Genomic DNA, 278,352 nt, shown 5'->3' with positions numbered 1-278,352 from the left:
GTTTAGGATCTGGAATGCACTGTCTGAGAGTGTGGTGGAGGCAGGTTCAGTCAGTGTTTAGGATCTGGAATGCACTATCTGAGAGTGTGGTGGAGGCAGGTTCAGTCAGTGTTTAGGATCTGGAATGCACTGTCTGAGAGTATGGTGGAGGCAGGTTCCGTGAGTGTTTAGGATCTGGAATGCACTATCTGAGAGTGTGGTGGAGGCAGGTTCAGTGAGTGTTTGGGATCTGGAATGCACTGCCTGAGAGTGTGGTGGAGGCAGGTTCAGTGAGTGTTTAGGATCTGGAATGCACTGCCTGAGAGTGTGGTGGAGGCAGGTTCAGTGAGTGTTTAGGATCTGGAATGCACTGTCTGAGAGTGTGGTGGAGGCAGGTTCAGTGAGTGTTTAGGATCTGGAATGCACTGCATGAGAGTGTGGTGGAGGCAGGTTCAGTGAGTGTTTAGGATCTGGAATGCACTGTCTGAGATTGTGGTGGAGGCAGGTTCAGTGTGTGTTTAGGATCTGGAATGCACTGTCTGAGAGTGTGGTGGAGGCAGGTTCAGTGAGTGTTTAGGATCTGGAATGCACTATCTGAGAGTGTGGTGGAGGCAGGTTCAGTGAGTGTTTAGTGTCTGGAATGCACTGTCTGAGAGTGTTGTGGAGGCAGGTTCACTGAGTGTTTAGGATCTGGAATGCACTATCTGAGAGTGTGGTGGAGGCAGGTTCAGTGAGTGTTTAGGATCTGGAATGCACTGTCTGAGAGTATGGTGGAGGCAGGTTCAGTGAGTGTTTAGTGTCTGGAATGCACTGTCTGAGAGTGTTGTGGAGGCAGGTTCACTGAGTGTTTAGGATCTGGAATGCACTATCTGAGAGTGTGGTGGAGGCAGATTCAGTGTGTGTTTAGGATCTGGAATGCACTGTCTGAGAGTGTGGTGGAGGCAGGTTCAGTGGGTGTTTCGGATCTGGAATGGACTGTCTGAGAGTGTGGTGGAGGCAGGTTCAGTGAGTGTTTAGGATCTGGAATGCACTATCTGATAGTGTGGTGGAGGCAGGTTCAGTGTGTGTTTAGGATCTGGAATGCACTATCTGAGAGTGTGGTGGAGGCAGGTTCAGTGTGTGTTTAGGATCTGGAATGCACTGTCTGAGAGTGTGGTGGAGGCAGGTTCAGTGAGTGTTTAGGATCTGGAATGCACTATCTGAGAGTGTGGTGGAGGCAGGTTCAGTGTGTGTTTAGGATCTGGAATGCACTATCTGAGAGTGTGGTGGAGGCAGGTTCAGTGTGTGTTTAGGATCTGGAATGCACTGTCTGAGAGTGTGGTGGAGGCAGGTTCAGTGAGTGTTTAGGATCTGGAATGCACTATCTGAGAGTGTGGTGGAGGCAGGTTCAGTGTGTGTTTAGGATCTGGAATGCACTATCTGAGAGTGTGGTGGAGGCAGGTTTGGTGAGTGTTTAGGATCTGGAATGCACTGTCTGAGAGTGTGGTGGAGGCAGGTTCAGTGAGTGTTTAGGATCTGGAATGCACAGTCTGAGAGTGTGGTGGAGGCAGATTCAGTGTGTGTTTAGGATCTGGAATGCACTGTCTGAGAGCGTGGTGGAGGCAGGTTCCGTGTGTGTTTCGGATCTGGAATGGACTGTCTGAGAGTGTGGTGGAGGCAGGTTCAGTGAGTGTTTAGGATCTGGAATGCACTGTCTGAGAGTGTGGTGTTGGCAGGTTCAGTGACTGTTTAGGATCTGGAATGCACTGTCTGAGCGTGTGGTGTTGGCAGGTTCAGTGAGTGTTTAGGATCTGGAATGCACTGTCTGAGAGTGTGGTGGAGGCAGGTTCAGTCAGTGTTTAGGATCTGGAATGCACTATCTGAGAGTGTGGTGGAGGCAGGTTCAGTCAGTGTTTAGGATCTGGAATGCACTGTCTGAGAGTATGGTGGAGGCAGGTTCCGTGAGTGTTTAGGATCTGGAATGCACTGCCTGAGAGTGTGGTGGAGGCAGGTTCAGTGAGTGTTTAGGATCTGGAATGCACTCTCTGAGAGTGTGGTGGAGGCAGGTTCAGTGAGTGTTTAGGATCTGGAATGCACAGCCTGAGAGTGTGGTGGAGGCAGGTTCAGTGAGTGTTTAGGATCTGGAATGCACTGTCTGAGAGTGTGGTGGAGGCAGGTTCAGTGAGTGTTTAGGATCTGGAATGCACTGCATGAGAGTGTGGTGGAGGCAGGTTCAGTGAGTGTTTAGGATCTGGAATGCACTGTCTGAGAGTGTGGTGGAGGCAGGTTCCGTGAGTGTTTAGGATCTGGAATGCACTGTCTGAGAGTGTGGTGGAGGCAGGTTCCGTGAGTGTTTAGGATCTGGAATGCACTGTCTGAGAGTGTGGTGGAGGCAGGTTCAGTCAGTGTTTAGGATCTGGAATGCACTATCTGAGAGTGTGGTGGAGGCAGGTTCCGTGAGTGTTTAGGATCTGGAATGCTCTATCTGAGATTGTGGTGGAGGCAGGTTCTGTGAGTGTTTAGGATCTGGAATGCACTGCCTGAGAGTGTGGTGGAGGCAGGTTTGGTGAGTGTTTAGGATCTGGAATGCACTATCTGAGAGTGTGGTGGAGGCAGGTTCAGTGTGTGTTTAGGATCTGGAATGCACTGTCTGAGAGTGTGGTGGAGGCAGGTTCAGTGAGTGTTTAGGATCTGGAATGCACTGTCTGAGAGTATGGTGGAGGCAGGTTCAGTGAGTGTTTAGTGTCTGGAATGCACTGTCTGAGAGTGTGGTGGAGGCAGGTTCACTGAGTGTTTAGGATCTGGAATGCACTATCTGAGAGTGTGGTGGAGGCAGATTCAGTGTGTGTTTAGGATCTGGAATGCACTGTCTGAGAGTGTGGTGGAGGCAGGTTCAGTGAGTGTTTAGGATCTGGAATGCACTGCCTGAGAGTGTGGTGGAGGCAGGTTCAGTGAGTGTTTAGGATCTGGAATGCACTATCTGAGAGTGTGGTGGAGGCAGGTTCAGTGTGTGTTTAGGATCTGGAATGCACTATCTGAGAGTGTGGTGGAGGCAGGTTCAGTGTGTGTTTAGGATCTGGAATGCACTGTCTGAGAGTGTGGTGGAGGCAGGTTCAGTGAGTGTTTATGATCTGGAATGCACTATCTGAGAGTGTGGTGGAGGCAGGTTCAGTGTGTGTTTAGGATCTGGAATGCACTGTCTGAGAGTGTGGTGGAGGCAGGTTCAGTGAGTGTTTAGGATCTGGAAGGCAATGTCTGAAAGTGTGGTGGAGGCAGGTTCAGTGAGTGTTTAGGATCTGGAATGCACTGTCTGAGAGTGTGGTGGAGGCAGGTTCAGTGAGTGTTTAGGATCTGAAATGCACTGTCTGAGAGTGTGGTGGAGGCAGGTTCAGTGAGTGTTTAGGATCTGGAATGCACTATCTGAGAGTGTGGTGGAGGCAGGTTCAGTGAGTGTTTAGGATCTGGAATGCACTGTCTGAGAGTGTGGTGGAGGCAGGTTCAGTGAGTGTTTTGGATCTGGAATGCACTGTCTGAGAGTGTGGTGGAGGCAGGTTCACTGAGTGTTTAGGATCTGGAATGCACTATCTGAGAGTGTGGTGGAGGCAGATTCAGTGAGTGTTTAGGATCTGGAATGCACTATCTGAGAGTGTGGTGGAGGCAGATTCAGTGAGTGTTTAGGATCTGGAATGCACTTTCTGAGAGTGTGGTGGAGGCAGGTTCACTGAGTGTTTAGGATCTGGAATGCACTGTCTGAGAGTGTGGTGGAGGCAGGTTCGTTGATTGTTTAGGATCTAGAATGCACTGTCTGAGAGTGTGGTGGAGGCAGGTTCAGTGAGTGTTTAGGATCTGGAATGCACTATCTGAGAGTATGGTGGAAGCAGGTTCAGTGAGTGTTTAGGATCTGGAATGCACTGTCTGAGAGTGTGGTGGAGGCAGATTCAGTGAGTGTTTAGGATCTGGAATGCACTGTCTGAGAGTGTGGTGGAGGCAGGTTCAGTGAGTGTTTAGGATCTGGAATGCACTATCTGAGAGTATGGTGGAAGCAGGTTCAGTGAGTGTTTAGGATCTGGAATGCACATTCTGAGAGTGTGGTGGAGGCAGGTTCAGTGGGTGCTTCGGATCTGGAATGGACTATCTGAGAGTGTGGTGGAGGCAGGTTCAGTGAGTGTTTAGGATCTGGAATGCACTGTCTGAGAGTGTGGTGGAGGCAGGTTCAGTGAGTGTTTAGGATCTGGAATGGACTGTCTGAGAGTGTGGTGGAGGCAGGTTCAGTGAGTGTTTAGGATCTGGAATGCACTGTCTGAGAGTGTGGTGGAGGCAGGTTTGGTGAGTGTTTAGGATCTGGAATGCACTGTCTGAGAGTGTGGTGGAGGCAGGTTCAGTGAGTGTTTAGGATCTGGAATGCACAGTCTGAGAGTGTGGTGGAGGCAGATTCAGTGTGTGTTTAGGATCTGGAATGCACTGTCTGAGAGCGTGGTGGAGGCAGGTTCCGTGTGTGTTTAGGATCTGGAATGCACTGTCTGAGAGTGTGGTGGAGGCAGGTTCAGTGGGTGTTTCGGATCTGGAATGGACTGTCTGAGAGTGTGGTGGAGGCAGGTTCAGTGAGTGTTTAGGATCTGGAATGCACTGTCTGAGAGTGTGGTGTTGGCAGGTTCAGTGACTGTTTAGGATCTGGAATGCACTGTCTGAGCGTGTGGTGTTGGCAGGTTCAGTGAGTGTTTAGGATCTGGAATGCACTGTCTGAGAGTGTGGTGGAGGCAGGTTCAGTCAGTGTTTAGGATCTGGAATGCACTATCTGAGAGTGTGGTGGAGGCAGGTTCAGTCAGTGTTTAGGATCTGGAATGCACTATCTGAGAGTGTGGTGGAGGCAGGTTCAGTGAGTGTTTGGGATCTGGAATGCACTGCCTGAGAGTGTGGTGGAGGCAGGTTCAGTGAGTGTTTAGGATCTGGAATGCACTGCCTGAGAGTGTGGTGGAGGCAGGTTCAGTGAGTGTTTAGGATCTGGAATGCACTGTCTGAGAGTGTGGTGGAGGCAGGTTCAGTGAGTGTTTAGGATCTGGAATGCACTGCATGAGAGTGTGGTGGAGGCAGGTTCAGTGAGTGTTTAGGATCTGGAATGCACTGTCTGAGATTGTGGTGGAGGCAGGTTCAGTGTGTGTTTAGGATCTGGAATGCACTGTCTGAGAGTGTGGTGGAGGCAGGTTCAGTGAGTGTTTAGGATCTGGAATGCACTATCTGAGAGTGTGGTGGAGGCAGGTTCAGTGAGTGTTTAGTGTCTGGAATGCACTGTCTGAGAGTGTTGTGGAGGCAGGTTCACTGAGTGTTTAGGATCTGGAATGCACTATCTGAGAGTGTGGTGGAGGCAGGTTCAGTGAGTGTTTAGGATCTGGAATGCACTGTCTGAGAGTATGGTGGAGGCAGGTTCAGTGAGTGTTTAGTGTCTGGAATGCACTGTCTGAGAGTGTTGTGGAGGCAGGTTCACTGAGTGTTTAGGATCTGGAATGCACTATCTGAGAGTGTGGTGGAGGCAGATTCAGTGTGTGTTTAGGATCTGGAATGCACTGTCTGAGAGTGTGGTGGAGGCAGGTTCAGTGAGTGTTTAGGATCTGGAATGCACTGCCTGAGAGTGTGGTGGAGGCAGGTTCAGTGAGTGTTTAGGATCTGGAATGCACTATCTGAGAGTGTGGTGGAGGCAGGTTCAGTGTGTGTTTAGGATCTGGAATGCACTATCTGAGAGTGTGGTGGAGGCAGGTTCAGTGTGTGTTTAGGATCTGGAATGCACTGTCTGAGAGTGTGGTGGAGGCAGGTTCAGTGAGTGTTTAGGATCTGGAATGCACTATCTGAGAGTGTGGTGGAGGCAGGTTCAGTGTGTGTTTAGGATCTGGAATGCACTATCTGAGAGTGTGGTGGAGGCAGGTTCAGTGTGTGTTTAGGATCTGGAATGCACTGTCTGAGAGTGTGGTGGAGGCAGGTTCAGTGAGTGTTTAGGATCTGGAATGCACTATCTGAGAGTGTGGTGGAGGCAGGTTCAGTGTGTGTTTAGGATCTGGAATGCACTATCTGAGAGTGTGGTGGAGGCAGGTTTGGTGAGTGTTTAGGATCTGGAATGCACTGTCTGAGAGTGTGGTGGAGGCAGGTTCAGTGAGTGTTTAGGATCTGGAATGCACAGTCTGAGAGTGTGGTGGAGGCAGATTCAGTGTGTGTTTAGGATCTGGAATGCACTGTCTGAGAGCGTGGTGGAGGCAGGTTCCGTGTGTGTTTCGGATCTGGAATGGACTGTCTGAGAGTGTGGTGGAGGCAGGTTCAGTGAGTGTTTAGGATCTGGAATGCACTGTCTGAGAGTGTGGTGTTGGCAGGTTCAGTGACTGTTTAGGATCTGGAATGCACTGTCTGAGCGTGTGGTGTTGGCAGGTTCAGTGAGTGTTTAGGATCTGGAATCCACTGTCTGAGAGTGTGGTGGAGGCAGGTTCAGTCAGTGTTTAGGATCTGGAATGCACTGTCTGAGAGTGTGGTGGAGGCAGGTTCCGTGAGTGTTTAGGATCTGGAATGCACTGCCTGAGAGTGTGGTGGAGGCAGGTTCAGTGAGTGTTTAGGATCTGGAATGCACTCTCTGAGAGTGTGGTGGAGGCAGGTTCAGTGAGTGTTTAGGATCTGGAATGCACAGCCTGAGAGTGTGGTGGAGGCAGGTTCAGTGAGTGTTTAGGATCTGGAATGCACTGTCTGAGAGTGTGGTGGAGGCAGGTTCAGTGAGTGTTTAGGATCTGGAATGCACTGCATGAGAGTGTGGTGGAGGCAGGTTCAGTGAGTGTTTAGGATCTGGAATGCACTGTCTGAGAGTGTGGTGGAGGCAGGTTCCGTGAGTGTTTAGGATCTGGAATGCACTGTCTGAGAGTGTGGTGGAGGCAGGTTCCGTGAGTGTTTAGGATCTGGAATGCACTGTCTGAGAGTGTGGTGGAGGCAGGTTCAGTCAGTGTTTAGGATCTGGAATGCACTATCTGAGAGTGTGGTGGAGGCAGGTTCCGTGAGTGTTTAGGATCTGGAATGCTCTATCTGAGATTGTGGTGGAGGCAGGTTCTGTGAGTGTTTAGGATCTGGAATGCACTGCCTGAGAGTGTGGTGGAGGCAGGTTTGGTGAGTGTTTAGGATCTGGAATGCACTATCTGAGAGTGTGGTGGAGGCAGGTTCAGTGTGTGTTTAGGATCTGGAATGCACTGTCTGAGAGTGTGGTGGAGGCAGGTTCAGTGAGTGTTTAGGATCTGGAATGCACTGTCTGAGAGTATGGTGGAGGCAGGTTCAGTGAGTGTTTAGTGTCTGGAATGCACTGTCTGAGAGTGTGGTGGAGGCAGGTTCACTGAGTGTTTAGGATCTGGAATGCACTATCTGAGAGTGTGGTGGAGGCAGATTCAGTGTGTGTTTAGGATCTGGAATGCACTGTCTGAGAGTGTGGTGGAGGCAGGTTCAGTGAGTGTTTAGGATCTGGAATGCACTGCCTGAGAGTGTGGTGGAGGCAGGTTCAGTGAGTGTTTAGGATCTGGAATGCACTATCTGAGAGTGTGGTGGAGGCAGGTTCAGTGTGTGTTTAGGATCTGGAATGCACTATCTGAGAGTGTGGTGGAGGCAGGTTCAGTGTGTGTTTAGGATCTGGAATGCACTGTCTGAGAGTGTGGTGGAGGCAGGTTCAGTGAGTGTTTATGATCTGGAATGCACTATCTGAGAGTGTGGTGGAGGCAGGTTCAGTGTGTGTTTAGGATCTGGAATGCACTGTCTGAGAGTGTGGTGGAGGCAGGTTCAGTGAGTGTTTAGGATCTGGAAGGCAATGTCTGAAAGTGTGGTGGAGGCAGGTTCAGTGAGTGTTTAGGATCTGGAATGCACTGTCTGAGAGTGTGGTGGAGGCAGGTTCAGTGAGTGTTTAGGATCTGGAATGCACTGTCTGAGAGTGTGGTGGAGGCAGGTTCAGTGAGTGTTTAGGATCTGGAATGCACTATCTGAGAGTGTGGTGGAGGCAGGTTCAGTGAGTGTTTAGGATCTGGAATGCACTATCTGAGAGTGTGGTGGAGGCAGGTTCAATGGAGGCATTGAAGAAGGAATTGGGTTGTTATCTGAAAAAGACGAATGTGCAGAGCTACAGGGAGAAGTTGGGGGAGTGGCACTCGGTAAATTGCTCTTTTCGAGAGCTGAATTACCTCCTTCTGTGCTGTAGCCATTCTGTGATCTACTAAAATATACTAACTACCCATTATTACATCCTGAGGTTGTGAAAGGCGCCATATAAATGTAAGTCTTTGTTTTCTTTTTTTGCCTTGCATCATCATCCTTTTTTTTATTTAATTTCTCCTGCCTTCTGTCCAATCACACACCTTCCCTTTTGTTCTTCCCCAGCTCCCCGCTTTCCCTGCCTTTCTATTTCTTCAAACCTATTACATTTCTAACCTTTTCCAGCTCTGAAAAAGAGTCATTGACCTGAAATTTTAATGCTTCTTCTCTCTCCACAGATGTTGCCAAACCTGCTGAGTATTTCCAGCATTCTCTGTTTTTATTTGAAATCTGCTGATGGACAGAGCTGACTGAGGGAAGTCAGTGTCTGATGTGTCCACATCCTCGATCTCACTGATATATGCAGAGGATAGGACTGCATTGTTTTTACAATGGCCGAGAGGGGGGTTTTGACACTTGGACAACTCACAACCTCCATACATCCGCCCAGGCATGCACCTTGGAGAGGTCACTCCATAGTCGCCTCACAGTGACCAAATCAACACAGAAGGCAGCAGTTACGGGTTATAAGTCCAGCTCAGTTGGCGTAGAGATTGGGCGCCACGGGTTGCCTTTGTCGGTGGGAGAGGTCATTGCATCTCACTGGACAGCTACCGCCCGCCTCAAACCGGGCAGCCCCTGGTCAATAAGGTTCTGTCCCGCCACAGTCCACCTGCTTCAATGGGTGCTTGGAGCTCAGGGTCATTGCCCGAAAAGTGGACTGCAACACCACACCAAACAGCACAACCAAAAAAGGAAAGAAGGTACCAGCCCTTCATTTTGCAAGCTGGAACGTCAGAACTATGTGTCCTGGCCTGTTGGAAGACCTTACACAAATCAACGATTCTCGGAAGACCGCCATCATTAACAACGAGCTCAGTAGACTCAATGTGGACATTGCAGCACTTCAGGAGACACGCCTCCCTGCGAGCGGATCTCTAAGACAGCAAGACTACACCTTCTTCTGGCAGGGTAGGGATCCTGAAAAACCAAGACAGCATGGAGTGGGCTTCGCCATCAGAAACTCCTTGCTCAGCATGATAGAGCCACCCTCAAATGGCTCAGAATGCATACTGTCCATCCGACTGCTCACCGCCTCTGGTCCAGTACACCTACTCAGCATCTATGCTCCAACACTCAGCTCCCCACCTGAAGTTAAAGACCAGTTCTACGAGGAACTCCATAATATCGTTAGTAGCATTCCTAATACCAAACATTTGTTCCTGCTGGGGGACTTTAATGCCAGGGTTGGGGCCGACCATGACTCATGGCCCTCCTGCCTTGGGCGCTATGGCATTGGAAGGATGAATGAGAACCGGCAGAGGCTGCTTGAGTTGTGTACCTATCATAACCTCTGCATCACCAACTCGTTCTTTCATACTAAACCCTGTCACCAGGTTTCTTGGAGACACCCGAGATCACGTCGTTGGCACCAGCTGGACCTCATCGTCACAAGGCGAGCCTCCTTAAACAGCGTTCAAATCACACGCTGCTTCCACAGTGCGGACTGCAACACCGACCACTCCCTGGTGTGCAGCAAGGTTAGACTCAAACCAAAGAAGCTGCATCACTCCAAGCAGAAGGGCCGCCCACGCATCAACACTGGCAGAATTTCTTATCCACAGCTGTTACGTAAGTTTCTAAATTCACTTGAAAAAGCCCTTCAAAACACTCCCACAGGGGATGCAGAGACCAAGTGGGCCCACATCAGAGACGCCATCTATGACCCAGCAATGACCACCTGTGGCAAACATGTGAAGTGGAATGCAGACTGGTTTCAATCTCACTTTGAAGAGCTGGAACCTGTCATTGCCGCTAAGCGCATTGCACTGTTGAACTACAAGAAAGCCCCCAGCTAGTTAACATCCGTAGCACTTAAAGCAGCCAGAAGCACTGCACAAAGAACAGCCTGGCGCTGTGCAAATGACTACTGGCAACACCTATGCAGTCATATTCAGCTGGCCTCTGACACCGGAAATATCAAAGGAATGTATGATGGCATTAAGAGAGCTTTTGGGCCAACCATCAAGAAGATTTCCCCCCTCAAATCAAAATCAGGGGACACAATCACTGACCAACGCAAGCAAACGGACCACTGGGTGGAGCACTACCTAGAACTGTACTCCAAGGAAAATGTTGTCACTGAGACCGCCCTCAATGCAGCCCAGTCTCTGCCAGTCATGGATGAGCTGGACGAATAGCCAACAAAATCGGAACTCAGTGATGCCATTGATTCTCTAGCCAGCAGAAAAGCCCCTGGGAAGGACGGCATTACCCCTGAAATCATCAAGAGTGCCAAGCCTGCTATACTTTCAGCACTGTACGAACTGCTTTGCCTGTGTTGGGACGAGGGAGCAGTACCACAGAACATGCGCGATGCCAATATCATCACCATCTATAAGAACAAGGGTGACCGTGGAATCTCCCTGCTCAGCATAGTGGGGAAAGTCTTTGCTCGAGTCGTTTTAAACAGGCTCCAGAAGCTGGCTGAGCATGTCTACCCTGAGGCACAGTGTGGCTTTCGAGCAGAGAGATCCACCATTGACATGCTGTTCTCCCTTTGCCAGCTACAGGAGAAATGCCGTGAACAACAGATGCACCTCTACATTGCTTTCATTGATCTCACCAAAGCCTCTGACCTTGTCAGCAGATGTGGTCTCTTCAGACTACTAGAAAAGATTGGATGTCCACCAAAGCTACTTAGTATCATCACCTCATTCCATGACAATATGAAAGGCACAATTCAGCATAGCGGCGCCTCATCAGACCCCTTTCCTATCCTGAGTGGTGTGAAACAGGGTTGTGTTCTCGCACCTACACTGTTTGGGATCTTCTTCTCCCTGCTGCTCTCACATGCGTTCAAGTCTTCAGAAGAAGGAATTTTTCTCCACACAAGATCAGGTGGCAGGTTGTTCAACCTTGCCCGTCTAAGAGTGAAGACCAAAGTACGGAAAGTCCTCATCAGGGAACTCCTCTTTGCTGACAATGCTGCTTTAACATCTCACACTGAAGAGTGTCTGCAGAGACTCATTAACAGGCTTGCGGCTGCCTGCAATGAATTTGGCCTAACCATCAGCCTCAAGAAAACGAACATCATGGGACAGGACCTCAGAAATGCCCCATCCATAAATATCGGCGACCACGCTCTGGAAGTGGTTCAAGAGTTCACCTACCTAGGTTCAACTATCACCAGTAACCTGTCTCTAGATGCAAAAATCAACAAGCGCATGGGAAAGGCTTCCACTGCTATGTCCAGACTGGCCAAGAGAGTGTGGGAAAATGGCGCACTGACACGGAACACAAAAGTCCAAGTGTATCAAGCCTGTGTCCTCAGTACCTTGCTGTGCAGCAGCGAGGCCTGGACAACGTATGTCAGCCAAGAGCAACGTCTCAATTCATTCCATCTTCGCTGCCTCCGGAGAATACTTGGCATCAGGTGGCAGGACCGTATCTCCAACACTGAAGTCCTCGAGGCGGCCAACATCCCCAGCATATACACACTACTGAGTCAGCGGCGCCTGAGATGACTTGGCCAAGTGAGCCGCATGGAAGATGGCAGGATCCCCAAAGACACATTGTACAGTGAGCTCGTCACTGGTAACAGACTCACCGGCCATCCTTGTCTCCACTTTAAAGACGTCTGCAAACGTGAGATGAAGTCCTGTGACATTGATCACAAGTCGTGGGAGTGAGTTGCCAGCGATCGCCAGAGCGGCGGGCAACCATAAACGCGGGGCTAAAACGTGGTGAGTCGAAGAGACTTAGCAGTTGGCAGGAAAAAAGTGAGAAGCGCAAGGAGAGAGCCAACTGTGTAGCAGCCCTGTCAACCAATTTTATCTGCAGCACCTGTGGAAGAGTCTGTCACTCTAATATTGGCCTTTATATCCACTCCAGGCACTGCTTCACAAACCACTGACCACCTCCAGGCGCGTATCCATTGTCTCTCGAGACAAGGAGGCCAAAGATGAAGATGGAGCACAAGATATCAATGGGATTGCTAGATCAGAGTGGGATGTGAGAGCACAGAACAGTGTTACAGGCTTTTGTTTTTGTATTAAAAAACATAGGATTCTATGTTTAAAAAAAAATTGAAAAAGGATTGCAGTGGACATTGAAACACCTGCAAATAACTGAATTTTATGGATGTTTTGAAAGGACGTTCAATAAGAGCTGAAATAAAAACAAGAAATGCTGGAAATACTCAGCAGGTCTGGCAGCATCTGTGGAGAGAGAAGCAGAGTTAACGTTTCAGGTCAGTGACCCTTCATAAGAACTGGCAAAGGTTAGAAATATAGTAGGTTTTAAGCAAATAAAGCGGATGTGGGGCAAGAGATAACCAAAGAGAAGGTGTTGCTAGGACAGGGTCACAGAAAACAACTGACCAGAAGGTCATGGAACAAAGGCAAATGGTATGTTAATGGTGTGCAGAAAGACAAAGCGTTAGTGCAGGGAGGGTGTTAATTGACAGTAAAATAGAATAGCCCTGGCCCAAAGCACAAACATGAAAAAAAGCAGTGGGTAGGCACATGGTAAAAAAAAATGAATGATGAGACAAAATAAAATAAAGAAAGTAAAAAGAAAAAAGAACTAAAAATAAAAAGGGGGGCCCGTCATTCTCTGAAATTATTGAACTCAATGTTCAGTCCAGCAGGCTGTCGTGTGCCTAATCGGTAGATGAGATGCTGTTCCTCGAGCTTGCGTTGATGTTCACTGGAACACTGCAGCAATCCCAGGACAGAGATGTGAGCATGAGAGCAGGGGGGTGTGTTGAAATGGCAAGCAAGCGGAAGCTCAGGGTCCTGCTTGCGGACTGAGCAGGGGTGTTCCACAAAGCGGTCACCCAGTCTGTGTTTGGTCTCCCCAATGTAGAGGAGATCACATTGTGAGCAGTGAATACAGTACACTACATTGAAAGAAGTACAAGTAAATCACTACTTCACCTGAAAGGAGTGTTTGGGGCCTTGGATAGTGAGGAGAGAGGAAGTAAAAAAGCAGGTATTACACCTCCTGTGATTGCAGGGGAAGGTGCCGTGGGAAGGGGACAAGAGCTGAACTTGTAAACAAGGACAGGAAAGCAGGTAATTTCAAGGAAACCAGCAAGGAGTTTTACCTCAGAGCTACTCTTTGACTGACAAGAGAGACCTTATGACTGGGCTTGTGGCTTGTTTCTGGAAGTTTCAGTTTCAGATTTGAAGTTTATAAAAGCCAGTGAGTTTGGACAAAGAAGAAGCATTTGAAATTTGATTTTGACCTGCCGAGATCAGAAGACGACCCAGAGAAAGTATCACCTCTCTGTGATGGAATCCTGCATCTCTTGAGAAGAAACCCTGCATTTCAAATGTGGCAGATTCCTATTGCCTCCTGTCTCCGAAGAATCCCTGCACCAAAAGTGGTTCCTGTTGCCTCCTGCAATGCCTGCAGAATTATTTTCTCTTTAAAAAAGGACTTTTATATCAAATGTGTAACAGAGAACTGACACCTGTTGCTACACCCCTGATGGAAGACCTATGTGAAGCCTGCTGCAACTGAATTTACTTGAAGGTCTACCCATCGCAGACTGTTTACCAACTTTGCCTGGCATCCAACTATTCGACTTTGGGACACCTTGCCCAACCAAAGGACTTCCTTCTATATCTTTTCAGTGAAAGTTTTTTTTTCATTCCTATGAAACAGCTGTAAACCATAATCCTGTTTTTTTCCCAGTTAACCATTTTTTTGGGATGTATATGTGTATACATGAGGCCTAGGGAAATAAGAAGCTTTAATATCTCAATTCATGTATAGATTTACTTCATTTTTGGTTCAGACATGGTTTTATAACAAATAGTTAATTTTGTTATTGATTAAAGAAACCTGGTTGGTGTGCTTTAGTCAGGGGAAAAATAGAATATCTAATAAGCTGTTTTCGGTAAGTGGGAAAATATATTGATATGCTGTCATCTGTGGAGAAGCGGGACTGAATTAACAGTGCACTCCTCCCACCTCAGTCGGAAAAACAGACAGAATTCATCACAGTCCCTGCACCATGCTATTTGCATTCCACTTCATCGTGTTAACACACTTTCCAGCATTATGCAAATATTAACATGTTATGTGAAATATAAAGAGAGGAGCTCCCTGAGTGATCGCACTAATGTCACAATTAGTCGCCTTAACAAGAAAAACAATCTTAATGCTAAATGAGGAGATCTTTGAAAGAAGGAGCTCAGCAGACAGTAATTAGATCCCTTACAGTGCTGTTCCCTATTACTGAGACTCATTACAAGACTCACGGCGCTATTCCTTATTACTGACACTCATTACATCCCTCACAGTGCTACTCCTGATTGCTGATCCTCATTATATCCCTCACAGCTCTATTCCTTATTACTGACCCACATTACATCCCTCACGACGCTACTTCTTATTACTGACTCTCATTACATCGTTCACGGCACTGCTCCCTATTACTGACCCTCATTACATCACTCACGGTGTTATTCTTTATTACTGATGCTCATTACATCTCTCATGGTGCTGCTCCCAATAACTGACCCTCATTACATCGCTCACGGTGCTACTCCTGATTTCTGACCCTCATTACATCCTTCACAGTGCTACGCCTTATTACTTTCTCTCATTACATCTCTCATGGTGCTACTCCATTTTACTGACCATTACATCCCTCATAGCACTACTCCTTATTACTGACCCTCATTAAAACCCTCACAGTGCTACTCCTGATTACTTGCCCCATTACATCCCTCACAGTGCTACGCCTTATTACTTTCTCTCATTACATCCCTCATAGCACTACTCCTGATTACTGACCCTCATTAGATCCCTCACGGCACTACTCCTTATTACTGACCCTCATTAAAACCCTCACAGCGCTACTCCTGATTACTTGTCCTCATTACATCCCTCACAGTGCTACGCCTTATTACTTTCTCTCATTACATCTCTCATGGTGCTACTCCTTATTACTGACCTTCATTATATCCCTCACGGCACTACACCTTATTACCGACCCGCATTACATACCTCAAAGTGCTACTCCTTATTACTAACCCGCATTACATCCCTCACGATGTTACTCCTTATTACTGACCTTCATTACATCCCTCACGGCACTACTCCTTATTATCGACCCGCATTGCATCCCTCAAAGTGCTACTCCTGATTACTGGCCCTCATTACATACCTCACAGTGCTACTCCTTATTACTGGCCCTCATTTTATCCCTCACAGTGCTACTCCTTATTACTGGCCCTCATTACATACTTCACAGTGCTACTCCTTATTACTGGGCCTCATTACATCCCTCACAGTGCTACTCCTTATTACTGGGCCTCATTACATCCCTCACAGTGCTACTCCTTATTACTGGCCCTCATATACATCCCTCACAGCACTACTGCTTATTACTGGCCCTCATTACATCCCTCACAGCGCTACTCCTTATTACTGGCCCTCATTAAATCCCTCACAGTGCAACTCCTTATTACTGGCCCTCATTACATCCCTCACAGCGCTACTCCTTATTGCTGGCCCTCATTACATCATTCACAGCGCGACTCCTTATTACTGGCCCTCATTACATCCCTCACACCGCTACTCCTTATTACTGGCCCTCATTACATCCCTCACAGGGCTACTCCTTATTTCTGGCCCTCATTACATCCCTCACATGGTTACTCCTTATTACTGGCCCTCATTACATCCCTCACAGTGCTACTCCTTATTACTGGCCCTCATTACATCCCTCTCACACTGCTACTCCTTATTACTGGCCCTCATTACATCCCTTACAGTGCTACATCTTATTGCTGGCCCTCATTACATCCCTCACAGGGCTACTCCTTATTACTGGCCCTCATTACATCCCTTACAGTGCTACATCTTATTGCTGGCCCTCATTACATCCCTCACAGCGCTACTCCTTCTTACTGGCCCTCATTTCATCCCTCACAGTGCTACTCCTTATTACTAGCCCTCATTACATCCCTCATGGCATTGCTCCCTATTACTGACCCTCATTACAATGTTCACATCGCTATTCTTTAATACTGACCCTCATTTTATCCCTCACAGTGCTACTCCTTATTAATGGCCCGAATTATATCCCTCACAGTGCTACTCCTTATTACTGACTTTCATTACATCATTCACAGCGCGACTCCTTATTACTGGCCCTCATTACATTCCTCACCAGGGCTTCTCCTTATTACTGGCCCTCATTACATTCCTCACAGCGCTTCTCCTTATTACTGGCCCTTATTACATCCCTCACAGGGCTACTCCTTATTACTGGCCCTCATTACATCCCTCACAGCACTACTCCTTATTTCTGGCCCTCATTACATCCCTCACAGGGCTACTCCTTATTACTGGCCCTCATTACATCCCGCACAGGGCTACTCCTTATTGCTGGCCCTCATTACATCCCTCACAGCGCTACTCCTTATTACTGGCCCTCATTACATCCCTCACTGTACTACTCATTATTACTGGCCCTCATTACATCACTCACAGGGCTACTCCTTATTACTGGCCCTCATTACATCCCTCACAGTGCTACTCCTTATTACTGGCCCTCATTACATCCCTCACAGTGCTACTCCTTATTACTGGCCCTCATTACATCCCTTACAGTGCTACATCTTATTGCTGGCCCTCATTACATCCCTCACAGGGCTACTCCTTATTACTGGCGCTCATTACATCCCTTACAGTGCTACATCTTATTACTGGCCCTCATTACATCCCTCACAGCGCTACTCCTTCTTACTGGCCCTCATTTCATCCCTCACAGTGCTACTCCTTATTACTAGCCCTCATTACATCCCTCATGGCATTGCTCCCTATTACTGACCCTCATTACAATGTTCACATCGCTATTCTTTAATACTGACCCTCATTTTATCCCTCACAGTGCTACTCCTTATTACTGGCCCTCATTACATCCCTCACTGTACTACTCATTATTACTGGCCCTCATTACATTCCTCACAGTGCTTCTCCTTATTACTGGCCCTCATTACATCCCTCACAGGGCTACTCCTTATTACTGGCCCTCATTACATTCCTCACAGTGCTTCTCCTTATTACTGGCCCTCATTACATCCCTCACTGTACTACTCCTTATTACTGGCCCTCATTACATTCCTCACAGCGCTTCTCCTTATTACTGGCCCTCATTACATCCCTCACAGGGCTACTCCTTATTACTGGCCCTCATTACATCCCTCACATGGTTACTCCTTATTACTGGCCCTCATTACATCCCTCACAGTGCTACTCCTTATTACTGGCCCTCATTACATCCCTCACAGGGCTACTCCTTATTACTGGCCCTCATTACATCCCTTACAGTGCTACATGTTATTACTGGCCCTCATTACATCCCTCACAGCGCTACTCCTTCTTACTGGCCCTCATTTCATCCCTCACAGTGCTACTCCTTATTACTAGCCCTCATTACATCCCTCATGGCATTGCTCCCTATTACTGACCCTCATTACAATGTTCACATCGCTATTCTTTAATACTGACCCTCATTTTATCCCTCACAGTGCTACTCCTTATTACTGGCCCAAATTATATCCCTCACAGTGCTACTCCTTATTACTGACTTTCATTACATCATTCACAGCGTGACTCCTTATTACTGGCCCTCATTACATTCCTCACAGCGCTTCTCCTTATTACTGGCCCTCATTACATTCCTCACAGCGCTTCTCCTTATTACTGGCCCTTATTACATCCCTCACAGGGCTACTCCTTATTACTGGCCCTCATTACATCCCTCACAGCACTACTCCTTATTTCTGGCCCTCATTACATCCCTCACAGGGCTACTCCTTATTACTGGCCCTCATTACATCCCGCACAGGGCTACTCCTTATTGCTGGCCCTCATTACATCCCTCACAGCGCTACTCCTTATTACTGGCCCTCATTACATCCCTCACTGTACTACTCATTATTACTGGCCCTCATTACATTCCTCACAGTGCTTCTCCTTATTACTGGCCCTCATTACATCCCTCACAGGGCTACTCCTTATTACTGGCCCTCATTACATTCCTCACAGTGCTTCTCCTTATTACTGGCCCTCATTACATCCCTCACTGTACTACTCCTTATTACTGGCCCTCATTACATTCCTCACAGCGCTTCTCCTTATTACTGGCCCTCATTACATCCCTCACAGGGCTACTCCTTATTACTGGCCCTCATTACATCCCTCACATGGTTACTCCTTATTACTGGCCCTCATTACATCCCTCACAGTGCTACTCCTTATTACTGGCCCTCATTACATCCCTCACAGTGCTACTCCTTATTACTGGCCCTCATTACATCCCTTACAATGCTACATCTTATTGCTGGCCCTCATTACATCCCTCACAGGGCTACTCCTTATTACTGGCGCTCATTACATCCCTTACAGTGCTACATCTTAATACTGGCCCTCATTACATCCCTCACAGCGCTACTCCTTCTTACTGGCCCTCATTTCATCCCTCACAGTGCTACTCCTTATTACTAGCCCTCATTACATCCCTCATGGCATTGCTCCCTATTACTGACCCTCATTACAATGTTCACATCGCTATTCTTTAATACTGACCCTCATTTTATCCCTCACAGTGCTACTCCTTATTACTGGCCCGAATTATATCCCTCACAGTGCTACTCCTTATTACTGACTTTTATTACATCATTCACAGCGCAACTCCTTATTACTGGCCCTCATTACATTCCTCACAGCGCTTCTCCTTATTACTGGCCCTCATTACATCCCTCACTGTACTACTCCTTATTACTGGCCCTCATTACATTCCTCACAGCGCTTCTCCTTATTACTGGCCCTTATTACATCCCTCACAGGGCTACTCCTTATTACTGGCCCTCATTACATCCCTCACAGCACTACTCCTTATTTCTGGCCCTCATTACATCCCTCACAGGGCTACCCCTTATTACTGGCCCTCATTACATCCCTCACAGCACTACTCCTTATTTCTGGCCCTCATTACATCCCTCACAGGGCTACTCCTTATTACTGGCCCTCATTACATCGCTCACAGCACTACTCCTTATTTCTGGCCCTCATTACATCCCTCACAGGGCTACTCCTTATTACTGGCCCTCATTACATTCCTCACAGCGCTTCTCCTTATTACTGGCCCTCATTACATCCCTCACAGGGCTACTCCTTATTTCTGGCCCTCATTACATCCCTCACAGGGCTACTCCTTATTACCGGCCCTCATTGCATCCATCACATCGCAACTCCTTATTACTGGCCCTCATTGCATCCATCACATCGCAACTCCTTATTACTGGCCCTCATTACATCCCTCTCAGTGCTACTCCTTATTACTGGCCCTCATTACATCCCTCAGCGCTACTCCTTATTACTGGCCCTCATTACATCCCTCACAGCGCTACTCCTTATTACCGGCCCTCATTGCATCCATCACATCGCAACTCCTTATTACTGGCCCTCATTACATCCCTCACAGTGCTACTCCTTATTACTGGCCCTCATTACATCCCTCACAGTGCTACTCCTTATTACTAGCCCTCATTACATCCCTCATGGCATTGCTCCCTATTACTGACCCTCATTACAATGTTCACATCGCTATTCTTTAATACTGACCCTCATTTTATCCCTCACAGTGCTACTCCTTATTACTGGCCCGAATTATATCCCTCACAGTGCTACTCCTTATTACTGACTTTCATTACATCATTCACAGCGCGACTCCTTATTACTGGCCCTCATTACATTCCTCACAGCGCTTCTCCTTATTACTGGCCCTCATTACATTCCTCACAGCGCTTCTCCTTATTACTGGCCCTTATTACATCCCTCACAGGGCTACTCCTTATTACTGGCCCTCATTACATCCCTCACAGCACTACTCCTTATTTCTGGCCCTCATTACATCCCTCACAGGGCTACTCCTTATTACTGGCCCTCATTACATCCCGCACAGGGCTACTCCTTATTGCTGGCCCTCATTACATCCCTCACAGCGCTACTCCTTATTACTGGCCCTCATTACATCCCTCACTGTACTACTCATTATTACTGGCCCTCATTACATTCCTCACAGTGCTTCTCCTTATTACTGGCCCTCATTACATCCCTCACAGGGCTACTCCTTGTTACTGGCCCTCATTACATTCCTCACAGTGCTTCTCCTTATTACTGGCCCTCATTACATCCCTCACTGTACTACTCCTTATTACTGGCCCTCATTACATTCCTCACAGCGCTTCTCCTTATTACTGGCCCTCATTACATCCCTCACAGGGCTACTCCTTATTACTGGCCCTCATTACATCCCTCACATGGTTACTCCTTATTACTGGCCCTCATTACATCCCTCACAGTGCTACTCCTTATTACTGGCCCTCATTACATCCCTCACAGTGCTACTCCTTATTGCTGGCCCTCATTACATCCCTCACAGCGCTACTCCTTATTACTAGCCCTCATTACATCCCTCATGGCATTGCTCCCTATTACTGACCCTCATTACAATGTTCACATTGCTATACTTTAATACTGACCCTCATTTTATCCCTCACAGTGCTACTCCTTATTACTGACCCGAATTATATCCCTCACAGTGCTACTCCTTATTACTGACTTTTATTACATCATTCACAGCGCAACTCCTTATTACTGGCCCTCATTACATTCCTCACAGCGCTTCTCCTTATTACTGGCCCTCATTACATCCCTCACTGTACTACTCCTTATTACTGGCCCTCATTACATTCCTCACAGCGCTTCTCCTTATTACTGGCCCTTATTACATCCCTCACAGGGCTACTCCTTATTACTGGCCCTCATTACATCCCTCACAGCACTACTCCTTATTTCTGGCCCTCATTACATCCCTCACAGGGCTACTCCTTATTACTGGCCCTCATTACATCCCGCACAGGGCTACTCCTTATTGCTGGCCCTCATTACATCCCTCACAGCGCTACTCCTTATTACTGGCCCTCATTACATCCCTCACTGTCCTACTCCTTATTACTGGCCCTCATTACATTCCTCACAGCGCTTCTCCTTATTACTGGCCCTCATTACATCCCTCACAGGGCTACTCCTTATTACTGGCCCTCATTACATTCCTCACAGTGCTTCTCCTTATTACTGGCCCTCATTACATCCCTCACTGTACTACTCCTTATTACTGGCCCTCATTACATTCCTCACAGCGCTTCTCCTTATTACTGGCCCTCATTACATCCCTCACAGGGCTACTCCTTATTACTGGCCCTCATTACATCCCTCACAGCACTACTCCTTATTTCTGGCCCTCATTACATCCCTCACAGGGCTACTCCTTATTACTGGCCCTCATTACATCCCTCACAGCACTACTCCTTATTTCTGGCCCTCATTACATCCCTCTCAGGGCTACTCCTTATTACTGGCCCTCATTACATCGCTCACAGCACTACTCCTTATTTCTGGCCCTCATTACATCCCTCACAGGGCTACTCCTTATTACTGGCCCTCATTACATTCCTCACAGCGCTTCTCCTTATTACTGGCCCTCATTACATCCCTCACAGGGCTACTCCTTATTTCTGGCCCTCATTACATCCCTCACAGGGCTACTCCTTATTACCGGCCCTCATTGCATCCATCACATCGCAACTCCTTATTACTGGCCCTCATTGCATCCATCACATCGCAACTCCTTATTACTGGCCCTCATTACATCCCTCTCAGTACTACTCCTTATTACTGGCCCTCATTACATCCCTCAGCGCTACTCCTTATTACTGGCCCTCATTACATCCCTCACAGCGCTACTCTTTATTACTGGCCCTCATTACATCCCTCACAGCGCTACTCCTTATTACCGGCCCTCATTGCATCCATCACATCGCAACTCCTTATTACTGGCCCTCATTACATCCCTCACAGTGCTACTCCTTATTACTGGCCCTCATTACATCCCTCACAGTGCTACTCCTTATTACTAGCCCTCATTACATCCCTCATGGCATTTCTCCCTATTACTGACCCTCATTACAATGTTCACATCGCTATTCTTTAATACTGACCCTCATTTTATCCCTCACAGTGCTACTCCTTATTACTGGCCCGAATTATATCCCTCACAGTGCTACTCCTTATTACTGACTTTCATTACATCATTCACAGCGCGACTCCTTATTACTGGCCCTCATTACATTCCTCACAGCGCTTCTCCTTATTACTGGCCCTCTTTACATTCCTCACAGCGCTTCTCCTTATTACTGGCCCTTATTACATCCCTCACAGGGCTACTCCTTATTACTGGCCCTCATTACATCCCTCACAGCACTACTCCTTATTTCTGGCCCTCATTACATCCCTCACAGGGCTACTCCTTATTACTGGCCCTCATTACATCCCGCACAGGGCTACTCCTTATTGCTGGCCCTCATTACATCCCTCACAGCGCTACTCCTTATTACTGGCCCTCATTACATCCCTCACTGTACTACTCATTATTACTGGCCCTCATTACATTCCTCACAGTGCTTCTCCTTATTACTGGCCCTCATTACATCCCTCACAGGGCTACTCCTTATTACTGGCCCTCATTACATTCCTCACAGTGCTTCTCCTTATTACTGGCCCTCATTACATCCCTCACTGTACTACTCCTTATTACTGGCCCTCATTACATTCCTCACAGCGCTTCTCCTTATTACTGGCCCTCATTACATCCCTCACAGGGCTGCTCCTTATTACTGGCCCTCATTACATCCCTCACATGGGTACTCCTTATTACTGGCCCTCATTACATCCCTCACAGTGCTACTCTTTATTACTGGCCCTCATTACATCCCTCACAGGGCTACTCCTTATTACTGGCCCTCATTACATCCCTTACAGTGCTACATCTTATTACTGGCCCTCATTACATCCCTCACAGCGCTACTCCTTCTTACTGGCCCTCATTTCATCCCTCACAGTGCTACTCCTTATTACTAGCCCTCATTACATCCCTCATGGCATTGCTCCCTATTACTGACCCTCATTACAATGTTCACATCGCTATTCTTTAATACTGACCCTCATTTTATCCCTCACAGTGCTACTCCTTATTACTGGCCCGAATTATATCCCTCACAGTGCTACTCCTTATTACTGACTTTCATTACATCATTCACAGCGCGACTCCTTATTACTGGCCCTCATTACGTTCCTCACAGCGCTTCTCCTTATTACAAGCCCTCATTACATTCCTCACAGCGCTTCTCCTTATTACTGGCCATTATTACATCCCTCACAGGGCTACTCCTTATTACTGGCCCTCATTACATCCCTCACAGCACTACTCCTTATTTCTGGCCCTCATTACATCCCTCACAGGGCTACTCCTTATTACTGGCCCTCATTACATCCCGCACAGGGCTACTCCTTATTGCTGGCCCTCATTACATCCCTCACAGGGCTACTCCTTATTACTGGCCCTCATTACATCCCTCACTGTACTACTCATTATTACTGGCCCTCATTACATTCCTCACAGTGCTTCTCCTTATTACTGGCCCTCATTACATCCCTCACAGGGCTACTCCTTATTACTGGCCCTCATTACATTCCTCACAGTGCTTCTCCTTATTACTGGCCCTCATTACATCCCTCACTGTACTACTCCTTATTACTGGCCCTCATTACATTCCTCACAGCGCTTCTACTTATTACTGGCCCTCATTACATCCCTCACAGGGCTACTCCTTATTACTGGCCCTCATTACATCCCTCACATGGTTACTCCTTATTACTGGCCCTCATTACATCCCTCACAGTGCTACTCCTTATTACTGGCCCTCATTACATCCCTCACAGTGCTACTCCTTATTACTGGCCCTCATTTCATCCCTTACAGTGCTACATCTTATTGCTGGCCCTCATTACATCCCTCACAGGGCTACTCCTTAGTACTGGCGCTCATTACATCCCTTACAGTGCTACATCTTATTACTGGCCCTCATTACATCCCTCACAGCGCTACTCCTTCTTACTGGCCCTCATTTCATCCCTCATAGTGCTACTCCTTATTACTAGCCCTCATTACATCCCTCATGGCATTGCTCCCTATTACTGACCCTCATTACAATGTTCACATCGCTATTCTTTAATACTGACCCTCATTTTATCCCTCACAGTGCTACTCCTTATTACTGGCCCGAATTATATCCCTCACAGTGCTACTCCTTTATACTGACTTTTATTACATCATTCACAGCGCAACTCCTTATTACTGGCCCTCATTACATTCCTCACAGCGCTTCTCCTTATTACTGGCCCTCATTACATCCCTCACTGTACTACTCCTTATTACTGGCCCTCATTACATTCCTCACAGCGCCTCTCCTTATTACTGGCCCTTATTACATCCCTCACAGGGCTACTCCTTATTACTGGCCCTCATTACATCCCTCACAGCACTACTCCTTATTTCTGGCCCTCATTACATCCCTCACAGGGCTACTCCTTATTACTGGCCCTCATTACATCCCGCACAGGGCTACTCCTTATTGCTGGCCCTCATTACATCCCTCACAGCGCTACTCATTATTACTGGCCCTCATTACATCCCTCACTGTCCTACTCCTTATTACTGGCCCTCATTACATTCCTCACAGCGCTTCTCCTTATTACTGGCCCTCATTACATCCCTCACAGGGCTACTCCTTATTACTGGCCCTCATTACATTCCTCACAGTGCTGCTCCTTATTACTGGCCCTCATTACATCCCTCACTGTACTACTCCTTATTACTGGCCCTCATTACATTCCTCACAGCGCTTCTCCTTATTACTGGCCCTCATTACATCCCTCACAGGACTACTCCTTATTACTGGCCCTCATTACATCCCTCACAGCACTACTCCTTATTTCTGGCCCTCATTACATCCCTCACAGGGCTACTCCTTATTACTGGCCCTCATTACATCCCTCACAGCACTACTCCTTATTTCTGGCCCTCATTACATCCCTCACAGGGCTACTCCTTATTACTGGCCCTCATTACATCGCTCACAGCACTACTCCTTATTTCTGGCCGTCATTACATCCCTCACAGGGCTACTCCTTATTACTGGCCCTCATTACATTCCTCACAGCGCTTCTCCTTATTACTGGCCCTCATTACATCCCTCACAGGGCTACTCCTTATTTCTGGCCCTCATTACATCCCTCACAGGGCTACTCCTTATTACCGGCCCTCATTGCATCCATCACATCGCAACTCCTTATTACTGGCCCTCATTGCATCCATCACATCGCAACTCCTTATTACTGGCCCTCATTACATCCCTCTCAGTGCTACTCCTTATTACTGGCCCTCATTACATCCCTCAGCGCTACTCCTTATTACTGGCCCTCATTACATCCCTCACAGCGCTACTCTTTATTACTGGCCCTCATTACATCCCTCACAGCGCTACTCCTTATTACCGGCCCTCATTGCATCCATCACATCGCAACTCCTTATTACTGGCCCTCATTACATCCCTCACAGTGCTACTCCTTATTACTGGCCCTCATTACATCCCTCACAGTGCTACTCCTTATTACTAGCCCTCATTACATCCCTCATGGCATTGCTCCCTATTACTGACCCTCATTACAATGTTCACATCGCTATTCACTAATACTGACCCTCATTTTATCCCTCACAGAGCTACTCCTTATTCCTGGCCCGAATTATATCCCTCACAGTGCTACTCCTTATTACTGACCTTCATTACATCATTCAAAGCGCGACTCCTTATTACTGGCCCTCATTACATCCCTCACATGGTTACTCCTTATTACTAGCCCTCATTACATCCCTCACAGTGCTACTCCTTATTACTGACCCTCATTACATCCCTCACAGCGCTACTCCTTATTACTGGCCCTCATTACATCCCTCACTGTACTACTCCTTATTACTGGCCCTCATTACATCCCTCACAGTGCTACTCCTTATTACTGGCCCTCATTACATTCCTCACAGCGCTTCTCCTTATTACTGGCCCTCATTACATCCCTCTGTACTACTCCTTATTACTGGCCCTCATTACATCCCTCACTGTACTACTCCTTATTACTGGCCCTCATTACATTCCTCACAGTGCTACTCCTTATTACTGGCCCTCATTACATCCCTCACAGGGCTACTCCTTATTACTGGCCCTCATTACATCCCTCACAGCGCTACTCCTTATTACTGGCCCTCATTACATCCCTCACAGCACTACTCCTTATTTTTGGCCCTCATTACATCCCTCACAGGGCTACTCCTTATTACTGGCCCTCATTACATCCCTCACAGGGCTACTCCTTATTACTGGCCCTCATTACATCCCTCACAGCGCTACTCCTTATTGCTGGCCCTCATTACATCCCTCACAGGGCTACTCTTTATTACTGGCCCTCATTACATTCCTCACAGCACTTCTCCTTATTACTGGCCCTCATTACATCACTCACTGTACTACTCCTTATTACTGGCCCTCATTACATTCCTCACACCGCTTCTCCTTATTACTGGCCCTCATTACATCCCTCACAGGGCTACTGCTTATTACTGGCCCTCATTACATCCCTCACAGCACCACTCCTTATTTCTGGCCCTCATTACATCCCTCACAGGGCTACTCCTTATTACCGGCCCTCATTGCATCCATCACATCGCAACTCCTTATTACTGGCCCTCATTACATCCCTCACAGTGCTACTCCTTATTACTGGCCCTCATTACATCCCTCACAGTGCTACTCCTTATTACTGGCCCTCATTACATTCCTCAGCGCTACTCCTTATTACTGGCCCTCATTACATCCCTCACAGCGCTACTCCTTATTACTGGCCCTCATTACATCCCTCACAGCGCTTCTCCTTATTACTGGCCCTCATTACATCCCTCACTGTACTACTCCTTATTACTGGCCCTAATTACATCCCTCACTGTACTACTCCTTATTACTGGCCCTCATTACATTCCTCACAGTGCTACTCCTTATTACTGGCCCTCATTACATCCCTCACAGGGCTACTCCTTATATTTGGCCCTCATTACATCCCTCACAGGGCAACTCCTTATTACTGGCCCTCATTACATCCCTCACTGTACTACTCCTTATTACTGGCCCTCATTACATTCCTCACAGCGCTTCTCCTTATTACTGGCCCTCACTACATCCCTCACAGCGCTACTCCTTATTACTGGCCCTCATTACATCCCTCACATGGTTACTCCTTATTTCTGGCCCTCATTACATCCCTCACAGGGCTACTCCTTATTACTGGCCCTCATTACATCCCTCACAGGGCTACTCCTTATTACTGGCCCTCATTACATCCCTCACAGCACTACTCCTTATTACTGGCCCTCATTACATCCCTCACAGGGCTACTCTTTATTACTGGCCCTCATTACATTCCTCACAGCGCTTCTCCTTATTACTGGCCCTCATTACATCCCTCACTGTACTACTCCTTATTACTGGCCCTCATTACATTCCTCACAGCGCTCCTCCTTATTACTGGCCCTCATTACATCCCTCACAGGGCTACTCCTTATTACTGGCCCTCATTACATCCCTCACAGCACTACTCCTTATTTCTGGCCCTCATTACATCCCTCACAGGGCTACTCCTTATTACTGGCCCTCATTACATCCCTCACAGGGCTACTCCTTATTACTGGCCCTCATTACATCCCTCACAGCGCTACTCCTTATTACCGGCCCTCATTGCATCCATCACATCGCAACTCCTTATTACTGGCCCTCATTACATCCCTCACAGTGCTACTCCTTATTACTGGCCCTCATTACATCCCTCACAGTGCTACTCCTTATTACTGGCCCTCATTACATCCCTCAGCGCTACTCCTTATTACTGGCCCTCATTACATCCCTCACAGCGCTACTCCTTATTACTGGCCCTCATTACATCCATCACATCACAACTCCTTATTACTGGCCCTCATTACATCCCTCACAGTGCTACTCCTTATTACTGGCCCTCATTACATCCCTCACAGTGCTACTCCTTATTATTGGCCCTCATTACATCCCTCAGCGCTACTCCTTATTACTGGCCCTCATTACATCCCTCACAGCGCAACTCCTTATTACTGATCCTTATTACATTTCCAGCAGCACTCCTCTCGATTACAGATTCTCATCATATTGATTGTCTAGTTTTGGGTATTGAATGATGTTCCACAGTTAGAGCCGGTGTTCAATGAATTCTCTCCCACTTCCTCAGTTACAATGACAGTGTTTTGGGGATGACTGAATCCTGGTTGTCAGCTCCCTAAATGGGAGAGAGGTTTATGGTTTAGGATCCTGAAACATGGGAGAAATCTTTTCTTGGTGGGGTCAGTGTATGATGCTCTAATGTAAGAGTTATCACCATCGCACTTTAACGTTACATCCCTAAGTTCTGAAACATGGGTTGTCAATCACATTTTCAGGAAGATAGTTGGATTATGTGCTGAATACCTCTGGATCTGTTCTGATGAAAGGTCATCGACCTGAAACGTTAACTCTGCTTCTCTCTGTACAGATTTTGGAAGGTCGAATTTGAATGCGGAATACAGGCTTAAAGACAGGATTCTTGGTAGTGTGGAGGAACAGAGGGATCTTGGGGTCCACGTCCATAGATCGCTCAAAGTTGCCACCCAAGTTGATAGGGTTGTTAAGAAAGCGTATGGTGTGTTGGCTTTCATTAACAGGGGGATTGAGTTTAAGAGCCGCGAGGTTATGCTGCAGCTCTATCAAGCCCTGGTTAGACCACACTTGGAATATTGTGTTCAGTTCTGGTCGCCTCATTATAGGAAGGATGTGGAAGCTTTAGAGAGGGTGCAGAGGAGATTTACCAGGATGCTGCCTGGACTGGAGGGCATGTCTTATGAAGAAAGATTGATGGAGCGAGGGGTTTTCTCATTGGAGCGAAGAAGGATGAGAGGTGACTTGATAGAGGGGTACAAGATGATGAGAGGCATAGATAGAGTGGATAGCCAGAGACTATTTCCCAGGGTGGAAAGGGCTATCACCAGGGGGCATAATTTTAAGGTGATTGGAGGAAGGTTTCGGGGAGATGTCAGAGGTAGGTTCTTTACACAGAGAGTGGTGGGTACGTGGAATGCGCTGCCAGCGGTGGTAGTAGAAGCAGATACATTAGGGACATTCAAGCGACTCTTGGATAGGTACATGGATGATAGTAAAATGAAGGGTATGTAGTTAGTTTGATCTTAGAGCAGGTTAAAGGTTCGGCACAACATCGTGGGCCGAAGGGCCTGTACTGTGCTGTACTGTTCTATGTTCTATGTTCTATGTTCTAGATGTTGCCTGAATTGTTGAATATTTCCAGCACTTTTCAGTTTTTATTTCAGATTTCCAGCATCTGCAGTATTTTGCTTTTATATCAGTGCCACTGAAGATCTGCTGCTAAATAGTTACAATTGGCACATCATGCAGTTCCTGACTATTAAATAATATGAAGAAATGAAGAAATTCTCCAGGAACACAAACTATCAGATCCAGAATAACTGGAGCATCTTATCTAGCCTCTGGATAACTGCACGGACTGCAGACGTTCAAGGAGACTCATCACCAGCATTTTCTCAAGGGGCTACGAGGGATGGGCCAGACTTTGCCAGCAATGCCCCTATCCCGAAAATGATTTTTAAAAAATGATGGGAGCTGTAAGTTGCAAAGGGACAGACAGACAAAGTGAGTTAGCAAAACTGTGACACATGGAATTCAATGTGCGGAAGTGGAAGGTTCTGAGATCTCTGGATCTGAGAGTTGGAGTTGTGAAACAGTAACATTATTTAGCTGTTTAAAATGATAAAAGGATTTGAAAGGTTAGATAGTGGTGGTAAATGGTGGTAAAATTCACAGCAAGGGAGTACAATATTAATCAGGAACAACTTCTTCAAACAATGGGGAGTGGAAATCTGGAAATTTCCCTCCCAAAAATCTGTGGATGCTGGGAGTCAATTGGAGCTTTCAGTATAGCGAGTGGATCAATTTTTACTGGGTATGGGCATCAAGGCAGATGGATCAAAGCTGAATGGAGTTGAGGCACAGATCAGCCATTATAAAATTAAATGGTAGAACAGACTCGACGGGCTGAATGGCCTCCTGCTGTTCCTGCATTGTTTTTGGTGTTGTCCTGTTGTTGTAGTAGAATTAGAAATCGAGAACCCAGCTTCTGAAGAAAGTGTTAGTTGGAATTCTGTACTCGCAGGACTGGCTGCTCGCTCCCTGCTCCCTGACTGCTCACTCCCTGCTCCCTGACTGCTCCCTGACTGCTCACTCCCTGCTCCCTGACTGCTCACTCCCTGCTCCCTGGCTTCTCCCTGACTGCTCCTCCCTGCTCCCTGACTGCTCCCTGACTGCTCGCTCCCTGCTCCCTGACTGCTCCCTGACTGCTCACTCCCTGCTCCCTGACTGCTCGCTCCCTGCTCCCTGGCTTCTCCCTGACTGCTCCTCCCTGCTCCCTGACTGCTCCCTGACTGCTCCTCCCTGCTCCCTGACTGCTCGCTCCCTGCTCCCTGGCTTCTCCCTGACTGCTCCCTGACTGCTCGCTCCTTGCTCCCTGACTGCTGCCTGACAGCTCGCTCCCTGCTCTCTGACTGCTCCCTGACTGCTCGCTCCTTGCTCCCTGACTGCTCCCTGACTGCTCGCACCCTGCTCTCTGACTGCTCCCTGACTGCTCGCTCCTTGCTCCCTGACTGCTGCCTGACTGCTCGCTCCCTGCTCCCTGACTGCTCCCTGACTGCTCTCTCCCTGCTCCCTGACTGTTCCCTGACTGCTCGCTCCCTGCACCCCGACAGCTCCCTGACTGCTCACTCCCTGCTCCCTGACTGCTCGCTCCCTGCTCCCTGACTGCTCCCTGACTGCTCACTCCCTGCTCCCTGACTGCTCGCTCCCTGCTCCCTGACTGCTCCCTGACAGTTCACTCCCTGCTCCCTGACTGCTCGCTCCCTGCTCCCTGACTGCTCCCTGACTGCTCACTCCCTGCTCCCTGACTGCTCGCTCCCTGCTCCCTGACTGCTCCCTGACTGCTCGCTCCCTGCTCTCTGACTGCTCCCTGACTGCTCGCTCCCTGCTCACTGACTGCTCCCTGACTGCTCGCTCCTTGCTCCCTGACTGCTCGCTCCCTGCTCCCTGGCTTCTCCCTGACTGCTCCCTGACTGCTCGCTCCTTGCTCCCTGACTGCTGCCTGACAGCTCGCTCCCTGCTCTCTGACTGCTCCCTGACTGCTCGCTCCTTGCTCCCTGACTGCTCCCTGACTGCTCGCACCCTGCTCTCTGACTGCTCCCTGACTGCTCGCTCCTTGCTCCCTGACTGCTGCCTGACTGCTCGCTCCCTGCTCCCTGACTGCTCCCTGACTGCTCGCTCCCTGCTCCCTGACTGCTCCCTGACAGTTCACTCCCTGCTCCCTGACTGCTCGCTCCCTGCTCCCTGACTGCTCCCTGACTGCTCACTCCCTGCTCCCTGACTGCTCGCTCCCTGCTCCCTGACTGCTCCCTGACAGTTCACTCCCTGCTCCCTGACTGCTCGCTCCCTGCTCCCTGACTGCTCCCTGACTGCTCACTCCCTGCTCCCTGACTGCTCGCTCCCTGCTCCCTGACTGCTCCCTGACTGCTCGCTCCCTGCTCTCTGACTGCTCCCTGACTGCTCGCTCCCTGCTCACTGACTGCTGCCTGACTGCTCACTCCCTGCTCCCTGACTGTTCCCTGACTGCTCGCTCCCTGCTCCCTGACAGCGCCCTGACTGCTCACTCCCTGCTCCCTGACTGCTCGCTCCCTGCTCCCTGACTGCTCCCTGACTGCTCACTCCCTGCTCCCTGACTGCTCGCTCACTGCTCCCTGACTGCTCCCTGACAGCTCGCTCCCTGCTCCCTGACTGCTCGCTCCCTGCTCCCTGGCTGTTCACTCCTGATTTACCTGCTTTGCAAAATGAGGTGGGAGAGAGACAGAGAGGAGCAGAGCCCGAGGAGCAGCAGGACTGGAGGTTTGTGTGGGAGAGAGACAGAGAGGAGCGGAGCCCGAGGAGCAGCAGGACCGGAGGTTTGTGTGGGAGAGAGACAGAGAGGAGCGGAGCCCGAGGAGCAGCAGGACCGGAGGTTTGTGTGGGAGAGAGACAGAGAGGATCAGAGCCCGAGGAGCAGCAGGACCGGAGGTTTGTGTGGGAGAGAGACAGAGAGGAGCGGAGCCCGAGGAGCAGCAGGACCGGAGGGGTGGCCCCCATTGTGGTTCCTAGTGACCACATCTGTAGCAAGTGTTGGCTGATCGAGGAACTCCGGCTCAGAGTTGATGAGCTGGAGTCTGAGCTCCAGACACTCCAACACATCAGGGATGGGGAGAGTTACCTGGATGCTGTGTTTCAGGAGACAGTCACACCCCTTAGATTAATTACCTTGAATTCGGCCTGTGGTCAGGGACAGGAGGGTGTGACTATGAGTGAGGCAGGTAGAGGGATTGAGGAGGTAGTGCTGCAGGAGCCTCAGCCATTGTCCTTGTCCAACAGGTTCAAGATTTTTGCTCCCTGTGTGGACGAGAGCAGAGACTGTAGGGAGGATGAGCAAACTGACCACAGCACCGTGGTACAGGGAGCCATTCAAGTGGGGGGAGAAAAGAGAAATGTAGTCGTAATCGGGGATGGTATAGTTAGGGGCATAGACACTGTTCTCTGTGGCCAGGATCAAGAGTCCCGAAGGCTCTGTTGCCTACCTGGTGCCAGGGTTCAGGATATCTCATCTGGGCTGCAGAGGAACTTGGAGTGGGAGGGGAAAGATCCAGTTGTCGTGGTCCACGTAGGTACCAACGATATAGGTAGAACGAGGATAGAGGTTCTGCTGAGGGAATATGAGCAGCTAGGGGCTAAGTTAAAAAGCAGAACTAAAAAGGTAATAATCTCCGGATTACTACCTGAGTCACGAGCAAATTGGCAAAGGGTCAATAAGGTTAAAGAGGTAAATGCGTGGCTCAAAGATTGGGGTGGGAGAAATGGGTTTGAATTCGTGGGACATTGGCACCAGTACTGGGGAAGGAGGGAGCTGTTCCGATGGGACGTGCTTCATCTGAATCATGCTGGGACTAGAGTCCTGGCGAATCACATAACTAGGGCTGTAGATAGGGCTTTAAACTAAATAGTGTTGGGGGGGGGTGGGTTCAGTTACATGGAAAAACAGGAAGTTAAATGAGAAGGTAGGAGTGCAGGTTAGTGATGAGGCTGATTGTTACCAGAAAATAAAAGGAAGGGACAGAACATGTGAATGTCATATTGCACCAAGGAACGTGGGCGTCGCTGGCCAGGCCAGCATTTATTGCCCATCCCTACTTGCCCTTGAGAAGGTGGTGGTGAGCTGCCTTCTTGAACCGCTGCAGTCCATGTGGGGTAGGTACACCCACAGTGCTGTTAGGAAGGGAGTTCCAGGATTTTGACCCAGCGACAGTGAAGGAACGGCGATATAGTTCCAAGTCAGGATGGTGTGTGGCTTGGAGGGGAACTTGCAGGTGGTGGTGTTCCCATGTATTTGCTGCCCTTGTCCTTCGAGTTGGTAGAGGTCACGGGTTTGGAAGGTGCTGTCTGAGGAGCCTTGGTGCATTGCTGCAGTGCATCTTGTAGATGGTACACACTGCTACCACTGTGCGTCGGTGGTGGAGGGAGTGAATGTTTGTAGATGGGGTGCCAATCAACCGGGCTGCTTTGTCCTAGATGGTGTCGAGCTTCTTGAGTGTTGTTGGAGCTGCACCTATCCAGGCAAGTGGAGAGGATGTTGACAGTGGGGGATTCAGCGATGGTAATGCCGTTGAATGTCAAGGGGAGATGGTTAGATTCTCTCTTGTTGGAGATGGTCATCGCCTGGCACTTGTGTGGCGCGAATGTTACTTGCCACTTATCAGCCCAAGCCTGGATATTGTCCAGGTCTTGCTGCATTTCTACACGGACTGCTACAGTATCTGAGGAGTCACGAATGGTGCTGAACATTGTGCAATCATCAGCGAACATCCCCACTTCTGACCTTATGATTGAAGGAAGGTCATTGATGAAGCAGCTGAAGATGGTTGGGCCTAGGACACTACCCTGAGGAACTCCTGCAGTGATGTCCTGGAGCTCAGATGATTGACCTCCAACAACCACAACCATCTTCCTTTGTGGTAGGTATGACTCCAGCCAGCGGAGGGTTTTCCCCCTGATTCCCATTGACCTCAGTTTTGCTAGGGCTCCTTGATGCCATACTCAGTCAAATGCTGCCTTGATGTCAAGGGCAGTCACTCTCACCTCACCTCTTGCGTTCAGCTCTTTTGTCCATGTTTGAACCAAGGCTGTAATGAGGTCAGGAGCTGAGTGGCCCTGGCGGAACCCAAACTGAGCATCACTGAGCAGGTTGTTGCTAAGCAAGTGTCGCTTGATGGCACTGTTGATGACACCTTCCATCACTTTACTGATGATTGAGAGTAGGCTAATGGGGCGGTAGTTGGCCGGGTTGGATTTGTCCTGCTTTTTGTGTACAGGACCTACCTGGGCAATTTTCCAGATTGCTGGGTAGATGCCAGTATTGTAGCTGTACTGGAACAGCTTGGCTAGGGGCACAGCAAGTTCTGGAGCACAGGTCTTCAGTACTACTGCCGGAATATTGTCATGGCCTGTAGCTTTTGCAGTATCCAGAGCCTTCAGTCGTTTCTTGATATCACACGGAGTGAATTGAATTGGCTGAAGTCTGGCATCTGTGATGCTGGGGAATTTAGGAGGAGGCCGAGATGGATCATCAACTCGGCACTTCTGGCTGAAAATTGTTGCAAATGCTTCAGCCTTATCTTTGGCACTGATGTGCTGGGCTCCCCCTTTCATTGAGGATGGGGATATTTGTGGATCCACCCCCTCCAATTAGTTGTTTAATTGTCCACCACCATTCTCGGCTGGATGTGGCAGGACTGCAGAGCTTAGATCTGATCCGTTGGTTATGGGATCGCTTAGCTCTGTCTATCGCATGCTGCTTACGCAGTTTGGCATGCAAGTAGTCCTGGGTTGTAGCTTCACCAGGTTGACACCTCATTTTGAGGTATGCCTGGTGCTGCTCCTGGCATGCCCTCCTGCACTCTTCATTGAACCAGGGTTGGTCTCCTGGCTTGATGGTAATGGTAGAGTGGGGGATATGCCGGGCCATGAGGTTACAGATTGTGGTTGAGTACAATTCTGCTGCTTCTGATGGCTCACAGCGCCTCATGGATGCCCAGTTTTGCATTGCTGGATCTGTTCGAAATCTATCCCATTCAGCACGGTGGTAGTGCCACACAACACGATGGAGGGTATCCTCAATGTGAAGGCGGGACTTTGTCTCCACAAGGACTGTGCGGTGGTCACTCCTACCAATACTGTCATGGACAGATGCATCTGCAGCAGGCAGATTGGTGAGGACGAGGTCGAGTATGTTCTTCCCTCGTGTTGGTTCCCCCACCACCTGCCGCAGACCCAGTCTAGCAGCCTTGTCCTTTTGGACACGGCCAGCTCGGTCAGTAGTGGTGCTACCAAGCCACTCTTGGTGATGGACATTGAAGTCCCCCACCCAGAGTACATTTTGTGCCCTTGCCACCCTCAGTGCTTCCTCCAAGTGCTGTTCAACATGGAGGAGTACTGAGTCATCAACTGAGGGAGGGCGGTAGGTGGTAATCAGTAGGAGGTTACCTTGACCATGTGTGACCTGATGCCATGAGACTTCATGGGGTCCAGAGTCGATGTTGAGGACTCCCAGGGCAATTCCCTCCCTACTGTATACCACTGTGCCACCACCTCTGCTGGGTCTGTCCTACCGGTGGGACAGGACGTACCCGGGCATGGTGATGGCAGTGTCTGGGACATTGTCTGTAAGGTATGATTCCTTGAGTATGACTATGTCAGGCTGTTGCTTGACTAGTCTGTGGGACATCTCTCCCAACTTTGGCACAAGCCCCCAGATGTTAGTAAGGAGGACTTTGCAGGGTCGACAGGGCTGGGTTTGCCGTTGTCGTTTCCGATGCCTAGGTCGATGCCGGGTGGTCCGTCCGGTTTCATTCCTTTTTATAGACTTTGTAGAGATTAGGTACAACTGAGTGGCTTGCTAGGCCATTTCAGAGGGCATGTAAGAGTAAACCACATTGCTGTGGGTCTGGAGTCACATGTAGGTAGACCAGGTAAGGACAGCAGATTTCCTTCCCTAAAGGACATTAGTGAACCAGATGGGTTTTTACAACAATCGACAATGGTTTCATGGCCATCATTAGACTAGCTTTTTAATCCAGATTTATTAATTAGATTCAAATTCCACCTTCTGCTGTGATGGATTTCGAACCCATGTCCCCAGAGGAGTACCTTGGGTCTCTGGGTTACTAGTCCAGTGATAATACCACTACGCCACCGCCTACCTAAGGGTCACTGACCTGAAACGTTAACTCTGCTTCTCTCTCCACAGATGCTGCCAGACCTGCTGAGTATTTCCAGCATTTCTTCTTTTTATTTCAGATTTCCAGCATCCGCAGTATTTTGCTTTTATTCCAGATTTCGTATTGTGTAATGAGGTGGGATTAATAAACGAGCTCATTGTTAAGGATCCTCTGGGGAAGAGTGATCATAGCATACTAGAATTTCAAATTCAGTTTGCTGGCGAGAAGCTGGAGTCCCACACGAGCGTTCTGGAGTTAAACAAAGGTAATTACATAGGCATGAGGACAGATTTGGCCCTAGTGGACTGGGCAGGAAGACTACAAGGTAGGACAGTTGACGAGCAGTGGCGATGTTTCAGGAGATATTCAATTCCTCCCAACTAAAATATATTCCAGAGAGGAAGAAAGATTCTAGGAGGGGGAAAAAACATCCATGGCTAAGCAAGGAAGTTAATGATAACATAAAGACAAAAACTAAGGCATACCATATTGCAAAGGCCAGTGGCAGGCTGGAAGATTGGGAAACTTTTAAAGATCAACAAAGGGTTACTAAAAAAGTAATAAAAAGAGCAAAGGTAAATTATGAAAGAAAACTAGCGCAAAATATAAAAACTGATAGCAAAAGCTTCTATAAGTATATAAAAGGGAAGAGAGTAGCTAAAGTGAATGTTGGTCCCTTGGAGGATGAGACTTGGGAGTTAATAGAGGGGAACACAGAAATGGCGGAGACACTAAATCAGTATTTTGCCTCAGTTTTCACTGTGGAGGACACTAGTATCATCCCAATACTAAACAGGTAATGCAGAGGTTATAGAAAGGGAAGAACTTAGAACAATCATCATCACTAGGGAAAAAGTACTGAGCAAACTATTGGGGTTGAAGGCAGACAAGTCCCCAGGGACTGATGGCCTACACCTAGGGTCTTAAAGGAAGTGGCAGTGGAGATAGTGGATCCATTGGTTATAATATTCCAAAATTCTCTGGATACGGGAAAGGTTCCAGTGGATTGGAAAAAAGCTAAGAAAACACCCTTATTCAAAAAGGGAGGGAGGCAGAAAGGAGGAAACTACAGACCAGTTAGTTTAACATCTGTCGTTGGGAAATTGTTAGAATCCATTATTAAGGAAGTAATAACAGGACATTTAGAAAGTCAAAACACAATCCATCAGAGTCAGTATGGTTTTATGAAGGGGAAATCATGATTAGATTAGATTAGATTAGAGATACAGCACTGAAACAGGCCCTTCGGCCCACCGAGTCTGTGCCGAACATCAACCACCCATTTATACTAATCCTACACTAATCCCATATTCCTACCAAACATCCCCACCTGTCCCTATATTTCCGTACCACCTACCTATACTAGTGACAATTTATAATGGCCAATTTACCTACCAACCTGCAAGTCTTGTTTGACTAATTTGCTAGAGTTCTTCGAAGATGTAACAAGTAAAGTGGATAATAGGGATCCTGTAGATGTAGTATATCTGGACTTCCAGAAAGCATTTGATAAGGTGCCGCACCAAAGGTTAATACACAAGGTAAGATCACATGGGGTTAGGGGCAATTTATTAGCTTGGATAGAGGATTGGCTAACCAATAGAAAACAGAGAGTCGGGATAAATGGGTCCTTTTCTGGTTGGCAAGATGTAACTAGTGGGGTGCCACAGGGTTCAGCCCTCGGGCCAAAACTATTTACAATCTATATTAATGACTTGGGTGCAGGGATAGAAGGTACTATAGCCAAATTTGCAGATGACACTAAAATAGGTGGGACAGTAAGTTGCAATAAAGAAATAAGAAATTTACAAATGGATATGGATAGGTTAGGTGAATGGGCCAAAATTTGGCAGATGGAGTTTAATGTGGATAAGTGTGAGGTTATCCATTTTGGTTGGAAGAATAGAAAGGCAAATTATTATCTAAATGGAGAGAATCTTCAGAGTGCTTCGGTGCAGAGGGATCTGGGTATCCTCGTCCATGAATCGCAGAAAACTAGTATGCAGGTGCAGCAGGTAATAAGAAGGCAAATGGAATTTTGGCATTTATTGCTGAAGAAATCGAGTATAAAAGTAGGGAAGTGTTGCTGCAACTGTACAAGGCATTAGTGAGACTGCACCTGGAGTACTGTGTACAGTTTTGGTCCCCTTACTTGAGAAAGGACGTAGTTGCATTGGAGGCAGTTCAGAGGAGGTTCACTAGATTGATTCCAGAGATGAGGGGTTTGTCTTATGAAGAGAGATTGAGCAGTTTAGGCCTTTACTCTCGAGAGTTTAGAAGAATGAGAGGAGATCTAATTGAGGTATATAAGATGATTAAGGGGATTGATAAAGTAGACGAAGAGAGGATGTTTCCTCTTCTGGAGCAATCTGGAACGAGAGATCATAGTTTTAGGATAAGGGGTAATAGATTTAAAACAGAGATGAGGAGAAATTACTTCTCTCGAAGGGTCCTGAGTCTGTGGAATTCACTACCCCAGAGTGCGGTGGATGCCGGGACATTGAGTAAATTTAAGGAGGAGATAGACATATTTTTAATTAGTAATGAGTTGAACGGTTATGGAGAACGGGCAGGAAAGTGGAGTTGAGGCCGAGATGAGATCAGCCATGATCGTATTGAATGGTGGAGCAGGCTCAAGGGGCTGAATTGCCTACTCCTGCTCCTAGTTCTTATGTTCAGCTGTTGTATGAATCAAGTTAATTATGTCAAGCAATTCTGGGAATCCAGGGGAGCTGCTCCCTATCGGAAGGTGTTCTGACAGCTGCCAAGCCTTTGGCTATTTGGTGTTTTGCCAAAACTGATGTCAAGCTTTAAATACACCTTTGTTAAAAGGGAATGATGTGCGACATGAATTCTTGCAATATATTAAGAGTTATATATATTATTGCAATATATTAAAAGACACATTGTACAGCGAGCTCGCCACTGGTATCAGACCCACCGGCCGTCCATGTCTCCGTTATAAAGACGTCTGCAAACGCGACATGAAATCGTGTGACATTGATCACAAGTCGTGGGAGTCAGTTGCCAGCATTCGCCAGAGCTGGCGGGCAGCCATAAAGACAGGGCTAAATTGTGGCGAGTCGAAGAGACTTAGTAGTTGGCAGGAAAAAAGACAGAGGCGCAAGGGGAGAGCCAACTGTGCAACAGCCCCAACAAACAAATTTCTCTGCAGCACCTGTGGAAGAGCCTGTCACTCCAGAATTGGCCTTTATAGCCACTCCAGGCGCTGCTTCACAAACCACTGAAAAAAAATTCTTTTGGGCCTCCTTGTCTCTCGAGATAAGGAGGCCCAAAAGAATTTTTAAGTTACATTCTTCTGTGATTGTACAGATCAGGAGGAAGACCTTGTCGAGCAGGTAATTGATAAAGTAGAATGTTAGTTCACAATGAGTGTTCAGAAAAACATTGAACATCCTCCTGATTGGGCATGAAGTGTAGAGTGCACAGTGCCCAAGGCCAGAGGCCTGTATGGGTCCTGAGCTCCATGATGAGATGGCCCACCGATATGGCTTTTACCTGTGCCTCCGCTGGGAATGCAGGAGAATGATGTGCTCCTCTCGCAAACTCCATGAGTATTTGAGAGGATGTTTGAGACGTGTTCTTGCTGTCCTTATACTTACACAAATCCCACCGTAGACAGAGTGGTTAGCACATTCATTGCCCTCTTCTTCTTCTTCTTTGGCCTCCTTATCTCGAGAGACAATGGGTAAGTACCTGGAGGTGGTCAGTGGTTTGTGAAGCAGCGCCTGGAGTGGCTATAAAGGCCAATTCTGGAGTGACAGGCTCTTCCACAGGTGCTGCAGAGAAATTTGTTTGTCGGGGCTGTTGCACAGTTGGCTCTCCCCTTGCGCCTCTGTCTTTTTTCCTGCCAACTACTAAGTCTCTTCGACTCGCCACAATTTAGCCCTGTCTTTATGGTTGCCCGCCAGCTCTGGCGAACGCTGGCAACTGACTCCCACGACTTGTGATCAATGTCACAGGACTTCATCTCACGTTTGCCGACGTCTTTATAGCGGAGACATGGACGGCCGGTGGGTCTGATACCAGTGGCGAGCTCGCTGTACAATGTGTCTTTGGGGATCTTGCCATCTTCCATGTGGCTCACATGGCCAAGCCATCTCAAGCGCCGCTGACTCAGTAGTGTGTATAAGCTGGGGGTGTTGGCCGCCTCGAAGGCTTCTGTGTTGGAGATACGGTCCTGCCACCTGATGCCACGTATTCTCCGCAGGCAGCGAAGATGGAATGAATTGAGACGTCGCTCTTGGCTGACATACGTTGTCCAGGCCTCGCTTCCATAGAGCAAGGTACTGAGGACAAAGGCCTGATACACTCGGACTTTTGTGTTCCGTGTCAGTGCGCCATTTTCCCACACGCTCTTGGCCAGTCTGGACATAGCAGTGGAAGCCTTTCCCATGCGCTTGTTGATTTCTGCATCTAGAGACAGGTTACTGGTGAGAGTTGAGCCTAGGTAGGTGAACTCTTGAACCACTTCCAGAGCGTGGTCGCCAATATTGATGGATGGAACATTTCTGACGTCCTGCCCCATGATGTTCGTTTTCTTGAGGCTGATGGTTAGGCCAAATTCATTGCAGGCAGCCGCAAACCTGTCGATGAGACTCTGCAGGCACTCTTCAGTGTGAGATGTTAAAGCAGCATCGTCAGCAAAGAGGAGTTCTCCGATGAGGACTTTCCGTACTTTGGACTTCGCTCTTAGACGGGCAAGGTTGAACAACCTGCCCCCTCTGGTCCAGTACACCTACTCAGCATCTATGCTCCAACACTCTGCTCCCCACCTGAAGCTAAAGATCAGTTCTACGAAGAACTCCATAACATCATTAGCAGCATCCCCAACACCGAACACCTATTCCTGCTGGGGGACTTTAATGCCAGGGTTGGGGCCGACCATGACTCATGGCCCTCCTGCCTGGGGCGCTATGGCGTTGGAAGGATGAATGAGAACGGGCAGAGACTGCTTGAATTGTGTACCTATCATAACCTCTGCATCACCAACTCGTTCTTTCACACTCAACCCTGTCACCAGGTTTGATGGAGGCACCCAAGATCGCGTCGTTGGCACCAGCTAGACCTCATTGTCACAAGGCGAGCTGCCTAAACAGTGTTCAAATCACACGCAGCTTCCACAGTGCGGACTGCAACACCGACCACTCCCTGGTGTGCAGCAAGGTTAGACTCAGACCAAAGAAGTTGCATCATTCCAAGCAGAAGGGCCGCCCGAGCATCAACACGAGCAGAATTTCTCACCCACAGCTGTTGCAAAAATTTCTAAATTCACTTGTAACAGCCCTTCAAAACACTCCCACAGGGGATGCTGAGACCAAGTGGGCCCACATCAGAGACTCCATCTATGAGTCAGCTTTGACCACCTACGGCAAAAGTGCGAAGAGGAATGCAGACTGGTTTCAATCTCACTTTGAAGAGCTGGAACCTGTCATAGCCGCTAAGCGCATTGCACTGTTGAACTACAAGAAAGCCCCCAGCGATTTAACATCCGTGGCACTTAAAGCAGCCAGAAGCACTGCACAAAGAACAGCCAGGCGCTGCGCAAACGACCACTGGCAACACCGAGGCAGTCATATTCAGCTGGCCTCAGACACGGGAAACATCAGAGGAATGTATGATGGCATTAAGAGAGCTTTTGGGCCAACCATCAAGAAGATCGCCCCCCTCAAGTCTAAATCAGGGGACATAATCACTGACCAATGCAAACAAATGGATCGCTGTGTTGAGCACTACCTAGAACTGTACTCCAGGGAGAATGTTGTCACTGAGACCGCCCTCAATGCAGCCCAGCCTCTACCAATCATGGATGAGATGGACATACAGCCAACCAAATCGGAACTCAGTGATGCCATTGATTCTCTAGCCAGCGGAAAAGCCCCTGGGAAGGACAGCATTACCCCTGAAATAATCAAGAGTGCCAAGCCTGCTATACTCTCAGCACTACATGAACTGCTTTGCCTGTGCTGGGACGAGGGAGCAGTACCTCAGGACATGCGCGATGCCAATATCATCACCCTCCATAAAAACAAAGGTGACCGCGGTGACTGCAACAACTACCGTGGAATTTCCCTGCTCAGCATAGTGGGGAAAGTCTTCGCTCGAGTTGCTTTAAACAGGCTCCAGAAGCTGGCCGAGCGCGTCTACCCTGAGGCACAGTGTGGCTTTCGTGCAGAGAGATCGACCGTTGACATGCTGTTCTCCCTTCGTCAGATACAGGAGAAATGCCGTGAACAACAGATGCCCCTCTACATTGCTTTCATTGATCTCACCAAAGCCTTTGGCATCGTCAGCTGACGTGGTCTCTTCAGACTACTAGAAAAGATTGGATGTCCACCAAAGCTACTAAGTATCATCACCTCATTCCATGACAATATGAAAGGCACAATTCAACATAGCGGCACCTCATCAGACCCCTTTCCTATCCTGAGTAGCGTGAAACAGGGCTGTGTTCTCGCACCCACACTTTTTGGGATTTTCTTCTCCCTGCTGCTCTCACATTGCCCTCTGTACATAAATGATAACCCTACACAATCAATGCCCCTTTCCCATTCTCAGCCCCAGTCCATGTCCTTGGTTCGTGAGTCGGTGCCCAGCCCAAACCTATTTTTGAGTTCAATTCCCTTAAAGATTTTGAATACTATCCCATGAGGCCTCCTTTCTCCTCCCTAAACAATCCTGCTGTTATCAAGCACAGCAATCAGTACTTGGAGCTACGATGTTGTGGCCATTACGGAGACTTGGATATCACAGGGGCAGGAATGGATGTTGGATGTTCCGGGGTTTAGATGTTTCAAAAGAAATAGGGAGGGAGATAAAAGAGGTGGGGGAGTGGCATTGCTAATCAGGGATAGTATCACAGCTGCAGAAAGGGAGGTCGTCGAGTAGTACAAGAGTTGGCAGGTCATGTTACAGTTGTATAGGACTTTGGTTCGGCCACATTTGGAATACTGTGTGCAGTTCTGGTCGCCACGTTACCAAAAGGATGTAGATGCTTTGGAGAGGGTGCAGAGGAGGTTCACCAGGATGTTGCCTGGTATGGAGGGTGCTAGCTATGAAGAGAGGTTGAGTAGATTAGGATTATTTTCATTCGAAAGACGATGGTTGAGGGGGGACCTGATTGAGGTGTACAAAATCATGAGAGGTATGGACAGGGTGGATAGCAAGAAGCTTTTTCCCAGAGTGGGGGATTCAAATACTAGGGGTCACGACTTCAAAGTGAGAGGGGAAAGGTTTAGGGGGGATATGCATGGAAAGTTCTTTACGCAGAGGGTGGTGGGTGCCTGGAACGCATTGCCAACAGAGGTGGTAGACGCAGGCACGATAGCGTCTTTTAAGATGTATCTAGACAGATACATGAATGGGCAGGAAGTAAAGAGATACAGACCCTTAGAAAATAGGCGACATGTTTAGACAGAGGATCTGGATCGGCGCAGGCTTGGAGGGCCGAAGGGCCTGTTCCTGTGCTGTAATTTTCTTTGTTCTTTGTGTTCTTTGTTGCACTGTCCGAGGGTCAGTACTGAGGGAGTGCTGCACTGTCGGAGGGTCAGTACTGTGGGAGTGCTGCACTGTCGGAGGAGCAGTACTGAGGAAGCGCTGCACTGTCGGAGGGTCAGTGTTGAGGGAATGCTACACTGTCGGAGGCGCAATACTGAGGGACTGCTGCACTGTCGGAGGGTCAGTACTGTGGGAGTGCTGCACTGTCGGAGGAGCAGTACTGAGGAAGCGCTGCACTGTCGGAGGGTCAGTGTTGAGGGAATGCTACACTGTCGGAGGCGCAATACTGAGGGACTGCTGCACTGTCGGAGGGTCAGTACTGTGGGAGTGCTGCACTGTCGGAGGGTCAGTACTGAGGGAGCACTGCGCTGTCAGAAGGTCAGTACTGAGGGAGTGCTGCACTGTCGGAGGGTCATTACTGGGGAAGTGCTGCACTGTCGAAGGTTCAGTACTGAGGGAGTGCTGCACTGTTGAAGGGTCAGTACTGAGGGAGCACTGCACTGTTGGTAGGTCAGTGTTGAGGGAATACTGCACTGTGGGTGGGTCAGTACAGAGGGAGTGTTGCACTGTCCGAGGGTCAGTACTGAGGGAGTGCTGCACTGTTGGAGGGTCAGTTCTGAGGGAGTGCTGCACTGTCAGGGGGTCAGTACTGAGGGAGTGTTGCACTGTCCGAGGGTCAGTGCCGAGGGTGTGTTGCACTGTCATTTGGGCAGTACTGAGGGAGTGCTGCACTGTCGGAGGGTCAGTGTTGAGGGAATGCTGCACTGCCATTTGGGCAGTACTGAGGGAGTGCTGCACTGTCGGAGGGTCAGTGTTGAGGGAATGCTGCACTGTCATTTGGGCAGTACTGAGGGAGTGCTGCACTGTCGGAGGGTCAGTACTGTGGGAGTGCTGCACTGTCGGAGGGTCAGTACTGTGGGAGTGCTGCACTGTCGGAGGGGCAGTACTGAGGAAGCGCTGCACTGTCGGAACGTCAGTACTGAGGATGCGCTGCACTGTCGGAGGGTCAGTGTTGAGGGACTGCTGCACTCTCGGTGGGTCATTACTGAGGGACCACTGCACTGTCATTGGGGCAGTACTGAGGGAGTGTTATACTGCCGGAGGGTCATTGCTGAGGGAGTGCTGCACTGTTGAAGGGTCAGTTCTGAGGGAGTGCTAAACTGTCAGGGGGTCAGTACTGAGGGAGTGTTGCACTGTTGGAGGGTCAGTGCCGAGGGTGTGTTGCACTGTCAGTGGGGGGGACGGCGGGTGCTCAGTACTGAGGGAGTGCTGCACTGTCAGAGGGTCAGTACTGAGGGAGTGCTGCACTGTCGGAGGGTCAGTACTGAGGGACTGCTGCACTGTCAGAGGGTCAGTTCTGAGGGAGCGCTGCACTGTCAGAGAGGTCAGTACTGTGGGAGTGCTGCACTGTCAGTGGGTCAGTACTGAGGGAGTGTTGCACTGTCCGAGGGTCAGTACTGTGGGAGTGCTGCACTGTTGGAGGGTCAGTATTGAGGGAATGCTGCACAGTCGGAGGGACAATACTGACGGAGCACTGCGCTGTCGGAAGGTCAGTACTGAGGGAGTGCTGCACTGTCGGAGGGTCAGTACTGAGGGAGTGCGGCACTGTCAGAGGGTCAGTATTGAGGGAGTGCTGCACTGTCCGAGGGTCAGTACTGAGGGAGTGCTGCACTGTCGGAGGGTCAGTACTGAGGGAGTGCTGCACTGTCGGAGGGTCAGTACTGGGGAAATGCTGCACTGTCGGAGGGTCAGTACTGAGGGAGTGCGGCACTGTCAGAGGGTCAGTATTGAGGGAGTGCTGCACTGTCCGAGGGTCAGTACTGAGGGAGTGCTGCACTGTCGGAGGGTCAGTTCGGAGGGAGTGCTGCACTGTCAGGGGGTCAGTACTGAGGGAGTGCTGCACTGTCGGAGGGTCAGTACTGGGGGAGTGCTGCACTGTCGGAGGGTCAGTGTTGAGGGAATGCTGCACTGTCGGTGTGGGGGGCGGCGGGGGCTCAGTATTGAGGGAGTGCTGCACTGTTGATGGGTCAGTACTGAGGGAGCACTGCACTGTTGGTAGGTCAGTGTTGAGGGAATACGGCACTGTCGGTGGGTCAGTACAGAGGGACCACTGCACTGTCATTGGGGCAGTACTGAGGGAGTGTTGCACTGTCAGAGGGTCAGTGCTGAGGGAGTGCTGCACTGTTGAAGGGTCAGTTCTGAGGGAGTGCTGCACTGTCGGAGGGTCAGTACTGAGGGACTGTTGCACTGTTGGAGGGTCAGTGGCGAGGGAGTGTTGCACTGTCGGGCCTGGGGGGTGGTGGGGGGCGGTGGTGTCAGTACTGAGGGAGTGCTGCACTGTTGGGGGGTCAGTACCGAGGGAGCATCGTACCAGAGGTGCTGGCTTTCAGATGAGACATTCAACTAAAGCCCTATCTGAAGTCTCTGGTGGAGAAGGGGAACTCTCTCTGTTGTCCTTGTCCCAATATTTATCCCTCAAACAACATCACCTAAACATGGTGAGGTAGTGGTGTAGTGGTAAGGTCACTTGACTAGTAATAGAATCATAGAAAGTTTAAGGCACAGGAAGAGGCCTCTTGGCCCATCATGTTTTATTTCTCCAAGGGTAGAAGTGTTTGGAAGGCTTTATGTTTTTTGTTCAAATATTTTTTGAGGAATCCATAGTCAAACCGAATAAATGTTGGGCCAGTTTTTTTTCAAGAGGGCACTGAAAGAACTAGTTTGGCACCAACGTTTACTTGTTATCACTTGACTCAAGTTAAAAACAGATTAGAAACCCTGGAAGATGTGGATAGCAAATGACAGTCACGCTCCCTGATAGGACAAGCCCGGGAGCAACTGCTTTTGGTTGTCGTGTCAGTGTGTGTTTTACCTTCCGGAATGAGATAAAGTTAGCCTGCTGCTGAAGAAGTGTCAAGGAAGGAGAGAAGACCACAACCCAGTTCGCTTTCCAGCACCTCTCTAAAAGACCCTGAGGAGTCCACTGTGTCAATTCAGCTTATCTCCTGTCTTTGAGGAAAAGCCTGCTAGATTGTTTCTCAATGCCACCTGAAAAGAGCTATTCTGAAAGATCTCAATGACCATCTATGTGTACTCAGAAGTTAGACTGTATGCCAGTGTTGGAACACGATATATCTCATCTCTCTGCTTTCTTCAGAATGAGCAGGTATTCAGCCCAAGGGTTTATTTTTGTCTGTAACAGAGCTCTGAACCAAAATCCCTTTTATTTTTCTGGTTAACTGGTGTATGAATGTGTGTGTGAGTGTGAGGGGCTAAGGTAAAAAGGGGTCTTTAAAATTTCAATCTGTGTGTTTATGCTTTACTTCATTACTGGTTAAGGCTTGTTTTATAATATACTGATAATTTTGTTGTACATTAAAGAAACCTGGTTAGTATGTTCTATTCTGTGAAAAATAGAGCCTATGATTGATTGTATCGGTAAGTGGGAAAATTTAAATATATGTTGTGACCTGTGGAGAAGTGGAACTAGAATAAACAGTGCACTCCTCCAACCTCGGTTGTAACACTTTATTTCAAAAGTACTTCATTGGCTGTAAAGTGCTTTCAGATGTTCTGAGGTTGTGAAAGGTGCTGTAGAAATTGAAGGTCCTTGTGACAGAGAAAGTTCCAAGATCTTGGGGTAGCACCCTTTCCGCAATTTCCCTTTGCACCAATGTTCAGGAGTGATGGCGTCAATCTGGGATCAGTCTCCGAGTGAAGTGTAAATCTCTCCCCAGCAAATCCCGTTTATTCCTCATCATTCCCGGGGAGTGGACATCATTGACAAGGCCGGCATTCAGTCCCTGACTGTCCTGCGCTGAGTGGCTCGCTTGACCACTCCAGAGGAGAGCTAAGAGTCAACCGTGTGGGTCTGGAGTGACATATGGGCTGGAATTTAATGGTTGCTGGACTGGAGTTGTCCACCGACCGGATAGTTGGTGGCGATCCCCATCCACTGGGCCTGGGAATCCAGACCAGATTTTATGGTCCCCAGGCCCTTAATTGGTCTTCGGCGGGATTTCCACCTCCTTGAGGCAAGATGTCCCACCTAATGGAGCTGCCGGCCAATCAGCGGAAGCAGTGGCCACTGCTGGGACTGAACCCAGCTTCAAGATGAAGAGGAAGGACAGCCCAGGAAAAGAGATACGTTTTTGGGGCTTCGCCAGGGTGATCAGTCGTGCCCCGGCGAGGCAAGGAGGGTCGTTTGGGGGAGTGGGGGGCGTGTTGGGCATTGGGGGTGGTTGGGGTATCGGGGGCAGCCCTCTGTCAGGCACAGGGTGCCCAAACATGAGGGCCCCCCAGGCTGTTGGAAGGCCGCCTACATTTATCAGGCAGCTTTTCTCAAACCTGGCCATCTGGCCTGCCAACGGTAAAATCCCCATGCGGTGGGCGGAGGTCCTTCAGTGGCCGTTAATTGGCCTGGGGTAGGCGGGCCGTTTCTCGCATTACCACCCCGTGTATAATGGTGGGGGTGGCGGGAGTGGGTCGGGAAGGGCCCCCGAGCCTCCCACTCCATTTTACTCTCCCCTCCACCCACCACCAGCCCGCTCTTTGGGGGGTGTAAAACTCCGGCCATGGACCCAGGCTTGGTGAGGATGGAATCTCTCCCTCTTGAAAGGAATCTGTCAACTAGCTGGGTTTACTTCGCTCCTGATTTAGATCGATTTGACTCCAGGTTTAGACTGCTGTTTCCTAGCATCAGAGTGAAGTGAAACCAGTTTGTCGTGTCGTTAAAGGTGCTGGTGTTAGTGTTGATTACTGAGCTGCAGGGGGGGGGGGGGTGGCGTTACTGTTATTCATATGTAAGGCAATGATCTACCTCCCAGAAGCTAAATTAAAGCACATTTATAACCAACAATATTCTACCAATTAAATGGCAATGACCTAATAATTTCCATGAACGCAGAAGAAACACATAGCTTATATAAATCTCTGGAAATTGTCATTTCCTTAATTTAGTTTTACTTCATATTACAAATTTACAGGAACTAAACTAATCTGATCAGGGCCTGTGCTGATGATTCAAGGGGATTTTATTTGGACTCAATCTGACCAAAGTGGCTCCTGCCAGTGCTCTGAGAGTAAACTGTTTTCTGCTCAGAGTAATCTTTATTTTGACATGAGTGATTCCAGCTTGAATACTTTTTTATTATTCATGGGATGTGGGAGTCACTGGCCAGGCCAGCATTTATTGCCCATCCCTAATTGCCCTTGAGAAGGTGGTGGTGAGCTGCCTTCTTGAACCGTTGCAGTCCATGTGGGGTAGGTACACCCACAGTGCTGTTAGGAAGGGAGTTCCAGGATTTTGACCCAGCGACAGTGAAGGAACGGCGATATAGTTCCAAGTCAGGATGGTGTGTGACTTGGAGGGGAACTTGCAGGTGGTGGTGATCCCATGTGTCTGCTTCAATGATGGGCAAATTTCATTTACTCACTCCCAGCAGATTAGAAACAAAGAAACTAGGAGCAGGAGTAGGCCATTCGGCCCTTCGAGCCTGCTCCACCATTCATTATGATCATGGCTGATCATCCAACTCAGTAACCTGTTCCCGCTTTCCCCCCATATCCTTTGATCCCTTTAGACCCAAGAGCTATATCTAACTCCTTCTTGAAAACATACAATGTTTTGGCCTCAACTGCTTTCTGTGGTGGTGAATTCCACAGGTTCACCATTCTCTGGGTGAAGAGATTTCTCCTCATCTCAGTCCTGAAAGGTTTACCCCGTATCCTTAGACTATGACCCCTGGTTCTGGATTCCCCCACCATCGGGAACATCCTTCCTGCATCTACCCTGTCAAGTCCTGTTAGAATTTTATAGGTTTCTATGAGATCCCCCCTCACTCTTCTGAACTCCAGCGAATATAATCCTAACCGACTCAATCTCTCCTCATACGTCAGTCTCGCCATCCCACGATTCTTCCCAAGAATATTTTTTCTATTCTGTCATAGGATGTGGACGTCACCGGCAAGGCCAGCATTTGTTGCCCATCCCTAATTGCCCTTGACAACTTAGTGGTTTGCTAGGCCATTTCAGAGGGCATGTAAGAGTTAACCACATTGCTGTGGGTCTGGAGTCACATGTAGGCCAGACCAGGTAAGGACGGCAGATTTTCTTTCCTAAAGGACATTAGTGAACCAGATGGGTTTTTACGACAATCAATGATAGTTTCATGGCACCATTACTGAGACTCGCTTTCAATTCAATTAATTGATTAAAATCTGGGATTTAAATTCTACCAGCTGCTGTGGTGCGATTTGAACCCATGTCCCCAGGACATTAGCCTAGATCTCTAGATTACTAGTTCAGTGATATTACCACTATGCTACAATCTCCAACCTAGTCTCCCAATGTGTTTCTATAGATGTATTTCTTAATGCCAAAGGGATATGGGCGAAAACAGGAACAGGGTACTGAATTAGACGATCAGCCATGATCTTTTTTGAAAGGCGGAGCAGGCCCGAAGGGCCGAATGGCCTACGCTGCTCCTATTTTCTTATGTTTCCAACTGTCCACTGTGTTGGTTTACAGTGAGTAGATTTTGTAAACATAAAGGGACATAGGCACTTTTAGCATCAGAGTACACAGCCCCATTACCTGGTGCAACACTCCTGTCCGTATAAAAGTGAGTATGACGCAGGAGCTGATTGTGTATAAAATATTTAATGTTGGCTGGTAAACTACAAGATGAAGAGGGGTGGGAGGGGGCTTGTGTGGAGTATAAACAGCAGCATTGACCTGTTGAACTGAATGGCTTGTTTCTGTGCTGTAGAGGCAATGCACTTTTAACATTGAGTTACAATCTTGGAATCCTCTTCAGTTCCACATTGACAAGATGGCCTTTCTAAACTGAGGGTTTTCATTTCCAATGGAGTATAGCAAATCTTCATTTCTCCAGTGTCCCTGGCATTACAGTATTTTGCACTGAAATAGTTCAGATCTCATCTTTCCTTTTACATGTTGGTGCTTATCTTCACCTGGAAGCTAGAAAGCACAGACTGAATTAAGGGTGTATGTCACAATAATTTGGTGGATAGGAACAGGAATAGCTCATGATTTTTAAAAATTAATTCATGGGATGTGGGCATCGCTGGCTAGGCCGGCACTTATTGCCCATCCATAATTGCCCTTGGACTGAGTGGCCATTTCAGAGGGCAATTAAGAGTCAACCACATTGCTCTGGGTCTGGAGTCACATGTAGGCCAGACCAGGTAAGGACAGCAGATTTTCTTTCCTAAAGGACATTAGTGAACAAGATGGGTTTTTACAACAATTGATGATAGCTTCATTGCACCATTACTGAGACTAACTTTCAATTCCAGATTTTATTTAATTAATTAATTAAATTTAAATTGATGCCATGGTGGGATTTGAACCTGTGTCCCCAGGGTATTAGCCTGGGCCTCTAGATTACTAGTCCAGGGACATTATCACGACACCATTGCCTCCCCACAGCCTCAGAAAATAACCCTCATAACATAATAGTCTTGTCCCCATTGCTGGGGCAGCTCACTGGAAAAGTATTAAAGATTTGAAATGTTCAAATCATGTTTGCAACTAAAGGTTACATCAGGGAAAACTAGGAACGAGATCAGTGTCATCAGGTGACTGCACAGTCCGATCAGATTAATACACTTCAATCTGTGAGAGTTGGCCTTCGGGATGGTGGAGGGTGTGGGTTCAGCAGGACTTGCCCAGATACACTGTCCTGACACACTGCTCAGATACACTGTCCTGATACACTGCTCAGATACACTGTCCTGATACACTGCCCAAATACACTGCCCAGATACCCTGCCCAGATACATTGCCCTGATACATTGCCCTGATACACTGTCCTGATACACTGCCCAGATACACTGTCCTGATACCCTGCCCAGATACACTGCCCTGATACACTGTCCTGATAAACTGCCCTGATACACTGCCCAGATACACTGTCCTGATACCCTGCCCAGATACACTGCCCTGACACACTGTCCTGATAAACTGCCCTGATACACTGCCCAGATACACTGTCCTGATACACTGCCCAGATACACTGCCCTGACACACTGTCCTGATAAACTGCCCTGATACACTGCCCAGATACACTGTCCAGATACACTGCCCAGATACACTGTCCTGATACACTGCCCAGATACACTGTCCTGATACACTGCCCTGATACACTGTCCTGATACACTGCCCAGATACACAGCCCTGATACACTGCCCTGATACACTGCCCAGATACACTGCCCTGATACACTGCCCTGATACACTGCCCAGATACACTGTCCTGATACACTGCCCTGATACACTGTCCTGATACAATGCCCAGATACACTGCCCTGATACACTGCCCAGTTACACTGTCCTGATACACTGCCCTGATACACTGTCCTGATACACTGCCCAGATACACTGCCCTGATACACTGCCCAGATACACTGTCCTGATACACTGCCCAGATACACTGTCCTGATACACTGCCCAGATACACTGTTCTGATACACTGTCCTGATACACTGTCCTGATACACTGTCCTAATACACTGCCCTGATACACTGCCCTGATATACTGTCCTGATACACTGCCCTGATACACTGTCCTGATACCCTGCCCAGATACACTGCCCTGATACACTGCCCAGATACACTGCCCTGATACACTGTCCTGATACACTGCCCAGATACACTGCCCTGATACACTGCCCTGATACACTGCCCAAATACACTGCCCTGATACACTGCCCTGATACACTGCCCAGATACACTGCCCTGATATACTGTCCTGATACACTGCCCAGATACACTGCCCAGATACACTGTCCTGATACACTGTCCTGATACACTGCCCTCATACACTGTCCTGATACACTGTCCTGATACACTGTCCTGATACACTGCCCAGATACACTGCCCTGATACACTGCCCAGATACACTGCCCAGATACACTGTCCTGATACACTGCCCAGATACACTGCCCTCATACACTGTCCTGATACACTGCCCAGATACACTGCCCTGATACACTGCCCAGATACACTGCCCTGATACACTGTCCTGATACACTGTCCTGATACACTGCCCAGATACATTGCCCTGATGCACTGCCCTGATACACTGCCCTGATACACTGCCCTGATACACTGTCCTGATACACTGCCCTGATACACTGCCCTGATACACTGTCCTGATACACTGCCCAGATACACTGCCCAGATACACTGCCCAGATACACTCTCCTGATACACTGCCCAGATACACTGCCCTGATACACTGCCCAGATACACTGCCCTGATATACTGTCCTGATACAGTGCCCTGATACACTGTCCTGATACACCGCCCAGATACACTGCCCTGATACACTGTCCTGATACACTGCCCAGATACACTGTCCTGATACACTGCCCAGATACACTGCCCTCACACACTGTCCTGATACACTGCCCAGATACACTGCCCTGATACACTGTCCTGATATACTGTCCTGATACACTGCCCTGATACACTGCCCAGATACACTGCCCTGATACACTGCTCAGATACACTGCCCTGATACACTGCCCAGATACACTGACCTGATACACTGTCCAGATATACTGTCCTGATACACTGCCCTGATACACTGCCCAGATACACTGCCCTGATACACTGCCCTGATACACTGTCCTGATACACTGTCCTGATACACTGTCCTGATACACTGCCCAAATACACTGCCCTGATACACTGTCCTGATACACTGCCCAGATACACTGCCCTGATACACTGTCCTGATACACTGCCCTGATACACTGTCCTGATACACTGCCCAGATACACTGCCCTGATACACTGCCCAGATACACTGCCCTGATACACTGCCCAGATACAATGCCCTGATACACTGTCCTGATACACTGTTCTGATACACTGTCCTGATACACTGCCCTGATACACTGCCCAGATACACTGTCCTGATACACTGCCCTGATACACTGTCCTGATACACTGCCCAGATACACTGCCCAGGTACACTGTCCTGATACACTGCCCAGATACACTGCCCAGATACACTGTCCTGATACACTGCCCTGATACACTGTCCTGATACACTGCCCAGATACACTGCCCAGATACACTGCCCAGATACACTGTCCTGATACACTGCCCAGATACACAGTCCTGATACACTGCCCTGATACACTGTCCTGATACACTGTCCTGATACACTGCCCTGATACACTGCCCTGATACACTGCCCCGATACACTGTCCTGATACACTGCCCTGATACACTGTCCTGATACACTGCCCAGATACACTGCCCAGATACACTGCCCAGATACACTGTCCTGATACAATGTCCTGATACACTGCCCAGATACACTGAAAAGATACACTGCCCAGATACACTGCCCTGATACACTGTCCTGATACACTGTCCTGATACACTGCCCAGATACACTGCCCAGATACACTGTCCTGATACAATGTCCTGATACACTGCCCAGATACACTGAAAAGATACACTGCCCTGATACACTGCCCAGATACACTGTCCTGATACAATGTCCTGATACACTGCCCAGATACACTGCCCAGATACACTGTCCTGATACACTGCCCTGATACACTGTCCTGATACACTGCCCTGATACACTGCCCAGATACACTGCCCTGATACACTGCCCTGATACACTGTCCTGATACACTGCCCAGATACACTGCCCTGATACACTGTCCTGATACACTGCCCAGATACACTGTCCTGATACACTGCCCAGATACACTGCCCAGATACACTGTCCTGATACACTGCCCTGATACACTGTCCTGATACACTGCCCTGATACACTGCCCAGATACACTGCCCTGATACACTGTCCTGATACACTGCCCAGATACACTGTCCTGATACACTGCCCTGATACACTGCCCTGATACACTGTCCTGATACACTGCCCTGATACACTGCCCTGATACACTGTCCTGATGCACTGTCCTGATACACTGTCCTGATACACTGCCCTGATACACTGCCCAGATACACTGTCCTGATACACTGCCCTGATACACTGTCCTGATACACTGCCCAGATACACTGCCCAGATACACTGTCCTGATACAATGTCCTGATACACTGCCCAGATACACTGAAAAGATACACTGTCCTGATACAATGTCCTGATACACTGCCCAGATACACTGAAAAGATACACTGCCCAGATACACTGCCCAGATACACTGTCCTGATACAATGTCCAGATACACTGCCCAGATACACTGAAAAGATACACTGTCCTGATACACTGTCCTGATACAATGTCCTGATACACTGAAAAGATACACTGCCCAGATACACTGCCCAGATACACTGTCCTGATACAATGTCCAGATACACTGAAAAGATACACTGCCCAGATACACTGCCCAGATACACTGTCCTGATACAATGTCCAGATACACTGCCCAGATACACTGTCCTGATACACTGCCCAGATACACTGTCCTGATACAATGTCCTGATACACTGCCCAGATACACTGAAAAGATACACTGTCCTGATACACTGCCCAGATACACTGAAAAGATACACTGTCCTGATACACTGCCCAGATACACTGAAAAGATACACTGTCCTGATACACTGCCCTGATACACTGTCCTGCTGTAATATCAGTCTGTGGCTAATTTCTTCCTCATTATTATATAACCACTGTCAACCATCGGCAGCTGATGTAAGTCAAGACTGTTGAACGTTAAGTGTTTAAGAACTCTGAACTTTGCTTTCCTGGAAAGGAGCTTTAGATTATGTTCACCGAACTATAATTAGCAAGCTGTGTTCTCATTCTTCTGAAAGGAGAACTGAGCATTTTCAAACCCTGATTGAGATTTGATTATTTCGAGATGAGGGGGTGAGGGGATTTCTAATTATTACCATGAGAGAACAGGGGCATAATTTTAAAAAGTTCAGCAGAGTGATTTGAATTTTCTATCTTCAAATAACAAGGGATGGAGGAATAATTGGTTAGAAACCCCAAACCGATGTTACTGTCACAATTTTCCTGTCCTGCCTGATCTCTCTCTCTGTGTCACAGCTCTCAAACGCTGACTCAGTGTCACAGCTCTCAAACTCTGTCTGTGTCACAGCTCTCAAACGCTGTGTCACAGCTCTCAAACGCTGTCTCAGTGTCACAGCTCTCAAACTCTGTCTGTGTCACAGCTCTCAAACGCTGTGTCACAGCTCTCAAACGCTGTCTGTGTCACAGCTCTCAAACGCTGTGTCACAGCTCTCAAACGCTGTCTGTGTCACAGCTCTCAAACGCTGTGTCACAGCTCTCAAACTCTGTCTGTGTCACAGCTCTCAAACGCTGTCTGTGTCACAGCTCTCAAACGCTGTGTCACAGCTCTCAAACTCTGTCTGTGTCACAGCTCTCAAACGCTGTCTGTGTCACAGCTCTCAAACGCTGTCTCAGTGTCACAGCTCTCAAACGCTGTGTCACAGCTCTCAAACTCTGTCTGTGTCACAGCTCTCAAACGCTGTGTCACAGCTCTCAAACTCTGTCTGTGTCACAGCTCTCAAACTCTGTCTGTGTCACAGCTCTCAAACGCTGTCTGTGCCACAGCTCTCAAACGCTGTCTCAGTGTCACAGCTCTCAAACGCTGTCTCAGTGTCACAGCTCTCAAACTCTGTCTGTGTCACAGCTCTCAAACTCTGTCTGTGTCACAGCTCTCAAACGCTGTCTGTGTCACAGCTCTCAAACGCTGTCTCAGTGTCACAGCTCTCAAACGCTGTCTCAGTGTCACAGCTCTCAAACGCAGTCTGTGTCACAGCTCTCAAACGCTGTCTGTGTCACAGCTCTCAAACGCTGTCTCAGTGTCACAGCTCTCAAACGCTGTCTCAGTGTCACAGCTCTCAAACTCTGTCTGTGTCACAGCTCTCAAACGCTGTGTCACAGCTCTCAAACGCTGTCTGTGTCACAGCTCTCAAACGCTGTGTCACAGCTCTCAAACGCTGTCTGTGTCACAGCTCTCAAACGCTGTGTCACAGCTCTCAAACTCTGTCTGTGTCACAGCTCTCAAACGCTGTCTGTGTCACAGCTCTCAAACGCTGTCTCAGTGTCACAGCTCTCAAACGCTGTGTCACAGCTCTCAAACTCTGTCTGTGTCACAGCTCTCAAACTCTGTCTGTGTCACAGCTCTCAAACGCTGTGTCACAGCTCTCAAACTCTGTCTGTGTCACAGCTCTCAAACTCTGTCTGTGTCACAGCTCTCAAACGCTGTCTGTGTCACAGCTCTCAAACGCTGTCTCAGTGTCACAGCTCTCAAACGCTGTGTCACAGCTCTCAAACTCTGTCTGTGACACAGCTCTCAAACGCTGTGTCACAGCTCTCAAACGCTGTCTGTGTCACAGCTCTCAAACGCTGTCTCAGTGTCACAGCTCTCAAACGCTGTGTCACAGCTCTCAAACGCTGTCTGTGTCACAGCTCTCAAACGCTGTCTCAGTGTCACAGCTCTCAAACGCTGTCTCAGTGTCACAGCTCTCAAATGCTGTGTCACAGCTCGCAAACGCTGTCTGTGTCACAGCTCTCAAACTCTGTCTGTGTCACAGCTCTCAAACTCTGTCTGTGTCACAGCTCTCAAACGCTGTGTCACTGCTCTCAAACTCTGTCTGTGTCACAGCTCTCAAACTCTGTCTGTGTCACAGCTCTCAAACGCTGTGTCACAGCTCTCAAACGCTGTCTGTGTCACAGCTCTCAAACGCTGTCTGTGTCACAGCTCTCAAACTCTGTCTGTGTCACAGCTCTCAAACTCTGTCTGTCACAGCTCTCAAACGCTGTCTGTGTCACAGCTCTCAAACTCTGTCTGTGTCACAGCTCTCAAACGCTGTCTCAGTGTCACAGCTCTCAAACTCTGTCTGTGTCACAGCTCTCAAACGCTGTCTGTGTCACAGCTCTCAAACTCTGTCTGTGTCACAGCTCTCAAACGCTGTCTCAGTGTCACAGCTCTCAAATGCTGTGTCACAGCTCTCAAACGCTGTCTGTGTCACAGCTCTCAAACTCTGTCTGTGTCACAGCTCTCAAACGCTGTCTCTGTGTCACAGCTCACAAACGCTGTCTCAGTGTCACAGCTGTCAAACTCTGTCTGTGTCACAGCTCTCAAACGCTGTCTCAGTGTCACAGCTCTCAAACGCTGTCTCAGTGTCACAGCTCTCAAACTCTGTCTGTGTCACAGCTCTCAAACGCTGTCTCAGTGTCACAGCTCTCAATCTCTGTCTGTGTCACAGCTCTCAAACGCTGTCTCAGTGTCACAGCTCTCAAACTCTGTCTGTGTCACAGCTCTCAAACTAATTCTGTGTCACAGCTCTCAAACGCTGTCTCAGTGTCACAGCTCTCAAACGCTGTGTCACAGCTCTCAAACGCTGTCTGTGTCACAGCTCTCAAACTCTGTCTGTGTCACAGCTCTCAAACGCTGTCTCAGTGTCACAGCTCTCAAACTCTGTCTGTGTCACAGCTCTCAAACGCTGTCTCAGTGTCACAGCTCTCAAACTCTGTCTGTGTCACAGCTCTCAAACGCTGTCTCTGTCACAGCTCTCAAACTCTGTCTGTGTCACAGCTCTCAAACGCTGTCTGTGTCACAGCTCTCAAACTCTGTCTGTGTCACAGCTCTCAAACGCTGTCTCAGTGTCACAGCTCTCAAACTCTGTCTGTGTCACAGCTCTCAAACTCTGTCTCAGTGTCACAGCTCTCAAACTCTGTCTGTGTCACAGCTCTCAAACGCTGTCTCTGTGTCACAGCTCTCAAACGCTGTCTCTGTGTCACAGCTCTCAAACTCTGTCTGTGTCACAGCTCTCAAATGCTGTCTCTGTGTCACAGCTCTCAAACTCTGTCTGTGTCACAGCCCTCAAACTCTGTCTCAGTGTCACAGCTCTCAAACGCTGTCTCAGTGTCACAGCTCTCAAACGCTGTGTCACAGCTCTCAAACGCTGTCTCAGTGTCACAGCTCTCAAACTCTGTCTGTGTCACAGCTCTCAAACGCTGTCTCAGTGTCACAGCTCTCAAACTCTGTCAGTGTCACAGCTCTCAAACGCTGTCTCAGTGTCACAGCTCTCAAACGCTGTGTCACAGCTCTCAAACTCTGTCTGTGTCACAGCTCTCAAACGCTGTCGCAGTGTCACAGCTCTCAAACGCTGTCTGTGTCACAGCTCTCAAACTCTGTCTGTGTCACAGCTCTCAAACGCTGTCTCAGTGTCACAGCTCTCAAACGCTGTCTCAGTGTCACAGCTCTCAAACTCTGTCTGTGTCACAGCTCTCAAACGCTGTCTCAGTGTCACAGCTCTCAAACGCTGTGTCACAGCTCTCAAACGCTGTCTCAGTGTCACAGCTCTCAAACTCTGTCTCTGTGTCACAGCTCTCAAACGCTGTCTGTGTCACAGCTCTCAAACTCTGTCTGTGTCACAGCTCTCAAACGCTGTCTCAGTGTCACAGCTCTCAAACGCTGTGTCACAGCTATCAAACGCTGTCTGTGTCACAGCTCTCAAACTCTGTCTGTGTCACAGCTCTCAAACGCTGTCTCAGTGTCACAGGTCTCAAACTCTGTCTGTGTCACAGCTCTCAAACGCTGTCTGTGTCACAGCTCTCAAACTCTGTCTGTGTCACAGCTCTCAAACTCTGTCTGTCACAGCTCTCAAACACTGTCTGTGTCACAGCTCTCAAACTCTGTCTGTGTCACAGCTCTCAAACTCTGTCTGTGTCACAGCTCTCAAACTCTGTCTGTGTCACAGCTCTCAAACTCTGTCTGTCACAGCTCTCAAACGCTGTCTGTGTCACAGCTCTCAAACTCTGTCTGTGTCACAGCTCTCAAACGCTGTCTCAGTGTCACAGCTCTCAAACTCTGTCTGTGTCACAGCTCTCAAACGCTGTCTCAGTGTCACAGCTCTCAAACGCTGTGTCACAGCTCTCAAACGCTGTCTGTGTCACAGCTCTCAAACTCTGTCTGTGTCACAGCTCTCAAACGCTGTCTCAGTGTCACAGCTCTCAAACGCTGTGTCACAGCTCTCAAACTCTGTCTGTGTCACAGCTCTCAAACGCTGTGTCACAGCTCTCAAGCTCTGTCTGTGTCACAGCTCTCAAACGCTGTCTGTATCACAGCTCTCAAACTCTGTCTGTGTCACAGCTCTCAAACGCTGTCTCAGTGTCACAGCTCTCAAACTCTGTCTGTGTCACAGCTCTCAAACGCTGTCTCTGTGTCACAGCTCTCAAACGCTGTCTCAGTGTCACAGCTCTCAAACTCTGTCTGTGTCACAGCTCTCAAACTCTGTCTGTCACAGCTCTCAAACGCTGTCTGTGTCACAGCTCTCAAACTCTGTCTGTGTCACAGCTCTCAAACGCTGTCTCAATGTCACAGCTCTCAAACGCTGTCTGTGTCACAGCTCTCAAACGCTGTCTGTGTCACAGCTCTCAAACTCTGTCTGTGTCACAGCTCTCAAACGCTGTCTCAGTGTCACAGCTCTCAAACGCTGTGTCACAGCTCTCAAACGCTGTCTGTGTCACAGCTCTCAAACTCTGTCTGTGTCACAGCTCTCAAACGCTGTCTCAGTGTCACAGCTCTCAAACTTTGTCTGTGTCACAGCTCTCAAACTCTGTCTGTGTCACAGCTCTCAAACTCTGTCTGTGTCACAGCTCTCAAACGCTGTCTCAGTGTCACAGCTCTCAAACGCTGTCTCAGTGTCACAGCTCTCAAACTCTGTCTGTGTCACAGCTTTCAAACTCTGTCTGTGTCACAGCTCTCAAACGCTGTGTCACAGCTCTCAAACTCTGTCTGTGTCACAGCTCTCAAACGCTGTCTGTGTCACAGCTCTCAAACTCTGTCTGTGTCACAGCTCTCAAACGCTGTCTGTGTCACAGCTCCCAAACTCTGTCTGTGTCACAGCTCTCAAACGCTGTCTCAGTGTCACAGCTCTCAAACTCTGTCTGTGTCACAGCTCTCAAACTCTGTCTCAGTGTCACAGCTCTCAAACTCTGTCTGTGTCACAGCTCTCAAACGCTGTCTCTGTGTCACAGCTCTCAAACGCTGTCTCTGTGTCACAGCTCTCAAACTCTGTCTGTGTCACAGCTCTCAAACGCTGTCTCAGTGTCACAGCTCACAAACTCTGTCTGTGTCACAGCTCTCAAACGCTGTCTCTGTGTCACAGCTCTCAAACGCTGTCTCTGTGTCACAGCTCTCAAACTCTGTCTGTGTCACAGCTCTCAAACGCTGTCTCTGTGTCACAGCTCTCAACCTCTGTCTCTGTGTCACAGCTCTCAAACTCTGTCTGTGTCACAGCTCTCAAACTCTGTCTCAGTGTCACAGCTCTCAAACGCTGTCTCAGTGTCACAGCTCTCAAACGCTGTCTCAGTGTCACAGCTCTCAAACTCTGTCTGTGTCACAGCTCTCAAACGCTGTCTCAGTGTCACAGCTCTCAAACCCTGTGTCACAGCTCTCAAACTCTGTCTGTGTCACAGCTCTCAAACGCTGTCTCAGTGTCACAGCTCTCAAACGCTGTGTCACAGCTCTCAAACTCTGTCTGTGTCACAGCTCTCAAACGCTGTCTCAGTGTCACAGCTCTCAAACGCTGTGTCACAGCTCTCAAACTCTGTCTGTGTCACAGCTCTCAAACTCTGTCTCAGTGTCACAGCTCTCAAACTCTGTCATTGTCACAGCTCTCAAACGCTGTCTGTGTCACAGCTCTCAAACTCTGTCTGTGTCACAGCTCTCAAACTCTGTCTGTGTCACAGCTCTCAAACGCTGTCTCAGTGTCACAGCTCTCAAACGCTGTGTCACAGCTCTCAAACGCTGTCTGTGTCACAGCTCTCAAACTCTGTCTGTGTCACAGCTCTCAAACGCTGTCTCAGTGTCACAGCTCTCAAACTCTGTCTGTGTCACAGCTCTCAAACTCTGTCTGTGTCACAGCTCTCAAACACTGTCTCAGTGTCACAGCTCTCAAACGCTGTCTCAGTGTCACAGCTCTCAAACTCTATCTGTGTCACAGCTCTCAAACTCTGTCTGTGTCACAGCTCTCAAACTCTGTCTGTGTCACAGCTCTCAAACACTGTCTCAGTGTCACAGCTCTCAAACGCTGTCTCAGTGTCACAGCTCTCAAACTCTGTCTGTGTCACAGCTCTCAAACTCTGTCTGTGTCACAGCTCTCAAACACTGTCTCAGTGTCACAGCTCTCAAACTCTATCTGTGTCACAGCTCTCAAACTCTGTCTGTGTCACAGCTCTCAAACACTGTCTCAGTGTCACAGCTCTCAAATGCTGTCTGTGTCACAGCTCTCAAACTCTGTCTGTGTCACAGCTCTCCAACGCTGTCTCAGTGTCACAGCTCTCAAACGCTGTGTCACAGCTCTCAAACTCTGTCTGTGTCACAGCTCTCAAACGCTGTCTCAGTGTCACAGCTCTCAAACGCTGTGTCACAGCTCTCAAACTCTGTCTGTGTCACAGCTCTCAAACGCTGTCTCAGTGTCACAGCTCTCAAACGCTGTGTCACAGCTCTCAAACTCTGTCTGTGTCACAGCTCTCAAACTCTGTCTGTGTCACAGCTCTCAAACGCTGTCTGTGTCACAGCTCTCAAACGCTGTCTGTGTCACAGCTCTCAAACTCTGTCTGTGTCACAGCTCTCAAACGGTGTCTCAGTGTCACAGCTCTCAAACGCTGTGTCACAGCTCTCAAACGCTGTCTCAGTGTCACAGCTCTCAAACTCTGTCTGTGTCACAGCTCTCAAACGCTGTCTCAGTGTCACAGCTCTCAAACGCTGTCTCAGTGTCACAGCTCTCAAACTCTGTCTGTGTCATAGCTCTCAAACGCTGTCTCAGTGTCACAGCTCTCAAACGCTGTCTCTGTGTCACAGCTCTCAAACTCTGTCTGTGTCACAGCTCTCAAACGCTGTCTCAGTGTCACAGCTCTCAAACTCTGTCTCTGTGTCACAGCTCTCATACTCTGTCTGTGTCACAGCTCTCAAACTCTGTCTCAGTGTCACAGCTCTCAAACGCTGTCTCAGTGTCACAGCTCTCAAACTCTGTCTGTGCCACAGCTCTCAAACGCTGTCTCAGTGTCACAGCTCTCAAACGCTGTCTGTGTCACAGCTCTCAAACTCTGTCTGTGTCACAGCTCTCAAACGCTGTGTCACAGCTCTCAAACTCTGTCTGTGTCACAGCTCTCAAACGCTGTCTGTGTCACAGCTCTCAAACTCTGTCTGTGTCACAGCTCTCAAACGCTGTCTCAGTGTCACAGCTCTCAAACTCTGTCTCTGTGTCACAGCTCTCAAACTCTGTCTGTGTCACAGCTCTCAAACTCTGTCTGTGTCACAGCTCTCAAACGCTGTCTCAGTGTCACAGCTCTCAAACTCTGTCTGTGTCACAGCTCTCAAACGCTGTCTCAGTGTCACAGCTCTCAAACGCTGTGTCACAGCTCTCAAACGCTGTCTGTGTCACAGCTCTCAAACGCTGTCTCAGTGTCACAGCTCTCAAACGCTGTCTCTGTGTCACAGCTCTCAAACGCTGTCTGTGTCACAGCTCTCAAACTCTGTCTGTGTCACAGCTCTCAAACGCTGTCTTAGTGTCACAGCTCTCAAACGCTGTGTCACAGCTCTCAAACGCTGTCTGTGTCACAGCTCTCAAACTCTGTCTGTGTCACGGCTCTCAAACGCTGTCTCAGTGTCACAGCTCTCAAACTCTGTCTGTGTCAAAGCTCTCAAACGCTGTGTCACAGCTCTCAAACTCTGTCTGTGTCACAGCTCTCAAACTCTGTCTGTGTCACAGCTCTCAAACGCTGTCTCAGTGTCACAGCTCTCAAACGCTGTCTCTGTGTCACAGCTCTCAAACGCTGTCTCAGTGTCACAGCTCTCAAACTCTGTCTGTGTCACAGCTCTCAAACTCTGTCTGTGTCACAGCTCTCAAACGCTGTCTGTGTCACAGCTCTCAAACTCTGTCTGTGTCACAGCTCTCAAACGCTGTCTCAGTGTCACAGCTCTCAAACTCTGTCTCTGTGTCACAGCTCTCAAACTCTGTCTGTGTCACAGCTCTCAAACTCTGTCTGTGTCACAGCTCTCAAACGCTGTCTCAGTGTCACAGCTCTCAAACTCTGTCTGTGTCACAGCTCTCAAACGCTGTCTCAGTGTCACAGCTCTCAAACGCTGTGTCACAGCTCTCAAACGCTGTCTGTGTCACAGCTCTCAAACGCTGTCTCAGTGTCACAGCTCTCAAACGCTGTCTCTGTGTCACAGCTCTCAAACGCTGTCTGTGTCACAGCTCTCAAACTCTGTCTGTGTCACAGCTCTCAAACGCTGTCTTAGTGTCACAGCTCTCAAACGCTGTGTCACAGCTCTCAAACGCTGTCTGTGTCACAGCTCTCAAACTCTGTCTGTGTCACGGCTCTCAAACGCTGTCTCAGTGTCACAGCTCTCAAACTCTGTCTGTGTCAAAGCTCTCAAACGCTGTGTCACAGCTCTCAAACTCTGTCTGTGTCACAGCTCTCAAACTCTGTCTGTGTCACAGCTCTCAAACGCTGTCTCAGTGTCACAGCTCTCAAACGCTGTCTCTGTGTCACAGCTCTCAAACGCTGTCTCAGTGTCACAGCTCTCAAACTCTGTCTGTGTCACAGCTCTCAAACTCTGTCTGTGTCACAGCTCTCAAACGCTGTCTCAGTGTCACAGCTCTCAAACTCTGTCTGTGCCACAGCTCTCAAACGCTGTCTCAGTGTCACAGCTCTCAAACGCTGTGTCACAGCTCTCAAACTCTGTCTGTGTCACAGCTCTCAAACGCTGTCTCAGTGTCACAGCTCTCAAACGCTGTGTCACAGCTCTCAAACTCTGTCTGTGTCACAGCTCTCAAACGCTGTCTTAGTGTCACAGCTCTCAAACGCTGTGTCACAGCTCTCAAACGCTGTCTGTGTCACAGCTCTCAAACGCTGTCTTAGTGTCACAGCTCTCAAACGCTGTGTCACAGCTCTCAAACGCTGTCTGTGTCACAGCTGTCAAACTCTGTCTGTGTCACAGCTCTCAAACGCTGTGTCACAGCTCTCAAACTCTGTCTGTGTCACAGCTCTCAAACGCTGTCTGTGTCACAGCTCTCAAACTCTGTCTGTGTCACAGCTCTCAAACGCTGTCTCAGTGTCACAGCTCTCAAACTCTGTCTGTGTCACAGCTCTCAAACGCTGTCTCAGTGTCACAGCTCTCAAACTCTGTCTCTGTGTCACAGCTCTCAAACTCTGTCTGTGTCACAGCTCTCAAACTCTGTCTGTGTCACAGCTCTCAAACGCTGTCTTAGTGTCACAGCTCTCAAACGCTGTGTCACAGCTCTCAAACGCTGTCTGTGTCACAGCTCTCAAACTCTGTCTGTGTCACGGCTCTCAAACGCTGTCTCAGTGTCACAGCTCTCAAACTCTGTCTGTGTCAAAGCTCTCAAACGCTGTGTCACAGCTCTCAAACTCTGTCTGTGTCACAGCTCTCAAACTCTGTCTGTGTCACAGCTCTCAAACGCTGTCTCAGTGTCACAGCTCTCAAACGCTGTCTCTGTGTCACAGCTCTCAAACGCTGTCTCAGTGTCACAGCTCTCAAACTCTGTCTGTGTCACAGCTCTCAAACTCTGTCTGTGTCACAGCTCTCAAACGCTGTCTCAGTGTCACAGCTCTCAAACTCTGTCTGTGCCACAGCTCTCAAACGCTGTCTTAGTGTCACAGCTCTCAAACGCTGTGTCACAGCTCTCAAACGCTGTCTCAGTGTCACAGCTCTCAAACTCTGTCTGTGCCACAGCTCTCAAACGCTGTCTTAGTGTCACAGCTCTCAAACGCTGTGTCACAGCTCTCAAACGCTGTCTGTGTCACAGCTCTCAAACGCTGTCTTAGTGTCACAGCTCAAACGCTGTGTCACAGCTCTCAAACTCTGTCTGTGTCACAGCTCTCAAACTCTGTCTCAGTGTCACAGCTCTCAAACTCTGTCTGTCACAGCTCTCAAACACTGCTCCAGTATCTGACTGCCTTCTACATAAATTGTTAACAGACATTACAAGCGGCAGATTGGAAATTCTGACCTGTGAATTTCTCAGCCAAATTGCTAGCGACTGCAGCTTCCTCTGGTTAGCGAAAGGGGAATGTGCTTTCTTCAAATGTAATATCTATTTAATTAGTCTCTCACACAATTCTGTTTCTTTGAACAAGTCTGTGTCCCCAGGGCTCATTTTGCTCATTAAATTTGCATGTCGGGGCTGGCCTGCTTTGAAGTAAAGGTTTCTACTCTGACAATCAATGTTGCCATCTCCTGCACATCACGTCTCCAGTGTTTGTTTATCCTGCGTGTTTTACGTATTTTGCTAACCTGTTCATGTTGTTGGGCAACGCCTATCAGAACTGGGGCAATAGAACTATAGAATCATTTAGAGCTGAAGGAGGCTATTCAGTCCATCGTGCCTGTGCTAGATCTTTGAAAGATCTATCCAATTAATCCCACTCCCCTGCTCTTTCCCTGCAAATTTCTCCCCTTCAAAAATGTATCCACTTCCCCTTTTGAAAGTTACTATTGAATCTGCTTCCACTGCCCTTTCAGGCAGCGCATTCTCGATCAGAACAACTCACTGCAGAAAATAAACTTCTCCTCAATTGCAACAGTAGCAATGAGACAAGCGTTACACAGCAGAACTGAAGGATTTTATTTGGTTTAAATTCGAAGGATCTTATGTCATAATTGGTTGCAAACTTTGTGGTGTTTGAATTGTGAATCAGTAATGCTTAAAAGTCCTGCTTCAATTCTGCCCAAATTATAGTCCATTTTTAATTAATTAAAAAACGAGAAATGAAGTTATTGGGATGGTAACACTGTCAGTTACTGTTTCAGGAGTTCCTTTAACCAAATTCTTATTTATTTTTATTACTTCTTGGGATGTGGGTGTTGCTGGCGAGGCCAGTGTTTGTTGCCCATCCCTAATTGCCCTCGAGAAAGTCCTGGTACTTGAAGAGAGAAAAGCTTGCATTTATATAGCGTCTTTCACTACCTCAGGATGTCCCAAAGTGCTTTAAAGCCAATTAGCTCAATCTTTATGTGAAATGTAGGCACGGCCATAATGTAGGAAACGCAGCAGCCAATTTGTGCACAGCAAGCTCCCACAAACAGCAATGACCAGATCATCTTTTTTTCTTATTCGCTCGGGGGATGTGGGCGTCACTGGCCAGGCCAGCATTTATTGCCCATCCCTAATTACCCTTGAGAAGGTGGTGGTGAGCTGCCTTCTTGAACCACTGCAGTCCATGTGGGGTAGGTACACCCACAGTGCTGTTAGGAAGGGAGTTCCAGGATTTGGCCCAGTGACAGTGAAGGAACGGCGATATAGTTCCAAGTCAGGATGGTGTGTGACTCGGAGGGGAACTTGCAGGTGGTGGTGTTCCCATTCATCTGCTGCCCTTGTCCTTCTAGGTGATAGAGGTCACGGGTTTGGAAGGTGCTGTCTACGGAGCCCTGGTGCATTGCTGCAGTGCATCTTGTAGATGGTACACACTGCTGCCACTGTGCGTCGGTGGTAGAGGGAGTGAATGTTGAAGGTAGTGGATGGGGTAACAGACAAGTGGGCGGCTTTGTCCTGGATGGTGTTGAGCTTCCTGAGTGTTGTTGGAGCTGCACCCATCCAGGCAAGTGGAGAGTATTCCATCACATTCCTGACTTATGCCTTGTAGATTGTGGACAGGCTTTGGGGAGTCAGGAAGTGAGTTACTCGCCTCAGGATTCCCAGCCTCTGACCTGTTCTTGTAACCACGGTATTTATATGGCTGGTCCCGTTCAGTTTCTGCTCAATGGTAACCCCCAGGATGTTGATAGTGGGGGATTCAGCGATGGTAATGCCATCGAATGTCAAGGGGAGATGGTTAGATTCTCTCTTGTTGGAGATAGTCATTGCCTGACACTTGTGTGGCGCGAATGTTACTTGCCACTTATCAGCCCAAGCCTGGATATTGTCCAGGTCTCACTGCATATGCATACAGACTGCTCAGTATCTGAGGAGTTGTGAATGGTGCTGAACATTGTGCAATCATCAGCGAACATCCCCACTTCTGACCTTATGATGGAGGAAAAGTCATTAATGAAGCAGCTGAAGATGGTTGGGTCTAGGACACTACCCTGAGGAACTCCTGCAGTGATGTCCTGGAGCTCAGATGATTGACCTCCAACAACCACAATCATCTTCCTTTGTGCTCGGTATGACTCCAACCAGCGGAGAGCTATCACCCCTGAATGCCATTGACTTCAATTTCATTAGTACTCCTTGATGTTGCACTCGGTAAAATTTTTCCTTGATTTCAAGGGCAGTCACTCTCACCTCACCTCTTGAGTTCAGCTCTTTTGTCCATGTTTGAACCAAGGCTGTAATGAGGTCAGGAGCTGAGTGGCCCTGGCTGAACCCAAACTGAGCATCACTGAGCAGGTTATTGCGAGGCAAGTGCAGCTTGATGGCACTGTTGATGACACCTTCTATCACTTTACTGATGATTGAGAGTAGACTGATGGGGCGGTAATTGGCCGAGTTGGACTTGTCCTGCTTTTTGTGTACAGGACATACCTGGGCAATTTTCCACATTGCAGGGTAGATGCTGGTGTTGTCGCTGTACTGGAACAGCTTGGCTAGGGGCGCGGCAGGTTCTGGAGCACAGGTCTTCAGTACTATTGCTGGAATATTGTCAGGGCCCATAGCCTTTGCAGTATTCAGTGCCTTCAGTCATTTCTTGATATCATGCAGAGTGAATCAAATTGGCTGAAGTCTGGCATCTGTGATGCTGGGGACTTCAGAAGGAGGCCGAGATGGATCATCAACTTGGCACTTCTGGCTGAAGATTGTTGCAAATGCTTCAGCCTTATCTTTCGCACTGATGTGCTGGGCTCCCCCATCATTGAGGATGGGGATATTTGTGGAGCCACCTCCTCCAGTTAGATGTTTAATTATCCACCACCATTCACGACTGGATGTGGCAGGACTGCAGAGCTTAGATCTGATCCGTTGGTTATGGGATCGCTTAGCTCTGTCTATCACATGTTGCTTACGCAGTTTGGCATGCAGATAGTCCTGTGTTGTAGCTTCACCAGGTTGACACCTCATTTTGAGGTATGCCTGGTGCGGCTCCTGGCATGCCCTCCTGCACTCTTCATTGAACCAGGGTTGGTCTCCTGGCTTGATGGTAATGGTAGAGTGGGGGATATGCCGGGCCATGAGGTTACAGATTGTGGTTGAGTACAATTCTGCTGCTTCTGATGGCTCACAGCGCCTCATGGATGCCCAGTTTTGCATTGCTGGATCTGTTCGAAATCTATCCCATTCAGCACGGTGGTAGTGCCACATAACACGATGGAGGGTATCCTCAATGTGAAGACGGGACTTCGTCTACACAAGGATTGTGCGGTGGTCACCTATACTCCTACCAATACAGAACAAACACATCTGCGGCACGCAGATTGGTGAGGACTAGGTCAAGTATGTTTTTCCCTCTTGTTGGTTCCCTCACCACCTACTGCAGACCAGATCTAACAGCTTCACCAGGTTGACACCTCATAGTGGTGCTACCGAGCCACTCTTGGTGATGGACATTGAAGTCCTCCACCGAGAGTACATTCTGTGCTTTTGCCACCCTCAGTGCTTCCTCCAAGTGGTGTTCAACATGGAGGAGTACTGAGTCAACTGAGGGAGGGCGGTAGGTGGTAATCAGTAGGAGGTTTTCTTGCCCATGTTTGATCTGATGCCATGAGACTTCATGGGGTCCAGAGTCGATGTTGAGGACTCCCAGGGCAACTCCCTCCTGACTGTATAACACTATGAGCCACCGCCTCTGCTGGGTCTGTCCTGCCGGTGGGACAGGACATACCCGGGGATGGTGATGGCAGTGTCTGGGTCATTGTCTGTAAGGTATGATTTGGTAAGTATGACGATGTCAGGCTGTTGCTTGACTAGTCTGTGGAACAGATCTCCCAACTTTGGCACAAGCCCCCAGATGTTAGTAAGGAGGACTTTGTAGGCTCGACAGGGCTGGGTTTGCCGTTGTCAGTTCTGGTACCTAGGTCGATACCGGGTGGTCTGTCTGGTTTCATTCCTTTCATTCTTGGCAACGCTTGTCCTTGCCCTATTATATGCCCAAAGTAGGTCACTCTCGCTTTTGCAAATTCACTTTTGGCAAGGTTTATTACTAATCAGCTGATTGTAATTTTCGAAACAGAGCTTCCAAGTGGTCCTTCCAATTGTCACTGTATACCAGCACATAGAACCATAGAAAAATAATCGCAAAGAAGGAGGCCATTCAGCCCATCATGACTGCGATGGCCAAGGTAAACTACACAGTTGGGAATAAAAGCAAAATACTGCGGATGCTGGAAATCTGAAACAAAAACAAGAAATGCTGGATTCACTCAGCAGGTCTGGCAGCATCTGTGGAAAGAGAAGCAGAGTTAACGTTTCGGGTCAGTGACCCTTCTTCGGAAGTTCCGAAGAAGGGTCACTGACCCGAAACGTTAACTCTGCTTCTCTTTCCACAGATGCTGCCAGACCTGCTGAGTGAATCCAGCATTTCTTGTTTTTGTACACAGTTGGGAACACTGGCTACCACTTGGTTCATTAGTCTCTCAAAAGTGACTGGGGCATTTTTTAGCCCAGATGGCATCACTCGGCATTGGAAAAAACTGTCTGGTGTGACAAAGGCTGATATATCTTTAGCTCAGTATCCCTTTCACAAATCTACTTTGGTAAGAAACATGGCACTGCCAACTCAAAGAACAAAGAACAAAGAACAAAGAAAATTACAGCACAGGAACAGGCCCTTCGGCCCTCCAAGCCTACACCGATCCAAATCCTCTATCTAAACCTGTCGCCTATTTTCTAAGGGTCTGTATCTCTTTACTTCCTGCCCATTCATGTATCTGTCTAGATACATATTAAAAGACGCTATCGTGCCCGCATCTACCACCTCCGCTTGCAACGCGTTCCAGGCACCCACCACCCTCTGCGTAAAGAACTTTCCACGCATATCCCCCCTAAACTTTTCCCCTTTCACTTTGAACTCGTGTCCCCTTGTAATTGAATCCCCCACTCTGGGAAAAAGCTTCTTGCTATCCACCCTGTCTATACCTCTCATGATTTTGTACACCTCAATCAGGTCCCCCCTCAACCTCCGTCTTTCTAATGAAAATAATCCTAATCTACTCAACCTCTCTTCATAGCTAGCGCCCTCCATACCAGGCAACATCCTGGTGAAACTCCTCTGCACCCTCTCCAAAGCATCCACATCCTTTTGGTAATGTGGCGACCAGAACTGTACGCAGTATTCCAAATGTGGCCGAACCAAAGTCCTATTCAACTGTAACATGACCTACCAACTCTTGTACTCAATACCCCGTCCGATGAAGGAAAGCATGCCGTATGCCTTCTTGACCACTCTATTGGCCGGCGTTGCCACCTTCAGAGAACAATGGACCTGAACACCCAAATCTCTCTGTACATCAATTTTCCCCAGGACTTTTCCATTTACTGTATAGTTCACTCTTGAATTGGATCTTCCAAAATGCATCACCTCGCATTTGCCCTGATTGAACTCCATCTGCCATTTCTCTGCCCAACTCTCCAGTCTATCTATATTCTGCTGTATTCTCTGACAGTCCCCTTCACTATCTGCTACTCCACCAATCTTAGTGTCGTCTGCAAACTTGCTAATCAGACCACCTATACTTTCCTCCAAATCATTTATGTATTTCACAAACAACAGTGGTCCCAGCACGGATCCCTGTGGAACACCACTGGTCACACGTCTCCATTTTGAGAAATTCCCTTCCACTGCTACTCTCTGTCTCCTGTTGCCCAGCCAGTTCTTTATCCATCTAGCTATTACACCCTGGACCCCATGCGCCTTCACTTTCTCTATCAGCCTACCATGGGGAACCTTATCAAACGCCTTACTGAAGTCCATGTATACGACATCTCCAGCCCTTCCCTCATCAATCAACTTTGTCACTTCCTCAAAGAATTCTATTAAGTTGGTAAGACATGAACTTCCCTGCACAAAACCATGTTGCCTATCACTGATAAGCCCATTTTCTTCCAGATGGGAATAGATCCTATCCCTCAGTATCTTCTCCAGCAGCTTCCCTACCACTGACGTCAGGCTCACCGGTCTATAATTACCTGGATTATCCCTGCTACCCTTCTTAAACAAGGGGGCAACATTAGCAATTCTCCAGTCCTCCGGGACCTCACCCGTATTTAAGGATGTTGCAAAGATATCTGTTAAGGCCCCAACTATTTCCTCTCTCGCTTCCCTCAGTAACCTGGGATAGATCCCATCCGGACCTGGGGACTTGTCCACCTTAATGCCTTTTAGAATACCCAACACTTCCTCCCTCCTTATGCTGACTTGACCTAGAGTAATCAAACATCTGTCCCTAACCTCAACATCCGTCATGTCCCTCTCCTCGGTGAATACCGATGCAAAGTACTCGTTTAGAATCTCACCCATTTTCTCTGACTCCACGCATAACTTTCCTCCTTTGTCCTTGAGTGGGCCAATCCTTTCTCTAGTTACCCTCTTGCTCCTTATATATGAATAAAAGGCTTTGGGATTTTCCTTAACCCTGTTTGCTAAAGATATTTCATGACCCCTTTTAGCCCTCTTAATTCCTCGTTTCAGATTGCGCCTACAATCCCGATATTCTTTCAAAGCTTCGTCTTTCTTCAGCCGCCTAGACCTTATGTATGCTTCCTTTTTCCTCTTAGCTAGTCTCACAATTTCACCTGTCATCCATGGTTCCCTAATCTTGCCATTTCTATCCCTCATTTTCACAGGAACATGTCTCTCCTGTACGCTAATCAACCTCTCTTTAAAAGCCTCCCACATATCACATGTGGATTTACCTTCAAACAGCTGCTCCCAATCTACATTCCCCAGCTCCTGCCGAATTTTGGGATAGTTGGCCTTCCCCCAATTTAGCACTCTTCCTTTAGGACCACTCTCGTCTTTGTCCATGAGTATTTTAAAGCTTACGGAATTGTGATCACTATTCCCAAAGTAGTCCCCTACTGAAACTTCAACCACCTGGCCGGGCTCATTCCCGAACACCAGGTCCAGTATGGCCCCTTCCCGAGTTGGACTATTTACATACTGCTCTAGAAAACCCTCCTGGATGCTCCTTACAAATTCTGCTCCATCTGGACCTCTCACACTAAGTGAATCCCAGTCAATGTTGGGAAAATTAAAATCTCCTATCACCACCACCCTGTTGCTCCTACATCTTTCCATAATCTGTTTACATATTTGTACCTCTATCTCACGCTCGCTGTTGGGAGGCCTGTAGTACAGCCCCAACATTGTTACCGCACCCTTCCTATTTCTGAGTTCTGTCCATATTGCCTCACTGCTCGAGTCCTCCATAGTGCCCTCCTTCAGCACAGCTGTGATATCCTCTTTGACCAGTAATGCAACTCCTCCACCCCTTTTACCTCCCTCTCTATCCCGCCTGAAGCATCGATATCCTGGGATATTTAGTTGCCAATCATGCCCTTCCCTCAACCAAGTCTCAGTAATAGCAATAACATCATACTCCCAGGTACTAATCCAAGCCCTAAGTTCATCTGCCTTACCTACTACACTTCTTGCATTAAAACAAATGCACCTCAGACCACCAGTCCCTTTATATTCATCATCTGCTCCCTGCCTGCTCTTCCCCTTAGTCACACTGACTTCATTATCTAGTTCCTTACAGGCTTTTGTTACTACCTCCTTACTGTCAACTGACCTCCTCAATTGGTTCCCATCCCCCTGCCACATTAGTTTAAACCCTCCCCAACAGCGTTAGCAAAAGCACCCCCAAGGACATTGGTTCCAGTCCGGCCCAGGTGTAGACCGTCCAATTTGTAATAGTCCCACCTCCCCCAGAACCGGTCCCAATGTCCCAAAAATCTGAACCCCTCCTTCCTGCACCATCTCTCAAGCCACGCATTCATCCTGACTATTCTTTCATTTCTACTCTGACTATCACGTGGCACTGGTAGCAATCCTGAGATTACTACCTCTGAGGTCCTACTTTTTAACTTGGCTCCTAACTCCCTAAACTCTGCTTGTAGGACCTCATCCCGTTTATTACCTATATCATTGGTGCCTATGTGCACAACGACAACTGGCTGTTCACCCTCCCCCTTCAGAATGTTCTGCAGCCGATCTGAGACATCCCTGACCCGTGCACCTGGGAGGCAACATACCATTCGGGAGTCTCGTTTTCGACCACAGAACCGCCTATCTACTCCCCTTACAATCGAATCCCCGATGACTATAGCCCTTCCACTCTTTTTCCCGCCCTTCCGAACAGCAGAGCCAGCCACGGTGCCATGGACCTGGCTACTGCTGCCTTCCCCTGGTGAGCCATCTCCCTCAACAGTATCCAAAACGGTATACTTGTTTTGGAGGGAGATGACCGCAGGGGACTCCTGCGCTGCCTTCCTGCTCTTTCTCTGCCTTTTGGTCACCCATTCCCTTTCTCCCTCAGCAATCCTAATCTGCGGTGTGACCAATTCACTAAACGTGCTATCCACGACCTCCTCAGCATCGCGCATGCTCCAAAGTGAGTCCATCCGCAGCTCGAGAGCCGTCATGCGGTCTAACAAGAGCTGCAGCTGGACACACTTCCTGCACGTGAAGGAGTCAGGGACATTAGCCATGTCCCTGAGCTCCCACATTGAGCAAGAGGAGCACGACACAGGTCTGAGATCTCCTGCCATTTTTAATCTTAAGCTTAACTTAGTTAAATGAAAAAGGAACAAAAAGTTTTTACCAATCACGATAAAACCAGAGAAATAGAAAAAGCCTTACCTTATAAACACCCCACCGAGTCCTTTTTTTTGGTTAGAGGAGGAGGGCGGGTGGGAGACACTACAAGTGTGGTGTCTCGGGTTCAGAAACCGCCCAAATATATAGTGTTTTACTTACCCAGCAGCCCCCTGGCCTCCGCCGAAAACAAAAGGAAATTAAGTTTACTTTCAAACGGACTTTCCCAGCTGCTCACTCGCTCGCACTCTGCTCCCGAAAAAGCTGCTGCAATGTGTCTAAGTCACACAGGATGTAAAGTTCTGCTCCAGTGTTTGTCAAAGGTTGATGCATCATCAGGGCTATGGGCAGAGTGGGAGGCAATGGGATTAGTTTGGGATAGATTTTTTACAATCCATTTTTTTATGGGATGTGAGTGTTGCTGGCTAGGACAACATTTATTGCCCATTCCTAATTACCCTTGAGAAGGTACTTGCCACAGGATTCCTAGCCTCTGACCCGCTCTTGTAGTCACCGTATTTATATGGCTGATTCAGTTCATTTTCTGTATATCCCATGCTGCTTCCACTGTTTGGTTTTCAAGTAGTCCTGTGTTGGAGCTTCACCAGGCTGACACCTCAGTTTTAGGTATGCCTGGTGCTGTTCTTGGCATTCCTAACATTAACCCTGGGATAAGGACAGGGGGTTCACCCCTCCTAGCACTGACCCTGGGAGGGGGGGTCACCTCTCCCAGCACTGACCCCGGGAGGGGGGGATCACCCCTCCCAGTATGGACCTCGGGAGGGGGGGATTTCACCCCTCCCAGTACGGACCTCGGGAGGGGGGGAATTCACCCCTCCCAGCACTGACCCCAGGAGTGGGGGGTTCACCCCTCCTAGCACTGACCCTGGGAGGGGGGGTCACCTCTCCCAGCACTGACCCCGGGAGGGGGGGATCACCCCTCCCAGTATGGACCTCGGGAGGGGGGGATTTCACCCCTCCCAGTACGGACCTCGGGAGGGGGGTTCACCCTTCCCAGTACTGACCACGGGAGGGGGAGGGGGTTCACCCCTCCGAGCGAGGACCCCGGTGGGAAGGGGGGGGTCCTGTTTGTCACCAGCTTCCTCTCTGTGCTGCTACATTCTCTCTACATGCCTGCATTTTCCTAACAAAGTCTCTGATGTGACAGTCTATCAAACACCTTTTTAAAACAACAGCTTGCATTTATATAGCATCTTTAACATACTAAAACATCCCAAGGCACTTGACATGTGTGTTACCAAACAAACTTTGACACCAGGCCACAGAAGGAGATATTAAGAAATGTTATCAAGGGCTTGTTTAAAGATGAATGATGGTAGAATGATGCAGGTTGCTTAGCTTCTTCTTTGGCCTCCTTGTCTCGAGAGACAATGGGTAAGCGCCTGGAGGTGGTCAGTGGTGTGTGGAGCAGCGCCTGGAGTGGCTATAAAGGCCAATTCTAGAGTGACAGACTCTTCCACAGGTGCTGCAGAAAAATTGGTTGTCGGGGCTGTTACACAGTTGGCTCTCTCCTTGCGCCTCTGTCTTTTTTCCTGCCAACTGCTAAGTCTCTTTGACTCGCCACACTTTAGCCCCACCTTTATGGCTGTCCGCCAGCTCTGGCAAACGCTGGCACAGTGCTAAATGGGTAGACTCAGAACAGATCTCACAGCTCAAAATTGGCATCCATGAGACGCTGTGGGCCATCAGCAGCAGTGGAATTTTATTCAACCACAATCTGTAAACTCATGGCCCGGTATATCCCCCACTCTGCCATTACCATCAAGCCGGGAGACCAATCCTGGTTCAATGAGGAGTGTAGGAGAGCATGCCAGGAGCAGCACCAGGCATACCTAATAATGTGGTGCCAACTTGAAGCTACAACCATGCATGCTAAACAGCAGAAGCAGCATGCGATAGACAGAGCTAAGCAACCTCACAACCAACACATTAAATCTAAGCTCTGCAGTCCTGTCACATCCAGTTGTGAATGGTGGTGGACAATTAAACAACTAAACAGAGGCGGAGGTTCCAAAAACATTCACATCCTCAATAAGGGAAGAGTCCAATACGTCAGTGCAAAAGATAAGAGTGAAGCGTTCGCATCTTCAGCCAGAAGTGCTGAGTTGATGATTCATCTCATCTCCTCCTGAAATCCCCACCATCACAGATGCCAGTCTTCAGCCAATTCAATTCACTCATGTGATATCAAGAAATGACTGAAGGCACTGGATATAATAAAGGCTATGGGCCCTGACAACATCCTGGCGGTAGACGTGCTCCAGAACTTGCCGCGCCCCAAGCCAAGCTGTTCCAGTACAGCTACAACACTGACATCTACCCGGCAATGTGAAAAATTTCCCAAGTATGTCCTGTCCACAAAAAGCAGGACAAATCCAACCCAGCAATTATCGTCCTATCGGTCTGCTCTCAATCATCAGAAAAGTGATGGAAGGGGTCGTTCGACAGTGCTATCAAGTGCACCTACACAGCAATGCACTGCTCAGTGCCGCCCAGTTTGGGTTCCGCCAGGGCCATTCAGCTCATGACCTTGTTACAGCCTTGGTACAAACATGGCCAAAAGTGCTGAACTCCAGAGGTGAGGTGAGGGTAACTGAGGGAGTGCTGCGCTGTCAGTGGTGCCATCTTTCAGATGAGACTTTAAAGTGAGGCCCTGTCTCCGCTCTCAGGTAGACATTAAAGATCCCACGGACAGTATTCGAAGAAGAACAGGAGAGTTCTCCCTGATGTCCTGGGCCAATATTTATCCCTCAACCAATATCACTAAAAAGCAGATTATCTGGTCATTATCTCATTTCTGTTTGTGGGATCTTGCTGTGTGCAAGTTGGCTGCCATGTTTCCTACACATATTACAACCGAGGCGGGAGGAGTGCGTTGTTAATTCAGTCCCACTTCTCCACAGGTCACAGCATATCAATAAATTTTCCCACTTACCGAAAAACAGCCAATTAGATACTTTATTTGTCCCTGAATAAAGCACACCAACCAGGTTTCTTTAATCAACAACAAAATTAACTATTTATTATAAAGCTAAGTCTTAACCAATCATGAAGTAAATCTATATACGAAAAGCTCCTTATTTCCCTAGCCCTCATGCACACACACATACATCCCAGAAAAAAACATTAACCAGGGAAAAAGGATTTTGGTTTACAGCTGTTTCATAGGAATGAAAGGAATAATAACATAACTTAGTTTGTCGTGTTCTGGTAGGAAGCTTTTCGGTTTGGTGAGGTGCCCCAAAGTCGAATAGTTGGATGCCACACGACGACTTTCCAGGCGAGATTGATGAACAGTCTGTGATGGGTAGACATTCAAGGAAATTCAACTGCAGCAGGCTTCACATAGGTCTTCCACCAGGTGTGCAGCAACAGGTCTTCTTAGGTTTTACAGCAGCAGTATAGCAGTAGAAGATTTCTTCAGATTTCAGGATTTCTTAAAACACGGGAGGCAACAGGAACCACACTTGATGCAGGGATTCTTCAGAGACAGGAGGCAATAGGAATCTGACACATTTGAAATACAGGGTTTCTTCTCAAGAGTTGCAGGACTCCTTTACAGAGAGAGGTAGCACTGTTTCTGGGTCTTCCTCTCTGATCTCCAGGCAGGTCAAAACCAAATTTCAAATGCCTGCTCTTTGTCCAACTCACTGGTTTTTTAATAGGTCCAAACTGAATCTAAAACTTCCGGAACTATGTCACATGTCCAGTCATAAAGGCTCTCTTGTCACTCAAAGAGTAACCGATAGGTCAAACCCCTTGCTGGTTTCCTTGAAATTATCTGCTTTCGTGTTCTTGTGTACAAGTTCAACTTCCTTTCAAAATACCCATAAAGTTCAGCTTTTGTTTGAACTTCCTTTCAAACATTCATAAATTTCCACTATTTGCGGGTGTCTCCATGTCCACTGAAATCCTTTTTCAGTTTTTTAAAACACACAGAATTCTAAGTTTTTAGTACATAAACAAAAAGCCTGGTAACACACCTCAGTAACCATACTTTAAAGACAGTGCTTGATTGGCTTTCAAGCAGTTTGGGACATCATGAGGTCGTGAAGGGCGCTATAGAAATGCAAACTCTTTCTTTCTCACTGGAAATTTCACCTAGAACCAGCAGCAATATTTAATGTCATTGGATGGATTATCAAGATCTACTCGACTTAGATCTTCACTTTGCCTGCTGCCATGGTTTTTGCTTATAGTTGATGCAGAATGAGTGAGTCACTCGATCCCAAGTGCTCTGACCCCTGGGACTAAGATCAAAGATAAACTCTGCCTCTGCTTCAGATTATTATGCAGCATTAGGTAACATTTCGCAGACTCTCAACCCTGGAGATCGATTGAGACACCGCCCTGTTTGTAGGCACAAAACAGGCACCAAAGCATCCACTATGGTTGCAGCACAGCCCACTCGCCAGGTTGGTTAAAGCAGGTAAAGAGCTATCCAGTGCCCAAGCTGAACACACATTAGGCACTCAGTCTACACAAAAAATGGACTGTCTGTGGCCAACCCTCTACAAAACTGGACAGCTGTGGATCAGTCAGTGAGAGGCTATTTATGTTCAGGAATCCTGGTCCACATGTGCCCTAACCTAACCAGAGGGCCCTCTGCAGCCTGCCAATCGAAGGCAAATTTGTTAAAAATTCTGACCTGAATGAAGAGTTGGGAGGGGCAGGAGAGAAGTCCCTAATCCAGTGCTATCCTGATGACCAAGATCATTACCCACTCCATCCTTCATCTGATTGCCCCTTCCTCTCAATCACCCACTCCCATTAACCCCATCCCGATCACCCCTTCCTTATTGATTGTTCCCTCCCTCCCAATCACCTCCCCACCAGGATCTCTCTGAGTGCATCCTGAAATCCAATATCAGATCTGCACTGAGTTGCTTGCAGAGATCCAGTAGGAGCTTGCAGCTCAGCTATCATATTTAACTGAGTCCCCAGGACCAATATCGCACGTACCTTAGGTCAACCAGTACCATTGGTCCCGACATCAGTACGTACAGGCAGCTCAGCTTAAGCCTAGGCCCCAGTTCCTAATAATTGAGTTTTCTTAATCTTCTTCTTCTTTGGCCTCCTTATCTCGAGAGACAATGGGTAAGCGCTTGGAGGTGGTCAGTGGTGTATGGAGCAGCGCCTGGAGTGGCTATAAAGGCCAATTCTAGAGTGACAGACTCTTCCACAGGTGCTGCAGATAAAATTTGTTTGTCGGGGCTGTTACACAGTTGGCTCTCTCCTTGCACTTCTGTCTTTTTTCCTGCCAACTGCTGTCTCTTCGACAAGCCACTCTTTAGCCCCGCCTTTATGGCTGCCCGCCAGCTCTGGTGATCACTGGCAACTGACTCCCACGACTTGTGATCAATGTCACAGGACTTCATGTCGCGTTTGCAGATGTCTTTAAAGCGGAGACATGGACGGCCGGTGGGTCTGATACCAGTGACGAGCTCTCTGTACAATGTGTCTTTGGGGATCCTGCCATCTTCCATGCGGCTCACTTGGCCAAGCCATCTCAAGCGCCGCTGGCTCAGTAGTGTGTATAAGCTGGGGATGTTGGCCGCCTCATGGACTTCTGTGTTGGAGATACGGTCCTGCCACCTGATGGCAAGGATTCTCCGGAGGCAGCGAAGATGGAATGAATTGAGACGTTGCTCTTGGCTGACATACGTTGTCCAGGCCTCGCTGCCGTAGATCAAGGTACTGAGGACACAGGCTTGATACACTCGGACTTTTGTGTTCAGTGTCAGTGCGCCATTTTCCCACACTCTCTTGGCCAGTCTGGACATAGCAGTGGAAGCCTTTCCCATGCACTTGTTGATTTCTGCATCGAGAGACAGGTTACTGGTGATAGTTGAGCCTAGGTAGGTGAACTCTTGAACCACTTCCAGAGCGTGGTCGCCGATCTTGATGGATGGAGCATTTCTGACGTCCTGTCCCATGATGTTCATTTTCGTGAGGTTGATGGTTAGGCCAAATTCATTGCAGGCAGCCGCAATCCTGTTGATGAGTCTCTGCAGACACTCTTCAGTGTGAGATGTTAATGCAGCATCGTCAGCAAAGAGGAGTTCCCTGATGAGGACTTTCCGTACTTTGGTCTTCGCTCTTAGACGGGCAAGGTTGAACAACCTGCCACCTGATCTTCTGTTGAGGAAAATTCCTTCTTCTGAAGACTTGAATGCATGTGAGAGCAGCAGGGAGAAGAAAATCCCAAACGCTGTGGGTGCGAGAACACAGCCCTGTTTCACGCTACTCAGGATAGGAAAGGGATCTGATGAGGTGCCGCTATGCTGAATTGTGCCTTTCATATTGTCATGGAATGAGGTGATGATACTTAGTAGCTTTGGTGGACATCCAATCTTTTCTCGTAGTCTGAAGAGACCACGTCTGCTGATGAGGTCAAAGGCTTTGGTGAGATCAATGAAAGCAACGTAGAGGGGCATCTGTTGTTCGCGGCATTTCTCCTGTAGCTGGTGAAGGGAGAACAGCATGTCAATGGTGGATCTCTCTGCTTGAAATGCACACTGTGCCTCAGGGTAGACAGGCTCAGCCAGCTTCTGGAGTCTGTTTAAAATGACTCGAGCGAAGACTTTCCCCACTATGCTGAGCAGGGAGATTCCACGGTAGTTGTTGCAGTCACCGGAGTCACCCTTGTTCTTATAGAGGGTGATGATATTGGCATTGTGCATGTCCTGAGGTACTGTTCCCTCGTCCCAGCACAGGCAAAGCAGTTCGTAGAGTGCTGAAAGTATAGCAGGCTTGGCACTCTTGATTATTTCAGGGGTAATGCCGTCCATTCCGGGGGCTTTTCCACTGGCTAGAAAATCAACGGCATCACTGAGTTCCTATTTTTAATTTTATTTTATTTTATTTAGAGATACAGCACTGAAACAGGCCCTTCGGCCCACCGAGTCTGTGCCGACCATCAACCACCCATTTATACTAATCCTACATTAATCCCATTACCCTCTCACATCCCCACCTTCCCTCAATTCCACTACCACCTACCTGTACGAAAAGAAATTTATAATGGCCAATTTACCTATCAACCTGCAAGTCTTTGGCTGTGGGAGGAAACCGGAGCACCTGGCGAAAACCCACGGGAGAACTTGCAAACTCTGCACAGGCAGTACCCAGAATCGAACCCGGGTCGCTGGAGCTGTGAGACTGCATCCATGACTGGTAGATGCTGGGCTGCACTGAGGGTGGTCTCAGTGACAACATTTTCCCTGGAGTACAGTTCTAGGTAGTGTTCCACCCAGCATTTGTTTGCGTTGGTCAGTGACCGTTTCCCCTGATTTAGATTTGAGGGGGGCGATCTTCTTGATGGTTGGCCCAAAAGCTCTCTTAATGCCATCATACATTCCTCTGATGTTTCCGGTGTCTGAGGCCAGCTGAATATGACTGCATAGGTGTTGCCAGTAGTCATTTCCACAGCGCCTGGCTGTTCTTTGTGCAGCACTTCTGGTTACTTTAAGTGGCTACGGATGTTAACTCACTGGGGGCTTTCTTGTAGTTCAACAGTGCAGTGCAATGCACTTAGTGGCTATGACAGGTTCCAGCTCTTCAAAGTGAGATTGAAACCAGTCGGCATTCTGCTTCTCACGTTTGCCATAGCTGGTCATTGCTGAGACATAGATGGCGTCTCTGATGTGGGCCCACCTCGTCTCTGCATCCCCTGCAGGAGTGTTTTGAAGGGCTTTTTCAGGTGAATTTAGAAACTTTTGTAACAGCTGTGGATAAGAAATTCTGCTCGTGTTGATGCGTGGGTGGCCCTTCTGCTTGGAATGATGCAACTTCTTTGGTTTGAGTCTAACCTTGCTGCACACCAGGGAGTGGTCGGTGTCGCAGTCCGCACTGTGGAAGCTGCGTGTGATTTGAACGCTGTTTAAAGAGGCTCGCCTTGTGACGATGAGGTCCAGCTGGTGCCAACGACGTGATCTCGGGTGCCTCCAAGAAACCTGGTGACAGGTTTTAGTGTGAAAGAACGAGTTGGTGATGCAGAGGTTATGATAGGTACACAACTCCAGCAGCCTCTGCCTGTTCTCATTCATCCTTCCAACGCCATAGCGCCCAAGGCAGGAGGGCCATGAGTCATGGTCGGCCCCAACCCTGGCATTAAATTCCCCCAGCAGGAACAGATGTTCGGTATTGGGGATGCTACTAATAATATTATGGAGTTCCTCGTAGAGCTGGTCTTTAACTTCAGGTGGGGAGCAGAGTGTTGGAGCATAGATGCTGAGTAGGTGTAGTGGACCAGAGGTGGTGAGCAGTCGGATGGACAGTATTCGTTCCCTCTCCATCCGTGAAATCGCACAGTCTACCTGTTAGGGCCCCTGCTCAGGGATAGGAGCTAACAACCCCACTGCCTTGTGGGCATCACAGGAAAGACCAAGGCTAAGGGAGTAAACCCAAACAGAAAATCCGGAGCAGAACCCCTAAGGCGGTCATGTGTCACCTTTGGCATGTTTCCAGCAGTTCCTGCAGCCATACTGCTCTGCACTCCTTTGGACCCCACAGGAAGGCTGAGAGGGGGTTTGACGAATGGGCAACTCACAACCTCCATACATTCCGCCCAGGCATGTGCCATGGAGAAGTCACTCCATAATCGCATCACAGTGACCAAAACAACATGGAAGGCAGCAGTTACGGGTTATAAGTCCAGCTGAGGGTAACGGTCGAGGGTTGTTTTTGCGAGTGGAAGCCTGTGACCAGTGGTGTACCACAGGGATCGGTGCTGGGACCCTTGCTGTTTGTAGTGTACATTAAAGATTTAGATCTGAATATAGGAGGTATGATCAGTAAGTTCGCAGATGACAGGAAAATTGGTGGTGTCGTAAATAGTGAGGAGGAAAACCTTCGATTATAGGGAGAAATAGATGGGCTGGTAAGATGGGCCAAGCAGTGGCAAATGGAATTTAATCCTGAAAAGTGTGAGGTGATGCATTCTGGGAGGACTAACAAGGCAAGGGAATACATAATGGGTGGTAGGACCCTAGGAAGTACAGAGGGTCAGAGGGACCTTGGTGTATTTGTCCATAGATGACTGAAGGCAGCAGCACAGGTAGATAAGGTGGTTAAGAAGACATATGGGATACTTGCCTTTATTAGCCAAGGCACAGAATATAAGAGCAGGGAGGTTATGATGGAGCTGTATAAAATGCTAGTTAGGCCACAGCTGGAGTACTGTGTACAGTTCTGGTCAACACACTATAGGAAGGATGTGATTGCACTGGAGAGGGTGCAGAGGAGATTCACCAGGATGTTGCCTGGGCTGGAGCATTTCAGCTATGAAGAGAGACTGAAAAGGCTAGGGTTGTTTTCCTTAGAGCAGAGAAGGCTGAGGGGGGACATGATTGAGGTATACAAAATTATGAGGGGCATTGATAGGTTAGATAGGAGGAAACTTTTTCCCTTAGCAGAGGGGTCAAGAACCAGGGGGCATAGATTTAGGGTAAGGGGCAGGAGGTTTAGGGGAGATTTGAGGAAAAATATTTTCACCCAGAGGGTGGCTGGAATCTGGAACACACTGCCTGAAGAGGTGCTAGAGGCAGGAACCCTCACAACATTTAAGAAGTATTTAGATGAGCACTTCAAACGCCATAGCATACAAGGGTACAGGCCAAGTGCAGGAATATGGGATTAGAATAGTTGGGTGCTGTATGGCCGGCACAGACACGATGGGCCAAAGGGCCTGTTACTGTGCTGTATAACTCTATGACTTTATGACTCAATTGGCGTAGAGATTGGGCGCCACGGGTTGCCCCTGTCAGTGGGAGAGGTCATCGCATCTCACTGGACAGCTACCGCCCGCCTCAAACCGGGAAGCCCCCGGTCAGTAAGGTTCTGTCCCGCCACAGTCCACCTGCTACAATGGGTGCTTGGAGCTCAGGTTTATTGCCCGACAAGTAGACTGTAACATCGCACCAAACAGCACGACAAAAAAACGAAAGAAGGTACCAGCCCTTCGTTTTGCAAGCTGAAACGTCAGAACTATGTGTCCTGGCCTGTCGGAAGACCTTACACAAATCAACGACTCTCGGAAGTCCGCCATCATTAACAATGAGCTCAGTAGACTCAAGGTGGACATTGCAGCACTTCAGGAGACACGCCTCCCTGTGAGTGGATCACTAAGAGAGCAAGACTACACCTTCTTCTGGCAGGGCAGGGATCCTGAGGAACCAAGACAGCATGAAACTCTTTGCTCAGCATCATTGAAAGTACAGTGATATTAATCATTAATCCTTTAGTAAATCTGTGACCTTGTGTCCACCTGACTGTGTACATTGACTGTGTACACACCCATTCCAAACATCAACAAGCCTGCCCTAAAGCTCGATAATCTGTGCTCATTTTCACTATAGCATAAAGTAAAGGGAAAACAGCAATGTCAAAACTGTAAAAAAATGTTCAGATGTTGGTTGTAAACCACAAATTCCCACATGGCAATTTATAATGATGTCTTAACACTTTGATGAGATTTTTAATGCCTCTAATGCAGACATTAGACCATCAATCCTTCATAGAACTCTTCAACAGTTTGAGTAAAGTGCACTTGTAAAGAACATGTCAGACTTTATTCCGGAAGCTGAATTGTAAACAGCTTTAATAGCAGGATTAGACTGATGGCTTTGGAAGTTATCTATACATCAAAGGAATTTAAAATCACTTGGATGTAAATGGAAAATACAGCATGAGGTGTTAACAATTATGATTAGTTTCATCAGAATAGGTAGGGAGAACCTGTTTGCAGTGACAGGAGGTTCTGTAACCACATGACACAGATCGAGTGATTGGCAAAAAAGTCAGAGGCACATGAGGAGAAATGTTTTTTACGCAGTGAGTTGTTGTGATCTGGAACGCGCTGCCTAAAAGGGCAGTGGAAGCAGATTCAATAGTAACTTTCAAAACGGGAATTGGATAAATACTTAAAAGGAAAAAAATACAGGCCAAGGGGAAAGAGCAGGGCAGTGGCATTAGCAGAATGGGCAGACGGGTGGCAGATGGAATTTAATACTGATAAGTGTGAGGTGACGTATTTTGGCAAAAGGAACAGGGAGAGGCAATATAGACTTAATGACACAGTTCTAAAGTGTGCAGTAACAGAGGAACCTAGGGTGTGTATATGCAGCGATCTTTGAAGGTGGCAGGACATATTGAGTGAGTGGTTAGTAAAGCAAATGGGATCTTGGGCTTCATAAATGGAGACATTGAGTACAAAAGCAGGAAAGTTATGTGGAACCTTTATAAAGCTCTGGTTAGACCCCAACTGGAGTATTGTATCCAGTTCTGGTCACCACACTTTAGGAAGAATGTGAGGGTCCTTGCGAGGGAGCAGAGGAGATTTACCAGAATGGTTCCAGGGATGGAGGATTTTAGTTATAAGGTTATTTTGGGGAAGCTGGGGTTGTTCTCCTTGGAATAAAGTAGATTGAGGGGAGATTTAATAGAAGTGTACAAGATTATGAAGGGTTAGATAAGTTAGACAAAAAAAAACTGTTCTCATTAACAAATGATACAAGGACTAGGAGACACAAATTGAAAGTTTTAGGCAAAAGATGCAGGGGGAATATGAGGAAGCACTTTTTACACAGCGGGTGGTAATGATCTGGAACTCACTGCCCACGAGGGTGGTGGAAGTGGAGACAAATAATGATTTCCAAAGGAAATTGGATGGGCAGTTGAAGGAAATAAACTTGCAGGGCTACGGGGATCGAGTGGGGCTGTGAGACTGACTGAAATAGCTCTGTGCAGAGTCGGTATGAACCTGATGGGCCGAATGGCCTCCTTCTGTGCAGTAAATGACTCTATGACTCTAATTGGATAACTGTTTCAAAGAGTCAGCACAAGCACGATGAGCTGAATGGCCTCCTCCTGTGTTGTAACATTCTGTAACACAATGCATTTAGATAGCAAGTGACTGGCGATAGAGCACTAGGACCCAGTGCTCACATTGGGAATGCCCCTGGACAGCGGGGAACTGTCGATGAGTACTTCCCAAAGGGGAAGGAAGCATTGACGTTTAAAGTGGAGTGGACTGATTTATCAGAGTACTCATTGGCGGGCTTTTCATCTGCTGTCAAACTGACAGAGAGTGTGCATCCAATAGGAGCTGCTCCTGTTGCAAGTAAATATCCAGGGGTATCGAGAGCCTTTTGTTATCCTGATACCATGCCGTGTTGCCCATCATAATTCCATTAATTATCAGGACAGGTTGCATAAACTACCATTCATTCCCCTGAATGTAGAGGGTTGAGGGATGATCTCATCGAGGTGTATCAAGCAATTAAGGGGTTCGATAGGGCAGATACAGGAAAACTATTTCCTCTGGTGGGGGGAACCCAGAACAAGGGGGAAGAACCTCAAAATTAGAGCCAGGCCGTTCAGGGTGATGTCAGGAAACACTTTTTCACACAAAGTGGAGTAGAAATCTGAAAGTCTATCCCCCAAAAAGCTGTGGATGCTAAGGGTTAATGGAGCTTCCAAGGCTGAGCTTAATGGATGTTTGATGGGTAAGGGCATCGAGGGATATGAAGCAGAGATGGATAAATCAGTTACGATACAGATGAGCCATGATCCTATAGAATAACAGAACAGGTTCAAGGGCCTGAATGGCTCACTCCTTGTATATTCCAATGTAACTGGTAGAATGATGCAGGTTGCTTAGCTTCTTCTTTGGCCTCCTTGTCTCGAGAGACAATGGGTAAGCGCCTGGAGGTGGTCAGTGGTTTGTGACGCAGCGCCTGGAGTGGCTATAAAGGCCAATTCTAGACTGACAGGCTCTTCCACAGGTGCTGCAGATAAAATCGGTTGTCGGGGCTGTTACACAGTTGGCTCTCTCCTTGCGCTTCTGTCTTTTTTCCTGCCAACTGCTAAGTTTCTTCGACTCGCCACACTTTAGCCCCGCCTTTATGGCTGCCCGCCAGCTCTGGCGATCGCTGGCAACTGACTCCCACGACTTGTGATCAATGTCACAGGACTTCATGTCGCGTTTGCAGACGTCTTTAAAGCGGAGACATGGACGGCCGGTGGGTCTGATACCAGTGACGAGTTCGCTGTACAATGTGTCCTTGGGGATCCTGCCATCTCAAGTGCCGCTGACTCAGTAGCGTGTATAAGCTGGGGGTGTTGGCCGCCTCGAGGACTTCTGTGTTGGAGATACGGTCCTGCCACCTGATGCCAAGGATTCTCCGGAGGCAGCGAAGATGGAATAAATTGAGACGTCGCTCTTGGCTGACATACGTTGTCCAGGTCTCGTTGCCTAGAGCAAGGTACTGAGGACACAGGCTTGATACAATCAGACTTTTGTGTTCCATGTCAGTGCGCCATTTTCCCACACTCTCTTGGCCAGTCTGGACATAGCAGTGGAAGCCTTTCCCATGCGCTTGTTGATTTCTGCATCTATAGACAGGTTACTGGTGATAGTTGAGCCTAGGTAGGTGAACTCTTGAACCACTTCCAGAGCGTGGTCGCCGATATTGATGGATGGAGCATTTCGGAGGTCCTGTCCCATGATGTTCATTTTCTTGAGGCTGATGGTGAGGCCAAATTCGATACAGGCAGCCGCAATCCTGTTGATGAGTCTCTGCAGACACTCTTCTGTGTGAAATGTTAATGCAGCATCGTCAGCAAAGAGGAGTTCCCTGATGAGGACTTTCTGTACTTTGGTCTTCGCTCTTAGATGGGCAAGGTTGAACAACCTGCCACCTGATCTTGTGTGGAGGAAAATTCCTTCTTCTGAAGACTTGAATGCATGTGAGAACAGCAGTGAGGAGAAGATCCCAAAGAGTGTAGGTGCGAGAACACAGCCCTGAATTGTGCCTTTCATATTGTCGGAATGAGGTGATGATGCTTAGTAGCTTTTTAATAAAAAAAAGTCAACAGATGAAACTCTCCGCCGAACAAAGGCGGTGGAGGGGTGCCACCACCCGGTAAACGGGACCTGGAACAAGCAGAGATCAGCAGCCGCAAGCCTCTCAATCCGGTGCCGGGGAGGAGGGAGGGTGGGTGGGGGACATCCGATCTTTGCTAGTAGACTGAAGAGACCACGTCTGCTGATGAAGTCAAAGGCTTTGGTGAGATCAATGAAAGCAACGTAGAGGGGCATCTGTTGTTTGTGACATTTCTCCTGTAGCTGGCGAAAGGAGAACAGCATGTCAATGGTGGATCTCTCTGTTCGAAAGCCACACTGTGCCTCAGGGTAGACACACTCAGCCAGCTTCTGGAGTCTGTTTAAAGCGACTCAAGCGAAGACTTTCCCCACTATGCTGGTAGTTGTTGCAGTCACCGCGGTCACCCTTGTTCTTATAGATGGTGATGATATTGGCATTGTGCATGTCCTGTGGTACTGCTCCCTCGTCCCAGCACAGGCAAAGCAGTTCATAGAGTGCTGAACGTATAGCAGGCTTGGCACTCTTGATGATTTCAGGGGCAATGCTGTCCTTCCCAGTGGCTTTTCCACTGGCTAGAGAATCAATGGCATCACTGAGTTCCGATTTTGTTGGCTGTTCATCCAGCTCATCCATGACTGGCAGAGACTGGGCTACATTAAGGGCAGTCTCAGTGACAACATTTTCCCTGGAGTACAGTTCTAGGTAGTGCTCCACCCAGCGGTCCATTTGCTTGCGTTGGTCAGTTTTCGTTTCCCCTGATTTAGACTTGAGGGGGGGGCGATCTTCTTGATGGTTGGCCCAAAAGCTCTCTTAATGCCATCATACATTCCTCTGATATTTCCGGTGTCAGAGGCCAGCTGAATACGACTGCATAGGTGTTGCCAGTAGTCATTTGCGCAGCGCCTGGCTGTTCTTTGTGCAGTGCTTCTGGCTGCTTTAAGTGCCACGGATGTTAACTCGCTGGGGGCTTTCTTGTAGTTCAACAGTGCAATGCGCTTAGCGGCTATGACAGGTTCCAGCTCTTCAAAGTGAGATTGAAACCAGTCTGCATTCTGCTTCTCAAGTTTGCCAAAGGTGGTCATTGCTGAGTCATAGATGGCGTCTCTGATGTGGGCCCTCTTAGTCTCAGCATCCCCTGTGGGAGTGTTTTGAAGGGCTTTTTCAAGTGAATTTAGAAATTCATGTAACAGCTGTGGATAAGAAATTCTGTTAGTGTTGATGCACGGGTGGCCCTTCTGCTTGGAGTGATGCAGCTTCTTTGGTCTGAGTCTAACCTTGCTGCACACCAGGGAGTGGTCGGTGTCGCAGTCTGCACTATGGAAGCTGCGTGTGATTTGAACACTGTTTCAGGAGGCACGCCTTGTGACGTTGAGGTCTAGCTGGTGCCAACGGCGTGATCTTGGGTGTCTCCATGAAACCTGGTGACAGGGTTTAGTATGAAAGAGCGAGTTGGTGATGCAGACGTTATGATAGGTGCACAACTCAAGCAATCTCTGTCCATTCTCATTCATCCTTCCAATGCCATAGTGCCCAAGGCAGGAGGGCCATGAGTCATGGTCGGCCCCAACCCTGGTGTTAAAGTCCCCCAGCAGGAACAAATGTTTGGTATTAGGAATGCTACTAATGATATTATGGAGTTCCTTGTAGAACTGGTCATTAGCTTCAGGTGGGGAGCAGAGTGTTGGAGCATAGATGCTGAGTAGGTGTACTGGACCAGAGGCAGTGAGCAGTCGGATGGACAGTATGCGTTCCAAGCCATTTGAGGGAGGCTCTATCATGCTGAGCAAAGAGTTTCTGATGGCGAAGCCCACTCCATGCTGTCTTGGTTCTTCAGGATCCCTACCCTGCCAGTTGAAGGTGTCTTCTTGCTGTCTTAGAGATCCGCTCGCAGGGAGGCGTGTCTCCTGAAGTGCTGCAATGTCCACATTGAGTCTACTGAGCTCGTTGTTAATGATGGCGGTCTTCCGAGAATCATTGATTTGTGTAAGGTCATCCAACAGGCCAGGACACATCGTTCTGACGTTCCAGCTTGCAAAACGAAGGGCTGGTACCTTCTTTCGTTTTTTTTGTCATGCTGTTTAGTGTGTGTCACAGTACACTTGCTTAGCTTACTATTTTAATAAGAGCAGACTTTTAAAGAGTGTTGTCTTCTTTATAATGTATCTTATGTATAACAGTTTATACTATTCACACATGTTTAGAGAAGAAAGTCAAGTAAGGAGAAAATACCTTACTCTCCTGAACAAATTGTTCAAAACTAATTGAGGATGATTCCTCCTACAGGATATGTTTGATGCGGTGACACTCCTTTGCAAGTCCCCACCTGCCCCTGAAAAAATAAGTATATTATGTAAATGGTGAATTATGCAGAGCTCTGAGATGCAGAAGGATCTGGGTGTCCTAGTGCATGAGGTTAGTATGCATATACAGCAAGTAATTAGGAAATGTTATCGTTTATTACGAAGGGAATTGAATACAAAAGTAGGGAGGTTATGCTTCAGCTATATCGGACATTGGTGAGACCACATCTGGAGTACTGTGTACAGTATTGATCTCCTTATTTAAGAAAGGATGTAAATGTGTTGGAAGCAGTACAGAGAAGGTTTACTAGACTAATACCTGGAATGGGTGGGTTGTCTTATGAGGAAAGATTGGACAGGCTAGGCTCGTATCCGCTGGAGTTTAGAAGAGTAAGAGACGACTTGATTGAAACATATAAGATGATGAGGGGTCTTGACAGGGTTTTTTTTATTTTTTTATTCATTCACAGAATGTGGGTGTCACTGGCCAGGCCAGCATTTATTGCCCATCCCTAATTGCCCTTGAGAAGGTGGTGGTGAGCTGCCTTCTTGAACCGCTGCAGTCCATGTGGGGTAGGTACACCCACAGTGCTGTTAGGAAGGGAGTTCCAGGATTTTGACCCAGTGACAGTGAAGGAACTGCGATATAGTTCCAAGTCAGGATGGTGTGTGACTTGGAGGGGAACTTGCAGATGGTGGTGTTTCCATGCATTTGCTGCCCTTGTCCTTCTAGGTGGTAGAGGTTGCGGGTTTGGAAGGTGCTGTCTAAGGAGCCTTGGTGCATGTGGAAAGGATGTTTCCCCTTGTGGGAGAATCTAGAACTAGGACCCACTGTTTAAAAATAAGGGGTTGCCCATTTAAGAGAGAGATGAGGAGAAATTATTTCTCTCAGAGGGTCGTGAGTCTTTGGAACTCACTTCTTCAAAAGGCCTTGAAAGCAGAGTCTTTGAATATTTTTAAGGCAGAGGTGATAAGCAAAGGGGTGGAAGGTTGTTGAGGGTAGGGGGGAATGTGGAGTTGAGGTTACAATCAGATCAGCCATGTGACCTACCGCTCCTAATTGGTATATTCATATGTAAATACTGCCACGCTCTCTTGCTACTTGCAAAAAAGATGGAATGTTTTCTTGTCTTCAGATTTTTAATGGCTCCTGTCATTGCATTAGCTCTGATTGTCTGACACCCACTTTGAAACAGATCAGCTGGTCCTGACTACCTTACACAGCATCAGTAGAAGCTAAGAACTCGATTACATTGATTCAGTGATATCACCATCAACTCAGGGCAAGCGGAGTTCAGACAGAGCTCATCAAATTCCCTCTCCCCATGGTGCTGGACAGGTCTTTTATACATGTGTAGATCTAAGTTTCCCCTTTATTCCCATTGACTCCAGTTTTGTTAGGGCTCCTTGATGCCATACTCGGTCAAATGCTGCCTTGATGTCAAGGGCAGTCACTTTCACCTCACCTCTTGAGTTCAGCTCTTTTATCCATGTTTGAACCAAGGCTGTAATGAGGTCAGGAGCTGAGTGGCCCTGGCAGAACCCAAACTGAGCGTCACTGAACAGGTTATTGCTAAGCAAGTGCTGTTTGATGGCACTGTTGATGACACCTTCCATCACTTTACTGATGATTGAGAGTAGGCTGGTGGGATGGTAATTGGCCGGGTTGGATTTGTCCTGCTTTTTGTGTACAGGACATACCTGGGCAATTTTCCACATTGCTGGGTAGATACCAGTGCTGTAGCTGTACTGGAACAGCTTGGCTAGGGGCACGGCAAGTTCTGGAGCACAAGTCTTCAGTACCATTGCCAGGATGTTGTCAGGGCCCATAGCGTTTGCTGTATCCAGTAACTTCAGCCATTTTGTGATATCATGCGGAGTGAATTGAATTGGTTGAAGACTGGCATCTGTGATGCTGGGGACTTCAGGAGCAGAACGATTTATTGATCAGTCTGCCATGTGAGTCCTTGTCAAAAGCCTTGCTAAAATCTTTGTCAGCTACGTTACACATGCCACACTCATTGACCTTCCTTGTTACTGCCTCAAAAAATTCAATCAAATTAGTCAGACATGACCGTCCCTTAACAGATCCATGCTGACTGACTGCTGAAGCATGTGTTAATAATTTACCTTAGCTTTAATGCGGCTTTTTTGTGATGCCATCACCACCCAAAGTTTACTTGACTCCATGTAAGACTGAAACCTGCATCATATTTTTATCTGATTGTAGAAAGATATTTTCAAGATGCATATCTGGAAGGTTTGGCATTGGGTGCTGTTTTGGTAGGCGTTACTGGTCGAGAGAAGCCCAGGTAGAATGAGGAAAAGTTCTTGTTAAATGATACACACAACAATAGCACCATTGTTTATGCTGATACAACCAGGTGAGAAAGGGGTCTAGGGTTTCCTCTCAGCCTTCACCTTGTCTTGCCGTAACAGGGTTTAATTTTAAACACACTGTTTTTAGCTCCCCCTTGGTAAATCCTTGTTCACCACTTTCCAATTATAAGACAAAGAAACCAGAACAAACAGGCTTTCTTAGGTTTAGAGAAGAAAAGCTGAAATTTATTAAACTTAAACTTAAACTCTAATTCAGTTGACGCCGACAGATACATGACGCCCCCACGCTAGCATGCATATGCGATACTCACATGCAAATAGAGACAGAAAAGAGCAGAAGAAAAATAAAGTGGAAAAGTTTGAGGCAATATCTGAAGAGTTTTTAAATAAAAACAAGAAATGCTGGAACCACTCAGCAGGTCTGGCAGCATCTGTGAAAAGAGAAGCAGAGTTTAATGTTCCGGGTCAGTGACCCTTCTTCGGAACTGACAAATATTAGAAAAGTCACAGGTTATAAGCAAGTGAGGTGGGGATGGGGCAAGAGATAACAAAGGAGGTTTAGATTGGACCAGGCTACATGCTCACAGATGCTGCCAGACCTGCTGAGTGGTTCCAGCATTTCTTGTTTTTACTATGTGGCCTGGTTCCCAAGTAAGTAACCTTCTGTTTCATAACCTGTGCTTTTTTAGGGTTTACTTTTAGTCCCAATTCGTGTAACAATTGTAGTAATTCACTTCGTAACTGATAATGTTCCTGTTCCGTTTCAGTTTGTAGCAGTAAATCGTCTACATACTGCACCAGACATTCAGGCTTTGAGAACCTTTTTAACCCTCCCCTTAAACGTTGGTGAAATATAGACGGGGAATTATGAAATCCCTGTGGCAGGGCGGTCCATGTATATTGTTGTCCTTGGAAGGTAAACGTAAATTTATATTGGCATTCTTTCTCCAGTGGAATAGATCAAAAACTGTTACTTATGTCTAAAACTGTGAACCACTGTGCATCTTCATTTTGTTTAACTACCGTCTCTGGACTAGTTGCTACGGTGGGGGCTGTTAACAGGGTTACCTTATTTAATTCTCGATAGTCTATCATTAGTCGCCAGCTACCGTCCAGTTTCCTCACTGGCCAATTAGGTGAGTTGTTAGTGGAGGCTACCGGTCTTAGTATCCCTTGTAGCAGAAAACCCTGTATCACCTTTTGTTAGTGGGAATGAATCTAGAAGAATCACTCGACATTCAGGTCTGCTCCAATGTCAAACAGTTTATTGAGTTACACCAGCGGGGAGCAGGTCACTGGGCGGTCCAGATGCCTCTCCACCGAACAAAGGAAAATCCACAACAGATATACAGTTACTCAACCCATCCCGGCTGGACATAATCCAATCATAACGGTTATTGATTACATATCTTACATTCATTACCAATAAAATTATTAATTATGCATCATGTGGTTGTGGGGATAGCTCATGGTACGCCCCTGACCATCTCAGCTTGTTTACCAAACCCCCCTTATCAACTATCCTTGAGTCTTCACAATGAATCCTTCTACCTCTATCAGGCCTGCATTCCTAGTTGCTTTGTGTCGTCCGCAATTAGACAGAGCAGCTGTCTTATGCACTGATATGGGGGGCCCTCCTTGATCAGGCTAATTACCTGTGCTAAGCAGTACCATTCTCAAGGCTGCAAGCTAACTAACTTGTCCCACAATGCCTTGGGTAAATACCACATTTTGTAACAATATGTGGCTACACTTTCATCTTATATTTATATATATATGTATTTATTTAGCTGCATCGGCCACAATTTTTCCCTCTACAATCCCCCCTTTCGGTAAAGGACTACCCCTAGTCCTGTTAACCGACATACCTACTTTATTATCCCTGTTTTAACCCTGTCTGGTATTCCCTGCCTCCATGTGCTGGCCAGTCACGTGATTTCAGGAATCCCGGTCACTTAAATCAAATCAATATGACCCAAATGATCGTGTCCCTTTGAGGTTAACCTCCTGTGTTGTTCCTTTACCAAAGCCTTTGCTTTCTTTCGCTTAGTATATTGTCCGCATGATCTACAAGCTAATATTCCCCTGGTGGGAGCCGGTACCAATTGCAGTCCCACCAACACGTGTGATATTATCCTGATCCAAGGGTGAATATTGACATTCATCCCCCAATATCAAACTCTTCCCCGCCAGCTTGTACTTTGAAGTTCCTGTTCAGTATTTTACTTGAGAACCTTTAACTTTCTTGTTAACTGATGGTGAAGCTTCACTGAGTGACCAACTTTGTCCCGTAATCCGCTCAATTTCTCATCTATGTGTGGGATTGGAACTTGCTCTGACTCTTTATAATGCTGGAGGTGATCGTGGAGCTGATCAGTTGCATTAATGGTTTCCAGCCCCCGCTGTTGGATATAAACTATCCAGGCTAGCCCTATAGTGACTGGTTATTGAGGGGTAAAACAGAAGTCTGGGTATGGTATGGGACAGCGTCAACTTCCATAGCAGTATGATGTTTCAGTGGTGGAAACACAGTACTTTCCATTTCCCTGGTACCCCGACCTTGCAAAATCTCTGTCAGATAATATTGGAGGGAGGTATTGCCCTGTCGATCCAATCTGGTACCTCCCCCCTTTGGAGCTGATCGAGGTTGTGTCTCATTTGTTCCACCATCCACAGCCCATAAGTGTGGCACAATTGTCCCTGCCGGGTACGGCATCCAAAGTGATTAATAGTCTTGGCATGGGCCTCCAGCACTGCTATTCCATCTAATTGTATTTCCATTGTTCTCTGCCCCAGACCTGTTTGATTGGGCCCCCTCAGCTTGAATTATGAGCTCCCTTATAACCCTCCAGAGTCGTTCCACATTCTCGATTACCGCTTGTGTTTGTAAAGAATTGATTAAAGAAGTCCCAGTATTGATCCCTGTTACTTCATCATTTAATATTTTTTTCTCTTGTATCTATGAAATGGGTTACGCCCCCTTATCCTTGTGGCCCCTGTGACGTCAACAGCTTGTCGAACTATTACAGTGGCTAACATACTATACACAGTCTTAGCCTGTTCTGAACACTACTCCAGCATCCAGATACCTGAGACGTTGATCAACACAATTTCATGTTTTACATTATCATACAACGCTTCCCCTGGGCTCGATGTACCCACACACATCCATGTTCCTTTCAACTTTCCTTATCATCTGTTGCCCAATGGGAGGGGCACAAACAATTCCAAAGACACAGCTCTCAGTTACCCCTTCCCCTTTCTGTCTGAGTTAGCACGGTCATCTGTGGAACACCGTACACATACTGCATCTTTGCCCGGATTCACTGTCAGCCATGCAGTCAAGTAGAATTACTCGCCGTTATACACTTCCCATCCAACATGTTGTGCAATGCCCCATAGTTCATATAGTCCATATTAATACTCCTTTCATTAATCCGTTGTGCATCCATTACCGGGTCTTTGTTCTTCCTCTCCGGATATTAGCATCAGACCCCACAGCCACTGCAGTCCGGTTCTTTCCCATTCGCCACTAGTGGTTATATCTGTAATTTAAACACACTGCCCTGGTGGTCACCAGGTGTTAGTACTTGTCCATGTTATGAGTATCCCCTGATGAGGGATACATGTCTACCTGTGGGGACCGAACATGTCCTGGGGAATCCAGGAGTTAATTTATATTCTTATCATCTCTACTCTTTCGAAATTATCTATATGGTCCCGTCACGCTCGGGCTTCATTCCCCACAATCCTTGCCCAGTTAGCCCATCTAATAATAATCCAAATGCCTATCAATACTACCATTATTCCCAGCCCCCCGAGTAGTCCATTCTCAAGTGTATTCTTCCATTCCCGGTATCTCTTTGCGTACCAGGTGGTGTTTATTTCGGAGTCTATCATTTGCTGTTGTCTTTATATACCTTCAGTTGGGACCAATGTTTCCATCGGCCCTTCCCTTTACCATTACTTTGTCTCCCACAACAGACACCTTTGTCTGTTCCTCTATTATGTTTCTATAGAACCTCCTGCCTCACCTTGTGCAGTTGTCTGCACAACTCCTTCAAAAATCTTTTAACCCTTTCTCTTGCGGGTCCTATTTCCTCACTACCTGCTACGACATCCCCTGGCAACCTCATTGCCCTTCCTATCATTATTAAGGTGTTTAATTTATCCTGATTATTATAAAGTCATTTTCTCTATGTGAGTTGTCTCACTGCACTGGCTGTATTAAACATTTCATGCCATGCTGTTTCTCAAGTCAGTAAACATGTTTGAGACCCATTCGTCAGGTGATCTTATCAAAAGATCAAAAATGGCCAGACTTTCAAATGTAGCTCTCCTAAAAACTCATATCTCCAAGAGAAAACTAACAATTGCCAGTCTTATCTACACTTTCCTGACTTTCACTGGAAAATTCTAGACTTCTTGGAAATTTCACACAATGTTATTTTAGCTGTTTGAATTCTAATTTCATCATTTGTTTATACCCAGAGTTCCTTTATTAGCTCTTGCATCAGCCAGATCTAATTGCCAATTCCTATTAATTATAATTCTATTTTTCATTTTGAGCCCTGGAGAACCTTTACAATCAATATTCATAATTCCTTAAAACAGAAATCAAACATTTCCATTTGATTCCAGACATTACTATATATTGTTTGTTTGTTTTTTTTACCTTAGATGACATTTTAATTCCTTAAATAACTTGCCAAATTAAACCTGGATTTTCGACATCTCAGATTATTCCAAATTCAAATAACAGTAAATTTCCCTTTGAATGCTTTAAATAACCACTCATATCAATTTAATTTTGTTTATCGATTCCAATTTCTTATGCCCAGACTTGGTGATATTGCATTTTTTTTATTAAAGACAGAAGTGCTTGCAACTATTTCTCCTTCTCAAGCACTTTGTCTCATTGATAAAGATAGTTGCAGCAAGGTTAATTTCTTTGCTTGTCTCCAAGGGGGCGGAGCAAAGCATTCTCAGCTGTGTCGCTTTACGTAACCTTTTTTTCCTTTTCGAAAAGAACTAAACTCCATTTTAAACGTTTTTTTTTGGTATCCTTAGGATTTTCAAACAACAAAATCTTTAGTAACATTATCAACTTCAAAGGAAACCATCTCCATCAGGAAAGACAGCATTTTAGATTAAACTCCAATTGTTTCCAAACTTTTAGCATCTTTTGTAAGAGATTTCGAGTCCAAGGATTTTATATGACCCAGATGATTCCAAATTCCGGTTCACGTCAATAAACATTTAAAAGTTTTCCTCAACATAACAGGTTAATTAACCTTAACAGTAGTAATTTAATTCAGACTTATTAACTTATATTACTTATTAACTACACACAGAACAGAATAGCACGTGCTTTTTTTAAAAAGATAGGTAAATTACGTCATTTTTCTTGTTCTTTCTTCAGGCGCCTTTTCAAATGACTGTAATAAAACCAAAAACTAAAGAAAAAGTTATTTAACATTCTTATAACAAAAGATTTAACACCAGCTTTTTAAACAGACAGAATCTTTCCTATATCTCCTTTGTTTATCCATCTCTCTCTGAAACCAATATCCAATTCCTGACATTTGCTACTTAAAACAGTCAATAAAACATGTCTTTAATTTAAACTCCAGAAACTAGAACAGATTTTAAACTGGAACTCCAATTAAAGCAGTGTTTTAAACTTCAAATTGGATTTTTGCCAGACATCTTCAGACCTTCAAGGCTGAAGCTTATCTCTTAGAAAATTGTTCATTGCCTTTTCACAGTTGCAAAACCAACTTTTAAAATCAAAATAAAATTTTAACTTAAAATGGGTGACTTCAACTTCCCTAATATTGATTGGAACCTCCTTAGTGCAAATAGTTTGGATGGAGCAGTTTTTCTCAGGTGTGTCCAGGAAGGTTTCCTGACTCAATATGTAGATAGGCCGACTAGAGGGGAGACTATGTTGGACTTGGTGCTTGGCAACGAACCAGGCCAGGTGGCAGATCTCTCGGTGGGAGAGCATTTCGGTGATAGTGATCACAACTCCCTGACCTTTACTATAGTCATGGAGAGGGACAGGAGCAGATGGGATGGGAAAATATTTAATTGGGGGAGGGGGAATTACAATGCTATTCGGCAGGAACTGGGGAGCATAAATTGGGAACAGATGTTCTCAGGGAAATGCACGACAGAAATGTGGAGGTTGTTTAGGGAGCACTTGCTGCGACTGCTGGATAGGTTTGTCCCGATGAGTCAAGGAAGGGATGGTAGGGTGAAGGAACCTTGGATGACAAGAGATGTGGAACAGCTAGTTAAGAGGAAGAAGGAAGTTTACTTAAGGTTGAGGAAGCAAGGATCAGACAGGGCTCTAGAGGGTTACAAGGTAGCCAGGAAGGAACTGAAGAATGGACTTAGGAGAGCTAGAAGGGGACATGAAAAAGTCTTGGCGGGTAGGATTAAGGAAAATCCCAAGGCGTTCTACACTTATGTGAGGAACAAGAGGATGGCCAGAGTGAGGGTAGGACCGATCAGGGATAGTGGAGGGAACTTGTGCCTGGAGTCGGAGGAGGTAGGGGAGGTCCTAAATGAATACTTTGCTTCAGTATTCACTAGTGAGAGGGACCTGGTCGTTTGTGAGGACAGCGTGGAACAGGCTGATATGCTCGAACAGGTTGAGGTTAAGAGGGAGGATGTGCTGGAAATTTTGAATAATATGAGGACAGATAAGTCCCCAGGGCCAGACGGGATATACCCAAGGATATTACGGGAAGCGAGGGAAGAGATTGCTGCGCCTTTGGCGATGATCTTTGCGTCTTCACTGTCCACTGGAGTAGTACCGGATGATTGGAGGGTGGCAAATGTTGTTCCCTTGTTCAAGAAAGGAAATAGGGCTAACCCTGGGAATTCTAGACCAGTCAGTCTTACGTCGGTAGTAGGCAAATTATTGGAGAGGATTCTGAGAGACAGGATTTATGACTATTTGGAAAAGCATGGTTTGATTAGAGACAGTCAGCATGGCTTTGTGAGGGGCAGGTCATGCCTCACAAGCCTTATTGAATTCTTTGAGGATGTGACAAAACACATTGATGAAGGAAGAGCAGTGAATGTGGTGTATATGGATTTTAGCAAGGCGTTTGATAAGGTTCCCCATGGTAGGCTCATTCAGAAAGTAAGGAGGCATGGGATTCAGGGAAAGTTGGCTGTCTGGATACAAAATTGGCTGGCCCATAGAAGTCAGAGGGTGGTAGTAGATGGAAAGTATTCAGCCTGGAGCTCGGTGACCAGTGGTGTTCCGCAGGGATCTGTTCTGGGACCTCTGCTCTTTGTGATTTTTATAAATTACTTGGATGAGGAAGTGGAAGGCTGGGTTAGCAAGTTTGCCGATGACACGAAGGTTGCTGGAGTTGTGGATAGTGTGGAAGGCTGTTGTAGGTTGCAACGGGACATTGACAGGATGCAGAGCTGGGCTGAGAAGTGGCAGATGGAGTTCAACCTGGAAAAGTGTGAAGTGATTCATTTTGGAAGGTCGAATTTGAATGCAGAATACAGGCTTAAAGACAGGATTCTTGGTAGTGTGGAGGAACAGAGGGGTCTTGGGGTCCATGTCCATAGATCGCTCAAAGTTGCCACCCAAGTTGATAGGGTTGTTAGGAAGGCGTATGGTGTGTTGGCTTTCATTAACAGGGGGATTGAGTTTAAGAGTCGCGAGGTTATGCTGCAGCTCTATAAAGCCCTGGTTAGACCACACTTGGAATATTGTGTTCAGTTCTGGTCGCCTCATTATCGGAAGGATGTGGAAGCTTTAGAGAGGGTGCAGAGGAGATTTACCAGGATGCTGCCTGGACTGGAGGGCATGTCCTACGAAGAAAGATTGAGGGAGCTAGGGCTTTTCTCACTGGAGCGAAGAAGGATGAGAGGTGACTTGATAGAGGGGTACAAGATGATGAGAGGCATAGATAGAGTGGATAGTCAGAGACTTTTTCCCAGGGCGGAAAGGGCTATCACCAGGGGGCATAATTTTAAGGTGATTGGAGGAAGGTTTCGGGGAGATGTCAGAGGTAGGTTCTTTACACAGAGAGTGGTGGGTGCGTGGAATGCGCTGCCAGCGGTGGTAGTAGAAGCAGATACATTAGGGGCATTTAAGCGACTCTTGGATAGGTACATGGATGATAGTAAAATGAAGGGTGTGTAGTTAGTTTGATCTTAGAGCAGGTTAAAGGTTCGGCACAACATCGTGGGCCGAAGGGCCTGTACTGTGCTGTACTGTTCTATGTTCCATGTTCTAATTTTATATCCCATTCCTGGGTGCACAATCTTAAATCGAAATGAACACACTCAACAATCACTTTTCACACTCATTCAATTCCAAACAACTTAATAGACTCATGCTTTCAACATTAAAGCCAGACAACAAAGAGTTAACGGCAGTCAGTTCTACAGAACACAAGTTCCACAGAACACAAGCTGCACATCCCAGACATTCAATTCATTCGTGGACGTTTCCAACATTCTCACAGTCGAATCAAAGACAGTAACTTGTTTTTATTCTAAAACATAGTCTTTTATGTCACTGCCATAAACATAGTCAATGATTTTCTTCTTTTTGTCACCACTCCCTTTGTTTTGCGGCAGGGTCGTGGGGACTCCAATTAGATTTAATAATCTTGTCGATAAGTTTCTTGTTCTGAACTGCCAAATAACATGTAAGGGAACCCTCTGGTCCCCGCTCGAGCTCTATCTTTTCACTGGCCAGGCTTGGGTAGGATTAGAACCGTTAGAAATCTACTCTCAGAGGTCCGCTTTCAACCTAGCGCAACTTGTAGTAGACCGTCTCCTGGCTAACTGTCGGGTCACAAGTCTGTCAGTATTTCACACAACCAGCTTATGATATATATATGCATACATATACTCCAAACCCTTCTCGACAGTGCCTACGTATCTTAACGAACTACCTACCACCGTTTGACCATTGGTCAGATCCTGTTCACAAACTTGGCATTCGTTGGTCGCGAAACACCACCCTGCCCCGGGATAAGCTTTAAAGATACTCACCCGGTATTCCTGATGGCATCAAGCGACCGCCGAAGTCTGTTCTCAAGTTCGGGATCAGGCTCCAGCCAACTCCCCCTTGCCCCCTTCGGGGTTACAGAAGAGCTGACTTACACCTGATCCTGCCGACTACGCCAATTATTCGTGGGAATGAATCTAGAAGAATCACTCGACACTCAGGTCTGCTCCAATGTCAAACAGTTTATTTAGTTACACCAGCGGGGAGCAGGTCACTGGTCTGTCCAGATGCCTCTCCACCGAACAAAGGAAAATCCACAACAGATATACAGTTACTCAGCCCATCCCGGCTGGACATAATCCAATCATAACGGTTATTGATTACATATCTTACATTCATTACCAATAAAATTATTAATTATGCATCATGTGGTTGTGGGGATAGCTCATGGTACGCCCCTGACCATCTCAGCTTGTTTACCAAACCCCCCTTATCAACTATCCTTGAGTCTTCACAATGAATCCTTCTACCTCTATCAGGCCTGCATTCCTAGTTGCTTTGTGTCGTCCGCAATTAGACAGAGCAGCTGTCTTATGCACTGATATGGGGGGCCCTCCTTGGTCAGGCTAATTACCTGTGCTAAGCAGTACCATGCTCAAGGCTGCAAGCTAACTAACTTGTCCCACAATGCCTTGGGTAAATACCCCATTTTGTAACAATATGTGGCTACACTTTCATATTATATATATATATATATAGATGTATTTATGTGTGTGTGCATTTATTTAGCTGCATCGGCCACAATTTTTCCCTCTACACCTTTCCTACCTCCTCTTCTGCCTGTTTCGGAAAACCATATTGCTTGTATGGTTTGGGGTCTGTGCCCTGTATACACACACTCCCGGTCATTTTCCCACAATCATGTTTATGTCGAGCAAATACTACTGAATTCCGTGTGATAATTTGTTGTACTTCACTATCGCTACTCATTTCTTCAGGTCTTGTCCACAGTTCCCCGAACGTGCATATCCTATCCTGGTATTCCCCCACCGGGACGGATGTCTGATCTATACTACCCATGCCCAAGGGCATTTGCCGAATCGCGCAATTAACAGGATCAAAACAGATTCCCGCTTTAACTATATAATTACACTCTAATATATGTTCTTGTTCTCTGGGTAACTTAATGAGAACCACTGAGTGCTCTATTGCTACGTCCCCCACACTGACTTCCAACGGTACGCTCACATATCCCACTTGTGAATGTCCTGTAAATCCGCTTAAAACAAGTTTACTTTGAATTTTCCAATCTACTTTACTAACATTGGTGGTGTTTACGGTGTTTCGGGATCCTCCAGTGTCCCAAAGGAACGTGACAGGGCGGCCTCCAACCCTACCATCACTAGGGGTCTCCCTGTGTTATCCCACCGCGTGTCACACTCCCATAACGGAGAGGCCTGCAACTGTCATTGTAGTTCAGGGTACAACCCCGAAGACGGTGCTATCTCTATTATATCACATTGAGGATTTGACCTATTCGGTCCTTCCACGGGTAGGCTTTGGCATTTGTTCTGGCCTCCTCCCCGACCTACATTTTCTCATCTCAGGTTTGGGCATTCTCTTTTGAAATGTCCCTCCTGACCACAATTATAGCAGTGGGTCGGCCCACCCGGAGTTCTCCCTGTTCCTGGGACGGATCCTCTCCCAATGCCTCTACCCCTTCCTCCTGTCTGAAAGGCTGGGTGGGGTACGCTCTGTATAGCTCCCCTCCCTTCATTTTTCCAGGTTATTGTCTGATCTTTGACAGGCATTGCCTTTCCCCCAGGGGCCTTGGAGAATTTTGTTGTTTCCTTCTCCCATGCTCTAACCATCCTCCTGAGTACCCAAGCCTCTGTGTGCGTGTCATCAGAGGGATCAAATTGATCTAGTGCCCTTCTTGACTCCTCAGTGCCATGCGACACCAGCGTTCTCAGCCATCGGTTTCTAATCTCTGGCGTTGGATTGGCTCTATCTCGGTTCGCGCCATATACCCCTTGAAACACCGCCCAGATGCGGACCGCAAACGTGACAGGGTGTTCACCTTTTCTTTGATAGCATTTCGTTAGCGCCTCCGCTGGGTCCCCTTTGTTAGCGGCCATGACATTTAATACTTGTTCTTTTAAAGCCTCATTTGTGCCTTTACCGAGTTTGTGTTCCTCCGGTAGGGCGGAGTGTATGTGTGGGTGTAGGCACATTATAATTAATTTTCTTTCTTCAGCATCATCTAAGCCGTGTATTCCTCTCTGTTAACTGACCGCTTGGAACAGCTCCCTAGGATCATCCCCGGGTGCGCACGTCCCAATATCTTTCACAATATCCCTCAATTGCTGTCCCCCCATTGGAGTGGAATATGTCATACACGGGCCAGCTGTCACCTGACCATCTGCCCCTATCGCTACCCTAGTGGTCACAAGGGGGGCCATGGGGGCCGATGGCTCCTTTGGCTCTGGTTCATATGCTGGCGGAGGATCCTTGGGTAGAGGGTCTCCATTATCATGGCCGTATCTAGCCGCTTCGTCTGCTAACTCATTCCAATCTATGTCCCCTTCACCATTCTCCTCACTTCCTTCGGGTGTAAAAGCACAGATTATACCTCTCTGCGTAGCTAGCTGCTCTTGCAGTCTCGCTATATATTTTTTACACTTTGTGTGATCAGCTGTATTACTTCTCCTTTCCTGAGCTGCTCTCTGAATCACATTCATGGTAGTTTTTAAATCACTACATTGCTGCTTCCATCCTTCCAACTCAGCTTTAGCTGCTTGGGCTTCTCCCTCTCGCCTACTTTTTTCCGTAACTAGTTTTTCACACTGTGACTGATATTGGTTCATATGCATCAAATCCGCACTTCTCTGTCCCTGCAAATTAGTTACTTTTTCACTAAGACGGGCTACCTCCTCAAGGAGTTTTTTAATCTCTTCCTCTAGTCTGTTCTGCTCATTTTTAGCCTGCTGTTGGCATTCTATCCATTCCTCAAGTAAACAGCCGATAGCTACTGACTTCTATATCTTTTTAAATTTCCTCGCTGACATCTTTGCTCGTGCAATCTTCCAAAGGGCTTCCCCTTCGGGTTTTCCCTTATCGCTAGTGTGACTGGCATACGCTCCATATTGTGGCCACTTTGCTATTATGTATTTTTGGAGGAATCCCTTCCAATCAAAACAATCCGGGTCTCCAGGTTTGGAGCTATAAATTAACCCCTAAGTTCCTGTTCGCTCTGTACTTTGCCAATTCGGTTCGGCTCGAGTCTCCCGCTGATTCAACGGAGAGATTTATCCTCGAGCCCACCCAGGGACGCCAATTATGTAAACCGTGGCATGGAGTCAACTCCCCCATGTCCCCTTTATTTCCTATACCCACTTGATCCTGGCCGTCACATGGGACTGAAGTCCTCTTAATTCAGACTCAGGCTGGGTGTTTGGGATATCGGGGTTACAGGAGAGCCACCCTCCAGCTTAATCCACAGCTGCAGTTAATGGCTTAGTACAAAGAGGAGGAAACTCAGTCCTTTCTTTAACTATCAATTTACTTTATTCACATTGTTGTACAATTTAAGAATAAGTCTTATACACTTAGTTAGACAAAAACATGCACCTCCAACTGAGTTATACAGTTAACAACAAAACTAGCTAGAATTCATAAGCACACCCACTAGGTTCCTCTGACCTTTCCCTGACCGAGTCACAGAAAACTAAGGATAATACCCGAAAAAGGGAGAGTTAACGCTGGCCAGGCGTTCCGTTCTCTCTCTCTTCTACGTCATCGCCGCATCGCTCAAGCAGGGTCTTCCACTTCCCAGATGGTTGATCTCCGGAGTTTTCGCTGGCTCTATGCCCAAAAAGCTCTATTCTTATCCTCCCTCTTATCTCTCCAAATCTGAGCTGTCTCTTTCCGGTTGGCTTAAGCCTGCTCACCTCATTCACATCTTCTCTTAATTGGCCCAGGCCCAAAGACCCTGGTATCACACCGTGTCCAAATAAGGCCCTTTTCCTGTGATCACTCCTTTGTCTTGTCTCATAAAGTAATTAGTTCAAATTGTTTTTTGCCAGCACAGGCCAGTGTCCGAGCTCTAGGTTACTACAGGTCAAACAATCCCAGCAGTTTGTAACTGATTCTGTGTTTCTTGCAGCCCCTGGCCAACAGTTCTTGACGGGGGTCCCTTACAGTTCACCAGCCCTCTGCTGGATGGTCCTCCTAATAACAGTACAAGACTTAGGGGTGCAGATTTCACTGTAGGTTGGGGTTTCCCCTCAACCTGGCACATGTGGCAACTCCTGCAGTACTCCGCCACATCTTTGTGGAGTTTTGGTCAGTCAAACTGCTGTCTTATGCAGGCTTTGGTCGTTTGTATACCGGCATGTACAGCCACTGTAATCTTGTGGGCTCTTCTTACTATTTCTGTCCTGTACCTCTGCGACACCACTAACTGGTGAACTACTGTCCACTCCTTGCTCTCAGGTCTGTGAGGAGAACTCTATTTCCTCATCAGTACCTCATTCTTTAAATAGTAACAATCAGGGACTCCCTCGGCTTCACTTTCAGACTGGGCAGCCTGTGCTAATTCTCACAATACTGGGTCGGCTCGCTGAGCCTCAGCTTGGGAAAATCCATTTAATTCATTCCCTGGGTCTCCTAACTTTCCAAAAAAAGTCTCGGACAGACAGACCTGGTCATCTGCCTGCAGTGCCAATTCAGTCTCCTCTGGAGGAGCTGGTTTGATCATGGTCTGATCCACTACATATTCAGGGACACTGCGGGGGTCCGTCTCCTGCCACTGCCCTGTCTCTCTGACCTCCTGCGGTCTTTCTTTCACTACTGGGGGGTGGCTACCACCTTCGCCCCCGCCAGATCATTACCTAGGAGCAGGTCAACCCCGTCCACAGGCAAACTAGGGACAATTCCTACGGTCACCGGTCCCGAAACTAGGTCACACTCCAGGTGCACCCAGTGTACAGGTACAGGCATACACTGCCCTCCAATACCATTCACCACCATTCTGGTGTTCACTGCACTCTCTGGGGGAAAGGTCAGGCCTTTTCCCAGTAAAAGGGACCTAGTGGCCCCTGTGTCCCTGAGAATCACTATGGGCTTGCTTGCCCCACTCGAGGGGTATGGGGTTACTTTCCCTTCAGACACAAAACACTGATAACCTTCAGGAATCCTATTAAATTTTCCTGCACTTGCAGTAGTAAGCTTCCTGGGTCTCCCTTTTACTGCAGTTAAAGCCACAGCTTGTTCTGCTGTTCTTTCCATCAGGGTCCTGTCTTCACTGAGCGGGTGTGCCCTGATTAATCCTACAGGTGTTCCCTGCAGATAGATAAGGTGATGGTTAGGAAGGCATATGGGATACTTGTCTTTATTAGCCGAGGCATAGAATATAAGAGCAGGGAGGTTATGATGGAGCTGTATAAAACGCTAGTGAGACCACAGCTGAAGTACTGTGTACAGTTCTGGTCACCACACTATAGGAAGGATGTGATTGCACTGGAGAGGGTGCAGAGGAGATTCACCAGGATGTTGCCTGGGCTGGAGCATTTCAGCTATGAAGAGAGACTGGATAGGCTAGGGTTGCTTTCCTTAGAGCAAAGAAGGCTGAGGGGGGACATGATTGAGGTATACAAAATTATGAGGGGCATTGATAGGTTAGATAGGAAGAAACTTTTTCCCTTAGCGGAGGTGTCACTAACCAGGGGGCATAGATTTAAGGTAAGGGGCAGGAGGTTTAGAGGGGATTTGAGGAAAAGTCTTTTCACCCAGAGGGTGGTTGGAATCTGGAACACACTGCCTGAAGAGGTGGTAGAGGCAGGAACCCTCACAACATTTAAGAAGTATTTAGATGAGCACTTGAAACGCCATAGCATACAAGGCTACGGGCCAAGTGCTGAAAAATGGGATTAGAATAGTTAGGTGCTTGATGGCCGGCACGGACACGATGGACCAAAGGGCCTGTTTCTGTGCTGTTTAACTCTATGACATTAGTTTCCAGCAGTCAGCTCTTAAATACCCTGCTTTATTACAATGGAAGCACACAGGTCTCCGGGTCTCATTCCTGCTCTCAGCACCTTCCTTTTTGGCTGGAGGAGGGCCCCCTCTGTCTCCTGCTTTTCTTTCTCTCCCAGGACTGTTTGGGCTCCTATCACCTTCCCACCCTTTGTCCTTTTGGGATTTGTGGAGCTGACTAGGAAATGTTCTCCCATGGGAAACTGACTTATAAATTAAAGCAAGCTCATCAGCCAGAACGGCTGCTTGCTGGGCTCTCTGGACCCGCTGCTCCTCTACATGGGTCTTTATGGAGAGTGGGAGAGAGTGTTTAAATTCCTCTAACAGAATTACTTCTCTGAGATTCTCATAGCTGAACTGTACTTTAAGAGCCCTCAGCCACTGGTCAAAAGCCAGCTGCTTACTTCTCTCAAACTCCAGATAAGTTTGATCAGTTTGTTTCTTGAGGGTTCTAAACTTTTGGCGATAGGCTTCAGGTATGAATTCATATGCCCCGAGGATAGCATTTTTTGTCAGTTCATAATTTGAAGAACTCTCATCTGGCAACTGGGAATAAACCTCATGGGCCTTTCTGGTTAGCTTGCTTTGTAATAAAAGAGGCCAGGTCTCAGCTGGCCATGTTAGCTGCCTTGCCAGTTTTTCAAAGGATACAAAAAATTCTTTTACATCTTCCTCATTGAATTTTGGGATAAGTTGAGCTAGTTTTAACCATTTTGTACCCAGCCCTGAATTACGTTCCTCCATATTGACCATGATTTCACTGGTGGGGTGGGGGCGGGGGGGGGGGGGGTTACTCTGTAGCCCCTTAGTTAACTCAAGCCGCTTCAGCTCACTTTCTTTGCTTTCTTTCTGGAATATTCTTTCTCTCTCTCTCTCCTCTCTCTCTCGTTCCTTCCTCTATGTTGGTATTTCTTCATGTTCCTTCTGGAAAATTCTTTCTTTCTCCCTCCCTCTTTCCTCAAATTCAAGTTTCCTTTGTTCCAGTTGTATCCTTGCTAGCAGTACCCTGTCTGGGTCTGCTTCTAACACTGTTTCTGCATCTTCAGATTCAAGGGAAAAATGGTTGGTCACTAGCCTACGAGTTCAGACTTCCTCACCTTGCCACGTACAGCGATCCCACACTGCTCAGCCATTTTCTTCAACTCCTCCATATACAGTGCTTTGAACTTATCCCAAGTTACTTCACCCTGGCTTGAAGAGCTACTCACTTCAGTTGCAGATATGTTAGTATTCAAGCACACGCAACCACCAGAAAACCTGTATTGAAAACTTGCTCTTTTTTGATTGGGAACAATTTGACTTCCCACTTCCAATTTCTCTCATTTGTCTGTGGGTCAATTCCAGATGCTAACACCCAAATTTCTGTTACAACCAGGTGAGAATGGGGTCTAGGGGTTCCCTCTCAGCCTTCACCGGGTCTTACCGTAATAGGGTTTAATTTTAAACACACCGTGTTTTTAGCTCCCTCTTGGTGAATCCTTGTTCACCGCTTTCCAATTATAAGGCAAAGAAACCAGCACAAACAGGCTTTCTTAGGTTTTAAAAAAAGGTTGAAATTTATTAAACTTAAGCTCTAATTCAGTTGATACCTATAGATACACGACGTGCCCACACCATCATGCATACATGATACACACATGCAAATAGAGACAGAAAAGAGCAGAAGAAATAAAGTGGAAAAATTTTGAGGCAATATCTGAAGAGTTTGTGTTATGGTCTTTGAGCTCAGTGTAGAGTCCTTGCTTGTAAGTAGATCTTGCTTTTCATTGGGGCCCAGTATTCTTCTTAAACCTTATTCGGTGTAGGAGACTTTTCTCTCTTGGGGTTCATGTGTCTTCAGCAACAGTTTAAAATCAATGTTCATGACAAAATTAATATGCCTCATTCTTACCTAGCATAGCAATGTGCTATAAAAACAAATGATACCATTTGGCAGGAGCCAGGAGCAGTATTCTGTGGGACCAATGGGTAATGTGCTTTTATTTATTGGCCACAGGGTCCTATCCAGGGGGTATGGTCTTGCTTCTATGCTTAGATGCCCACTGGCAGTGAATGGTAGAAAACCGTCCACTCTCAGACCATGAGATCCCATCCAGTGATCACATTAAGCTGATAAAAATCGATTTTAAACTTCCTCACTTGGCAGAAATGGGCAAGCAGCTGGTTAGAATGTTGGTTTGGCAATTGTTACTGTATCCCCGACTCATTTCCACCCTGCACCATTTTACCTGTTCATATTTAAAATTCTGGGTCCAATGGTGTTAATCAGAACCCAACACAATTTTTATTGAAGATTGTTGATGTTGACAGTGGGTAATGGGCACTGACACAGAGCACTGACACTGGGGACTGACACTGGGCACTGACACTGGGGACTGACACTGGGCACTGACACAGAGCACTGACACTGGGGACTGACACTGGGCACTGACACTGGGGACTGACACTGGGGACTGACACTGGGGACTGACACTGGGGACTGACACTGGGCACTGACTCTGGGGACTGACACTGGGGACTGACACTGGGGACTGACACTGGGCACTGACGCAGAGCACTGACTCTGGGGACTGACATTGGGCACTGACACTGGGCACTGACTCTGGGGACTGACACTGGGCACTGACACTGGGCACTGACTCTGGGGACTGACACTGGGCACTGACTCTGGGCACTGACTCTGGGCACTGACACTGGGCACTGACACTGGGCACTGACACTGACTCTGGGGACTGACATTGGGCACTGACTCTGGGGACTGACACTGGGCACTGACACAGAGCACTGACTCTGGGGACTGACACTGGGCACTGACACTGGGCACTGACACTGGGCACTGACTCTGGGGACTGACACTGGGCACTGACACTGGGCACTGACTCTGGGGACTGACTCTGGGGACTGACTCTGGGGACTGACACTGGGCACTGACACTGGGCACTGACACTGGGCACTGACACAGAGCACTGACTCTGGGGACTGACACTGGGCACTGACACTGGGCACTGACTCTGGGGACTGACACTGGGCACTGACACTGGGCACTGACACTGGGCACTGACACAGAGCACTGACTCTGGGGACTGACTCTGGGGACTGACACTGGGCACTGACACAGAGCACTGACTCTGGGGACTGACACTGGGCACTGACACTGGGCACTGACACTGGGCACTGACTCTGGGCACTGACACTGGGCACTGACACTGGGCACTGACTCTGGGGACTGACACTGGGCACTGACACTGGGCACTGACACAGAGCACTGACTCTGGGGACTGACACTGGGCACTGACACTGGGCACTGACACAGAGCACTGACTCTGGGGACTGACTCTGGGGACTGACACTGGGCACTGACACAGAGCACTGACTCTGGGGACTGACACTGGGCACTGACACAGAGCACTGACTCTGGGGACTGACACAGAGCACTGACACTGGGCACTGACTCTGGGGACTGACACTGGGCACTGACACTGGGCACTGACACTGGGAACTGACTCTGGGGACTGACACTGGGCACTGACACTGGGCACTGACACTGGGCACTGACACAGAGCACTGACTCTGGGGACTGACACTGGGCACTGACACTGGGCACTGACACAGAGCACTGACTCTGGGGACTGACTCTGGGGACTGACTCTGGGGACTGACACTGGGCACTGACACAGAGCACTGACTCTGGGGACTGACACTGGGCACTGACACAGAGCACTGGCACTGGGCACTGACTCTGGGGACTGACACAGAGCACTGACACTGGGCACTGACTCTGGGGACTGACACTGGGCACTGACACTGGGCACTGACTCTGGGGACTGACACTGGGCACTGACACTGGGCACTGACACTGGGCACTGACACTGGGCACTGACACAGAGCACTGACTCTGGGGACTGACACTGGGCACTGACACTGGGCACTGACACTGGGCACCGACACTGGGCACCGACACTGGGCACTGACTCTGGGGACTGACACTGGGCACCGACACTGAGCACTGACTCTGGGGACTGACACTGGGCACTGACACTGGGCACTGACACTGGGCACTGACACAGAGCACTGACTCTGGGGACTGACTCTGGGGACTGACTCTGGGGACTGACTCTGGGGACTGACACTGGGCACTGACACTGGGCACTGACACAGAGCACTGGCACTGGGCACTGACTCTGGGGACTGACACAGGGCACTGACACAGAGCACTGACAATGGGCACTGGGCACTGACTCTGGGAACTGACACTGGGCATTGACTCTGGGCACTGACACTGGGCACTGACACTGGGGACTGACACTGGGGACTGACACAGAGCACTGACACTGGGCACTCGGCATCGACACAGAGCACTGGCACTGGGCACTGACACCGGGCACTGACTCTGGGGACTGACACTGGGCACTGACTCTGGGGACTGACACTGGGGACTGACTCTGGGGACTGACACTGGGCACTGACACAGAGCACGGACTCTGGGCACTGGCACTGGGCACTGACTCTGGGGAATGACACAGGGCACTGGCACAGAGCACTGACAATGGGCACTGGGCACTGACTCTGGGAACTGACACTGGGCATTGACTCTGGGCACTGACACTGGGCACTGACTCTGGGGACTGACACTGGGCAAAGACACAGAGCACTGACACTGGGCACTCGGCATCGACACAGAGCACTGGCACTGGGCACTGACACCGGGCACTGACTCTGGGGACTGACACTGGGCACTGACACAGAGCACTGACACTGGGCACTGACTCTGGGGACTGACACTGGGTACTGACACAGAGCACTGACACAGAGCACTGACAATGGGCACTGGGCATCGACACTTAGCACTGGCACTGGGCACTGACACTGGGGACTGACACTGGGCACTGACAATGGGTACTGGGCATCGACACTGAGCACTGGCACTGGGCACTGACACTGGGCACTGACTCTGGGTACTGACACTGGGCACTGACACAGAGCACTGACAATGGGGACTGGGCACTGACACAGAGCACTGGCACTGGGCACTGACTCTGGGGACTGACACTGGGCACTGGCACAGAGCACTGACAATGGGGACTGACACTGGGTACTGGGCACTGGCAGTGGGCACTGACAATGGTACTGGGCAGTGACACTGGGCACTGACACTGGACACTGGGCACTGACATTGGACACTGGGTATTGGGTACTGACACTGGGTACTGGCACTGACACAGGTACTGGACAGTGACACTGGGCACTGACACTGGGCACTGCCACTGGCTAATCGGCACTGGCAGTGAGACTGGGTATTGGGCATTGGCACCTGACACTGGGCACTGACACTAGATATTGGGTACAAAGAACAAAGAACAGTACAGCACAGGAACAGGCCATTCAGCCCTCCCATCTTGCGCCGATCTTGAAGCCTGCCGAAACTAACACCTTCTGGCACTCAGCATTGGCATAGGATACTGGGGACTGGTTCATGTGACTGGCGTTGGGAACTGGTTACTGGCGCTGTGTATAAGGGAATTCCAGCACTGATTGTAGCTCATGACAACATGATTCCTCTTTTCCCTGATCACCACAATGATCTTTAGTTTACATCATTTTTTGCAGCCGTTAAAATATAAATGACAGGGAAATGAAAGTGACTTTTATCTGTCTCTGCAGCACAAAATTCATTGACTTATTCATTGTGTTTGATATTACATTTTGCATTGCTATATAAAGTGGAACAGACAGTGTTGATTCAGAGTGACAGGGTGGGTTATCGAAGGGGGCAGAGTGTCTGTGTGAAAGGGTGAAAGAAAGACCTGCAATTCTATAGAGCGCTTCACGACCACTGGACATCTCAAAGTGCTTTACAGCCAATAATGTACTTTTAAAGTGTAGTCACTGCTGTAATGTAGGAAATGCAGCCGACAATTTGCACACAGCAAGATCCCATAATCAGTAATGTGATAATAAACAGATAATTTGGTTTGATGATGGCCAGGACACTGGGGAGAACTCCCCCGCTCACCTTCAAAATAGCGTCCACACGAGAGGGCAGATAGGACCTGGCTAAACATCTCATCTGAAAAAGGGCACATCTGACAGTGCAGCACTCCCTCAGTACTGACCCTCCGATATTGCAGCACTCCCTCAGTACTGACCCACTGGCAGTGCAGCACTCCCTCAGTACTGACCCTCCGATATTGCAGCACTCCCTCAGTACTGACCCACTGGCAGTGCAGCACTCCCTCAGTACGGACCCTCTGACAGTGCAGCACTCCCTCAGTACTGACCCTCTGACAGTGCAGCACTCCCTCAGTACTGAACCTCCGACATTGCAGCACTCCCTCAGTACTGACCCACTGGCAGTGCAGCACTCCCTCAGTACGGACACTCTGACAGTGCAGCATTCCCTCAGTACTGACCCTCCGACATTGCAGCACTCCCTCAGTACTGACCCTCTGACAGTGCAGCACTCCCTCAGTACTGACCCTCTGACAGTGCAGCACTCCCTCAGTACGGACCCTCTGACAGTGCAGCATTCCCTCAGTACTGACCCTCCGACATTGCAGCACTCCCTCAGTACTGACCCTCTGACAGTGCAGCACTCCCTCAGTACTGACTCTCTGACAGTGCAGCACTCCCTCAGTACTGACCCTCTGACAATGCAATGCTCCCTCAGTATGGTCCCTCTGATAGTGCAGCACTCCCTCAGTACTGACCCTCCGACAGTGCAGCACTCCCTCAGTACTGACACTCCGACAGTGCAGCACTCCCTCAGTACTGACCCTCCGACAGTGCAGCACTCCCTCAGTACTGACCCTTCGACAGTGCAGCACTCCCTCAGTACTGACCCTCTGACAATGCAATGCTCCCTCAGTATGGTCCCTCTGATAGTGCAGCACTCCCTCAGTACTGACCCTCCGACAGTGCAGCACTCCCTCAGTACTGACTCTCCGACAGTGCAGCGCTCCCTCAGTACTGACCCTCTGACAATGCGATGCTCCCTCGGTACTGACCCTCCGACAGTGCAGCACTCCCTCAGTACTGACCCTCTGACAATGCGATGCTCCCTCAGTACTGACCCTCCGACAGTGCAGCACTCCCTCAGTACTGACCCTCTGACAATGCGATGCTCCCTCAGTATGGTCCCTCTGATAGTGCAGCATTCCCTCAGTACTGCACTGGAGTGACAGCCTAGATTGTTGTGCTCAAGTCTGGAGTTGGACTTAAACTCACGACAAAGAACAAAGAAAATTACAGCACAGGAACAGGCCCTTCGGCCCTCCAAGCCTACGCCGATCCAAATCCTCGATCTAAACCTGTCGCCTATTTTCTAAGTGTCTGTATCTCTTTACTTCCTGCCCATTCATGTATCTGTCTAGATACATCTTAAAAGACGCCATCGTGCCCGCGTCTACCACCTCCGCTGGCAATGCGTTCCAGGCACCCACCACCCTCTGCGTAAAGAACTTTCCACGCATATCCCCCCTAAACTTTTCCCCTCTCACTTTGAACTCGTGTCCCCTTGTAATTGAATCCCCCACTCTGGGAAAAAGCTTCTTGCTATCCAACCTGTCTATACCTCTTATGATTTTGTACACCTCAATCAGGTCCCCCCTCAACCTTCGTCTTTCTAATGAAAATAATCCTAATCTACTCAACCTCTCTTCATAGCTTGCGCCCTCCATACCAGGCAACATCCTGGTGAACCTCCTCTGCACCCTCTCCAAAGCATCCACATCCTTTTGGTAATGTGGCGACCAGAACTGCACGCAGTATTCCAAATGTGGCCGAACCAAAGTCCTATTCAACTGTAACATGACCTGCCAACTCTTGCACTCAATACCCCATCCGATGAAGGAAAGCATGCCGTATGCCTTCTTGACCACTCTATTGACCTGCATTGCCACCTTCAGGGAACAATGGACCTGAACACCCAAATCTCTCTGTACATCAATTTTCCCCAGGACTTTTCCATTTACTGTATAGTTCACTCTTGAATTGGATCTTCCAAAATGCATCACCTCGCATTTGCCCTGATTGAACTCCATCTGCCATTTCTCTGCCCAACTCTCCAGTCTATCTATATTCTGCTGTATTCTCTGACAGTCCCCTTCACTATCTGCTACTCCACCAATCTTAGTGTCGTCTACAAACTTGCTAATCAGACCACCTATACTTTCCTCCAAATCATTTATGTATATCACAAACAACAGTGGTCTCAGCACGGATCCCTGTGGAACACCACTGGTCACACGTCTCCATTTTGAGAAACTCCCTTCCACTGCTACTCTCTGTCTCCTGTTGCCCAGCCAGTTCTTTATCCATCTAGCTAGTACACCTTGGACCCCATGCGCCTTCATTTTCTCCATCAGCCTACCATGGGGAACCTTATCAAACGCCTTACTGAAGTCCATGTATACGACATCTCCAGCCCTTCCCTCATCAATCAACTTTGTCACTTCCTCAAAGAATTCTATTAAGTTGGTAAGACATGAACTTCCCTGCACAAAACCATGTTGCCTATCACTGATAAGCCCATTTTCTTCCAGATGGGAATAGATCCTATCCCTTAGTATCTTCTCCAACCTTCTGACTCAGAGGTAAATGTGCCACCCATTGAGCCTCAGCTGGGTAGTTGGTTGTGGTAAAGTGTGTGTGAGAGAGTGGGGGGATAGGTTGAATGGAGGGTTCGGGGACTGGGGATGGGGAGATTTGGGGTTGGGGGATGGGTGGATTTGGGGATGGGGATTGGGGGTTTTGGGGTTGGGAGATGGGGGTTTTGGGGTTGGGGATTGGGGGTTTTGGGGTTGGGAGATGGGGGTTTTGGGGTTGGGGGATGGAGATTTTGGGGTTGCGGATGGGGGTTTTTGGGTTGTGGGATGTGGATCTTGGGGTTGGGGGATGGGGGTTTTGGGGTTGGGGGATGGGTGTTTTGGGGTTGGGAGATGGGGGTTTGGGGGTTGGGAGATGGGGGTTTTGGGGTTGGGAGATGGGGGTTTTGGGGTTGGGGGATGGGGGTTTTGGGGTTGGGGGATGTGGGGATTTTGGGGTTGGGGGATTGGTGTTTTAGGGTTGGGGATGGGGATTTTGGGTTTGGGGGATGGGTGTTTTAGGGTTGGGGATGGGGATTGTGGGGTTGGGGGATGGGGGTTTTAGGGTTGGGGATGGGGATTTTGGGGTTGGGGGATGGGGGTTTTGGGTTGGGGATGGGGATTTTGGATTTGGGGGATGGGGGTTTTAGGGTTGGGGGATGGGGATTTTGGGGTTGGGGAGTGGGGGGTTTGGGGTTGGGGAATGGGGGGTTTGGGGTTGGGCGATGGGGATTTTGGGTTTGGGGGATGGGGATTTTGGGGTTGGGGTGGGGGTTTTGAGGTTGGGGAATGGGTGTTTTAGGGTTGGGATGGGGGTTTTGGGGTTGGGGGATGGGGATTTTGAGGTTGGGGGTGGGGGTTTTGGGGTTGGGGGATATTGGTTTTGGGGTTGCAGGATGGGAATTTTGGGGTTGGGGGGTGGGGGTTTTAAGGTTGAGGGATGGAGATTTTGGGGTTGGTGGTGGGGATTTTGGGGTTGGGGGATGGGTGTTTTGGGGTTGGGAGATGGGGGTTTTGAGGTTGGAGGATGGGGGTTTTGGGTTGGGGAATGGGGATTTTGGGGTTGGGGGATGGGGGTTTTAGGTTTGGGGGATGGGTGTTTTAGGGTTGGGGGATGGGTGTTTTAGGGTTGGGGGATAGGGGTTTTAGGGTTGGGGAATGGGGATTTTGGGGTTGGGGGATGGGGGTTTTGGGGTTGGGGGATGGGGATTTTGGGGTCGCGGGATGGGGATTTTGGGGTTGGGGGAAGGGTGTTTTGGGGTTGGGGATGTGGATTTTGGGGTTGCGGGTCTAGGGATTTTGGGGTTGGGGGTGGGGGTTTTGGGGTTTTGGGATGGGGATTTTGGGGTTGGTGGTGGGGATTTTGGGGTTGGGGATGGGTGTTTTGGGGTTGGGAGATGGGGGTTTTGGGGTTGGGGGATGGAGGTTTTGGGGTTGGGGAATGGGGCTTTTGGGGTTGGGGAATGGGGCTTTTGGGGTTGTGGGATGGGTGTTTTAGGGTTGGGGGATGGGGGTTTTGGGGTTGGGGGATGGGGGTTTTGGGGTTGGGGATGGGGGTTTTGGGGTTGGGGGATGTGGGGATTTTGGGGTTGGGGGATGTGGGGATTTTGGGGTTGGGGATTGGGGGTTTTGGGGTTGGGGGATGGGGGTTTTGGGGTTGGGGATGTGGATTTTGGGGTTGGGGATTGGGGGTTTTGGGGTTGGGAGATGGGGGTTTTGGGGTTGGGGGATGGAGATTTTGGGGTTGCGGATGGGGGTTTTTGGGTTGTGGGATGTGGATTTTGGGGTTGGGGGATGGGGGTTTTGGGGTTGGGGGATGGGTGTTTTGGGGTTGGGAGATGAGGGTTTGGGGGTTGGGAGATGGGGGTTTTGGGGTTGGGGTTTTGGGGTTGGGGGATGGGGATTTTGGGGTTGGGGATGGGGGTTTGGGGGTTGGGGATGGGGGTTTTGGGGTTGGGGGATGTGGGGATTTTGGGGTTGGGGGATTGGTGTTTTAGGGTTGGGGATGGGGATTTTGGGGTTGGGGGATGGGGGTTTTGGGGTTGGTGGATGTGGGGATTTTGGGGTTGGGGGATGGGTGTTTTAGGGTTGTGGATGGGGATTTTGGGGTTGGGGATGGGGGTTTGGGGGTTGGGGAAGGGGGTTTTGGGGTTGGGGGATGTGGGGATTTTGGGGTTGGGGGGTGGGTGTTTTAGGGTTGGGGGATGGGGATTTTGGGGTTGAGGATGGGGATTTTGGGGTCGAGGATGGGTGTTTTAGGGTTGGGGGATCGGGATTTTGGGGTTGGAGATGGGGATTTTGGCGTTGGGGGATGGGGGGTTGGGGGTTTTGGGGTTGGGGGATATGGGGATTTTGGGGTTGGAGGATGAGTGTTTTAGGGTTGGGGATGGGGGTTTTGGGGTTGCGGATGGGGGTTTTGGGGTTGGGGATGGGGATTTTGGGGTTGGGGGATGGGGGTTTGGGGGTTGGAGATGGGGGTTTTGGGGTTGGGGATGGGGGCTTTGGGGTTGGGGGATGTGGGGATTTTGGGGTTGGGGGATGCGTGTTTTAGGGTTGGGGGATCGGGATTTTGGGGTCGGGGATGGGTGTTTTAGGGTTGTGGGATGGGGATTTTGGGGTTGGGGGATGGGTGTTTTAGGGTTGGGGATGGGGATTTTGGGGTTGGGGGATGGGTGTTTTTGGGTTGGGGGATTGGGATTTTGGGGTTGGGGATGGGGATTTTTGGGTTGGGGGATGGGGATTTTTGGGTTGGGGGATGGGGGTTTTGGGGTTGGGGATGGGTGTTTTAGGGTTGGGGGGTGGGGGTTTTGGGGTTGGGGGATGGGGGCTTTGGGGTTGGGGGATGGGTGTTTTAGGGTTGGGGGATGGGGGGTTTGGGGTTGGGGGATGTGGGGATTTTGGGTTTGGGGGATGGGTGTTTTAGGGTTGGGGATGGGAATTTTGGGGTTGGGGGATGGGGATTTTGGGGTTGGGGGTGGGGGTTTTGGGGTTGGCGATGGGGATTTTGGGGTTGGGGGATGGGGGTTTGGGGGTTGGGGATGGGGGTTTTGGGGTTGGGGATGTGGGGATTTTGGGGTTGGGGGATGCGTGTTTTAGGGTTGGGGATGGGGATTTTGGGGTTGGGGATGGGGATTTTGGGGTCGGGGATGGGTGTTTTAGGGTTGGGGGATGGGGATTTTGGGGTTGGGGGATGGGTGTTTTCGGGTTGGGGGATGGGGATTTTGGGGTTGGGGATGGGGATTTTGGGGTGGGGGAATGGGGATTTTTGGGTTGGGGGATGAGTGTTTTAGGGTTGGGGGATGGGGATTTTGGGGTTGGGGGATGGGGATTTTTGGGTTGGGGGTGGGGATTTTTGGGGTTGGGGAATGGGGATTTTTGGGTTGGGGGATGGGGATTTTGGGGTTGGGGGGTGGGGATTTTGGGGTTGGGGGATGAGTGTTTTAGGGTTGGGGGATGGGGATTTTGGGGTTGGGGGATGGGAATTTTGGGGTTGGGGGATGGGGATTTTTGGGTTGGGGGATGGGGGTTTTGGGGTTGGGGATGGGTATTTTAGGGTTGGGGAATGGGGGTTTTGGGGTTGGGGATGGGGATTTTGGGGTTGGGGGATGGGTATTTTAGGGTTGGGGGATGGGGGTTTTGGGGTTGGGGGATGGGTGTTTTAGGGTTGGGGGATGGGGTTTTGGGGGTTGGGGGTTGGGGGATGGGGGATTTGGGGTTGGGGAATGGGGATTTTTGGGTTGGGGGATGGGGATTTGGGGTTGGGGGATGGGTATTTTAGGGTTGGGGATGGGGTTTTGGGGGTTGGGGGATGGGGGATTTGGGGTTGGGGAATGGGGATTTTAGGGTTGGGGGATGGGGTTTTGGGGGTTGGGGGATGGGGGATTTGGGGTTGGGGAATGGGGATTTTTGGGTTGGGGGATGGGGGATTTGGGATTTTTGGGTTGGGGGATGGGGTTTTGGGGTTGGGGGATGGGGGTTAATGTTTCCCAAACTTTCCAATGTGAAAAATGAAAGTGCTGTTTTTTTTTCTAAACATCTCTATTTGATCAGGATTGTGATGTCGGTTAAAGAAAATGCTTTTTGAAGCTTCCGGAGTGAATAAACGAACCAATTCTTTTTGGAATAACCGCCGCGGCAAAGGAAAATGAAACTTAAAAATAAATGAAGCTACAATGTGGAGCCGAGTTCATGTGATTTCTGGGAAAGGAAACCGGATTTCCATATTTGGTGAGTTGGAGTCCAACCCCAATATCTGCTGCAAGCTGATGAGTGGAGGCACCAGGTAGTGAGGGTGAACTCCTCCTCCAGAGGGTTTTACTCTGAGCTGCTGTAACTGGTGTATTTGTAGCAGCCACTATAAAACAGGCTGCGGTTTCAGACTGCCTTTGAACTGGAGCAGATTATTGTGACTGCAATGGGCAAACAGAGGTGACTCATTCTCCCTTTGCTCTTGTAGTGTTGTAAAATTCCTTGCCTGCCTGTGCTCTGCATTTACACACAAACCTCTCCGCTGATATCACTTTGCTGTTTACAGAATGAACAACCAGAAGCCGCAGCTGGGACCCTGGTTAATCGAGCAGATTAACAGCGGCAGTTACCATGGGCTGTGCTGGCTGGACCTGGACAAGACGATATTCCGAATCCCCTGGAAACATGCATCCAGGCAGGACCTCTGTGAGGATGATTACAGCATCTTCAAGGTAGGGAGGCTTGCATCAAAGTGCCTTTGTTCTCCTGAGTAGATTTCCAGCCTCAGTCCGCTTTGTCTCTGCAAGTATGAAGGGAGTTCAGGGACGCTGTCTCAGAATGTCTAAACCGGAATTTTTAAAATTATTTTTTGGAATGTGGGTGTCACTGGCCAGTCCAGCATTTATTGCCCATCCCTAATTGTCCTTGAGAAGGTGGTGGTGAGCTGCCTTCTTGAACCACTGCAGCCCATGTGTCAGAGAAGCTGTGGTTCAGTAAATATCACCAACACCTGTCACAAAGTCCTGGATTCAAATCCCCACTCCACAGACTTCAGCCCACAATCCAGACAGACACTCCCACTGCAGTACTGAGGGAGTGCTGCACTGTCGCAGGGTCAGTACTGAGGGAGTGCTGCACTGTCGCAGGGTCAGTACTGAGGGAGTGCTGCACTGTCGCAGGGTCAGTACTGAGGGAGTGCTGCACTGTCGCAGGGTCAGTACTGAGGGAGTGCTGCACTGTCGCAGGGTCAGTACTGAGGGAGTGCTGCACTGTCGCAGGGTCAGTACTGAGGGAGTGCTGCACTGTCGCAGGGTCAGTACTGAGGGAGTGCTGCACTGTCGCTGGGTCAGTACTGAGGGAGTGCTGCACTGTCGCTGGGTCAGTACTGAGGGAGTGCTGCACTGTCGCTGGGTCAGTACTGAGGGAGTGCTGCACTGTCGCAGGGTCAGTACTGAGGGAGTGCTGCACTGTCGCAGGGTCAGTACTGAGGGAGTGCTGCACTGTCGCAGGGTCAGTACTGAGGGAGTGCTGCACTGTCAGAGGGTCAGTACTGAGGGAGTGCTGCACTGTCAGAGGGTCAGTACAGATGGAGCGCTGCACTGTCGGAGGGTCAGTACAGATGGAGCGCTGCACTGTCGGAGGGTCAGTACAGATGGAGCGCTGCACTGTCGGAGGGTCAGTACTGAGGGAGCGCTGCACTGTCGGAGGGTCAGTACTGAGGGAGCGCTGCACTGTCGGAGGGTCAGTACTGAGGGAGCGCTGCACTGTCGGAGGGTCAGTACTGAGGGAGCGCTGCACTGTCGGAGGGTCAGTACTGAGGGAGTGCTGCACTGTCGGAGGTGCTGTCTTTCAGACGAGATGCTAATTCGAAGCCCCATCAGCCCCCTCAGGTGGATGTAAAAGAATCCACGGAATCTCTTGAAGACAGCACGGTTATTATTCCGGCCAGTATTTATCCCTCATTCAACATCACACGAACAGATTGTCTGCTCATTATCACATTGTTGTTTGTGGGATCTTGCCATGTCCAAATTGCCTGTCTCATTTCCTACATTACAAAATTGGCTGTAAAGCAATATGAGATGTCTGGTGGTTATGAAAGGAGCTATATAAATGCAAGTTTTTCTTTGCATGGGGGCCTTTCCCTCCGGGATTTCCTGTTTCGAGTTGGATGGGTTTTACGAGATTGCACACTGATGGTTGAATTCTCTTTGAAGTTCAGTTTAGATTGGCGTCTGTATTTTTCAATGAATGTTATTTTAATATTGGTGTTAAACATGTAAAGTAAGTGTCTTACTGTCAGTGCTGAAGTAAGACCAGTCAGCAAATCTCAGTAGGAAATGTTCTGTTCAATGTCTGGAACCCAGACCACAACTCACATTGTTATTGCTGACTTACCCATGTGTGCTTCAAACAAAATCATTAGTTCAGCTGCTACCTTGGCAGCTACTTGGTGTTCTAGGACATAGCATTCTACCCATGACAGGTTCTCTACTGTTCAGGTACGAGAATTACGAGGAATAAGAACGCTCAAAGCCCAAATTAAATCTTGATATATTTCCGAGGTTTGTTCGGGATACTCGTTAGCAATACAAAACACCTATTAGTCACAAATATGTAAAAAGTGGTTATGCATACGATCACCCAGTGAATTGTCACTTCCTGTTGATTGTGTTCTTCAGCAACTGAGCAAGATGCTCGGCTGCAGCTCTGAACCCTCTTTACAATGAGCTTTATTCACCTCTTTTCCAAGGTGAGCAATGATGTTTCATTGACAGGAATACACTGTCCCGTCAAAGTTCACCTGAAGCTACAATTGTCCAATGAGGCATCTAATTCTTTGTTCAAACCACAAAGTTGAATCCCACCTTGACAAATTCCATGTTTCTTAAACCATTTTTTTCCAATAATTTACCATCAATCTTGGATGCTGCAGATGTCTTTAGATCGGATAAAGGGGAACCGGTGGATGTACTGCACTTAGATTTCCAGAGGCGTTTGATAAGGTGCCACATCAAAGGTTATTGCAGAAAATAAAAGCTCATGGTGTAGAGGGTAACATATTGGCATGGATAGCAGATTGGCTCGTTAACAGGAAACAGAGGGTGGGCATAAATGGGTGATTTTCTGGTTGGCAAGATGTAACGAGTGGTGTGCCACAGGGATCTGTGCTGGGGCCTCAACTTCTTACAATTTATATAAATGACTTAGATGAAGGGACTGAAGGTATGGTTGCTAAATTTGCTGATGACACAAAGATAGGTAGGAAAGTAGACTGCGAAGATGACATAAGGAGGCAACAAAGAGATATAGATAGGTTAAGTGAGTGGAAAAAGATCTGGCAAATGCAGTATAATGTGGGAAAATGTGAAATTGTCCATTTTGGCAGGAAGAATAAAAAGGAAGCATATTATCTAAATGGTGAGAGATTGCAGAGCTCTGAGATGCAGAGGGATCTGGGTGTCCTAGTGCATGAATCACAAAAGGTTAGTATGCAGGTACAGCAAGTAATTAGGAAAGCTAATAGAATGTTATCATTTATTGTGAGGGGAATTGAATACAAAAGTAGGGAGGTTATGCTTCAGCTATACAGAGCATTGGTGAGACCACATCTGGAGTACTGTGTACAGTACTGGTCTCCTTTATTTAAGGAAGGACGTAAATACATTGGAAGCAGTTCAGAGAAGGTTTACTAGACTAATACCTGGGATGACGGGCTGTCTTATAAGGGAAAGATTGGACAGGCTAGGTTTGTATCTGCTGGAATTGAGAAGAGTAAGAGGTGACTTGATTGAAACATATAAGATCCTGAGGGGTCTTCACAGGGTGGATGTGGAAAGGATACTTCCCCTTGTGGGAGAATCTAGAACTAGGGGTCACTGTTTAAAAATAAGGGGTTGCCCATTTAAGACAGAGATGAGGAGAGATTTTTTCTCAGAGGATTGTGAGTCTTTGGAATTCTCTTCCTCAAAAGGCAGTGGAAGCAGAGTCTTTGAATATTTTTCAGGCAGAGGTAGATAGATTCTTGATAAGCAAGAGGGTGAAAAGTTATCGGGGGTAGGTGGAAATGTGGAATAATCAGTTCAGCCATGAACTTATTGAATGGCGGAGCAGGCTCGAGGGGCTGAGTGGCCTACTCCTGTTCCTAATCCGTATGTTCATACGTTATCAGCACACACAACAGCAGTTTATTTTCCTGGTCACATTCCAAAACCAGCAAGATAATTAAACAATTACAGTCCCTCAAATGACTGACGTCTTAGAAGTTGTTGCTCAGTGAATTAAAAACAAGGTTATCTGATATGAGGAAGCACAGAAAAACACACGTAACTGAACTTCTTTGGATTTTAGAAGAAGACAAACCCTGTCATCATCAATCAATGGCAGCTTGTGCTAACTTCTTGCAGCTTCCGAGTAAACTTTACACCACTTAAGTCAGCTGAATTAACATTTTTTAAACTGGTTTAACCATGCCTATCTTTTATCCCAGTGGTTAGGTTTTACAACCCCATTTAGGTAATTTATCAGTGAGTAGCTGGTACTTGTGGCACAGAGTGCCAGTCTGCTCCTCCGCAGAAGAGGAAATTAGTGGGGATATTTAGAGAAACAGAGCTTCTGTCTTCTATCGAGCAGAACAAGAGGGCTTTCAAAACTGAACTTGTTTAAAATCTGCTTACAAGTTTGTTCGTATTAACTGAAATTGATTTATCAGCTCAGTAACCTTCCAATGTGCAAATTGATTTTACCAATTGACATTCCACAGTCATCAGCCTGACATCTGTTAACTGGGTCCCATTTAAGAATTCAATTCTGTGTCAGTGACTGTATATCTTTTTGTGTTGTGCATGTATTGACCTTTGTGCCTGTCTATGTATATATTTATGTGCCTGTGCATGTATTGCTGTCTGTCTGTGGGTGTATATTCCTGTGTCTGTGTATTTATACCCCTGTCTATATATCGTTATGTGTATATCCCTGTGTGTCATCTGTATATTCCCATGTGTCTTTTTTTTTATTCATTCATGGGATGTGGGTGTCGCTGGCAAGGCCAGCATTTATTGCTCATCCCTAATTGCCCTTGAAAGGTGCTGTGTATATTCCTCTGTGTGTATGTGTATATTTCTGCACGTTAACATTTAAAAACAGTGTTCAGCAGAGTGCAGGAACGTAAAGCAAAGAACAAACTAAACACTGGTGAGACTCCATGGATGAATAGAGTCATAGGGAATAATAATGGGGCAGACATTAAGTACATTGACAGCAGAGGAATGCAGGATAAGAGACAATACAAAGAAATTTGGAGAAAAATCAAAAAAACAGTGAGGAAGGCAAAGAGGAAATATGAAATTAAATTGTCAAGGAACATAAAACAAAATAGTAAAATATTTTACAGGCATGTCAATTTTTAAAAAAGGAAGTCTGTGATGGGAATATGACCATTAAGGGATAGACAGGATAATATCACAGGTAATGATAGAGAGATAGCAGAAATATTAAATAAAAATTTATCTTCGGTATTTACCAGAGAGACAGAAAAGGCAGACATGGCATTGAATGATGAGATAAGTGCATTTAAATAAATTGAATAAATTAATCGAACTCAAAGAGGATAAAGCCCATGGTCTGGATGGATTGCATCCACGCATTTTAACAGAATCTCGGGAAGAGACAGCAGAGGCTTTACTAGACATATTTAATAATTTGTTAGAAAAAGATGCAGTGCCAGAAGACTGGGGGATAGCTAATGTAATGCCTATATTTAAGAAGGGTGACAGAACATGCCCAGGGAATTATAGGCCAGTCATCTTAATATCAGTGGTAGGAAAACAATGGAATCCCAACTAAAGGAGAGAATAGAAGAACATTTAGAAAAGAGAAAAATATAATAATGAATAGTCAGCATGAATTTCAAAAGGGAAAATCTTATTTGACCAAGCTTATTGAATTTTTTGAGGAGGTAACAGAGACTGTGGGCAATGGTAATGCAGCAGATGAAATTTCTCTGGATTTTCAAAAGGCCTACGATAAGATGCCCCAAAATAGACTGATGAATAAGGTCAGAGAATGCAGAGTCAGGGGACAAGTGCCAGAATGGATTGCTAGCTGGCTTCAAGACAGAAAGCAGAGAGTGGGAGTAAAGGGTAGTTATTCAGAGTGGCAGAAGTTGGGAACTGGTTCCACAAGGATCAGTGCTGGGTCCACTGCTGTTCACAATTTACATCGGGAAATCAAAACACAATTTCTAAATTTGTGGATTGCACCAAATTGGGAGGGCGGGGAGAGATAGTCAATATTGAGGAGGACTGCAACAAATTACAGGAGGACATTAATAAACAGAATGGGTAGATAATTGGCAAATGAAATTCAACACAGAGAAATGTGAGGTAGTACATTTTGGTAGAAAGAATAGGGAGGCCACTCATTATTTGGAAGGTGTGAGTCTAGGTAGGGTAGAGGAGTAAAGGCATCTCAGAGTACAAATACACCAATCACTAATAGTTTTGCCACAGGTTAGCAAGGCCATAAAAAGGCAGAGCAAGCACTAGGGTTTATTTCTAAAGGGGTAGAATTGAAAAGTGGGGAAGTTATACTAAACCTATATCGAACCTTGTTTAGACCAAACTCACAGATTGTGTGCAGTTCTGGTCACCATATTATTAAAAGTTGTTACGACCATGTGAGAAAGGGGTCTAGGGTTCCCTTTCAGCCTTCACCTGGTCTTACTGTAACAGGGTTTAATTTTAAACACACCGTGTTTCTCAGCTCCCCCTTGGTGAATCCTTATTCACCACTTTTCAATTATAAGACAAAGAAGCCAGCACAAACAGGTTTTCTTCAGTTTAAAGAAGAAAAGTTGAAATTTATTACATTTGAACTTAAACTCTTAATTCAGTTGATGCCTACGAATGCACGACGTGCCCACACTTGCTTGCATACACAAGGCATACATGCAAATAGAGACAGAAAAGAGCAGAAGAAAAATAAAGTGGAAAAGTTTGAGGCAATATCTGAAGAGTTTTTGTTACAGTTCTTCGAGCTCACTGTAGAGTCCTTGATTGTAGGTAGATCTTGCTTTTCGTTGGGTCCCAGTATTCTTCGTAAACCTTGTTCGCTGAAAGAGACTTTTCTCTCTTGGGTTCATGTGTCTTTAGTGGATTTAGAGGCTTGTGAGAAGAGAAGGGAGCAGAAAGGAGAGATTTTCTCAGTCCAGGAGCAAACAGAAACTCTGAGTTCAAACAGTTCGTACAATTCAGAAAAACCCAGGTTGTCAAGCAGGTTAGTCATGTGACTGACTGGTCTGACCACGTCTTGGATTGTATCACCTTAGCAGTCTCTGGAATGCTCCTCTTATACACAATACCTGGTGATCAAGGTCCATTGTGGGTTGAATGTGTCAGGGAATGGTCCTTTGTCCTTCCAATCACCGTCTGCTAATATGCAAATGTCTTTTCCAGCCACGGCTGATCTGTTTAACAAGTCCTTTCTTCACTCCAGTAACAGTTTAAAATCAATGTTCATGACAAAATTAATGTGCCTCATCCTTGGCAGGTGGGGGCCTTATATGATAAAAGGATATAGAGAGGCACTGGAGAGGGTGCAGAGAAGATTTACAAGGATAATACCAGAAATGTGTGGGTATACATATCAGGAAAGGACTGACAGGCTGGGTCTCTTTTCTCTTGAGAAAGGAGAAGCTGAATGGTGACCAAATAGAAGTCTTGAAAATTATGGAAGGTTTTGATCGAGTGGATACAGAGAGAATGTTTCCACTTGTGGGGAAGAGCAAAACTAGAGACCATCACTATAAGAGTCACCAATAATTCCAATAGGGAATTCAGAAGAAACTTCTTTACTCAGAGAGTGGTGAGAAAACAGAACTCGCTACCACAGGAAATGGTTGAGGTGAATAGTATCAATACATTTAAGGGTAAGTTACACAAGCACATGAGGGAGAAGGGAAGAGAGGATTACGATGATAGATTTAGATAAGGGAAGATGGAAGGAGGCTCGAGTCGAGCATAAACACCAGCATGGACTGGTTGGGCCGAATGGCCTGTTTCTGTGCTGTGTGTAATCCTGTGTGTATTTATATTCCTGTGGGTGAAAGCTTCCTATTTGTATGTATCTAGTTTCTAAGTAGGGTTTGTCAGTTGATCATTTCCAGACATCAGATAACCGCCTCTCACCAGTGATTAAAATCTCAAACAGCAGACTTTCTTGAGTTACCACTGTCTGAATATGTTGTTAATCTAATGAGTATGTTAGTATGTTGTTAATCTGCCAGTGTCACTGTGCTGGCCTGCGGTTAGCAGCTTGTGAGATGGTTTGAGCATTCTGAGGTTGGTGATTTGCCAGCTCACCCAAACACCTGGCACAGCTGCCAACGGCTGCGATACTCGTCACACAGGAGGAATGGCAGTGGGTATTTCTTTAAAGGAAATAAATCAATGGTTTAACATTCCCGCCATGCAGCCTCCCACAACAGGAGGCCAATGTGACTGACAAAGACATGGAAATTTAACATGGTTTAATGTGGTCTGTGTCTGCAATAATAACATGGAAATACTAATTAGAACACAATGCTGCAGTAACACGGGACGACTTGATGCATTACCCACATCACTGAGTCTCCGATGACAGCAATCATCACCTGCTTAAATAGAAAGACAATTTCTCTCGTGCCTTTTTCATCCGCAGCACATCCAATAAACAGCCGGTGTAGTATTTATGAAATGCAGCAGTCAATGTGTGCACAGCAAGATCCCACGAACAGCAATGACATAATGACCAGATAAAGAGTTATTATCGATGTTAGCTGAGGGACAAATATTGGGCATGACAACCTCCTAACCCTAACCCTAACCCTCAAGCTCTTCTTCAAATAACGCCATGGGATCTTTCATCTTCACCTGAGACGACAGATAGGGACTCGCTTTAACATCTTACCAATGTCCAGTCATGGTCAGTGCGCAGCTCTCTCATCTCCGAATCAGAATGTTGTGGGTTCAAGACCCACTCCAGAGACTTAGGCAAATAGCCCAGCTGATACTGAGGGAGCGCTGCACTGTCGGAGGGTCAGTGCTGAGGGAGCGCTGCACTGTCGGAGGGTCAGTGCTGAGGGAGCGCTGCACTGTCGGAGGGTCAGTGCTGAGGGAGCGCTGCACTGTCGGAGGGTCAGTCCTGAGGGAGCGCTGCACTGTCGGAGGGTCAGTACTGAGGGAGTGCTGCATTGTCTTCATACTGCTATCCTTCAGCACTGCTGATTGGTAAGAAGTTTTGCCCTTTCTTTTTGCAGGGTTGGGCAATAGTGAGCGGGAAATTCACTGACGGGCCACCCAAATGGAAAACTAACTTTCGATGCGCCCTGAACACTATTGAATCATTCATTTTGCTGGAGGACAACTCAAAGGCGTCCTCTGATCCACATAAAATCTACTCCATCACCGGCCAGAACCCCAATGCAAGTAGGTATAACTCGAATACTTTGAACACAGAAGCGAACATTGTGTCTATGTTCCCTTTCACAGAAAAGGACTGAGCTGTATGGAGTTTGGTTCCGGATCAGCCACGGTTTCATTGAATAGCAGTACACACTAGAGGGGCTAAATGGCCTCCTTCATTGCATGCATGTCTGTGCACGCGTGTCTGTGTCATGTGTGCACGTTTTTGACAATCTCCACCTTGTTGGTTCCTCAGTATTCGTTCACTGTGTTGTTTACTGTTCTGGGTTATTGCAGCTGTAGCCTGTTTTGTCAGCTTCAGATACATTAATATCAACAGCACAATACGGCTTTAAACACCAGCACAGGACTATGTTACTGTGCTAATTTAAATCTCAAGAGATGAGGCCAGTGTTGGAGCTTATTTCTCCAGTCTTGGGTGGAAAAGTACATTGTAGAGTCATCAAGCTTTTATTAATTTGTTTGTGGGATATGGGCACCGCTGACTTGGCCAACATTTATTGTCCATCCCTAATTGCCATCAAACTGACTGACTTGCTAGGCCATTTCAGAGGGCATGTAAGAGTCAACCACATTGCTGTGGGTCTGGAGTCACATGTTGGCCAGACCGGGTAAGGATGGTAGATTTCTTTCTATAAAGGGCATGAGTGAACCAGATGGGTTTTTACAACAATGGACAATGGTGTCATGATCACCATTAGGAGTGGCGCAGTGGTTAGCACCGCAGTCTCACAGCTCCAGCGACCCAGGTTCAATTCTGGGTACTGCCTGTGCGGAGTCTGCCTGTGACCGCGTGGGTTTTCGCCAGGTGCTCCGGTTTCCTCCCACAGCCAAAGACTTACAGGGTGATGGGTAAATTGGCCATTGTAAATTGCCCCTAGTGTAGGTAGGTGGTAGGGAATATGGGATGACTGTAGGGTTAGTATAAATGGGTGGTTGTTGGTCGGCACAGACTCGGTGGGCCGAAGGGCCTGTTTCAGTGCTGTATCTCCAAATAAAAAAAAATAGACTAGCTTTTTTTAAAAATTCCAGATTTATTAATTGAATTCAAATTTCGCCATCTGCCATCGTGGGATTTGAACCCATGTCCCCAGAGCACTAGTCTGGGCCTCTGGGTTACTAGTCCAGTGACATTACCAATATGCCACCACATCCCTATCTAGGCCTGCCCCATGGCATATGACCTGGAGCTGTGGTTGCCCACCCTTTACAATTGCCTTAGAGTCTCCAGGAATTAACAGTTAATCTCTCGGACACTGCTCTAAAATCACTGGGGCAATGAATAATTGTTTTAAAAATAAGCAAAAACGTTTAGCAAGATTTTATTAGTTAAACTGATATTGGACTTGGGGAATGGGGGAGGAAAGCTGTTTGACATTTTATTTGCTCGTGGGATGTGGGTGTCACTGGCAAGGCCAGCATTTATTGCCCATTCCTCGTTTCCCATCAGAAGGTGGCGGTGAGCTGCCATCTTGAATCACTGCAGTCCATATGGTGTCAGTGAAGAATCCTCCAATCAGGTAACCGGGAGTCTGTTTGCTTTCTGATTGACCGTGGATGTCATGAGAATTGACGTGTTCGGGACCAATGGTGGGACTAGTTAGGTCCCAGCTGCAGTATTTAGATATGTGGAGCAATGGAATAATCTGGGATTGTTCTCTTTAGAGCAGGATTAAGAGGAGATTTAATAGAGGGATTGAAAATCCTGAGGGGTTTTGATAGAGTAAATAAGGAGAAACTGTTTCCAGTGGCAGGAGGGTCAGTAACCAGAGGATAAAGATTTAAGATAATTGGCAAAAGAACCATAGGGGAAGATGAGAGGTTTTTTTTCACACAATGAGTTGTTGTGATCTGGAATCTGCTGCTGGAAAGGGCGGTGGAAGCAGATCCAATAATAACTTTCTAAAGGGAATTGCAGAAATACTCAAAGGAAACATTTGCAGGGCTCTGGGGAAAGAGTGGGGGGAGTGGCACTAATTGGATAGGTCTTTCAAATGTTACAAAGATTTCTATTTTTTTCTATTAAAACTTGGGATTCTATATTTTAAAAACTGAAAAGGATTTCAATTCCATTGAATCATCTGGAAATGGCTGAACTTTGTGTTTTTTTAAAAAGAAAAAAAGGTTTGAGACTGAGTTTGACCCGAGTGTGGAATGTAAACAGTTGCTGGAAAACACCTGTTTGCAAAAAACCCAGCAGGAGAGTTGTTTTCTGACCTGAAGGGACAAAGGAGTGATTTATGGTGGCCATGTGACTTGTTTCTGGAAAGTTTAGTTTCAATTTGAACTTTTTTTTTCGTAGTTTAGTTTAGAGATACAGCACTGAAACAGGCCCTTCAGCCCACCGAGTCTGTGCCGAACATCAACCACCCATTTATACTAATCCTACCCTAATCCCATATTCCCACCAAACATCCCCACCTGTCCCTATATTTCCCTACCACCTACCTATACTAGGGGCAATTTATAATGGCCAATTAACCTATCAACCTGCAAGTCTTTGGCATGTGGGAGGAAACCGGAGCACCCGGAGGAAACCCACGCAGACACAGGGAGAACTTGCAAACTCCACACAGGCAGTACCCAGAATTGAACCCGAGTCGCTGGAGCTGTGAGGCTGTGGTGCTAACCACTGCGCCACTGTGCCGCCCACAATCAGTAGTTGTTTCTGTCTGGAGAGGAGAAAAACTGCCCACCTTTCTCTTTGAAAAGGAATCCTGCATCTCTGGAGAAGTAATCCTGTATTTCAATTGTGGCAGATTCCTATTTCCTCCTGTCTTTGAAGAATCCCTGTACTAAGCAGTACTGTTGCCTCCTGTGTTTTAAGAAATCCTGAATGTTTGCAGACACCTTGCATCTTTAAAAGATTTGAACCGAATGTGTAAGAATTGACACCAGTTGCCGCATACCTGATGGAAGACCTTTGTAAAGCTTCTGCAGTTGACTTTCTTTGCACACCTACCCAAAACAGACTGTTCATCAACCTCACCCAGAAAGACTCTGAGTAACATCCAACTATTCAACTTTGGGACACTTCGCCAAACCAAAGGACTCCTAGATCTTTTCAGACAAAGTTTTTATTTTTATTCCTTTGAAACAGCTGTAAACAAAATCCCTTTTTCCAGTTAACCAGTTTTTGGATGTATGTGCAATTACATGAGGGCAAGGATAATAATAAGGGGCTTTAATATTTCAATTAGCATATATATTTACTTCATTATTGGTTAAGACTTGGTTTTATAGTAAACAGATAATTTTGTGGTTAGTGTGTTCTATTCTAGGAAAATAGAGTCTGTGATTGACCGTATCAGTAAGTGGGAAAATGTAAATATATGTTGTGACCTGTGAAGAAGTGGGACTGAATTAACAGGGCACTCCTCCCAGCTCAGTCGTAACACAAAGAGCCAGCACAGGCACAATGGACCAAACGGCCTCCTTCTATAAAAGCAAAATACTGCGGATGCTGGAAATCTGAAATAAAAACAACAAATGCTGGAACCACTCAGCAGGTCTGACAGCATCTGTGGAAACAGAAGCAGAGTTAACGTTTCGGGTCAGTGACCCTTCTTCGGAACTGAGTTCACTGACCCGAAACGTTAACTCTGTTTCTCTTTCCACAGATGCTGTCAGACCTGCTGAGTGGTTCCAGCATTTCTTGTTTTTATTATGGCCTCCTTCTATGTTGTTTCATTCTTTGATTCTAAATAATTATAAAAAAATTTTTGAAACCAAAGATTTGGTGTTAAAATGCCTTTTCAATGCTGTGATTTCAGATCCAAGAATGGGTGGAGCTTTGGAGGAAGATGATAATCTTGAATCGAGCCTGTACATTAGTCCCGAGACTAACCTGAGACAGCCCGACTTCACACACCACACACCCCAGCACTGCTTCACAACATTCCAGCTTCAGGTATGGTGGGTCGGAGACACTTTCTGCTCAACACAAAGCTATTAAACAGAGATAACCGAATTACACAAAGTTCAAAATCCGGGCAAGGAGCAGGAAGTGGTGATTCTGGCAGGAGTTATTGGATCAATGAGCTTTCCAGATAATAATTGAAAGCTCTTTTGTCTTTTTAATGCTAATTCACCACATTCCTGCATTCCTTTTGTCAATAACTCTCTCTCTTTTAATTGACTTTGGACCCATGGCCAACTGGGGAAAATTCCACATTCTCAGAATCTTATTCTGGGGAGCAGTTTTATTTCAGGATACCTTTTAAACTGGATGAGCTCAATTTGTGATATTCTGTTCTCTTGTTCTAGACTCCCCACTGAAGGAAAAAGGCATTCTCGATAAAGCCTGTCATGATTTTAAACATCATGATCATCCCTTAACTTCCTAATCTTCAGCAAGCAGAACACAATTTGACCCGGCACTCATCGTTGTGGTCTGGGTGTGGCTCAGTGGGTATCTCTCTCGCCTGAATCAGAAGGTTGTGGGTTCAAGTTCAGTACCATAGACTTGAGCTCATAATCTAGGCTGACACTCCCAGTGCAGTACTGAGGGAGCACTGCACTGTCGGAGGGTCAGTACTGAGGGAGCATTGCACTATCGGAGGGTCAGTACTGAGGGAGCGCTGCACTATCGGAGGGTCAGTACTGAGGGAGTGCTGCACTGTCGGAGGGTCAGTACTGAGGGAGTGCTGCACTGTCGGAGGGTCAGTACTGAGGGAGTGCTGCACTGTCAGAGGGTCAGTACTGAGGGAGTGCTGCACTGTCGGAGGGTCAGTACTGAGGGAGTGCTGCACTGTCGGAGGGTCAGTACTGAGGGAGTGCTGCACTGTCAGATTGTCAGTACTGAGGGAGTGCTGCACTGTCGGAGGGTCAGTACTGAGGGAGTGCTGCACTGTCGGAGGGTCAGTACTGAGGGAGTGCTGCACTGTCGGAGGGTCAGTACTGAGGGAGTGCTGCACTGTCGGAGGGTCAGTACTGAGAGAGTGCTGCACTGTCGGAGGGTCAGTACTGAGGGAGTGCTGCACTGTCAGATTGTCAGTACTGAGGGAGCGCTGCACTGTCGGAGGGTCAGTACTGAGGGAGCGCTGCACTGTCGGAGGGTCAGTACTGAGGGAGCGCTGCACTGTCGAAGGGTCAGTACTGAGGGAGCGCTGCACTGTCGGAGGGTCAGTACTGAGGGAGCGCTGCACTGTCGGAGGGTCAGTACTGAGGGAGCGCTGCACTGTCGGAGGGTCAGTACTGAGGGAGCGCTGCACTGTCGGAGGGTCAGTACTGAGGGAGCGCTGCACTGTCGGAGGGTCAGTACTGAGGGAGCGCTGCACTGTCGGAGGGTCAGTACTGAGGGAGCGCTGCACTGTCAGAGGGTCAGTACTGAGACCCCTTCTGTCCCCTTAAAAAATCGCATGGCACTAATTTGAAGAGTGGGGGCTTCTTCCTGGTGCCCTGGCAAATTTTTATCCCTCAACCAACATCACTGAGAAGGAGATTATCTGGTTATTTATCACATTGCTGTTTGTGGGATCTTCTTGTGTGCAATTTTTTTTATGTGAGCATCACTGGCAAGGCCAGCATTTATTGACCCTCCCTGATTGCCTTTGACAACTGAGTGACTTGCTAGGCCATTTCAGAGGGCATGTAAGAGTCAACCACATTGCTGTGGGTCTGGAGTCACATGTAGGCCAGACCAGGTAAGGACAGCAGATTTCCTTCCCGTTAGGACATTAGTGAACCAGATGGGTTTTTGCAACAATCGATGATAGTTTCATGGCACCATTACTGAGACTAGCTTTCAATTCCAGATATCCTTTTAAAAATTGACTTTAAATTCCACCAGCTGCTGTGGTGGGATTTGTAACTGTGTCCCCAGGGCATTAGCCTGGGCCTCTGGATACTAGTTTAGTGACATTACCATTGCACCACTGTCTGCCCAGTAAATCTTTGCTACTGCATTTGTTAACAACCCAAAAAGTGATTAACTGGCTGCAGCATCTTGCGGTTGTGAAAAGTGTTCTGTAAATTCAAGTGTTGCTTTATTTTGCATGCTCAGAGTCTGGTAATATACAACAGGACTGACAGTAACATCTTAAACTATGGTATATTGACCAGAGACTGCTTTGGATGACAACTAGCATTTCCAATATATTCTCAAACATGGTCTATATCACATTATTGATGGGAATGTTTTATTGCAGGTTAAATCCAATAATCAGACTTGGTTACAAATAAGACAAGTAGAAAGAAGCAGCAAAGTACAAGATAATCCAAATGCTTTGGTTATTTTTGTAGATTTCAAGTGAATCCTGCTGCATGTTACATGGGAGGTGGTGCAGTGATTTATGACTTTACCCCCTTCTCGGGACTAAACCTGAACAGGCGTACATCCTCATGAATCTCCTTTAAGTTCAAACCAGACAAATTCTTAGACACTTATTTGGGTCCAAAGAACTTAAATAGTCTTCCCACAAAGAAATAAAATTAACAGAGAATATTACCATCTTTCGGATAGCCTATTTTAAAAATAATTATGGATAAGTGCTAAATATCCCAGATATAAAGGTCTGGGAAGCTCTCCTCAATATGTATCTCTCCACTTAGAGACACAGAGAGGGGGTTCTTGTAGTTGTATACAGAATACTACATGAAACAATTTATTAACCTTTCTATATTAAAGAATTGAACATGCAATACATTTTTAATTGGATAAGTATATCACAATATCAACTATTACTAAGAGATGTAGCACATAATCTTATTTCTAACATAGAATCCAAAAGTTTAACCTGACTAATGTTACAGCAAAATATCTTAGAATATCCATCAAAATTTAAAGTAAACTTTTATCTTAAATTCCCCGAGTAAACCATAGGATGAGAAGTATTGATGAGGATTCAACACTTCTAAGTTTTGTTTCAGAAACTCTCATGTTTATACTGTTTCTAAGGTATCATCTGACCTTTTAGCAGATAGGTGTTACCTTTCTGTGTGTGTCTTTCCTGCTCTTGAAATCCATATTTGCTAGTATCACTAACTAACATCTCCACTTAATGTTTTGCTGGGATTCCCTGCTCTTGAAGTTGTCAGCGTTTATCTGGTCAAAATGTTTATAATTGTGTTTACCTGACCTCTTGTTCCTGTAAGTACTATTCCATTTATTGTTTTATTATCTATAATTGTGTTTTTTATGGTACCTTGTAACAACCTTTTGAGTCGATCTGTCCACATCACCAACACTGTCAATTAAGTTTATTGCTACGTCTTAGTGATGTCACACAGGATATTTCAATGTGTGTTTATCCTCCAAGTCCTGAGCAACAGAAACACTGAAATGGATTTAGCAACTTAAAAGGTGTTTCTGCGTCACGTTCTATTGTAACAGGGACCTTGAAAGACCTTGAATTTTTTAACTCTACCTTCTTAAAGGGAAATTTCAGTGAGTCTTAAAAACCTTAATACCTTAATTCTGAAAGGTATAATGTAATAACTATATCTAAATTCTGCCTAATTAAGCCTATTGTGCCAATGTTTCATCACAATTGGAGTTGCAGTTATTTCTCCCCCCAAGTTGAGGCAAATTAAGGAACTAGGTCTCCTTTACATTGGGGAGACCAAACACAGACTGGGTGATCGCTTTGCGGAACCCCTCCGCTCAGTCCGAAAGCAGGACCACGAGCTTCCGGTTGCTGGCCATTTCAACACACACCCCTGCTCTCATGCCCACATCTTTGTCCTGGGATTGCTGCAGTGTTCCAGTGAACATCAACACAAGCTCGAGGAACAGCATCTCATTTATCGATTAGGCACTCTACAGCCTGCCTGAACATTGAGTTCAATCATTTCAGAGCATGATGGGTGCCCCCTTTTTTATTTGTAGTTTTTTTTCTTTCTTCTTTTTATTTTATTTTAGTTTGTTTCATTATTTACCATGTGCCTGCCCACTTTTTTTCTCATGTTTATGCTTTGGGCCAGGGCTGTTCAGTCTTCTGTCCATTAACACCCTCTCTGCACTAACACTTTGTCTTTCAGCACACCATTAACACACCCTTGGCCTTTGCTCCAGGACCTTCTGGTCAGTTATTCTCAGTGATCCTGTCCGATCAACACCTTCCCTTTTGTTATCTCTTGCCCCCCTCCACTCCCTCCCTCCACTTTCATTTGCTTAAAACCTATTACATTTCTAACCTTTGCCAGTTCTGATGAAAGGTCACTGACCTGAAACGTTAACTCTGTTTCTCTCCACACAGACACTGCCAGACCTGCTGAGCATTTCCAGCCTTTCTTGTTTTTATTAAGGAACTAGGGACTGCGGCTGTTTCTCAATGATATAACGATGTTAAAGACAGCTCACTTAGTGATAAATTAATTCATTTCAATCCCAGGCAATTAAGATATTAACCCTATCCAACACTTCAGATAATGGGACTCTCCTGACATGTGCACGTGATGGTCAATATTCTCTTTGAAAGCTGGACCTCCTAGAATAAAGCTCTTGCTAGTTCAGTGAGGTGAGATAATGAATTGCATCTACTTACTCCAGTCACCCCGCACCTTTATATTTAGTGTTTGATTGACTCGCCACCTTTATTGCAGCAGTGTCCATGTACAGAGAGTGACATTAACAAAAAGGTTGCTGTTTCTCTTTGAAACTGGAGCTGTTTGAGCCTGTTTGTCACAGTAATGGATCAAAAGAAACTCTTCCTTTATGATCAGCTAGCTGATGCCATTATTTATTTACCCTATTCAATATCATTTTAAAAAAAGGTACAAAGCATTTTATTTGTCATAGATTAAATAACCAGAGTATCAGATATCTTGTAAGACATACAGCATCACTAATTCTCTTTCCAAATGAAGGAACAATCTATTTCTCCAATTACAACCCATGGTGGGAAAAGTAAGGAAGAGCAATTTGCATTTCTGTACCACGGTTCACCACTTCAGGATATCCCAACTCTCTTCACAGCCAATGAAGTGCAGCCACTGTTCCAATGTAGGAAATGCAGTTTACACACAGCAAGACCCCACAAACAGTGCTGTGATAATTCCCAGATAATCTATTTTAGTGTTGTTTGAGGGAATAAATATTGACCCAGGACAGTGGGGAGAATTCCCTGCTCTTCAAATAGTGGCCATGGGATCTTCTCCATCCACCTGAGAGGCCAGACCGGGCCTTGGTTTAATTTCTTATTTGAAAGACACTACTTTGACAGTACAGCACTCCCTCCGACAGTGCGGTTCTCCCTCGGTGCTGCCCCTCCGACAGTGCGGTTCTCCCTCGGTGCTGCCCCTCCGACAGTGCGGTTCTCCCTCGGTGCTGCCCCTCCGACAGTGTGGTTCTCCCTTTCTCCCTCGGTGCTGCCCCTCCGACAGTGCGGTTCTCCCTCGGTGCTGCCCCTCCGACAGTGCGGTTCTCCCTCGGTGCTGCCCCTCCGACAGTGCGGTTCTCCCTCGGTGCTGCCCCTCCGACAGTGCGGTTCTCCCTCGGTGCTGCCCCTCTGACAGTGTGGTTCTCCCTTTCTCCCTCGGTGCTGCCCCTCCGACAGTGCGGTTCTCCCTCGGTGCTGCCCCTCCGACAGTGCAGTTCTCCCTCGGTGCTGGAGTGTCAGCCTGTATTTTGTGCTCAAGTCTCTGGAGTGGAATTGAACCCATGACCTTCTGACTCAGAGGTCAGAGTGTGTCAGACCCACTGAATCACGGCTGATGTCTTACATCATCCCTTTTGACAAGGGGAGTAGTGAAAGTTCCGCCTGTGTAGTGATTGTAAACTGCTTGGCAAACGCACACATTCATGAGAGAAGCAATGTGAGTATCATCACTTTGTGATGTAAATATGATGGGTTCTGTTGAAGAACTTGGTGATTCGGGGCAGTTAACAGACTAAAGTACAGATGTGTCCCTTTGCTTCTGTTCAATTAGGAACAGCTGGATGAATGCATTCCCGATTTTGGGTTGATGAACCTGTCAGACAGCCCTGCAGGTTAGTGCCTTACTCCTCTATACTGGGGGTGTATTACCTTGTTGAAGTTGGGCTGCGTGAAATCCTGGAGTGGAGAATCCAGTGGGACACGGGACTAGTCATTCCTTCCCTAGTGTGTCAGTAACCAACTGCCTGCATAGCCGACCCAGGCTATCACAGCAGGACCAAGCTGTCTTCTCCCTGCCAACAGAGGCTAAACTACTGAAGAATTGAGGAAGATGCTTTTTGGATGTTAAAGCCCTGATTTTAATCCCGGACGCTGGTGTAAATGGGGTAAGCGGGTAGTTAAAATGGCAGATGGGGGTCTGCACCATGCGCTCCCAGCACGAGCATGCTCAATTTTATTATTACTTTGCATAAACCCTTCTCTGGGGCAGGGGGTTACACCCCAGGCTGGCGAGGGAATAATTACAATGGGTGATGTCATTGGTGCCGCATTTTAACTTCAAAGCCCAGGAAACCCACACGGTGTCGAGACAACAAGTGACACCTAGAGGCAAACCACAGCAAGGTCAGAAGAGGCCCAGGTGGGGATTGTAAACCTCAGGGTCCATCATCTAGCCTGGAGCTCTCTCTAAACCCCCATCTCCAGACTAACTGGGGGCAGGGGGGAATTTTATCTCCAAAATGGGTTGGTTCGAAGCAACTGGGGGGTAAAAAGTTACAATTCTTAACCTGTCTCCAAACTACCCACCTCTGGGTTCATTGGAGGCAGTACAAGGGGCAGGGAGCCAACTGGCAGCTATTAGATGGGTTTGTCATTTAAAATATGCTAATGAATGTGACAGCCTCTGATTTAACCCTGAGCACTGGATTTCCCAAAACCTCAGGAAGGTCGGCAGCTGAGCGAATGTCCAGAGTGTTTTGGGTGTAGGTAAATGCCTTTACATCCAGGATGAGCAGGAATACTTTACTCCCCACCCAGCCTGCACCCCCTTCAAGCTCCCACTGACCATCAGACCCACACCCTCCCCCCCCTCCCCACCACCATAGGAAGGCCCCCGTCAACAGGAATCAGGAACCTCCCCCAACCCTCTGCCCAGGCCTTGCCACAACCCCTGGGTCATGGATCAGACCTGCCTGCTCCAGAGTGCTTCCCCCCACCATGACTGGAGTGTCAGGTATGTCAATCAGACTCACCACCAGGCGGGGAACCTGTTGAGGAGAAAAGATACACAGTGCAGAATTAAAACTCACAGCATCCTGAGAAACTCAGGTGTCCCCTCTGAAACGCTGCTCCACCAAACCCTCCCCACCCCTCTCCAATCCGCCTGCACACAACCCTCCCCTGTTAATACCCAGGCCACCAGGTTGGGAGTTCTTTCCTTGGGTCCCCCAGCTTCTGCCCCAAAGGTAGTCTTCAGTTATCCAGAGCTCTGCTCCGAGAGCACGAGGAGCAGTGAGTTCGCGGGTGAGCGCACTGGGAGCAGTGAGATCGCGGGTGAGCGCACTGGGAGCAGTGAGTTCGCGGGTGAGCGCACTGGGAGCAGTGAGTTCGCGGGTGAGCGCACTGGGAGCAGTGAGTTCGCGGGTGAGCGCACTGGGAGCAGTGAGTTCGCGGGTGAGCGCACTGGGAGCAGTGAGTTCGCGGGTGAGCGCACTGGGAGCAGTGAGTTCTCAGGTGAGCGCACTGGGAGCAGTGAGTTCGCAGGTGAGCGCACTGGGAGCAGTGAGTTCGCAGGTGAGCGCACTGGGAGCAGTGTGTTCACACCTGGAGCTCAGGAAGGAGATAATGGCCTTGGCGGGAGTGCAGCACAAATTCACCAGGATGATGCAGGGGTTGGAGGTTGGGGGTTTTGAAGGTTTGTGGGAGCTTGCTGTGTACAACATGGAAGAATGACTACATTAACAAGTACTTTACTGACTCTGATGTTCTTTGGGACATTAGTGAAAGGTGATATTAAAAAACCTTTTTTTTGCCTTGCTGTTAAAGAGCGAATGACTGTTGGCCCATTGCACGCAGCAAACTTCTATAACCTGCCAATGGATGGACAGAGCAATCTACAGGTGCCTCTGGGCACTCCTGCCCAGGAAGTTCTCAATGTGTCCCCGGCCCAGGTCGTGCCCAGCGGTAAGTAAGGAAAGATGTTCAGTCACATGTACAAATAACGAGGGAATTGGGTCGAGGGGATTCACCTGCCACCCCCACCTCAGCTTCAGCTTGTCGGTACAGTCTGTGATCATTACCCTAATCCACTGAAATCCACCCTAACCCCTCCCACCACCACCCCCCCTCCCTCCGACCCACAACCCTGATGTGGGCCTTGTCCTGGGTATGGGAGCTAAATAGTACCCATTACACCATTGGGGCCTTCTCTCTGGCCCCTCCCAGTCCCTGGAGGGTAACGGGGAGTATCTTGGATCCTCTGATCTTAACTTGTCCTATTCCGATCCTCCAGACAGAGATGGGCAGGTGTGGAATGGCTGCTGCCTTTTCAGCACAGACGAGAGGTACACGTGGCAGAAACATTTCCTCTGCCCTCATCAGCAAGCAGCTCATACCCGGGCTTTGTAGCTGCAGAGACCCCAATCCTCCAGGGAAGCTGCAGAGATCTCGGGGCAGGGTAAAGAGGCTGTCGACACCCATCACCTAGTGCTGTGCCCTCTCACCAGGCCTGTAAATATGAAGCATTAGACTGGACTTAACATAACCTGGCAGCTGGCACTGAGCCGAGTGTGCAGATCACACACTCCTGTTTGCTGCACTGCCCAAGAAAATAAGTGAGCCGACAAATCATCAGTTCTTTGACCTGCTGACCTCAGCTCCCAATGCACCAGGTCTGACGGAGAGGAAATTCCATCTGATCACACACCCAGGAATGTCCAATTAGAATTGACTTGGGGCCTTTCCCATTAGGTATTGTTTGGAGAGATTTTGCATGTTAATTTGTCTTGTTTATCACTAAATCATTGTGTTATGTTTCTAATATTAGACCAGCGGTGGGAGGCAGTACTTGATCCAGCTTCCCACCAAATGCCCAATTTGGCTCAGGAAGTGGCAGTACAGTTTCCTGCTCCACATCTCCCTCTGAATCCGGATCCAGAAGTACAGCTGGAAGCTGCAGCCCCTGTTCAACACCTTCCACAACGTACGTCAAGAAGAACAACAGCTGAACTCTGTACCAGCTTGTCCTGTCTTTTGTCTTTTGTATTTAGAAACAAATATTTTTATCGGAATTTTTAGACAGAACAGAAAGACTTGCATTTCTATAGCGCCGTTCACAACCTCAAAGACGTCCCAAAGCACTTTCCAGCCAAAGAAATACTTTTAAAGTGTAGTGGCTGTTGTAATGTAGGAAACATGGCAGCCAGTTTTCACACAGCAAGATCCCATAACAGCAATGTGATAATGACCAAATAATCCCTCAGCACTGCCCCCTCGGGCCCCGCAGTGCTCCCTCGATACCGCAGTGCTCCCTCGGCACTGCACTGCTGTGTGAGCCTAGATTATGGGCTGACATTTCTGGAGCGGTATTTCACCCATTTTATCTTCTGGATATTTCCTGTGAAGACAAGTCTGGGCATGAACTGGGTTGACTGATTAGGCTGTTCTGCTGTAACATTCTGCGTCTATGTCTCAGTCCGATAACCTGCTCAGTATCAGTCTCGGGACTAACCTGTACTGACCTAGTGCAGGATCATCTGCGTCTCTCACCAGCTGGAGACACTTCAGCAATTGGGGCCTTGTTTGTTCTGTAACCCAGTCTGAAATGGTTTGGGGGGCTTGTCCAAGCTCTCTTCCTGTCGTTCACTCAGAGCCAGCACAAGGAACATTAAAAATTGCTGGCTTTTGTTTGAATTAGAGGAACAGGTGGAGGCCATTCGGCCCCTCATGCCAATTCTGCCATTCAGTTAGATCATGGCTGATGTGTATCTTAACTCCATCTACCTGCCTTGATTCTGTAATTCTTAATCCCCTTACCCATCAAAAATCTATCCCTCACAGTTTCAACATTTCCAATGGACCCCCACCCCCTCAGCCTCATCAGCTCTTGGGGGAGAGAGTTCCAGATTTTCACTGCCCTTTGTATGAAGAAGTGCTTCCTGACGTCACCCCTGAACGGCCTGGCTCCAATTTTAGGGGTTTTGCCCCCTTGTTCTGGACTCTCCCACCAGAGGAAATAATTTCTCTATAACGACCCTATCGAATCCCTTAATCATCTCAATGAGATCACCCTTTAATCTTCTACATGTGAGGGAACTCAAGCTGAGAATATGAAAGCTTTCCTTCTAATTTAATCCTTTTAGAGCTTATATCATTCTGATTACTGAATCTGATTGATACCCACTCAAACAACTTGTCACAGGGCAAATTCAAAGCAGTTTGCTGATTAAACCTCTTCCTCTTTGTGCAGTTACAAGTGATCTTGACATTACCATTTACTACCGTGGCAAAGAAGTCCTTCAGACCACGGTTAGCAACACTCTGGGCTGTCGCCTGTACTATGATGAAAGTGATGAGAGATTCGCTCACCTACAGCACATCAAGTTCCCGAGTACCGAGGAGATAAACGATCACAAACAAAAAAAATTCACCAATCGTCTCTTGTCAAACATGGCAGGAGGTCTCCTCCTGGAATATAAAAATGGAGACTTGTACGGCAGGAGACTGGGCAAGTGCCAAGTCTTCTTCACTCGCTCAGAGACCTCAGAGAATGAGGATTCACAGAAGCTGAACCGAGATGAAGAGACCAAAATATTCAACTTGAAAGATTTTCTAAGGGGTGAGTTTCCAGTTGCTTTGTTTCTGTTGTAGAATTTTAAACAGCCCTGACTTCCCCATAACTCCCAAATGTTGGTGGCTCTCAGTCAGCCTCCCCTTTCCTTGGAGAGGGATCCCTTTCCTTCTCAGTAACCTGACAAAGGCTAATATTTTTGCACCGACATGCATTTTTCCACAACACCACTTCCCCATTGTCATGGTAACATACATGTGAACATATGAATTATGAGCAGGACTAGGCCACTCGGCCCCTCAAGCCTGCTCCGCCATTCAACAAGATCATGGCTGATCTGTTTGTAACCTCAATTTTACATTCCCACCTACCCCCGATAACCTTTCACACTACCCCCCCCCCCCCCCCCCCACCTTGCTTTTAACATCCATTCAACATCCTTGAATAAGGATATATTTCACTCATTCGGAGATTTGTTTATGGAGGGGGTGTGCTTGCTGACATTTACTCACGTGTGGTTTTACTACCTTGCCCATTCCCAGGGAATGTTGTTTGCAGCCAACAGACTCAGTACTTCCAAAAACTGCTCCTCAGACTTAAAGAAAAGCTCTTTTGTAAAATTACCTTTTCTTTTAAAATTAAGCTATTCTAGGGGAGGTGGTGGCATAGGGGTCATTTCACTCTATTGGTAATCCAGAAGCCCAGGCAAATAGCCTGAGGACCAGAGTTCAAATCCCACCATGGCAGCTGGTGAAATTTAAGTTCAATTAATTAATAAAAATTCTGGAATTGAAAATTAGTCTCAGTAATGGTGCCATGAAACTATCATTGATTGTCATAAAAACCCATCTGGATCACTAATGTCCTTTAGGGAAGGAAATCTGCTGTCCTTACCTGGTCTGGCCTACATGTGACTCCAGACCCACAGCAATGTGGTTGACTCTTACATGCCCTCTGAAATGGTCTAGCAAACCATTCAGTTGTCAAAGGCAATAAGGGATCGGCAACAAATGCTGGCCTTGTCAGTGATGCCTATATCCTATGAAAGAATTTTTAAAAATGTGGATCAAACCTTTAGCTCAGTCCTGGGGGAGACGGGGGGCTGCAGACAGTCCTGGGGAGATGGGTTTGGGAGCCCATAAAATCCTCCTGCTGTATAGGATTAACCCTCTATATGGGCTGGGAGAATGTGTGTGTTCACATTGCAGCCTGTCAAACTGTTAATCAGCCTGTGTTAATCTCAATGGAATGCTTCCACTACCTCAGTGTTTTCCAAAAGTGGAGAGTGAAGAGTTGAGAACAGCAGCACCATGTAGAAATCACATTGTCCTTAAAGTCTGATGGAACATCTTTCAATGCACTTTCCCACATTCTGTTTGAATGGGAATGCTGCGTTTACACCCTCACCAATTCTCCATTGGTTTCATGGAGACTAAAATCAGGCAGGATGTGAATCCAACATTGTCCTCAATCCCATAGCTTTCCCGTCCAGCCAGAAAACTCACCCTCCGATTGTCAGACTGTAGTTAAAATGAAACGACTAAAACACAATATCTTTTTCTTCAGAATGCATTGAGTTCACTCATCAGAGAGGTGGAGTGCCGTTCTGCTCCATCTTCCTGTGCTTTGGACAACAATTCCTGGTGGGAAATCAGAAGAAGAAACTCATCCTGGTCAAGGTGAGAGTCTTACCCAATCCAAAGGGAATTCCAGGGAAACTTCTTTAAAGAAAGACTTGCATTGTGTATCACCTTTCAACCAATGAAATTTTGTTTGAAGTGTAGTCCGTGTTGTAATGTAGGAAACCCAGGAGCCAATTTACACACAGCAAGATTCCACAAACAGCAATGTGATAAATGATCAGATAATCTTACCCAGAGAGTGGTGAGAATGTGGAACTCGCTAACACAGGGAGTGGTTGAGGTGAATAGTATCGATACATTTAAGAGGAATCTGGATAAACACATGAGGGAGAAAGGAATAGAAAGATATGGTGATAGGGTGGGATGAAGAGGGGGTGGGAGGAGGCTCATGTGGAGCAGAAACACCAGCACGGAGCAGATGGGCCGAATGGCCTGTTTCTGTCTTGTATGTTCTCTGTAATTCTATGCTGTATAGAATGTGAAGGCTTTAAACTGATAGATATTCTAGTGATAAAAGCATCGAGCAACTTATTTATCTGCTCTTTAAATAGTGTTGACGATGAGATTTCTTGGGCTGTTTCCTTGATTCTGGTTTGGTTTTCAAAATTTACTTTTTTAAAAGTATTTTAGAAGCAGGTAGAAGTGGAATGAAGGAGATCCTCGTGGGGATTTTACCTTCTGGCAGGTGTTCCCGCAGCAGTGTGAGATCACAGTGAAATAAAAACAGAAATGCTGGAAATACTCAGCAGGTCTGGCAGCATCTGTGATTTTTTTAGATTTAGAGATACAGCATTGAAACAGGCCCTTCGGCCCACTGAGTCTGTGCCGACCATTAACCACTCATTTATACTAATCCTACACTAATCCCATATTCCTACCACATCCTCACCTGTCACTATATTCCCCTACCTCCTACCTATACTAGGGGCAATTTATAATGGCCAATTTACCTCCCAGCTGCAAGTCTTTTGGCTGTGGGAGGAGACTGGAGCACCCGGAGGAAACCCACACAGACACAGGGAGAACTTGCAAACTCCACACAGGCAGTACCCAGATTTGAACCTGAGTCGCTGGAGCTGTGAGGCTGCGGTGCTAACCACTGCGCCACTGTGGTGAGAGAAGCAGAGTTAAAGTTTCAGGTCAGTGACCTTTCATCAGAACTGGCAGATATTAGAAATGTAAAAGGTTTTAAGCCAGTGAAGGGGGTGGGATTTGGTGGGGAAGGGAACAAGAGGGAAGGTATGTGATAGGGCAGGAGAGATTAAATAAAAAAGCTGTCCTGGGACAAAGGCAAAGAGCGTGTTAATGCTTGTGGTGAAAGACAAAGCATTAGTCCAGAGAGAGTGTTAATAGCAGAATAATGAGCAGCTCTGTCTACATGAGAAACAGGCACATGGTTAAAAAATAAAATAATTTAAAAAAGGAAAATATGAAAAAAGGCCAGTCATGCTCTGAAATTGTTGAACTCAATGTTCAGTCCGTAAGGCTGTAGAGTGATTAATCAAAAGATTAGGTGCTGTTCCTCAAGCTTGTGTTGATGTTCACTGGAACACTGCAGCAGGCCAAGGACAGAAATGTGGGCATGAGAGCAGTGATGGGGTGGGGTGTTGAAATGGCAAGTAACCAGAGGAGCAGCACCTGATCTTTCGATTAGTCACTCCACAGCCTTGTTGGTTCAACATTGAGTTCAATAATTTCAAAGCATGACTGTCCTTTTTTTCATCTAATTTTTTTCTTTTTTTTAACCATGTGCCTGTTTTTCATGTAGACAGAGCTGCTCATTATTCCGCTATTAACACTCTCTCTGGACTAATGTGTTGACTTTCACCACAAACGTTACCACAAACGTTAACACATCCTTTGCCTTTGTCCCATGACAGCTTTGTTATTTAATCTCTCCTGCCCTCTGCCCTATCACACACCTTCCCTTTTGTTCCCTTCCCCATCAACACCCCCACCCCTCCCTCCCCCACCTCACTTTACTTGCTTAAAACCTAATTCTTTTCTCACCTTTGCCAGTTCTGATGAAGGGTCATGGACAAAGACGAGAGTGGTCCTAAAGGAAGAGTGCTAAATTGGGGGAAGGCCAACTATACCAAAATTCGGCAGGAGCTGGGAAATGTAGATTGGGAGCAGCTGTTTGAAGGTAAATCCACATGTGATATGTGGGAGGTTTTTAAAGAGAGGTTGATTAGCGTGCAGGAGAGACATGTTCCTGTGAAAATGAGGGATAGAAATGGCAAGATTAGGGAACCATGGATGACAGGTGAAATTGTGAGACTAGCTAAGAGGAAAAAGGAAACATACATAAGGTCTCGGCGGCTGAAGAAAGACGAAGCTTTGAAAGAATATCGGGAATGTAGGACCAATCTGAAACGAGGAATTAAGAGGGCTAAAAGGGGTCATGAAATATCTTTAGCAAACAGGGTTAAGGAAAATCCCAAAGCCTTTTATTCATATATAAGGAGAAAGAGGGTAACTAGAGAAAGGATTGGCCCACTAAAGGACAAAGGAGGAATGTTATGCTTGGACTCAGAGAAAATGGGTGAGATTCTAAACGAGTACTTTGCATCGGTATTCACCGAGGAGAGGGACATGACGGATGTTGAGGTTAGGAACAGATATTTGATTACTCTAGGTCAAGTCGGCATAAGGAGGGAGGAAGTGTTGGGTATTCTAAAGGGCATTAAGGTGGACAAGTCCCCAGGTCCGGATGGGATCTATCCCAGGTTACTGAGGGAAGCGAGAGAGGAAATAGCTGGGGCCTTAACAGATATCTTTGCAGCATCCTTAAACACGGGTGAGGTCCCGGAGGACTGGAGAATTGCTAATGTTGTCCCCTTGTTTAAGAAGGGTAGCAGGGATAATCCAGGTAATTATAGACCGGTGAGCCTGACGTCAGTGGTAGGGAAGCTGCTGGAGAAGATACTGAGGGATAGGATCTATTCCCATTTGGAAGAAAATGGGCTCATCAGTGATAGGCAACATGGTTTTGTGCAGGGAAGGTCATGTCTTACCAACTTAATAGAATTCTTTGAGGAAGTGACAAAGTTGATTGATGAGGGAAGGGCTGTCGATGTCATATACATGGACTTCAGTAAGGCGTTTGATAAGGTTCCCCATGGCAGGCTGATGGAGAAAGTGAAGGCGCTTGGGGTCCAAGGTGTACTAGCTAGATGGATAAAGAACTGGCTGGGCAACAGGAGACAGAGAGTAGCAGTAGAAGGGAGTTTCTCAAAATGGAGACGTGTGACCAGTGGTGTTCCACAGGGATCCGTGCTGGGACCACTGTTGTTTGTGATATACATTAATGATTTGGAGGAAAGTATAGGTGGACTGATTAGCAAGTTTGCAGACGACACTAAGATTGGTGGAGTAGCAGATAGTGAAGGGGACTGTCAGAGAATACAGCAGAATATAGATAGATTGGAGAGTTGGGCAGAGAAATGGCAGATGGAGTTCAATCAGGGCAAATGCGAGGTGATGCATTTTGGAAGATCCAATTCAAGAGTGAACTATACAGTAAATGGAAAAGTCCTGGGGAAAATTGATGTCCAGAGAGATTTGGGTGTTCAGGTCCACTGTTCCCTGAAGGTGGCAACGCAGGTAAGTAGAGTGGTCAAGAAGGCATACGGCATGCTTTCCTTCATCGGACGGGGCATTGAGTACAAGAGTTGGCAGGTCATGTTACAGTTGTATAGGACTTTGGTTCGGCCACATTTGGAATACTGCGTACAGTTCTGGTCGCCACATTATCAAAAGGATGTGGATGCTTTGGAGAGGGTGCAGAGGAGGTTCACCAGGATGTTGCCTGGTATGGAGGGCGCTAGCTATGAAGAGAGGTTGAGTAGATTAGGATTATTTTCATTAGAAAGACGGAGGTTGAGGGGGGACGTGATTGAGGTGTACAAAATCATGAGAGGTATAGACAGGGTGGATAGCAAGAAGCTTTTTCCCAGAGTGGGGGTTTCAATTACTAGAGGACACGAGTTCAAAGTGAAAGGGGAAAAGTTTAGGGGGGATATGCGTGGAAAGTTCTTTACGCAGAGGGTGGTGGGCACCTGGAACGCATTGCCAGCGGAGGTGGTAGATGCGGGCACGATGGAGTCTTTTAAGATGTATCTAGACAGATACATGAATGGGCAGGAAGAAAAGAGATACAGAAGCTTAGAAAATAGGCGAAATGTTTAGAGAGAGGATCTGGATCGGCGCAGGCTTGGAGGGCCGAAGGGCCTGTTCCTGTGCTGTAAGTATCTTTGTTCTTTGTTCTAACCTGAAACATTAACTCTGTTTCTCTCTCCACAGATGCTGCCAGACCTGCTGAGTATTTCCAGCACTTTTTGTTTTTATCTCAGATTTCCAGCATCTGCAGTATTTTGCTTTTATTTTAGTGAGGTCACAGTGATTTTAATGGCAGGCTGACTTCCCACCCTGAAAGGCTCCTTAGACAGAACCTCCCAAACCCGCCACCTCTACCATCTGGAAGGACAAGGGCAGCAGACGCATGGGAACACCACCACCTGCAAGTTCCCCTCCAAGTCACACACCATCCTGACTTGGAACTATATCAGGGCTTGAACTTCCAAAGATTTAAGGCCAGAAAATAATTATTTCTAAACAGGGTCCCCCTTTTTATAAAACACTGGTTAGGCCCCAGCTGGAGTGTTATGTCCAATTCTGGGTGCCACAGGGCGAATTTTACAGTCCCACCCATGTTGGGGGTCGTGGCGGGGGGGCCAGAAAATGCCTCTGGGAGAGGCCTGCCACGGGTCTCGACGCCAGGAAGGCCCAACCCCATATTGCTGGCAGCGGCGAGGCCTCGCGGCGTCCCCCCGCCACTCGGCACAGGGTCCAAATTTAAATAGTAAAAGTGCCAAATTAATTATTTAGCCACTCCCTCCGTCGGTCCCAGTGCGATATTCGTGCTGGTGGCTGACACTCACACACCTTCGGATCGCGGTGTGGAGATCTGATGTGGGACATTGAAGGGGAGAGGGGAGCAGTTAAATATTTCAGTGCAGGGTGAGGGGGAGCAGGTCAAATGTATCTGGTCTAGGGGGTGGTGGGAAGGGTTAAAGGTTAACATTTTTGAACTTTATAGGGGAAAGGTTGGGATCACAAGTTAAGTCTTTTAGTGGGGGAAGAGGGCAAGTAATGAATCTGATGGTCCTGGGTGGGTGTGGGGGGGAGAGGGGGTTGGTGGGCAAGGGTCAGGATAACTATTTGATTTTTCAAAGTAATGGGGGGATGGAAGCCCTTTAAAAATGCCGTCAGTGTCAGTGCGGTGGTGCCTGACGCCATTGCCAGGGATGAACCACCAGGCTCCTCCTTATCATTTAGCGGTTCAACCTGGGCGATGTGATAATTTTAGTTCAAAGCATGGGCCTAATAATGGTAACCATTGGTAGAATTTGAAAGTCTTTGGTTTTTCCTGTGAGTAGCTGAAGCTCATTTCCTCAATGTGTTCTATCTGTTTCTGTCAGGTTGTTCCTAAGGTTTGTACCATGCTGATTGAAATGGCCCATCAAGGGGGAGCCTCCTCACTAACCAGTGAGAATGTCAGCCTTCAACTCTCCAACACATCCTCCATCGAGAACCTTCTGTCTTTAATCAAAGAAATAGAAAACATGGATGTTGACTTAGAGTACATGTAGCACTGCTCACAAAGGCTTCAAATTAATCCCACCTAAAAAATATTCTGTCACGATTCCTAAAATTCTTATCCAGAAGTAACTTCTAGAAACCGTTTTCAAATCTTTGTGCATTGGACTCTGGGCGAATCTTAAACTTCATCTTTTCGACCTGGGCAGAGTGTTTATTGGACCTTTTTCCAGTTACTAGTCAAAATATTTGGACCAGTCGCAAGTGTTCGAGAAGTCGGATCAGAAGGTGTTTCTTGGTCTTCCAGTTGTTGCTAATAAGGGAAAACGACATTCAGAAGATCAGTTCAAATCCACATGTGAGTTTGCTCCAACGCTATCTCCATTAAAGGAAGGAATCAGCAGAAAGTATCCTTAGTGAAGGAAGACATTGTGAGCTACAGTGTGACACTCAGGTGGAGAAACTGGAAACAAAGATAGAAACAATTTGTATTTCTATAACGTTTTCCACAACCTCAGGATGTCCCAAATTTCTTTACAGCCAATGAAGTAGTTTCTTTTTGAAGTGCAGTCACAATTTTTTTCTTTGGCCTCCTTGTCTCGAGAGACAATGGGTAAGCGCCTGGAGGTGGTCAGTGGTTTGTGGAGCAGCGCCTGGAGTGGCTATATAGGCCAATTCTAGAGTGACAGACTCTTCCACAGGTGCTGCAGAAAAATTTGTTTGTCGGGGCTGTTACACAGTTGGCTCTCCCCTTGCGCTTCTGTCTTTTTTCCTGCCAACTGCTAAGTCTCTTCGACTTGCCACACTTTAGCCCCGCCTTTATGGCTGCCCGCCAGCTCTGGCGTACGCTGGCAACTGACTCCCACGACTTGCGATCAATGTCACAGGACTTTATGTCACGTTTGCAGACGTCTTTAAAGCGGAGACATGGACGGCCACTGGGTCTGATACCAGTGACGAGCTCGCTGTACAATGTGTCCTTGGGGATCCTGCCACCTTCCATGCGGCTCACATGGCCAAGCCATCTCAAGCGCCGCTGAATCAGTAGTGTGTATAAGCTAGTAGTGTGTCACTATTGTAGCAGCCAGTTTGTGTACAGCAAGATCCCACGAGCATCATTCTGATAAATGGCCAGGTAAAGCACACAATATAGAAATGGGGCCATAGATTTAGAACAGTCTGGCACAGGGCTACATTTGAAATGCTTTTTGCTCACCAGCCTACTCTGAGGCTTTGTTTTAGAAAATAGTGAAAATAAGTATTTCTGAAAGAATTGTGATTTTTATTTATAAAATTAACTGTATTTTTGTAAATTTAAAAGTCCTTCTGATTTCCCCCACCCCAAACCAAACTCTGCTTCAAGAGATCCTTCAGCCAATTACAGTCCACTATCCTGCTTTGAAATCAGTTGTAAATCTTTTCTCACTATCCATGGGATGTGGGCATCGCTGACAATGTAGCATTTATTGCCCATCCCTAACTGCCCTTGAGAAGGTGGTGGTGAGCTGCCTTCTTGAACCGCTGCAGTCCATGTGGGGTAGGTACACCCACAGTGCTGTTAGGAATGGAGTTCCAGGATTTTGACCCAGCGACAGCGAAGGAAAGGCGATATAGTTCCAAGTCAGGATGGTGTGTGACTTGGAGGGGAACTTGCAGGTGGTGGTGTTCCCATGCATTTGCTGCCCTTGTCCTTCTAGTTGGTAGAGGTCACTGGTTTGGAAGGTGCTGTCTAAGGAATCAGCAAAATATTTTGCTAAATGGGCTTTTTTTCACAAAAACATTGACAAAGGAATCCACGAAGATCAGGTGAATCTTCCTGATTGGAGAGGGTGGAATGAGGGTAATACTAGCCCCAGTCAAACAATTTCTCTCACACCAGATTCATGCTGAGGCACAAAACAAACTTCAACTTGTTTATTTGTTTCAAACTTTAAGTGTTTAAAAAGCTTGCTATGTGACCATGAACACTGAGGCCCTGTCACAGGGAGTATAAATCCACCTTGTATGTTTCTGGTTAACTTAAGTTCAATGAGAGCTGGAACTGCCCAAGTTTACACAGGAGCAGCAGTGTTGGGGTTAATGAGCTGTTAACCCTGCAGTTGCCAACCCTCCAGGATTGTGCTGGAGTCTCCAGAAATTAATGATTAATGTTGATCAGTTGCTGTAGAATCTGCTGGAGATGGATATTGGGGATCACCCTCTCGTTCGGCTGAGGGTGAGAGTTGGAGAATAAACACACAATTCCCACATGCAATTGCTCCAATTCCCCATCTTTAAATATCATTCACTGTAAAATAAACACTGACTCACTTACAACTAGGGAGTTAGAAAGGGCGGCACAGTGGCGCAGTGGTTATCACCGCAGCCTCACAGCTCCAGGGACCCGGGTTCGATTCCGGGTACTGCCTGTGTGGAGTTTGCAAGTTCTCCCTGTGTCTGCGTGGGTTTTCTCCGGGTGCTCCGGTTTCCTCCCACAAGCCAAAAGACTTGCAGGTTGATAGGTTAATTGGCCATTATAAATTGTCATTAGTATAGGTAGGTGGTAGGGAAATATAGGGACAGGTGGGGATGTTTGGTGGGAATATGGGATTAGGGTAGGATTAGTATAAATGGGTGGTTGATGTTCGGCACAGACTCGGTGGGCTGAAGGGCCTGTTTCAGTGCTGTATCTCTAATCTAAAAAAAAAGGTCCATCAGTGTCTGTTTGAAAAGAAAAAGCAAGTCATTGTTTTGGTGGAGAAATTTGTCTGCAGCAATTTGATAAACCTCCTGCGTTCAGGGTCTGTGGTGAGGGAGGACGGAGAGTTTACAGTGCACGTCTTGAAAATCATCTCTTCAAATAATATTTTCTGTTTGTCAGAAGCAGGTGTGGATTCCATGGAGTGAGTAGAGTCTGATGCTGCCCTATTCTGTGATAAATTCCTTTATTTGCTCTAATCAGAGGGTGTGAGCCCTTTCATTGTATTGGGATGGGGTCAGTTAAGGGTGTTGGGGAGGAAATTTCACAAACACATTAAACATCTCTAGGCTGTGCTCAAAGTTTAATTTCACTCCATCATGATAGAACAGACTGGAAGTGTGATGCAATCTTCAAATTTGATAATTTATTTTTTTATTTAGTTTAATATTGCTGCTGCCTTTTATGGAAACTTCAACTTTTTTGAGAGTTGATGCGATTTGATTTTGAAAGAAATGTTAAAGTTGAAAACCTGATCCATCTCATCAAAGAAGGCTTCACTGACAGGCACAGTAACCATGCTCCTCTCTTTTCAGAGAGTGACGTTTACAGAAAGTCCTCATGTAGGGTGGAGTTAGAAATGTTTACAACAAATGATATAAGGGCTTCCTTTTAAACTGTGAAATAGGTCCTAATTGTACTGATCTGATCAGCACTGTGTGACAGTGTAAACAGCAGGCTATAGCATATTGCATTATATTTATTAATTTCAGTAATTCCTAGATGAGAATTTGCACAAAAGTATCATGTTCTATTTAATCTCACAGATGGTTGAAATTTTTGAATTACCTGTTTAACAGGCCTCTCCACATGCCTGCTTTTAACTTTCAGTAATAATGGATCGATCACCTGTTATCCAGCTCACCTCATTTCCCCCTCCATTCACCCGGGAAGGTCTGGGTGGGAGGGGGGTATATGGGGACATTCCAAGACGGGTCTCTGAGTACTGCTGATCAGCTGACATTCTCTCGTGTCGTTAGCACGTTTTCAGTCCAAGACACCAGCGAATCGTCATTGCCCAATCTCACTGGAAAAGCAGGTTGGGAACAAGCTGATTGGATTCCATTTGTGCTTGTTGCTCGTTGATCAAATTGAGGGGGGTGGGGCAGATGGTAGCGATTTGGTTAAACGGTTACATCAATCTGATCAGGGTTCCCAATCAGCTTTGGGAATGGAATAGGTGCTCATTTAATGAAGATGGGATTTGTTCTACATTCAGTTATGGGGTCACAGATCCCAAAAACAGGCTAACTTGTTTTACCAGACATTGGTAGCAGATAAACAATTGCCCCATTTCCCAATGGAATATTTTGGGAAGAGGTTTATTGAACTGAGGCGATCAGGTTATTGAAGAATTGGATAGAATTCAGTTTAGTAATGTTCCACACATGCTGTGGCACTCCAGGATCAGAATGGTACCTGGTTTTGGTGTAAGTAGTCAATCTGAATTAAATCCACATTCAGCACTCCTTGTAATCCAGGTGTCAATGTCTTGTGGGGGAATGGGTGCTTGTGCATTTGGGGCATGTGCTGATTGGATTTAACAGCCTCTGACTATTAACAGGGTTGTGTCGAGGGGAAGGGGAAGAGAAGAATGCACATTCCAAAGGGCACTTGTCTCACTGACCATCAGGTCTCCTTTGATCAGGAGACAACACGTACAGTCAGATGTCCCCATCACTCAATCCCCATCAGTCTCTGCACTTTGAAAACACCCTTAGCTCAGCCTAACAAAACCTGAGCACGTTCATTGGGTCTTTAAAGGTGAAATGTATATATTCTTCAATGTCTATTTCTTTATCTTTTATATCTTTGCTGTTTAAAATTTTGCTAAGAGTTTAATAAAACATGAGTAAAATTGCAAGTCCTGTGTTTTCTTGGATTCACTAATTATTTTCCGTAACGTTTTCCATCATTAACCTGCGATGTTTGTGCATCGAGCACTTATTTACAAAAACCGGGAGCCTGCCCACTGCTCCAGTGATGTATCCAGTAAACCGGGAGCCTGCCCACTACTCCAGTGATGTATCCGGTAAACCGGGAGCCTGCCCACTACTCCAGTGATGTATCCGGTAAACCGGGAGCCTGTCCGGTAAACCGGGAGCCTGCCCACTACTCCAGTGATGTATCCGGTAAACCGGAAGTCTGCCCACTGCTCCAGTGATGTGTCCGGTAAACCGGGAGCCTGTCCGGTAAACCGGGAGCCTGCCCACTGCTCCAGTGATGTGTCCGGTAAACCGGAAGTCTGCCCACTGCTCCAGTGATGTGTCCGGTAAACCGGGAGCCTGTCCGGTAAACTGGGAGCCTGCCCACTGCTTCAGTGACGTGTCTGGTAAACTGGGGGCCTGTCTGGTAAACCCGGAGCCTGTCCGGCAAACCAGCAGTCTGCCCCTGCTCCAGTAATGTGTCCGGTAAACTGGGAGTCTGCCCACTGCTCCAGTGATGTGTCCGGTAACCCGGGAGCCGGCTTGGTAAACCGGGAGCCTGCCCACTGCTTCAGTGACGTGTCTGGTAAACTGGGGGCCTGTTTGGTAAACCCGGAGCCTGTCCGGCAAACCAGCAGTCTGCCCCTGCTCCAGTAATGTGTCCGGCAAACTGGGAGCCTGTCCGGCAAACCAGGAGTCTGGCCCTGCTCCAGTGATGTGTTTGGTAAAGCGGGAGCCTATTTGATAAACCAGAAGTCTGCCAACTGCTCCAGTGATGTGTCTGCTAAACCGGGAGCCTGTTTGGTAAACCGAGAGCCTGTTCGGTAAACCGGGAACATGGCCACAGCTCCAGTGTTGTGCCCAGATGCTTCCACCCCTATGGTTTTTGGTAGACCTCGAATTTCACCTCATTAAGATGTCCCACAGTTGTTTCGAATGGTCGTCACTGTTGCTAAAGAGCAAGATCCTACACCAGCCCTGAGACAAATAACCAGTTAATCCAGTTGCACATATTCCATATAACTTTAGTTTTACATTATATCCAAAAGACGGCACCTCTGAAACTGCAGCACTCCCTCAGTGCTGCCCCTCCAATAGTGCAGTGCTCCCTCGGTACTGCCCTTCCAATAGTGCAGTGCTCCCTCGGTACTGCCCCTCCAATAGTGCAGTGCTCCCTCGGTACTGCCCCTCCAATAGTGCAGTGCTCCCTCGGTACTGCCCCTCCAATAGTGCAGTGCTCCCTCGGTACTGCCCCTCCAATAGTGCAATGCTCCCTCAGTACTGCCACTCCAATGGTGCCGTTCTCCCTCGGTACTGTCCCTCCAATAGGGCAGTTCTCCCTCGGTACTGTCCCTCCAATAGTGCAGTGCTCCCTCGGTACTGCCCCTCCAATAGTGCAATGCTCCCTCAGTACTGCCACTCCAATGGTGCCGTTCTCCCTCGGTACTGTCCCTCCAATAGGGCAGTTCTCCCTCGGTACTGTCCCTCCAATAGTGCAGTGCTCCCTCGGTACTGCCCCTCCAATAGTGCAGTGCTCCCTCGATACTGCCCCTCCAATAGTGCAATGCTCCCTCAGTACTGCCCCTCCAATAGTGCAATGCTCCCTCAGTACTGCCACTCCAATGGTGCCGTTCTCCCTCGGTACTGTCCCTCCAATAGGGCAGTTCTCCCTCGGTACTGTCCCTCCAATAGTGCAGTTCTCCCTCGGTACTGCCCCTCCAATAGTGCAATTCTCCCTCGGTACTGCCCCTCCAATAGTGCAGTGCTCCCTCGGTACTGCCCCTCCAATAGTGCAGTGCTCCCTCTGTACTGCCCCTCCAATAGTGCAGTGCTCCCTCGGTACTGCCCCTCCAATAGTGCAATGCTCCTTCGGTACTGCCCCTCCAATAGTGCAATGCTCCCTCAGTACTGACACTCCAATAGTGCAATTCTCCCTCGGTACTGCCCCTCCAATAGTGCTGTGCTCCCTCGGTACTGCCCCTCCAATAGTGCAATTCTCCCTCGGTACTGACACTCCAATAGTGCTGTGCTCCCTCGGTACTGCCCCTCCAATAGTGCAGTGCTCCCTCGGTACTGACACTCCAATAGTGCAATTCTCCCTCGGTACTGCCCCTCGAATAGTGCAGAGCTCCCTCGGTACTGACACTCCAATAGTGCAGAGCTCCCTCGGTACTGACACTCCAATAGTGCAGTGCTCCCTCGGTACTGCCCCTCCAATAGCTCAGTGCTCCCTCGGTACTGCCCCTCCAATAGTGCAGTGCTCCCTCGGTACTGCCCCTCCAATAGTGCAGTGCTCCCTCGGTACTGCCCCTCCAATAGTGCAATGCTCCCTCGGTACTGCCCCTCCAATAGTGCAATGCTCCCTCAGTACTGCCACTCCAATGGTGCCGTTCTCCCTCGGTACTGTCCCTCCAATAGGGCAGTTCTCCCTCGGTAGTGTCCCTCCAATAGTGCAATTCTCCCTCGGTACTGACACTCCAATAGTGCTGTTCTCCCTCGGTACTGACACTCCAATAGTGCAATGCTCCCTCAGTACTGCCCCTCCAATAGTGCAGTGCTCCCTCGGTACTGCCCCTCCAATAGTGCAGTGCTCCCTCAGTACTGCCCCTCCAATAGCTCAGTGCTCCCTCGGTACTGTCCCTCCAATAGGGCAGTTCTCCCTCGGTAGTGTCCCTCCAATAGTGCAATTCTCCCTCGGTACTGCCCCTCCAATAGTGCTGTGCTCCCTCGGTACTGCCCCTCCAATAGTGCTGTGCTCCCTCGGTACTGCCCCTCCAATAGTGCAGTGCTCCCTCGGTACTGCCCCTCCAATAGTGCAATGCTCCCTCAGTACTGCCCCTCCAATAGCTCAGTGCTCCCTCGGTACTGTCCCTCCAATAGGGCAGTTCTCCCTCGGTAGTGCCCCTCCAATAGTGCTGTTCTCCCTCGGTACTGCCACTCCAATAGTGCTGTGCTCCCTCGGTACTGCCCCTCCAATAGTGCAATGCTCCCTCGGTACTGCCCCTCCAACAGTGCAGTGCTCCCTCAGTACTGCCCCTCCAATAGTGCAATTCTCCCTCGGTACTGCCCCTCCAATAGTGCAGTGCTCCCTCGGTACTGCCCCTCCAACAGTGCAGTGCTCCCTCGGTACTGCCCCTCCAATAGTGCAGTGCTCCCTCGGTACTGCCCCTCCAATAGTGCAATTCTCCCTCGGTACTGATACTCCAATAGTGCTGTTCTCCCTCGGTACTGCCACTCCAATAGTGCAATTCTCCCTCGGTACTGCCCCTCCAATAGTGCAATGCTCCCTCGGTACTGCCCCTCCAATAGTGCAATTCTCCCTCGGTACTGACCCTCCAATAGTGCAATTCTCCCTCGGTACTGCCCCTCCAATAGTGCAATTCTCCCTCGGTACTGCCCCTCCAATAGTGCAATTCTCCCTTGGTACTGCCCCTCCAATAGTGCAATGCTCCCTCGGTACTGCCCCTCCAATAGTGCAATTCTCCCTCGGTACTGACCCTCCAATAGTGCAATTCTCCCTCGGTACTGCCCCTCCAATAGTGCAATTCTCCCTCGGTACTGACACTCCAATAGTGCAATTCTCCCTCGGTACTGACACTCCAATAGTGCAGAGCTCCCTCGGTACTGCCCCTCCAATAGTGCAGAGCTCCCTCGGTACTGCCCCTCCAATAGTGCAGATCTCCCTCGGTACTGCCCCTCCAATAGTGCAGATCTCCCTCGGTACTGCCCCTCCAATAGTGCAGTGCTCCCTCGGTACTGCCCCTGCAATAGTGTAGTGCTCCCTCGGTACTGCCCCTCCAATAGTGCAGTGCTCCCTTGGTACTGCACTGTGGGTGTCCATCTGCATTTTGTGCTTCAGTCTCAGGAGAGACTTGAACCCCTGACCAAGTCTGGGAACTGAATATTCACGGATATTCGACATTTAGGAAGGACAGGAAAAAGGAAGAGGTGGTGTTGCACTGATAATGAGGGATGGGATCAGTACTATAGTAAGGGAAGTCTCAGATCAGAAGAACAAAATGTGGAATCTATTTGGGTGGAGCTAAGATACAGGCTATTTTAGATCTAGTATTATGTAATGAGAAAGGGCTAATTAATAATCTTGTTGCAAAAGAAACTTTCGGGACGAGTGACCGTAATATGATATAATTTTACACTATGTTTGAAGGTGAGGTAGTTCAATCTGAAGCCAGGGTGTTAAATTTGAACAAAGGAAATGATGAAGGTATGAGGGGCAAATTGGCTGAGGTGGATTGGGAAAATACATTAAAAGGTATGACAGTGTGTAGACAATGGATAGTCTTGAAAGAAATATTACATAGTTTACAGCAACTAGACATCCCTTCAAAACCCCAAAAGTAAAGGCGGTCAACTTTGGCTAACAAAGGAAGTTATGCATTGTATAAGATTAAATGAAAAGGCCTATAAAATTGCCAGAAATAGTCGTAAACCTGAGGATTGAGAGGATTTTAGATCACAGCAAAGGAGGACCAAGAAACTGATAAAGGGAGAATAGAATATGAATGTAAACTAACAAAAAACATAAAAACAGATTGTAAAAGCTTCTGTAAGTACGTAAAAAGGAAATGTCTGGCTAAAACAAATGTGGGTCCATTACAGGCAGAGTCTGGATTGTGAGACTGTCCTTTGAAGAGAGATTGGGGAAACTGGGCCTGTATTCTCTGGTTTCGAAGAATGAGAGGTGATCTCATTGAAACCTACAAAATACTGACAGGGTAGATTCAGTTAAGATGTTTCCCCTGGTTGCGGAGTCTAGAACCAGGGGACACAATTTCAAAATAAGGGGGAAGCCACTTAAGACAGAGATGAGGAGAAATTTCTTTACCCAGAGGTTTGTGAATCTTTGGAATTCTCTACCCCAGAGGGCTGTGGAAGCTCAGTCATTGAGTATGTTTAAAGCAGAGATTGACAGATTTCTAAATACAAATGACATAAAGAGATATGGAGATAGTGTGGGAAAAAGGCATTGAAATGGATGATCAGCCATGATCGTATTGAATGGCAGAGCAGGCTCGATGGGCTGAATGACTGATTTCTGTTCCTATGTTCCTTCAAGTGAGTGTGCAACCCACTAAGCCACAAGTACACTCCAATGGCTAAATTCCACAATGTGTGATTGTATTGGGGCGATTCTAACCTCGACAAACACTCTTGTCCCCACAAAAATAATTTAAAACTTACTGTCCCAGGATCTCTTCAACTCTATGAATCTGTCCAGACAGTGAGGGTGCTTGTGTCAGCTAGTCTGTCCGAAATCCCGTTTTGCATAATAACAGGGGTGTACTATAGGTAGATGTTCCCCCCCCCACCCCCTCCCCCCCCCCCCCATCCATCAAGCAGTGAGATTGTCATAAAAATCTATCTGGTTTACAAATGTCCCTTTCAGGATGGAAATCTGCCGTCCTTACCCAGTCTTGGCCTAGACGTAATTAACAATAACAACTTGTATTTTTATAGCATCTTTAATGTAATAATATATTCCAAGGTGTCTCACAGAAACATTATAAAACAAAACTGGAGCTGGAAAGGTTTAGGGAGCGAATTCAGAGCTTGGGGCCTTGACAGTCGCTAGTCTATAACTGCTGTCCCAAACTAATATGGTTGATTCTTCACAACTGTGTGAAGTGGCCGAGAAAACCGTTCGGGTATGTCAAACCATTAGCAGTTCATCCACCACCAAGGTAGCTCTGCCAATGAGCCAGCACAAACATGAATGGCCTCCTGTCCCATAGCATTCTGTGATACCATCTTCTCAATGGTGACTGGGGATAGGCAATAAATGCTAGTCTTGCCACTGATCAGAATCTCCAGAACATGAGTAACCCATGAGAACTATCACAGACCTAGTGAGAAATATGGTGTGTGCTTTTTCCATTTTTTTCAATATTTTTGTTCTTTTGGAGTCAAAAATATTGGAGATGGCAGAAAGACTGGCCAATAGGCTCAGTAGGAATCACTACATCCACATACAGTAGTGATTCCTTTGTACAGCTCACAAAGACAAGAATTTCAGACACAGAGACAACTCCCTGAGCTCTCTGACCTTATACATCTGTTCAGTTTAGACCTGCATTTGTACAATGATGGTGTTGACTTCATAGTGAACCCAACGCTTCATCATTCTCCTGTTTCCACTGTGTCAGGGCTCACTATGGTGGGGAACAGTGAAATCCCATTCTTCAAACATTAACCCTTCCAACACCTTGACTTCCTCTAACTGACAGAAGTAACAATATCAGAGATCAGTGATATTAGACACACAAGCTAGATAAGGAGATATTAGGACAGTGGCTAAAAGTTCAGTCAAAGAGGTAGTTTTTAAGGAGTGTCTTAAAGGAGGAAAGTGAGGCAGAGAGGTTTAGGGAGGGAATTTCAGAGCTTAGGGTCCAGGCAACTGAAGGCACAGCCACCAATGGTGGAGCAATTAAAATTGAGGATGGTCAAGAGGTCAGAATTAGAGGAGCACAGAGACCTCGGAGGGTTGTAAAGATGGAGGGGGTTTACAGAGAGAGGGAGGGGTGAGGCTCGAGGGGGGTTGCAGAGAGAGGGAGGGGTGAGGCACGAGGGGGTTACAGAGAGATGGAAGGGTGAGGCGAGAGGGGGGTTACAGCGAGAGGGAGGGATGAGCCTCGAGGGGGGTTACAGAGAGAGGGAGGGGTGAGGCTCGAGGGGGGTTACAGAGAGAGGGAGGGGTGAGGCTCGAGGGGGTTAGAGAGGGGGAGGGATGAGGCGCGAGGGGGGTTAGAGAGAGAGGGAGGGGTGAGGCTCGAGGGGGGTTGCAGAGAGAGGGAGGGGTGAGGCTCGAGGGGGCTAGAGAGAAAGGGAAGGGTGAGGCGAGAGGGGGGTTACAGCGAGAGGGAGGGATGAGCCTCGAGGGGGGTTACAGAGAGAGGGAGGGGTGAGGCTCGAGGGGGGTTACAGAGAGAGGGAGGGGTGAGGCTCGAGGGGGTTAGAGAGGGGGAGGGATGAGGCGCGAGGGGGGTTAGAGAGAGAGGGAGGGGTGAGGCTCGAGGGGGGTTACAGAGAGGGAGGGGTGAGGCTCGAGGGGGTTAGAGAGAAAGGGAAGGGTGAGGCTCGAGGGGGTTAGAGAGAGAGGGAGGGGTGAGGCTCGAGGGGTTGACAGAGAGAGGGAGGGGTGAGGCTCGAGCGGTTGACAGAGAGAGGGAGGGATGAGGCTCAAGGGGGGTTACAGAGAGAGGGAGGGGTGAGGCTCGAGGGTGGTTACAGAGAGAGGGAGGGGTGAGGCTCGAGGGGGGTTACAGAGAGAGGGGGGGTGAGGCTTGAGGGAGTTAACAACAAGGATGAGAATTTTTAAATGGCGCAGTGTCAGATTGGGGGTCAATGTGAGTGAGAGAACACTCAGGGTTATTTTCACCCCCAGTGTCTCAAGAAAATCACAATATTCTGATAACATGGCTTCTTATCGGTTGCAGAAACAATCATATCACACAGTGACCATACCAAGTGGCTGATAGCCCAGTGAAAGGTCATTCATTGGAAGTTGTGAATTGGATTATGAATCAGAAGGGGGGAGGAAGAGGAAGAGGAAGCTCATTAGAAGAGCAGTGTTGGAGGAAGCAGAGTGTCTCAGCCTCAGTCTTAGCACGATTTACATTCACTGTCATTACTGAGGGACTGAATGCAGGATATCTACATTTACAGGAGACACTGTGCAACGTTCCAGTGACCATTAACACAAAGAAAATTGTAGAGGTCGTTGGGGGAATTTTAATCTTCAAGAAAATAGGCCTGTTTGTGTCGGGCGGGAAGTTCAAATGTAAAACCATCTCAAAGCCAGACCCGTCTGCCCTACAACACACTCACTTCCAGTTTGAACAGAGGCTGGAAAGGAGACGATGACTATTCCATGCACGGGAGGAGAGCCACTCATTTAAATATTATAATGAAACTGTGTACATCAGCTTTAATGATAGCTGGTGTTGTTAACCAGGCCTCCGGGATCCTGTCAGCTGAAGGGAGGTGAGGAATTCTGCATAGAATGGGTTAATGATCTTCCCAGCATTGTGTGTGGGCCAAGCAGATTCCGACTGCTTCCCCTGGTCCCCCAAATGAATGTGTTAACCTCCCACACAGATCAGACATCTGCCCTCGCAATCGGACCCATACCCCTCAATCCCATGCCCTCTCCCAATGTCTTCCCCAGTCCCCAATCTTCTTCCTCTTCTCTCAATCTCTATGGATCGCCCATCAATACCCCACCCCCGTCCCCCTGCTCTCTCTGGCCCCCTCCGCCCAACAATACCCTGCACCCCCTGCTCCTCTGGGCCCCCCACTCTCTCTAATCTCTCCCTCTCCCTTCTCCACTCCCTGACTGTGCCTACTGTGCAGACCTACCCATCCAAAAACTTCTCAATTCAATTGGCTGCGGCTGGGGAACACCATTACAAAAATGTTAATCAGGTCCAGTCATTAAACTAGGCAGGACCTGGGTGATATCCCTTCTTCTGGATTTCCCGACTGCTAGACATCCTCCCAGATTCCTCACTGTAAATATCAGGGCTCAAGGATCTGATGATCACTGTGTTCTTTCTGCAAGATTTTGCCCTCATTGTCATTGAGTCCTGGATGGTAGTTAGACTGCAGATTAGAGGCCGTGGACCTTCACACAACAGGGAGTAAATAGTCAGTTGGAGGTCCTTTCCATTCACTGCCCCGTGACCTGCTTCAGAGGGAGAAGGGAGAAACTAAAAGCTTAGGATCCTGAAAAAATATACTTAAAATGGCCATTAATATGGTTTCTAATTAAAACCTTTTTGTACAAGCAAAGGATTTTGAAGAATGAAAGGTGCTAATTGTCTCCTCAATGTCCCCGTGCTGAGGAATCTTTGCTGAAACATTTCACAGGACCACATGTCGACACTTCCAGGGTGACTGCAACACAGACTGGCCAAATAATGCAGCTCTCGGATTCAGCAGGGAACAGACAGCTCTGGATTAAGCAGTACGATCAGAGGGAGTTGTCACTGAGCTCTGTCCAGGTGTGGAATAGGGATAAAGGAAAGCACGCTGGGTTGCTCCAAGTCTATTCAGCTTGAGAAACGGATAAATGTTCCCATCACTTTCTTGGGAATGGTTAACAGGCGGGATGGAATTCCTGTGAAGATGAAAAACTTTATTACAGTGTAACTGGTTTCAGATTCCCTAATTCAGAAATTCATATAAATATCTCTGAAACGGAAATGCATTCGAATCATTGTAATTTATATCTTTACACTCAGAAAAGTTGTACATCAAACACACATTTTCTGTCTCACGCGTGGAATTCTGTATCACTTTTACACAGCGAGTGGTAATGACCTGGAACTCGCTGTCTATGAGGGTGGTGGAAGCAGAGATGGTGAACGATTTCAAAAGGATATTGGATGGACACTTGAGGGAAATAAACTTGCAGAGCTACAGGAATAGAGTTGGCATGGACTCGATGGGCTGAATGGCCTCCTTCTGTGCTGTAATGACTCTATGACACTTAAAAATAACAGTAATTTGACACCGGAGCCAGAGTCTTGACTGATAGACTTGGGAGATTGGGCAGTGTGCTCAGTAACACTGTTCATGAGTCTAGCTTTGAATCCAGCTCAGACAGGCTTGAAAAATTCCCCAGTTCCTCCTACAAAATGAGTTTTGAGTTAGTTGTCCGATCCCTAACAAGTGTGACTCAATCTTATTTGAAGAGAGCACCAAGGCCGATGGCGTGAAGTGAGTTTGTCACACAGGAGCAATAAGGAGTTAATGCACAGTTATCAGAGTGAAGGTCATGCCCCAAGTGGCCTGTTCTATATCTGCCTGCGAAGCATTCTACCCTAAATCCTGGAAACAGCAAATCACCATCAGGCACTGACACCTCGCGTTATCGAATAGAGCAAATCTCACCAGCAGAATATACAATTGGAGCTGAGAGGCAATCAGCAGTGTGAGACAGTAACCCAGAAATGATGGTTGGTGATGCTCAAGGGCCATCCTTGTGACATTTCTCAAGACAAGTCTATCTTTTAGCCAAAATGTTCAACTTTTCACACGAAGTGTGTTAACGCCTGTGTTGGAATAGTGACCACAGCAATGTCACATTAACCCATTCTGCAACCATTAGATCAGGTTTAAGCAGCTGAATCTGATAGTGTGAGGCGTCGGGTGAAGTGAAGGTTTCTGTCCGCACTGCCTGGGAGTTCCTGACAGACAAGTAGCTGGCGTGAGATGCAGATTTCCTGGACATGCAATAATGGGAGTCGGCATTCCCTCGAAACATTCCAGCATTTCATTCAGACAGAGGTCCCTCACAACTAAACCAATAGATTTACCTGTTCCTCTATATTCATCGTACAGGAGCCACTGACAAAATTTCCGGTTACGTTATAAGTGTTGTGGATATTCTGTTGAGTCACGCAGCTCTTTGAAGCTGTAAAATTAAAGGTGATTAACTTTATACCAGGAGCTGGAAGACAACGGAGAGATGAGGTACTTATCAATGAGGAAAACCATTCTCCCCATTGTAATTCATCCGGATTAACCTTACACTCCCCCCACCCAACTGCACCCCCCCACTCCAAACCTCCCCACACTCCCCCCGCCCAACTGCACCCCCCCTCTCCAAACCTCCCCACACTCCCCCCACCCAACTACACCCCCCCTCTCCAAACCTCCCCACACTCCCCCCACCCAACTACACCCCCCCACTCCAAACCTCCCCACAATCCCCCCGCCCAACTACACCCCCCCTCTCTAAACCTCCCCACACTCCCCCCACTCCAAACCTCCCCACACTGCCCCCACCCAACTGCACCCCCCCACTCCAAACCTCCCCACACTCCCCCCACCCAACTACACCCCCCCTCTCCAAACCTCCCCACACTCCCCCCACCCAACTACACCCCCCCACTCCAAACCTCCCCACACTCCCCCCACTCCAAACCTCCCCACACTCCCCCCACCCAACTACACCCACCCACTCCAAACCTCCCCAGAATGCCCCCACCCAACTGCACCCCCCCACTCCAAACCTCCCCACACTCCCCCCATCCAACTACACCCCCCCACTCCAAACCTCCCCACACTCCCCCCCACCCAACTACACCCACCCACTCCAAACCTCCCCAGAATGCCCCCACCCAACTGCACCCCCCCACTCCAAACCTCCCCACACTCCCCCCACCCAACTACACCCCCCCACTCCAAACCCCCCCCCACACTCCCCCCACCCAACTACACCCCCCCACTCCAAACCCCTCCACACTCCCCCCACCCAACTACACCCCCCACTCCAAACCACCCCACACTCCCCCCACCGAACTACAGCCCCCACTCCAAACCTCCCCACACTCCCCCCACCCAACTACACCCCCCACTCCAAACCTCCCCACACTCCCCCCACCCAACTACACCCCCACTCCAAACCTCCCCACACTCCCCCCACCAAACTACTCCCCCTACTCCAACCTCCCCACACTCCCCCCACAAAAGTCCATGCAACACTGCCCCAAATCCCTCCTTCTCCGTCTCAATTTGGTTCTCAATCCCCCCTACTCTGTCCCAACTTGGCTCCAAATCCCCCTACTCCATCCCAACACTGCCGCAAATACGCCCTACACCACCCCCAACACGCCCCCTCAACACACCCCCTATCCAAACCTCCCCACACTAGCCACATTGGTACCAACAAAATAAACAAGGGGGGGGATGAGGTCCTGAAAGCAGATTTTAGGGAGCTAGGAAGGAGATTACGAAGCAGGACGTCAAGAGTAGTAATTTTAGGATTACTCCCAGTACCATGTGCTAGTGAGCATAGGAATAGGAGGATTGATCGATTGAACACGTGACTGGAGAATTGGTATCGGACAGAAGGCATCAGATTTCTGAGACTTTGGGACCAGTTCTGGGGTAGTTGACCTGTACAAGATGGACAGGCTACACCTTAATAGGACTGGGACTAATATCTTTGCAGGGAGATTTGTTTGTGCTGTTGGCGAGAGTTTAAATTAAATTATCAGGGGGGTTGGGAACATAAGAGGGAGCTCAGATTGGAGGGAAGCAAAACGTACAACAGGAAGTAGAAAAGTAGTAAGTGAAATTAGACGAGATGAAGGCAAACATTAAACAGGATCGGAATGAGGAATAATGTTAAAACCAAAGTTAAGGGCACTCTATCTGAATGCACACTGCATTCACAACTAAGTTGATGATTTGAAGGCACAAATTGAGGTGAATGGGTATGATTTAATTGCCATAATGCAGATGTAGTTACAGGATGACCAGGACTGGGAACTGAATATTCAGGGATATTCGTCATTTACGAAGGATAGGCAGAGAGGAAAAGGATTTGAGGTAGCGCTGTTAATAAGAGACTGGATAAGTACATTAGTGAAAGAGGATCTTAGATCGAAGGAGCGAGATGTAGAATCAGTTTAGGTGGAGCTGAGAAACAGGAAGGGGCAGCAAACATTGGTAGGAGTTGTTTATAGGCCACCAAACTGTAGTGGTAGTGTTGGGCACGGTATAAATCAGGAAATTATAGCTGCATGTAGCATGGGCAATACGGTAATAATGGGGACTTCAATTTACATATGGATTGGGTAAACCTAATTAGCACTAATGCTGTGAAGGATGAATTCTTGGAATGTATACGAGATGGGTTTCTGGAGCAGTATGTTGAAGAACCAACTAAGGATCAGGCTATTTTAGATTTAGTATTACGTAATGAGAAAGGGCTAATTAATAACCTTGCTGTAAAGAAGCCATTAGGAAATAGTGACCACAATATGACAGACTTTTACATTGGGCTGAATTTTACAGACCCCCCACCCTTCCCCCCCGACGTCGGGGGTCTGGGCAGGGGGGCCAGTAAATGCCTCTACGTAAGGGCTACCACACACCCTGACGCCAGGAGGGCCTGGCCCAACATTGCCAGCAGCAGCGAGGCCTCATGGCGGCCCCACCCCACTTTGTTGATGTGACAGCCATTAACATATGTAAATACATTTAAATCAATGAATTAATTATGCTTATGCTCCCGCCGCCTGTCTAGGTGCAATCGTTGTGCTGCTGGTCGGCACCCCTGTGCCTTCGGATCCCTGTCCGGGGAGACGAGGCAGAACACTGGTGGGGAGGGAAGAGGAGGTAAGTTTTTCAGTGAGGGGTGAGGGGGGTGGGGTAAAAATCATATCATTGGTGTAGGGGATGGTGGGACGGGGTGAACTTTAAACTTTGTGCAGTCTTGTTGGGGGGGGGGGGGGGTGGGGAAGGTCAGATTTAAAAGCTAAGTGTTTTGGGAGGGAAGGGAAAAGAGTTAATGTAATTGTTATTGGGGCCTGGGAAAGGGGCGTCAGAAATTTAGTTTATAAATTTTGTGGTGGTGGGGGGGGGGTTCTCTTTAAAAATTCAAATTTGCCAACAGGGCTGGCTGCCCTTTAAAAATAGCGCCTGTGCACTGGTAGCTGACGCCATTGCCGGTGACGGACAGCAGGCCCCCTCCACGTGACTGAGGGGAGGGGCCGCCCTGGGTATTGAAATGAGCCGCCACGTGGGAGATCACGGTGGCTCTTCAGCTTGCAGCCCACACCGACAGCGGGGGCGGGCTCTAAAAATCCAGCTCTTTGTGTCTGTCTTCATGGAGGAAGACACAGAAAATCTTCCAGAAGTACAAGGGAACTAAGGGATTTGTAAAAATGAGGAACTGAAAGAAATTAGTATTAGTAAAGAGGTAGTACTTGAAAAGTTAACTGGATTGAAAGTTAATAAATCCCCTGGACCAGATGAGCTACATCCTAGTGGTTATAGAGATGGTGGATGTATTGGTGATTATCTTTCAAATTTCTACAGATTCTGGAAAGGTTCCTGCAGACTGGAAAGTAGCAAATGTAACCCCACTTTTAAGAAAGGAGGGAGAGAAAATGGAGAACTATAGACCTGTTAGTTTGACGTCAGTAGTAGAGAAAATGTTAGAATCTATTATAAAGGATGTGAAAACTGGACACTTAGAAAATAATGATATGATTGGGCAGAGTCAACTTGGATTATGAGAAGGAATCATGTTTGACAAACCTGTTGGAGTTTTTTGAGGATGTTACTTGTAGCATAGATAAAGGAGAACCAGTGGAAGTGGTGTATTTGGATTTTCAGAAGGCTTTTGGTAAGGTCTCACACAGGAGCTTAGTAAACAAAATTAGAGCACATGGGATTGGGGGTAATATACTGGTATGGATTGAGAATTGGTTAACAGACAGAAAAGAGAGAGTAGGAATAAACGGGTCATTCTCAGGATGACAGACTGTTATTAGTGGGGTACTGCAAGGATCAGTGCTTGGGCCACAACTGTTCACAATTTATATAAATGATTTGGATGTGGGGACCAAGTGTAATATTTCCAGATTTGCTGATGACGCAAAACTAGTGGGAATGTCAGTTGTGAGGAGGATGCAAGGAGGCTTGAAGAGGATTTGGACAGGCTAAGTGAATGGGCAAGAACATGGCAGATGGAATATAATGTGAATAAGTGTGAAATGATCCTTTTTGGTAGAAAAAACAGAAAGACAGAGTATTTCTTAAATGGTGAGAGGTTGGGAAGTGTTAATGTCCAAAGAGACCTGGGTGTCCTTGTTCATGGGTCACTAAAAGCCAATATGCAGGTGCAGCAAGCAATTAAGAAGGCAAATGGTATGTTGGCCTTCATTGCAAGGGGATTTGAGTACAGGAGTAAAGATGTCTTGCTGCAATTGTATAAAACCTTGGTGAGACCAGACCTGGGGTATTGTGTACTGTTTTGGACTCCTTATCTAAGGAAGGATATACTTGCCATAGACAGAGTGCACCAAGGTTCGCCAGACTAATTCCTGGGATGGTGGGACTGTCCTATGAGTAGAGATTGAGGAAGCTGGGTCTGTTTTCTTGAGAGTTTCGAAGAATGAGAGGTGATCTCATTGAAACGTACAAAATTCTTACAGGGTGTGACAGGGTAGGATGTTTCCTCTGGCTGGTGAGTCTAGAACAAGGGGACACAGTCTCAGAATAAGGGGCAGGCCATTTAAGACTGAGATGAGGAGGAATTTCTTCACTCAGGGGGTGGTGAATCTGTGGAATTCTCTACCCCAGAGGGCTGTGGAAGCTCAATCATTGAGCATGTTCAAGACAGAAATCAATAGATATCTGGATGCTAATGACATCAAGGGATATGGGGATAGTGGGAAAAATAGCATCGAGGTGGATGATCAGCTATGATCTCTTTGAATGTCAGAGCAGGCTCGATGGGCTGAATGGCCTACTCCTGCTCCTATTTCCTATGATCCTATGATCCTCCCCCCACAGTTCCTGTAACTGTCCAACACCCCCTACTCCACCCCCAACACTGTCCTCGACACACCCTAATCGACCTCAACAACCCCCTCAACACTCCCCCCTACTCCACCACCCAAATGAGGGAGAAAGGAATAGAGGAGATGCTGATAGGGTGAGATGAAAAGGGTGGGAGGAGGCTTGTGTGCAGCAGAAACACCAGCATGGGCTGGTTGGGCCAAATGGCCTGTATTTGTGCTGCAGACTCCACGTACCTGTGTCAGCTCTTTGAAAGAGATTTCCACTGAATCCCACTCCTCCTGCTCTTTCCCCATAGTCTCATTGACCCCCAAACAAACTACATACTATTGCAACAAACTCCATTCACCATCCCGTTCACTGTCTCATTGCTCACAACCTCGGCCTCCGAATTCATAGAAATATAGAAAATTACAGCACGGAAGGCGGCCATTTGACCCATCGTGTGTATGGCAGCAACAAAAAACCATCCAGCCTAATCCCACTGTTTGGCTCTTGGTCTGTGGCCTTGATGGTTATGGCATTTCAAGTGCATATCTGTTGCACTGTCAGAGGAGCAGTACTGAGGGAGTGCTGCACTGTCGGAGGGTCACTACTGAGGGAGTGCTGCACTGTCGGAGGGTCACTACTGAGGGAGTGCTGCACTGTCGGAGGGACAGTACTGAGGGAGTGCTGCACTATCGGAGGTACAGTACTGAGGGAGTGCTGCACTGTCGGAGGGACAGTACTGAGGGAGTGCTGCACTGTCGGAGGGACAGTACTGAGGGAGTGCTGCACTGTCGGAGGGACAGTACTGAGGGAGTGCTGCACTGTCGGAGGGACAGTACTGAGGGAGTGCTGCACTGTCGGAGGGTCAGTACTGAGGGAGTGCTGCACTGTCGGAGGGACAGTACTGAGGGAGTGCTGCACTGTAGGAGGGACAGTACTGAGGGAGTGCTGCACTGTCGGAGGGACAGTACTGAGGGAGTGCTGCACTGTCGGAGGGACAGTACTGAGGGAGTGCTGCACTGTCGGAGGGACAGTACTGAGGGAGTGCTGCACTGTCGGAGGGACAGTACTGAGGGAGTGCTGCACTGTCGGAGGGACAGTACTGAGGGAGTGCTGCACTGTTGGAGGGACAGTACTGAGGGAGTGCTGCACTGTCGGAGGGACAGTACTGAGGGAGTGCTGCACTGTCGGAGGGACAGTACTGAGGGAGTGCAGCACTGTCGGAGGGTCAGTACTGAGGGAGTGCTGCACTGTCGGAGGGTCAGTACTGAGGGAGTGCCGCACTGTCGGAGGGTCAGTACTGAGGGAGTGCTGCACTGTCGGAGCGGCAGTACTGAGGGAGTGCTGCACTGTCAGAGGGTCAGTACTGACGGAGTGCTGCACTGTCGGAGGGTCAGTACTGAGGGAGTGCTGCACTGTCGGAGCGGCAGTACTGAGGGAGTGCTGCACTGTCAGAGGGTCAGTACTGAGGGAGTGCTGCACTGTCGGAGCGGCAGTACTGAGGGAGTGCTGCACTGTCAGAGGGTCAGTACTGACGGAGTGCTGCACTGTCGGAGCAGCTGTCTTTCAGATGAGATGTTAAACCAAGGCCCTGTCTGCCCTCCCAGGTGGATGTACAAGATCCCATGGGCACGATTGAAAGCAGGGGCGTTCTCTCCGGTGTCCAGGCCAGTGTTTATCCCTCAACCAACATCACTAAAACCAATTATCTGGTCACTTGCAGGACTCTGGAGAAACAGCGGGGGAGTGGGACTAATTGCTCTTTCAAACAGCCAGCACAGGAACGATGGGTCAAATGGCCTCCTTCTGTGCTGTATGATTATCTGAACTCACGCTTTTTGTGGGATCTTGCTGTGTGCAGTTTGGCTACTGCGATTTTCTTCATTACAATGCTGACTAGACTTTAAATATACTTCAGTTGTTATAAAAGGCTTTCAGGTGTCAGGAATTGGCAAAAACTTACAATGTGCAGAGAGGCAAAGGAGAGTGTGTGCATCTTAATGAAGCATCTCTTAGGCATATGGGGAGAGGTCACTTACCTTCAGTTGTGCCATTCCGACCCTGCGACCTTCGACTTGTGCAAAACAAGAGCTCTGTCTGGAAATCTCCACCACATTTCTCACAGCTCTTTATCTTCTCCTCCAATGTCTGCTCACTGTTAACAACAACAACTTGCATTTATATTACGCCTTTAACATAGTAAAACATTTCAAGATACTTCACAGTTGTGTTATCAAATAAAATTTAACACCGAGCCACATAAGGAAGTATGAGGTCAGATGACCAAAAGCTTGGTCAACGAAGTAGCTTTTAAGAAGCGTCTTAAAGGAGGAGAGAGTGAGAGGCGGAGAGGTTTAGGGAAGGAAAACCACAGGTCAAGGTCCCGGCAGCTGAAGACATGGTCGCCAATGGTGGAGCAATTAAAATCGGGGATGCTTGAGAGGAAGAGCGCAGATATCCCGGAGGGTTGTGGGACTGGAGGAGATTACAGAGATAGGGAGGGTTGTGGGACTGGAGGAGGTTACAGAGATAGGGAAGGGTGAGAGAGAGAGAGTAGGACAAATGAGAACTTCAAAAGAGCGGCAGCAGCGGGAAGCCGAGAGAGAGAGACAGCGGGACCAGAGAGCAGTGTGAAAGAGCAGTGGCAGAAAGGGGAGAGAGAGAGAGAATGAGAGAGAGAGAAAGCGCACGCGGGACCAGGGAGCAGTGTAAAAGAGTGGCGGTGGGAAGGGGAGAGAGAGAGAGAGAGAGAGAGAGAGCAGGACCAACGAGCAGTGTTAAAGAACTATCCAGTCCAGTCCAGTCCAGTCCGGTCAGGTTCGGGCCAGTACGGTCCAGTCCGGTCCACCAGAGCAGAACAACCTCATTCTGAGCAGAGAAAAAAAAATCAAAATTTGACACCACAGGAAAACAGGTAGTTGATTGGTTGGTTAGTTTTTTAACGATTATCTTTCAAAACTCGGGTAATTTTACTAATTGTAAGGTTTTATTTACTAATAGTAGTAATGCTTAATAAAAAGCAAAATACTGCAGATGCTGGAAATCTGAAATAAAAACAAGAAATGCTGGAAATACTCAGCAGGTCTGGCAGCATCTGTGGAGAGAGAAGCAGAGTTAACGTTTCGGGTCAGTGACCCTTCATCAGAACTGGCAGATATAAGAAATATAAAAGATTTTAAGCAAATAAAGCGGGGGTGGGGCAAGAATAACAAGAGAGAAGGTGTTGATAGGACAGGGTCACCGAGAATAACTGACCAGAAGGTCATAGAACAAAGGTAAATGATATGTTAATGGTGTGCTGAAAGACAATGCATTAATACAGAGAGAGTGTTAATTGATAGAAAAATGAACAGCGTGGCCCCCAGCACAAACATGAAAAAAACAGTGGACAGGCACAGTAGAAACAAACTAAACAAACTAAAATAAAATAAACACATAAGAAAAAAGAAAAAAATAACTAAATATTGAAATAAAAAGGAGGGCCCATCATGCTCTGAAATGATTGAACTCAATGTTCAGTCCGGCAGGCTGTAGTGTGCCTAATTGGTAAATGAGATGCTGTTCCTCGAGCTTGCGTTGATGTTCACTGGAACACTGCAGCAATCCCAGGACAGAGATGTGAGCATGAGAGCAGGGGGGGGTGTGTTGAAATGGCAAGCAACCGGAAGCTCAGGGTCCTGCTTGCGGACTGAGCGGAGGTGTTCCTCAAAGCGGTCACCCAGTCTGCGTATGGTCTCCCCAATGTAGAGGAGACCACACTGTGAGCAGCGAATACAGTATACTACATTGAAAGAAGTACAAGTAAATCGCTGCTTCACCTGAAAGGAGTGTTTGGGGCCTGGGATAGTGAGGAGAGAGGAGGTAAATGGGCAGGTATTACACCTCCTGCGATTGCAGGGGAAGGTGCTGGGGGAAGGGGACGAGGTGGTGGGGGTAATGGAGGAGTGGACGAGGGTGTCACGGAGGGAACGATCCCTTCGGAATGCTGACAGGGGAAGGGAGGGGAAGATACGTTTGGCGGTGGCATCACACTGGATGTGACGGAAATGGCGGAGGATGATCCTTTGGATATGGAGGCTGATGGGGCGGAAAGTGAGGACAAGGGGAACCCTGTCACGGTTCTGGGAGGGAGGGGAAGGGGTGAGGGTAGAGGTGCAGGAAATCGGCCAGACACGGACACCGTATGCCTTTGCTCCATGACCTCCTGGTCAGTTATTCTCTGTGACCCTTTGTCCTATCAACGCCTTCTCTTTTGTTATCTCTTTCCCCACCCCCGCTTTACTTGCTTAAAACCTATTACAATTCTAGCCTCTGCCAGTTCTGATGAAGGGTCACTGATCAGAAACGTTAACTCTGCTTCACTCTCCACAGATGCTGCCGGACCTGCTGAGTATTTCCAGCATTTCTTGTTTTGATTTTAGTAAAGCTTAATAGATTGGCTGGTGAATATTTCCTACGAATTAATTAAGTAACTAATTAATTAGTTATTTAAAACACAATCAGGATGACAGGGCAGGTGATGTGTTGCAGCTACAGTATGTGGGAGCTGGTGGACGGCAGTGTGACCCACGGCAAACACGTCTGCAGTAAGTGTCTGCAGCTCGAGGAGCTTCGGCTCAGAGTCAGTGAGCTGGAGTCCGAGCTTCAGACACTGCAATACATCAGGGAGGGGGAAAGTTACCTGGACATTTTGTACCAGGAGGCAGTCACACCCCTTAGGATAGGGTCTTCTGATTTGGTCAGTGATCAGGAACAGGAGGGTGTGACTGTGACTGAGGCAGGTAAGGGGATCAAGAAGGTAGAAGTGGAGGAGCCTCAGCCTTTGCAATTGTCCAACAGATCTGAGGTTCTTTCAGCTTGTATGGATGAGAGTGACCATGGCACCATGGTACAGAAACCCATTCAAGTGGTAGGAGTAAATACGAATGTCGTGGTAGTAGGGGACAGTATGGTCAGGGGGATAGACTCAGTTCTCTGCGGGTAACAGCAAGAGTCCAGACGCTGTGTTGCCTGCCTGGTGCCAGGGCTCGGGACATCTGCTCAGGGCTGCAGAGGAACTTACAGTGGGAGGGGGAGGATCCAGTTGTCGTGGTCCACATGGGTAGCAATGTCATAGATAGGACTTGGAAAGAGGTTCTGCATAGGGAATATGAGCAGCTAGGGGCTAAATTAAAAAGCAGAACCTCAAAGGTAATAATCTCTGGGTTATTACCTGAGCCATGAGCAAATTGGTGTAGGGTAAATAAGATTAGATAGTTAAATGCATGTCTCAAAGATTAGTGTGGGAGAAATGGGTTTTGATTCATGGGGCATTGACACCAGTACTGGGGAAAGTGGGAACTGTACTTCTGGGACGGTCTACACCTGAACCATGCTGGGACCAGTGTTCTGGCGAGTCATATACTGGGGCAGTAGAGAGAGCTTTAAACTAAATAGTGGAGGTGAGGGATCAAGTGAGGTGTTACGAGATTTCTTCTGTTTCTTTTGTAAAATATGTTTTAAAGAATTTATAGTTAAATTATGGACATTGATTTGGGGGCTCTTGTAGGGATGAAACCCCAATGCCGATGACATTCAATTGTAAGTGGGGTAATAATAATTGTATATGAAAAAATAAAAGAACCAGGTTTCTTATGTAATAGAATAAAGTCTACACCACCGGAATGTCTTTAACAGTTGCTGCAACTTCTCTGGGGAGGGAGGATAGATCCCCTGAGGGACTTGTGGAACTTAACGAAAGTTATGCTACTAGCTTTGGCAACAAAATTGGTGATAGAGTTAAAACCAGAAGCTAAGGAAGTAGATATAATTGAAGTAATAGCACAACATTTGAAATTGGAAGAAGAAAGCAAACCAGAGGTAGTGCAGTTGAATTAGCTAAAATTCAGTTACAGATGAAGCAACTGCAGCTTCAACAGGAAAAAGAAAAAACAACAGAAACTGAAAAACTTCAACTTGAACAGGAAAAAGAATTGAAAAACTTGAGTCTGAAAAAGAATTGACAATGAAAAAGAGGAAAGGGAAAAAGAGGGAGCATTTCAGAGGGAAAAAGGGAAGGGAACTCGAAGGTAAAAAGCTGGAATTAAAACAGTGTGGTCTTGACTCCAGTGAAGATTCTGGTGAGGAAAGATCTGAATCCAGCCCAGGATCCCGCGAAAAGCTGTTTAAATTTATACAAGCTCTCCCTAAGTTTGAGGAAAGAGACGTAGAGGCATTTTTCATTTCTTTTGAAAAGATAGCCAAACAGATGAAGTAGCCAAAGGAAAGCTGGACACTGCTTATGCAAAGCAGGTTGATAGGGCGAGCTCATGAGGTTTATGCCATGCTTTCTGAGGAGGCTTCTGCAGATTATGAGATGGCAAAAAAGGCTATTCTCACTGAGTATCAGTCAGTCCCTGAAGTTGACTGTCAGAAATTTCGGAACCTCCGGAGATTGTCTGGGCAGACTTATATAGCATTTGAGAAGATAAAGCAAATTAATTTTGATCATTGGATACGGGCACTAAAGATCAAAGCCATATATGAGAACCTTAGGGAATTAATTCTCCTGGAAGAATTTAAAAATTCACTCCCTCCATTGGTAAGAACTCATGTAGAGAACCAGAAGGTTTCAATGGCCACAGAGGCAGTGGAAATCGCTGAAAACTTTGAGCTTGTGAATAAGCCCAAACCCTTTGTCCGTCACCCCCACAAACCCGAGAAGGAGAGAAGATGGGAGGGTGAAAAAAAGGCAAGTAGCCGGGGACAAGAAGGGACAGCTGGGAATGCCTCAGGATCACCTCCTCAGTCCAGAAAGGAAGATGCTGAGGGTAAAAGTGAGGTCCACAAGCCTAAGTGTTATCATTGTCACAAGGTGAGACATCTTCACTCAGAATGCTGGAAGTTGCGGGGTAAACCCATGGGACTTATTGTGGTACACAAGGCCAATGCAATGAAAGGGACCCTGACCGAGAGTACAACAGATCAGGATGTAGCTCTGACTACAGCTGTAAGGCCAAATACAAAACCAATGTGAGTGCAGGGATTGTGAACAAGATACCTGAGAATTATAGGGAATTCTTGTCGTAAGGAAAAGTAACTCCTTATCCCTCAAGTGAGGCAGGTAAACGTATAGTTATACTTAGTGATACAGGAGCCACCCGAACTCTTTTGCTGGGAAAAGGCATAACATTTCCACCAGAGAGTGCACTGAATGCTAAAGTTTTAGTGAATGATATCGGCGGGGAGTATATACCCATACCTTGGTATTGGGTGCATCTAGAGTGTGAACTAATGATTGGAACGGGAACGGCAGGAGGTGTCCGTAGTTTGCCAGTAGACGGAGTAGACCTATTCCTGGGGAGTGATTTGGCCGGAGCAAAAGTAGTAGCTTCTCCTGTAGTCACAGAAAATCCAACTGAAGTCAAAGAGACAGAACAGTTACAGGAAAAAGTTCCGGGAATTTTTCCTTCATGTGTAGTAACCTGAGCAATTGCTAAACAGGTTCTGTTGCCGGAGGTAAAATTGGCACCACAGATAGATAGCCGAATATCTGAAACCTTCTTTGGGAATTTGGATAATCCAAAGGAAATATTTAATAAGTCTTCTCTGATCCCAGCTCAGCAAGCCAGTCCAGAGTTAAATAAAGTGTGACAATCGGCTCTGACAGAAGCTGAGACAAAGGGAATTCGAGAAGGCTATTATATTAAAGATGGGATTCTGATGAGGAAGTGGAGACCTCCTCACAGACCTGCGAACTGAAGAATGGACGGTAGTTCACCAGATAGTGGTACCGTCAAAGTATTGCCAGGCGCTATTAAGGATAGCCCATGAAATTCCTATACCGGGACATGTGGGGATCCAGAAGACAAAATCACGTATAAGTCGCCGTTTTTACTGGCCGGGTCTTTCCAAGGCCATGGTGCAGTTTTGTAAAACGTGCCATACATGCCAGATTATGGGAAAACCGCAACCTGCCATAAAACCGGCACCTCTAATTCCCGTACCAGTTATTGGGGAACCATTTAGTAGGGTATTGGTAGATTGTGTAGGATCATTACTGAAAATAAAAGAGCAACACCAATATATTCTCACTTTCATGGATATGGCTACTCGATTCCCAGAAGCCATTCCCTTGAGAACAATTTCTGCTAAGGTAGTGGTAGAAATATTTTCACTAGATATGGATTACTGATTGAAATTCAGTTGGATCAAGGTTCCAATTTTATGTCTAAAATATTTCAGGAAGTCATGCGTAATTTGAGTATAACACAGTTAAAGTCTTCAGCATACCATCCACAGACACAAGGAGCTTTAGAACGGTACCATCAGACCCTCAACACAATGATCAGAGAATACTGTCATGAATATCCCCATGATTGGGATAAAGGGCTAGAACTTCTTTTGTTTGCCACAAAGATTCACCTAATGAGTCTACAGGTTTTATTTATTTTGAATTAGTTTATGGACATGAGATAAGAGGTCCTCTAAAACTAATTAAAGAAAGGTTTTTAGAACAGAGAGACCAATCTTCTGTGTTAGATTATGTATCCGTGTTCTGGGAACAGCTCCCGAGAGCCTGGAAAGTGGCTCTGGAACACCTGAAAGCTTCCCAAACAACCATGAAGAAATGGGCAGACAAGCATGTCAAGACCCGAACATTTCAACCAGGGGATGTGGTGTTAGTATTACTGTCTTTACAGAGTGAACCGCTGAAAGCACGGTTCAGTGGTCCATATAAAGTGGCCCAGAGAATTGGTAAATTATTTGATTGACACCCCAGATCACCGGAAAAAGAATCGGCTGTGTCATATCAATATGTTAAAACAATATCATCACCAGGAGGAGGATAGGCAAGCATAGGTATGTCAGGTAGTAGGGACAGTGAAGGATGAAAGGGATAGTGAGGATGAGGCAGAAGGAGGCCTAGACAATTCTCAAATTGAACCTCCTACTATCCAGTTTGCTCATATTGAATTGTTAGGGAGATTGGACAACATGCTTTCATATTTAAATGCTGAATAACGAGAAGACCTAACAAGGCTACTCACAGCATTTAAAAGAGTATGTAGGGATAAGCCAGGATGTACAACCTTAGCCACACATGATGTGGATGTAGTGGAATACGTTCAGAGAAACAGGCCCAGGTAAAAGCAGAAATCCGATACATGCTGGAAAATCATCTAATTGAACCCAGTCAAAGCAGCTGGAGTTCACTAATAGTATTAGTGCCTAAACCTGATGGTTCAACTAGACTTTGCATAGACTACAGAAAGGTTAATGCAGTAACAAAGGCAGAGTCCTACCCAATTCCTCACTTGGAAGACTGTATTGACAGAATGGGCAGTGCCATGTTTCTTACCAAAATAGATTTGTTAAAGGGATACTGGCAGGTTCCACTAACACCCCGAGTATTAAATATTGGCTTTTATCACACCGGACGATCTTTTCCTGTACCAAGTGATGCCATTCAGGTTAAAAAATGCCCCAGTAACCTTTCAGAGACTGACGAATCAAGTGGTAGCCAGTGTTCCTAACTGTGTAGTTTACCTTGATGATGTGCTGGTACACAGTGACACTTGGAAGGACCACTTGCAACAACTAGAAACTCTGTTTAAAAAATTACAATCAGCTGATTTAGTAATAAACCTTGCCAAAAATGAATTTACAAAAGCAAGAGTGACCTACCTCCGGCACATAGCAGGACAAGGACAAGTGTTGCCAAGAAGAGCAAAAGTGCAAGCATTGGTGGTATTCCCTGACCCTAACTCCAAGCGAGAAATCATGAGGGTTTTGGGAATGTGTGGTTTCTACCGAAAATTTGTACCAAATTTCAGCACTGTAGCTACTCCACTGACAGATTTGCTACAGAAAAAGAAAACTGGGCGGCACAGTGGCGCAGTGGTTAGCACTGCAGCCTCACAGCTCCAGGGACCCGGGTTCGATTCTGGGTACTGCCTGTGCGGAGTTTGCAAGTTCTCCCTGTGTCTGCGTGGGTTTTCTCCGGGTGCTCTGGTTTCCTCCCACATGCCAAAGACTTGCAGGTTGATAGGTTAATTGGCCATTATAAATTGCCCCTAGCATAGGTAGGTGGTAGGGAAATATAGGGATCGGTGGGGATGTGATAGGAATACGGGATAAGTGTAGGATTAGTATAAATGGGTTGTTCATGGTCGGCACAGACTCGGTGGGCCGAAGGGCCTGTTTAAGTGCTGTATCTCTAAACTAAACTAAACTAAAACCAAGGTAGTGTGATCAGGTGAGTGCCAAGCATCTTTTGAAAAACTGAAAGCCATTTTGATTAATGAACCAGTATTAGTTGCTCCAAATTTCACAAAGCCCTTCAAGGTAGCAATTGATGCTCGTGACCTGGGGGTCGGTGCAGTCCTGTTGTAAGATGATGAATCGGACATAGAACAGCTAGTGGGATACTTTTACAAAACAACTAAATCAACACCAGAAAAGATATTCCACAATGGAAAAAGAAACCTTAGGTCTATTATTGGCTCTTAGGCATTTTGAAGACAATGTTTGCCACGACTACAGAGAGACACTGGTATATACTGATCATAACCCCCTAACCTTTCTGGAAAAATTTAAAACCCAGAATGCCAAAATATTCTGATGGAGTTTACTATTACAGCCCTATCACTTAAAGATTGTCCAAACTGTGGGAAAAAATATTATTGCAGAAGCTTTATCACAAATTTGACTTTGTTTCAATTCTATGAGTGTAAAGATGGTACGAAGCAAAATTGTATTAACTACAGGTAAAGAGTAAATGGGGGATGAGTGTGAAAATATGTGTTTTTAAATGTTTTCAACTTCTGTTTCTTATACATTTTAAAGAAACGCATTCAAAAATGGCATTTCATTTCGCCAAGGGTGGAAGTGTTACGAGATTTCTTGTGTTTCTTTTGTAAAATATGTTTTCCAGAACCTATAGTTGAATTATGGACATTGATTCATCTTGAGATTGCTGAACTTTGTGGGGTTTTTTAAATAGGAAGGTCAACAGAAGATTTGGGACTGAGTGAAATGTAACCAGACTGGAAGGCACCTGTGTCCAAAAAACCCAGCAGGGGTTGTGCTTTTGACTTGGGAAAAATGTTTGCAAAGCAGTGAGGGGCATGGACAGGGTGGATAGGGAGCAGCTGTTCCCCTTAGTTGAAGGGTCAGTTACGAGGAGTCACAAGTTTAAGGTGAGGGGCAGGAGGTTTAAGGGGGATTTGAGGAAGAACATTTTTACCCAGAGGGTGGTGACGGTCTGGAATGCCCTGCCTGGGAGGGTGGTAGAGGCGGGTTGCCTCACATCCTTTAAAAAGTACCTGGATGAGCACTTGGCACGTCATATCATTCAAGGCTATGGGCCAAGTAATGGCAAATCGAATTAGGTAGACAGGTCAGGTGTTTTAATGCATCAGTGCAGACTTGATGGGCCGAAGGGCCTCTTCTGCACTGTATTATTCTGTGATTCCGTGACAAGGCAAGATTTATGGTTGTCATGCGACTTACTTCTGAACAGTTTTGGTTTCATTTTGAACTGTTACATAAAGTCAGTTGCTGCGTGCCTGCCAGGAGAAGACAGCTAATATCTTTCTGTCTTGAAAATAAATCCTGCATCAAGTGTGTTTACTATTTCCTCCTGTATTTGAATAAACCTTTACTGCTACATTGCTGCTATAAGGCCTAAGAAAATCTTTCTTGCTGCTCCCTGCTATAAAGCCTGACTGGAGCTTTCTGTACTGCATTTCTTGAAAGCCTACCCAGACTGATCACCAACATCGCCTGAAAGGAACTGTTCTGGGAAGATCCTAGTGACAGCCACCTATTCGCATTTGGGACAACTAACCAACAAAGGACATCTTTCCAAACCTTCTTTCAGCTGAAGTGGATTTCTTTTTATTTCCTCTATTTCTTTGCAAACAAAAACCCTTTTATTTTTCCCAGTTAACTGGTTATGTATGAGTGTGTGTGAGGCCTAGGATAAACAAGGGGCTTTAGCATTTCAATTTATGTTTTATTCATTATTAGTTAAAACTTGGTTTATAATAAACTGATAATTTTATTGTTCATTAAAGAAACCTGGTTGGTGTGCTTTATTCTGGGGAAAAGTAGATTGACTGATTGATTGTTTCGGTAGGAGGGAAAATTTAAATATATGTTGTGACCTGTGGAGAAGTGGGACTGAATTAATAGTGCACTCCTCCTGCCTTGGTCGTAACAGAGGGAAGATGTGAAAATTTCGAGAGAGAGGAGAAGGCAAGAGAGCAAGTTAGCAAAAAGGGTGTGACCGGAAGGGATGGTGCGTTGTGATGGAAACTACACCTGCCAGATGGAAACATATACATTTTGTCATATGCAACATTATTTTGAACTGTTAGTGAACATTGATCCAACTTGTTTAAAAAGAACACAGGACTGAGTGGCTGAAAACATGGTTGCACATTTGCATTCTGAGAGACAGTTGCCCAGAGAGACAATGGAAGTACTCCTTGATCCAATTAGCCAGATGAGTTTTGTTAATAATAATGATCAAAAGATACTGAGAGTCATTGACTGTGTAACAGCTAGCTTTCCACCCCACCCCCCGCCACCACTGAGTGTGTCCGGTAAGCTTGGAGGAATGCACAAACCTCGCAGGCGAGGCTGTTTCAAACAAGGAGCTAGTCACATGACTAACCTGCTGGCCAAACTGGGTTTTTTTGAATTGTGTCTGATACAGAAAGGCAGACTGCTTTTGGAAGACAAAAAGAGAAGCAAAGCCTCTCTCTCTCTCACTCTCTCACACGCAAAGTTCCAGGGACCCACACAAGTAACTTAAGCCTCAAGAAAGAAGACTCCTGCAGGCCTTCTGGTACCAGCAAAACAAGTTTAAAAGTGTGCACTGGGCCCCAACTAGAACTGCAAGACAACTTCAATCAAAGACTTTACATCCAACCCAAAACCAGTAACTGAACTCCATCCATTACTTCAAATCTTCCCCCTTTAATTCTTTCTCCTCCTCTGTCTCTATTTGCATGTGTGTTTATCGCATATGCATGCTAGCCTGGTCAAATTGCATATTTTTAGTAGTTTTAACTGAGTTAGAGTGTTAAGGTTAATAAACTTACACCTTCCTTGTTTAAATCGGAGAAAACTTGCCTGGTTGATTTCTTTTCAATTACAATTAGAGAGCAGTGTGCAAGGATTCGCTGAGGGGAAGCTAAAAACACTGTGTTTAAAAGTTAAACCCTGTTACAGCCAAACCAGGAAAAGGCTGAGAGGGGAACCCCACACCCTTTCTTCACCTGGTCGTAACAGTGTACAAACTCAAGCGTGAACCAGCAGATAAGACTAGAGGTTGTGAACTAACATAGTGGGGGGAGGGTTTGGAAGAGGTGAGATTTAGAAATCCAAAGAGAAAGGTCAAGGCGTTGGAACAGTATAGCATTGTGGGTAAATACAAGCAGAATGGGACAGGAAAAGGCAGAGAGTTTAACAGAAACTCTACACCCGCAAATAAGGTCATTGAAGGGAATAGGGGCAAAAAAATTAAATTAAAGGTTCTTTATCTGAATGCGCGAAGCATCTGCAATAAGATAAATGAACGAGTGGCACAAATAAAGGTAAATGATTTAGATTTAATTGCCATCACAGAGACATGGTTACATAGTGATCAAGGTTGGGAAATAAATATTCCAGGGTACACAATACTTTGGAAAGACAGACAGAATAGCAAAGGAGGAGGGGTAGCACTAATGATAAAGGATGACATAAGGACATTAGTGAGAAAGGATCCGGCCTCAGAAGATCAAGAAGTAGAATCAGTTTGGGTGGAAATAAGGAACAGCAAGAATCAGAAAACACTGTGGGAGTGGTTTATAGAACCCCTAACAGTAGTTATACTGTTGGACAGAGCATTAAACAAGAAATTATTGGAGCTTGTAACAAAGGCATTGTAATAATTGTGGGGAACTTTAATCTTCATGTAGACTGGGACAATAAAATTGGCAGCAGTTTCTGGAGCAATACATTGCTGCATATGGACATGGACTGCTTCAGTATCTGAGGAGTCACGAATGATGCTGAACATTGTGCAATCATCAGCGAACATCCCCACTTCAGACCTTATGATGGAGGGAAGATCATTGATGAAAGGATAAAGCTATCTTCTTGGATCTAGTATTGTGCAATGAAGCAGGGTTAATTAGTAATGTCATTGTAAAAAATCCACTGGGAAACAGTGATCAAAATACGATTGAATTCCATGTTAAGTTTAAAAATGACATGCTCCAATCACAAACAAGAATCTTAAACTTAAACAAAGCCAATTACGTAGGCATGAGGGGAGAACTGGCTAAGGTAAATTGGGTAAATAGACTAAAAGATATGGCGGTAAATGAACAGTGGGAAACCTTTAAACATACAATTCAAAATGTTTAACAAAAATACATTCCATTGAAAAACAAAAACTCAGCCAGAAGAACCATTCTGTGACTCACTCAGGAAGTTAAGGATAGTATTAAATGAAAATAAAAGGCTTACAATATTGCAAAAGAGAGTATCAAGTCTGCGGATTGGGAGTGTCTCAGAAACCAGCAAAGGGCCACCAAAAAATTGACAAAAAAGGTAAAAATAGTAAACCAGCCAGTAACATAAAAACAGATTGTAAGAGCTTTTATAGGTCTATCAAAAGGAAGAGAGTAGCTAAAGTAAACATTGGTTCTTTGGAAACAGAGACAGCAGAAATTATCATGAGGAATGAGGAAATGGTAGAGGCATTGAACAAATATTTTGTGTCTGTCTTCACAGTAGAAGACACAAGTTCCATACCAGAAATAGACAGTAACCTATGGGCTAAAAAGAGTGAGTAAATCAAGGAAATTGATATCAGCCGAGAAAAAGTATTGAAGAAACTTAAGGGACTAAAATCTGACAAATCTCCAGGACCTGATGGCCTACATCTTAGGGTTCTGAAAGAGATAGATGAAGGCACTGAATACTGCAAAGGCTATGGGCCTTGACAACATTCTGGCAATAGTACTGAAGACATGTGCTCCAGAACTTGTTGCGTCCCTAGCCAAGCTGTTCCAGTACAGCTACAACACTGGCATCTACCCTGCAATGTGGAAAATTGCCCAGATATGTCCTGTACACAAAAAGCAGGACAAGTCCAACCCGGCCAATTACCGCCCCATCAGTCTACTCTTGATCATCAGTAAAGTGATGGAAGGTGTCATCAACAGTGCCATCAAGCAGCACTTGCTCAGTAATAACCTGCTCAGTGATGCTCAGTTTGGGTTCCGCCAGGGCCACTCAGCTCCTGACCTCATTACAGCCTTGGTCCAAACATGGACAAAAGAGCTGAACCCAGAGGTGAGGACAGAGTGACTGCCCTTGAAATCACGGCAGCATTTGATCGAGTATGGCATCGAGGAGCCCTAGCAAAACTGGAGTCAATGGGAATTAGGGGGAAAAGTCTCTGCTGGTTGGAGTCATACCTAGCGTAAAGGAAGATGGCTGTGGTTGTTGGAGGTCAATCATCTCAGCTGCAGGAGTTCCTCAGGGTAGTGTCCTAGGCCCAACCATCTTCAGCTGCTTCATCAATGACCCTCCCTCAATCATAAGGTCAAAAGCGAGGATGTTTGATGATTGCACAATGTTCAGCACCATTTGCGACTCCTCAGAAACTGAAGCAGCCCATGTCCCTATGCAGCAAGACCTGGACAATATCCAGGCTTGAGCTGATAAGTGGCAAGTAACATTCGCGCCACACAACAGCCAGACAATGACCATCTCCAACAAGAGAGAATCTAATATCTTCCCTTGATGTTCAATGACATTTCTTTCTTTTGGGCCTCCTTATCTCGAGAGACAATGGATACGCGCCTGGAGGTGGTCAGTGGTTTGTGAAGCAGCGCCTGGAGTGGCTATAAAGGCCAATTCTGGAGTGACAGGCTCTTCCACAGGTGCTGCAGAGAAATTTGTTTGTCGGGGCTGTTGCACAGTTGGCTCTCCCCTTGCGCCTCTGTCTTTTTTCCTGCCAACTGCTAAGTCTCTTCGACTCGCCACAATTTAGCCCTGTCTTTATGGCTGCCCGCCAGCTCTGGCGAATGCTGGCAACTGACTCCCACGACTTGTGATCAATGTCACAGGACTTCATGTCGCGTTTGCAGACGTCTTTATAGCGGAGACATGGACGGCCGGTGGGTCTGATACCAGTGGCGAGCTCGCTGTACAATGTGTCTTTGGGGATCCTGCCATCTTCCATGCGGCTCACATGGCCAAGCCATCTCAAGTGCCGCTGACTCAGTAGTGTGTATAAGCTGGGGGTGTTGGCCGCTTCAAGGACTTCTGTGTTGGAGATATAGTCCTGCCACCTGATGCCAAGTATTCTCCGAAGGCAGCGAAGATGGAATGAATTGAGACGTCGCTCTTGGCTGGCATACGTTGTCCAGGCCTTGCTGCCGTAGAGCAAGGTACTGAGGACACAGGCCTGATACACTCGGACATTTGTGTTCCGTGTCAGTGCGCCATTTTCCCACACTCTCTTGGCCAGTCTGGACATAGCAGTGGAAGCCTTTGCCATGCGCTTGTTGATTTCTGCATCTAGAGACAGGTTACTGGTGATAGTTGAGCCTAGGTAGGTGAACTCTTGAACCACTTCCAGAGCGTGGTCGCCAATATTGATGGATGGAGCATTTCTGACGTCCTGTCCCATGATGTTCGTTTTCTTGAGGCTGATGGTTAGGCCAAATTCATTGCAGGCAGACGCAAACCTGTCGATGAGACTCTGCAGGCACTCTTCAGTGTGAGATGTTAAAGCAGCATAGTCAGCAAAGAGGAGTTCCCTGATGAGGACTTGCTGTACTTTGGACTTCGCTCTTAGACGGGCAAGGTTGAACAACCTGCCACCTGATCTTGTGTGGAGGAAAATTCCTTCTTCAGAGGATTTGAACGCATGTGAAAGCAGCAGGGAGAAGAAAATCCCAAAAAGTGTGGGTGCGAGAACACAGCCCTGTTTCACACCACTCAGGATAGGAAAGGGCTCTGATGAGGAGCCACCATGTTGAATTGTGCCTTTCATATTGTCTTTGCTCGAGTCGCTCTGAACAGGCTCCAGAAGCTGGCCGAGCGCGTCTACCCTGAGGCTCAGTGTGGCTTTCGTGCAGAGAGATCGACCATTGACATGCTGTTCTCCCTTCGTCAGATACAGGAGAAAAGCCGTGAACAACAGATGCCCCTCTACATTGCTTTCATTGATCTCACCAAAGCCTTTGACCTCGTCAGCAGACGTGGTCTCTTCAGACTACTAGAAAAGATCGGATGTCCACCAAAGCTACTATGTATCATCAATGACATTACCATTGCTGAATCCCCCACTATCAACATCCTGGGGGTCACCATTGACCAGAAACTGAACTGGAGTAGCCACATAAATGCTGTGGCTACAAGAGCAGGTCAGAGGCTGGGAATTCTGCAATGAGTAACTCACCTCCTGACTCCCCAAAGCCTGTCCACCATCTACAAGGCACAAGTCAGAAGTGTGATGGAATGCTCTCCACTGCCTGGATGGGTGCAACACCAACAGCACTCAAGAAGCTCGACACCATCCAGAACAAAACAGTCTGCTTGATCAGCACCCCATCCACCACCTTCAACATTCATTCCCTCCACCACTGACACACAGTGGCAGCAGTGTGTACCATCTACAAGATGCACTGCAACAACAGGGCGGCACAGTGGCGCAGTGGTTAGCACCGCAGCCTCACAGCTCCAGCGACCTGGGTTCAATTCTGGGTACTGCCTGTGTGGAGTTTGCACGTTCTCCCTGTGTCTGCGTGGGTTTCCTCCGGGTGCTCCGGTTTCCTCCCACATGCCAAAGACTTGCAGGTTGATAGGTTAATTGGCCATTATAAATTGTCCCTAGTATAGGCAGGTGGTAGGGAAATATAGGGACAGGTGGGGATGTGGTAGGAATATGGAATTAGTGTAGGGTTAGTGTAAGTGGGTGGTTGATGGTCGGCACAGACTCGGTGAGCCGAAGGGCCTGTTTCAGTTCTGTATCTCTAAACTAAACTCACCAATCCTCCTTCGACAGCACCTTCCAAACCTGTGAACTCTACCACCAAGAAGGACAAGGGCAGCAGATGCATGGGACCACCACCACTTGCCAATTCCCCTCCAAGTCACCATCCTGACTTGGAACTATATCACCGTTGCTTCACTGTTGCTGCATCAAAATCCTAGAACTCTCTCCCTAACAGCACTGTTGGTTTATTTGTATTTATACAAGGACTGCAGCAGTTCAAGAAGGCAGCTCACCACCACCTTCCCAAGGGCAATTAGAGATGGGCAATAAATGCTGGCCTAGCCAGCGATGCCCACATCCTCCAAATGAATAGTAAAAAAGAGATATAGTAGATGCACTAACTATGATTTTCCAAAATTCCTTAGATTCGGGAATAGTCCCATCAGATTGGAAGTTGGCAAGTGTTACACCGCTTTTCAAGAAAGGAGGGAAAGACAAAACAGGGAACTACAGGCCAGTTGGTCTAACATCTGTCGTTGGGAAAATGCTGGAATCTATTATGAAGGAAGTCTTAACAATGCACTTAGAAAAGCACAGTATGATTAGAGCAAGTTAGCATGGTTTTACTAAAGGGAAATCCTGTTTGACAAACTTATTAGAGTTTTTTGAGGATGTAACTTGTGGGGTAGATAAAGGGGAACCAGTAGATGTAGTATACCTGGATTTCCAAAAGGCATTCGATAAGATGCCACACAAAAGGTTAATTGGCAAGATAACGGCTCATGGAGTTGGGGGTAATATCTGAACATGGATACATGATTCGTTAACAGACAGGAAGTGGGCATAAATGGGGCATTTTCAAGTTGACAGGCAGTGAATAGTGGAGTGCCACAAGGATCAGTGCTGGGGCCTCAGCAATTTACACTATATTAATGACTTGGATGAAGAGACAGAAAGTAATGTATCTAAGTTTGCTGATGATACAACGGTAGTTGGAAAGGTTAGCTGTGGGGCTCCGTAGACAGCACCTTCCAAACCCACGACCTCTACCACCTAGAATGACAAGGGCAGCAGATGCATGGGAACATCACCACCTGCATTGAGAAGTAAATGTGTGGTTCAAAGATTGGTGTGGGAGAAATGAAATCCGATTCATGGGACACTGGCACCAGTACTGGGGAAGGAGAGAGCCGTTCCGTTGGGACGGGCTCCATTTGAACCATGCTGGGAACAGTGTCCTGGTGAATCGTATAACTAGGGTTGTAGATAGGACTTTAAACTAATTAGTGGAGGGGGGGGTTAATTTTTTTTAAATTCATTCATGGGATGTGGGCGTCACTGGCCAGGCCAGCATTTATTGCCCATCCCTAATTGCCCTTGAGAAGGTGGTGGTGAGCTGCCTTCTTGAACCGCTGCAGTCCATGTGGGGTAGGTACACCCACAGTGCTGTTAGGAAGGGAGTTCCAGGATTTTGACCCAGTGACAGTGAAGGAACGGCGATATAGTTCCAAGTCAGGATGGTGTGTGACTTGGAGGGGAACTTGCAGGTGGTGATGTTCCCATGTATTTGCTGCCCTCGTCCTTCTAGTTGGTAGAGGTCACGGGTTTGGAAGGTGCTGTCTAAGGAGCCTTGTTGCATTGCTGCAGTGCATCTTGTAGATGGTACACACTGCTGCCACTGTGAGTCGGTGGTGGAGGGAGTGAATGTTTGTAGATGGGGTGCCAATCAAGCGGGTTGCTTTGTCCTGGATGGTGTCGAGCTTCTTGAGTGTTGTTGGAACTGCACCTATCCAGGCGAGTGGAGAGTATTCCATCACACTCCTGACTTGTGCCTTGTAGATGTTGGACAGGCTTTGGGGAGTCAGGAAGTGAGTTACTCGCCTCAGGACTCCGAGCCTCTGACCTGCTCTAGTAGCCACAGTATTTATATGGCAACTCCAGTTCAGCTTCTGGTCAATGATAGCCCCTAGGATGTTGATAGTGGGGGATTCAGCGATGGTAATGCCGTTGAATGTCAAGGGGAGATGGTTAGATACTCTCTTGTTGGAGATAGTCATTGCCTGGCATTTGTGTGGCGCGAATGTTACTTGCCACTTATCAGCCCAAGCCTGGATATTGTCCAGGTCTTGCTGCATTTCTACACGGACTGCTTCAGTATCTGAGGAGTCACGAATGGTGCTGAACATTGTGCAATCATCCGTGAACATCCCCACTTCTGACCTTATGATTGAAGGAAGGTCATTGATGAAGCAGCTGAAGATGGTTGGGCCTAGGACACTACCCTGAGGAACTCCTGCAGTGATGTCCTGGAGCTCAGATGATTGACCTCTAACAACCACAACCATCTTCCTTTGCGCTAGGTATGACTCCAACCAGCGGAGGGTTTTCCCCCTGATTCCCATTGACCTCAGTTTTGCTAGGGCTCCTCGATGCCATACTCAGTCAAATGCTGCCTTGATGTCAAGTGCAGTCACTCTCACCTCACCTCTTGAGTTCAGCTCTGTTGTCCATGTTTGAACCAAGGCTGTAATGAGGTCAGGAGCTGAGTGGCCCTGGCGGAACCCAAACTGAGCATCACTGAGAAGGTTATTGCTAAGCAAGTGCCGCTTGATGGCACTGTTGGTGACACCTTCCATCACTTTACTGATGATTGAGAGTAGGCTAATGGGGCGGTAGTTGGCCGTGTTGGACTTGTCCTGCTTTTTGTGTACAGGACATACCTGGGCAATTTTCCACATTGCAGGGGAAAAGCCAGTGTTGTAACTGTACTGGAACAGCTTGGCTAGGGGTGCGGCAAGTTCTGGAGCACAGGCCTTCAGTACTATTGCCGGAATGTTGTCAGGGCCCATAGCCTTTGCAGTATCCAGAGCCTTCAGTCGTTTCTTGATATCACGCGGAGTGAATCAAATTGGCTGAAGTCTGGCATCTGTGATGCTGGGGACTTCAGGAGGAGGCCGAGATGGATCATCAACTCAGCACTTCTGGCTGAAGATTGTTGCAAATGCTTCAACCTTATCTTTCGCACTGATGTGCTGGGCTCCCCCATCATTGAGGATGGGGATATTTGTGGAGTCACCTCCTCCAGTTAGTTGTTTAATTGTCCACCACCATTCACGGCTGGATGTGGCAGGACTGCAGAGCTTAGATCTGATCCATTGGTTATGGGATCGCTTGGCTCTGTCTATCGCATGCTGCTTATGCAGTTTGGCACGCAGAAAGTCCTGTGTTGTAGCTTCACCAGGTTGACACCTCATTTTGAGGTATGCCTGGTGCTGCTCCTGCCCAGTTTTCCATTGCTAGATCTGTTCGAAATCTATCCCATTTAGCACGGTGTTAGTGCCACACAACACTTCTACTTCAACGCCAGGAGCATCCGGAATAAGGTGGGTGAGCTTGCAGCATGGGTTAGTACCTGGGATCTCGATGTAGTGGCCATTTCGGAGACATGGGTCGAGCAGGGGCAGGAATGGATGTTGCAGATTCCGGGATTTAGATGTTTCAGTAAAAACAGAGAAAATGGTAAAAGAGGGGGGGGTGTGGCATTGTTAATCAAGGAGAGTATTACAGCGACAGAAAGGACGTTTGAGGACTCGTCTACTGAGGTAGTATGGGCCGAGGTTAGAAACAGGAGAGGTGAGGTTACCCTGTTGGGAGTCTTTTATAGACCTCCAAATAGTTCCAGAGATGTAGAGGAAAGGATAGCGAAGATGATTCTCGACAGGGGCGAGAGTAACAGGGTAGTTGTTATGGGGGACTTTAACTTTCCAAATATCGACTGGAAATACTATAGTTCGAGTACTTTAGATGGGTCAGTTTTTGTCCAGTGTGTGCAGGAGGGTTTTCTGACACAGTATGTAGACAGGCCAACCAGGGGCGATGCCACATTGGATTTGGTACTGGGAAATGAACCCGGCCAGGTGTTAGATTTAGATGTAGGTGAGCACTTTGGTGATAGTGATCACAATTCGGTTAGGTTTACCTTAGCGATGGGCAGGGACAGGTATATACCGCAGGGCAAGAATTATAGCTGGGGGAAAGGAAATTATGATGCGATTAGGCAAGATTTAGGATGCGTAGGATGGGGAAGGAAACTGCAGGGGATGGGAACAATCGAAATGTGGAGCTTATTCAAGGAGCAGCTACTGTGTGTCCTTGATAAGTATGTACCTGTGAGGCAGGGAGGAAGTTGTCGAGCGAGGGAGCGTGGTTTACTAAAGAAGTTGAAGCGCTTGTCAAGAGGAAGAAGGCGGCTTATGTTAGGATGAGACGTGAAGGCTCAGTTAGGGCGCTTGAGAGCTACAAGCTAGCCAGGAAGGATCTAAAGGGAGAGCTAAGAAGAGCAAGGAGAGGACACGAGAAGTCATTGGTGGATAGGATCAGGGAAAACCCTAAGGCTTTCTATAGGTATATCAGGAATAAAAGAATGACTAGAGTTAGATTAGGGCCAATCAAGGATAGTAGTGGGAAGTTGTGTGTGGAATCAGAGGAGATAGGGGAAGTGTTAAATGAATATTTTGCGTCAGTATTTACAGTAGAGAAAGAAAATGTTGTTGAGAATACTGAGATTCAGGCTACTAGGCTAGATGGGATTGAGGTTCACAAGGAGAAGGTGTTAGCAATTTTGGAAAGTGTGAAAATAGATAAGTCCCCTGGGCCAGATGGGATTTATCCTAGGATTCTCTGGGAAGCTAGGGAGGAGATTGCAGAGCCTTTGTCCTTGATCTTTATGTCGTCATTGTCGACAGGAATAGTGCCGGAAGACTGGAGGATAGCAAATGTTGTCCCCTTGTTCAAGAAGGGGAGTAGAGACAGCCCTGGTAATTATAGACCTGTGCGCCTTACTTTGGTTGTGGGTAAAATGTTGGAAAAGGTTATAAGAGACAGGATTTATAATCATCTTGAAAAGAATAAGTTCATTAGAGATAGTCAGCACGGTTTTGTGACGGGTAGGTCGTGCCTCACAAACCTTATTGAGTTTTTCGAGAAGGTGACCAAACAGGTGGATGAGGGTAAAGCAGTGGATGTGGTGTATATGGATTTCAGTAAGGTGTTTGATAAGGTTCCCCACGGGAGGCTATTGCAGAAAATACGGAAGTATGGGGTTGAAGGTGATTTCGAGCTTTGGATCAGAAATTGGCTAGCTGAAAGAAGACAGAAGGTGGTGGTTGATGGCAAATGTTCATCCTGGAGTTTAGTTACTAGTGGTGTACCGCAAGGATCTGTTTTGGGGCCACTGCTGTTTGCCATTTTTATAAATGACCTGGAAGAGGGTGTGGAAGGGTGGGTTAGTAAATTTGCAGATGACACTAAGGTCGGTGGAGTTGTGGATAGTGCCGAAGGATGTTGTAGGGTACAGAGGGACATAGATAGGCTGCAGAGCTGGGCTGAGAGATGGCAAATGGAGTTTAATGTGGAAAAGTGTGAGGTGATTCACTTTGGAAGGAGTAACAGGAATGCAGAGTACTGGGCTAATGGGAAGATTCTTGGTAATGTAGATGAACAGAGAGATCTTGGTGTCCAGGTGCATAAATCCCTGAAGGTTGCTACCCAGGTTAATAGGGCTGTTAAGAAGGCATATGGTGTGTTCGCTTTTATTAGTAGGGGGATCGAGTTTCGGAGCCACGAGGTCATGCTGCAGCTGTACAAAACTCTGGTGAGACCGCACCTGGAGTATTGCGTGCAGTTCTGGTCACCGCATTATAGGAAGGATGTGGAAGCTATGGAAAGGGTGCAGAGGAGATTTACTAGGATGTTGCCTGGTATGGAGGGAAGGTCTTACGAGGAAAGGCTGAGGGACTTGAGGTTGTTTTCGTTGGAGAGAAGGAGGAGGAGAGGTGACTTAATAGAGACATATAAGATAATCAGAGGGTTAGATAGGGTGGATAGTGAGAGTCTTTTTCCTCGGATGGTGATGGCAAACACGAGGGGACATAGCTTCAAGTTGAGGGGTGATAGATATAGGACAGATGTGAGAGGTAGTTTCTTTACTCAGAGAGTAGTAAGGGCGTGAAACGCCCTGCCTGCAGCAGTAGTAGATTCGCCAACTTTAAGGGCATTTAAGTGGTCATTGGATAGACATATGGATGAAAATGGAATAGTGTAGGTCAGATGGTTTCACAGGTCGGCGCAACATCGAGGGCCGAAGGGCCTGTACTGCGCTGTAATGTTCTAATTCTAATTCTAACACGATGGACGGTATCCTCAATGTGAAGGTGGGACTTTGTCTCCACGATGACTGTGCGGTGGTCACTCCGACCAATACTGTCATGGACAGATGCATCTGCGGCAGGCAGATTGGTGAGGACGAGGTCAATTATGTTTTTCCCTCGTGTTGGTTCCCTCACCACCTGCCGCAGACCCAGTCTAGCATCTATGTCCTTTAGGACTCGGCCAGCTCGGTCAGTAGTGGTGCTACCGAGCCACTCTTGGTGATGGATATTGAAGTCCCCCACCCAGAGTACATTCTGTGCCCTTGCCACCCTCAGTGCTTCCTCCAAGTGGTGTTCAACATGGTGGAGTACTGACTCATCAGCTGAGGGAGGGCGGTAGGTGGTAATCAGTAGGAGGTTACCTTGCCCATGTTTGACCTGATGCCATGAGACTTCATGGGGTCCGGAGTCAATGTTGAGGACTCCCAGGGCAACTCCCTCGATACTGTAGACCACTGTGCCACCACCTCTGGTGGGTCTGTCCTGCCGGTGAGACAGGACATACCCGGGGATGGTGATGGCAGTGTCTGGGACATTGTCTGTAAGGTATGATTCTGTGAGTATGACTATGTCAGGCTGTTGCTTGACTAGTCTGTGGGACAGCTCTCCTAACTTTGGCACAAGCCCCCAGATGTTAGTAAGGAGGACTTTGCAGGGTCGACAGGGCTGGGTTTGCCGTTGTCATTTCCGGTGCCTAGGTCGATGCCGGGTGGTCCGTCCGGTTTCATTCCTTTTTATTGACTTCATAGTGGTTTGATACAACTGAGTGGCTTACTAGGCCATTTCAGAGGGCATGTAAGAGTTAACCACATTGCTGTGGGTCTGGAGTCACATGTGGGCCAGACCAGGTAAGGACAGCAGATTTCCTTCCCTAAAGGACATTAGTGAACCAGATGGGTTTTTACCACAATCGACAATGGTTGCATGGCCATCATTAGACTAGCTTTTAATTCCAGATTTATTAATTAAATTCAAATTCCACCTTCTGCTGTGGTGGGATTCGAACCCATGTCCCCAGAGAAATACCCTGGGTCTTTGGGTTACTAGTCCAGTGATAATACCATTACGCCACTGCCCACTTGAAGGCAAGTTTAAAAAATCAAAAAGAAACGAGAGAGCGGAGGTAGTGAAGAGGCGAATGGTAGTCAAAGTATGACAGGAAGGAGCAGAAAATATCAGCAGAAGAGTGCAGCAAAAATTAGAAGCAGAATGAGTAATAATGGTAAAAAGTCAAAGCTTAAGGCTCTTTATCTGAATGCACGCAGCATTTGTAACAAGATAGATGAGTTGACGGCACAAATAGAAATAAATGAATATGACTTGATAGCTATTACAGAGACATGGTTGCAGGGTGACCAAGACTGGGAATTCATTATTCAAGGGTATTCGACATTCCGGAAAAATAGGCAGAAAGGTAAAGGAGGTGAAGTAGCTTTGTTACCAGACTGATTCCTGGGATGGGGGACTGATGTATGAGGAGAGATTGAGTTGGTTAGGATTATATTCGCTGGAGTTCAGAAGAGTGAGGGGGAATCTCATAGAAACCTATAAAATTCTAACAGGACTTGACAGGGTAGATGCAGGAAGGATGGTCCCGATGGTGGGGGAGTCCAGAACCAGGGGTCACAGTTTAAGGATATGGGGTAAACCTTTCAGGTCTGAGATGAGGAGAAATTTCTTCACCCAGAGAGTGGTGAGCCTGTGGAATTTGCTACCACAGAAAGCAGTTGAGGCCAAAACATTGTATGTTTTCAAGACGGAGTTAGATATAGCTCTTGGGGCGAAAGGGATCAAAGGATATGGGGGGAAAGCGGGAACAGGCTACTAAGTTGGATGATCAGCCATGATCATAATGAATGGCGGAGCAGGCTTGAAGGGCCAAATGGCCTTCTCCTGCTCCTATTTTCTATGTTTCTATGTTAATAAAGGAAGGTATCAGTGCGGTGGTGAGAAGTGATATCGGTGCAATAGATCGTGATGTGGAATCAGTTTGGGTGGAAATAAGGAATAGCAAAGGGAAGAAGTCACGGGTGGGAGTGGTCTATCGGCCCCCGAAGAGTTGCCTCACTGTAGAACAAACTATAAATCAGGAAATAACGGAGGCGTGTAAGAAGGGCGCTACAATTGGCAAGAAATATAAAAACAAACAGCAAGAGCTTCTACGGGTATATAAAGAGAGAGTAGCTAAAGTGAGCGTGGGACCCTTGAAGGATGCGACTGGAGAATTGATAACTGGGAACAGGGAAATGGCAGATAATTTAAACCAATATTTTGCATCAGTCTTCACGGTGAAGGATACTATAAACATCCCACAGATATCAGGTAAACAAGGAGCTAATGGGAGGAAAGATCTTGTAACAGTCTCTATCACAAGGGACAAAGTATTTGACAAACTAATGGGACTAAAGGCAGACAAGTCGCCAGGACCTGATGGCCTACATCCAAGGGTTTTAAAGGAAGTGGCTGCAGAGATAGTGGAGGCATTGGTTGAAATATTCCAGAATTCACTGGAATCCAGGAGGGTACCAGCAGATTGGAAAACCGCTAATGTGACGCCCCTGTTCAGGAAGGGAGGGACACAAAAAGCAGGAAACTATAGGCCAGTCAGCCCAACATTGGTCATTGGGTAAATGCTAGAGTCCATTATTAAAGAAGAATTAGGACATTTAGAAAAGCTTAACGCAATCAAACAGAGTCAACATGGTTTTGTGAAAGAGAAATCATGTTTGACAATTTTGCTAGAGTTCTTTGAGGATATAACAAGCAGATTTGATAAAGGGGAACCGGTAGATGTTGTGTATTTGGATTTCCAGAAAGCATTTGATAAGATGCCACATAAAAGATTATTGCACAAGATAGGAGCTCATGGTATTGGGGGTAATGTATTAGCATGGATTGAGGATTGGTTAACTTACAGAAGAGAGAGTGGGGATTAATGGGTCTTTTTCAGGTTGGAAAGACGTAACTAGTGGAGTGTCACAAGGATCAGTCCTAGGGCCTCAATTATTTACTATCTATATTAATGACTTGGAGAAGGGGCAGAGTGTAATATATCCAAATTTGCTGATGATACAATAATAGGTGGGAGGGCATGTTGTGATGAGGACACAGAATCTGCAAAGGGATATAGATAGGTTGAGAGAGTGGGCAAAAACTTGGCAGATGGAGTTTAATGTAGGAAAGTGTGAGGTCATTCACTTTGGTAGGAAGAATCAAAAGGCAGACTATTTAAATGGAGAGAGACTTCAAAAAAGTGCAGCACAGAGGGATCTGGGTGTTCTTGTACATGAAACACAAAAAATTAGCATGCAGATGCAGCAAGTAATTAAGAAGGCAAATGGAATTTTGGTCTTTATTGCTAGGGGTTGGAGTTTAAAAATAGGGAAGTCTTGTTACAACTGTACAGGGTGTTGGTGAGGTCACACCTGGAGTACTGCATACAGTTTTGGTCCCCGTATTTAAGAAAGGATATACTAGCATTGGAGGCAGTTCAAAAGAGATTCACGAGACTGATTCCTGGGATGAAGGGGTTGTCTCATCAAGAACGGCTAAACAGGTTAGGCCTTTATTCATTAGAGTTTAGAAGAATGAGGGGTGATCTTATTGAAACCTACAAGATTCTGAGGGGGCTTGACAGGGTAGATGTTGAGAAGATGTTTCCACTAGTGGGGGAATCTCGAACTAGAGGACACAGTTACAGAATAAGGGGACACTCGTTTAAAACAGAGATGCAAAGGAATTTCTTCTCTCAGAGGGTAGTTAATGTCTGGAATTCTCCACCCCAGAGAGTTGTGGAGGCTACATCACTGAAAGTAGTTAAAGAGGAGGTAGATAGATTTTTGAAATATCGGGGAGTTGAGGGCGATGAGGAGCTGGCGCGAAAGAGGAGTTGAAGTCTGGGGCAGATCAGCCATGATTGTATTGAATGGTGGAGCAGGCTTGAGGGGCAGAATGGCCTACTCCTGCTCCTATTTCTTATGGTCTTATGTAAGTCACACACCATCCTGACTTGGAACTATATCGCCGTTCCTTCACTGTCGCTGGGTCAAAATCCTGGAACTCCCTTCCTAACAGCACTGTGGGTGTCCCTACCCCACATGGACTGCAGCAGTTCAAGAAGGCAGCTCACCACCACCTTCTCAAGGACAATTAGGGATGGGCAATAAATGCTGGACTGGCCAGTGACACCCACATCCTATGCAGTAATGTTAAAAAATGATAAGGGACTGCCCACATTCCTTGAATTAATGTTAAAAGTGATAAGGCCACTGTACCTATGTTGCAACCTGCACAACAAGTTTAGTCTGTTCACCAATAATAAATAAAACACCAAATGTTGAAAACACTCAGCAGGTCGAGCAACAACTCAGGAGAGAACAGGCTGGTTAACCCTTTGAACCCTTCACCGGACCTGGGAAAATAAAGATAAGCAGCATTCAAATAGGAGCAGAAGAAAGGAAGGGTAGGGGAAAGTGAAGTGAAAGAAAGAGAAACAGCGAGCAACAGAAAGAGAGAGAGAGAGAAAGGAGAGAGAAATGGAGACAGGGAACAACAGCGAGAGAGGGAGAGAGAAAGAGACAGAGACAGAAAGAAGGAGGGAGAGAGAGATAGAGAAAAAAGGGAGAGCAACAGAGAGAGGGAGAGAAAGAGAAATAGAGACACAGAGAAACAGAGAGGGGGAGAGACAGAGAGGGAGAGAAAGAAAGAGAAAGAAACAGAGAGGGAGGGAATGAGAGAAAGAAAGAGACAGTAAGAGTGACATATAAAGAGCGAGAGAGACAGAGATGGAGACAGACAGACAGAGTAAGACAGGGATGCAGAGAGAGAGGGGGAGGGAATGAGAGAGACAGAGCGAGAGAGAGAGAGATAGAGAGAAGCAGTGAGAGAGTTAAACTAAACTAAAGCAGTGACAGACAGAAAAATATAGAGATAGAGGGAGAAATAGAGGCCGGGAGAGATGGAGGGAGAAAGGGAAAGAGAGACCAAAGAGTGAGACAGAGAGATCGGGAAAGAGATAGAAAAACAGAGATAGACAGAGAGATGGAGGGTAAATATGGGTAAGATGCAGAGTTTAAAATCAAAACAAGAGATGGTACTGGAGCAGAGGGGGAACTGGGGAGGGAGTTGGGTCCAAAACAAGTACAGGATAAGCAGAGCAGGATTTAGGGACCTCCAGTGCACTGGCATTTCCACCATCAACGCGTTCAACAGGAAGTCCTACACTAACCACCCTCACCGCCCCCCAGCTAGTACTAACACACCCAATCCTGAATCACCAGAAACCTTGGAGGCTATAGATATCAAAGTCAGTATTTTTTTTATTATTCATGGGATGTGGGCGTCACTGGCCAGGCCAGCATTTATTGCCCATCCCTAATTACCCTTGAGAAGGTGGTGGTGAGCTGCCTTCTTGAACCGCTGCAGTCCATGTGGGGTAGGTACACCCACAGTGCTGTTAGGAAGGGAGTTCCAGGATTTTGACCCAGCGACAGTGAAGAAACGGCGATATAGTTCCAAGTCAGGATGGTGTGTGACTTGGAGGGGAACTTACAGGTGGTGGTGTTCCCATGCATCTGCTGCGCTTGTCCTGCGAGGTGGTAGAGGTCGCGGGTTTGGAACGTGCTGTTTCAGGTGGTGGATGGGGTCTTGGAGATGGTACACTTTGCTGTAGGAATGGAAAACTCTTTTTAAATGAATTCATGGCAAAAGGTTTGGCCATATTTCCCACCACGGCCTGCAATGAGCCCAGCATTTGTGTGGCATGAACGTTACTTGCCACTTATTAGTCCAAGCCGGAATCTTATTCAGGTCATACAGTCAGAGTCATTTACAGTACAGAAGGAGGCCATTAGGCCATTATGTGCATACTAGCCCTTCACGGAGCTATCAAGTCAAGGCCTTTATAATTGTAATGCCACTGTTGAGCTGTGAAAATGTTGGCTAATTCGGCACTTAATCTCAAACGGTGCAGTGACAGTTTAAGGATTATAGGAGAAAGGCAAAGTTGGGTGCCGTCCTTACATATATGAGAGCTGATCCAGTGCTTGCAGATCATGTTACCAAGATGCATCCAAATGAAAGGTAGTAGGGGGCAGAGGACTGAGCTTTTAGACAAGCCAGAGATGATGCAGAAATGGAGTCTTGCTGCATTTCTACACGGACTGCTTCAGTATCTGAGGAGTCACGAATGGTGCTGAACATTGTGCAATCATCAGCGAACATCCCCACTTCTGACCTTATGATGGAGGCAAGGTCATTGATGAAGCAGCTGAAGATGGTTGGGCCCAGGACACTACCCTGAGGAACTCCTGCAGTGATCTCCTGGAGCTCAGATGATTGACCTCCAACAACCACAACCATCTTCCTTTGCGCTAAGTATGACTCCAACCAGCGGAGAATATCCCCCCCCGATTTCCATTGACTCCAGGTTTGCTGGGGCTCCTTGATGCCATACTCGATCAAATGTTGCCTTGATGTCAAGGGCAGTCACTCTCACCTCACCTCTGGAATTCAGCTGTTTTGTCCATGTTGGACCAAGGCTGTCATGAGGTCAGGAGCTGAGTGGCCCTTGCGGAACCCAAACTGAGCATCACTGAGCAGGTTATTGTTAAGTGCCACTTGATAGGATTGTTGACGACATCTTCCATCACTTTACTGATGATTGAGAGTCGACTAATGGGGTGGTAATTGACCTGATTGGAATTGTCCTGCTTTTTGCGGACAAGACATGGTTAGAATTCTTCCATCTACAAAAGGTGACAGACATGCAGCAAACAATCCATCTAGGTGGGGTGTCTTCTCTTGGTGCATCTCTGCTGATGGCTGTGAAGGCCAATCTTTGAGGCAGGTTCTGCCAACAGTGTTGCACGTGAAGCTGCCAAGTGATGCTGTGAGTTGTTGTTTTTGATGTTGGTGCCTGTTGCCAAGCTGCTGTAGCAACTGGTCATCGCGGTAGTACACACCAGTCCACAGGATGTGTCGCCATTTCCCTCTTTCACCAGCTAGTGACTCCCAGGTGCGATAGTCGACATTTAGGGCCTTCATGTCACGCTTGCAAGCATCCTTGAAGCGAAGATTTGGGGGCCCCACTGGTCGTCTGTCCCCAGCTACCTCACCACACAGAAGATCCTTGGGTATGTGACCATCTTCCATCCTGCGGACGTGTCTGATCCACCGAAGCCCCCTCTGTTTGATTAGTGCCAGCACACTTGGGAGCTCTGCCTTTGAGAGGACTGCTGCATTTACCTTGCCAGGGTATACCCACAATGCACTGCAGACAGCGCAGATGGAAATTATTGAGCTTCTTTTCCTGGTAGCTGTAAGTCGCCCATGTTTCACAGCCATACAGCAAGGTGCAGAGAACACAGGCCTTGTAAACCATCAGCTTGGTCCTAAGGATCAGCTTAGTGTTATTCCATGCACATGTCGCGAGTGAGCCAAAGGTGGTAGCTGCTTTCGCTGTGTGTGGATCGAGCTCTGCATCAATGGACAGATTTTCTGTCACCGTGGATCCAAGGTAGCAGAATTTGCTAACCACTTCCCGTGGGGTGTTATTTAGTGTGATCATAGGCAGAGATGTGACACCTTGTCCCATGACCACAGTTTTTTTGACACTTACAGTCAAGGAGAACAAGTTACAGGCATAGGAGAGACTGTCCATGAGTCGAGACATACCTGGGCAATTTCCTACATTGTCAGGTAGATGCCAGTGTTGTAGCTGTACTGGAACAGCTTGCTAGTGGTGTGACTGGTTCTGGAGCATTAGTCTTCAGTACTAGAACTGGGATGTTGTCAGGACTCATAGACTTTGTTGTATTCTGTGCACTCAGCCATTTATGACATCATGTGGAGTGAACGGAAGTGGCTGAGGACTGGCATCTGTGATGCTGAGGACTTCAGGAGGAGGCTGAGATGGATCATCCATTCGGCACTTCTGGCTGAAGATTGTTGCAAATGCTTCAGCCTTATCTTTTACACTGATGTGCTGGGCTCCCCCATCATTAAGGATGGGGATATTTGTGGAGCCTCCTCCTCCGGCTAGTTCTTTAATTGTCCACCACCATTCACAACTGGATGTGGCAGGACTGCAGAGCTTAGATCTGATCTGTTGGTTGTGGGATCGTTTGCCTCGGTCTATAACAGGGTTGTCCAACATTGCGATTTTTGCTCGCCTGGAGGGCTGGTGAGCAAATTTCGAAAGATAAAGGCATTAAAAATTAAGCATACTAATAAAAACAATAAATGTACATGTTTTTTGAAGAAGCTATAAATGAGAAGACTAATTTATTTACTTACTTTCTCGTCACTATATTGAAAACTGATTTAGTGGCATACCTGGCATTGTTTTTGGTTACTTAAGTAGTCAATCTCTGCCCGCAGGCTTTTTAAAAAAAAAAGTCAGAATCTGCCGGAAAACACCAAGTCTGTTGGGAAATGGCTGTTCCTGATGTCAGCAGCTGGACTGACAAACGGAATTTTCTCCGCCAGTCACGGTGAGGATGAGGAACGGCCCTGGGAACAGCTTGCATCCACAGGCCAGATGGAAACATTTGGTGGGCCGGATCCTGGCCTGTGGGCTGTATGTTGGACAACCCTGGTCTATAACATGCTGCTTCCTTCTTTAGCACGCAGATAGTCCTGTGTTGTAGCTTCACCAGGTTGATACCTCATTTTGAGGTATGCCTGGTGCTGCTCCTGGCATGCCCTCCTGCACTCTTCATTGAACCAGGGTTGGTCTCCTGGCTTGATGGTAATGGTAGAGTGGGGGATATGCCGGGCCATGAGGTTACAGACTGTGGTTGAGTACAATTCTGCTGCTGCTGATGGCCCACAGTGCCTCATGGATGCCCAGTTTTGCATTGCTAGATCTGTTCGAAATCTATCCCATTTAGCACGGTGATAGTGCCAGACAACACGATGGACGGTATCCTCAATGTGAAGGGACTTCGTCTCCACAAGGACTGAGCAGTGGTCACCTCTATCAATACTGTCATGGACAGAAGCATCAGCGACAGATAGATTGGTGAGGACAAAGTCAAGTAGGTTTTTCCCTCTTGTTGGTTCCCTCACCACCTGCTGCAGACCCAGTCTAGCAGTTATGTCCTTTAGGACTCGGCCAGCTCGGTCAGTAGTGGTGCTACCGAGCCACTCTTGGTGATGGACATTGGAGTTCCCCACCCAGAGTACATTCTGTGCCCTTGCCACCCTTAGTGCTTCTTGCAAGTGGTGTTCAACATGGAGGAGTACTGATTCATCAGCTGAGGGGTGTGGTGGGGTGGGGGGGGGGCAGTGTGGTAGATGGTAATCAGTAGGAGGTTTCCTTGCCCATGTTTGACCTCATGCCTTGAGACTTCATGGCGCCTAGAGCTAATGTTGAGGACTCCCAGGGCAACTCCCTCTGGACTGTTTACCACTGTGCTTTCACCTCTGATGGCTCTGTCCTGCCAGTGGGACAAGACACACCTGGGGATTGTGGTAGAGGAGTCTGGCTGTAAGGTATGATTCGGTGAGTATGACTATGTCAGTCAGTTGTTTGACTAGTCTCCCAAGTTTGGCACAAGCCCCTAAATGTAAGTAAGGAGGGCTTTGCAGGGTCGGCTGGGCAGGTTTTGTCTTTGTCATTTCCAGTGCTGCAGTTGATGCCGGGTGCTCCGTCCGGTTTTATTTTTATTAGGTTTTGTCGTAACTTTGGTATAACTTGAGTGTCTTGCTGGGCCATTTCAGAGGGCAGTTAAAAGTCAACCACATTGCTGTGGGTCTGGAGTCACATGTAGGCCAGACCGGGTAAAGACAGCTGATTTCCTTCCCTAAAAGGACATTAGTGAACCAGATGGGTTTTTACAACAATCCAGTAGTTTCATAGTCACCATCACTGAAACTAGCTTTATATTCCAAATTTATTTAGCGTGAGAATGGTTCCAGGGATGAGGAATTTCAGTTCTGAAGATAGATTGGAGAAGTTAAGACTGTTTTCCTTGGAGAAGAGAAGGCTGAGAGGTGATTTGATAGAGGTATTCAAAATCATGAGGGGTCTGGACAGAGTAGATAGAGAGAAACTGTTCCCACTCATGAAAGGATCGAGAACGAGAGGACACATATTTAAAGTATTTGGTAAGAGAAGCAAAAGTGACATGAAGAAAAACTCTTCACACAGAGAGTGGTTAAGGTCTGGAATGCGCTGCCTGAGAACGAGGTGGAGGCAGGTTCAATTGAAGCATTCAAAAGGGAATTAGACAGTTATATGAAAAAGAGAATGTGCAGGATTACGGGGAGAAGGCAGGGGAATGGAACTAGGTGAAATGCTCATTCGGAAAGTCAGTGCAGACACGACGGGCCGAATGGCCTCCTTCTGCACTGTAAAGATTCTGTGATTCAATTAACTAATTTTAAATTCCCCAGCTGCTGTACTGGGATTTAAACTCATTACTCCAGACCTCTAGATTACTAATCCACCAACATAACCACAAAGCTACTGTACAGCAAGCTCAAAAGTACCCAGTACAAAGATGAGGTGCTGATCTCTGAGTTTGAGTTGAGCTTCAATGAAAAAGTGTAGGAGGCCGAGGTTACAGTGGGAGGTTTAGGTCTATCAGTCCACGCTGTGCAGAATTCCTGGGATAGCCCAGGAGCAGCCGTAAACTGTGGGCGGCACAGTGGTGCAGTGGTTAGCACCGCAGGCATACAGCTCCAGGGACCCGGGTTCGATTCTGGGTACTGCCTGTGCGGAGTTTGGAAGTTCTCCCTGTGACCGCGTGGGTTTCCGCCGGGTGCTCCAGTTTCCTCCCACAGCCAAAGACTTGCAGGTTGATAGGTAAATTGGCCATTGTAAATTTCCCCTAGTGTAGGTAGGTGGTAGGGAATATGGGATTACTGTAGGGTTAGTATAAATAGGTGGTCGGCACAGACTTGGTGGGCCGAAGGGCCTGTTTCAGTGCTGCATCTCTAAATAAATAAAAAACACTCCCAAAGTTCCACAGCAACGTCATGAGGGCAGGTGTAAGAAGCACTGACTGCCTAGATACAAGTCCAAATCAGATTGTACGTTCCTCTTTCTGCTGAAATTCATCCCAGTTGTGCTCCCCTAAATTCCTGGAAATTCTAGTTTAGAGTTTAGAAATTACAGCACAGCAGGAGGCCATTCAGCCCATCGTAGAGATCTGGTGCTAGCTCTGCAAATTGGAATTATCTACTCAAATCCCATTTCCCTGTCCATTCCTCTTTTACATTCTACCTTCTCAAATACTTAGAGAATCTTACAGCAGAGAGGGAGGCCATTTGACCCACTGTGTCTGTGCTGGCTGTTTGAAAGAGCTATCCAATTACTCCCACTACCCCTGCTCTTTCCCCAAAGCCCTGCAAAATTTTCCCTTTCAGGTATTTATCCAATTGCCTTTTGAAAGTTACTATTGAATCTGCTTCCACCGCCCTTTCAGGCAGCGCGTTCCAGATCACAACAACTCGCTGGGTAAACAAACATTTCTCCTTATCTTCTCTCTAGTTCTTTTACCAATTACCACAAATCTTTATCCTCTGGTTACCAACCCTCCTGGTAGTGGGAACAGTTTCTCCTTATTTACTCTATCAAAACACTTCATTATTTTTTGAACAGCTCTATTAAATCTCCTCTTAACCTTCTCTGCTCTAAGGAGAACAATCCCAGCTTCTCCAGTCTCTGCAAATAACTGAAGTCCCTCATCCCTGTGAACCATTCAAGTAAATCTCCTCTCCATCCTCTCCAAAACCATGACATCATTCCTAAAATTTGTGTCCAGAATTGCAAGAATTAGGAGCAGGAATAGGCCATTCAGCCCCTCAAACCTGCTCCACCATTCAATAAGATCATAGCTGATCTGATTGTGGCCTTAACTCCACTTACCTATCTGCCCCCCATAACCTTAACGCCTATGTAGATCAAAAATCAGTCTAACTCAGCCTTGAATTGGACACAATCCTCCAGCTGAGGCCGACCCAGTGATTTATAAAGGTTTACTACAACTTTCTTTGCTATTGTACTTCATTCCTCTAGAAAGCTGAGGTCTGGTTTATTTCTAGAATAACAGCAAGCACTGTACTGGGAAAGGTCCTCCAGCCTATAAGCAAGCCCGGTGCCTAGTCAATACTGTCTCGCACCAATTGTCTCACACCATCCCTCACATATCAGTCCAGGTAATTTCCTACTCTGCTCCCTCCCGCTCTGAGTCATTCCGTGTTATAATCTCTGCTGTAATTCTCTTGTCTGCTAAAACATTCTAATTACCAATTTGCCAAGCATTGAAGCAGCCTAGAGTTATTCAGGCGAGCACAGTCACTCAGATGAAAACTTACATGTCTTCATTTTTCTCATCCAGGTCCGGCCAGTCAAAGTAATGATCACAGCTAGTGTTTCTGCATGGTGTTTTCAGTGAGCAATGGAGACCAGGCCACTCTTCCATCACTTTCTTCACTCTCTCAACAGCCATCATAATCAGACACCATCGCATCACAATATCTGAAGTGGTAAAAAACAGAAAAGAAAGTGAGTTCTGATGAAAGGTCACAGACCTGAAACGTTAACTCTGTTTCTCTCCACAGATGCTGCTGAGTATTTCCAGCACTTTCTGTTTTGAGTTCAGATTTCCAGCACCTGCGGTATTTTGCTTTTGTAAAAGAATGTCAATTTTTGAAAATTGATCTCTGTCTCTATGTTTCTGTCTTTGCTTCTCTCTCTCTCTCTCTCTCTCTGGCCCCCTCTCTCTCACAGTCTCTGTCCCTCCCTCTCTCTGTCTTTGTCTCCCTCTCTCTCTGTCTCCCTCTCTCTGTCTTTGTCTCTCTCTCTCTCTCTGTGTCTCTCTCTCTCTCTCTGTCCCTCCCTCTCTCTGTCTTTGTCTCTCTCTTTCTGGCCCCTCTCTCTCTCCCTCTCTCTGTCTGTCTCTCTCTCTGCCTCCCTGGGCTGAATTTTACTAGCCCTGTTTGGATGTGTTGGGAAGCGGGAAGGCTGGTAAGAAGGTGTGAGGAGGTGTCGGGTGACATGCCCATTGTCTTCCCGTTTCCATGCCATTTTGCCAGCAGCAAGAAAGCTAGTAGACATCCCTCCCACTCCAAGTCCAACTGAGCCACTGAAGTGGCCAATTAAGTCCTCACTTTCCGCCCCTTCAGCCTCCATATCCAAAGGATCATCCTCCGCCATTTCTGCCACCTCTAGCGTGATGCCACTACCAGTCGCATCTTCCCCTCCCTTCCCCTGTCAGCATTCCGAAGGGATCGTTCCCTCCGCGACACCCTTGTCCACTCCTCCATTACCCCCACCACCTCATCCCCGTCCCACGGCACCTTCCCCTGCAATCGCAGGAGGTGTAATACCTGCCCATTTACCTCCTCTCTCCTCACTATCCCAGGCCCCAAACACTCCTTTCAGGTGAAGCAGCGATTTACTTGTACTTCTTTCAATGTAGTATACTGTATTCGCTGCTCACAATGTGGTCACCTCTACATTGGGGAGACCAAGCGCAGACTGAGTGACCGCTTTGCGGAACATCTCCGCTCAGTCCGTAAGCAGGACCCTGAGCTTCCGGTTGCTTGTCATTTCAACACTCCCCCCTGCTCTCATGCTCACATCTCTATCCTGGGATTGCTGCAGTGTTCCAGTGAACATCAACGCAAGCTCGAGGAACAGCATCTCATTTACCGATTAGGCACACTACAGCCTGCCGGACTGAACATTGAGTTCAATCATTTCAGAGCATGACAGCCCCCCATTTTACTTTCATTTTTAGTTATTTTTTCTTCTTTTTTTATTCTTTTTTACATTTTTTACAATCTTTTTTTTGCATTTATTTCATTTCATCTTAGTTTGTTCAGTTTGTTTACCCACTGTTTATTTTTCAGGTTTGCACTTGCTGCTGTTCAATATTCAGTTCATTAACACCTAATCTGTACTAATGCTTTGTCTTTCAACACACCATTAACATATTGTTTGCCTTTGCTCCATGACGTTTTGGTCAGCTATGTGGCCCGGTCCAAACCTTCTCCTTTGTTATCTCTTGCCCCACCCCCACCTCACTTGCTTATAACCTGTGACTTTTCTAATATTTGTCAGTTCTGAAGAAGGGTCACTGATCCGAAACGTTAATTCTGCTTCTCTTTTCACAGATGCTGCCAGACCTGCTGAGTGGTTCCAGCATTTCTTGTTTTTATTTTAGGCCAATTAAGGGCCTTTTTCCGCCTCTGCTGGAATTTTATCAGTGGCTGAGGGAGCCCACTGCCACATGGGGAGACCATCAGGTAAACCCTGGCAGCCCTCCCAGCAGGCTCCGGGTGGGGGGCCCTCCTTTTTGGGTACTCTTTGGCCCACAGAGGAGCCCTCCAGTAGCTAATGGCCGTCCCCGCGGCAACGGCACTGCCTGCGATTCCCCTCCACCCCTCAACAGAGCCTGCCTGACTGGTCCTGGCACCCCGAGATCCACTTACCTGATTTTGAGGGTGAACACCCTCGCCTTCCAGGTGCAGTCCCAGCAGTGGCCACTGCTAACAGTGGCGCTGCTGAGGCTGCGGAGTTACTGGTCCTCTGATTGGGTCGGCAGCTCTTGGCAGTGGGGGATGGGAGCCCCAAAGGCAGTTACCTAATTGGCTGCTGCCAGCAAATGCAGCCCTGGGTCCTAACGGTTGCAACTCTCAGCCCTGATGGTGGAATACCTGCCGCCTCTGCTAAATCCAGCCCTCTCTCTCTCACCGTGTCTCTCTATCTCCCTCCATCTCTCTCTCTCTCTCTCACCCTGTGTCTCTCTATCTCCCTCCGTCTCTCGCTCTCTGTCTCCCGCCATCTCCCTCTCTGTCTATCTGTCTCCCTCCGTCTCTCGCTCTCTCTCTCAACCTGTGTCTCTCTATCTCACTCCGTCTCTCTCTTTCTGTCTCTCTCTCTCGCTTTGTCTCTCTGTCTCTCCATCCGTCTCTCTCCGTCTCTCACTTTCTTTATCTCTGTCTCCCTCTGTCTCTCGCTTTGTCTGTCTCTCTCTCTCTGTCTCGCTTTGTCTCTCCATCCCTTTCTCTTATTCTCTCTCTCTGTCCCTCTCTCTATCTCTGTCTGTCTCTCTCTATCTCTCAGTCTCGCTCTCTCTCTGTTTTTCTCTATCTCTCTGGCCAGAATTTAACGTGGAGTGGGAGGTCCCGCCCACCGGACAAAAAGTCTATGTGGGGTGGGTACACCCACAGTGCTATTAGGAAGGGAGTTCCAGGATTTTGACCCAGTGACAGTGAAGGAACGGTGATATAGTTCTAAGTCAGGATGGTCTGTGGCTCGGAGGGGAACTTGCAGGTGAAGGTTCTCCCATGCATCTGCTGCCCTTGTCCTTCGAGGTGGTAGAGGTCACGAGTTTGGAAGGTGCTGTCTAAGGAGCCTTGGTGCATTGCTGCAGTGCATCTTGTAGATGGTACACACTGCTGCCACTGTGCGTCGGTGGTGAAGGGAGTGAATGTCTGTGGGTGGGGGGCCAATCTAGTGGGCTGCTTTGTCCTGGATGGTGTCGAGCTTCTTGAGTGTTGTTGGAGCTGCACCCATCCAGGCAAGTGGAGAGTATTCCATCACACTCCTGACTTGTGCCTTGTAGATGGTGGACAGGCTTTGGGGAGTCAGGAGCTGAGTTACTCGCCACAGGATTCCTAGCCTCTGACCAGCTCTTGAGCCACGGTATTTATGTGGCTAATCCAGTTCAGTTTCTGGTCAATGGTGACCCCCAGGATAGTGGGGGATTCAGCGATGGTAATGCCATTGAATGTCAAGGGGAGATGGTTAGATTCTCTCTTGTTGGAGATGGTCATTGCCTGGCACTTGTGTGGCGCGAATGTTACTTGCCACTTATCAGCTCAAGCCTGGATATTGTCCAGGTCTTGCTGCATTTCTACACGGACTGCTTCAGTATCTGAGGAGTCACGAATGGTGCTGATCATTGTGCAATCAGCGAACATCCCCACTTCTGACCTTATGATTGAAGGAAGCTAGTAGACATCCCTAGTAGCAATTTTGCTCAATCATTTAATTTATCAATATCTCCTTGCAATTTTATGCTCCATCTCCACTGTTTACAATGCTGCCTATCTCTGTGTCACCAGCAAACTTGGAAAAGCAACTTTCTATTGCATCATCTGAGCTTTTACTAAATACAGTGAATAATTGAGACCCCAACACAGATCCTTGCAGGACATCCGTAGTCTTATCCTGCCAATTAGAGTACCCACCCATTATCTCTACTCTGTCTCCTTCCGCTCAGCCAATTTCCTAACCACATCAATAATATGCCTTCCATTCAACTTTCGCTACAGTTTTTTTATGAGGAGCTTTATCAAATGCAGGTAAATGGTGTTAAGATACAGATTAGCCATGATCTAACTGAATGGTGGAACAAGTTTGAGGGATTGAATTGCCTCCTCCTGTTGCGATGTAAAATGCTGAGCAGCTGAATGGGTACTTCATGTCAAAGACACATGGTTATGACCAAACAATAAGTAGACAGGAAATAAAGTTTTTTTTATTCTTTTATTGGATATGGGTATCACTGGTTAGGTCCACTGGGTGGAGCACTACCTAGAACTGCACTCCAGGGAAAATGTTGTCACTGAGACCGCCCTCAATGCAGCCCAGTCTCTGCCAGTCATGGATGAGCTGGACGTACAGCCAACAAAATCGGAACTCAGTGATGCCATTGATTCTCCAGCCAGCGGAAAAGCCCCTGGGAAGGACAGCATTACCCCTGAAATAATCAAGAGTACCAAGCCTGCTATACTCTGAGCACTACATGAACTGCTTTGCCTGTGCTGGGACGAGGGAGCAGTACCTCAGGACATGTACAATGCCAATATCATCACCCTCCATAAGAACAAGGGTGACCGCGGTGACTGCAACAACTACTGTGGAATCTCCCTGCTCAGCATAGTGGAGAAAGCCATCGCTCGAGTCGTTTTAAACAGGCTACAGAAGCTGGCTGAACGTGTCTACCCTGAGGCACAGTGCGGCTTTCGAGCAGAGAGATCCACCATTGACATGCTGTTCTCCCTTCGCCAGCTACAGGAGAAATGCCGTGAACAACAGATGCCCCTCTACGTTGCTTTCATTGATCTCACCAAAGCCTTTTACCTTGTCAGCAGACGTGGTCTCTTCAGACTACTAGCAAAGATTGGATGTCCACCAAAGCTACTAAGTATCATCACCTCATTCCATGACAATATGAAAGGCACAATTCAGCATGGCGGCGCCTCATCAGACCCCTTTCCTATCCTGAGTGGTGTGAAACAGGGCTGTGTTCTCTCACCCACACTTTTTGGGATTTTCTTCTCCCTGCTGCTCTCACATGCGTTCAAGTCTTCTGAAGAAGGAATTTTCTTCCACACAAGATCAGGTGGCAGGTTGTTCAACCTTGCCCGTCTAAGAGCAAAGACCAAAGTACGGAAAGTCCACATCAGGGAACTCCTCTTTGCTGACAATGCTGCATTAACATCTCACACTGAAGAGTGTCTGCAGAGTCTCATCGACAGGTTTGCGGCTGCTTGCAACGAATTTGGCCTAAACATCAGCTTCAAGAAAACGAACATCATGGGGCAGGACGTCAGAAATGGCCCATCCATAAATATCAGCAACCACGCTCTGGAAGTGGTTCAAGAGTTCACCTACCTAGGCTCAACTATCACCAGTAACCTGTCTCTAGATGCAGAAATCAACAAGCGCATGGGAAAGGCTTCCACTGCTATGTCCAGACTGGCCAAGAGAGTGTGGGAAAATGGCGCACTGACACGGAACACAAAAGTCCGAGTGTATCAAGCCTGTGTCCTCAGTACCTTGCTCTACGGCAGCGAGGCCTGGACAACGTATGTCAGCCAAGAGCGACGTCTCAATTCATTCCATCTTCGCTGCCTCCGGAGAATCCTTGGCATCAGGTGGCAGGACCGTATCTCCAACACAGAAGTCCTTGAGGCGGCCAACATTCCCAGCATATACACCCTACTGAGCCAGCGGCGCTTGAGATGGCTTGGCCATGTGAGCCACATGGAAGATGGCAGGATCCCCAAAGACACATTGTACAGCGAGCTCGTCACTGGTATCAGATCCACCGGCCGTCCATGTCTCCGCTTTAAAGACATCTGCAAATGCGACATGAAGTCCTGTGACATTGATCACAAGTCGTGGGAGTCAGTTGCCAGCAATCGCCAGAGCTGGCGGGCAGCCATAAAGACGGGGCTAAAGTGTGTCGAGTCGAAGAGACTTAGCTATTGGCAGGAAAAAAGTCAGAAGCTCAAGGGGAGAGCCAACTGTGTAGCAGCCCCGACAACCAATTTTATCTGCAGCACCTGTGGAAGAGTCTGTCACTCTCGAATTGGCCTTTATAAAGAACAAAGAACAGTACAGCACAGGAACAGGCCATTCGGCCCTCCAAGCCTGCGCCGATCTTGATGCCTCCCTAAACTAAAACCTTCTGCACTTCCGGGGACCGTGTCCCTCTATTCCCATCCTATTCATGTATTTGTCAAGATGCCTCTTAAACGTCGCTATCGTACCTGCTTCCACCACCTCCCCCAGCAGCAAGTTCCAGGCACTCACCACCCTCTGTGTAAAGAACTTGCCTCGCACATCCCCTCTAAACTTGGCCCCTCGCACCTTAAACCTATGTCCCCTAGTAACTGACTCTTCCACCCTGGGAAAAAGCTTCTGACTATCCACTCTGTCCATGCCGCTCATAACTTTGTAAACCTCTATCACGTCGCCCCTCCACCTCCGTCGTTCCAGTGAAAATAATCTGAGTTTATCCAACCTCTCCTCATAGCTAATGCCCTCCAAACCAGGCAACAACCTGGTAAACCTCTCCAAAGCCTCCAGGTCCTTCTGGTAGTGTGGCGACCAGAATTGTTTGCAATATTCTAAGTGTGGCCTAACTAAAGTTCTGTACAGCTGCAGCATGACTTGCTAATTTTTATACTCTATGCCCCGACCGATGAAGGCAAGCATGCCATTTGCCTTCTTGACTACCTTATCCACTTGCGTTGCCACTTTCAGTGACCTGTGGACCTGTACGCCCAGATCTCTCTGCCTGTCAATACTCCTAAGGGTTCTGCCATTTACTGTATACTTCCCACCTGCATTAGACCTTCCAAAATGCATTACCTCACATTTGTCCGGATTAAACTCCATCTGCCATTTCTCCGCCCAAGTCTCCAACCGATCTATATCCTGCTGTATCCTCTGACAATCCTCATCACTGTCCGCAACTCCTCCAACCTTTCTGTCGTCCGCAAACTTACTAATCAGCCAGCTACATTTTCCTCCAAATCATTTATATATACTACAAACAGCAAAGGTCCCAGCACTGATCCCTGCAGAACACCACTAGTCACAGCCCTCCAATCAGAAAAGCACCCTTCCACTGCTACCCTCTGTCTTCTATGACCGAGCCAGTTCTGTATCCATCTTGCCAGCTCACCTCTGATCCCGTGTGACTTCACCTTTTGTACCAGTCTGCCATGAGGGACCTTGTCCAAGGCTTTACTGAAGTCCACATAGATAACATCCACTGCCCTTCCTTCATCAATCGTCTTTGTCACTTCCTCAAAAATCTCAATCAAATTACTGAGACACGACCTCCCCTTCACAAAACCATGCTGCCTCTCGCTAATAAGTTCGTTTGTTTCCAAATGGGAGTAAATCCTGTCCCGAAGAATCCTCTCTAATAATTTCCCGACCACTGACGAAAGGCTCACCGGCCTATAATTTCCTGGATTATCCTTGCTACCCTTCTTAAACAAAGGAACAACATTGGCTATTCTCCAGTCCTCTAGGACCTCACCTGTAGCCAATGAGGATGCAAAGATTTCTGTCAAGGCCCCAGCAATTTCTTCCCTTGCCTCCCTCAGTATTCTAGGGTAGATCCCATCAGGCCCTGGGGACTTATCTACCTTAATGCTTTGCAAGACACCCAACACCTCCTCCTTTTTGATAATGAGATGACTGAGACTATCTACACTCCCTTCCCTAGGCTCATCATCCACCAAGTCCTTCTCTTTGGTGAATTCTGATACAAAGTACTCATTTAGTACCTCGCCCATTTCCTTTGGCTCCACGCATAGATTCCCTTATCTGTCTTTGAGTGGGCCAACCCTTTCCCTGGTTACCCTCTTGCTCTTTGTATACGTATAAAAAGCCTTGGGATTTTCCTTAATCCTGTTTGCCAATGACTTCTCATAACCCCTTTTCGCCCTCCTGACTCCTTGCTTAAGTTCCTTCCGACTGTCTTTATATTCCTCAAGGGATTCGTCTATTCCTAGCCTTCCGGCCCTTATGAATGCTTCCTTTTTCTTTTTGACTGGGCTCACAATATCCCGCGTTATCCAAGCTTCCCGAAACTTGCCAAACTTGTCTTTCTTCCTCACAGGAACATGCTGGTGCCTGGATGCTAATCAACAGACATTTGAAAGACTCCCACATGTCAGATGTTGATTTACCCTCAAACAGCCGCCCCCAATCTAAATTCTTCAGTTCCTGCCTAATATTGTTATAATTAGCCTTCCCCCAATTTAGCACCTTCACCCGAGGACTACTTATCCACAAGAATCTTAAAACTTATGGAATTCTGGTCACTGTTCCCGAAATGCTCCCCCACTGAAACTTTGACCACCTGGCCGGGCTCATTCCCCAATACCAGGTCCAGTACGGCTCCATCCCTAGTTGGACTATCTACGTATTGTTTCAAGAAGCCCTCCTGGATGCTCCTTACAGATTCTGCCCCATCCAAGCCCCTAGCACTAAGTGAGTCCCAGTCAATATAGGGGAAGTTAAAATCACCCACCACTACAACCCTGTTACCTTTACATCTTTCCAAAATCTGTCTACATATCTGCTCCTCTACCTCCCGCTGGCTGTTGGGAGGCCTGTAGTAAACCCCCAACATCGTGACTGCACCCTTCCTATTCCTGAACTCCACCCATATTGCCTCACTGCACGACCCCTCCGAGGTGTCCTCCCACAGTACAGCTGTGATATTCTCCTTAACCAGTAAAGCAACTCCCCCACCCCTTTTATATCCCCCTCTATCCCGCCTGAAGCTTCTAAATCCCGGAATATTTTGCTGCCAATCCTGTCCTTCCCTCAACCAAGTCTCTGTATTAGCAACAACATCATAGTTCCAAGTACTAATCCAAGCTCTAAGTTCATCTGCCTTACCTGTTATACTTCTCGCATTGAAACAAATGCACTTCAGACCACCAGTCCCGCTGTGCTCAGCAACATCTCCCTGCCTGCTCTTCCTCTCAGTCTTACTGGCCTTATTTACTAGTTCCCCCTCATTTATTTCACTTGCTGTCCTACTGCTCTGGTTCCCACCCCCCTGCCACACTAGTTTAAACCCTCCCGAGTGATGCTAGCAAACCTCGCAGCCAGGATATTTGTGCCCCTCCAGTTTAGATGCAACCCATCCTTCTTGTACAGGTCCCATCTGTCCCTGAAGAGATCCCAATGGTCCAGATATCTGAAACACTCCCTTCTACACCAGCTGCTCAGCCACGTGTTTATCTGCACTATCTTCCTATTTCTAGCCTTACTGGCATGTGGCACAGGGAGTAATCCCGAGATTACAAGCCTAGAGGTCCTGTCTTTTAACTTTCTACCTAACTCCCTAAACTCCCCCTGCAGGACCGTCACTCTTCCTGCCTATGTCGTTGGTACCGATGTGTACCACAACCACTGGCTGTTTACCCTCCCCCTTCAGAATGCCCCCTGTCTGTTCAGAGACATCCTTGATCCTGGCACCAGGGAGGCAACATACCATCCTGGAGTCTCTTTCATGTCCACAGAAGTGCCGATCTGTGCCCCTGACTATAGAGTCCCCTATAACTATTGCTCTTCTGCGCTTTGCCCCTCCCTGCTGAACAACAGTGCCAGCCGTGGTGCCACTGCTCTGGCTGCTGCTGTTTTCCCCTGATAGGCCACCCCCCCCAACAGTATCCAAAACGGTATACTTGTTAGAGAGGGGGATAGCCACAGGGGATTCCTGCACTGACTGCCTGCCCCGTCTAGAGGTCACCCATCTATCTGCCTGCACCTTGGGTGTAACCACTTCTCTAAAACTCCTGTCTATGACGCTCTCTGCCACCTGCATGCTCCTAAGTGCATCCAGTAGCTGCTCCAACCGATCCATGCGGTCTGTGAGGAGCTGTAACTGGGTACACTTCCTGCAGATGTAGTCGTCCGGAACGCTGGAAGCGTCACAGACCTCCCACATCTCACAGGTGAAGCACTTCACCCCTCTAACTGACATTTCTAGGACTAATTAATTTAAAATAAATAAATACTTATTAAATCCTTACTAAATTGTTATAATTAACTATATGGTCCCTAGTGCTGGATTCCTACTATAAATATTAAATGCTAACTAAATACAGTAATCTCCTCCCTCTGGTTTAATTACTCTTCTTATTAATTAGGGTTTTAATCAATTTTTATCAATGTTTTATTTTCAAATTCAGTAAAAATTCCCTACCAGCCAATCAGGTCACAGCTTTCCTGTGACATCACTTTCAGTTTTTTTTTTACCAGAGGTAGGTTTTTTATACTTACCGGTCTGGAACTCCGCCCTCCGAGTCTTCTCCCAGTTAGCTGTGCTATTTGGAAGCTCTCGGCTCCCCTCACTCTGAGGACAGGTCGGAAATGAAAGGAGCTCCTCACCGAACTTCCTCAGTTACCAAACTTCCACTAAAGCACTCTAGTGCAACCCATGTTAGCACTGTAAGATGGCTCACCTTTTATACTGACTGACTCTAGCCCCTGAAAACTGGTTTAAGCCAATTCTCTAATTAACAAGGTGCAGCTGCAAGCAGAACCTGAGTGAACCCTGTTTAAAGCTGGTCTAAAACTCACCTTCTCCAACTCTAACAACAACTGTTAAGTTGATCTGCTAAATAAAGGACAGATTAGATTTAAGATAAAATTAACCCTTAATTATCCTCAGTTACCAAACTTCCACTATAGCACTCTAATGCAACCCAAGTCATTCACTCCAGGCGCTGCTTCACAAACCACTGACCACCTCCAGGCGCTCACCCATTGTCTCTCGAGGCAAGGAGGCCAAAGAAGAAGAAGAAGGAGGTTAGGTCAGCATTTGTTGCCATTCTTAATTGCCCTTGACAACTGAATGGTTTGCTAGGCCATTTCAGAAGGCAGTTAAGAGTCAACCACATTGCTGTGGGTCTGGAGTCACATGTAGGCCAGACCAGGTAAGGACAGCAGATTTCCTTCCCTAAAGGACATTAGTGAACCAGATAGATTTTTACGACAATGGCACCATTAGTGAAACTAGCTTTGAATTCCAGATTTCTTTAATTAACTAATTTGATTTAAATTCCTCTAGTTGCCATGGTGGGATTTGAATCCATGTCCCCAGGACATTAGCCTGCGCCTCTGGATTACTAGCTTAGTGACATTATCTCTACATCACCATCTCCCCTTAAGTTTCCACCAGTCAATCTTCCTCAGAGAGCCTGTTCCAACGGTTGGTTCTGGAAATGGTGATCTTGCACTGTGTGGTTGGAGCTGCTCTCTGAGGCTGACGTTAAGATACAGAGTGAGGAAGCTGTGCTCTGCAGCTGCTCAGGATGGTGCTGACACTGAGTGGAAAAAAGTATTTGCGCGCTTTATTTGTGGAATGTGCATTTTTCTGTAGAAAGCTGGCAAAAAGCTGACAAGCAAGTTCTAAAATAAAATAAGGAACTCCAGACAATGGGATGATCTACGGTCAAAGTGACAGAATGTGATGTCGGGGAGACCCTTCAGGCCTCATCCACACCAGAGGAACAACTCACAGTTGCACCATCCCTCCTGCTGCAACAGCAACCTCTCAACTACCGAACAATCATAGGGTATGGAGACACAGACCAACAACAACAACAACTTGCATTTGTATAGAACATTTAACACAGTAAAATGTCCCAAAGTGCTACAGAATACTTGAGTATTTTGTTTTGGTGTTTACTAAAGAAGAAGATGCTAATAAAATATCAGTGGGAGCGGAGAGAACAGAGGCAATGGATTGGGTAAAAATTGAGAGGGGGGGAGGTACTAAAAAGGCTGGCTACACTTAGGGTAGATAAGTCGCCAGCTCCAGATGGTTTACATCCCAGGTTGCTAAAGGAAGTGAGGAGAGATAGCGGAAGGGCTTGTCACATTCTTCCAATCTTCCCCGGATATGGGGGAGGTGCCAGAGGATTGGAGAGTGGCAAATGTCACACCCTTATTCAAGAAAGGGTGTAAGGACAGTCCTAGCAACTACAGACCAGTTAGTTTAACATCAGTGGTGGGTAAGGTTGTGGAAGTAATAATCAGGGGAAAAAATCAACAAACACTTGGTGAGGTTTGCATTATTTCAGGAGAGCCAGCAACGTTTTGTAAAAGACAGATCGTGCTTGACTAATCGATTTTTTTGATTAAATAACAGGGAAGGTTGATGAACAGAAGCAGTGGATTTTAAAAAAAATGTGCTGGAAATACTCAGCAGGTCCGGCAGCATCTGTAGAGAGTGAAGCAGAGTTAACGTTTCAGGTCAGTGACCCTTCATCAGAAATCAGTTCTGTTGTTTTTATTTCAGATTTTCAGCATCTGCAGCATTTTGCTTTTATTATAGGAATGTGGTAGATGTTGTTTATTTGGATTTTACATATGAATTAGGAGCAGGAGAAGACCACTCGGCCCCTCAAGCCTGCTCCGCCATTGAATAAGATCATGGCTGATCTGTTTGTAACCTCAACTCAGCATTCCTGCCTCCGATAACCTTTCACCCCCTTGCTTGACAGGAATCTATCTTTCTCTGCCTTAAAAATATTCAAAGACTCTGCTTCCACCGCCTTTTGAGGGAGACAGTTTCAAAGACTCACAACCCTCTGAGAGAAAAAATTTCTCCTCATCTCTGTCTTAAATGGGCGACCCCTTATTTTTAAACAGTGATCCCTAGTTCTAGATTCTCCCACAAGGGGAAACATCCTTTCCACATCCACCCTGTCAAGACCCCTCAGAATCTTATATGTTTCAATCAAGTCGCCTCTTACTCTTCTAAACTGCAGTGGATACAAGCCTAGCCTGCCCAACATTTCCTCATAAGACAACCCACCCATTCCAGGTATTAATCTAGTTCTCTGTACGTATTTACATCCTTGCCTAAATAAGGAGACCAATACTGTACACAGAACTCCAGATGTGGTCTCACCAATGCCCTGTATAACTGAAGCATAACCTCCCTACTTTTATATTCAATTCCCTTCGCAATAAATGATAACATTCTATTAGCTTTCCTAATTACTTGCTGTACCTGCATACGAACCTTTTGCAATTCATGCACACGGACACCCAGATCCCTCTGCATCTCAGAGCTCTGCAATCTCTCACCATTTAGATAATATGCTTCTTTTTTACTCTTCCTGCCAAAATGGACAATTTCACGGTTTCCCACATTATACTACATTTACCAGGTCTTCACCCACTCACTTAACCTATCTATATCCCTTTGTAGCCCCCTTATGTCCTCTTCACAAGTTACTTTCCTACCTATCTTTCAGTCATCAGCAAATTTAGCAACCATACCTTCAGTCCCTTCATCCCTGTCATTTATATAAATTGTGAAAAGTTGAGGCCCCAGCACTGATCTCTGCGGCACACCACTCGTCGTATCTTGCCAACCAGAAAATGACCCATTTATGCCTACTCTCTGTTTCCTGTTAGACAGCCAATCTTCTATCCATGCCAATATGTTACCCCCTACACCATGAGCTTTTATTTTCCACAATAACCTTTGATGTAGCACCTTATCAAATGCCTTCTGGCAATCCAAGTATAGTAGTTACGAAAGAAATTAAAAAGCAGGATCTCCAACGCAGTAATCTCAGGATTACTCCCAGTGCCACGTGTTAGTGAGCATAGGAATAGGAGGATTGATCGATTCAACACGTGGCTGGAGAATTGGTGTAGGAGGGAGGGCATCAGATTTCTGAGGCATTGGGACCAGTTCTGGGACAGGTGAGACCTGTACAAGATGGACAGGCTACACCTTAACGGGACCGGAACTAATATCCTTGCTGGGAGATTTGTTCGTTCTGTTGGGGAGGGTTTAAACTAGCTTGTCAGGGGGATGGGAACCTGAGGGGTAGTTCAAATTGGAAGGAAGTAAAGCTGGTAACAGGAGGTAGAAAAGTAGCAAGTGACATTAGATGACAGGCGAAACAAAGACAAGCATCAACTAGGCTTAGAATGCAGAATAATGTAAAAACGACAAGGTTAAGGGCACTCTACCTGAATGCACGCCGCATTCGCAACAAGGTAGATGATTTAAAGGCACAAATAGAAGTAAATGGGTTTGATCTAATTGCCATTATGGAAACGTGGCTACAGGGTGACCAAGACTGGAAACTGAATATTCAAAGATAGTCAACATTTAGTAAGGAGGTGGTGTTGCGCTGATAATAAGGGGTGGGATCAGTACATTAATAAGGGGGGATCTCAGATCGGAAGAACAAAATGTGGAATCTGTTTGGGTGAAGCTAAGAAACAGCAAGGGGCAGCAAACATTGGTAGGAGTTGTTTATAGGCCACCAAACAGTAACGGTAGTGTGGGGCATGGTATTAATCAGGAGATTAGAGAAGCACGTAGCATGGGTAATACTGTAATTATGGGTAAATTCAATTTGCATATAGACTGGGTAAACCTAATGAGCATTAATGCTGTGGAGGACACGTTTCTGGAGTGTGTTGGAGTGGTTTTCTAGAACAGTATGTTGAGGAACCAACTAGAGAACAGGCTATTTTAGATCTAGTATTATGTAATGAGAAATGGTTAATTAATAATCTTGTTGTGAAAGAGCTTTTAGGGATGAGTGACCATAATATGATAGAATTTTACATTATGTTTGAAAGTGAGGTAGTTTAATCTGAAGCCAGGGTGTTAAATTTGAACAAAGGAAATTTTGAAAGTATGAGCTGCAAATTGGCCGAGGTGGATTGGGAAAATACATTAAAAGGTTTGACAGTACATAGGCAATGGATAGTCTTCAAAGAATTACTACATAACTTACAGCAACTATATATTTCTTCAAGGCACAAAAACCCCAAAAGAAAAGGCAGTCAACCATGGCTAAAAAAAAAAGTTCAGGATTGTATAAGATTAAAAGAAAAGGCCTATAAAGTTGCTAGAAATAGTCGTAAACCTGAGGATTAGGAGGATTTTAGAATACAGCAAAGGAGGACCAAGAAACTGATAAAGAAAGGGAGAATCGATTTGAAAGTAAACTAGCAAAAAACATAAAAACAGATTGTAAAAGCTTCTATAGATGAATAAAAAGGAAACGTTTGGCTAAGACAAATGAGAGTCCATTACAGGCAGCCAGGAAAATTTATAATGGGAATAGAGAAATGGCAGAGAAGCTAAATGATTACTTTGTGTCTGTCTTCACTGAGGAAGATACAAGAAATCTCCCAGAATTAGAGATCCAAGGGACGAGGGAGAATGAGGAATGGAAGGAAATTAGTATAAGTAAGAAGGTTGTATTGGAGAAATTAGAGTCATAGAGTTATACAACACAGAAACAGGCCCCTCGGCCCATCGTATCTGTGCCAGCCATCAAGCATCTAACTATTCTAACCTCCCTGCTCTTATATTCTATGCTTTAACTAATAAAGGCAAGTATCCCATATGCCTTCCTAACCACCTTATCTACCTGTGCTGCTGCCTTTAGTGATCTATGGACAAGTACACCAAAGTCTTTCTGACCTTCTGTACTTCCTAGGGTCCTACCATCCATCGTATATTCCCTTGCCTTGTTAGTCCTCCCAAAATGCACCACCTCACACTTCTCAGATTAAATTCCATTTGTCACAGCTCCACCCATCTTACCAGCCCATCTATATCGTCCTGTAATCTAAGGCATTCCTCCTCACTATTTACGATACCACCAATTTTCGTGTCATCCTCCTATAGTCACATCTAAATCATTAATGTACACTACAAACAGCAATGGTCCCAGCACCGATCCCTGTGGTACACCACTGGTCACAGGATTCCACTCTCAAAAACAACCCTCGACCACTACCCTCTGCCTCCTGCCACTAAGCCAATTTTGGATCCAATTTGCCAAATTGCCCTGGATCCCATGGGCTCTTACCTTCGTGACCAATCTCCCATGCGGGACCTTATCAAAAGCCTTACTGAAGTCCATGTAGACTACATCAACAGCTTTACCCTCATCTACACATCTAGTCACCTCCTCGAAAATTCAATCAAGTTAGTTAGACACAATCTCCCTCTGACAAAACCAAGCTGACTGTCCCTGATTATTCCCTGCCTCTCCAAATGGAGATTAATCCTGTCCCTCAGAATTTTTTCCAATAGTTTCCCAACTACTGATGTTAGACTCACTGGCCTGTCATTACCTGCTCTATCCCTGCTACCCTTCTTGAATAATGATACCACATTCGCTGTCCTCCAGTCCTCTGGCACCTCTCCCGTGGCCAGAGAGGATCTGAAAATTTGTGTCAGAGCCCCTGCTATCACCTCCCTTGCCTCACACAACAGCCAGGGATACATCTCATCTGGGCCTGGGGATTTATCCACTTTTAAGCCCGCTAAAGCCGCTAATACTTCCTCCCTTTCAATGTTAATATGCTCAAGTATATCGCAATCCCCCTCCCTGATCTCTACACCTACATCGTCGTTCTCCACAGTAAAAACAGATGAAAAGTAATCATTTAAAACCTCACCTATGTCCTTAGGCTCCACACATAGATTGCCACTTTGGTCCCTAATGGGCCCTACTCTTTCCCTGGTTATCCTCTTGTCCTTAATATACTTATAAAACGCTTTAGGATTTTCCTTTATATTGACCGCCAGTGTTTTTTCATGTCCCCTCTTCGCTCTCCTAATTACTTTTTTAAATACCCCCCTACACTTTCTATACTCCTCTAGGGCCTCTGCTATTATCAGTGCTCCTAATCTGCCATAAGCCTCCTTTTTTTTCCTGATCCAATACTCGATATCCCTTGACATCCAGGGTTCCCTGGACTTGATGGTCCTACCCTTCATCTTAATGGGTACATGTTGGCTCTGAACCCTCACAACTTCTTCTTTGAATGACTCCCACTGGTCTGATGTAGATTTTCCTACAAGTCCCAGTCCACTTTGGCCAGATCATGTTTTATCAAATTGAAATCAGCCTTCCCCCAATTTAGTACCTTTATTTCCGATCCATCTTTGTCCTTTCCCATAACTACCTTAAATCTTACAGAGTTATGGTCACTATCCCCGAAATGCTCCCCACTGACACTTCTACCACTTGTCCAGCTTCATTCCCTAGGATTAGGTCCAGTACTGCCCCTTCTCTTGTCGGACTTTCTATGTACTGGATCAAAAAGCTCTCCTGTACGCATTTTAAGAATTCCTCGCCCTTTAAGCCTTTTGCACTAAGACTATCCCAGTTGATATTAGGTAGGTTGAAATCCCCTACTATTATTACCCTATTATTTTTACACCTCTCTGAGATTTGCCTACATATCTGCTCCTCTATCTCTCCCTGTTTGGAGCTGGGGCTGAAGGTTGATAAGTCCCAGGACCTGATATTCTACATCCCAGAGTGTTGAAAGAGGTAGCTATGGAGATAGTGGATGTATTGGTGATCATCTTCCAAAATTCTATAGATTCTGGAACGGTTCCTGCAGATTGGAAGTTAGCAAATGTCATCCCACTATTTAAGAAGGGAGGGTGAGAGAAAACAAGGAATTACAGACCTGTTAGCCTTACATCAGTAGTAGGGAAAATGCTAGAATCTATTCTAAAGGATGTGATAAATGGACACTTGGATAATAATGATCTGATTGGGCATAGTCAACATGGATTTATGAATGGAAAATCATTTTTGACAAACCTGTTGGAATTTTTTGAGGATGTTAATAACAGAATTGATAAAGGGGAGTCAGTGGACGTAGTATACTTGGATTTTCAGAAGGCTTTTGTTAAAGTCCCCCACAGGAGGTTGGTTAGCAAAATTAAAGCACATGGGATAGGAGTTAATATACTGGCATGGATTAAGGATGGGTTAACAGGCAGAAAGCAGAGAGTAGGAATAAGTGGGTCATTCTCGCATTGGCAGGCTGTGACTATTGGTGTACCACAGGGATCAGTGCTTGGGCCCGAGCTGTTCACAATATATATCAATGATTTGGATGTGGGGACCAAACGTAATATTTCCAAGTTCATGGATGACACAAAACTAGGTGGGAATGTGTGTTGTGAGGAAGATGCAAAGCGGCTTCAAGGGGATTTGGAAAGACTTAGTGAGTGGGCAAGAATGCAGCAGATGGAATATAATGTGGAAAAATGTGAGGTATTTTCCTTAAAGGTGCGGAGCTGAGTAAACCCGAGCCACTACACATGTAGTGTCTCCCACCCATCCTCCTCCTCTAACCTAATAATAAGACCCTTTTTACCCTCCTCCTCTAACCAAAAAGGACTGAGCAGGTAAGCTATTTACTGTTTTTGTTAATATCTATAGTTGTACTTAACTAAGGGGTAATTGAATAAAAGAAATGGCAGCCAGGGGAGTGCAGTGCTCCTCCTGCAGAATGTTCGAGGTGAGGGAAACCTCCGGTGGCCCTGCCGACTTCACCTGCTGGAAGTGCATCCGTCTCCAGCTCCTATCAGACCGTGTTAGGGAATTGGAGCTGGAGCTGGATGAACTGAGGATCATTCGGGAAGCTGAGGGGTTGATAGATAAAAGCTACACGGAGGTCGTTACTCCACAAATCAAAGGCAGCTGGGTAACAGTTAGAGGTGGGAAGAGGTCAGTGCAGGGATCTCCTGTGGTCGTTCCCCTCAACAACAAGTATACAGTTTTAGATACTGTTGGGGGGGACGGCCTATCGGGGGCAGGCTGCAGTGACCGGGCCTCTGGCACGGGGTCCTGCACTGTGGCTCAGAAGGGAAGGAGGGAGAATGGGAGAGCACTAGTCATCGGGGACTCTATGGTGAGGAGTACGGACAGGCGGTTCTGTGGGCGCAGGCGAGACGCACGGATGGTTTGTTGCCTCCCTGGTGCCAGGGTCCGTGATGTTTGTGATCGCGTCTTCAGGATCCTTAAAGGGGAGGGGGAGCAGCCAGAGGTCGTGGTGCACATTGGCACCAACGACGTAGGAAGGAAGGGTGGCACAGATGTTAGAAGTGAGTTTAGGGAGTTAGGCTGGAAGCTGAAAGCTCGGACGGACAGAGTTGTTATCTCTGGTTTGTTGCCGGCGCCACGTGATAGTGAGGCTAGGAATAGGGAGAGAGCACAGCTGAACACGTGGCTGCAGGAATGGTGTAGGAGGGAGGGCTTCCAGTTCTTGGATAATTGGACTGCATTCTGGGGAAGATGGGACCTGTTCAAACAGGACGGGCTGCATCTGAACCAGAGGGGCACCAATATCCTGGGAGGGAGGTTTGCTAGTACTGTTCGGGAGGGTTTAAACTAGTTTGGGAGGGGGATGGGAACCGGACTTGTAATCCAGGGACCAGTGGGTCCACTCAGAAAGACAAAGAGTGTAGTGAGGTATTGGGGAAGGTAGCACTGTCACAGAGGACAGATGGGCACGGAGAAGGGTTAAAGTGCGTATACTTCAACGCAAGAAGCATCAGGAATAAGGTGAGTGAATTGAAGGCGTGGATGGGCACTTGGGACTACGATGTTGTGGCCATCACTGAAACGTGGATAGGTGAGGGGGAGGAATGGTTTTTGGAGGTACCTGGTTATAGATGTTTTCATAAGATTAGGAATGGTGGTAAAAGAGGTGGGGGGGTGGCATTGTTAGTTAGAAATAGTGTAACAACTGCTGAAAGAATTTTCGAGGAGGATCTGCCGACTGAGGCACTGTGGGTTGAGGTCAGGAACAGGAAAGGAGCAGTCACCTTGATGGGAGTTTTCTATAGGCCCCCCAATAGCAGCAGGGAGGTGGAAGAGCAGATTGGGAAACAGATTTTGGAAAGGAGCAGAAGTCACAGGGTAGTAATTATGGGGGATTTCAACTTCCCAAATATTGATTGGCAACTCTTTAGATCGAATAGTTTGGATGGGGTAGTGTTTGTGCAGTATGTCCAGGAAGCTTTTCTGACTCAGTATGTAGACTGCCCGACCAGAGGGGAGGCAATATTGGATTTAGTACTAGGTAATGAACCAGGGCAAGTGATAGAGCTGTTGGTGGGCGAGCACTTTGGAGATAGTGATCACAATTCTGTAGCATTCACTGTGGTAATGGAGAGGGATAGGTATGTGCAACAGGGCAAGGTTTACAATTGGGGGAAGGGTAGATATGATGCTGTCAGGCAGGAATTGAGGAGCATAAGTTGGGAGCATATGCTGGCAGGGAAGGGCACGGTCGAAATGTGGAACTTTTTCAAGGAGCAGATAGTAGGGGCCATTGATAAGCATGTCCCTGTCAGACAGGGAAGGGATGGTCATGTGAGGGAACCGTGGGTGACAAGAGAGGTTGAGAGTCTTGTTAGGAAGAAGAAGGATGCGTATATAAAGTTGAGGAAAAAGGGCACAGGCATAGCTCTGGAGGGATACAAGATGGCCAGGAAGGATCTGAAGAAAGGGATTAGGAGAGCTAAGAGAGGGCATGAAAAATGCTTGGCGGGTAGGATAAAAGAAAACCCCAAGGCCTTTTACGCGTATGTCAGAAATATGAGGATGACTAGGGGGACCGTAGGTCCGGTCAAGGACAATAGCGGGAGACTGTGTGTTGAGCCGGAAGAGATAAGTGAGGTTTTGAATGAGTACTTCTCTTCGGTATTTACGAATGAGAAGGGGTGTATTACTGAAGAGGACGGTGTGAAACAGACTGGTAAGCTCGAGGAAGTGCTCGTTAGGAGGGAAGATGTGTTGGGGTTTTTGAATAACTTGAAGATAGACAAGTCTCCCGGGCCTGACGGGGTATATCCAAGGATGTTATGGGAAGCAAGGGATGAAATTGCAGAGCCGCTGGCAATGATCTTTTCATCTTCTCTGCTGACGGGGGTGGTACCAGGTGATTGGAGGGTGGCAAATGTTGTGCCCCTGTTCAAGAAAGGGAATAGGAACAACCCTGGGAATTACAGGCCAGTTAGTCTTACTTCGGTGGTAGGCAAGTTGATGGAAAAGGTGCTGAGGGATAGGATTTATGAGCATCTGGAAAGACACTGCTTGATTCGGGACAGTCAGCACGGTTTTGTGAGGGGTAGGTCTTGCCTCACAAGCCTGATTGAATTCTTTGAGCAGGTGACCAAGCAAGTGGATGAGGGTAAACCAGTGGATGTGGTGTACATGGATTTTAGTAAGGCATTTGATAAGGTCCCCCATGGTAGACTTATGGAGAAAGTCAGGAGGCATGGGATAGTGGGGAATGTGGCCAGTTGGATTAAGAATTGGCTAACTGATAGAAGGCAGAGAGTGGTCTTAGATGGTAAATACTCAGCCTGGAGCCCAGTTACCAGTGGCGTGCCGCAGGGATCAGTTCTGGGTCCTCTCCTGTTTGTGATTTTTATTAACGACTTGGATGAGGAAGTCGAAGGGTGGGTCAGTAAATTTGCAGATGATACAAAGGTTGGTGGAGTTGTGGATACCGAGGAGGGCTATTGTCGTCTGCAAAGGGACTTGGATAGGTTGCAGTGCTGGGCTGAAAAGTGGCAGATGGAGTTTAACCCTGAAAAGTGTGAGGTCGTCCATTTTGGAAGGACAAACATGAATGCAAAATACTGGGTTAACGGTAGGGTTCTTGGGCATGTGGAGGAGCAGAGAGACCTTGGGGTCTATGTGCATAGATCATTGAAAGTTGCAACTCAAGTGGATAGGGCTGTGAAGAAGGCATATGGGGTGTTAGCGTTCATTAGCAGAGGGATTGAATTTAAGAGCCGTGAGGTGATGATGCAGCTGTACAGGACCTTGGTAAGGCCTCATTTGGAGTACTGTGTGCAGTTCTGGTCGCCTCATTTTAGGAAGGATGTGGAAGCCTTGGAGAGGGTGCAGAGGAGATTTACCAGGATGTTGCCTGGAATGGAGAATAAGTCTTACGAGGAAAGGCTGAACATTCTAGGCCTCTTCTCATTAGAAAGGAGAAGGATGAGGGGTGACATGATAGAGGTTTATAAGATGATCAGGGGAATAGATAGGGTAGACAGTCAGAAACTTTTTCCCCGGGTGGAGCAAAGCGTTACAAGGGGTCATAAATTTAAGGTGAAGGGTGGGAGATATAAGGGGGATGTCAGGGGAAGGTTCTTTACCCAGAGAGTGGTCGAGGCATGGAATGCCTTGCCCGGGGAAGTTGTTGAGTCAGAAACTTTAGGGACTTTCAAAAGGCTTTTGGATAGGTATATGGATAAAGGAGAATGATGGGGTATAGATTAAATTGTCCTTGACAGAGGACAAAGGATCGGCACAACATTGTGGGCCGAAGGGCCTGTTCTGTGCTGTATGTTCTATGTTCTATGTTCTATGGTATGAGGAATAGATGTGCAGAGTATTTCTTAAATGGTAAGAGATTACAAAGTTAATGATATGTTAATAAAAGCAAAATACTGCGGATGCTGGAAATCTGAAACAAAAACAAGAAATGCTGGAATCACTCAGCAGGTCTGGCAGCATCTGTGGAAAGAGAAGCAGAGTTAACGTTTCGGGTCAGTGACCCTTCTTCGGAACCGTTCCGAAGAAGGGTCACTGACCCGAAACGTTAACTCTGCTTCTCTTTCCACAGATGCTGCCAGACCTGCTGAGTGATTCCAGCATTTCTTGTTTTTGTAATGATATGTTAATCTGTACTAATGCTTTGTCTTTCAACACACCATTAACACATTGTTTGCCTTTGCTCCATGACCTTTTGGTCAGCTATGTGGCCTTGTCCAATCTACACCTTCTCCTTTGTTATCTCTTGCTCCACCCCCAGGTCACTTGCTTATAACCTTTGACATTTCTAATATTTGCTAGTTCCAAAGAAGGGTCACTGACCCGAAACGTTAACTCTGCTTCTCTTTCCACAGATGCTGCCAGACCTGCTGAGTGGTTCCAGCATTTTTTGTTTTTATTTCAGATTTCCAGCATCCGCAGTATTTTGCTTTTATTCAATTGTATAGAACCTTGGTTAGACCGCACCTGGAGTACTGTGCGCAGTTTTGGTCCTCTTACCTTAGGAAGGATATCATTGCCATAGAGGAATTACAACGAAGATTCACCAGACTTGTTCCCAGGATGGCGGGACTGTCCTATGAGGAGAGATTGGGGAAACTGGGCCTGTATTCTCTAGAGTTTCAAAGAATGAGAGGTAATCTCATTGAAACCTACAAAATACTGAAAGGGATAGACAGGGTAGATGCAGGTAAGATGTTTCCCCTGGTTGGGGAGTCTAGAACTAGGAGACACAATTTCAAAATAAGGGGGAAGCCACTTAGGACAGAGATGAGGAGAAATTTCTTTACTCAGAGGGTTGTGAATCTTTGGAATTCTCTACCCCAGAGGGCTGTGGAAGCTCAGTCATTGAGTATGTTTAAAGCAGAGATTGACAGATTTCTAAATACAAATGACATAAAGGGATATGAGGATAGTGTGGGAAAAAGGCATTGAAGTGGATGATCAGCCATGATCATATTGAATACCGGGGCAGGCTCGATGGGCTGCATGGCCTACTCCTGTTCCTATGTTCCTATGTTGACCCCTCTGAACTTGCAAATTGTGGTTAAAGGTGCTATATAAATCCAAGTTGTTGTTCCAATTCTGGCCTCTTGAGCATCCCCAATTTTAATGGTCTTACCATTGGCGGCTATGCCTTCAGCTGCCTGGGTCCCAAGCTCTGGAATTCCCTCCCTAAACCTCTTCGCCTTTATCTCTCTTCCTTTAAAATGCTTCTTAAAAGCTTTTTGACCAGACAGATCTGCCCTAATAAATCCTTATGTGGCTCGGTGTTAAATTTTGTTCTACAACACTCTGTGAAGTCTCTTGGGAACTTTACTTCGTTAAAGGTGCTATATAAATGCAGGTTGGTGCTCTTGTTGTTGTGATCATTGGACATTTTGACCCTGCCTCATCCGCCAGCATTTTCACACCAGCCTTATTCAGACAGAATGGTGCAACCACCAGTGTTAGTGTGACTTTTCTTGGGTATTTTAACTGAGTTGTTGACCTGTTTGAAACGAATGGAATAGCCTTTAAAAGTGCTGACAAGAAATTGCATGAGCACATTTGGATGCCAGGATCTGCATCCTGTCATTTCCAGGGTATACTAAGGTTTAATTGGAGCAGTGTCATCAATTCACAAAAGGCAGCCAAATGATGTGACCTAGTCTTACCGTCCTCTCCATTTCCCTTGCAACAAAATTCAATGTAACTGTTGGCTTCTTCATTGTGTTCCTTTAGGAGTAGCTTTCGCCCATTACACACCACCAGGCATCGCTCTTTTCCAACCCAGTGAGAGTATATGCAATTACACAGTTTAATCGTAACCCTGTGAAATACAGAGACGGGAATTAGGAAAAGGATTCTTCCTAACACATGCCACGTGCCAACTGCTTTTCAACAAAAACAACATGTACTTGCGTAGCACCCTTAACATTGGAAAATGTCCCAAGCTGTTTCACAGTAGTGACTATCAAACAAAATTTAACACAGAGCCACACAAGGAGATATTTGGAAAGACGACCAAAAGCTTGGTCAAAGAGGTAGGTTTCAAGAAGCATCTTAAAGGAGTACAGATAGAGAGCCGGACAAGTTTAGAGAGGGAATTCCAAAGCTTCGTGTCCAGGCAGCTGAAGGTACGGCAACCAATGGCGAAGCAATTAAAATCAGGATGAGCAAGAAGCCAGAACTGGAGGAACACAGAGATCTCGGAGGCTTGTGGGGTTGGAGGAGGTTACGCAGATAGGGAGGGGCAAGGCCAAGGAGCAATTTGAAAACAAAGATGAGAATTTTAAAATCGGGGCTTTGCTATGCAAAATTACTTTTATCACATTTGTTTTCAATATGGCTGCAGTGGTGTTTTATTTATTTTAAAAATCCAAATATGTTAAAAGAAAACGGATTTGAAAAGTGATTAAAATTATTTAATGCAAACTCGATAAGAACCCCAACTGCAAATACTGAAGATACACAGAATTTCTGCAAAAGAAAAGCTAGTTCATGATAGAGATGTCATGTTAACAACATGGTGGAATGGGCTGACTGGCCTCCTCCTGTTCCTCTTCTCAGTTGTCCTAACCTCGCCATCTTAGCTCGCACAGAGAAAATGGGAAAGATATCGTTGGGAGCTCTGCTCTTCATGGCCTCCCTTCCCCAGAACCCAGCAGCATTCGACAGAAGAGGGAAAACATGGACTAGAAAAAAGGATGGGAATAGAGAATACCTGTGGAAGAAACCCTGTGGAATTTCAGGCAAGAAGAAAGCTCGGATGTGTAGATCCTCTTCACTGTCTTCTTTCCACTGTTTTGATACCACCTTTGCATCAGTCAAGTAACTTGGGAATAAGTAGGTGAGAGCAGGACGATTATCTGATGGTGACCACTGATAACCTGGTCTAAACTCACGTGCATCAGGATTTAAGGCCTGGGGTTTTGAAGAAAGACATATATCAAAATATTCTAATATTTGAAATAGTTTGCCTTTCTCTTCCTCATCTCCGATCATGTCCTCTGCAATTTCATGCAGGTCTTCAATACAACTTTGCCTCAGTTGATCCTTGACCAATATCATTAAGGCTTTATGATGTAGGGTTGCTTTTGTCTGAAAGTCAATGATCCATTTTTGCTGGTCTGGCTTAATGGCCGATTCCTTCTTCAGGGTTTTGGTTGGAATGTTGATCAGCTGCTGCAACAGGTCATGGCGGACAATCATCTGAAATAACAAAGAATTTGTTTGGAAAGGGATTCCTGGCTGACAGAACCTAGAGTCTCACTTTCCAAGCATTTCCATCTGTCTCCATTATCATCCTTCATATTATTTCACAGATTCAAAATATCCTCATACTGACCCTCCGACAGTGCAGCGCTCCCACAGTACAAGGGAGCTAAGCGATCCCACAACCAACGGATCAAATCAATGTTCTGCATTCCTGCCACATCCAGCTGTGAATGGTGGTGGACAATTAAACAACTAACAGGAGGAGGAGACTCCCACAAATATCCCCATCCTCAATGATGGGGAGCCCAGCACATCAGTGCGAAAGATAAGGCTGAAGCATTTGCAACAATCTTCAGCCAGAAGTGCCGAGTTGATGATCCATCTCGGCCTCCTTCTGAAGTCCCCAGCATCACAGATGCCAGTCTTCAGCCAATCTGATTCACTCTGCGTGATATCAAGAAACTGTTGAAGGCACTGGATACTGAAAAAACTATGGGCCCGACAACATTCTGGCAATAGTACTGAAGACTTGTGCTCCAGAACTTGCTCCGCCCCTAGCCAAGCTGTTCCAGTACAGCTACAACACTGGCATCTACCCAGAAATGTGGAAAATTGCCCAGGTATGTCCCGTACACAAAAAGGAGGACAAATTCAACCCGGCCAATTACCGCTCCATCAGTCTACTCTCAATCAGTAAAGTGATGGAAGGGGTCATCAACAATGCTGTCAAGTGGCACTTGCTTAGCAATAACCTGCTCAGTGACGCTCAGTTTGGGTTCCGCCAGGGCCACTCAGCTCCTGACCTCATTACAGCCTTGGTCCAATCATGAACAAAAGAGCTGAACTCCAGAGGTGAGGTGAGAGTGACTGCCCTTGACATCAAGGCAGCATTTGACCGAGTATGGCATCAAGGAGCCCTAGCAAAACTGGAGTCAATGGAAATCACGGGGAAAACTCTCTGCTGGTTGGATTCATACCTAGCACAAAGGAAGATGGTTGTGGTTGTTGGAGGCCAAACATCTAGGTTCCAGGACATCACTGCAGGAGTTCCTCAGGGTAGTGTCCTAGGCCCAACCATCTTCAGCTACTTCATCAATGACTTTCCTGCCGTCACAAGGTCAGAAGTGGGGATGTTCGCTAATGATTGTACAATGTTCAGCACTATTCGCGACTTCTCAGATATTGAAGCAGCCCGTGTAGAAATGCAGCAAGACCTGGACAACATCCAGGCTTGGGCTGATAAGTGGCAAGTAACTGTCGTGCCACACAAGTGCCAGGCAATGACCATCTCCAACAAGAGAGAATCTAACCATCTCCCCTTGACATTCAATGGCTCTAAGATCGCTGAATCCCCCACTATCCTGGGGGTCACCATTGACCAGAAACTGAACTGGACCAGCCACATAAATACCGTGGCTACAAGAGCAGGTCAGAGGCTAGGAATTCTGTGGCGAGTAATTCACCTCCTGGCTCCCCAAAGCCTGTCCACCATCTACAAGGCACAAGTCAGGAGTATGATGGAATACTCTCCACTTGCCTGGATGGGTGCAGCTCCAACAACACTCAAGAAGCTCGACACCGTCCAGGACAAAGCAGCCCGCTTGATTGGCACCCCATCCACAAACATTCACTCCCTCCACCACCGACGCACAGTGGCAGCAGTGTGTACCATCTACAAGATGCACTGTAGCAATGCACCAAGGCTCCTTCGACAGCACCTTCCAAACCCGTGACGTCTACCAACTAGAAGGACAAGGGCAGCAGATGCATGGGAACATCAAGTTCCCTTCAAAGTCACACACCATCCTGACTTGGAACTATATCGCCGTTCCTTCACTGCTGGTAGGTCAAAATCCTGAAACTCCCTTCCTAACAGCACTGTGGGTGTACATACCCAACATGGACTGCAGCGGTTCAAGAAGGCAGCTCACCACCACCTTCTCAAGGGCAATTAGGGATGGGCAATAAATACTTGCCTGGCCAGCGACGCCCACATTCCATGAACGAATAAAAAAAGAGATTTACTACAATGGTTCCAGGGATGAGAGACTTCAATTACATGGAGAGACTGGATAAGCTGGGAATGTTTTACTTGGAGCAAAGAAGGTTAAGGGGAGATTTAATAGAGGTGTTCAAAATCATGAGGGGTTTTGATATAGTAAATAAGGAGAAACTATTTCAAGTGACAGGAGGGTCAGTGACCAGAAGCCATAGATTTAAAATAATTGGTAAAATAACTGGAGGGGAAATGAGGAGAATTTTTTTCACACAGAGGGTGTTAAGACTGGCAGTGTATTACCTGAAAGTGAGATGGAATCAGATTCCATCAGAACCTGAAGTTGAAGAGGAAATATTTGCAAGGTAATAGGGAAAAAGCTGAGGTGTGGGATTTAATTGGATCACTCTGTTATAAGGCCAGCATAGGCACAATGGACTGAATGGCCTCATTTTGTACTGCAAGACGCTATGATTTTGTGAATGGTGAAAACTGGAAGCGATCCCAGACTGACACTCACCTTAAACAAGGTGATCAGAAATGATGGCTTCAGGAACACAGTCCGTTCCAGAGTCTGAATATCCTGGTACCACACAATTAACCCAATCCGATGCAAGTAACTCAGAATGTATCTCAGCTGCTCACTGTCAATGTTGCGAAGCTTTTCCATCCTCAGTAACTCATCAAGAGCCACAGTTCCTGATCAAAAAGAAAATACAAAATTGTCAGGTAGTGCCTGTGGAACCCGTACCCCAGTCAGTGTCAGTGTCTGTGGGACCCGTACCCCAGTCAGTGTCAGTGTCTGTGGGACCCGTACCCCAGTGAGAGTCAGTGTGTGTGGGACCCGTACCCCAGTGAGAGTCAGTGTGTGTGGAACCCGTACCCCAGTGAGAGTCAGTGTGTGTGGGACCCGTACCCCAGTGAGAGTCAGTGTGTGTGGAACCCGTACCCCAGTGAGAGTCAGTGTGTGTGGGACCCGTACCCCAGTGAGATTCAGTGTCTGTGGGACCCGTACCCCAGTGAGAGTCAGTGTGTGTGGGACCCGTACCCCAGTGAGAGTCAGTGTGTGTGGAACCCGAACCCCAGTGAGAATCAGTGTGTGTGGGACCCGTACCCCAGTGAGATTCAGTGTGTGTGGAACCCGTACCCCAGTGAGAGTAAGTGTGTTAAGGACCCGTATCCCAGTGAGTGTCAGTGTGTGTGGGACCTGTACCCCAGTGAGAGTCAGTGTGTTTGGGACCCGTATCCCAGTGAGCGTCAGTGTGTGTGGAACCCGTACCCCAGTGCGAGTCAGTGTGTGTGGAACCCGTACCCCAGTGAGAGTCAGTGTGTTAAGGACCCGTATCCCAGTGAGTGTCAGTGTGTGTGGAACCCGAACCCCAGTGAGAGTCAGTGTCTGTGGGGCCCGTACCCCAGTGAGAGTCAGTGTGTGTGGGACCCGTACCCCAGTAAGTGTCAGTGTCTGTGGGACCCGTACCCCAGTGAGAGTCAGTGTCTGTGGGACCCGTATCCCAGTGAGAGTCAGTGTGTGTGGGACCCGTACCCCAGTGAGAGTCAGTGTGTATGGAACCTGTACCCCAGTGCGAGTCAGTGTGTGTGGAACCCGTACCCCAGTGAGAGTCAGTGTGTTAAGGACCCGTATCCCACTGAGTGTCAGTGTGTGTGGAACCCGTACCCCAGTGAGAGTCAGTGTGTGTGGGAACCGTACCCCAGTGAGAGTCAGTGTCTGTGGGACCCGTACCCCAGTGAGAGTCAGTGTCTGTGGGACCCGTACCCCAGTGAGAGTCAGTGTCTGTGGGACCCGTACCCCAGTCAGTGTCAGTGTGTTTGGGACCCTTACCCCAGTGAGAGTCAGTGTGTTTGGGACCCGTACCCCAGTGAGAGTCAGTGTGTGTGGAACCTGTACCCCAGTGAGAGTCAGTGTGTGTGGGACCCGTACCCCAGTGAGAGTCAGTGTGTGTGGAACCCGTACCCCAGTGAGTGTCAGTGTGTGTGGAACCCGTACCCCAGTGAGTGTCAGTGTGTGTGGAACCCGTACCCCAGTGAGAGTCAGTGTGTGTGGAACCCGTACCCCAGTGAGTGTCAGTGTGTGTGGAACCCGTACCCCAGTGAGTGTCAGTGTGTGTGGAACCCGTACCCCAGTGAGAGTCAGTGTGTGTGGAACCCGTACCCCAGTGAGTGTCAGTGTGTGTGGAACCCGTACCCCAGTGAGATTCAGTGTGTGTGGACCTGTACCCCAGTGAGATTCAGTGTGTGTGGACCTGTACCCCAGTGAGAGTCAGTGTGTGTGGAACCCGTACCCCAGTGAGATTCAGTGTGTGTGGACCTGTACCCCAGTGAGAGTCAGTGTGTGTGGAACCTGGACTCCAATGAGAGTCAGTGTGTGTGGAACCTGTACCCCAATGAGAGTCAGTGTGTGTTGAACCTGTACCCCAATGAGAGTCAGTGTGTGTGGAACCTGTACCCCAGTGAGAGTCAGTGTGTGTGGAACCCGTACCCCAGTGAGATTCAGTGTGTGTGGACCTGTACCCCAGTGAGATTCAGTGTGTGTGGACCTGTACCCCAGTGAGAGTCAGTGTGTGTGGAACCTGTACCCCAGTGAGAGTCAGTGTGTGTGGAACCTGGACCCCAGTGAGAGTCAGTGTGTGTGGAACCTGGACCCCAGTGAGAGTCAGTGTGTATGGGACTGTACCCCAGTGAGAGTCAGTGTGTGTGGAACCTGGACCCCAGTGAGAGTCAGTGTGTGTGGAACCTGGACCCCAGTGAGAGTCAGTGTGTATGGGACTGTACCCCAGTGAGAGTCAGTGTGTGTGGAACCCGTACCCCAGTGAGATTCCGTGTGTGTGGACCTGTACCCCAGTGAGAGTCAGTGTGTGTGGAACCTGTACCCCAGTGAGAGTCAGTGTGTGTGGAACCCGTACCCCAGTGAGATTCAGTGTGTGGACCTGTACCCCAGTGAGATTCAGTGTGTGTGGACCTGTACCCCAGTGAGAGTCAGTGTGTGTGGAACCTGTACCCCAGTGAGAGTCAGTGTGTGTGGAACCTGGACCCCAGTGAGAGTCAGTGTGTATGGGACTGTACCCCAGTGAGAGTCAGTGTGTGTGGAACCTGGACCCCAGTGAGAGTCAGTGTGTGTGGAACCTGGACCCCAGTGAGAGTCAGTGTGTGTGGAACCTGGACCCCAGTGAGAGTCAGTGTGTGTGGAACCTGGACCCCAGTGAGAGTCAGTGTGTGTGGAACCTGGACCCCAGTGAGAGTCAGTGTGTGTGGAACCTGGACCCCAGTGAGAGTCAGTGTGTGTGGGACTGTACCCCAGTGAGAGTCAGTGTGTGTGGAACCTGTACCCCAGTGAGAGTCAGTGTGTGTGGAACTTGTCCCCAGTGAGAGTCAGTGTGTGTGGGACTGTACCCCAGTGACTGTCAGTGTGTGGAACCTGGACCCCAGTGGGAGTCAGTGTGTTTGGAACCCGTAACCCAGTGAGAGTCAGTGTGTGTGGAACCTGCACCCCAGTGAGAGTCAGTGTGTTTGGAACTGTACCCCAGTGAGAGTCAGTGTCTGTGGGACTGTATCCCAGTGAGAGAGTCAGTGTGTGTGGAACTGTACCCCAGTGAGAGTCAGAATCTGTTGGACTGTACCCCAGTGAGAGTCAGTGTGTGTGGAACTGTACCCCAGTGAGAGAGTCAGTGTGTGTGGAACTGTACCCCAGTGGGAGTGTCAGTGTGTGTGGAACTGTACCCCAGTGGGAGTGTCAATGTGTGTGGAACCCGCACCTCAGTGACAGTCAGTGTGTGTGGGACTGTACCCCAGTGAGAGTCAGTGTGTGTGGAACCTGTACCCCAGTGAGAGTCAGTGTGTGTGGAACCTGTACCCCAGTGAGAGTCAGTGTGTGTGGAACCTGCACCCCAGTGAGAGTCAGTGTGTGTGGGACTGTACCCCAGTGAGTGTCAGTGTGTGGAACCTGTACCCCAGTGAGAATCAGTGTGTGTGGAACCTGGAACCCAGTGAGAGTCAGTGTGTTTGGAACCTGTATCCCAGTGAGAGTCAGTGTGTGTGAAACCTGGACCCCAGTGAGAGTCAGTGTGTGTGGAACTGTACCCCAGTGAGAGTCAGTGTGTGTGGAACCTGGACCCCAGTGAGAGTCAGTGTGTTTGGAACCAGGACCCCAGTGAGAGTCAGTGTCTGTTGGACTGTATCCCAGTGAGAGTCAGTGTCTGTGGGACTGTATCCCAGTGAGAGTCAGTGTCTGTTGGACTGTATCCCAGTGAGAGTCAGTGTCTGTTGGACTGTATCCCAGTGAGAGTCAGTGTCTGTGGGACTGTATCCCAGTGAGAGTCAGTGTCTGTTGGACTGTATCCCAGTGAGAGTCAGTGTGTGTGGAACTGTATCCCAGTGAGAGTCAGTGTGTGTGGAACTGTACCCCAGTGAGAGAGTCAGTGTGTGTGGAACTGTACCCCAGTGGGAGAGTCAGTGTGTGTGGAACTGTACCCCAGTGAGAGAGTCAGTGTGTGTGGAACTGTACCCCAGTGGGAGAGTCAGTGTGTGTGGAACCCGCACCTCAGTGACAGTCAGTGTGTGTGGAACTGTACCCCAGTGAGAGAGTCAGTGTGTGTGGAACTGTACCCCAGTGAGAGTCAGTGTGTGTGGAACTGTACCCCAGTGAGAGTCAGTGTGTGTGGAACTGTACCCCAGTGAGAGAGTCAGTGTGTGTAGAACTGTACCCCAGTGAGAGTCAGTGTGTGTGGAACCCGCACCTCAGTGACAGTCAGTGTTTCCAGGGGAACGAAGGAGAATGAAGTGACAGATGTATACCCAGTGAAAACACATACAGTAAAAACATATAAGAACTTATTTGAAACAAAGGGCTAGTTACACATAATTACACAGTGTGCCGAAACATAGTGGGGTTGGGTAGTACGGGGAACAGCAAAAATGCTAGCAGACTCAGTGTCCTTGCACGTACCAGATAAAGGTGTCGCTATGACAGGCAGAGAGATCTGGGCGTACAGGTCCACAGGTCACTGAAAGTGGCAACGCAGGTGGATAAGGTAGTTAAGAAGGCATACGGCATGCTTGCCTTCATCAGTCGGGGCATAGAGTATAAAAATTGGCAAGTCATGTTGCAGCTGTACAGAACCTTAGTTAGGTCACACTTAGAATATTGCGTACAATTCTGGTCGCCACACTACCAGAAGGACGTGGATGCTTTGGAGTGGTTACAGAGGAGGTTTACAAGGATGTTGCCTGGTCTGGAGGGCATTAGCTATGAGGAGAGGTTGGATAAACTCGGATTGTTTTCACTGGAACAACGGAGGTGGAGGGGCGACATGATAGAGGTTTACAAAGTTATGAGCGGCATGGACAGAGTGGATAGTCAGAAGCTTTTTCCCAGGGTGGAAGAGTCAGTTACTAGGGCACATAGGTTTAAGGTGCGAGGGGCAAGGTTTAGAGGGGATGTGCGAGGCAAGTATTTTACACAGAGGGTGGTGAGTGCCTGGAACTTGCTGCCAGGGGAGGCGGTGGAAGCAGATACGATAGCGCCGTTTAAGAGACATCTTGACAAATACATGAATAGGAAAGGAATAGAGGGATATGGGCCCCGGAAGTGCAGAAGGTGTTAGTTTAGGCAGGCATCAAGATTGGCGCAGGCTTGGAGGGCCGAATGGCCTGTTCCTGTGCTGTACTGTTCTTTGTTCTTTGTATGGACACAAGATATGATGAGACTCACATTAGACAATGGGAAACTGTAAAGAAATGAACCAGGTTCCCACTGAACCATATAAGGAATTATCATTATGTCATTATACCAGACCCCTATGAGTAAGTAAGAGGGGAGGGTCTTGAAAACAAGATTTAACCCCTGACTGAAACTGAGGAAGGCACGAGAACCCCGGGGAAGAACACTCGAGTAGATACCCTGAGCCAAGGGCTCAGAGAACAGAAGAGCAGCCGCAAGTCCGAGACTGATCACCTCGTGCCTTGACGAGTAGTATACTGTACAAGTAGTGAGAGATTGTATTTGTCCATTTAGTGTGTGAATAAAATATATACCTTTCACCAATCAGATTCCATGGATTCTTTAAGAGTAAGTGCAGATTAGGCTCAACATAATTGGTGCCCGAACAAGGACTCGGTTGCAGTGCTATTTCATGTTATTTTGAATAGCCTTGCTGAGTTCGAACTAATTAAAAAAAACAAAGTTACGAGTTTGACGGATCGGATTGGTGAATGGTTGAATAATTGAGTTGACAAATAGGACAGCGGTTGTGTAATTATGGCCCTGGCCAGGCCACAGTGGGAGTTGGAACTCTGGAAATATTTGTAGGGCAAGTGGTCCTCGTGGATAGAGTTTGCAGTTAAACAGTACACGGGCGAGGGGTCCGTTGGGGTACAGCAATGGGAGGATATGCGTACCCACCAAGCCAAACGGGCATCTAAGTTATTGAAAGCCAGTGCTTCTATGAGGGAATTAGATGAAAAAGAGAGTGAAGTTGAAAGATTGAAGCAGGAGTTGCAAAAGTCAGAAAAAAAAGAATGAGTGGCATGATAGGGCCCTGAAGGCAGAAACAGTTAGTGCAGCACAGGTAGTGCATTTAATCCAATTCCAGTCTCAGGTTGAAAAGGCTGAGTACAGTCACAGTAAGGCTGAGAGGGAAGCGGACAAGGCGAAGGAACAGCTCACAGGAACGGAACAGAAATGCTCTGACTTGCAGACTGCATTGACGGTTCTACACTGCTCACAGAAGGAGCGGGTGTACCAGCCAGTGGATCATATCAAATGTTAGCAGGTGATAAGTACAGTCTCAGCTCTCAGCATAAAGTTGTATAATATGTGCGTTTGTGAATAGGGAGGATGATGACAATGAGGACTTTAATCGGGCTGACTTGGCAGGTAAGGCCAGTAAGTACCATGACAATGGTTACATTCCTTGGGATGACCATCCCCCGAACCCCTAATCGAGCCTTCAGCCCCCACCCTGGCCTTACCTATGGCCCATTAATAACTGGGGAGCCAGAGGGTTCCATGACTAAGTTTATGGTAGAGTGACATAAAAAGACTATGTTTTAGTGAAATTTCAAGTGAGTAAAAACAAGTTACTGTGTCTTTTGATTTGAATGTGTGAATGTGGGAAGCTTCCATGAATGAAATTAATGTCCTTGGGATGTGCAGCTTGTGTTCTGTAGAACTGACAGTCATTAACTCTTTGTTGTCTGGCCTTATTGATGAAAGCATGAGTCTGTTACTTTTTCTATTTTTACATATGTATATTTTGTGGGAACCTATTTTGGTTGTGAATTAGTTGAACCTGTGTGTTCCTTGGCATCGGGACAAGGAATTTGACAGAGATTTGGTATTTTGAATTCATAACCCATTACAGGAATCAATTTTCTAAGTTGTTTGGAATTGAATGAGTGTGAAAAGTGATTGTTGAGTGCATTCATTTCAATTTAAGATTGTGCACCCAGGAATGGGATATAAAATTGAATTATATTTTAAGTTAAAGTTTATTTTTTATTTTAAAAGTTGGTTTTGCAACTGTGAAAAGGCAATGAACAATTTTCTAAGAGATAAGCTTCAGCCTTGAAGGTCTGAAGATGTCTGGCAAAAATCCAATTTGAAGTTTAAAACACTGCTTTAATTGGAGTTCCAGTTTAAAATCTGTTCTAGTTTTTTTGGAGTTTCAATTAAAGACATGTTTTACTGACTGTTTTAAGTAGCAAATGTCAGGAATTGGATATTGGTTTAAGGGAGAGAAGGATAAACAAAGGAAATATAGGAAAGATTCTGTCTGTTTAAAGTTTGTTTAAGAAGCTGGTGTTAAATCTTTTGTTTTAAGAATGTTAAATAACTTTTTCTTTAGTTTTTGGTTTTATTACAGTCATTTGAAAAGGTGCCTGAAGAAAGAACAAGAAAAATGACGTAATTTACCATCCTTAAAAAAAAGCACGTGCTATTCTTTTCTGTGTGTAGTTCATAAGTATTATAAGTTAATAAGTCTGAATTAAGTTTATACTATTAAGGTTAACTGACCTGTTGAGGAAACTGGAAATTTCATTTGTGGTCACAATGAACTTTCAAGTTTATTATGTCAAGTTTTGGGGGAGTCTTTAATTCCGGACATAAGACTCGCTCATATAACATTGGCAGTTTTGATTTTTAAATATTTATTGCAGTGAATTGGAATTTGGAATCATTTTTGTTATATAAAAAAAAATCCTTCGAATAGAAACCTCTTTCAAAAGATGTTAAAAGTTTGGAAACAATTGGAGTTTAATGTAAAATGCTGTCTTTCCTGATGGAGATGCTTTCCTTTGAAGTTAATAATGTTACTAATGATTTTGTTGTTTTCAAACCCTAAGCATGCCAAAAGAATTGAAAAAAAAAAGTTTAAAATGAAGTGCACTTCTTTTCGATCAGAAAAAAAGTTACGTAAAGTGAGGCAGCTGAGAATGTTTTGCTCCGCCCCCTTGGAGACAAGCAAAGAAATTAACCCTGCTGCAGCTATCGTTTTCCCATTTAATCCACCACACAAATTTTGCATTGCTGAGAGTAAAATTTATATATATTGGACATTATTAAATTTTAAATTGACAGATATAATCGCACAAATTAACCCATTGGGCTCAGGGGCAGAGCCACAATGGATTCTTTGTTTTTTTTTAAAGCAGGTGACGGTAGATTCCAAGGCCACATGAGAACTGAGGCCACAACAAGAGATCCAGCAGCTTTAAGAATTTAAGAACTTAATTACAGACATCAAATGTCACAGCATCTTTATCAATGAGACGATGTGCTGGAGAAGGAGAGAGAGTTGCAAGCACTTCTGTCTTTAATGTAAAAAAATGCAATACCAACAAGTCTGGACATAAGAGATTGGAATTGATAAATAAAATGTAATTGATATGAGTGGTTATTTAAAGCACTCAAAGGGAAATTTATCTGACATTTAAGAGGACGATCAAAGTTTTAGAAAAAGACCAAAACCAGTCTAAGTGGTTTACTGTGTTGGACATTAGCAATGAGTTCTGGTCCAAACCACTGACACAGGAGTGTCAATATAAATTTGTGTTTACGTTCCAGGGACAGCAATACACCTGGACGTGTCTCCCCCAGAGATTTCATAATAGTCCGTAGATATTCAACCAGCGGTTGGCACAGAGTAAGGAGGAGCTCCTTTCACTCCTCTAGAAGGTTGGAGTGAAAGTTAAGCCTAAAAAGGCACATATAATGAAGGAAAAGGTTTCCTATTTGGGAATAGTAATAACACTGGGAAAACATGAGATAGAGCAGATGCAAGTACAGACAATCCTCAAACTCCCCCTACCACAAGATATTAAGGCTCTGAGATTATTTTTGGGCCTCGTTGAGTATCGCAGGAACCATGTTGATGGATTTGCCTTAAAGGCAGCCCCTTTATATAATCTCCTGAAAAAGAACTACTACATGCCTGGCGGACAATTTAATCTACCAGGGTGAACCTCATGAGTGTCAGGTTTTGACAGCAAAGGCCCTCAAGGGACCTTTTGTGTCAAAATCATTGGAGGTGTGTACAAGGGAAGGAGCCAGTAATCAAACCAGCAATCAAAATTTTTGTTGATCGTTCCTCTACAGGGGAGGACGGGATTAGGCAGACAGGATGTGGATTACATGTACAGGAGGATGGAAGTCCCAGACTCAGGGACGAATTGCGCTGGGTCTTTCTTGTAAACGCTACTATCGGACAATGGGTATGTGTCGAATACCCAAAAGGGACCCACCAGGGGGCCCGCAAGTTCCCTGTATGGCAGTGTATTTGTGGAAACCAATCGTTATGTGTTAAACCACACAATGATAGGGGCTAATGGCTCTATTGTGTTGGGGAAAATAAAAAAAGGACAGTTCCTATTCCAGGTCGTATGATTAAACGAGCAAGAAGCAGCAACCCTCATGGTTACCCCCACATCCGAATTATTGACGAGTAGGGTTACCACCCCGCAGCCACAAGTGACTGATCTCCCTTGCCCTGCGGCACAGTGGCGCAGTGGTTAGCACCGCAGCCTCACAGCTCCAGCGACCCAGGTTCAATTCCGGGTACTGCCTGTGTGGAGTTTGCAAGTTCTCCCTGTGTCTGCGTGGGTTTCCTCCGGGTGCTCCGGTTTCCTCCCACCACCAAAAGACTTGCAGGTTGATAGGTAAATTGGCCATTATAAATTGACCCTAGTATAGGTAGGTGGTAGGGAAATATAGGAGGATGTGGTAGGAATATGGAATTAGTGTAGGATTAGTATAAATGGGTGGTTAATGGTCGGCACAGACTCGGTGGGCCGAAGGGCCTGTTTCAGTGCTGTATCTCTAAATCTAAAAAAAATCTAAAAACTGCAGGACCAGAAAATGGACTTGTGATAATAAAAACTAATAAAATTGTATATGATAATATACAGCATGAGTTGGTACCGGTAATATTGAATATCTCAGACATCCAGCTACCTGACTGGCACCTTGAGAATATCTGGGCGTTGTACAAGGTGTTACTGCAACAATTGCTGGGACAAGAATTTGGTGACGAGGGAAAAATAAAGGGAAAGTGACATAAATGTAGTTTAGTGAATGATGCAGCCACACTCTTTAAAATTGTAACAGGACTTGACAGGGTAGATGCAGGAAGGATGTTCCCGATGGTGGGGGAATCCAGAACCAGGGGTCATAGTCTAAGGATACGGGGTAAACCTTTCAGGACTCAGATGAGGAGAAATTTCTTCACCCAGAGATTGGTGAGCCTGTGGAATTCGCTACCACAGAAAGCAGTTGAGGCCAAAACATTGTATGTTTTCAAGAAGGAGTTAGATACAGCTCTTGGGTCTAAAAGAATCAAAGGGATTGGGGCGAAAGCTGGAACAGGTTACTGAGTTGGATGATCAGCCATGATCATAATGAATGGTGGAGCAAGCTCGAAGGGCCGAATGGCCTACTCCTGCTCCTATTTTCTATGTTTCTATAGATTTGGAAAGTGTGAACCAGAAGGTTAGAACTCTCAGCCAGCTAATATAGGATATTTTGAAAAAGGAACAAAGGGCACAGAGTGGTGTAGCTAAAGTAGAACAGGATTTGACGAACACAGTGACAGGACTGGTGAGAGTACGGGAAGGTCATGCTCATACTATTAATGATATCATAGAAAAGGGAAAGGAGGTCCACGACATTTCAAATAATGAAAGTGTTTGTAGTACGTATGGTTTGTGGATGTTAAAACAAACTTGGGAAAATTTGAGACAAATTGATGCGGGACAGGTGCCAATTTGGATAAATGACACCCAGTTGGAGGACTTGCCTAGTCACATAAATGATAAAATTACCAAGTGCCAACTCAGAAAACTTGTTAAGGTATGGAAAGGTCAGGAGTGTGTAAATACGAGATCTATGAGTATTTGAGTAGTATTGTAATTCCAAGAGATAAGTTAGGGATGCAATTATACAAAGTAGAAAATATAGGGGTGATAAGGGGAAAGGATTACATAAAATACCATGATATTTTACCCTATGTTGTGGAAATTGGAAAAGATGTAGTTGGAACAACATTGTCTGAGTGTAGTCTGGAAAACCAGGTGATCATATGTCCTCATCCTATATATAAAACAGCAGAGTCAAAATGTGGATTTAATGCCACTGTAAATTGCACCATGGAAACTAGGAAAGCATTGTCAGGGCTAACCCATGTGGTCTATATGGGAAAAGGGAGACATTGCTTAACCACCACGGCGGAGGAGTACCAGTATGGACATAACCAGACTTGTCCGGTGAGCAACAGTACGTTTTGTTTCAACCCACAAATACCAACCCAAGTAGGGAAGATGGAATTGGTAGACATACATAAACGAAAGACAGAAATGATAACTGTGACAGAAAGTATTAAGGAGGACATGGTAAATTACCTCCGGGAACATGAATATACTATTCAGCCATTCCCCTACGCTTGGGTAAAGAGAGACAGCAGCTAGAAGTCATTGCTGTAGTGCACTACAATCTGGAACAACAGTCGAAGAAGCTACAAGATGAGATTGACGAGATAAATAATTCTACCTGGTGGGAGGACTTATGGAACTGGGGGTCAGACGTGCAGATACACCCCTGGTTTAGAATTATCTCCCATGTCCAGATAGTGCTTTTGGGTATCATGGTGTTATATGTGACCTACTTAATTTGGAAACATAAGAAATTGATTAAGCAATGTGAGAGGATGTATGAACACAGGTTGGACAGCTACCTTAAAGGCAATAGATATTTAAACTGAAATTGCGACTGTGTTATGTTTGCACAAGTGATTGATTTTATGTAATAGTGATGATTAAATTGTGCTTTCTTTAACATTACACTGTTTATGCTTTTGCTTTGAAAATGAAATTGTAATTGTACAAGTGTACTACCTAAGAGACATAAGAGTGTGATCCCTTGGGCATAGCCCTGCAGGATCAAAGGGGGGACTGTAGACCCAGTAAAAACACATACAGTAAAAACATACAAGAACTTAGTTGAAACAAAGAGCTAGTTACACATAATTACACAGTGTGTTGAAACATAGGGGGAGTTGGGTAGAAAAGGGAACAGTAAAAATGCTAGCAGGCTCAGTATCCTTGCACGTACCAGATAAATGTGTTGCCATGGACACGAGATATGATGAGACTCACAGTAGACAATGGGAAACTGTAAAGAAATGAACCAGGTTCTCACTGAGCCATATAAGGAAATATCATTATGTAATTATACCAGACCCCCATGAGTAAGTAAGAGGGGAGGGTCTTGGAAACAAGATTTAACCCCTGACTGAAACTGAGGAAGGCACGAGAACCCCGGGGAAGAACACTCGAGTAGATACCCTGAGCCAAGGGCTCAGAGAACCGAAGAGCAGCCGCAAGTCCGAGACTGATCAACTCGTGCCTTAATGGGTAGTATACTGTGCAAGTAGTGAGAGATTGTACTTGTCCATTTAGTGTGTGAATAAAATATATACCTTTCACCAATCGGATTCCATGGATTCTTTAAGAGTAAGTGCAGATTAGGCACAACACAGAAGAACGAGAGAAAAGGCAGAAACTGTTTAGTGTGCTCCATTTAGAACAGAGATGACGAGGATTGAGAGTCTTTGGAATTCTCTATCCCAGAGGGCTGTGGATACTCAGTCATTGAGTATATTCAGGACAGAGAGCGATAGATTTTTGGATACTACGGGGATTAAGGGATTTGGGGATTGGGCAGGAAGCAGGAAGGTGCAATTGAGGTAGAAGATCAGCCATGATCATACTGAATGGCAGAACTGGCTCAAGGGGCCGAATGGCCTACTCCTGCTCTTATTTCTTATCTTCTGATGATCTATTGCAGCCCGCCATGTAAAACTGGACTCACCATTGTGTAAAATGATTCTTACCGTGTACTGGAACTTCCTGTGTTTCAATCAGTTGTGTAATGGCTTTTTCCACTGTTTTGTAAATGACTGGAAGTTTCCGGATTGCATTTGGGAAAATATCCTTATTCCGAACTGATTCCAGAATCTGCAGCCAAGCCTTGATTATGGTATCGTATCGAGTGCAGTCGACAGGAATAAGATCTAAAACCTGCAGTGCAAAGGTCAGCCAGTTCAATTCAACCTTGTTCAAACTCTCAAACAGTGATTTACATCTGAGAAGGAGGGGAGGAGGGAGGGAGGGAGGGAATGAGGGCGGGGGAAAGGGATGGAGGGAGGGAGGGTACATTTATAGGGAACAGCAGCATAGTCTCTGCATTGCTGGACTAGTAAACCAGAGGTTGTGAGTTCAAATCCCACCCGAGAAAGTAGACAGTTCAATAAATGTGGTAATTTGTACAAGGACAATAAAAATGACTGTTGTTGGATTGTTGTAACCTCAGTCTATCCTTACAAGGCAAATGGCTGAGGTGATAAAGATAGACTGTGGCACTTTGTAGTTCGCACTCCCCAGACTCTGGGATATGATGTATCCTTGGAAGATAGGATACCCGCTGAGGCGGAGGTGGGGCCTGGGACCAATGTAAAATAAAGAGCGCCAATTGTTGTTTTAATAAGATCACCCCTTCTTGCTGCCCTGATGGTGACAATGCCAGAGAAGACCCTGAAATAACCCTACCACCACCTGTCCTGTGCCAGTCTGTCTGCCCTCATCCCCCAAACTCCGATGGAGTCAGTGCCAATGGTCACAATCCACTGTAACCATGGATTTTTAGTTCTGGCCTATTTCACATTGTATGCATGTGAAACAAAAGTTTTCCAAACAAGGCAGTGCCCCTTTAAATAGTCACTGAATGCAATGTGAACCCTGTCCTGCTTTACACAGCTGCTTTCATCTTCACCTTTAACGTGTACTTGGTTAAATCGTACAGTTTATTCACTTGATCGCTGTATAATTCACACTGTGATTTCTTCTTTAGCTTCTCCAGACGCTGATTCAAGTTCTCCTCTCTCTCAGTCAGCATCTCCTTGATCTTCTCCTCAATATCTTTCTTCTTCCTCTGGACCTCGTCCTTATCGCACAGGTCTACGTGACTCCCAATAGGAAGTACAATGGAATCTGGGACGCGCATGAAAACATTGTTGATCCAAAAACTAACCAGGTCCTTGAAGGAATCCTTGTCATCTATCTCATACCTGCAGAAGAATAACCAGCATCATTTAAAGACAAAACAAAGCAAGGAATGAACTGACCATACAACTTAGCAAGCTTGCTTCTTCCACATACTCTATCACAGGCTCTGCCCTGCAACATTAATCTCCAGTCAGGGCTATAATCCCCATAGGGTAAACAAGGAAACCTCTAGAATATTCATCCAACCTCACAGCTCCATTATCCAACTCCTCCACAATCAACATTCATATCCTTGTTGTTGCCCAGACCCCAGCAGTTTGATATGCTGAGGATTTTTTTATTTGTTTCATGGGATGTGAGCGTCACTGGCCAGGCCAAATTCTATTGCCCATCCCTAATTGCCCTTGAGAAGGTGGTGGTGAGCTGCCTTCTTGAACCGCTGCAGTCCATGCGGGGTAGGAACACCCACAGTGCTGTTAGGAAGGGAGTTACAGGATTTTGTCCCAGCGACAGTGAAGGATCAGCAATATAGTTCTAAGTCAGGATGGTGCATGACTTGGAGGGGAACTTGCAGCTAGTGGTGTTCCCACACGTCTGCTTCTCTTGCCCTTCTAGGTGGTAGAGATCGCGGGTTTGGAAGGTGATGTCGAAGGAGCCTTGTTGCGTTGCTGCAGTGCATCTTGTAGATGGTACACACTGCTGCCACTGTGCGCCGGTGGAGGGAGTGAATGCTTAAGGTGGATGGGGTGAATGTTTGTGGATGGGGTGCCAATCAAGCGGGTTGCTTTGTCCTGGATGGTGTTGAGCTTCTTGAGTGTTGTTGGAGCTGCACCCATCCAGGTAAGTGGAGAGTATTCCATCACACTCCTGACTTGTGCCTTGTAGATGGTGGACAGGCTTTGGGGGGTCAGGAGGTGAGTTACTCGCCAGAGGATTCCTAGCCTCTGACCTGCTCTTGTAGCCATGGTATTTATATGGCTACTCCCATTCAGTTTCTGCTCAATGGTAACCCCCAGGATGTTGATAGTGGGGGATTCAGCGATCATAATGCCATTGAATGTCAAGGGGAGATGGTTAGATTCTCTCTTGTTGGAGATGGTCATTGCCTGGCATTTGTGTGGCGTGAATGTTACTTGCCACTTATCAGCCCAAGCCTGGATATTGTCCCGGTCTTGCTGCATTTCTACACGGACTGCTTCAGTTTCTGAGGAGTCACGAATGGTGCTGAACATTGTGCAATCATCCGTGAACATCCCCACTTCTGACCTTATGATTGAAGGAAGGTCATTGATGAAGCAGCTGAAGATAGTTGGGCCTAGGACACTACCCTGAGGAACTCCACATTGCAGACTACTCCAGTTCAGTGTCTGCTCAATGGTAACCCACCCCACCCCCCACCCCCAGGATGTTGATAGTGGGCGATTCAGCAATGGTAATGCTATTGAATGTCAAGGGGAGATGGTTAGATTCTCTCTTGTTGGAGAATGTTACTTGCCACGTATTAGCCCAAGCCTGGATATTGTCCAGGTCTTGCTGCATCTGAACACAGACTGCTTCAGTATCTGAGAAGTCGCGAATGGTACGGAACGTTGTGCAATCATCAGCGAACATCCCCACTTCTGACCTTATGATCCTTATGATTGAAGGAAGGTCATTGATGAAGCAGCTGAAGATGGTTGGGCCTGGGACACTACCCTGAGGAACTCCTGCAGTGATGTCCTGGGATTGAGATGTTTGGCCTCCAACAACCACAAACATCTTCCTTTGTGCTAGGTATGACTCCAACCAGCGGAGAGTTTTCCCCCTGATTCCCATTGACTCCAGTTTTGCTCGGGCTCTTTGATGCCATACTCGGTCAAATGCTGCCTTGATGTCAAGGGCAGTCACTCTCACCTCACATCTTGAGTTCAGCTTTTTGTCCACATTTGGACCAAGGCTGTAATGAGGTCAGGAGCTGAGTGGCCCTGGTGGAACCCAAACTGAGCGTCACTGAGCAGGTTATTGCTGAGCAAATGCCGCTTGATAGCACTGTTGATGACACCTTCCATCACTTTGCTGATGATTGAGAGTAGACTGATGGGGCGGTAATTGGCTGGGTTGGATTTGTCCTGCTTTTTGTGGATAAGTCATTCCTCAGCAATTTTCCACACTGTCAGGTTGATGCCAGTGTTGTAGCTGTACTGGAACAGCTTGGCTAGACGCGTGGCTAGATCTGGAGCACAGGTCTTCAGTACTATTGCCAGAATGTTGTCGGGCCCATAGCCTTTGCAGCATCCAGTGCCTTCAGCGGTTTCTTGATATCACGTGGAGTGAATCAGATTGGCTGAACACTGGCATCTGTGATGATGGCCTTATCTTTTGCACTGATGTGCTGGGCTCCCCCATCATTGAGGATGGAGATCCTTGTGGAGCCACCTCCTCCTGTTAGTTGTTTAATTATCCACCACCATTCACAACTGGATGTGGCAGGATTGCAGAGCTTAAATCTGATCCGTTGGTTATGGGATCACTCAGCTCTGTCTATCGCATGTTGCTTACGCAATTTGGCACGCAAGTAGTCCTGTGTTGTAGCTTCACCAGGTTGACACCTCATTTTGAGGTATGCCTGGTGCTGCTCCTGGCATGCCCTCCTGCACTTTTCATTGAACCAGGGTTGGTCTCCTGGCTTGATGGTAATGGTAGAGTGGGGGATATGCCGGGCCATGAGGTCACAGATTGTGGTTGAATACAATTCTGCTACTGCTGATGGCCCACAGCGCCTCATGGATGCCCAGTTTTGAGCTGCCAGATCTGTTCTGAATCTATCACATTTAGTACGGAGGTAGTGATACACAAAACGATGAATGGTGTCCTCAGTGTGAAGACAGGACTTCTTTGATCTTCTGAGACTACTGGGATCAAAGGGGTAAATTTTTCACACAAAGAATAGTGGGTATCTGGAATGAGCTGTCTGAGGAGGTGGTGGAGGCAGGAACAGTAGCAACATTTAAGAGGCATCTGGACAGGTACTTGAATGAGCAAGGCATAGAGGGATATGGAATTAATGCAGACAGGTGGGATTAGTATAGATAGACATTATGGTCGGCATGGACATGGTGGGCCGAAGGGCCTGTTTCTATGCTATATGACTCTTTGACTCTATGACTACGACTATCCCTGTGACCTCTAATATCATTCCCAGCCTGAGATTTATCCAGATTCCTTCTGACGAGTTTAGTCAATTCAGTATCAGCTGTTATTGAGTGGCAGTAAATTGTCTGAAAGTTAACTTCTCAGGGGCAAATTATTCTCCTGTCACAAAAGTACTTTTGAATGAGGGCCAGGGTCCAACTTTTGGGTAAGAGTTTAGATTGAATACACAGGAATCACACTTGTTTAAAACTGAATGAAACCATTACTAATAACAGGCAGGCATGGGATTATGAAATGTGGTTATTGAAACTTGTACATATCACATCACACTTCACTGGACATTGGAACATTAACACTGAAGCACTGGGACACAGAGACTAACACTGGGACCTGGCTGTCAAAAGTATGAAGAGCACACAGAGTGAAAAGGATTGAAATAGGATTTGCTCATCTTAGAGAAGGGGAAAGAAGAAGAGGAAGTCAATGAGAGATGGAGGGAGAGCGAAAGCAAAGCAAGACTGGGAGTGGAGAAAATATTGAAGATAGGAAGAAAGGAAGGGAATGAGAAGTGAAGGAGGGAATTGAGCAAGGAGATAGGGAGAGAAATGAGAGAGAGAGAGAGAAAAGGGATGAGAGAGGGAGATAAGGAGAGGGAATAAAGGCTGGGGGGGGGGGGTCACTGAATACTGAGCAGCGGCAGGAGATTTAGCCGATCTGCTCCCCTCCCCAGCTCAGAGATTCAGAGAATGAAGCTGCAGTGCTCCTGGTATTTGAGGTTTGATGTCATGTAGCCAGGTGTATTCTCTCAGTCAGACACTGGGCTGCTTGAAAATAGCTTTTATAAAAGAATTATTGTGATTAAATATAAAGTATTACTTGGAGCAGATCAGGTATGTGGTGACCTGTTAACTTGCTCACTCCAGCCTGTCAGCTCACCTGTGCAAGTCAATAACTAATATAACCAGGGCTTGGGGTGTGAGAAAGACATGGTGAGTTAGATAATATTCCAGATGTCCAGCAAAATCCCAGCACAAGAAGGAGAAATCTTCGATTTGGAACTCATTGATCTCAATCCCAATTGTTCTGTCTTTCTCTGCAATTGTCACCAGTTTGCCTTTGTTCAAACTTTTACACAGGGTTGACTTTCCGGCCATGGAGGCTCCGAGAAACATGGTCTTTATCCGCTTGTCCTCCTGGCACTCGCTGCTCTGCAGTTGTTTGAAATAACTGCGGATCTGCTGCAATCCTCCCGCACAAACCTCATCCGGAGGCTCCCTCAGAGGGTTCGCCCGAACACTGAACTTCCTTAAAGATCCACCGTGAAACAGCCCGGACGGCAGTTCACACACTTTATTATTCTCAATATAAAACTCCTCCAGTCTTGCCAGTTGAGTAATGGTTTCTGGAATGTTCTTGATGATGTTGTGAGACAGGTTGAGGTACTGCAGCTCCTTGCAGCAGCTCAGATCTGCTGGGACGTCAGTCAGGCGGTTGTTGTTGAGTTTAAGATGTTTGAGGAGAGGGAGTTTGGGGAAAAGCCCCTCACTCAGCTGCTGGATTTTATTCTGGTTTAAGTGCAGTTTCTCCAGCTTTTGCAGGGAGACGATCTCGGGGGGGAAATCGGTCAGTTCATTCTTCGACAGGATGAGTGTCTTCAGATTGGACAATGTTGAAAGGCCAGTGACATTCTTCAGCCTGTTGCGGTCTAAATTGAGGTGATGAATGTGCGGCTCCTGCAAGAGATCATTGGGTAAAAGTTTGAGCCGCCCCCGGGACAGGTCAACCTCTCGGCCCGAGACATCAGTTGATTGTTTCCGCTCTGAGAAACAAATAGAGAGACAGTTTCAAACAACTCATCTGAACAAAGAGCCATTTCATTCTGCAATTTCTTGCCAATATATTTCCCAGCATTTCCTGGCCCCCAGTTTATTTTAATGATATTTATGAAATGTTGGTTAATTATACTGGCAAAAAGATCTGGAGGGTTCTGTTGGCTTTCCCAGCTGGACACTCCATCCTCACCAGCTTTACTATCCATTAACCAGAATCAGCTGGCTGTAAATATCTCAATGACCCTCTTCAGATGAAAGGTCACTGACCTGAAACGTTAACTCTGCTTCTCTCTCCACAGATGCTGCCAGACCTGCTGAGTATTTCCAGCACTTTGTGTTTTTATTTCAGATTTCCAGCATTTGCAGTATTTTGCTTTTGTATTGATTGGAGATGTGTGACCAGTGGTGTTCCACAGGGATCCGTGCTTGGACCACTGTTGTCTGTGATATACATAAATGATTTGGAGGAAAGTATAGGTGGTCTGATTAGCAAGTTTGCAGACGACACTAAGATTGGTGGAGTAGCAGATAGTGAAGGGGACTGTCAGAGAATACAGCAGAATATAGATAGATTGGAGAGTTGGGCAGAGAAATGGCAGATGGAGTTCAATCAGGGCAAATGCGAGGTGATGCATTTTAGAAGATCCAATTCAAGAGTGAACTATACAGTAAATGGAAAAGTCCTGGGGAAAATTGATGTACAGAGAGATTTGAGTGTTCAGGTCCATTGTTCCCTGAAGGTGGCAACGCAGGTCAATAGAGTGGTCAAGAAGACATACGGCATGCTTTCCTTCATCGGACGGGGTATTGAGTACAAGAGTTGGTAGGTCATGTTACAGTTGTATAGGACTTTGGTTCGGCCACATTTGGAATACTGCGTGCAGTTCTGGTCGCCACATTACCAAAAGGATGTGGATGCTTTGGAGAGGGTGCAGAGGAGGTTCACCAGGATGTTGCCTGGTATGGAGGACGCTAGCTATGAAGAGAGGTTGAGTAGATTAGGATTATTTTCATTAGAAAGATGGAGGTTGAGGGGGGACCTGATTGAGGTGTACAAAATCATGAGAGGTATAGACAGGGTGGATAGCAAGAAGCTTTTTCCCAGAGTGGGGGATTCAATTACAAGGGGTCACGAGTTCAAAGTGAGAGGGGAAAAGTTTAGGGAGGATATGCGTGGAAAGTTCTTTACGCAGAGGGTGGTGGGTGCCTGGAATGCGTTGCCAGTGGAGGTGGTAGATGCGGGCACGATAGTGTCTTTTAAGATGTATCTAGACAGATACATGAATGGGCAGGAAGTAAAGAGATACAGACCGTTAGAAAATAGGTGACATGTTTAGGTAGAGGATCTGGATCGGCGCAGGCTTGGAGGGCCGAAGGGCCTGTTCCTGTGCTGTAATATTCTTTGTTCTTTGTTCTCTTAGTTCTTTAATTATCCTCCAATGCTCACTTTACAACCAGCAGCAAATGGGGAAAATTCAGTCCATATTCTTTTACAAAGATAGAAACTAGAAACCATTCACATCAGAGGAGGCTGTTCCCTGACTGCGTTAAAGTTAAATCACTCGTGAGGGCTAATTTAGCAGTGTCATCTTCCCATTCACTCAAGGTATGAATGGGAGAATCTTGAACAGCCGCCATCCAAAAGGAAACACAAGGAAATAAGAGAAAAATGAGAGAAAAAACTAAACTAGCAAAGAAAAAAGAATAAAATGGGACAGAGGTTATGGCTAAAGATTGTTGAACTCAATATTGAGTCCAGAAGGCTGTAGACAGCCTAATCGAAAGATGAGGTGCTGTTCCTCAAGCTTGTATTGAGCTTTTTTGGAACCCTGCAGCAGGACAAGGACAGAGATGACAGCGTGGGAGCAAGCTGGAGAATTAAAATGGCAGGTCCCCAGAAGCTCGGGCATACCTGCGGAATGAATGCAGGTGTTCATCAAAGCGGTCACCCAATCGGCATTTAGTCTGCCAATGTAGAGGAGACCACATTGCAAGCAGCAAATATAGTATATAAATACAAATAAATCACTGCTTCACCTGGAAGGAGTCAAAGAGTTATGCAGCACAGAAACAGGCCCTTTGGCCCATCGTGTCTCTGCCAGCCATCAAGCCTATCTATTCTAATCCCATTTTCCAGCACTTGGCCCGTCGCCCTGTATGCTATGGCTTTTCAAGTGCTCATTTAAATACTTCTTAAATGTTGTGAGGGTTCCTGCCTCTACCACCCCTTCAGGCAGTGTTCCAGATTCCAACCACCCTCTGGGTGAAAATTTTTTTCCTCAAATCCCCTCTAAACCTTGTATCCCTTGCCTTAAATCTATGCCCCCTGGTTATTGACCCCCCCCCCCACCAAGGGAAAAAGATTCTTCCTATCAATGCCCCTCATAATTTTGTATACCTCAATCAGGTCTCACTCAGCCGCCTATGCTCTAAGGAAAACAGCCTTAGCCTATCCAGTCTCTCTTCATAGCTGAAATGCTCCAGCCCAGGCAACATCCTGGTGAATCTCCTCTGCACCCTCTCCAGTGCAATCACATCCTTTCTATAGTGTGGTGACCAGAACTGTACACAGTACTCCAGCTGTGGCCTAACTAGCATTTTATACAGCTCCATCATAACCTCCCTGTTCTTATATTCTATGCCTCGGCTAATAAAGGCAAGTATCCCATATGCCTTCCTAACCACCTTATCTACCTGTGCTGCTGCCTTCAGTGATCTATGGACAAGTGCACCAAGGTCCCTCTGACCCTCTGTACTTCCTAGGGTCCTACCATCCAATGTGTATTTCCTTGCCTTGTTAGTCCTCCCAAAAGGCATCACCTCACACTTCTCAGGATTAAATTCCATTTGCCACTGCTCCGCCCATCTTACCAGCCCATCTATATCCTCCTGTAATCTAAGGCATTCCTCCTCACTATTTATGACACCGCCAATTTTCGTGTCATCTGCGAACTTACTTATCATACCTCCTATATTCACATCTAAATCATTAAGGTACACTACAAACAACAAGGGTCCCAGCACCGATCCCTGCGGTACACCACAGGCAAGTAACATTTGCGCCACACAAGTGACAGGCAATGACCATCTCCAATAAGAGAGAATCGAACCATCTCCCCTTGACATTCAATGGCATTACCATCACTGAATCCCCCACTATCAACATCCTAGGGGCTAACATTGACCAGAAACTGAACTGGAATAGCCATATAAATACTGTGGCTACAAAAGCAGGTCAGAGGCCAGGAATCCCGAGGCGGGTAACTCACCTCCTGACTCCCCAAAGCCTGTCCACCATCTGCAAGGCACACGTCAGGAGTGTGATGGAATACTCTCCACTTGCCTGGATGGGTGCAGCTCCAACAACACTCAAGAAGCTCGACACCATCCAGGACAAAGCAGCCCACTTGAACAAAGAACAAAGAACAGTACAGCACAGGAACAGGCCATTCGGCTCTCCAAGCCTGCGCCGATCTTGATGCCTGCCTAAACTAAACCCTTCTGCACTTCCGGGGACCATATCCCTCTATTCCCTTCCTATTCATGTATTTGGCACCCCATCTACAAACATTCACTCCCTCCACCACCGATGCACAGTGGCAGCAGTGTGTACCATCTACAAGATGCACTGCAGCAATGCACCAAGGCTCCTTAGACAGCACATTCCAAACCAGTGACCTCTACCAACTAGAAGGACAAGGGCATCAAATACATGGGAACATGACCACCTGCAAGTTCCCCTCCAAGTCACACACCATCCTGACTTGGAACTATATCGCTGTTCCTTCACTGTCGCTGGGTCAAAATCCTGGAACTCCCTTTCTAACAGCACTGTGGGTGTACCTACCCCAAATGGACTGCAGCGGTTCAAGAAGGCAGCTCACCACCACCTTCTCAAGGGCAATTAGGGATGGGCAATAAATGCTGGCCTGGCCAGTGACGCCTACATCCCATGAATGAATAAAAAAAAACTTGTCACAGGCTTCCAATCGCAAAAACAACCCTCGACCATCACCCTCTGCCTCCTGCCACTAAGCCAATTTTGGATCCAATTTGCCAAATTGCACTGGATCCCATGGGCTCTTACCTTCTTGACCAATCTCCCATGCGGGACCTAATCAAAAGCCTTACTGAAGCCCATGTAGACTACATCAACTGCTTTACCATCATCTACACACCTAGTCACCTCCTCGATCTCCTTCTGACAAAGCCATGCTGACTATCCCTGATTATTCCCTGCCTCTCCAAGTGGAGATTAATCCTGTTCCTGAGAGTTTTTTCCAATATTTTCCCTACCACTGATGTTAGACTCAATAGCCTGTAATTACCTGGTTTATCCCTGCTACCCTTCTTGAATAATGGTACCACATTCGCTGTCCTCCAGCCCTCTGGTACCTCTCCTGTGTCCAGAGAGGATTTGAAAATTTGTGTCAGAGCACCTGCAATCTCCTCCCTTGCCTCACATAATAATCTGGGATACATCTCATCTGGGCCTGGGGATATATCCACTTTTAAGCCCACTAAAACCACTAATATCTCCTCCCTTTCAATGCTAATATGTTCAAGTATATCACAATCCCCCTCCCTGTTCTCTACACCTACATCCTTCTCCATAGTGAAAACAGATGAAAAGTGATCATTTAAAACCTCACCTATGTCCTCCGGCTCCACACATAGATTGCCACTTTGGTCCCTAATGGGCCCTACTCTTTCCCTGGTTATCCTCTTGCCCTTAATATACTTATAAAACGTCTTGGGATTTTCCTTTATCTTGCCCACCAGTGTTTTTTCATGTCCCCTCTTCGTTCCCCTAATTACTTTTTTAAGTACCCCCTCTTTCTATACACTTTCTATACTCCTCTAGGGCCTCCGCTGTTTTCAGCACTCCGAATCTGCCATAAGCCTTCTTTTTTTCTTTATCCAATCCTCTATATCCCTTGACATCCAGGATTCCCTGGACTTGTTGGTCCTACCTTTCACCTTTATGGGAACATGTTGGCCCTAAACTCTCACTATTTCCTCTTTGAATGACTCCCACTGGTCTGATGTAGACTTTCCTACAAGTAGCTGCTCCCAGTCCACTTTGGCCAGATTGTGTTTTTATCATATTGAAATAGGCCTTCCCCCAATTCAGTACCTTTATTTCTGGTCCATCTTTGTCCTTTTCCATAGCTACCTTAAATCTTACAGAGTTATGGTCACTATCCCCGAAATGCTCCCCCACTGTCACTTCTACCACTTGTCTGGCTTCATTCCCTGGGATTAGGTCTAGTACCACCCCTTCTCTTGTAGGACTATCTACGTACTGGCTCAAAAAGCTCTCCTGTATGCACTTTAAGAATTCCTCCCCCTTTAAGCCTTTTGCACTAAGACTACCCCAGTTAATATTGGGGAAGTTGAAATCCCCTACTATTATTACCCTATGACTTTTACACCTCTCTGAGATTTGCCTACATATCTGCTCCCCTATCTCTCCCTGACTGTTTGGGTGCCTGTAGTACACTCCCAGCCAAGTGATAGCCCCCTTTTTGTTTTTAAGTTCTACCCATATGGCCTCATTTGAGGAACCTTCTAAGACATCATCCCTCCTTACTGCAGTGATTGACTCCTTGATCAACAGTGCAATACCACCTCCTCTTTTATCCTCTCCCCTGTCTCACCTGTAGATTCTATACCTTGGAATATTGAGCTGTCAGTCCTGCCCCTCCCTCAACCATGTCTCTGTGTTAGCAATAATATCATATTCCCATGTGTTAATCAATGCCCTCAATTCATCTGCCTTACTAGTAAGACTCCTTGCATTAAAATAGATGCAATCCAGCCTTGCATTATTTGCTTGTGCCTTAACAGGTCTATATTTGCTCTGCCTTCCAGACTGACTCAGTTTCTCTTCTATATTTGACTGTGCATCACCCCCTACTGTACCTCCACTCTGTATCCCATCCCCCTGCCAAATTAGCTTAACACCCCCCAACAGCACGAGCAAACCTCCCAGCGAGGATGGAAACATAGAAAATAGGAGCAGGAGTAGACCATTCGGCCCTTTGAGTCTGCTCCACCATTCATTATGATCATGGCTGATCATCCAACTCAGTAGCCTGTTCCCACTTTCGCTCCATATCCTTTGATCCCTTTAGACCCAAGAGTTATATCTAGCTCCTTCTTGAAAACCTACAATGTTTTGGCCTCAACTGCTTTCTGTGGTAGCGAATTCCACAGGCTCACCACTCTCTGGGTGAAGAAATTTCTCCTCATCTCAGTCCTGAAAGGTTTACCCTGTATCCTTAGACTATGACCCCTGGTTCTGGACTCCCCCACCATCGGAAACATCCTTCCTGCATCTACCCTGTTAAGTCCTGTTAGAATTTTATAGGTTTCTATGAGATCCCCCCTCACTCTTCTGAACTCTGGCAAATATAATCCTAACCGACTCAATCTCTCCTCATCTGTCAGTCCCGCCATCCCAGGAATCAGTCTGGTAAACCTTTGCTGCATTCCCTCTATAGCAAGAACATCCTTCCTTAGATAAGGAGACCAAAACTGCACACAATATTCCAGGTGTGGCCTCACCAAGGCCCTGTATAATTGCAGCAAGACATCCCTGCTCCTGTACTCGAATCCTCTCACTATGAAGGCCAACATACCATTTGCCTTTTTTACCGCCTGTTGCACCTGCATGCTTACCTTCAGTGACTGGTGTATGAGAACACCCAGGTCTCGCTGCATATTCCCCTCTCTCAGTTTATAGCTGTTCAGATAATAATCTACCTTCCTGTTTTTGCTGCCAAAGTGGATAACCTCACATTTATCCACATTATACTGCATCTGCCATGCATTTGCCCACTTACTCAACTTGTCCAAATCACTCTGAAGCCTCTCTACATCCTCCTCACAACTCACCCCCCCACCCAGTTTTGTGTCATCTGCAAATTTGGAGATATTACATTTAGTTCCCTCATCTAAATCATCAATATATATTGTGAATAGCTGGGGTCCTAGCACCGATCCCTGCGGTACCCCACTAGTCACTGCCTGCCATTCAGAAAAAGACCCATTTATCCCTATTCTTTGTTTCCTGTCTGCCAAACAATTTTCTATCTATCGCAATACACGACCCCCAATCCCATGCGCTTTAATTTTACATGCTAATCTCTTATGTGGGACTTTGTCGAAAGCCTTCTGAAAGTCCAAATAAACCACATCCACTGGCTCCAACTCATCAACTCTACTAGTTACATCCTCGAAGAATTCTAGTAGATTTGTCAAGCATGATTTCCCTTTTGTAAATCCATGCTGACTCTGCCCGATTCTACCACTGTTCTCCAAGTGCTCTGCTATAAAATCTTTGATAATGGACTCTAGAATTTTCTCCACTACCGACGTCAGGCTGACTGGTCTATAATTCCCTGTTTTCTCTATACCTCCCTTTTTAAATAGTGGGATTACATTAGCTACCCTCCAGTCTGTAAGAACTGTTCCAGAGTCTATAGAATCTTGGAAGATGGCCACCAATGCATCCACAATTTCTGGGGCCACTTCCTTAAGTACTCTGGGATGCAGACCATCAGGCCCTGGGGATTTATCGGCCTTCAATCCCAATTTCCCCAACACCATTTCTCTACTAATACTAATCTCCTTCAGTTCCTCTCTCTCACTAAGCCCTGTGTTCCCCAACATTTCTGGTATGATATTTGTGTCCTCCTTTGTGAAGACAGAACCAAAGTATGCATTTAGTTGGTCAGCCATTTCTTTATTCCCCATAATAAATTCCCCTGTTTCTGACTGTAAGGGACCTACATTTGTCTTCACCAACCTTTTTCTCTTCACATACCTATAGAAATTTTTACAGTCAGTTTTTATGTTCCCCACAAGCTTACTCTTGTACTCTATTTCCCCTTCTTAATCAATCCTTTGGTACTCCGTTGCTGAATTCTAAACTGCTCCCAATCCTCAGGTCTGTTGTTGTTTCTGGCAAATCTATGTGCCGTTCCGGTTCAGGTGCAACCCGTGTTTGTGGCCTTGGCCGGTGAGAAGGAAGAAGGTAAAAGGGGAGGTGTCACACCTCCTGCATTTGCATGGAAAGGTGCTGTGGGAAAGGAAAGGGATTTTGGGGTGACCAAGGAGTGGACCAGGGTGTCATGAAGGGACGGTCCCTTTGGAATGCTGAAAGGAAGATGTGTTTGGTGGCGGCATCACGCTGGAGGTGGTGGAAATGGCAGAGGATGATCTGTTGAATATGGAGGTTGCTGGGGTGGGAAGTGAGGACAAGGGAAACCCAATCCTAGTTCTGGGAGGGAGGGATAGGGTGAGGGCAGAAGTGCGGGAAATGGGATGGTCACAGTTGAGGGCCCTGTCAAGCCTGGTGGGGAGAAATCCGTGATTGAGGAAAATGGAAGACATATCAGAAGCATTGATGCAGAAGGTAGCATCATCAGAACAGATACGCAGAGATGGAGAAACTGGGAGAATGGAATGGAATCCTTACAGGAGGCAGGGTGTGAAGAAGTGTAGTCCAGGTTGTTGTGGGAGTCCGTGGGCTTATTGTAAATATTTGTAGACAGCCTATCCCCAGAAATGGAAACAGAGAAGTCAAGAAGGGAAGGGAAGTGTCAGAGATGGACCATGTAAAGGTGAGAGAAGGGTGGAAATTGGAAGCAAAGTTGATAAAGTTTTCCAGTTCGGGGCGGGAGCAGGGAACGGCACCAATACAGTCATCAATGTACCGGAAAAAGAGTTGGGGGAGGGGGCCTGACTAGGACTGGAACAAGGAATGTTTGACATATCCCACAAAAAGATAGGCATAACTAAGACCCATGCGGGTATCCATAGCAACACCTTTTTCTTGGAGGAAGTGAGTGGAGTTGAAGGAGAAGTTGTTCAATGTGAAAACAAGTTCAGCCAGGCAGAGGAGGGTGGTGGTGGATGGGGATTGATTGGGCCTCTGTTCAAGGAAGAAGTGGAGAGCCCTCAAACTGTCCTGGTGGGGGGTGGAAGTGTAGAGAGATTGGACGTCCATAGTGAAGAGGAGGTGGTTGGTGCCAGGAAACTGGAAATTGTCAAAATGACGTAGGGTGTCTGAAGAGTCACGGATGTAGGTGGGAAGAGACTGGACAAGGAGACAAAATAGAGTTGAGATAGGAGGAAGTTCAGTGGGGCAGGAGCAGGCTGACACAATGGGTCTGCCGGGATAGTCCTGTTTGTGGATTTTGGGAAGGAGGTCGAAGCGGGCTGTCCGGGGTTGGGGAACTTTGGAGACCAGGGTTATTGCTCTTGTGAAGCACCTTGGGAGGTTTTATTACATTAAAGATGCTACATAAACACAAGTTGTTGTTAATGTCCACATTTATAATGGAAATGGCCTACGTAAACTTGTCATGCTGTAATACTTCCTCCCAGCAGTGGTGGCACTGTAGTGCTTCAGTTCTTCAGCCCAAACTGCAGAGAACTCTCTGCCTCTGCCGGTCCTGCTTCCTAACTGCAGGAGCAATATTTCTACTGAAAGGCATGATAAGAATGTGGAACAGATTTGTGGTACAGTTAATGCAATATGAAACCTTAATGGGTTCCAAAAAGGAATTAGACAGCAAATGGGATTCCAGGTTCTTAGTTTCAGCTCCTCACCATCATTCACCCTTGTCTGTTTCTGTTCAGACAGTAGACGGTGCTTATCCACAGAAAATAAGCACCTTTGCTCCCGGTTTCCCATGGCTTTGTCCTGTCACTCCCTGCTCTAACTCCCCAAGCCCAGACTCCCCCTGCCCTGTCTCCTTGCCACCCCCCCCCCCAATCTGTCTCCCCCACTCTGTCTCCCCTGCCCTCCGATACTCTGTCTCCCCCCGCTCTATCTCCCCTTCCCTGTCTCCCCCTGCCCTGTCTCCCTGCCTTCCGATAATCTGTCTCCCCCTGCTCTATCTCCCCTTCCCTGTCTCCCCCTGCCCTGTCTCCCTGCCTTCCGATAATCTGTCTCCCCCTGCTCTATCTCCCCTTCCCTGTCTCCCCGCCTCCCCCACTCAGTCTCCCCTGCCCTGTCTCCTTGCCACCCCCCCCAATCTGTCTCCCCCACTCTGTCTCCCTGCCTTCCGATACTCTGTCTCCCCCCGCTCTATCTCCCCTTCCCTGTCTCCCCCTGCCCTGTCTCCCTGCCTTCCGATAATCTCTCCCCCTGCTCTATCTCCCCTGCCCTGTCTCCCCGCCTCCCCCACTCAGTCTCCCCTGCCCTGTCTCCCCCCCACCTTCCCCCGCTCTCTCTCCCCTGCCCTGTCTCCCCCCCACCTTTCCCCGCTCTCTCTCCCCTGCCCTGTCTTCTCCCCACCTTACCCCGCTCTCTCTCCCCTGCCCTGTCTTCTCCCCACCTTACCCCGCTCTCTCTCCCCTGCCCTGTCTTCTCCCCACCTTACCCCGCTCTATCTCCCCTTGCCCTGTCTCCCCTGCCCTGTCACCCTGCCTCCCCCACTCAGTCTCCCCTGCCCTGTCTCCCCCCCCCCCACCTTTCCCAGCTCTATCTCCCCCTGCCCTGTCTCCCCCCCACCTTTCCCCGCTCTATCTCCCCCTGCCCTGTCTCCCCTGCCCTGTCTCCCCGCCTCCCCCACTCAGTCTCCCCTGCCCTGTCTCCCCCCCCCCCACCTTACACTGCTCTATCTCCCCCTGCCCTGTCTTCTCCCCACCTTTCCCCGCTCTCTCACCCCTGCCCTGTCTCCCCCACTCAGTCTCCCCTGCCCAGTCTCCCTCCACCCTCTGACCCTCTCTCTGTTCTGTCTCCCCCATACTCCCAGTATCCCCCCACTCTGTCTCTCCTGTAGACCCCCTGAAATAATCGTTGCATCACATTCCACTTTCTCCAGAGTTCTCTCTCCTGACAAACAGTAGTTTGACAGAGTCACCAATTTGATGGTTTTCTTTGTATCAAAGCAATCAGAAAGCGAGTGTGGGGGCAGGAGAATGGGTTTGTGTCTTCCCATATAAACGAGACAGTGGACAATCTGAAGAGAGGGACAGGCCAGACCCTGAGACAAATGCAGAGACAGTGGGGCCACAAGCAGACAGGCTGGTGAAGGGGAGAGGCTGTGAGGCTGAAGGACTCAGACTGCCCTCCAGTTTGAGGGCAATGTCACTGTCCACAAGTCCTGTCGCTGCAAATCGATGCAGCGATCCCGCTGAGCTGAGCTCCCGGCCCAGGGGCTGCACTCACTGAGCCGTGTGGACAGGAGACCGTCCCCGGACACACACCCGGGAGCCGGGACTGGATCATCGGGGCGGGAAGAACCCAGAATGCAGGAAATGAATGGAGAGGAAGAGAAAGGAACGGGAGAGGGGCAGAGGGAGAGGAGGAGAGGGGCAGAGGAGGAGAGGGAGCAGGAGAGGGAGAGGGATAGGAAGAGGAGAAGCTGATTTACTGACCTGCTGTCCCTGCCATTCTCTCATGAAAAGAGAAACGAAAGTGAAAGTGTTCTTGACGTGGCAAAAGAGCCCAGAGGGCAAATGTATCAGAGAGAGAGGGAAATGCCCCCAGAGGGTAAACGTATCAGAGAGAGAGGGATCTGCCCCCAGAGGGTAAATGTATCAGTGAGAGAGGGATCTGCCCCCAGAGGGTAAATGTATCAGAGAGAGAGGGATCTGCCCCCAGAGGGTAAATGTATCAGTGAGAGAGGGATCTGCCCCCAGAGGGTAAATGTATCAGAGAGGGATCTGCCCCCAGAGGGTAAAAGTATCAGAGAGGGATCTGCCCCCAGACGGTAAATGTATCACAGAGAGAGGGATCTGCCCCAGAGGGTTAATGTTTCAGAGGGAGAGTGATCTGCCCCCAGAGGGTAAATGTATCAGAGTGAGAGGGATCTGCCCCCAGAGGGTTAATGTTTCAGAGAGAGAGGGATCTGCCCCCAGAGGGTTAATGTTTCAGAGAGAGAGGGATCTGCCCCCAGAGGGTTAATGTTTCAGAGGGAGAGTGATCTGCCCCCAGAGGGTTAATGTTTCAGAGAGAGAGGGATCTGCCCCCAGAGGGTTAATGTTTCAGAGAGAGGGGGATCTGCCCCCAGAGGGTTAATGTTTCAGAGAGAGAGGGATCTGCCCCCAGAGGGTTAATGTTTCAGAGAGAGAGGGATCTGCCCCCAGAGGGTTAATGTTTCAGAGAGAGAGGGATCTGCCCCCAGAGGGTTAATGTTTCAGAGAGAAAGGGATCTGCCCCCAGAGGGTAAATGTTTCAGAGAGAGAGGGATCTGCCCCCAGAGGGTTAATGTTTCAGAGAGAGAGGGATCTGCCCCAGAGGGTAAATGTATCAGAGAGAGGGATCTGCCCCCAGAGGGTAAATGTATCAGAGGGAGAGTGATCTGCCCCGGAGGGTAATTATATCAGAGAGGGATCAAGCCCCAGAGGGTAAATGTGTCAGTGAGAGAGGGATCTGCCCCCAGAGGGTAAATGTATCAGAGAGGGATCTGCCCCAGAGGGTAAATGTATCAGAGAGAGAGGGATCTGCCCCAGAGGGTAAATGTATGAGAGAGAGAGGGATCTGTCCCAGAGGGTAAATGTATCAGAGAGAGAGGGATCTGCCCCAGAGGGTAAATGTATCAGAGAGAGAGGAATCTGCCCCCAGAGGGTAAATGTATCAGTGAGAGAGGGATCTGCCGCCAGAGGGGAAATGTATCAGTGAGAGAGGAATCTGAGCCCAGAGGGTAAATGTATCAGAGAGGGATCTGCCCCAGAGGGTAAATGTATCAGAGAGAGAGGGATCTGTCCCAGAGGGTAAATGTATCAGTGAGAGAGGGATCTGCCCCCAGAGGGTAAATGTATCAGAGAGGGATCTGCCCCAGAGGGTAAATGTATCAGAGAGAGAGGGATCTGCCCCAGAGGGTAAATGTATCAGAGAGGGATCAAGCCCCAGAGGGTAAATGTATCAGTGAGAGAGGGATCTGCCGCCAGAGGGTAAATGTATCAGAGAGGGATCAAGCCCCAGAGGGTAAATGTATCAGAGAGAGAGGGATCTGCCCCAGAGGGTAAATGTATCAGAGAGAGAGGGATCTGCCCCCAGAGGGTAAATGTATCAGAGAGAGAGGGATCTGCCCCAGAGGGTAAATGTATCAGAGAGAGAGGGATCTGCCCCCAGAGGGTAAATGTATCAGAGAGAGAGGGATCTGCCCCCAGAGGGTAAATGTATCAGAGAGAGAGGGATCTGCCCCCAGAGGGTAAATGTATCAGAGAGAGAGGGATCTGCCCCCAGAGGGTAAATGTATCAGAGAGAGAGGGATCTGCCCCAGAGGGTAAATGTATCAGAGGGAGAGTGATCTGCCCCAGAGGGTAAATGTATCAGAGAGAGAGGGATCTGCCCCCAGAGGGTAAATGTATCAGAGAGAGAGGGATCTGCCCCCAGAGGGTAAATGTATCAGAGAGAGAGGGATCTGCCCCAGAGGGTAAATGTATCAGAGGGAGAGTGATCTGCCCCAGAGGGTAAATGTATCAGAGAGAGAGGGATCTGCCCCAGAGGGTAAATGTATCTGAGGGAGAGGGATCTGCCCCAGAGGGTAAATGTATCAGAGAGAGAGGGATCTGCCCCCAAGAGGGTAAATGTATCAGAGAGGGATCTGCCCCCAGAGGGTAAATGTATCAGTGAGAGAGGGATCTGCCCCCAAGAGGGTAAATGTATCAGAGAGAGGGATCTGCCCCCAGAGGGTAAATGTATCAGAGAGGGATCTGCCCCCAGAGGGTAAATGTATCAGAGAGAGGGATCTGCCCCCAGAGGGTAAATGTATCAGAGAGAGGGATCTGCCCCCAGAGGGTAAAATTCTCAGAGAGAGGGATCTGCCCCCAGAGGGTAAATGTATCAGAGAGAGGGATCTGCCCCCAGAGGGTAAATGTATCAGAGAGGGATCTGCCCCCAGAGGGTAAATGTATCAGAGAGAGAGGGATCTGCCCCCAAGAGGGTAAATGTATCAGAGAGGGATCTGCCCCCAGAGGGTAAATGTATCAGAGAGGGATCTGCCCCCAGAGGGTAAATGTATCAGAGAGAGAGGGATCTGCCCCCAAGAGGGTAAATGTATCAGAGAGGGATCTGCCCCCAGGGGGTAAATGTATCAGAGAGGGATCTGCCCCCTGAGGGTTAATGTATCAGAGAGAGAGGGATCTGCCCCCAGAGGGTAAATGTATCAGAGAGGGATCTGCCCCCAGAGGGTAAATGTATCAGAGAGAGAGGGATCTGCCCCCAAGAGGGTAAATGTATCAGAGAGGGATCTGCCCCCAGAGGGTAAATGTATCAGAGAGAGAGGGATCTGCCCCCAAGAGGGTAAATGTATCAGAGAGGGATCTGCCCCCAGAGGGTAAATGTATCAGAGAGAGAGGGATCTGCCCCCAAGAGGGTAAATGTATCAGAGAGGGATCTGCCTCCAGAGGGTAAATGTATCAGAGAGAGAGGGATCTGCCCCCAAGAGGGTAAATGTATCAGAGAGGGATCTGCCCCCAGAGGGTAAATGTATCAGAGAGAGGGATCTGCCCCCACAGGGTTAATGTATCAGAGAGAGAGGGATCTGCCCCAGAGGGTAAATGTATCAGAGGGAGAGGGATCTGCCCCCACAGGGTAAATGTATCTGAGGGAGAGGGATCTGCCCCCAGAGGGTAAATGTATCAGAGGGAGAGTGATCTGCCCCCAGAGGGTAAATGTATCAGAGGGAGAGTGATCTGCCCCCAGAGGGTAAATGTATCAGAGGGAGAGGGATCTGCCCCCAGAGGGTAAATGTATCAGAGGTAGAGGGATCTGCCCCCAGAGGGTAAATGTATCAGAGGGAGAGGGATCTGCCCCCAGAGGGTAAATGTATCAGAGGGAGAGGGATCTGCCCCCAGAGGGTAAATGTATCAGAGAGAGAGGGATCTGCCCCCAGAGGGTAAATGTATCAGAGAGAGGGGGATCTGCCCCAGAGGGTAAATGTATCAGAGAGGGAAATGCCCCCAGAGGGTAAATGTATCAGAGGGAATTGCCCCCAGAGGGTAAATGTATCAGAGAGGGATCAAGCCCCAGAGGGTAAATGTATCAGTGAGAGAGGGATCTGCCCCCAGAGGGTAAATGCATCAGAGAGAGAGGGATCTGCCCCCAGAGGGTAAATGCATCAGTGAGAGAGGGATCTGCCCCCAGAGGGTAAATGTATCAGAGAGAGAGGGATCTGCCCCCAGAGGGTAAATGTATCAGAGAGAGAGGGATCTGCCCCCTGAGGGGGTAATTGTATCAGTGAGGGATCTGCCCCCATAGGGGGTATATATATCACACAGAGAGGTATCTGCCCCCAGGTGAGGTAAATGTATCAGAGATTTAGAGGGATCTGCCCCCATAGTGGATACAAAAAGCACAGAGAGAGGGATCAGCCCCCAGTGGGGGTAAATTTATCACAGAAAGGGTACGTCTGCCCCACTATTCAGAGACAGGCAACCTGTTCTTTTGCAGGGACATGGTGAGTAGAAATTTCCAGCTCCAGTTCAGATAAAAACAACACAAAATGATTGGCTTTCTTTTCCTTTTTATACATGTGACACTGGATTCGGCCATGGCCAGATGGTATGAAAACTGGGCAAAGGCTGAGCTTCATTCCCTCAGGCATTCCACCCAGCCATTGACACTTTCCAACCCAACACACAAAGCAAGTCTCAGCCACATTTCTCGCTGTGACATTCGCCCCCTCAAAACTTGCTTCTCCCACCCACCACCACAAGGGAGGGGATTGCTGGGGCCCTGGCAGAGATTTTTGTATCATTGTTAGCCACGGGTGAGGTACCGGAAGACTGGAGGATAGCTGATGATGTGCCTTTATTTAAGATGGGCAGCAGGGATAAGCCAGGGAACTACAGGCCGGTGAGCCTTACATCAGTGGTGGGAAAGTTATTGGAAGGGATTCTGAGAGACAGGATTTCTCTGCATTTGGAAAGGCAAGGTCTGATTAGGGATAGTCAGCATGGCTTTGTGCGTGGGAAATCATGTCTCATGAATTTGATTGAGTTTTTTGAGGAGGGAACCAAGAAGATTGACGAGGGCAGGGCGATGGACGTTGTCTACATAGACTTTAGCAAGGCCTTTGACAAGGTCCCGCATGGTAGGTTGGTCCAGAAGGTTCGAACACATGGGATCCAGGGTGAGCTAGCAAATTGGATACAAAATTGGCTTGGTGATAGGAGGCAGAGGGTGGAAGTGGAGGGTTGTTTTTCAGATTGGAGGTCGGCGACCAGTGGTGTGCCGCAGGGATCGGTGCTGGGCCCTCTGTTGTTTGTCATATATATTAATGACTTGGATGTGAATGTAAGGGGCACGATTAGTACATTTGCAGATGAACTAAAATTGGTGGTCTAGTGGACAGTGAAGGTTGTCTAAGGTTACAACAGGATATAGATCAACTGGGAAAGTGGACAAGGGATTGACAAATGGAATTTAATGCAGACAAGTGCAAAGTGATGCATTTTGGGAAGTTAAACCAGGGCAGGGCATATACAGTGAATGGCAGGACCCTGGGGAGTGTTGTTGAGCAGAGAGACGTTGGGGTGCAAGTACATAGTTCCCTGAAAGTGGCAACACAGGTAGACAGGGTGATGAAGAAGGCATATGGCATGCTTGCCTTCATCGGCCGAGGCATTGAGTACAAGAGTTGGGACGTCATGTTACAGTTGTACATAACGTTTGTTAGGCCGCATTTGAAGTACTGTGTACAGTTCTGGTCGCCGCATGATGGAAAGATGTGATTAAGCGAGAGAGGGTGCAGAAAAGATTCACAAGGATGTTGCCTGGTTTGGAGGGCTTGAGTTATAAAGAGAGATTGGATAGGCTGGGTCTGTTTTCCCTGGAGCAAAGGAGGCTGAGAGGGGACATGATAGAGGTATATAAAATTATGAGAGGCATAGATAGGGTAGATAGCCAAAGTCTGTTTCCCATGGTAGGGGTGACTAAAACTAGAGGGCATAGATTTAATGTGAGAGGGAGGAGGTTTAAAGGGGATCAAAGGGGTATTTTTCACACTAAGAATAGTGGGTATCTGGAATGAGCTGCCTGAGGAGGTGGTGGAGGCAGGAACAGTAGCGACATTTAAGAGGCATCTGGACAGGTACTTGAATGAGCAAGGCATAGAGGGATATGGAATTAATGCAGGCAGGTGGGATTAGTATAGATAGGCATTATGGTCGGCATGGATGCGGTGGGCCGAAGGGCCTGTTTCTATGCTGTACGATTCTATGACTCTATAACATCCCTGCTGCTGCTGCTAGTGGATACTCCTACGAGGAGATCTGCTGTCATGGTTTGTCACGCTCGTCTATCTTGCGCCGTCCTCACATCCACTGTAGCTCATCTGCAATTGCTCTGTGATCTAGGGGGCAGATCCCTCCCCTCTCCATCATCTAACCACACCTCGGTCAACTCCTCTTTCTGCTGCCCTCCACTTTGCCCTCGAGAAGATATCTCTGTAGTTTTACAGCTCTGATAAAATAGCTGAAATACTGACATTTTCTTTTCTGGATGTCACCTCTTCCGAGTTCTTTTTGTTTTTGAGTCATGGAAAGTCAGAGTCATCCCTGCTAAAGGAACTAATACTGCAGAGTGCCCATCAACCCCATCAATACAGATGCCTCAACCTTCAATGATGCACAACGCATGGATCATTGACCACAGGCATTGTCAACAAGGACACAACTTCCAAAAAGCTATTTCCAGGACCTCTGGATAATCAGGTAACATCTGACCACCCCACCACTGCACCAAGGTCATGGCCTTGTAATGAGACAGACATCTATCTGTAGTTCTCCATGTTACAGAAATATTCACAGGTAGATCACAGGAAATTATTATACCCTGCCCTTATGCGCTGCATCATAAAGGTATAGAATACCATCCCAGTCACTTTTAAAGAACTATCAGGCATCACTGGTTAGGCCATCATTTATTGCCCATCACTAATTGCCCTTGAGAAGGTGGTGGTGAGCCACTCTCTTGAACTGCTGCAGTCCATGTTGTGTAGACGCATCCCTGTACTGTTTGGTAGGGAGTTCCAGTATTTTGACCCAGCAACAATGAAGGAATGGTGATATAGTTCCAAGTCAGGATGGTGTGTGGTGTGGAGGGGAACTTGCATGCCCTTGTCCTTCTCACAAGTTTGGAAGGTGCTGTCAAGGGAGGCTTGGCAGGTTGCTGCAGTGCATCTTGTAGATGGTACACACTCCTGCGACTGCATTTGTGGTGCAGGGAGTGAATGTTTGTTGTATCTTCACACACTCCATTGGAGAATAGAGTGGAGTATTGAAAGGATTCATAGGCTGATGAACAACCTGACAGGCTGTGTCGTAAATGCTCCTTCTGTGGTCAAGTTCTTGAGTGGGACTGGAACCCATAGACATCTGGCTCAGAGAACATGCGTGCTACCAACTGAACCACAAGATCCACTAATGTTTAATGCGGCTGATGGGGTGTCAATCAGGCACTCACCTCCCGACTCCCCAAAGCCTGTCCACCATCTACAAAGCACAAGTCAGGAGTGTGATGGAATACTCTCCACTGCCTGGATGGGTGCAGCTCCAACAACACTCAGGAAGCTCGACACCATCCAGGACAAAGCAGCCCCTTGATTGGCACACCATCTACAAACATTCACTCCCTCCACCACCGACGCACAGTAGCAGCAGTGTGTACCATCTACAAGATGCACTGCAGCAATGCAACAAGGCTCCTTAGACAGCACCTTCCAAACCCACGACCTCTACCAACTAGAAGGACAAGGGCAGCAAATACATGGGAACACCACCACCTGCAAGTTCCCCTCCAAGCCACACACCATCCTGACTTGGAACTATATCGCCGTTCCTTCACTGTCGCTGGGTCAAAATCCTGGAACTCCCTTCCTAACAGCACTGTGGGTCTACCTACCCCAAATGGACTACAGTGGTTCAAGAAGGCAGCTCACCACCTGCTCAACGGCAATTAGGGATGGGCAATAAATGCTGGCATAGCCAGTGACGCCCACATCCCATGATTTAAAAAAAACTCATCCAGTTAAGTGCAAAGTATTCCATCACACTTCTGACTTGTGTCTTGTAGATGGTGGACAGGCTTTGGGGAGTCAGGACGTGAGTTACTATCGCAGAATTCCCAGCCTATGACCTTGTAGCTACTGTATTTATCTGACTGGCTCAGTTAGATTTCTGGTCAATGGTGCCTCCCAGGATGCTGATGGTGGGGATCAGTAATGCTGTTGAATGTCAAGGCGAGGTGGTTAAATTCTCTTGTTGGAAATGGTCATTGCCTAGTACTTGTGGGGTGTGAATGTTGCCACTTGTCAGCCCAGGTCTGGATGTTAACAGATCCAGGCCTTGCTGCATGCAGGCACAGACTGTTTCATTATCTAAGGATATACAAGTGGAACTGAACCCTGTGCAATCATAAGTTATCATTCCCACTACTGACCTTATGATGGAGGGAAGGTCATCAATGAAGCAGCTGAAGATGGTTGGACCTCAGATACTACTCTGAGGAACTCTTGCAGCGATGCCCTGGGGCTATGATTGATCTACAACGAACACAACCATCTTCCTTCGTGCCAGGTACAAGTCCTGTCTATGGAGAATTTTCCCCGATTCCTATTTACTTCAATTTTACTAGAGCTCCTTGATACCGTACTCAGTCAAATGCTGCCTTGACTCACCTCACCTCTGGAGTTCAGCTGTTTTGCTCATGTTTGGACCAAGACTGTAATGAGATCTGGAGCTGAGAGTACAGGACGCACCAGGGCAATTTTCCATTTTGTCAGATAGGTGCCAGTATTGTACCTTGGCTAGAGGCTTGGCTAGTTCTGGAGTACAGATCTTCAGCACTACAGCCAGGATACAGAAATCTTATGACTGGAAAGGGTACAAACTCCACAATAAATGTAAAATGGGGCCACACAATGGGTACCTCTGATGAGTAAGTACATCATCCACATTGGAACTGTACGAAGCTCCCAGGATCCTGGAATGTGTGTGCCTGTTCCAGTGGTTCGGGTGAATGTTAAATGTCCCATTGCACTATTTGCAGATTTTGGACTTTCCTTGATTCTCAGTCCAACATTTCTTCCACCCCAATCTTCTTTCTTTGGCCTCCTTTGTCTCGAGAGACAATGGGTAAGCGCCTGGAGGTGGTCAGTGGATTGTGAAGCAGCGCCTGGAGTGGCTATAAAGGCCAATTCTAGAGTGACAGACTCTTCCACAGGTGCTACAGATAAAATTGGTTGTCAGGGCTGTTACACAGTTGGCTCTCTCCTTGCGCTTCTGTCTTTTTTCCTGCCAACTGCTAAGTCTCTTCGACCCGCCACACTTTAGCCCCGCCTTATGGCTGCCCGCCAGCTCTGGCGATCACTGGCAACTGACTCCCACGACTTGTGATCAATGTCACAGGACTTCACGTTGCGTTTGCAGACGTCTTTAAAGCAGAGACATGGACAGCCGGTGGGTCTGATACCAGTGACGAGCTCGCTGTACAATGTGTCCTTGGGGATCCTGCCATCTTCCATGTGGCTCACATGGCCAAGCCATCTCAAGCGCCGCTGGCTCAGTAGGGTGTATATGCTGGGGATGTTGGCCATTTCGAGGACTTCTGTGTTGGAGATATGGTCCTGCCACCTGATGCCAAGGATTCTCTGGAGGCAGCGAAGATGGAATGAATTGAGAATTCGCTCTTGGCTGACATACTTTGTCCAAACAAACATAAAGTTGCCTAATTAGTCATACAATACAATCATACAGCAGAGGAGGCCATTCAGCCCATCGTGCCTGTGCCAGTTCTTTGAAAGTGTTATCCAATTAGTCCCACTCCTCCCAGCATGTCATCCAACAATTACAGCACAGGTGGCCATTCAGCCCATCGAGTCTGTGCCAGCTCCCTGAAACAGCAATTTAACTAGGCCCACTCCTCTCACTTTCCCTGTAGCCTTGCAAGTTTTTTTTCCGTTCTGGTGTTGATCCAATTTCCTTACCAGTCACTATCTAAAAAAGGTTTTCCTCATGTAATATTTGATTCTTTTGTCAATCACCTTAAATCAGTGTCCTCTGGTTCTCAACCCTTCCGCCAATGTGAAGAGTTTCTCTCTATCTACTCTGTCCAAAACCCTCATGGTTTTCAGCACTTCCATCAAATCTCCTCTCAACCTTCTCTTCTCTAAGGTGAACAGCCCCAGCTTCTCCAATCTATCCACATAACTGAAGTCCCTCATCCCTGGAATCATTCTCATAAATCTTTTCTGCACCCTCTCTAATGCCTTCACATCCTTCCTAAAGTGCGGCACCCAGAATTGGACAAGTAGTTCTACAATTTTTTCCTTTTCAAGTATTTATCCAATTCCCTTTTGAAAGTTACTATTGAATCTGTTTCCACTGCCTTTCATGCAGTGCATTCCAGATCATAATTTGCTATGCAAAAAAATTCTATCATCCCCGTTTTTTTTTGTTGCCAATTATCTTAAAGCTGTGGCCTCTGGTTATTGATCCCGCTGCCCTTGGAAACAGTTTCTCTGTCTTCACCCTAACATGACCCCTCATACTTTTGAAAACCTCCCTTAACTTTCTCAGCTCTAAGGAGAACAACCCCAGCTTCTCCAGTCTCTCCACATGACAGAAGGTCCTCATCCCGGGTTCGTTCAGCTTACTGTGGTGGTTGGAACACAAAGTGTGCAAATGCAATGAAGCACAGTGACTACAATCCAAAGTCATTCATTGATGCGTGAAATACTTTGGAATGTTTGAGACAAGAAAAGGTGTGAGGAAACTGCAGGTTCTTTCAGCCAGGAGCCTGTGCTCAGTTAACCAATTACAGCTATTGTGACAGTAGGGACATCTCAGCATCCTAGATTAGGAAGGGTTTCTGTTCCTTTCTGATGTCGTGCTGCAAGGTGCAGAGGGGTGAAGAAGGCTCAGCAGTGATGACTTCACAGTCAAATAGCCTACAAAATTGTCCAAGCTCAAAAACCATGAAGTAAGGTTACTTGCATATGTACCGCAGCTTGAGCAAGGGGCTTCAGCTAACGGAGAGCAAGCTGATTTAAATAAAATGCTCTAGCCTCAAAAACAAGAACAGCACCTATCGATTGAACTGTCAGATACACAGCATCCCTTAATAGGAAAAAAAAAGTTACCTTAAATATAATAGACAAAAATATATAAAAACTAGTTAAACAGCTAGAGAATCTGGTTAGATGCTTCATATGATTGTTTCATTTCCTGCTTGAGAATTCACTCATTTTCTCCTTACCTCCCAACCGCACCTGGGGTAAATCAGTTAGAAATAAATGTGAAAAATTAGAAAATATAACGCATGCTGAAAACAAATAAACTTCCACATAATGCGATTCCTAGGCAAAGAATGTGTCTTCATGGAGTCTAA

At 47.2% G+C, this 278,352-nt stretch overlaps 2 protein-coding genes across 3 annotated transcripts; one reads left to right on the top strand and one right to left on the bottom strand.

Moving 5' to 3' along the window:
* The first annotated feature begins 94,087 nt into the window (after positions 1-94,087).
* On the top strand, positions 94,088-157,012 carry irf7 (interferon regulatory factor 7). 2 transcript variants are annotated; one of them, XM_068046747.1, is made up of 11 exons: positions 94,088-94,168; positions 121,181-121,357; positions 121,665-121,830; positions 130,395-130,563; positions 134,334-134,470; positions 140,431-140,491; positions 142,425-142,562; positions 143,425-143,580; positions 144,847-145,215; positions 146,734-146,846; positions 152,294-157,012. In XM_068046747.1, exons 3-11 carry the CDS (start codon positions 121,666-121,668, stop codon positions 152,462-152,464), a joined length of 1,479 nt encoding a protein of 492 aa, XP_067902848.1. In that variant the 5' UTR covers positions 94,088-94,168; positions 121,181-121,357; position 121,665; the 3' UTR covers positions 152,465-157,012. The 2 variants fall into 2 exon arrangements, with proteins under 2 accessions (XP_067902848.1, XP_067902847.1); XM_068046746.1 differs by lacking the exons at positions 94,088-94,168; positions 121,181-121,357 and adding an exon at positions 121,416-121,558.
* Positions 157,013-162,537: 5,525 nt separating this feature from the next.
* si:ch211-210p4.6 (malignant fibrous histiocytoma-amplified sequence 1) lies at positions 162,538-267,417 on the bottom strand. The gene is made up of 11 exons (XM_068046745.1): positions 267,393-267,417; positions 255,100-255,982; positions 250,799-251,093; positions 249,861-250,047; positions 236,984-237,162; positions 233,974-234,461; positions 232,925-233,079; positions 208,926-209,088; positions 174,440-174,555; positions 167,411-167,508; positions 162,538-166,209 (listed from the first exon to the last, which is right to left on the bottom strand). Exons 1-11 carry the CDS (start codon positions 267,406-267,408, stop codon positions 166,189-166,191), a joined length of 2,601 nt encoding a protein of 866 aa, XP_067902846.1. The 5' UTR covers positions 267,409-267,417; the 3' UTR covers positions 162,538-166,188.
* Positions 267,418-278,352: the final 10,935 nt, after the last annotated feature.

The sequence above is a fragment of the Heterodontus francisci genome, chromosome 14 (genome assembly GCF_036365525.1).
Source record: "Heterodontus francisci isolate sHetFra1 chromosome 14, sHetFra1.hap1, whole genome shotgun sequence".
Taxonomy (NCBI): domain Eukaryota; kingdom Metazoa; phylum Chordata; class Chondrichthyes; order Heterodontiformes; family Heterodontidae; genus Heterodontus; species Heterodontus francisci.
This window is presented reverse-complemented; position numbering and strand designations above follow the sequence as displayed.

What these genes read in the sequence shown, in the direction of transcription:
- irf7 (XM_068046746.1), top strand. An exon ending in CCTGTCAGACAGCCCTGCAG is followed by an intron (nt 140,492 to 142,424) that starts GTTAGTGCCTTA and finishes TTGCTGTTAAAG; the next exon opens with AGCGAATGACTGTTGGCCCA. An exon ending in CTTGAAAGATTTTCTAAGGG is followed by an intron (nt 145,216 to 146,733) that starts GTGAGTTTCCAG and finishes CTTTTTCTTCAG; the next exon opens with AATGCATTGAGTTCACTCAT.
- si:ch211-210p4.6 (XM_068046745.1), bottom strand. An exon ending in CCACAGGGTTTCTTCCACAG is followed by an intron (nt 233,080 to 233,973) that starts GTATTCTCTATT and finishes TGTATTTCACAG; the next exon opens with GGTTACGATTAAACTGTGTA. An exon ending in TCGGAATGGCACAACTGAAG is followed by an intron (nt 167,509 to 174,439) that starts GTAAGTGACCTC and finishes TTAATTTTACAG; the next exon opens with CTTCAAAGAGCTGCGTGACT.